The sequence below is a fragment of the Emys orbicularis genome, chromosome 5 (genome assembly GCF_028017835.1).
Source record: "Emys orbicularis isolate rEmyOrb1 chromosome 5, rEmyOrb1.hap1, whole genome shotgun sequence".
Lineage (NCBI taxonomy): Eukaryota > Metazoa > Chordata > Testudines > Emydidae > Emys > Emys orbicularis.
In genome coordinates, this window is record NC_088687.1 from 87,837,218 (window position 1) to 88,121,823 (window position 284,606).

Consider the following 284,606-nt stretch of genomic DNA (forward strand, 5'->3'; position numbering starts at 1 on the left):
TTTGTTAGAGCTGAAGTCACCCAGGAAGTTTTATAATCAGATTAATCTAATTTTTGCTTAATATTAGGCAGAGACAGGAAATCTACATGTATGTTAATATCAATTTTTAATTTTATTTTTATAAGCAATTGCCCTTGTACATCTGAGCAAGGAAACAGTTGTACATCAGCAACATATTTTTGTTCCTGAAAATCAAAAAGTCCACCGTGAACTGGTGATGACAGCAGTAGTAAGCTAATGTAACTCAAAATAAATATCCATTTTCTCTTTAAAATTTTATATATAGTTTTTGTCTGAAACGTTGGCATGTTTATTTAAATTCATGTATAAGCAGCTGAGAGGTATTTTTCAGGTAGTCGGATATTAAGATGCAATATTTCTGTCAGGGCCGGCTCCAGGCACCAGCGGAGGAAGCACGTGCCTGGGGCAGCACATGCTAAGGGGCGGCATTCCGTCCATTCTTGGGGTGGCACAGTCCAAGCGGCTTTTTTTCTTTTTTTTTTTTTTTGCTTGGGGCGGCAAAAATGGTAGAGCCAGCCCTGATTTCTATGTAGGGCCTGACCCTCATCCCTTGCACATTCTGAATTCCCACACTGTGGGATTTCTAGGAAAACAAAAAATGCAGGACTGGGCCCAAAAATGTAGGTGCATCAAATTCAGTGGTAATATAAATGGTGGTCTAAAGGTTACATGTCACGTGTAAGGATAACCTGCACCAAGCTAGCAATCTGAGATGGTGCAAAGTAAATGCTCAAAAACTTACCCTGATTTGACATTCTGAAATTAGACCCCTAATAAGTAGATGTCACCGCAACACAATGCCATTTATACCAAGACTTCAGAGCTGGGCTCCCAGCTAGCAGCTGCCGCTCTCCAGCTGCTCAGCTCTGAAGGCAGCGCCACTGTCAGCAGCAGCAAAGAAGTAAGTGTAGCAGTACCACATTGCCCCCCCCCTTTTAATGTCAGCGCAGTGCAGTATTACTTTGCTACTTGAATCCATTTTCTAAACATCATATTGACATAGGCCAGATTCTGCTTCGAGTTACCCCAGTTTAAATCTGGAGTAGTTGCACTGAATTACATTTATTTGTACCAGTGTAAGTGGGAGCAGAATCTGACTTATAATATTTACACCACTATTAAAGTCTGTGTAGAATTTGGCCCAGAGACTCCTTTGGGAATTGCACTTACTTACTTGATGCATCTGCTTGAATTTCTCCCTGTGAATACATAATGATCATACAAACAGACTGGCCTAGATTCTCAGCTTGACCTGGTATCTGCTGTCTGTAACAGTCTGCCATGACTGAACCCAAGCTGGTTAGCGCTTCCTCATTCTGCGGCAGCTGTAGGCCAATCTTGTATAGAGCAGCTGTATATTGCAGGCTGACTATGGCCTCCAAAGGCCTAGCTACCTGATGAAAATAGCTGGAGTGCAATAGAGTTCTCCTAACACCAACTGAGGGTTTCCCTACATCAGGGAATGCCCAGCTGGGGAAATCCAGTTGCTTTCAGTGAATTTAAAATAAATCTGTTAATTAGTCCCAGAGTTAAAACTAATTAAAAACTGTGCCCTTTAAGAACTGTAGCATTATCTGTGTCAGTCAATTCCTTGTCCTAAAACTTAATAATGGGGTAACGTTAATAAATGAAAGTGCCTTGTCTTGGCTATGTTTTTACAGTGGGATAGCTGTGTGTTAATTACCCCTCAGTAAAAACACACCTTATTTGTTGTCAGTGAAGACATAGCCTTAAGTGAATCCCTGTAGTGACACTGTAAGGGGTACTGGGTCTACAAAGCCTGACCATTTTCCATTTATCTTCATTATACAGAACAAAAATTCTGGAGAGAAGACAGGCTGGTTACTATGGATGACATGGTTTGCTGGAGCATCATACAATTTTGGTTAAAACAATTTCCGTTCTGAGGTCTGGAAGAGCAGCTTTTGCATGGAAAAAAATGGAGTCAGTACAGTTTGTAGCCACTGTCCCACTGAATATGCTTCTGAGTCAATAAAAGCTAGAAATACAACAGATCGCACATGCTACCTAGATGGTGACTATGTATGCGTAATAAACAAATATGATTTTTTTTTTAAAAGGAGAAATCCCTCATGATCCAGTTATAGCCCTGGCTGCAAGGGTAGTTAAGTACTGGAACAAATTACCTAGGGAGGTTGTGGAGTCTCCGTCACTGCCTGTCAGGGATGGCGTAGTTAATACTTAGTCCTGCCTCAGTGCAGGGGACTGGACTCTATCTTTTGAGGTCCCTTCCAGTCCTACATTTCTATGATTCTATAGCAATTGGATTCATTTCCTAATATATGATTTGTCTGTTGAAGAGATTTTAGACCTGAACTAATACCCATTGAAGTCAAGGGGATTCACAGGCACTGGCTTCCTCCTTTCCTTGGGGGTACTCAACCCACGCTCAGTCTCAGGCTCTGCACCCCCTCCACCTCTTCCCCCCAGACCCTAACCCCTACCCTGCCTCTTCCCACCCCCATTCTGCCCCCACTCCACCCCTTCGCCCCCTTCCAAGACCCCAGCCATGCCTCCGCCCTGCCTCTTCCCATCCAGTTCTGCCCCCTCCCCGAGCACACCCCATCCCCGCTCTTCTCCCTCCCTGCAGTGCCTCCTGCATGCCACGGAACAGCTGATCCATGGTGGATGGGAGGTGCTCAGAGGAAGGGGAAGGAGTTGATCGGTGGGGCCGCTGATGGGTGGGAGGTGCTGGGGGGGGGGAGGGAAGCTGGATGCCGGTGGGTGCTAAGCACCCACTAATTTTTTTTCTGTGGGTGCTCCAGCCCTGGAGTCGTTGCCTATGATGGGATTGCTTCCACTGAATTGGGCCCCAAATTTGGAGGAATGATCTACCTCGTTAGAAGAAATTATTGAAGTTCTGCATGAGGAGAGATAGGCTGAGGGTAAGGACATGAATACTGTTTTTTACTTGAAGCAATGATTCAAAACACAATGCATGAGAATTTTCTATGAAAGTCATACACTTGTTAGTCAGTGCAAAGTCCCCACAAGTAGGCAAACTGCCAACCTTGATAAATCCAGGACAGATTTGATTTTCTATGAAACTATGGGTCTGATTCTCCTCTCACCATCTGAGAAAATCAGGAGTAACTCCACCGAAGTCAGTGGTCCGATTCTCTAGTGCCTTGCATTGTGAGCATGTTTCCCTGTTCACCAGCTACTTGTGTATAGTCATATGCACACGGTGCAAAACAAGTGAAAAATGGGTGTAAAGTGTTCTGATTTGATAGCATGTTACACCCATTTAACACTGGTATTTATGGCTATACGAAGTGTATGGTGGAGAATCAATGAAGTGACATTGATATAAGTGAGCAAAGAATCAGGCAAAACAATGCTGTTTTTGTGTTGTTTTTTCAATGTTGTTGAGTCTCTTATGCTTTCCATAGGGGAAAAAAATAGTAGATGGTATCCATTGAATCAGATACTACAGTGATGGTGACCATATAAGAAACTACTACATAGACAGACTTTACAGCACATTAATATATTTGTTACCTATCTTATTCAAATTAATTTAATAGGAAGTAATGAATACCATATGGTAAGAAAACCCCTTTGAAAAACCATTGAACGAAACGGTCCTTAAAAATTGCTCCAGACACAATATAAGGAAATAAGCGGATTCTTTTATATGCATTTAAAAAAAATAATGGAAGGAATAAATATTTAATGATACACAAACCCATAGACTCTATGTAACAGATAGTGGCCTAGGAAAGAAAAAGGGTTTTGTTACATTATGGAATCAAGTGAACTACAATTAGTCTAATGTTTAAAGCAGTTTACTTTACAGCTGTTCTTCAACAATGCTCTTACTGCGTTTTACTATAAAGGACCATAACCATCCTTGGTGAAAGCTAATTGAAGTCAATAGAGTTACAGCAGGGATGAATTTGGTCCAAAGATCTGTTCATCAATATTTTACCTTTGTGGGTATATCTTTATTCTTTGTCGGGATACCTTTTCTGCAGAGTGCTCATCATCATTAAGAAAGGATTCCTACATAGGATCAATTCCTACAACCCTAACAAGAGCACAGGATCAGAACCATACGGACATCTCCCTATGCTTTTGGCAGAGTTGGTCTTACCAGTTTTCTTTGGCTGCGTTAGAATTGTCCGTATGTTGGCAAAGCTGGAAGCATGCAGTTGTATTTAAGACAGAAACAGGTCTATAAGTAGACAAAGAAATCACATGTACACATGCCACTACTTGAAGTGTACTGTATTGAAATACTAGAGAAATAAGGATAATAAAAGTTACTAATTAACTATACCTCAGAAAATGTTGATAGCTCTGAGGTGTGGTGTTAAACTTTTATTAAAAAGGAGATTGGGGCTGCCCTCCTGGAAGCTTATATTTTTATTTGGCATTTTATAAGTTTATTCTGCACAAGCAAACAAAAGGTGGGCAATGTGGTTTGGAAAACAGTGATTAAATGCACTTTCTGACATTCTTTCTCCAGCTCCTTAAAAAAAATAAATTCAGCATATATTGACACCATAGCACACTGGGAAACTTTGTGAGAGGAAACCAGTGCTCCTGACTGGTCTACAATACAGAGAACTAGGCCAAGCCACAAGAATATGAGCAAACCCTCAAGTTCACATTTCCCCAAACACAGGCAGAACATGTCCAAGGTTAATAATAAGAAGTAGGAAATTACCCAGAAAATGACAATTATTTAACCACAATATCCAAACGATGTAGCTAGAAATATTAATTTAATGTAAGTATCCATAAGCCTAAAATTTCAAAGACACAATGCCAGGAAAGAAACGAAAAGTTGCCCTTATCTTTCACTATCTGGAATCTGAAGGCTTTGCTGGGATAGTAGCTACTGGTCTACCATCATTTTTGTAGTCTACAGAGCAGACCTTTTCCATCTGTAATGACTGCTGGCAAATTGGCACCAATCACTTCTGCCTACTCCTTGAGTCCCCTTTATTTTTAATTATTTTCAAAAATACTTATCTGACACTACTCAGCACATTGCCTTCTCCATACCCCCAGATTGACAAGAATTGGGCAGACACATCTGCCAAGGAAATACAGTAAAATGACCTCTCCAGCTCAACTGAGAAACCTCAGTTGCTTGTTTGAGGTAATGTTTAGTGACCTTTATTTAAAATGAGAGCTTATAGTCTGTTCAGCAAATCAAGTAATTTGACACTGATTTTTTGTATACTATGATTTAAAGGGACACTGTCAACTTGAAATCAGATCAATTTAAAAATAAAAGATGAGCTAAAAGTAGCACCCGGGCACCTTTCCCTGAATTCACCAAATTTCTGTTGTAAAAACACAGTGTGATTTTATTTTAAACAATTGCTTTTCTTTCCCAGCTTGCTGTGTGAAAGACCCACTGAAACAATAGGGGAAAGAGTAAAAATTAATATTCACATGGGGCTGTCAGATGGGATGGCTGTAGGAGAGTCTGAATAAACTATGATCTCTAGGGAAAAAAATCAATGTGACAAGCTAACCCTAGCAATCAGTTGGTATTTTCAAGGCTCTCTTTGCAATAACAAAGATAGAACCTTTTTAAAAAAAGAATGGAAGATGAGATTAGCCTTGATATTTATAGTTCTACTAAATTAGGGCTTGAGGTCTATGCCTGTGGGCTTTGTGAGGTCCAAAGGCTGGCTCTGTCTATTTGTCACCTAGCTCTATGTAAACAGTAACTTAGTAACATCACAAAACCTATATGTTCTGTTATGTCCAGTCATGGCAGTCGAGTCCTGGGATGTCTCATAACATGGGACTCTGTTTTCCAATGCTGGAAATAGAGGGGTTCTTAGCTGTAAACCCTGACATTTGGAATTTGCTCCCCCGATGGCCTGTCAGAGACTGAGGACTCAATCCTACAAGGTGCTCACTCAGCACTCTGTCACTGATCCAGCAAAGCAGTTATGCATCCGCTCAATATCAAGCACATTAGTTGTACCTTTGATTTCAAAGGGCTGTGGATCAGTCCTATAATCACTGTGTAAGGATACACACAATTGGCTTGTTATGGGTGGAAGTAAACTATTTTGTTTGCCTTTACTACTAAGCTGACCACCAAAAAAAATAAACAAACAGTTTTCTTTCATGTGGTGACAAAGCAAAACAATGGAGCTGCATTCCACTCATTTTTTGTTAGTTTGAAACATACAATACCCTGCTGACATGCTCAATCCTGAATCGTATTCAATGTATATAAATAGCCTGCAACTGTGTACAGTAGCTAGGAAAAAACTGGCTCAATCACAAAAGAGAACTTTTCCTACAGAGTCTACCAATCTATACTGAATAGGTATTTCATGATAGATATCTTGTAGGTTCTCAAGCCACTGTGTGCCAGGGGTGCAGAGGGAGAAAAACTCTGCCAACCTTACTGGCAATCTGAATCTTTAGCAATCATCTCATAAGGGAGGTCAATGGATGTAGCAGAAAACAGACAAAAATGATCTACTGAAAATTATGAGGGACCAGTTTCACCTACTGAGCTGCATAGCTACAGAGCACTATTTTTATACTGTCAGAGTGATACAATACCCTTCAGCAGCTCTGTTTCCTTATCGTTGAAATTTACTTCACCTGCATAAAAACAAATAATGAGACATGAACCTTTGTTCAAGAAGAGGAAGAGGTCCTTTGTGGAGTTTTGGGGTTCACAGGGTGGGAGGGGACAGACTGGAGGACAGCATATTTTCCACACCAAGCCCCAACAGGGAACCCAGTGAAAAGTTAATGAAATATCAGTTTGCCTTGACACTGTTGACCCCATACTCCAGGAGACAGGTTGGAGGGGGAAGAAATCTAATCAGTACAATTCTGTTGGGAGCCTGGGAGTCTCCACATCAGCCCATGCAGGCCAAGTTGGAGGGCAGCAATGAGGGTAGGCTAGGACAGTGGTCACATGATTCACTGGAGGTGTGCTACTTGGTAGTCAAGGGGATCAGGTAGCTCTAAAGCCAGGGCAAAAGCACGGGGCCTAAGCATAGATTCCCCTTGCCTCCTTCAGGCCCCATGATCTGTACATTAAGGGGCAGAACTCTGTTCATTTCACATGGGTTTGGGGGCAAGTGAGGAAGGGGAAAATGCTGCTCTGCTCTCCCTCCCCTATTGAATGATTTTGGAGAAATTCTACTAGGGGAATATCTCAGTTTTCAACCTCCAGGCACCTCTCCTGCACATTTTTCATGGGGATAGGGCGACTGGTTCCATGGAGCCAGGTGACAATAAGAAGGTGTACATTAAGGCTGAGTGAAGGATTTGGTGATCAAATCCAAAGGTGAGCCATAGAAATGGGGTTATTTCTAATCAAAAAGTAGGAGCTCCTTTAATCAGATTTGGATTTATTCACCAAAGTCTTCCCCCGGGTCTAATTTACATGAAACCCCAGCAAATGACTAACTCACTGCCACAAAATATTTTATAGGCCAAGATATTAGATGGATGAAAGGAGTAGACAATTCTATAGATTCTCACACAAAAAAACCCTGCAACAATATAAAAAAAATACACGGGCTATAAACCTACGTTTCAGGGCATAATCAACCATTAACTACTAGTTCTACGTTCAATCCCTTGCAATGAACAAGATGATGGTAATTACACATCTTTGAATATGCATTTAACTACACTTATACATATTTAGGTCAGCATAAGATTGACTAGTGGCACATGAAAGAGGTATGTTTTAAAAGGTTATAATACTGTCCATTTCTATGGCCCTTTAATTCAAGGATTTCAAATCAATGTTAGGTCAATTCCCATTTTTCTGATAAACTATACATTTTATCATAACATGAATATCACGGATCATACAAGATGTGCAATACAGATGCGTTAGCATTGCCACTGAAACCTTTGCTCATGATTTCTTGAGAAGATTGTTTGATCTATGCGACCTTAACATTGCATTAATACAGTACTTTGCAATTATATCCTTATTTATTTCACATACATACTAACATTAAGCAGATTTAAAATAATTCGAATTCACACTTATATCATGCTTTTCCCCATCCATAAGTCTAAAAGCACTTTACAGAAATAGCAGAATGACCTTCCTTCTTTAAAAAAAAAAAAAAAAAAGGCAAGGCAAAGATATCAAGACCCAATTGTAGGAGGTGCAGAGCACTTTCTGTGGAATGCTGAATATCCTCAACTACCATTAAAGGAAGTACTCAGCACCTCATGTGATCAGACTAAGGTGGGATCCACAAAGGAATTTAAGCGTTTCAACAATGAGCATCATATGGGTGCCTAGAAATTCATAGGAACAACACTGCCATCCACAAAGCCTGAGTTAGGCTCCTATACAATGAATGGGGAGAGATAGCTGGCACCAGAATGTGATCCACCAAAGCTAGGATACTAGGCAGAGAGGCACCTAAGCTTGGCATTCCCATAGGCTATGACAGGGTTTGTGCTAAGCCCCACCCCCTCTCAGAGATGGCCATCTATCTCTGCTTAATGATCCACAACCTGGAACATGCTGCCTAAGCCACTTCTTGTGGGAATGACTTAGGCATCTGCCTCACTCCACACATAAAATGGCAGAGGAGTCACTGCCCACCTTCTATCTTTTAGCCCAGATCACTCACCTGCAATGTGGGAGACCCAAGTTCTGTTACCAGATGGGAGAATGGACTTCAAACAGGGGTGTCTTACCTCTCAGAGAGGGGTTCTACCCCACTATGGGCTATTCTGGCCCAATGACTGTTCCATTGTGGATAAACAGTCATTGGGTGGGAGAGAGAATGGAAATGACTCTGTAGTCCAGTGGTGAGGGCACCCACCTGGGAGGAGGGAGACCCAGGAGCCAGTCCCCATGCTTCAATCACTCTTTCATTATTTATCCACAAGGGAACATCTTCAATAGAGACTGTGGAAGTACATCAGACTTTCCCATAACTCAGTGGTTAGTGTATCCTCCTGAGAGGTAGGCGGATCTCCTGGTCAAATCTTTCCTCCCTTTCTTGCAAAGAGGGGGGGAATTGAACCTGGGTTTCCCACATCCCATGCAAATGCTTTAACTACTGGGCTAAAAGTTATGGAGGTGGCCCCTCCACCAGCCAGATGTTAAATGGGAGTTATCCAGTAAGGGGCCTCTGAGCATACTCACTATATAGGGCCCCATATGCGACTTAGGCAGCCCTGGTTTGTGAATTGCTCTGGGGCTTAGGTGGGAGACAGGAATGCCTAAAGTGGGGCAGCAGCATGCATGCCCAGAGCCTGAAATATAGGGGCTTAGGGAACTTTTACCTTGAAAACTTAGGCACCTACAGCATTTGGAGGGAGTTTGGTGGATCACAGTAGAGCCAAACCTGGGACTAAGCACCTAAGTCTGGGGTTTAGGTGCCTAAATACCTTTGTGGCTTTGGGTCTAAGTGACTTGCCCAAGGTCATGCAGCAAATCACTGACAAGTCTCATAATGCTCAGCTCCATGTGCTATGCTTTAAGCTACACATACTCTAAAAATAAGGTGAAATAAAATAGGATTATAACCAATAACTATAAAACCTATCTAATACACCCAGCAGCTATATAAAAGGTGGGGCAAGTCCATTAAGGTGACATAGGTAACAAAGGTGCAAAGCTAAGCTTGAATGTGAGAGCTACCCAAACTGCAACTCAGAGCATTGCTAATTAGTCATCTAACTTAGAACATGATTCAAAACAGCTGAAGACCTTTGACAGTAATGTCAGGTCTGTAAGGTACTCTTAGCCTTAAAAACCTCTCCAGGCTATAAGCTTGTAATGGATGATTCTCCAACAACAAAGGTATAAGAACTCCATACCTCAAACAGTGGAATGTCTATCACTACCCTGGGCAGACACTTTCATAGTGTAAAAGGCAGATCCTGCAATGAATGCCATATGGGCAGACCCCTGTGCCTGTCATACTGTAGTGCAGTTCTGGACCCTAAGAGGCCTCTAGGTTCGGATGATTTTCCTGATATTCCCTTTTCTTAGTTGCATCCTGTTACTCCTAGTTATTGACCGATTAAGCCACTCTAACAGCTTCCTCTCTTTTCCTTGAGATTTGCATCTGATTTCATGTATTTAAATCAAATAAAAAGAAAACAGATGTGTACCTCTATAGCTCCTTTAGGCAGCGGCTCTCAAAGCACTTTGCAAAGATGGAAACACGTTACTAGCGCCCCCATTTAACAGTGGGGGCAACCGAGGCACTGAGAGTTCAAGTGACAAGCCCAAGGTCACCCAGTGAGTCTGGCAAAACCAAGCACAGTATCTCCCTGTCTTATCCTCCCTCCCACCCCCAATTTCCTGATCTAAGCACTGTATCCTATGATCGGGACCAAACCCAGCCGTCCTAGCGCCCACCCGCCTCTACTAATCACTACCCCAGACTTTCTCCCTCAGTGGTAGATGCAGGCAAGCCTAACATTACCAGGATCCTTGTTTGTCTATTGCACGGGCAGGTGAGAGCGGTTTGCAAGCGGCAGCTGAGACCGCTCCTACGGGAGAAGGAGACTGAAAGGAGGGGGCTCCTTGCCGGCCAGGTGCGCTCCTGTTAGGGGAAGGCGCTTAGGCGTGCTGACGTCACAAAGCAGAACAGGTGCCGCCAGTGCCCGAGGCAAAAGAGGGAGGGAAGGCGCGAGCTGCCTTGCTTGGCTGGTATTGAGCACGCGCGCCCGCGAGCCCAGGGCAGAGCGAAGGCGCGCACAGAGCCAGCGAGGGGAGCGCCCGAGTGCAGCGCAAAGCGGGGCAAAGCACAACTGCAGGGGGAGGTGAGTGGGGCTGTACCACGCCGGGTGGGCTGTTGTTCAGGGCTCGGGGAGTTCTGAGAGGGCCGCTCTTTTCTCTCGCCCCGTGGCGCGGCACTCTGTGTCTCTGGGAATTGCCGAGGACGGGGGCTGGAAACTTCCCAGTGCGAAGGGGGAGATGGGGGCTGGTGCAACTTGTGCGGGGTGTTCCGCGGGCATTTGGGGCTGGGCTGCCAGCCGCCCTTCTCCCCCCGTTGCAATGCAGCTGGCTGTGTCTCCTGTAGCTGTAGAGCGCTGAACTTCTTAGCCCAGGGGAGTGGGAAGGGGAATTGGGAGGGGGTTGGGGTGGCGAGGACCTGGGGCTTTGTGAGGGTTGGGGGATGTTCCTTTCTGGTGAGTCTTCGCCCCCCTTCCAGAGGGCAGTGGAATGGTAGCAGTAGCGAAGGAGGTACAGTAATGGGAGCGTGGAGCTGGGTTTCTCTCTTGGTCCCTCCAAGCTGCGTTCTCCCTTCTCGTTAAATTTCTTGGGCTGCCTGCGACGCGGCTCCATGGCCTCCAAGGGGCTGCTGCAGCGACTTGTTCAGCTTTTGTTTCGTGCTTGGCTGCGCCGGACCTGCAGCCCCGGTGGCTGACTCAGAGCTCCGGCAGCTGGGCTTGCGGTAGGTGATTCTCTCAGCAGGTAGAAATTTCCCCCCCTGGTCACTGCCAAGGACGTAGCGAAAAAGTTGGCCAGATTTCCTGGTGCGGCGGGGGGAGAGGGAGCAAAGGGCTGGCTGCGCCCGGGGCTGCAGCCTGTCCTAGCTGATCGGGTCAGTTCCCCCATACTGTGTAGCCGAGGCTGGAGAGGGAAGGTAGGAGCTCAGTCGCTGACAAGCACCTGGCGGGCTGTCACTTTGCTGAACTACTTCTTGACTTCGCCGTGAACTTGAATAACTAGTTTTCATTACCACGGCGCTGCGGCTAAACTCGGGCTGTCTCTGGAAGGGAGGCAGTGCCCGATGAAATCCGTGCATTTCCCATTCCTGCGCTTAGGGGCTTGGTCAGGTGACTATTTTTGTGGCAGCCACTGCGGATAGCAATAGCTAGACGTGCTCTCTCGCCCTGGGTCATGCGACAGACTTTTCTCTTGCACTCCTAGCTGCAGTCTCCTGCTTTTAGTCCTTGCCATTTTAAACCGTGTCTGTGGTCTTGGTATACTACATCCTGCCTGTGTGTGTGGGGAGGGGGAAGATGGACAGAATGACCTCCTGAGCCCCTTTCCAGCCCTATATTTCTATTGTTCTATATTACTGTGAGAGGTAAATGTATGGGAATATTGCTTTGACTGTAGTTCCCAAGGCAACCTACTTTTGATGCAGATTATATTGCATAAAGCAACACAATGGTGGTTATGCTTGTTGTTGTTGCATATAAAGGTATGTTTTTTTTAAAAAAGTAACCCATTTTTGACAGGTGTTAACGTTTAAGGGACCTTCAAACTGAGCTGTTCTAGTTGAACTGGATAAAACAACTTTAATGGGACACTGTCATCTTGAAATCTAGGCAGTTTCAAAATGAGTTTAAAGCAATCTAGGTATTACTCCTGCTTACCAATACCTTTGCTGATTTTTATGGTCTTAAATCCACATTTTTTTTTCTATTTTTGAAATATTTTTTCTTTGTGGGAAGAGTACCCCAGGCAAATTGTATATAATGAAATATGAAACTATATATATACTAAGTGCTGTCACATAGATTAACATGTGGGGGGGGGGGAATACATTTTTTTGAATTTACACAAATCTTGGGTGTTAATTGTAAAAGGAAACAAAATACTCAGACAAATTATTTTCTTCATTGTTGTTGTTTTCCCATTGATGTCCTTTGTTTTAGTTTTGAGTAGCTTTGTACTGACAGAATAAGGGATTTAGCAGCAGAAGTCATCTGCTCCTCACTCCAGGGATTTACTTCCATTTTGTGTCCCTATATTACTGTATAAATGACCTTAGCTTTGATCTTGGAGGACTCCTCTACTTTCTCACTGTAATGAGTCTAGCAGTTCAAGACTTTCTTTCTACTTGGAGACTTTAAAAGTTGTGGCTTTCATGTGACTGAGTGAATACCACCAAAATCTTAATTGAAGACCTCAAGTTGAACTTCAGCTATGCTTTCTGAAAGCAAGTCAAGTGCTTTGTCTACTAACCTTTGTCTACTACCTACTCCCCATATAATTAAAAATAAGATATTGAGAATACATACCTCTCTTGTACGTTTTTGTGACCTGTCACATAGAACTAACACCTTCCAAACAAATAGGAAGAATGTTACTGTCTTTGAAAACCAGTACCCTCTTTACAGAGCAGATTGGTGCATTTCCCATCCCGCGGCGCCTCCCTTCCCCACCCCCCAGTCTGGTAGAGTTGGGTAGTAAAGTCCTCTTTAGAGGATTAAAATCAGTGTTGACATTTGTTTGGAGCATGTAGTTAAAGTAGTACACTATGATGAGTGTCTCCAATTAAAGTGGAAGTTCAAAAATGTTAAAACAATGGTGACATTTTTAACTACTAGTAATTGCTAGCACCCACCTTGATCAATTTAGTGTAGTAATAAGAGCTATAACATTCTTGCCATATTTTTTGAAAATATTTTGAATGTTTACACCTCCTTTGTTTCTATTTATACAACACAAAGTTGGCAAAGAGAAGAGCGCTAAAGTTTGAAAAGGGCATTGAGCTCAAATTTGACACCATTGTTCTAAGGCCAAGCAGGGATTGTGGGTTTAAAAAAAAAAAAATCATCAAGTTCACTATCAAATTGAAGAACCAAAAGTGCTCTGTAAATATTTGTTAAAGAAAGCTGCTTTAATTTAATAAGTATGCATGATAAAGTGTGCTATTGGGACAAAGATGATGAAATCCCCTCATAGCTTGCTTCACAACACAGGCTCATAAAGTACCACTAGGTTAAATATTTCTAGGGTTCACTCATAAAGGTTTTTCAAGAAGATCGGGTTACGCTATCGCAAGCATTTAATATGTAGTGGGTATACAATGACAAGATTCAAGTTTTACCTGCCTTAAGTAACAATGGTACTTTCCTCTCCGATGTATCAAGGGTTTGGCTATGCTAGTCTGACATTTATTTTGTTTTAGGATACTAGTACTATTGAAGGACGAAAATGTACTTAGTTTAACTGTACTTTGGTGAACACTTAGGCTATATAATATAGCCTGATGTTGTTGGTGAGCTGAGTTATTGATATACAGTAGTTGCTTCCAACTTTCTTATGGGGAAAAACTTGTCATGGTGTTAATAGACTAGCATTTATGTGAGCAGGAAGGCTTTGAGATTGCTGACTAAATCTTCAAGAATTTAAAATCGGTTAATGACACACATGGATGCAGTTAATGAGTCTGGATTACAAATATGAGCTGACTTTATTTACTGCCTTTTCTTGATTGTGAAATATAGTATGTCCTAAATGTACTTTTCCTGTATTGCAAGTGATAAATTGTAGTGGCTGGCTGACCACAGATTCTGTTGAGATCTAATAAAAGATGTTTAACTCCAACTGTGTTCTCTTAGAGTAAAAAGCTGAAGATTAATCTTAGTCTTGCTTTACAGTCTTCGTTGTACCAAACATATAGGAAGAACAAACAAAATGTGAGGGATGTGGTTTAATTAGGCCACAACTTCATTTATTTGTCTGGGAACTATCTGGCAATAACTTGTCCATTCAGATTCTCATTACTTCCTTGCTCATTACTACCTCTTTGCTCTTGTCATCGAGGCACCCATTGTGGGCCCGCTTGCCCTACCCAGATTTCTCTGTTACGTCAATGTGGCATGAAGAATTGTCTGTGTCAGAAACAGTCTCTTATAAACTGACCTAATCATGCGTGTACCCAGCTCTGATTTGCCATGCCCTTCTGAATTGATTCTCGAATGTGTTAGGGTCAGCATTCAGCCAGCCTCAGACCTGGGGCTAACAAGAGGACCCCACATGCAGCTGTGGCCAAAGACATTGTCACATCACTGATGGCTGCCCTCTGACCAGATTTGATGGTTGTCTGAGAGCTCTGCACTTGGCTGATGGGACTGCTGCAAATTGGCTTGGCAAGCTGTATCCTATAAGAACCACCACCTCTTCAAGGAGTGCTGCTGTCAACCACCACCCTGCTGCTGGGATTCCACCACCCTCCTGTGTCTGAGGGTTAAGAGGCTGGGGAAGGAGATTGTCTTCTTGCTAAACCAGATGTTATGAGCCTGAGCTCAACCCCATTCCCTAGCTTCATTAGGGGATGAATTACCTAAATCTGCTTCTGAGACTGGTTTACTAGGGAACCAGACCCACTATGGAATGAGTTCCTGCACTTGACACCTGCCACCAGGAGGTGCCAGCTATTAACTTGGCTGCCACCACCAACTGTCACCCAGGTTCCCAAATAGTTAATTGTATCCCTAACATTGGCCAAAAAATCTGCTCCCCCGTTGAATAGGTCTCTCTCTTCTTTCCTGAGTGACTCAGCTATAAAATATATATTTTTTTCATGGGTAACTACCAATCATCCCCATTTATGTACAAATTAAGTTGCTTCCTGATTTGCACATTTTTCTGGCCTTGTCAATTTGTGGAGGCCTGGCAGCTCTCCACCCTGCTCTGGTGCAGCATTTCAGAGTTTACAGTTGCCCCTGGGAGAAGGCCCTGATGATTGTCATAAAATTCTAAATGGTCTTCACCCAGGTGCACTAGAATCCTGTCCAATGGCTACTGTCTGGATGTCTGAGTGTAAGAGAGGCATCAGCTAGTCCAAGAGCAGCTCCTTCTTTCATGCCAACTCAAAATCGCCTTGCCTGTGAACTTGCAGGTGAACTAGCAGCCCACCAGTGGACCCAGTGCACAAATCATGTCTGCAGATCCATGCATCAGTTCATGTGACCCACTCCTTTGCTCTTGAAAATTGAATAGATATTAAAATTAGCCATTCATGCCGTTCAACTCTGATTACCCACTGGAGGCCTCACATACATTCTATACTCCATTTGAATGCCAATGCCCAATTGTCTGCATCCCTCATGCCCCTATTTTCTGTTGGGCAGGGACAGTGACAGCACCAAATCTGAACAAAGGGGACCTAAATTCATTAGCAGGGAACTGTCACATTATTAAGCCTCCTTGATTGCCACAAAATGGTACTCTTTTGAGGTAACTCCCATTGCCCTGAAGAAAGGCAGGCCCATTCTTAGCTGGTCTCAATGCTATATAAACCCTTAATCCCCTGACTAGCAAATCCCTGCCTCACCATCCTGAGAGTCCCTAAACTCCAAAGGCCTACCTGAAGTATCCCTTGCTGCCCCAGGCATTAGTTCACTGGCTCTAAATGCTCCAAAAAATGCCATCAGGAATGTGGCCTTGAACAAGGCTGCCTCTTGGCTGCACTGGCATATCTAGTGGAGAACTTGCACCAGATATCTAAGAATCGGAATAATGAGTTGTTGGGGATTTTCCCTTGGCCTTCTATTTCAAGACCACTCCTCTAACATCCTAACTAAACCTGCTGCAAGGATAGAGTAACCTTTTATCCTGCTACAAATGATGCCTGGTAAGTGACCAGATATGGTTGGCAGCAGACCATGGTGTATCAGTAATGCCATATGCCGAAGTACCTGATCTTTGGGAATAGGGCAAATTGTAGGAAGGTCCATTCTTATCTGATTTTGATTAAATTCCCTCCCTAATCCCCCCTTATCAGCCCTAGATGTTTGTGGTTCTACTGATCTTTGGCTAATCCAATAGCAGAAGAACTGTTTAAGCTTGAAAGCTTGTCTCTCTTGCCAACAGAAGTTGGCCCAATAAAAGATATTACCTCACCCACCTTCTCTCTCATCTAATAGCAGTCATACTCCAAGTTTCCAAAGGGCCAGTGGTATCTGTTTTGTGTTTCTCCGTCTGTCCTGTCCACTTGAAATTGCGACACAACGTCGGCTATACCATTATTAATCCCAGACCCAAGTTTGCCAGTAAACCAGAAGTTATTAATTGAATGCTGTAGGACAAGTGCCCTTGCAAACATCATCACACTGAGTGATCTAGAGGACTGTTGATCAGTAACATGTATCACTCCTGGGCTGTCACTCCAGAAACACTTTGGTTTGTAAACTCCTTTTCCCAAATAGTCACTGCAACTAAAATGGGAAAGAATTCCAGGAATTTATTATCCCCTTTTTGCATTCAGTCAGCAGGCCATTTCTGAGCACACCACCTGCCTTGGTTTAAAAAAAATTACACTGATGCATCAGAGCCAATTTTTAGGTCTGCCTCTAGTATATCATCCATTCCTCTCTCTGAAAGGAAACTCCATTAAAGTGATTTAGGAACTGTTCCCAGGGCAGGAGGGATAGCTCAGTGGTTTGAGCATTGGCCTGCTAAACCCTAAGGTTCAATCCTTGAGGGGGCCACTTAGGGATCTGGGGCAAAATCAGTACTTGGTCCTGCTAGTGAAGGCAGGGGGCTGGACTCGATGACCTTTCAGGGTCCCTTCCAGTTCTATGAGATCGGTATATCTCCATTTATTATTATTATTATTATTATTATTATCCATAAATCTTCCAATTCTTGACTCACTCTTATAAAAATAATTGGGTCTCAGTACCCTAGCAGTAGCAGCTGACAGCCAAGCACAAAGTGCTCATCCTGGGGCCATGACTTTGTATGCAAAATTAGGATGACCAATAATAGTCTACAGTTCATGTAGTGCAACCTTATTGACTGCCCTGGCCCTCTTGATCAATCCTAAAAGCTCTGCCAACTTATTTCTGGAATGTCCAGAGATCCCAACTTGGCTATTTAACACAATTCTTAAGTAAGTGACCTTAAAGTCTGTCTTTAGTTCTGCTAGTGATGCTCCCAACCTACCCGCCACGGTCTGGAATGATGCCAGCAGATACCCAATGGAACATGAGTGTGCATGGCAGGACATAGATACCCTCCCTCTGGCCCAGTGTCTTACCTGAGCCCCTCTGATCAATGCCTAGCTCAAGTGATGTCACTTCCCAACCCAAAAGAGGAGGAACACTTAAAAGAACTATGACCCCCTCCTTGACCAGACAAAGCCTGCCAGCTTTTGGAGTTGGAGGGGGTCACATTATGAACATGAGACTTAATTTTATACCTAATAAGCCTAAATTTATGTTGACTCATTTTAAAGTTGCTAAGCTTTCTGATTTCACAACTCTTTACAAGTTACTTGTTAAGGTTGCTTTAAAACTCTTGGTTTTGGTTGAAAATGAAATGGAGCAGATAAACCTGCAGATACAATTCAGTGCAGTGCTTTCACCAGTTACACACTATCCAGCACATGAAGAGTCTACAGTTCGTAAATACCCAGTGAACAAAGGTTGAGCTCAAACTAAAAATGGCATACAAAATAGTGGCTGCTGGGCATCTTCGTTAAATAACAGAATATTACTCTTCATTTTTTGAGAGCTCAGATGATTGAGTATATGATGGTACCTTTATAAAGAAATGTTCTTTCCGTACAAATAAATGGCTCACATTATTCTTGGATGCACAGCTTTACTTTTTTTCCTTCATTCCACTTAGATTACAGGTCAAAAGAACAAATCTGCCTCAGCACTTTTGAGGTACCGATTTCAGCCGTAAGCATAGACCTGTAGTATTTCCAACCCAAAGTGTTATGTTAAGTCAGGGCCCGCAAATTTACGAGTGAAGAAAAAATCCTAAGCTTTTAATTGCCTTCTGAACTTTAGGGTACATGGTTTCAAGCTTTTCTCTGCAACCATGAGGGCTAGAAACATTTTTATAAAAGCAGAGATTCTCATGTAGTCACATGACTACAAGGCCAGGGGACTTCAGAAACACAAAGTACTGTGAGACTCATGATAAAATAACCAGAGTTGGCAAACTAGATCTGTCTAGTTGAATGCACAGTAGCTGTTTGATCTAAGCATTATGAAAATACTTACTGTAAAAGTTAAAACTGAAGACTATGGAATCTAACCTAGCCATCCAGTAAATGATGGATTACAGCAACTATAGAACTGAAAGCATAGCACGTTCCTCTTTTGGGTGGGTGATGAGGATGCAAGTTTCATAGTATGAGCAGACTCCAAATGCCATGTGATTAAGCAGGAGGTCTCAGAAGTCCCTAATGTTCACTTCCTTCTATAATATATCATGGTTAAGGCCCTACTTGAATTGTGGGATGATTGTCAAATAATTATGGCTGAGTTGCAGAGAAGACATGGAAAATCCCAGAAAAGTAGTAATGGACCTTTATTAATTGTGGTAATTTGGAAAAGCCAGAGAAAACCTATTTGTTTAAGAAAAATTTGCTGGAACAATATAAACACTGAAGTATTATGTTATGCGTGCTAATAGTTTATGGTTACCAGACATTTTGCTGCAACTCTATTACACTCATTAATGCCCAGGGCTCACAGTGGAAGCCCCATCATACCCAGACAGCGGGAGCCCGAGCCACTATCTGCTCGGATAAATGGGGTTGTACTGTACCAAAGGGGGGGAAAGTGTGTTGCAAACCTCAAAATGTATGCAAAATTGTGGACTGGGCAAAGTAAGCTAATTAAAATCAAAATTGCTGTGGAAGCCTAGTATTGTGGGATCCGCAATTTCTGCAGTATCACAAATTAAGTAGGGCCTTAATCATGGTCACTATGGTAACTGTAAGGCCAAGAACTCTGCAAGTTCAACTTAACTCTACAGGCTTAAGAAATCACTTGAAAAGTTACTGGAATTGCCAGGTTTATGGCACAAAGGAACTTTTTTGATCTATCAACAAATACAGCTAACTGTTCACTGGAGGTGCAATGATCCAGTCTTAAAGTACCTTTGAAAAGGTCAAGCTTTAAGTTCATATTCAAGTTTTAAGTAGTAGAAGAACCTACAGAATATTGCACAAAGCAATACTGTATATGGAACACTATAAATGGAGTTACCTCAACGTGTGGTGAAAGGTGAAGTATCTCAAAATTACTTTAACTAAAAGAGTATAATGCAAAAAGTCAGCGGTAATTAAACAAAACTGTCTAGGGAAGTTGTTTGCCATATGTCTCACAACAGAGAAATTCATCTAGTTCTTCTGAAATTCTGGTACCAAAGTAACTTGACTGGTCACAATTTTTCTGTATCAAACTTAATATGGAGCACCAATTAAGATTTCCTTAATGTAATTACATCTTTATTGGGCAAAATTACATATCAAGGGCATATTAGAACAGCTACACTGCAACTCTAGAAGTAGCTTTGTAGCTCATTGTCATGTTAGTTTGAAATCATCTATAGTATAAACTGTTATGGCAATTGTTCAACCCCTTTAAATCTATAAGATTCAAAACGTCATAAATCTAATGCCTGACACACACAACAGGAAAACTGTTTTTACCACTTCCTAGGCTTAAGATCTTTGTTTTGATGCAAACAAAAAGGTAAATTAAACAGCAAGAAAGTTGCCAATTTAAGACCTTTGATAGAACTTCTAATAGCTAAGTTTGCTAGATGCTGAAAGTCAATGCTAGCTAAATAAACTGCTGTACTCCAGAGTCTTCAGAACTTTGTAAGATTTGATGCAAAGCTCTCAAAGCTTATTTGAAATAACTCCTTCACTGTTCATGAACATATATCAGGAAAATATGAGGTTGTCATAGGAATAAGTACCAGGGATAGCCTGGTGTTTCACTTTGAGTAGATCTTCTGTTGAAAGTTATTGCTTAGGGCACAAGCGTTTTCAGAGATAGTGGGGGAGATAACTTACTGAATCAGTTATTAAATAATCTAAATGGCTGTAAGTCTAGGATCATCATCTTAATTCTCCACTCAAAATTTCTTCTCATGGAAATGAGTGTCCAGCTGACAGGAATCAATCCATTTTTAGTGTAACTGGGTTATTCTAGCAAGATTTGTCTTTCAAAAAAATCAGAGCCAAAAGAGTGGGAATGATACTACAACATCTCTTTTGAACAGCCCTTAGTTTACTTGAACTGGTGGAATTAAAAAAAAATATTTGAACATGTCCATGAAACTGGATTTGTGGTTCAGTTGGGTTGTAGGTGTTCAATTTAGTTTTTCCACTTCAGACATTTTCTGGTCACTTATGTGGAGGCACTGTTTGGGCAAATGTATACTTTTGTATCTAAACACAGATTTTCCCTCCCCCCACCCCCCGACAAACTCTTTTTACTATTTGACTTTAAAAACCAAAACAAAATCTAATCAGGTAACAGCAACAGTGACCAATAGCACTAATTATGATTGTATCAGTCAGTTTGTCCATCTTTCTATGGCTTTTCTAGTTCCAAAAAGTTGCCCAAAGATTTTAAATAGCTTAAATACTGGTGTACTTTCTATTGCTAAAAGAACCTTCTCTTCTACCCTACAGTACAACCCCCCCCCCCCATATTAGCCATTGCTTTGGCACATTTTTTCACTGTTTTATTCTTCTTGCTCTGGGATGAGTAGAGTTATTTTAATTTCTCCTTTAGCTAGAGAGATAATAGTTGATATTGGGTGACCATCTTTATTTCAGCTATGGTTGCTGTTTACCCAGTGCACTTAAGGAAACGCAAGCTCAGTCAGTGTAGTATTGATTGCTTTCCTAACACCATTAAGGAATTTGACTGTATTGATGCTCCAGTGGCTCAGTTCTTCCCATTCTAGTGTAATTTAATTTTTCTAGTTCTCTGTGACTTATTGATGCTTGATTTTTTTTTTTTTTTTTTTTTAAACATTAACTCATTTTCAAGTTACTGCAATCTTGGGACTATGGTGCCTACTGCCATCAACAAATTGTAAAGATTGGTTTTTGCACTGTCACTTCATACAGACTCAAATAGCTTATTCTAAAACAATGGTTCTCAAACTTTTGTATTGGGGCTTACTGTGTGAAAGGGGTCACAGAGTGTCCCCCCGCCCCCCATTATAAATTAAAACCACATTTTTTATATTTAACACTATTATAAATGCTGGAGGTGAAGCGGGGTTTAGGGATGGAAGCTGACAGCTCATGACCCCCACCCCCACATAATAACCTTGTAACCCCCTGAGGAGTCATGACCACCAGTTTGAAAACCCCTGTTCTAAAAGAACACTAGCTGTATAATGTCCCCTTAGACTTGGAAGTATGTCAACATGTACAGCTGTTGTCCAGTATGGCTCGATAACTGGTTTTACAAGGAAAGAAAATCATGTGGACTTTATAAACCATACAATAGCATTATAAAGGTTGTAACATAAAGCAACCCAAGTCAAAAAAACTCTAAGGTATTACTATCTGAACTGTATAATTATGAATGGGTGAGCCCATTAAAGGATTCCCATATAATTAGGGAAGCCTACATTGTAGTTGCTGTTACATTATCATTCATTTTTTGTTCTGTATTTACAGTGGTGTAGTGGCTACAGTTGAAACCATTACATTTCAGATGGGATGGGGTGAGATGCTTTGAGGCCATCTGGATGTCTCTCTTGAGACTAGTAGCTGAGACTTCCAACAACAGAACAACGTGACTCAGCCTGGCTTCCAATACTAATTATTTGTTTTTCTTAGGATTCTTCTCTCTTCCCCTCCTCCTCCTCCCAGCCTCCAAGAGCCAGATCCCCCTGCCATGCTTGATCCAACCTTAATAGTGATTTCACCAACAAGGAAGGTGGGATGAGGCCTTTCAGATGCAACTCTTGTGCTAACAAAGAAGCTGTAAAAAGAAGCAAGCAGGAGACTACTTGAAGGGAAGTCAGGAAGCTGTTGGGAGGATGTATGAAATAACTGTGGTGTTCAGTGATCCCCTAACAAGATCTATATTGAACCTTTTGGATTTGCCAGCTGCTTTCAGTACCACTGACTGGCACATTTATGTTGTCTAGTTGAAGAAGGTAATCTTTTGAATGTCTCTGCTCTTTTGTGAGGTTGCAAGGAATAGCTTTTAGTGTTTGCTCTCGTACTGAGAACACCCCATGGAGAAGTACTGCAAGCTTTCATCTTGTCTCCTCCTCTTTTTGTATGTGAGGGTATTGGGATGGCCAGTGACTGGACATGGGCTGGTAATATCTTTGGTATGCTGACACCTGCTCTGTCCATATGTTACCTGAATTGGCTGGAGCAGCGTAATCAATTAGCCAATGTTTGAATAAGTGTGGGGAGCTGACAGGAAGCTCTCAAGGTTGAAGTGTCACACACAGATTGGGGGAAGCAACCTGAAGATTTCCAAAGACATCCACACCCCTGACTGAGGGGAGTACATTTGTTTATCTAAACTGAGGGTGTACATTCTGGTACAGCTGTGGCCAAGAGGAGTTTTTCAATATGTACAGGCAAGTACAGCCTCTGCTCCAGGTGTGGGCCTTGTTAGTTAGTCATACCTCTGTCTCAAGAGTCAACTGTAATGTGTTCTGCATGGGGGCTATGCCTTGAGGTCACAAGGAAGTTGAAGATTTGGAATGAAGATGCCAGCTGTTTCATGTACAGAGTGTGTGATACCAGTCTCCTGTTTGCATTAACTATCAGTTTTTGGGTGGAATTAACTGTTGGTTTTAAGGCTGATTTAGCTGAATTACTAGCTCTTCTAGCTGTGTGACTTTTTAGCAGTTGCAATCAACAGGGATACTTGAGTTTACAGTCACATAGCTTTAGAAGGAAGGAAGGTGATGGCAGGGCACTTTTTATGAACTTGCTCCTTCTGCTCTTGGTCTGCCAATCCATGTCTTAATCTCTGGGTACTCTGTAAAACATCTCTTTTTGTGGGGAAGGAGCTACCTGAATGATTTGGGGGGGGGGGGGAAGAGAAGGGCCAGTATGGGATTATGAACAAGTGGTATTGTATAGGAGTTCGCACATATTCGGGATTGTAATTTTTGATATCGTATATACTTTAGGACAAAAACATCTAGAGCTCAAATAATGGATAGGTTCTTGATTTTGAGGGGGTTAATTTCAACAGAATTTATCATCCAGTCAGTGTGCAGGGCTGCTGTACAGTTGTTGACCCATAACTAATTACTTTCTTCTCAGTTGTGCATTTCCCTGTACTCAGATGTTCAGGTTTGCATAATGACAGTACAGTCTGTAAATTAATAACCCATCATATAAATTTCTGCAGTCTGACTGCTGTCCTCAGAATGTCTGATATGCCCCAAACTAACACAGCTGCTTCCCTTTCTGACCTTCCCATCATCTTAATATGGAAGACATTAAATCAAACTTCCTTTAAAAAGTTGCTCTTAGTTGGAGGGGGGATGCTAAACTTCCCAAGGGAAAAAGGAGGAGTGGGGAAAGTGACTTTAAGAGTAGAACTAGGTGGGTGTCTGGTTGGTGAGGCAGACAGAAATTGAAGTGGACCTTCATAGGCATACGTATCAATAATTACAAGGAAAATAGTCATTTGGAGTGCTGGGATGAGGAGACCGCACACTCAATCATAGTTAATGGACCTCTTTGTAGCAACTGTACTGGCAGGCTTTGGAGTTTTATTCATCCAGGTTAATTTTTACTGCATGTGCAGAAGGGAGCATTCTTCAGTTACCATTTAAATATAAAATTGGAGGTGACTCAGGCTAGTAGAAGGGTGTACTTTCTTAAAATAATTACAATATGCAGTTATAAAGCTGGTGTGTATTTTGGCATCTAAGCTTCTGTAAACTTCTGTTGTTTTAGCAAAATACTATAGTAGTTTCGATATTTCCATGTTTGGTGGAAATTAAATTGTAGATGTTAAATCTGAACTAATCACAATGGTCAAAAGTTAAATCATCTATTTCTTCTACAATAGAAAATAGTTGGATGACCAACTATGAACAGCCCAAACATCAAACTAGCTTCAATCTCCATTATCAGTAGCTTTTTTCAATAATCTTTTATGAAGCCACGTCTTATAAACAAAGCAAAGATAGCTTATGGCAAATTTATGAATTGTGAATATTTGTTTAGGAGCTGGTTCTTTAAGGGAAGATGTGGAGAAAATGGTGCAGTTAATTCCTTTTGGGAGACACCTGTGTCAGCAGACACAATACGTTGCTTGTATTCCAGGGCTATGGATCTTTATGATAAATTTAAGACAAGTTTCTTTAAGGGTCTCGAAGCATTGTGCTATTTGTGAGCTTTCCATTGATGTCACTTTGGGGAGAGTTATATGAATAACTTGAAGATAGGTTACTTTTCTTTTTAAATCTGTCCAGGCAAATGTATAATGTCAGTGATAGATAATGTTAACAGGGATTTCAGTGCAACTTAAGAAGAATAATATATACACCAATTTTTCCCTTGTCATATAGTTTGACCTTCAACAGCCCTGAACTTACTATCACTAGCATTTGTTTTAATATTTAATATAAATCCTGAACTGATTTGTACAGTTCCTGCTCATTTTAAAGTATCTTAGCATTTGGGTCACTCGCAGTCCAAGAAATCTTTGTTTTCAGAATACACGACTTGCAATGTTAAGCACTGTGGTCAGTTAAGAAAAACATCCTTATTCAGGGACTGACAATATAATAGTGGCGAAACCGCTGACTGAAGACACTGGAGCAGAACTAAAACTAGGTGTAGCTATGTGGGAAGGGCAAAGCTGCTCTAACCACTGGGGCAGGACTCTGGGGAAAAATGTTAATCTAATATTTGGATTGGCAGTGTAGAATATAAAAACAGACATACTTTTTATTACTGGTCTACACCTTCATTATAAGATTATGGGCTTCACACAATAGGATTGAACAGTTAACATGGGCAGAGTGGGCCTTAACTTCGTAGACCTCTTCTCTTTTTGAAATATGCATGTGGGTTTGGGTTTCCTTGGTGTTCTGTCTGAAGTAATGTTTAGAATTAATCCATCATGTCTTAATACATGAGCCATAAGTGATCTTTGCTTTTACAACTTTATAATACTAAATCCCTCAATTATAGCAGAGTTAACTAAACTTTTCTGTGTCCTGTATGTACTACTTGATATTTCATGAGCATATGCCTTTTAGTGGGTCCTCTAAATGCTTCCCATAAAGAACTCCAACTAATGGAGGGTTGAATGTGTGTATATACTGGACTCAAAATGGACTGGGTGATATTTTTTTTTCTCCTTAATTCCTTGTTATAACATATCGGATGGGACAAAAAAGAAGAGTCACAAATACTTGATCTTTGAGTGATCCCCACAGACAGGTGACATGGCTTTTGTAATGAGGATAAAACAGTGTGGTGGAGATATTCTGATTGACTAACATTTTAAAGCAAAGTGTTACATGTGCTGAGCATGAGTTTATGATAGAGTAAAAATCAAGGATTATCCATAATGGCTGTATAATTAGAACGCATTAATCCCTTTTCTATATGTTCTAGTTTCAAGGTTACTCATGATTCTTATAATTTCAGTAGATTCCATAGTTCATACCATGCTGTATGCCTCAATTCATTTTCCTAATAGAGCAGTTAAATGGAATATTACTTCAAGGCTTTGTGCAGTAGCATTCTTGCATAAACCTTAATGTATACTGACATGCATTAGGGGAATATGGATTTATACAAGTGTACCTTCTGTGTCTGTCCATGCAAATTTATGGATTGTAAATGGGTGCATTTTAATTCATATGCTCCCCAGCTACTTGACTGAGAACAATTTAATTCAATGAACTGAGCTAAGGTCTTTTGATTAGTAACACTAACAAGAAATACTAACAAAAAAGCTTGCCTCATCATCTGAGACTTGTCAAGTGGGCAGGCCCCAAACTGATACAGAACATAGTTTTTTTTGTTTGAATGTTTTAAACACCCCCCTCCGCCCCAAACATAGTAACATCCTTTTTTTTTAAATGGGAACTTTTCAACTCTAGGTAGGTAGGGAAGCAAGCCTTCATATGTTACTAATGACTTAAGTTCTCCCAGTGAATAATAGTTCTGCCATTGACTGCAGTGGAATCAGAATCAGGCTTTTTTGTTCCATAAACTCTCATAGCATGTGTATCGTTGATGAGAAGTCTGTTTGTTTCTGTGGAGGTCATTCCATAGTACTAGCCTAAGTTCTATTTAGGGCTTGTTCCAGATAGCAGCTTTACTTTGAAATGAATCTACTACTACGTACTGTTCATTTATAAATAAGCAGAACAAGTGAATGCCAACTTCCTGTAGTGAAGCAGCATGCAACTTCATTCTTCAGAAAAAGAGGGCAGGAATAAAAAATCAGTTGCAGTGTTACTTTTTAATGTTGTTTTACTTTGGCAGCAAGTGACCAAATGTAAAATTGGTTCTAACTTTGCCATATTAAAGTGTAGCCAACTGCTTTAATGAAATCTAAAGGCTAAATCCTCAGCTGCCATTTTAAAGCAACCCAGCCTGAATGGGTAATCATGTTAAAATCATGGGTTAAAAATGTTACAGGGGAAAAGTAACTTGCCCTGCACAACTTTTTTTCACTTTCAGTAGTTGAGAGTATGTAGGTTTCTTTTCATAAATGAAATATTAAGTCAGGAAATGAGCCAATTACATAGATCTTGTCTGCTTTATTCATTATTAGGGAAATACTAAAAGTAGTGTTTAAGACTGCACACAATTCTGTACGTAGAACTTGTCAAACTAGTGACCAAAAGCTCTGAATACATGGTTATTGGATTAGGATTGCAGGAAGAAAGTACTTTGGTCTGGACTCCTGTTCAAATTTTTTAATAAACTATTTCCCTTTCCTTTAAGGTTAGTAACTTAGTATGAACATGTAACACATCATCTCAGTGGACTTGTGCAGCAAGGTAACATAAAGGGGGCACTCGTGTAAATCTGTAAATAAACATGCTATATTCTGCATGTGACAATGCAAATAAGTGCTATAATTAGTGTGAGCATGGAGTATAGTAAGGGTTTCAGAAACTTTAAACAATCCTTTCCATGAACGTGAACTCTCCCAGGATTTGTTTTCCTGCCAATTAGAGAGTGTCTGCTAGTTCCTGTCACTGGGAAAGGGATGGAAGCTTTAACAATGGGAGTGCACATCCAATCAGCCTTTTCATTATTACCTCAGATGGACCAGGTGCTCCGCCTACTCATGTAAAGACCAGCACTGCATGCCTACCACTGCCCCTTAAAAGGGACCCAATTCTTTTTTTCTCGTCCTGCTTTGTGACTTGCAGTGTTTCCTGAGCACTTCTGTGGATATGGAAGTTAATCTTGAAACTGTGTGTGTGTAAAAAAACAAACAAACAAAAAAACCCACCCTAAAATACAGCCAAGTAATGTCTAAATTCTGTAACTACAAATTTCTTCAATAATCATGTACTTAAACATTCCAGGATATGAACTCTTGTCAATTAACACTGATTAAACTGGATGGTTTCTGTATTTAATGATCAGCAACTAGATAAGCTTCTGGATTGCTGTTAAACAAAATTAATCTCTTGAACTCATGCCTAGTTCAGCCAAAGAATGGAAAAATATTGCAAATGGCCAGCACTGAATTAACGCATCATTTACTGTATCACTTTATATGCCCTAGAAAGTAGTGTCTAAGACACTGGTATGAAAGTGTAAGCTGTGCCAAAAAATACTATCTTGTGAATACTAGTCTGACGGTTACTGTTGTTTTTAAAGGAATATAAACAAACTACTTATTTCTCTTTCTCCTCCTCTGCTCCACCAAAAATATAAAGGTAGGGAAAATGTAGAGTTTGCTCTGGTTTGGTTATTTCTGGGGCTTCTAATATAAATGAAGTCAAACTCTAAATCATAGTAGTAGCTTCTCTCTTCTCTCAAAAAAATGAATCTGACATTTCGTTCAGGATAAAGTGGTGATGGGCACCAGGTCAAAAGCCTAAGACAAGTAAAAACTTAAATATCACCCCAATTGAAGTGTACTTTGAAGAGACTAATGCAAACACTTCATTTCTATTTTACTAGAAATATTTTCCTATGAACAATTCTGTGCAATTATTTAGTCTCAGCATTAACTGATTTCTCTAAAGCAAGTTTAAAATATTTTAGAACACTTTCAATCTACATACGCCTAAAGAAAATTGTACTGGTGAGGTTAATCTTTCTAGTCACAAACAGACTAGAGAGATTCTATCCACAGGTAGTGGTTATTCTAGTGGCTTGAAGGTTCCATGCTGTATATGAGATGCTGATATGGGCAATTTACATGTGGAGGTTTTTTGTTTGCTCCAGTGTCCTCACTTGCAATAAAAACTCACTCAGATAGTGTAGGTAAAGGGAAGAACCTACATTTTGTAGGTATATGAACATAAGCAGTACATGGTCAATGCATGCTGTTATAGCTAGGTGTTCTGAGCTAGTCAGCCGTTAGTGCCCAAAGATTTTTCAACAGATACTTTATTTTAAAACCATTCTCTTGTAATCTAAATGCTAAAAGCAATTGCAAAAGCACAGAATCAAAGAAATTGTCCATTAGTGTTAGAGTGCAGCTGTTGGTGCTAATTGGGAAGAGGCATGTCCATCCAATGCCAAAATAAATCTGACCTATGTGAAAACTAGGACGTCGGTGGGATTTTTTTAAAATTCCAGCTTCCATAGATCAGGTCTAGATGTTTTCTAGAGTAATTCAAGTTGTTGAATCACTTAATGGCTGAGACTTCTACAGCAGTGTACTTCAAGTGACTTGACCCCAAGATATTCCAAAAACTACCCTTAGAATTTGGACTGGTAACGACTTGGAGACTGAGTGGAAAGGTCTGATATATTTTAAACTATAAGTCAAAATATCAAGTTGGTGGTGTTTGTCTTCCTGTACTTTAACCCTCAAACCCCTTGTCAACAAACATTGGGAACATTAGGTATCAGACTATTCCTGTAGCTGAGCTATTTTTAAAAATAGATATGTTCTTTAGTTGGCTTATGTTCAGGACCTATATTCAAACAAGGTGAATGTGATCCCGTATAAGTTGGGCCTGTGTTTTCCAGTTGTAATGTTTGGGGGTGGGGTTAAAATCCATATCAAACTACTAAATTATACAGAGATATCAAGCCTGATGTTGGGTGCCTTACTGGCTAGCAGTAGGAGGATTACTCTGTGTGCCACAGGGCAACACCACCAAATGCCTCAATTGACAGGTTTCATTTATAAGACTTGAATTTTAAAGGGATAGGGTCAGGTTAAAAATTTTATTTAAGGAATTCTATTTTAATCTAAAAATTAATTTACACTTTAAATTAATCTTGCTCACTTTTTGTTAATTCCTAATCTTAATTTGGATAATGAAAACATGCTATTCAGTTGCACTTAATTTTTAGTCTTTTGGGTTCTCATAAGTTTTACTGGGTACAGAAAACCCAGTACAGTGCTGCAATGTGTCGCTGGTTTCAAACACTATGGGGAATATCAAATAAAAGTAGCCCTAACCTTGTTCAAGGCTCTATTGTGCTAAGTGCTAGGCAAACAAGTAATGCAGAACCTGCCCAAGAGTACACAATTCAGTCTTTCCACATGATACAAAAGGTGGATGAAACACATAGGGGAGGGGATGATGTGATGGAAGGACATATCAGTAAGAAGACTACACTTTGCACAGAGGCGATGGTTTCAGTATTGACTCCTATACGCTCGGTGGGTATTTTCTGGAGACAAAACCACATGATGCTTAATCATAGTGGGGTGTATACTAACAAAGGACCCTTCCAACTCACTACACCATGATATGGGGCAAGTGCTTGCGTTGAGAAATAGCTTCATGAATACATCCGGAAGACTGTTGGAGAGTGGATGTCCTGACCTACCAGATCCTTCCTGTGAGGATGCAGAAGAGTCAAATACTGCTGGGATCACCCCCCAGGTTCCAATACTGAAGTTAAGGAGTACCCCAAAAGCTGCAAGCATGGGAAGAGTACACCTAATCATGGGGGTGGTCAAACTATTGACTATGTTGAACATGCACTGGGTCAGTCTTGGAGGCAGCAATGGTACTTGCTAACGTACCACAATGTGAATTTGTGGATATGAGGATAAACACACCGCTATCAACACATTGGACAAAATGAATAATCTTAGTCCCTGCTGCAGATGGACGTACCTTATTATTTAGCTTCCTTCTATCTCTCCTTGCCTTTTGGCCTCCGTGAAGGAGCATAATATGAAGACAGGCAGCAGATGATTCCTATCATTCATAGGTATTCTGGTTTGAATGCTGTCTAATGCAATGGTGAGAGAGACCTCCCTGATAGTGATGCAAAAGTGCCTGGTGCTCTTTGCACAGCCTGAAAGATCTGCAGCCTCTATAACTACTTGGGCTGTATGTCATATGCTCGGAAAGCGTCTGCCAAAGCATCAATTTCCCTTCCACCACTTCCTTCATATAGTGACATATTGGAGTTTTAACATTCCTTGGGTTGGACTGGCTTTGCTTAACACACTGCTATCCAGGGTTTATTCCTGTTCCTTTCCAATCAAGCACAGAAAAGTGGAGGCCTGAGCTTTTGTAGCAGCAGACTGGCCCCTAAGGCTTCTCTTAAAACCTTTTTAAAGACAAATATATAGATAGATAGATATTGTTACAATAAAAAGTTAATGTACTATATTTGTAAACTACTTGTTCAGGGTCAGTTAATAGTCAAAGAACCTGATTAAAGATTCTGGCTTGATGGCTAGAGAGTTGTCCTCCTCTGAGTATGCTAAAAAGGTGATCAGCTTCTAAATACCTATCCTTTTCTTTGTGCTTTTTCTTGTGTGTGTGTGTGTATATATACTTAATGTGAACGCTTTTCCAGTACAAGAAAAGTCTTTATCTTACTATAGCACGATTCTCTGAGGAGGGATCACATTTTCTAATAATGTGCAATAGAGTCTAGCTGCTGACCCCTTGAGGCTTCTTGATGCTTAAAGGTTTATTAGCAGAGATGTCAGCATCAATACTATTTCTGGGTTGGTCTAACTGAGGAGCTGAGAGTGCATGCTTGAGGGAGGAAAGTAGGTGAATGTGACACCTTTTTGTATTACAGAAGCTGTCTACTTTTGTCATCAGGAATGTAAGGATTTCCAGTTATTTATTACATACTAGGAGTGAGATTAAACAAACTTCCAGAAGACACAGGTGAAACATGGGGCTCATGAGCTGAGCAGAATGATCCCTATTGGTAAACTGAAGGAATTTCTAAAAAGAGCTGTAAAGAGCTTTAGTAATACATATAGTCTTACTTACCAATCTATATGTACATAATCTGTTTTTCTAGAGCTCTTTACAATATGGTTAAAGAATCTAATAGAGGTAAGCTTCAAAGCGAGTTTTATGAAACCTCCTTTCTTAGTTCCTTTGTGAGGCAGAGACAGACTTGCTGCTTATAGTACTTAACTTTTTTAATACATTAAAACACTGTTTGACCTGAAACAAAATATTGGTTTTTTTAGACCTGTTTAAACAAATAAAGGAAAGTTTGAAATGAAAAATCATTTTGAATCAAAACACTTGGGAATTTTTAGGTTTTTCTTTTCCACTGAAGCAATTCAGCAAAATGGTATCACTGGATCTGTGTTTTTTGTCTGAAAAAAGATGCAGTCAGAATTTCTCTCACTCGATTTAAAAAGCAGCAGTTCAGTAGTTCTCCCACATCTTAAAAAAGGGGAGCATATCACATTAACTTTTGCCATCACATCAGCCAGCTTCACAGGATACAATGCATCAGCCAACATCTGGTAAATCAGTTCCAATTTCCTTAGTTGTTTTCCTAGTGTGGCATGTTTTTATTAACGAAAGCCACTAATACTTAGTATTAACTGTTTGCTTCATATCATAATGTTTTCCAGGGTCTTAAATGCACTGTAGCATTAAGTGACAGTCATACATATAAATTTGTAAGTTTCCTCTCTTGAGAAAACCACAATAATTAATATGGTGCCATCATCTGCTCCTGAAATATTAACCTTGTGTTGTATTCAGGCACATAATTCAAGAAATGGAAGTATATTCTCTGCCAGCCACACAAGACAAACAGTAAGAGATGTACACCTCAGTTCATATTTATAGCACAATCCGCTTTAAGATCTACGTTTTTAAGCTTGGAAAACTGCTCATGACTTTCAGAACACATCATAATTCCTCCCACATGAAAGAGACAAAACCCTAGAAGTTACTTGCCAGAGTTATCGGAACACTGGGTTTTTAAAAGGAGAAGTTGTCATCAGATTCAGGTATTTGCCAAAAGCTCTGCTCAGTAGCACAGAAGCCGCTACTAGAGTAGGAAAAATTCAAATGCCAAACTGCATAGGAAGTCCTCTCACAAGTTTTCTGTTTCCAAAGATCAACTCAGCCATGCAGCAATAATAGGGCTCAGCTTCGTGACTTTTTCAAACTAAAGAATGTTCCTTGAACTCTTTGCCAACAGTGCATCATAGACTAGTTTGCCAACAATGCATCGTAGGGTAGATTTTTGCCAAGCATCTCATGACTTTAAGAAAAGATACTTGCACACAGACATTCATCTGTAGCACTTCAAGTTCCATAGCTTATTTACAGTAAAAAAGCATAGCTTATTTACAGTAAAAAAGCCAAGAGTTCAATATGACAAAGTGAGCAACTAGTTAGACTATCAGTGTCCAATAGGAGGATGGGAAGGACTTAGACTAAATTAGCTTTCCCTGTTGCCTAGTGATTGCTTGAGAACTTGATCAGCCAGAATGTAAGACAACAAGGAAACTCAGTGATAATAGACTCACTCATAGAATGTCAGGGTTGGAAGGGACCTCAGGAAGTCATCTAGTCCAAACCCCTGCTCAAAGCAGGACCAATCCCCAGACAGATTTTTACCCCAGATCCCTAAGTGGCCCCCTCAAGGATTGAACTCACAACCCTGGGTTTAGCAGGCCAATGCTCAAACCACTGAGCTATCCCTCCTCCCAAATGGGGGGGGGGGGGGGGGAGAGAGAGAATGCAGGGGGGCTGAGGTGGGATTCTTTAGTTTGGCTATTAGTTTCTCTAAAACTAAGATTTCACATTAAATCCTGGAAATCCCAAAGGAAGAAGCATTTAAATTTGGACAGATTTTCTAAATAGTTGAGGTAGTAAATTGCAAACTAGTATTTTTTTACACAGTTGTAGGCTTGTGTGTCAGACAACGAAGCACATGGGAGTTCAGAAATTTGTTATTTGAGTTAGCAGCTTTACCCTTCGTTTTCTGAATGCTGATAAATCTCTCTAGTGATCGCGTATTCTTTTTCCATTGTTGGCAATTGAAGGTCTTTACCACTCCATTATTTGATTTATCCATGTGGTAAACTATGGAACCAAGGGATACATTGCAAAACAATATTGCTATCATTTAATACAGTTGTATTATAGTAGCACCCAACTGAGAGAGACATCCCCAGGGCCACGCACTGTACAAGTGAGCGAGCCCCTGCCCTCAGGAATTTGCAACTGACGGTGGGAGGGAAGCCAGGGTCAGGAAGTAGTGTTGGGCTGTAGCCTCCCCACTTGCAGAGTCTCTGCCAGCATCCCCAGCAGAGGTGCAAAACTGCTGGTCTGTGGCTGCTGCAGCAGTGGAGAAGCGAGATTTCCTGTAGTAGAAGGAGGCCCAGAGCTTTATCCTCAGTTGTTGCCATCACTCAGCTGCTCATGTCTGGCTCTGATCCAGCAGGGAGAGGAGGTGCATCAGCAGTCTCTAGCAGCCAAAAAGTGCAACTGCAGGTAAAACCTTCAGCTTTCCTCCACCTTAACTGGCTGTGTAACATTGCAGCTGAGAAGTGGGAATGCATTACTGGACTGCCAAATCCTCATGTGTCACATGAAATGCATATGTGGCAGTCCTGCCTTAATTTGAGAGGGGACTGATGACTCAGCCAGTAACTTGAAATCCACTTTCCTGCCCAATCCAAATAATCTGAGTTCATTATCCTCCTGGACATGTTGCAAGGTCAGTCTATTTATTTAATCAGGATATTGGGGAGGCAGTGGATTGATATCTGGGAGCTGCTGGTGTGCTTGCTGCTGTTATAATTTATCGAGGGCACCGAGGCACCTTTTTGCATACTTCTGTTTAAAATCTGAAGTGACACTTAATGGATTCCTATGACAGCAAATTCAAGGGACACTATCAAGTCAAATGTACAGTAACTTCCATTTTTAATTATTTAAAATCCAAGGCAAATTAATGAAAACATTTTGTTTAAAAACAAACGAGTGGAAATTTTCCCTGAAATGTCAAACCTTAAAGATTGCAAGTTTGTGTTATTATATGAGAACCTGAAAGTTAAAATATCAATACTGAGCATTTATTGTCTTGGGCAAATATCAACTAAACAAATGTAAAAGGCTAGTCTACTTGTGTGATGATTAGACTGTTCTGCAAAAATCTGATGTAAATACGTAAGTGAAGCTTGCACTTTAGAAGTGTATATTGAATTTGTTCTTTTTTAATCTTATTCGGGTATATTAATACATGCCTTCTGTCCTGCTGTGTGATGGTGTTGGTGTTCAAGCTATTACTTACTTCAGTTACCATAGGTGCTGTCACCTCTCTAATTACAAGCTCAGAGCATGTGCATCCACTGTTTGTTTGTTCACAACGATGGAAAGGCTTCACCTATGCTTTATTATAAGATCTTTAATATTAAGTATGCTGGTTCATGCATCTTGTATGTAGTAGATACTTGTCAAGTGCTCTGCTTTTTTAGGTTAAATATTTGGTGTCTTTAGTATTGAGAACTAGCAAATTTTGTCATATTCAAAATTTCTTGTGTAAAACATTTACTTATCCTTATGTATCTAAGTGACATCATGTTGCTCTGTGGTGGGATACATTTGATTGGTTCTTCATGATCATCATCATCGCTCCCATAACTGCACTGGTCATTGGGGCACCATCATTGATGAGCAATCAACCAATTGTCTCCACCCATGACGATTGTGTGTCAGTGCTTGAGACTCCGCGAAGTCCATTCCTGTCAACTCTTTTATGTTGTCAATCCATCTCTTCTTCTGTCTACCTCTTCTCTTCCCCTGTACTGTCCCTTGAAGGATGATCTTGGATAGTCCAGATGATCTTGTTATATGCCGTATCAAAACTGTATGCTGTATCACAACTTTAATGCCGTATCAAAACAGTAGGTCCACTGATGGACCTACCGTTTTGATACGGCATTAAAGTTGTGGTGGTTATGATACTTAAAGATTTAGAATAGCCTTTACTTTTTTTGTTAGAAACTATTTTAACAGGTGGGGACCTATTGAATATGTATTCTACTGACTACACATACCAGTAGGCAACGTACAAATAAAGCTGAATACTAAGGCATGTTCTGTTTTAATTTTGGCATATAAAAGAGAGCACACAGCAGGCCTTATTTAGCAGGCCTGTATAGCATTACAGCATCCAAATAGGTGCTACATCTCTTTTCTAATTTATTTTATTCAAAATTACTGTGCACCACTCTTTGGTGTGACATGATAAAAGAATATGTGGAGCAGCTGCTATATTTTACTCTTTGTTTAAAAAATAAAGTAGAAAATAAGCACTAGTTCATGGAATGGTCTGGTCTTAGTAGATCCTTTTGGCTTAAACAACCAGATTTTCTAATTTACTGGAATGTTAATACTTATTGAAGTTAGTATCTTACTGTGTGGTGTACAGCAAGTTCTTAAGGCATTTAATCTAAGTTAGAAATAGACCAGTAAAAACAGTAATAAACATCTTTTTATTTTCCCCGCTTTAATTTATTTAAAATTTGGCTAGGTTCAAGTACTACTATAACTAGCGTAGCACAAGCTGTGTGCTCTGTGGAATGATGGCTGTAATGAAGTGAAAGTTTTAGTTAATAAAGCTTAAGGGCAGACAAAATGTGCCAACTTGAATCTTTAAACTCTCTCTATCTCCCAAACAGTAATGTAATAGGGATGCGAAAAAACCTTTCTATATATGTATTGCTTAAATCCAGACATAAGATGAGGTATTTGTATACGTAGACACAGACTATCATAATGGGGTGGGACGCAAACCAGATAGTGCATATGACATAATTGTCAAGAACTGGCGATGGGGGCAAACCATTAGCAGACATGTAAAATCCCTTAGGAATTGAGGGCTGGGGGAGAATGGGACAGAGTTGTGCCTGCTTGAGACTGAAAGTAGGATGAAAATAAGAAATCTGAATATGTGAACTTGAGCATGCTACATGGGCATGTAAGTTTTTTTTTTTTTTTTTTATTTATTTTTTTTAGTAGAGGGGCCCCTAATACTATAACTTTACGTTCTCCCCGATAGGCATCCAGGCTCTTGCACTTCTGATGTAAGGAACTATAAATGTTTCAATGAACTGCCACAAAAATCCTCCCCAAAATACCTTAGCAGGGTGAAGAGAAACTTGTGCATGTGAGGAAGGGAAAGAAGCTTGTTAATGTCTTAACAACTTTGGCTAAATTCAGCAAATCCCAAGATGTCAGATGGAAAAAGCCACTCACCAGTGACAAATAGGAACCTTTCTCCAGCATGTGTATGAGGAATCAACTTCTTGTTTCGTGTGGCTTGGGTAGGTAGCAACAACTACAAATTTATATCTAAGTTTGATAGCCAGCACGTTGCTGCAGCAGTGAGCTGGTGAATGTCCTTCAGGCTCCCGGCAAAAGAATGAAGGGGACATTCAGATGTGATGTGCTCTATCGTTTGTGCTTGGTTACCACAATTGCATACCGGTGTCTGCCTCATTTTCCATTTAGAGCGGGTTTGTCCACATTTCCCATGAGATGTCCTGATGCAGTTCAATCTGCACCAGACTTTCTGACATAAATCAAAACCTGGCGGTTCCTCAACAGAATCAACGACGAGCTGCTTGTTTTGAGTGGTCGAAGTGCTCCATGTGAGATGGTGATACGATTCCATAGAGGGTTGCAGGATTTTAATCTCCTGTATGGTGGGTTCTGCAGGTCCTGGTGCACTGGGATCCTTATATTTGTATTAACATAATTAAGGAAGCGAGATGTCTGAGCAGCTCTTCTAATCTGTGGAGGCTGGATGTGCGATACGACTGGGAGCCAGCCAACTGGAGTAGATTTGAGCATCCCCCAACACTATGTGCGTAGCATTATTGAGTTGAGTGTCAAGGAATTTAGTGTGACTGCTATGAGGCCACACTGGTGCATGATCTTCAGCTGCAGAGTATACCAAGGCAATTGTTGTGGTTTGTAAGGTCCATGGATTGTTTCAGCCTATTTTCAGATAAGCGTGACACGAGACCTGACCTTTTCACGGGTGTTCTCGAGATGTTGTCATAAGGTCAAACTCCTGTCCAGTGTAACGCCAAGATGCTTTGGATTAGCTTTGTGGCTGACGCTCTCACTGCAGAACTGCACATCAAGTTTGGTATTAGCCATTTTATTGTTCAGGTGGAAAGCAGTTACCATGTGTGGGTGTGTGGTGGTTTTTTTTTTTTTCTTTTCTTTTCTTTCTTTTTTTTTAAATTTCTTTTATTAGGCCTAAGTTTCCAGCATTGGAAATAATCGGCCATTGTACTAAGATCTCGGGTTAGGGTGCAACTAATGGTATGGAGACTTGTATGCTGAATAGCCAGGGCAATATCATCTGCATACATGAATTTCCTTCATTCCATCGCTGGTATATCCGTGATGTATAGATTAAAAAGTATTGGGGCCAGGACAGATCTCTGAGGGATGCTCAAGTTAAGAGTTCTTGGTCTACTGATCTGGCCATTAAGGTGTACCTTAAAGTGGTGGTCCCCAGTCATTGCCGCCAAGAGGCGTATCGTTTGCTGGCAGTGAATGACGCAGGAGACCTTGAAGAGGAGGCCCAGTCTCCAGACAGTGTCGTATGCTGAGGACAGATCAACAAGGGCGATTCATGTCTTCAACTTGCATTGGAATCCTACCTCAATGTGGCTGGTAAGTGAAGCTACTTGGTCACAACAGTTCCTCTTCAGGTGAAATCCTGCTTGCTCTGCTGGAATGGCTACGCAGGTGGTGTCGGAGAGAAGGCTTTGGATTCTTCGACCATGGGATGGTGCTCCAAGAAGGAGGAGTGCTAGGCAGAGACGGGCTCCACCTAACGAAGAGAGGGAAGAGCATCTTCGCCAGCAGGCTGGCTAACCTAGTGAGGAGGGCTTTAAACTAGGTTCACCGGGGGAAGGAGACCAAAGCCCTGAGGTAAGTGGGGAAATGGGATCCTGGGAGGAAGCAAGAGCAGGAGAGCGCAAGACGGGAGGACTCCTGTCTCATACTGAGAAAGAGGGACGATCGATGAGTTATCTTAAGTGCCTATACACAAATGCAAGAAGCCTGGGAAACAAGCAGGGAGAACTGGAAGTCCTGGCACAGTCAGGGAACTATGATGCGATTGGAATAACAGAGACTTGGTGGGATAACTCACATGACTGGAGTACTGTCATGGATGGATATAAACTGTTCAGGAAGGACAGGCAGGGCAGAAAAGGTGGGGGAGTTGCATTGTATGTAAGAGACGAGTATGACTGCTCAGAGCTCCGGTATGAAACTGCAGAAAAACCTGAGTCTCTGGATAAAGTTGAGAAGTGTGAGCAACAAGGGTGATGTCGTGGTCGGAGTCTGCTATAGACCACCAGACCAGGGGGATGAGGTGGACGAGGCGTTCTTCCAGCAACTAACAGAAGTTGCTAGATCGCAGGCCCTGGTTCTCATGGGAGACTTTAATCACCCTGATATCTGCTGGGAGAGCAATACAGCGGTGCACAGACAATCCAGGAAGTTTTTGGAAAGTGTAGGGGACAATTTCCTGGTGCAAGTGCTGGAGGAACCAACTAGGGGCAGAGCTTTTCTTGACCTGCTGCTCACAAACAGGGAAGAATTAGTAGGGGAAGCAAAAGTGGATGGGAACCTGGGAGGCAGTGACCATGAGATGGTAGAGTTCAGGATCCTGACACAAGGAAGAAAGGAGAGCAGCAGAATACGGACCCTGGACTTCAGAAAAGCAGACTTTGACTCCCTCAGGGAACAGATGGGCAGGATCCCCTGGGAGAATAACATGAAGGGTAAAGGGGTCCAGGAGAGCTGGCTGTATTTTAAAGAATCTTTATTGTGGTTGCAGGAACAAACCATCCTGATGTGCAGAAAGAATAGTAAATATGGCAGGCGACCAGCTTGGCTTAACAGTGAAATCCTTGCTGATCTTAAACGCAAAAAAGAAGCTTACAAGAAGTGGAAGATTGGACAAATGACCAGGGAGGAGTATAAAAATATCGCTCAGGCATGCAAGAGTGAAATCAGGAAGGCCAAATCGCACTTGGAGTTGCAGCTAGCAAGAGATGTTAAGAGTAACAAGAAGGGTTTCTTCAGGTATGTTAGCAACAAGAAGAAAGTCAAGGAAAGTGTGGGCCCCTTACTGAATGAGGGAGGCAACCTAGTGACTGAGGATGTGGAAAAAGCTAATGTACTCAATGCTTTTTTTGCCTCTGTCTTCACAAACAAGGTCAGCTCCCAGACTGCTGGACTGGGCAGCACAGTATGGGGAGGAGGTGACCAGTCCTCCGTGGAGAAAGAAGTGGTTCGGGACTATTTAGAAAAACTGGATGAGCACAAATCCATGGGGCCGGATGCGCTGCATCCGAGGGTGCTAAAGGAGTTGGCGGATGTGATTGCGGAGCCATTGGCCATCATCTTTGAAAACTCATGGCGATCGGGGGAGGTCCCGGATGACTGGAAAAAGGCTAATGTAGTGCCCATCTTTAAAAAAGGGAAGAAGGAGGATCCGGGGAACTACAGGCCAGGCAGCCTCACCTCAGTCCCTGGAAAAATCATGGAGCAGGTCCTCAAGGAATCAATTATGAAACACTTAGAGGAGAGGAAAGTGATCAAGAACAGTCAGCATGGATTCACCAAGGGGAGGTCGTGCCTGACTAACCTAATTGCCTTCTATTTGGAGATAACTGGCTCTGTGGATGAGGGGAAAGCAGTGGATGTGTTATTCCTTGACTTTAGCAAAGCTTTTGATACAGTCTCCCACAGTATTCTTGCCGCCAAGTTAAAGAAGTATGGGCTGGATGAATGGACTGTAAGGTGGATAGAAAGCTGGCTAGATCGTCGGGCTCAACGGGTAGTGATCAATGGCTCCATGTCTAGTTGGCAGCCGGTTTCAAGCGGAGTGCCCCAAGGGTCGGTCCTGGGGCCGGTTTTGTTTAATATCTTTATTAATGACCTGGAGGATGGTGTGGACTGCACTCTCAGCAAGTTTGCAGAGGACACTAAACTGGGAGGCGTGGTAGATACGCTGGAGGGTAGGGATCAGATACAGAGGGACCTAGACAAATTGGAGGATTGGGCCAAAAGAAACCTGATGAGGTTCAACAAGGACAAGTGCAGAGTCCTGCACTTAGGACAGAAGAATCCTATGCACTGCTACAGACTAGGGACCGAATGGCTAGGTAGCAGTTCTGCAGAAAAGGACCTAGGGGTCACAGTGGACGAGAAGCTGGATATGAGTCAACAGTGTGCTCTTGTTGCCAAGAAGGCTAATGGCATTTTGGGCTGTATAAGTAGGGGCATTGCCAGCAGATCGAGGGACGTGATCGTTCCCCTTTATGCGACATTGGTGAGGCCTCATCTGGAGTACTGTGTCCAGTTTTGGGCCCCACACTATAAGAAGGATGTGGACATATTGGAAAGAGTCCAGCGGAGGGCAACAAAAATGATTAGGGGTCTGGAGCACATGACTTATGAGGAGAGGCTGAGGGAACTGGGATTGTTCAGTCTCCAGAAGAGAAGAATGAGAGGGGATTTGATAGCTGCTTTCAACTACCTGAGGGGGGGTTCCAAAGAGGATGGAGCTCGGCTGTTCTCGGTGGCAGATGACAGAACAAAGAGCAATGGTCTCAAGTTGCAGTGGGGGAGGTCTAGGTTGGATGTTAGGAAACACTATTTCACTAGGAGGGTGGTGAAGCACTGGAATGCTTTACCTAGGGAGGTGGTGGAATCTCCTTCCTTGGAGGTTTTTAAGGCCCGGCTTGACAAAGCCCTGGCTGGGATGATTTAGTTGGGAATTGGTCCTGCTTTGAGCAGGGGGTTGGACTAAATGATCTCCTGAGGTCCCTTCCAACCCTGATATTCTATGATTCTATGATGTCTTCAATATCAGATGGACGGAGGAGCAGCACCCATTCCATAAGCTCGCTAGTGGTTAAGAGGAGAGAGATGGGACGGTAGCTGGCTGCATCCTTTAGGGGTTTCCCAGGCTTCAGTAGGGCAATCACTGCTGCAGGTCGCCAGCTTGTTGGCACTTCTCTGGTTCTATGCATGACAGTAAAAAGCGCAGCCAGCCATTCATGTCACCGTTTTACAGACTGTCTGTTACAGCTGTCCCCCTGCTGGATTCCTTCCCCCCCTTCCTTTCTGTTTGTGCTGAGTGCCCCCACCCCCCCCACCCCCCCGGGCCATGGAACTGACCAAAGTCTCAGCCTGGCCCTGCTCATGGAAATGGCTTGTGCAGACTAACTGGAGCCATTGCTCTGCTCAGGGAGGGGGGGGCTTTTCGCTCCTTTGTCTAGCTTCTTTGTTCGGACCCGGCTCGGTGTAGGGTGCTCTGCCCAGGTATGCAAGACCTAAAGTGGCCACATAGCTGAGCATATGAGTCATACCTGTGACTCAGAACTTGCCCAGACATGTCCTGTGCCTACCTGCAGTTTTCCCTGCCTTCTCTCCTCCCCTGGATTAAGGGGAACCAATCAAAGTTACTGGCGGGAAACTGCCTGAGTTTGCCCTTAAAACCAGACATTTTCTGATCAGACCCCCGGAGAAGGTCCTTGCTTTGCCACTTGGTCTGATTAGCTAGGGGTCTTTGGGGGGCCCTCTCCCTGCTCTCGTTTGTTTTTGAGCATACCCCCGTTTTTAAACTCCCCTCCCACGAACAACCAATTTTTGCCTGGAGATCTCCTGATTATTGTAAGCGAATAGAGTCCACTCTGCGTCCTCTGATGCTGAAACTGCTGTTCCTGCTGCTGCTTTGGGGATTGGTAAGGAAAAACCTCTTGCACACTCCCCTTGTTCTAGCTGCTGCCCAGCAGGCAGACCCAAGCTAACTCCCTGGTCTGTATCTGTAATCTGCTTCTAGCTCCGCAGCGCCTTTGCTGCTAGAAATAAACCTGCTTGCAGCCACCACTAGTTAACACCCCCCCCCCCTTGAAGCTGTATCCTGGGCACACACCACTCTGCCCTCTGGAACTACCCCTAGTATAAGGTGCACCCATTAGGTTAAATTTAGCCTTTAGTCTAGATAAATTGTAATTTCATTTTGCATAGTTGTGGTTAAGTTAGGTTTAGAAAATTGCTTGCATTGTACTCTGTAAGTTAGGCTTAAAGAATTGTTGCATTGTGTTTTGTTACTTGTTAATTTGTGTAGTCTTGGTTAAGTTAAATCATAGATAAGATTTTGCTGTGTTCTGTATAATTGTCTCTCTGCTGTTTAAACTTGCAGCCTGTCTGCTCTCTGTGTCTCTCTCTTAATCCCTTCCCCCACGTGCTCACCCTGCTCCTACTGCTGCCAAACCTCAATTGTATTACTGAAGTCTAGCATAAAACCCCATTGGTTACCCTTTTTCTCTCTAACACCCCTCACATTTTACATTTACACCACTGTGACACATTTTTACCTAGAGTTGTTGGTTATTTAACACATTTTACCCATACCTGTTAGTTGGTTATATGCTGCTGTGACACACCCTTTACATAGAAATTGTTAGCTACCTGTTACATTTATACTTCAGTGTTAATTGGTTACCAACTGTATTGTACCCCACTATTGAAACCCCCTATCCTATTTACTAAAAGAAACCCCTCCCCAATTGTCTACCTTAACAAACCCCATACCCCTCACTATTGAATTTTCCCTGTTTTTGCATTTTCTTAATAAAGTTTATTTTACACCCCACCACTGCAGTAGTTGTCCCCCAAGATCCCCTACCTGCTGGCAGGGTCACAGACCTCCCAGTAAACGTAGGAATCAACTGATGCAGAATGTTAATAGTTCATAGTGGAAAGCCACAGTTCTTGCCTTTGGTTGTGAAGGTAACACTGAGCCAGTGCAAATGGTTTTCAATGCCTCTGCTACATCCTCTGCACGTTAATGAATTTTGCAGGAAATTTGTCAATTAAAGAGCTCAAACAAGTGAATTAAGAGACTTGTATTGAATTCTGCAAATAAAAGTGAAGTATGTTCTAGACTGCAAAATCAATTTTATGTTTGTAAGCCCTGAAGCCGGTGCGAGAAGGGAAGTAACTCAGTGAACACTCTGCTGGAGAGCAAGAGGAGTTGACTGAGAGAGGCATACCTTGTTTACATATTAAATGCAGATAACTAAATTATACCCCAATGTCCCCAAACTAAGTTTTGTACTTGGGTAATATACAAAATATCAGCCCCTCTTGGGAACCACCTAGACAATGACTGGGTATGGGATCACCCTGAGGAAGACTGATGCTTGCTGAGGTTGGGTAAGAGGACCTGTAGAGAGCTGAAGTTTTAGGGGGAAGAGACTACATTTCTGGTTTGCTGCTGGGAATACCTCGCTGGGTGAGAGAGATTCTCGTGAGTATTTTAAGCTACTGATCCCTTTGTACCTTAGAGCTGAGTTGAGAACTGTATTTGCCTTATGTGGGCAGAGCCCAGCAGCAGTTCTGCTCATTTGGCCAGCAGCAAGCAGAGCAAAGAGGCAGGTGGGTGCACTACAGCCTCCAGCGGAACTGCAGCAGACTGAGAAGAGTTGTGTGGACTAGATAGGAGCGGAGGAGTTGATGGCATCAGTCTACACTGGCCTGAAGGCTCTGGTGAGGGCTCCCTCTCCCAGTTGCTGAAATCATTATAGCAGGACAGGCAGTAGAGCCCTAGATGCTGCCAAAGAAACTGGGACCCTCATTTTCCTGGGACTCCTGGAACCACAAACTGAGTGGGGGCTAGGAGGCAGCAAAACTGCATCAGCCACTCAGGGTCCAATTGTTTGGAGCTGTGACTTGTGCGCCCTATGGTAGTAGGTTGTAGAAAGTGTTATATTGCAGGCAAGACTGTCTGTATCCAGGGCAAAATTTCAGGAAAACTGGCTAAGCTGACATGCCCTGTAAACAGAGGAATGGGAATAAGATCAGAAGATCCTCAATTGGCTAACAAGTGGTCCCTCCCTTAGACAGGCCCCCTTGCTAGCCAATCCAACAGGAAATTAGCAAAGTTTCCTTCCCAGCACTTGCATGGAAAGTTGAGCACTGTCAGTTCTCTGGCCAGGCTTTTTGGCTTATATGTTCCCCCTTTTCTCTCATGTACAAGGTGTCTAGGAAGATAATTCAGGACCAAACAACAGTAGTGCTCTGGCCCAGATACTCGTTTCCTCCAGGCTTTTGGGATCTCATTTATCAGAGTGCTCTTATCCAGATATTCAGCATTTGAGGCTTGCTGCCTGAAACCTGAGCAATCTTTCACCTGTATGAATTCTGTTCCAAGGGGTGAGTAAATTCTTAGCTCAGATCCAGGAAGCCTTCAAATGACTCATAAAATAGTTTGGACAATGTGGTGTGTATGAAAGAAACTAAATCCCATATGCCTTAAGGATATAAATGTCAAATATTAATTCTACTTAACTTCCTCCTGTCTCAGGTCGGTAAAGGATGCAGCAATGGTGAAATGTGGAGTATTGACATCTTGTTCCCCCTAATACAGAATTGAATTGATTCTAGTGGTAGGAATAGGAGAATCTTTCATCTCTTTCTGACTTCACTCAACCACTTCTTAATAAACTCACTTTTCTTGGGCAATAGCATGTCTGGCTGGGTTGATCTGGCCTGGGACACTTTTGTCATCAGAAGGGTGACCAGATAGCAAGTGTGTGGGGAAAAATGTGCCCCTTTTTGGGGGCGGAGGGCGGGGGAAAAGTTTCGTATGTATATATGACACATCCCCTAATATTGGGATGGTCCCAATAATATCTGGACATCTGGTCATCCTGGTCATCAGTCACTTTAAAAGTAGGTAGGTAAACAAAGGGTTACTTAAGGATAACCATGTCATCCAAACAATCACTATACTACTGCTATTTATAATTCATCATTTTATTCATAAGCCTTGGAAATCTAGCTGGTGCAATCATGTCATACAAAGGCATGTTTTTAACCAATATACCCCTCATAAGGTCTTCCAAGGATTAGTAAGATGTGGACAGCATTGCCATCAGTAAGTAAATGGCATAAAGTTCCAAGGATTTCACTGAATCCAGTTGCTGCAAATGAGTGAATTACTTGGCACCTGCTTGACTTGGGAGTGGGGATGAAAGCTTAACTGAGGCTCCATTTCTTCTAGCCTGGGGAAGACAAACCAAAAAGATGTCAGAGAGCTGTCACCTGTTAATCATATTGGCAACTTAGTTGGGGGTCAGTCCTGTTGGACTGTTGCGTCTTCCAGTGTGTATGGATTATGGCAATAAGAGTGCTTATTTGCTTGCTCTCAGAAAGCAACTTTTATCATCTTAGTATGTGGACTTTGCCATGGTTTTTCATGCCTTTTTATTCATAGTAATCCAGTTGTGAGTTAACGGCTAAGGTTCACATTATTCAGCTCCTTTAGAACATGGCTGCCCACTTAAGTGGCACATCATACAGGCAGCACATGGCATTTGTGTATGATAACCTGCACTTGCTTTGAATCATTCTTCAGTTGAAATCAAAGGAGTGTTCTAGCTTTCACATTCAGGGCATGCGACAAGATGAAGCGATGGCGGGGGGAGTGAGTGGGGTTACGGGTGTTTAATTTATGTTCCATTGGAAGCTGTTGACAGCTAAGTGCTTTGAATAGGAGAACAACTTGAGAAGCAAAAACTTGAATGTGAACCTTGTATGACTTTAAAGCCATAGAAAGCCTAGAATTCTGACCTAGAGGCTGGATAAACTGGAAATACTAAGTGGTTTAATAAAGTTGATGTCACTTGTTGCAAAACAATAAGCAACATTTATTTTGATGTATAATTTTTAGAAAATTCTTCTCCCTGGATCTAGTTGCTTAAAGTAATTGAAACAGATACTGATGCAACTATTTGCCTATTAAAATACAAATTCTAATTATCCTTTGGTAGCACAGCACAGGATTTTCCAGTCACTTCAGGTAATCTAGAAATGGTCTTGTTAGACCTTAACTTTTTTCACACCTTCAGTATAAAGTCTGCATGTAGTGCACACCACAAGACTGCAGTTCCTCTAGTTCCCCAGGGCACTCTTCTTCATTCAGGGTTTTATCCCCTTGAACTGAGAGGAAACCACATTCAACTAGCAGACATTAAGACATGATTCCAGAAGGCTGAACTTCTAGGCCAATTCTGAATCATGTGGGTGAGACAAAAACACAACCTCCACCTGGCATTGTGTTGAGTGATCTATACCCAGCTTCTTTCTTTAAGAGTCCACTGGAATTTTAGCCCTTGGAAGACTGCAGACAGGCTATCAGCATTCACTCAACTAGCAGTATGGAGAAACTGTGTTCTAAGGCTAGAGCAGTGTTGTCAGGCAGCTTCATGCTGTCACACAATAAATTGGGCTGTTCCTTCAGAACTGCTCTGTACAACTTTGATTAAATAGCAACAGAGAGTCCTGTGGCACCTTTAAGACTAACAGATGTATTGGAGCATAAGCTTTCGTGGGTGAATGCCCACTTCGTCGGATCCAATACATCTGTTAGTCTTAAAGGTGCCACAGGACGCTGTTGCTTTTTACAGATCCAGACTAACACGGCTACCTCTCTGATATTTGATTAAATACTATCTCTTTATTTAGGTAGCTCATCTTCTTGCCCTGGGATGTGATAGATAGTACTATACTATACTTGACAAACTCTCATTGTTTTGGGGAGTGAGTAAAATAGTGTTTTGTTTTGTTTTTTTCCTCCAATGAGATGTGTTCAGGGGCTAGTGTGCTATTATTCTGTGGTCATGGAATAAGCTTCAGAATTCACCTCTTGCTTCAGAACTTCTTCATTAATTTTTTTTCTGAACTGTGTAACTGATGCATTGTCTTCCAGAGTTTAGAGTCTGCAGCTATCCCATTACACCTTTTTTTATGTTTAGCATGAAAGATGAAAACTGGAGTATGAACACTATTTCACTACTTATCACTTTAGCTGAATGTTTCTGCTAAAATGTTTCTCAAAATCTCAAGCAACCTACCACACCTGCTTGGATGCTAAAAGCCTCAACTGTCTTACCAATTTGTGAAAACCTCCAGCCTCCTCTTGCAACTTCTTTGATGCAGTTATGCTAGCATTTTGTGTTCACAATGTATAAAACAGAACTTTGTCAAAATATACAGGAACTACTGCACTGATGTCACCTTCATATTTAATCAATGAACACTTAAATTTCCAATTTAAGTGAGGTTCCAGCAAATCTTCAATCTTTTGAATCAAAATACAGCAAGATTGCTGGATTAGTGGCAAAAGTTAGTTTTCCCCTCGCTATGGAGTACTCAAAACCTTGTTTGGTTGTGATCTTTCTGGAGCGATAACCACTTCTAAATTGGTGACTTAAAGATGTTTTACACTGACTGGTTAAAATTTTGTACTGGCCATATCTTTTTAAAGATCACATTGGGACATCCTATGGATCCTACTGTTTAATTCATACCACGTAAAGGATACATTAGCAAGAAGTCTTATTCCATATTGCATTTTCGAGTCATTAGAAACTTTGCCCCAGCTTACTTGACTTGTCTTTTTCAGGCAAGAGTCAAATAGACTCTTGGTGAGTTGTTATATTAATCCATAGTGCTAAATAGTAATACTGCATTTATTTTATTCCATTATATTATAAATTAAAGTTGATAATCCAGACTCTGTAAAGACTTGATGTCTTTCTAAAATATATGCTGAAGTTCAACCCCATAAATTCTGCTAGTTGCGGTAATTAGTGGGTGAAGTTCTATGGTCTGCTGTACACAAGAGGTCAGTAAATGATTGCCTTAATCAATGAAATTGCATTAACTCAAGCCAGTGTGTTTCGCCAAACTCTATACTGCTGTGCTGACACTATATACATTATTATTGGATTACATGGTGGTCTATACTGTGGGGTGGGGGGTAGGAGGGTAGGGGCATATAATTCAAGAAAGAGGGGATTCCACACCAGAATGTGGTAATGCCAAGAGTTTCAGGGACATGACCTGATGCTAACTGACTTTTAACACCCATTGTTTGTAGTGCAAAACATACTATGGAATTGTAATCTGTTTTCTCATGATAAAGTAGAAATTCTAGTACTATGAATGTGTTTGCATTAGACAGCTAAGGCCACAATTTTGCCTTGATTTCCAAATCTAATGGCATAGGTTCAAGCTTATGACTTGGAAAATGAAAATCTTTTTTCTGCGAGTCATGAATACCTTGTGTTACTTGAATGACATTCTCTAGGCTCTCCTTCCTTGCCTGCAACCTGGTGGTGTTGGTGCCTTCTGTGCTGTTCCCAAGGTTTATATTCCTGTTTTATGTATTCTCCTTAACAGTCTCTTATGCAAAGTCTTAAACTTGTCAGTCAAGAGGAGACTTGTAGCAGGCAGCAGCTCCCACCTGTTGAGGAGCATATGTCATCAAACAAGAGTGCAAGAAGTGTCCCTGCAGTCACTTCATCTTCACTGAGGAGCTCTGCCATGTGAGTGAGAGTTGAGCATTTATTCAGACATCCTTCATACTTTGTAGAGCCTCAGACAAAGGAGAGATCCTTGTTGCTGCTCTCCTTCCCCATGATCCTCTTTAGAAGAGGGGACCTTAGACAATGCCTCTGGTCTGGCTTTTGTTGAAGACATAGGGACCCCTTCTCCTGACAGGCCCTCTCCTCATCCAAAAGGAAAAACAAGAAGTACTGACTGACCTTGGATAGGATGAGAAGCAAGTGGGGCATGTTTGGGGGAATTTTGTGGTAAGTAGAAAACTGAGGAGTGGGAAGAACCAGGTGATTGGGGCAGGAAGAGATAATTGAGACGGGGTTAGGATAGATCAAGTATCCCAACTACCTTGACAGTATTCAAGGGAAAAATCAATAGGGAAAGATTTGCATTGAACAAGCTGAAAAGACAGAATTAGAAATGTCCTTCAAGGCAAAAATGACACACACAGTAATTTTTTCCAAGTTTAAACACAACATTTTTAAGATAGTAGAAAACATTCCAAGAAATGGAGAGTGGAAAAACAGCGAGACAAAGAAGCTATCAGCTCCTATGTAAGCAAAAAGACAGCTGTCTCATGAGCACCAGAACTTATTAGCCTTCTTTCTCCATTAATGAACCACTAGTTGAAAGAGATTGGGGGGGGGGGGTGTAGAATATTTGTTTGAAAATAGAGGAAAACAAAGTGCTTGTGCCTGATGTTAGCTTTTATGTAAGTGTTGGGAGGTATAGGCAAATGGCTGGCATTGGTTTCTTTTCCTACAAAGCTAACAAAGGCAACTTCCATTAGCACACAAACTATAAATCACTGCTTAATGTCACTCGGTATTTATTGTGTAGTTACAGTATTATGATACAGTAACACCAGTACAACAGTACTAAAAGTACAGCATTTTAAGTTCACTCAATACCATACCTTTGATACTACCATATGCCTTGGCTCCTAGCCGAGTCCATTGTGTCCATCAACTTGAGTGCTGGCTCTTGCCTCTCTAAGCTTCATCCCTTGCAAAAAAGAAGGTATAGGAAACACTGGCTTCTGAATGAGTGGCTACAGGAGGGGTAGGGAAAGTAGCCAGGGGTCTCAAGATGCAATATTGAAAATCAAGGCCAGCCCAAATGGGGAGAATCTAGAAGAGAGAGATTTCAGAACAGAGATGTCATGCATGATTGGTTGGTCAGACCTATCCATTCAAAAAGGAGTCATTTTAACTTCATCCTATCCTAGTTATATCCTCGTACTACATTTAATTCTTTCCCTTCCTTCATCTTCACAGCCTTCAAATGTGATAACTTATGTTGCCCATATCCTTGGCAGATTTATGATATCGTCTCATAATTTGAAAATCATTGAATGTATAAATGTACACCTCTGAATTAGGGGAAATAGAGAAAATCAACTTGTTCTAGTCTCTGGTTCCTTTGTAGTAATATTCTGCTCTTAGGGTACATCTATGTTGGTAAGCATACCTAAGCTAGCTGTAATCTAGCACAGTGAAGATGCAGCGATTTGGACTATGCCACAGGATAGCAACCCAAGTACGTACCCACATTAGCGGTGGATCTGATTGATGCAGCTAGCTTGCATTAAAGCTACACTGCCATATTTTCTCTAGAGTTGGTAACAGTAGGTAGATGAAAGTTAGCAAGAGTATGTACACACTAAATGGATATAAATTAGCTGATGTAATTATAATGTGGGGATCATCACTGATGTGTTTCTAATGGAGTCTGTTGTATTATTTTAGATGGAATAAAAGTGTCAATGGTGGTAACATAACCCAGTCACTAGCCAACATTTACCTTAGACCTTAGTCCATCCCATGCTTTGCTGCACGTTGGGCTACCTCCATTTGCCATCCTTGCCTGTCAGCTGCCCTCCTCTCCAAATCTTCCCATTTCATGTTGAGGTGCTTGAAGTTGTTCAGAACTGTTTGTTTCTATGTTATTCGCGGTCTTCCTCTTTCTTCCTGCATTTTCTGGCTTCTATTCAATGGTGGTGTTTGGTAAGCGTTCTTTTTCCATTCTCAGCACATGTCCCAGCCACTGATGTCGTCTCTTGTAGATTATTTGTGAGAGGGTGCCTTGTCCAGTAATTTTTGACTTCTTTGTTTGTCTTCCTATCTCTGTTATTCCCAATATTCTTCTCAGACATTTGTGATGAAATGCATCCAGTTTTCACGTATCTTTCTTGGCAAGTTGCCATGTCTCACCGCTATATGTTGCGATGGCAATAACAATTACTTTGTACACATTCAGTTTTGTCTTGAGGGAGATGTTTTTGAGTTTTCCAAATGCAGCGTTTGCCTTCCCGATTCTTCTTCTTCTTCTTCTTCTTCTTCTTCTTGCCTCGGAACTAGTACCATCTTGGCTGACGGTACTTCCAAGATACGTAAAATTGTCCACCTTCTCCAGTTTCTCTTCTTCAGTTTTGATTTCTGTCCCTGTAGTCCACATTAACATGACTTTACATTTCTTTGCATTGTATCTCAAACCTATCTTCTCCATTACTACTTTTACTTGGTTTGTGCATTTTTGTAGTCCATTGGCATCTTTATTGATCAGAGCAATGTCATCAGCAAAGTCTAGATCAAATAGCCTTGAATTGTTCCATTGTAGGCCATATGTATCACTGTAGCATTGTTTTAATCCATAGTTGATGACTAGCAGAAACAAAAAAGGAGACCGGATGCACCCCTGCCTTACACCTATCTTGATGCTGAATGGCTTACTCAATCTATTTTAATGCAGCATTTTGAGTTGGCATAGAATGCCTTAATATTGATTAATTTTGTTGGAATTCCATATTCCACAATTTTCCACGTTGTTTCTCTGTTTACACGATTGAATGCCTTTTGAAAGCCCACAAAATTAATGGCAAGGCTGCCTTGGAATTCAATTGTGTTCTCAATAGTCCATCTCAAGGTGAAAATAGTGTTTGTGCACGATCTCCCGTGTCTAAATCCAGGTTGTTGTTCACATAGGACAGTATCCCTCTTTCCTTTTCATTCTGTTCAGGAGGACTGCTGCTAGTACTTTTCCTGTGACAGACAGAAGTGTTACTTTCCTTCAATTTGACCAATTGTGTAGCTCATCTTTCTTTGGTAACTTGATTATGATTCCGAGGGTCCATTCTTCCAGCACTTTCTCCTCCATCAATATTTTGTTGCACAGCAAACAGATGACTGATTCCATATCTTTGCTTCCATATTTAAGCATCTCAGGATGAATGCCGTCCAACCCAGGTGCCTTGTTGTTTTTCAGCTTCTGCAATGCTTTTTTTACTACTTTGATTTTCTTTACCTCAGATACATCTATATCCAGATAATCTAATAGTTCGTCATTGCTAAATTCCAGTCTTGTAATTGATTCTGGTTGGTTTAGCACTTCTTTGAAGTGTTCCACCCATCTATTTTCTTGTTCCGCCTGTGTTTTCAAAATTTCTCCTCATTTCCCTTTCACTGGGACACTTCTGAATTTTGATCCATATCCTGTTAACTGTTTCAGGATCATGTAGACTGTTCTTGTATTGTTTCTTTCCCCTGCTTCTTCAGCTTCACCAGCCTTACTTTCTATCCAATTTCGCTTATCTTTTTTTGCATTGTTTCTTTACTGCTTTGTCAAGGTTCCTGTAGGTTTGTTTTATTTCTTCAGTCGCATGTTGTAGTACTAGAGCTTTTTGTTTTCTTCTTTGTCTATAATTTTCCATGTTTCTTCTGAGATCCACTGTTCTTTATTGCTTCCTCTCTTTCTGCCAATTATCTTTTCAGCTGCTTCTAGCATAGTATTTTTCCACTTCATTTTCTTCAAGATTTTTAGGGGCCTCAAACCTGTTCTTGACCTCCATCTGGTACTTTTTGTATCCTGCAATCTTGTAGTTTCTGTGTATGGAATAATCTGAGTCTGTGTTTTCTTTTTGAGCGCTTTAAACTTCAATTTGATGTTTGCTTTCAGCAAGTAGTGATCGCTTCCTATATCTGCTCCTCTGAATACTCGTGTCCAACACTGATGATGATTTCCACCTCTGACTAACACAGATATAATTGATCTCATTTTGTGTACGGCCATCTGGTGAAATCCATGCCTTTTTGTGTGTTACGTTTGTTTTCGGCACAAAATTCAAGAAGTCTTGTGCCGTTGTCTGTCACCGTTCCAGTTGTATGTGGGCCAACGATTGTTTCCCAACCTCTTCTTTCATTTCCGATCTGGGCATTAAAATCTCCCATAACCAGGACAAGATTGTGGTTTGGTATTTCTTTCATTACATTGTTCAATTTTGTATAGAATCTTTGTCCTCTTCATCTGCATCATTTGTAAGGGGGCATATGCCTGGACTATCGTGCACTTAATGTGCCGAGAGTGGAGTCTAGCTGCCAGTAGCTTATCTGATATTGGCTGCCAATTCATAAGTGATTTCTTTGCAGCGCTATTCATGATGATTCCTACACCTCTCTCATATTTGGTTCCACCTGAATATAACATTGTTTTTTCTCCAGATGTTCTCATACCTTGGTCTTGCCATCTAACTTCACAAAGTCTTAGTATGTCAATTTTATATCTATCAATTTCTTTGATTTCCTGTGCTAATTTTCCTGCACTATGTAGAGTTCATACATTCCGGGTAGCTATGGATGTACACTTTTTGGCTGTCAGAATTTGGACCATCAAGTGGGTGACTTCCTGATGGATTTGCTCATCTGCTGTCATATGCGCATCTGAACGCTTTCCATCCTCCTCAGGCCGTAATTTTTGGTTTATGTGGTATATGTAAGTAGTTGGATTTTTTTTTTTTTTTTTTTTTTTTTACAGTGATGGGAAGCTGCTCCATCGACCAACCCTCCTCCTTTTTGATCTGGGCTTGGGACCAGCAGAGTTCTATCCAACATTAAACAGTGTTAAACAAGGTCTGGGGTTTGATATACAGAGACCTTAGCCTGCTTAGTACCATGCAAACACACCACTAAAAATCTTTTTAACCTTTCGTTAAAGTACAGAAAAGAAGGAAAAACAAAGTATTTAAAATGTTACATATTGAAGTATTTCATTTTAACCTTTCTTGTTCCCTTTCCCTCAAGAGGCTTTTTAGAAAGTCTTAGATAGTATCAAAGATGGTGGTAACTGTCCTTTTGGGGGTTGGTGGGAGGGAAGTTAGTTGAGATGAGCTGGAGCTGTTCAAGTCCAATCCCACTTCATCTCAGGTGGTGGTTGGGATTCATCTGGAGCTAGTGTAGGGTTGGTGATGTCATGTGGATCCTTCTCTGGCCCAGTCTGGTCAGGACATCTTTCAGTATCAAGATGACACAGACCCAGGAAATGGTGGAGGTTACAGCCATGATGATGAAGCTCACTCCAGTAGCTTCAGTCTCTTCCCCCGCAAAGTCTTTCTTTAAGGACCCACACTTTCTTATTTACCAAGCATGATCTTAACACAGTGTTTGAGTCATAGGTCTTTTTGTTTAGACTAATTTAGTCTGTCTCCTTTTTCATACTTTTCCCATCAACATTTGTTGTGACATCTTAGGAACTTTTGCGTACTTTTTACAGTTGAGCTCACGATTAGAGTAAATTTGTAGGCTTATTTCTCATAACCGGTTTTGCAGGGACTGATCATTGGCACTATGCTATTTACCGCTTTTATCAATGACCTGGAATAAAGCATAAAATTATTACTGATTTTAGTTTATCAGTAACAAAGATTGGGGAAGAGGTAAATAATCAAAAGACCACATCACTGATACCAAGCAATCTAGATTGCTCTGAAAGCTGGGCACAAGGAAACAATATGCATTATAATATGGCCAAAATATGAAGTCATACACTTGAGAACAAAGAAATCAGGCCATGCTTACATGATGGGGGACTCTATCCTGGGAAGCAGTGACTCTTTATTTAGAAAAGAAAAGAGAGACCTGGGATCAAGGTGAATAATTAGCTGAACATGAGCCCCCAATGCAACACTGTGGCCGAAGGACTAAAGTGATCCCGGGATGGATAAATGGGAATCACGAGTAGGAGTAGAGAAATTACATTTAAGGCTGTGAGTTTGTCATGAAGTCACAAATTTTGTAACTTCTGCAGCGGCCAGTGCTGGGCAGTGTTGGGCTCCCGCGCGCACCCCGCCACCCCCCAGCAGCAGAGTTTGGATGTGGGAGGGGGCAGGGGATTGGGGCATGGGATGGAGTGAGGTGGGCTTTGGGCAGCGCTTACTTGTGAGGCTCCCTGGATGTGGTGACATCCCCCTCGCTCAGCTGCTAGGTGGAAGCATGGCCAGGCAGCTCTGTGCACTGCCTCTGCCCAGAGCGCTGGCTTCGCAGCTCCCATTGGCTGGGAACAATTTATGAAGGGTTTTGGTGGATTCTCCATCACTGGCAACTTTTAAATCAAGATTGGATGTCTTTCTGAAACATGTTCTAAGAATTACTTTGGCAAGTTCTACAGTTTGTTACACAGGAGGTCAGATGAGATGATCACAGTCATACCTGCTGGCCCTAGAATTTACAAATCTACAATAGGCCACGTATGTGCAGTTATATGTGCTATTTGTATACTTTAAAAACTCGATCAGTTGTCACCTTGTAACACCAACTGCTACATGAATGGAGCTGCTATTGAAGGCCTGGAACATGGGCTTAAATTACTGTTACAAGTGAGACAAACTCATCAGAGCTGAATGAGAAACTCAGTGTACTTTTTTAATCAAAAATGTAAATTTATCAAAACAAACTTTTTGTGGGAACGTACTAGTTTCAACTAAACATTTTTGCCAGGAAATAATTAAATATTATTGTAGTAGGGACTTGAATGTGGGTGTCCCAGATTCTAGGTGAATATACCAACCACAAGCCTGTTTAACTGAAAAACTTCAAGAGGTCTCAGGTTCATTCTGATGAGGAATGCAAGTTTATTTTACATTTCTGAGAGACAGGAAATGTTTCCTATTCAGCTCTACTCATCATAGTGTATTGAAAGGCAGACTGTTTGTTTCATTCAATGGTGCATTGGATCTCAAAAAATTAATTTCTGCACAGATATACCGAAGTTATTTGTGTGCTGTTTTACTTAAGTCAGTTTAATCTTTTTTCCTATGACTTCAGCATTAAACTGGTTGAATTGGATAAGGTCATACACTGACTATATTGTTTAGCAGATTTCCTGTTTAATAAAGTTAGAATGCAAAATAATCACTCAGTGCACTTGTAAATTAAGACAGTAAAATAAAATGTGTACATGCTTTACCAAATGCATTTTTTAGGACTATATCATGTCTAACTTTGTGTGGATATTTATAGCAAGCACTAGTTAATGCTGTCATTAAGGTTATTTATGCATTTCTGATATGACCTTTTCAGTCACTTCAAACTCAGCTGTTGGTCTGAAAACTTCACCTCTTGTAGCTGAGTGTCAACTGTCACTAAACGTTGCAGCAAAAACAGCTCAGCCTCTAGTGAGAGTGGAAAGAACACCTTTATGGGAAATAACATAAATCTTCTTCATAGTTCTAATCAGAATTTTGCTGGAAGGGGTAGATACTTATGAGTGAAATTGTCTTCTGAGATATCATGGGAAAACCAGTTTTGATATGATTGAGTATTTGAAAAGCATACTTTGTGCATGGACGTAAACGTTACTACTGTAAACAGTAAAAGGGTTATGTGACGTTGTGCAGTCTATATGGTTTTATAAAAACTTGATAATAAGTCAATATAATGTAACTGGGATAGTTTTAGAGAAAATACGGTAATAAGTGACTATAACCTAACTGGGATATGCTTCATGCAAAAGATCTCTTGTAAGGTATCATTACAAAGTTTATAATCTACTGAGTGTGATCATCTGATTCGTATAAATGTACCACTCTTGTATCTAAAACTAGAAATATAAAATGTAACTCTGAGGGCCTATTGTAATTATGTAAAGTGTGGGCCATTAATGCTGGTTTGGAATCTTGATGATTCCCATTGTCTGCAGATGGCTGTTTACCTGTGAGTCTCCCTGTATACGTGTGTGCTGGCAAGTGAGTAATGAAGTCTTGCAGTGACATGTGATCATGTCACCTGAACTGGAATCCATCTTTAACCTGGTGCTTTTCCAGTGGGGGGGGGGGTGGAAACCCAGAGGGACAAAGGGTTCCCGCCTTATGCAAAAGATATATAAAGGGGTGGAAGAGAAGAGAGGGGGAGAGCGGCCATCATGAAGAATCCCCTAGCTATCACGTGAGCTGCAACAAGAGCTGTACCAGGGGAAAGAATTGTGCCCAGGCCTGGAAGGTGTCCAGTCTGAGAAAAACTTACTGAAGCATCTCTGAGGGTGAGATTATCTGTATTCAGTTTGATTAGGCATAGATTTGCGCATTTTATTTTATTTTGCTTGTGACTTACTTTGTTCTGTCTGTTACTACTTTGAACCACTTAAATCCTACTGTCTGTATTTAATAAAATCACTTTTTATTTAGTAATTTACTCAGAGTATGTATTAATACCTGGGGGAGCAAACAACTGTGCATATCTCTCTATCAGTGTTATAGAGGGCGAACAATTTATGAGTTTACTCTGCATAAGCTTTACGCAGGGTAAAACGGATTTATCTGGGTTTAGACCCCATTGGGAGTTGGGCATCTGAGTGCTAAAGACAAGCACACTCCTGTGAGCTGTTTTTGGGTAAACTTGCAGCTTTAGGACAAGTGATTCAGACCCTGAGTCTTTGTTAGAGCAGACTGGAGTGTCTGGCTCAGCAAGACAGGGTGCTGGAGTCCTGAGCTGGCAGGGAAAACCGAAGCAGGGGTAGTCTTTGCACATTAGGTAGCAGCTCCCAAGGGGGTTTCTGTGATCCAACCCGTCACAGGTTATTCATCAACAATTGACCAACCTTACTCAGGAAGGTAGAGTGGACTATTATGCATGATTGACTGACTGTGCAATGACCACTTCTTCGGTTTCCAAAGTGTGGACCCCTGTGGTTTCTAGTCAAATAGCTACAAAAAAAAAAAATCCATAACTGGATCTAAAATTGATTGCATGGACAGGTAAGCATTCAAATCAGGAAATAACTTTGTTTTGCTATATGATCTTGAATGACATGATTGCATACTATATTTTGAATAACTGTTTTTATAGTTTAGTAGGGTGTCAAGCAAATTATGGGGGGAGGGGTAGCCCTTACCTAATTCACTGTAACTATTGTATGCGAGGTCTTTTATAGACTGCTATTCATACTACATGATAGTAGATGCTAAGAATTTACATGAGCATGGTCATGTAAGTCTGTAATGTAGACTACAGTGTAGTCACAACACAGTGCTGTAGTACAATTTACACACAGAGAAAACTTAGGTTTATGTATGCAACATTAATTTAATCATTTGACTCAAGTGACTGACAGGTATGTAACCTTAACAGTCTCGACACTGCTTTTTTGATGGATTATATAAGCACCGAAGCTATCTTCTCATCTTATGTTAATACTAATTATACTTTCAATGGTTGTGCAATACTTGATGCACATTAGGACTGCCCCAAAGTCATGTCTGTCAAAAAAGAGGGTGTGTTACATTTTTTTTCTCTTAGTACAAAATGTAGCAATGTAGCTGACCAAGTTTTTTTTATGTGTAAACACTTTGATTGTCTGGGGGGAAGGTACATAGTTACAACTCATGTTAACTCAGGTGACCTTCAGTATCCTATAGAAACTTGCATACAGCAATTCTTAAAAGCCTTATGAATAGGGCCCTACCAATAGGGCCTCTCCTTAGTGCCCCTCTGTCCCTTGCTTTGCTCCTCTGTGCTTATGGTGACTATAAAGAGGTGAGAAAGGAATGTCACAAGGACTTCTATATACTAGTCTCCTCCTTCCTCATAGCAGGTATTTTATACTGATTAGGTTGGGACTTGCTTATAGCTCATTGCAGTACTGGTTGACAAGTTTTGACCTGAATAGTGACTGATATGAAATGTGCTCTTACTACATGAGAGTGAAACAGGGAGGTATAAAACAATACTTTGTGGGCACAGAAATATGTCTCTCGCACTCAATTACAAATAGCCAGAATGTTTTCTTGATATGGAAAAAACAAGATGCTTGGGGCATAGTAAAAAGTTCCGAACATCCTATAAAAACTTAAGAGTGAGACTTGTGGTGGTTCAGAAATCTCCGGCTACTTGCTGAGAAATACTAACCATTGATGACTCTACTAAAATATTCATCAACTGTATGAATCTTCAGCAGAGGAGGCACATGTAGTACAGCTCTAAACAGCTGATCATTTTAAATGCAGAATAATAAAAATGAAGGATGTGTATAGGCAACATCTTCACTGATTCTTGAGTTACTCAGTTTTGTTTTCTGGCTTCCAATTACCACACAGTTGCTTTTCAGTTTCAGAAAATATTGACACATTGTGGACAGCTACTTGACACTTTGTCTCCCCCGTTAAATGCAGGAGTGGTACTGGAATTGGGGTGTGTGTCTGTGTGTGTGTGTAAATGAGGGTTATAATCTAGATTTACTTGTTTAAGAAGTTACCTTTTTGTTAGCAGATACTCTGAACTGTTTATCTGGTAGGGCTGTTGAACATTTCAATTTGATTACTTTTTAAGGCAAAAGGATTTCCATTTGTAAAAATTACAATTTTTTTCAAAGACTAAGCAGCCGATGAAATGTCTGGTATTAAATTCTGGTTCAGCTAACTTTCATGTCTTTTTAATTTTAGAATACATAAGGGGTTCAAGTTGTAGAAGATTTGTGGATATACGTGAAGAGCATGTAAGCAAGAAGAACTGCATCTTGAGTGTCTTATAACGAAACTGAACTGTTCTGGGGCCAAGCTTTCCGTTCTCCAACACTCAGAAGAACCTGCGTTTTCTAGAATTTTAAGTGAAAATAAGATGACAAAAGTTTTAAATTAAAACTCAGAATGAATATTGAAAAATCAGAAAATAAGGCAAAGAATGGCTTGCAGTCTCCCTTATTTATCAGCGATGAAAATGGAAATAAATTTACATGTAACACAACTACACCACCCTCAATTAATCATACCACCAATATAAATGGAAATTCAGCTAGCCAATGTAATAAAATGGTTGAGCATGAAGATAACATGGATTTTAAGGATGTAAATGATTTCACAACTATTTCTTTAAACCAGGAATGTATTGGAGCACTTGATCTACAAAAGACTGGGGGTGAATTTATCTGTAGAGGGGCTTCATTGAGCGATATTGATGCCACATGTGTGTGTCCTGCAACTGAACAGACTTGTATTTATGTCTTGAACCATAACTTAAAAGAACCAACCAGCCTCCTAAAAGAGAACCTTGCTCTAAAAGGAGTGCAGAATCAAAGTACTGATCAACCAGTGCCTTATAGACAGATTGACTGTAACTGTACAATGCACCTTACCCCTTTGGAATGGAGCAACAACTCTGAAATCGAAAGTGAAGTAGGTTTTGCTCATGTGGCATTAGAGGTCACTGGTGTCAATGAATCTCTTGATATGGCTAAAAACTTGGGGGAAAATATGGGAAGTGAAAACGAAGATGCATTTCTCCCTCTGACATTCATCCCTTCTGATGAAATGCATATGAGAAAAAGTTTTGAGACAAGTAGCCCTGAAAAACCTCCTAGTTCATCTGTGCTGGAAGCTTCAGGGGGCCCAAACCCATCAAATAATTGTTCAGATTTGGTAGTACTACCTCTTGCTTCTCCAGATGTTGGAGGGGTTAGTGAACAGTCTTTAAAAGGCACCAATTATGTCGATGTAGCACCACAAAATAGAGAGTCCCAAGAAATGGAAATGCAGTCCTTAAAACTAGTTGCTGAATGGTTAGATTGTCACTCTAAGAATTCGGTGTCACCAGAGCATTTTAATATGGATAAAGATTTAAAAAAGTATTTGCATAGCACACCTGAACATGGCGAAACTGACACATCTCCAACCAGAATGGTAATTAATTACTCTGTAAATGATTTATGTGCTCTGCCAATACAGAGTTTTGATCTAAGTATAGACCAAGAACAGGTGGTAAACAAAGTGAGTGAACGTTTAGCCAAAGAACAAAATGTCTCTGCTAAGAACACTGCTCTCCAAGATGTACCCAGCTATTTTGCAGTGTCTGAATCAATACAAGGCAGTATACCAAAACCAGAAGGTGCTGCTACAGCTGAGCTGAAATGTGAGGCAACTTTTGTGGTCTTCAGTCCAACAGCTGGTGAAACCAGTCCTGATTCATGTATTTCTACACCTATGACAGGATCAAAAAAACCAAAATGTTCTGTTTCAGCTTTGGCAGAAGCTGGAAATGGGCCTTCTAAATTGGGAAAGAATGATGCATTAATGAGAGGATGCAATAGAAAGATTTCACTTAAAACTAGTTCTGAACAAATTGCAGTGAAACCAAAAAATCGCTCTCCTATTGTTTCAACAATTACCAAAGCTAGAAAAGCTGAGATTGTTAGCTTTCCAAAACCAAACTTTAAAAATGTGAAGCCAAAAGTTATATCAAGAGCTGTGTTACAGTCAAAAGATAATGCTTCATTAAAAATATCTCCCAGATCCCCTCAACTCTCTACTGCCTCATCATCTTCACCAGTTTCTTCCCCAAGGCAATTGCCCTCTTCCATCAAAGCATTGAGGGAAAAACGTGATTTAGACAGAGATACTAAAGCAGAAATACCAATGACTAAGCCTCATAAGCAACCTCTTAATAAACAGCTCTTTCCTAGCCAAGTTGTACATGCTACAACTCATTCAAAGAACGCTTCTCACAAAATTCCAAAAACACTTTCAGTAAAGCAGACTCCAGAAGACATTGACAAAGCAAGCTCCTCCAATTCAACATCCTTCTCTGTTTCTGCTGCAGTTGTAACATGTGTACAGAACTCAAAAGGGAAATTGAATGACAAAATGGAAAGCAAAAAGTCCTTGGCGCAGCCATGTGTCACAAGCACCTACTGGAGTGGAGCTGAAAATGAGCAAAATTGCAATTTGGGAACTCTTTTGGAAACGGAAGAGCTAATAAAAGATCCAGCAAATGAGACATTTGAAGTTGACCCTGCTCCCTTGGTAAGTTTATGCATCTACTGTTCAATTAACTGATTTACATGTATTAAATTTGGAAACGTACATTGTACAGCCGTGAATGGAAATTGTGAGTGTTTCTTAAATCTGTAAATCTCAATACAACCTTGACTAGGGAGTTAATTCTGCTTCCATAATACTGAGGGAGAGGGAAAATCTTGAAAGGAATCCTGCCATCTCAGTTGTTTGCTAACTACTTAAAACATGCATCTACATAACTTTTTTTTTGTTTTTAAGGAAGTGTTCATCTGTTCAGCCTCAGTCCTGTTCTACTGCATGTAAAAAATACTCTGAATATGGCTAGCAGGCATGGATTTTCAAAATGGTGTATGAGAATCTCTGATATAAGTGAAGTTCTACAGTGTGACTTGTATAGAACCTTTTAAAAATACATCTTTATTTCTGTGCACTTCATTACGATGTGCACATTAACTTTTTGAGTATCTTCACACACTAACACTACCAACATTTTAAATGAAAAATATTTGGATTTTAAAGCTCAAGATAAGTTTCTCATACCAGAAATTAAATTACTTGGTTATAAAATTGGATAATATCCAAATCAGGATAATTTATGGGAATGATGTAATCCACACTTACATTGGATGCTTGGTGTGCAAGAAGTTCAGGATACTCATAAACTAGCCAAAAGCAGGTATCTAAAACCAACCAGAAAACAATTATTTTTTGGACACATTTTATTGTTTAGAAGTAAGAGAGTCACTAGTTACATTTTAGACTTGATATTTGTTTAGCTGAGGTAGTGTATCTGTCATGACTTCATTATCTCACTGATATAGTGTGTGTCTGCCTTTGTAATATTTGCCAGCATGAACTTATTGAATAGGTCAGGAGAGGTATAATCTAAGTAACTGACTGGGAGCCAGGAACTCTGGTCTAGAGTGAAATCCTGGCCCCATGGAAGTCAATGACAAAATCCCAATTGACTTCAATAATGCCAGGATTTCATCTTCTGTCTCTTTAGTTTCTTATACTGTACCTATGGCCATGTTATGGTTCAATTCCTTTGGTCTTTATTGCCTTGAGTAAGACAGTTAAACTGAGACAGAGTTTATCACCTGTAAAATATGCTGGCAGTTTAGTACATTTTGACACTTGGATGAATTCAAGGCTAAAATAACATTCTGTTATGAGTAAGAATTCTAGCTGTTTAACAAATTTGAAATTTTGATTTTTCATGGTTTCTGAGGGAGGTATACATCACACTGTCAAGATTTTAAGATTTGCAAGTCCTAGGACTAAATTCCCTCTGTTTAGATGGAATAATTGGAATATTGCACTGGAGTTTCTTTAATCAGGTTCTCATGGGGGAAAGTGATCTTGTTTTTAGTACAAATTTCTGGAAATGAGTCTGAACTGTGGCTCAAGTCAAAGTGGGTTTGGTTCTCGTACGATTAAATCATTGTGAACAAAAATCCACAAAATGTGCAGGAGCATGAGTAGGTGCTTATATTTTGATACCTATTCCTATACTACATGTGCTTCTGAGCTTGTGCTTGTTAAAAATGAGAGAGTTCTGTGGTGAAACTAGCACAACGCCAAATGTGGCATTCAGCTTGAGCCAGTGCTACCTCTTTAACATGCCCTGCATCCACTCCTTAAAGTTATAATAAGTATAGTCTCCTCTGGGTGTGAAAAGAATTATTTAGATAAATCAGTAATACATCCAGTAAATATCCTTACTGAGATCCTGATTGCTGGCAACTTTTCTTAAATGACCAAACTGGGAATCTTTTATGTTAATGTAGCCATGAAGACTTGTAGGATGCCACTAATTGTATTTCATTCAGTTCTTTAGCCCACATGTGAACTACTACTTTACCATGAATGTATTTTGAAATAAACTACTTGATTCCTATCTGTACCCAAACAAACCAGACGTTCAGAATTCGATTTAAATTAAACCTGAGTTGCAGCACTCTTTTTTTGCACAGACTTTAACTTAGGTATCCATGACCAATTTGGAATTGTTAGTGTCACCTCATATCCCAACCCATTATGTGACCTCTAAAAATGAATTTAGCAGATGCACATAACTCTGAATTGCAGAGGATAATGTTCATCTGTGTTTCTTCCTTTCCTGGACAAACTTGGACCAACTTTCCTGGATAACAAGCACCTACTTGAAATCACTTGCCTTTGTGACTAGTTTTCTTTCTGGTAATTGATGCTAAACGCCCCCCACCTACTTTATAGGCTAGCAGTGAAACAACTTGTTCTTACAATAATGTTGTGTTTTACAGGTTTCTTCAGCTAAAACTGGGGCAGCACAAGGAAAAAATATACACAAGGAAGGCCCTATCACTCTAAGAAGTATACCTGCTCCCAAGGTGAAAGTGGTGTCTTCTGTGTTTCGCTCTAGGCGAGGAAGTGAAAATAAAAATGTGTGGACAACTAAAATGTCATCTCCTCAAAGAGCTGTTCTGCCATCGAGTTCTGGTAAGAGAATTTCTATTAGGGTAACAAACTCCTTAAAAACAAGGCATTAAACTTAACCATTATTCCAGTAGGTTAGTTTTATAACATTAGTGACTAAGATATGTGACAGATCTGAACCCAGTCAGGAGTGCTGGAATCCACACAATGGTTAAAGCAAGAACAGTAACAGTCCAGCATCTCAATGTGCATCAACACTCTGGAAGCTTCTCTTTATTTAGTTTAGTCTGGGTTTCCTCTTATGAAAATGTCATAAAAAATGCTACTTGTGGTGGCTTTTGCCAATGCAGATACTAGTGCATTAAAGCTGAGGAAATTGCTCTGTTTTCATGGAAAAAATGTGGGAGGGCAGTCACTTTAGGTTGCTGTTGACCTGATTTAGACCTCATCAGGTGGTCTAGAGGAGTCTCTGGCCCTAAACAACTTCTTCCTTATCCTCTTTCCTCTAAGTAGGAGGCAGAGGTTATACGACAGCCCATGTCTACTAGATTTCTATCTTCAGTGTCCATAAATCTAATATAGAAATGAGAGGCTACTTGAATGAGTCTGAATTGTACAGTATTTGCATCTTTCACTTGGATGCATGATGATATAATAAAAGGAATTCATTTCAAAAGGCAAAAACAGTTTGTAGGTTCTTTAGTCCCTAACAATTAGGGCTTTACGAGAATGGGGAACTCCATAACAAACAATACCTACAACTAGCTCTCACCAGCTTCAAAGCACAGTTTTCATGACACTGGAGGGGCACCATTTTTAGGGTTAAACCTGATTTCTATCCCAACTATAAATCTCTGATTTAGCCATGTTCCAATTAAATGTCTTCAAATCTCATCCAGTAAAGAATGCCTGAAGGAGGGTGTGGCAATACTGTGAGGAAAATATATTAAGATTAAATATATATAGGTGCTAAGTGAAAATAGAACTGAAATCATTTGAAAGTTGTGAAAGCCAGAGAGAACAACTTAGGATACCACAGATACGAAACTTCATGATAACATTCAGCAACTCCCCATGTGCATCTCAAGGGATTTCATAGAAGCCCCATTGCTTAGACTGAACAAAACATTAACAGGTACAATCCTCCACTTGCAAGGAAAGGGACTGGGTGACTTGATGGAATGAGGGGCTCGAATTTGTTGGCCTACTGGCCATTCAGACTCAAACTGAATGTTCTAGTAAGTGACATAGTTAATCTTACTTGTTGCGATAATGTAACTAATTACAAAGGTAGTTTGAACATAAATGACTAAACTTGTAATATACTATCATTTGAAAAGCATACACCCAATTCTTCATCCAGAAAAACTTGTTCTGCATTTTGCTTGACTTTTTCCCACCCAATTTGATGTAAAAAAGCACAAAATGCTCCCCTTAATTATACATGTGGTGAGGCATGATTAAAATCCTTCTCCACGGCCCCTTTGAAGGAGAAAACCAGTCAAATCAAGTGAATAGAGCTTATTTCTGACTTCCCTTGCCCAGTATTATGGCAAATATTTTTTTCAGCCTTTCATAGTTTCCCAAGGAGAACAGTAAGATTCTTTGATCAGCTGCAGCATACTCTAATGGTATAATAGAAAAATTAATATGAAATCTACCATCTGTTCAAATAGCTTTCCCTATACAACAGTGAATATTTTTAAAAAACAGCTTTATTAGAAATGTATTTCAAGAAAGCTTCAAGTGACAATTGAAATATTGACCCAGTCATTCATTCATAATCAAGAAATACTTCCTTTTTAACTAATTTATCACTTCCCTTTATCCATGAATGAGTAATTTAGAAAAGCTCCAATAGTTAAAACTAGAACAGAAACCAGGCTGTAAGAGTATAAGGCAGTCTTAGATCACTGAATGTATGCCATTTATTCCACAAAGAATGGCTTGTCTAATAGAATTGAAACCAACTGAGTTTCCATTGTCCCTATGCACAACTGGTAAAGCTGACAGGTAACCAGTCTCTACTATAAAGTTTACATATACTTCCCATTTTAATAATGGAGGCCAATCTTATTTCAAAGAACCATGCAGTAAAAAGCTGAAATGATGAGAGCCAGGAAAACCATTTGCAGCAAACAATGTTTAATTTACCTCTTGTGTTCAATGTCTGAACTGAACTATGTCTACAGATTACCTCTGTGTGTGTGTGTGTGTGTGTGTTGTTGTTATTATTATTTATTAGTTCTGCCTCATTATTTAGTACTATGCAAGGCTTTGCTAAGTATTAAAAAAGCTAACATACTTCCCAGGTACTCTGATCTGAAAGCATGTTTTCAGGCTGTATTCAGAAGCCTAGCAGAGAGGGTTCACACATATATGCAACACCCCCACCCCAAATGCTTGCATGTGCTCTCCTGCTAAAAATCTGATGTGGACAATCCAAAAGCAGAAGGATCAATGCCAGATTATGCGTTGCAATGGGCAGATCCTGCAACTTTCGCTTGCTTCTTTTTTGAGAGGTAGAACCTCCTTCTTTAAAGATCCATCTTTATCCCAAACCAGTGGTGCTCTGTTTTATGGACGGGCTTATGGAAGGAGTTTCATCAACTGTTTTCAGTGGAGTCCTCTGTACTCTACCGAATTCCCATAAACACCAACATACTTGACTGTAGAACTTGGGTTGTTCCTGTGGAATGGTGTAGAACTTGCGAGGCACTCAAAGGCTATACGTTCTGATATAGTTCCTCCTGGATATCATTAATAGGGTTTTCAGCTAGCTCCTGTTTGGGACAGGCATCAACTCTTGAAGTCCACTAGGAGTGCCAAGTGTAGGGGGGCTCATCCCACTTAGGTTATAGCCTTTAAGAACCTAGCCAATCTCAGACTTTGCACTCTTCTCTTTGGTGCCCTCCAGTATGCTTTCCTTGTGAGTGATGTTACTTGAAGCAGTCACCTCGTTCTGGATAGTGGGGTAACTCATGGCCCCTTCCTCTGCTATATCTTTTCAGTTCTCCATACCTGTTATAGTTTTCACATCAGCAGGACTTCCTCTTTCCATATCTAATCAAGTTTTTTTCTTCCTAAATTCTGCCCTAGCGCAAGGCACAGAATATCTTCCTCTGTATCTGGAGGGTTCTTTGCCTAACTCTGTGTGAAGTGTTCAGGTGACAATTTTTGTCCTTTGAGTGCCCTTGCAAGGGACTTAAAGCCTCCTGATCATTCATTCCTCCTGAAGCTTTATTTCTTGTCAATACGTTGGTAAGTCACCTTTACCAGTCCAGCCGAACCTGTTCCCTCAGACTAATGATCACTTCTTGGTTAACCCTACATAGACATGCTTTGCTGGGCAGCTCTCTGGAGCTCTGTGCACAAACAAAGGACTGCCCCGAACCTCTGCATCAGCCAATGCATCATTTGGACACAGAATGGTCAGGAAATCACTTTATGGCTAGAAAGAAACATTTTGATCCTTCAGCCTGACCTCAGCATAATGTAGGTGATGGAGTGCAACCAGTCATTAGTATTAAACCTGCAGTTGGAAGGAGAAATCTCACTGGCTGTGTATATTACAGAAGATGCTGTATTTGACAGGCCCAGTGACAAACTAGAGGAGTTTTCATTGTGTATCCAAACCAGACATTTTCTCTCTGCTCTCATGTGTTAATGGATAACTACTACGGTTATCCAGAGTCCCTGTAAGATCTGCGGATGGTAGGTTCAATTAGAATAGACAGTTCACTGTTAGCAAGAGAAACACAGGTAAAAGTTAATGAGTGGTAAAATTGCTTTCTTTGTCATATGTCTCAAATTGTCTTAAAGCTAAAGTAGGTCACTCCATGAAGCTGTGCCTGGTATTAATTTGGTAGATTAGACTTCCTTTCTTCTTGCCAAGTACTCTTGAGGCCTGGTTTTAATGCAGGGGAGTGGGATAAACCTGACCCATAACCTTAGCAACAGAACTTTTAGAATGAAGGAATAAATAAATAAAAACACATCTAGACATACAGCTTCTTAAGGGGAACGTTCTTCGATCTATGCAGTTTCATTTTTGGCAGTCACAACAAACTGCACTATGGCATTCAGCATATCCAGTCCTTTTGGTTTCAAGGCACACTCCTGTTTTTAATGCATTGCACCTGAAGCAGGATGAATGTTGTAACAATGCTTGCAGAGACTGGCTTTAACAGTCCAAATATCAGTATTGTCTGAAATATATCTACACCCATGAGAAAACTTTCCTCTTGGAGTGAGGTGTGTTCCAGTTCCTGCAGGGCAATTTCTTGGTACTAGATCATAACTTGTAAAGACTTGCTGGGATATTCTCGTACCATTCCTCAACCATATTCATTAGCCTTGAATTTTGTTGAATATTTTCTCTGAGAAGACCAAACTAATAACCTTTTTTCTCTTCCTGAACTAATTATAAGGGGAGAGACTGTGTATTCTGCAGAAGTGAATGCTTTTCCTCATGCAAGTCATGACCATGTAGTGTAATGAAACAGAAATTTGACAATTTGTATCCATAATATATCTAAGCAAGTACACAACATTACATGCTACCTGCAGGCTTCAATCCTATTGATGAACAAAATGTTCCTAAAAACTAGCCAGCTACTCATGCTGCTAACTTTGAGAATTTGGGATGGGTCTTTTGACTTAAAGAAATTTTTTTTATAAAGTTTTCATAATGCAAAGAAGCTTGGCAATTAGATTTGCTTCGAAGTAGGATCTCTTGATTGGAGGGGTGTCTTCTCCCCCCAACCACCCATGGGAAGGGGATGGTTGGAAAGGGGGTGGGATGTGTAGAGAGGAGTGAAAATCCTTAAGACAGATGTTGTGTATAGATGTGCTTTTTCCTATTGTTGTCCACAACAGGATCTGGCTTTATTCTGCTTTCCTTGTATACCATTAATCACTTTGTCTCCCTACAGTGCTTGCCATTACAAAGCCAGTGCTTTCCAACAGTGTTGTGAGGTTTGTTTTTGTCTATTCTTGATAAAAATCAAGTGCGATGTTCTATTTATCATATGATATTTGCAGGTAAATGTTGACTTTTAATTAACTCACATCTGTGCATCAGTGGACTGATTGCTGGTTCTACTTGTTGTCACAGCATTGATTTATTCAAATCTCGTAGCTGTGGAACTTGCCCAGATGCACTGCAAAAACCTGAACAGCATCAGGCTGTAATGTAGCGCTGCTGATACTCAGAAGCCTTCCTATCCCTGCAGCAAAGATTGTGCAGGATCATGGTATGGAGGCCAAAGCTTAAATTGGGTGAGATGACCGGGACAAAAGCATGGAAACCGAATATGAAGGTCCTATGATTGCTTATTGGCAGAAGTGGAATGGGCAGGCCTTGCTACAGGAACACATGTTGCTACTGGTGGAGCTGCAGCCAGCCTCCTGGAGGCTGAAGCACACCTGGCCGCTACCAGTACTCCTTGAGGAATTCGGCGCCACTGTGCAGGTGCAGAATTCATGTCTCCTGCAGATATCTTTCTGATTGGGAAGCAAAGGGAAGCCACAAGAGTGGTCATGCAACCCTCCCCAGCAGTGTTTCTGGGTGCCTGGAGCAGCTGGTAGAGAGGTAAATAACCACGGGGGAAGGAGAGGGACACAGTGCTGTGGACACCCTGGCCTATGGCTCCTACCCTATGCTGGGCTCAGCTCCTAGTCCTGGCTTGGCTGGGGGTTGGAGAGGATGGGACTTCATCTTCCCCTGCATGGAGCAGCCAGGCTAGGTCAGATCCACCCCCAGAAATCTTCCCTGGCTGCAGGAAGCTCTGCACTTTCCCCTGCTTCCTGCTCCCATTGCTCCTCAGCTGCAGGGGGAGGGGTCACTGTATGGGGAGCTGCTCCACTGTTCACCCAACCTCTGTACATCTGCCCCCCCCCCAGACCCTCCTGCTGAGCCTCACCTCCCCCCACCCCACTCAGCTGCACCTAGACCCACTGCAGAGTTATTACTCCTGCATTCAGAACCCCCAACAAGCCCCTGCACCCAGATCCCCCGCACTGCACCCAGATCCCTGCACTGAGCCGCCCACACCCAGATTGTCCCACACTCTCAACCCACACTTGGATCCTGTTGGGCTGAGCCTGCCCACCCACACCTGGTGTGAAGGTAGGGCCGGCTCCAGGCACCAGCTTGGCAAGCAGGTGCTTGGGGCGGCCACTCCGGAGAGGGGCGGCAGGTCCAGCTATTCGGCGGCAATTTGGCAGACGGTCCCTCACTCCCGCTCGGAGCGAAGGACCTTCCGCCAAATTGCCGCCACAGATTGCGATTGTGGCTTTTTTTTTTTTTTTTTTTTTTTTTTTTTGCTGCTTGGGGCAGCCAAAACCCTGGGGCAGGCCCTGTGTGAAGGGGCAGGCCCAGCACTGCCCTTGCACTGTCAGGGTCTGGTGCAGCCTGACTGCTGAGTCCATATCCTGGGCAGGCGCTGTAGCGTGATCTCCCACCTCCATGCAGCCAGTGGCCCATGCTCCCCACTGCCATGCTGGAAGCCTCCACCTTTATCTGACCAATAAAATTGCAGAGTTTTAAAATGTTGTGGGAAGAATTTTTATTTTTTTTTGGTGCAGAATTCCCTCAGGAGTATACCAGGGGACTTCTGGCCCTGCAGCACAGACTGCAGGCAGCAGAGGGAAGAGGAACAAAAGTAGGGAATGCAATCCTCTGTGGGACTATTTCAGTTCAGCCCCACAATGGCAAAGCATAGGGTTGTTGGCACAATTCTGCCTCTGTCTGGGCCCAGTACAGCTGTGTCAGTGGGGTGGCTCCAAGCCTGCTGATGCATTTTGGGGAAAAGTGGAAAGTCTGGAGGGTTGCATGGGAAGCAGTGTTCTGAGCCTGTGAATGAGGGTTCAGAGCAAGGGGCATATTTCTGAGCTATGAAGTGGTTAAATAAGGAGCCCCACCTTGGATGGTTGGGTGGCGGACAGCGTGTTTCTGTTCAGGTGGGGGTTGACTTGGAGGGAACTGAAGGGGTTTGGAAGGTTCTGGGCAGAGAGTAATTGTCACTTGAAGTTGTGAATGAATTGGTGCTGTGGAGCATAGAGGAAAATGGTAAGAGATTCTGGAATAAAGGATGAGGTTGGAACTGAACAGTAAGGGGGCAGCAGAGACGACAATACTGTTCTCGTGCTCTGTCCCACTTGTTCATTCTGGAAGGGAGGTGATGGACAGGGAATAGTGAAACTGTTTTCTTCTTGCTTACCAAAATATTGCTGTGTAACACTCATGAGCGTGCACTAGTTTTATTTTGAAAATATTAACTTGTAGGGGGAGGGGTGTTTGTGTATACACAAGCTGCTGCTTACAGCTCCACCATATTTTTGGTATGAGCTGCTACTGGATCCTAAATCGGTGTCAAGGAGGAGCACTTTCATAATGACTCGTGGATAAATGAACTAATATTCTAGAATGCCGTCTCACATATGGAATGGGGTTTTGCCTTGAGTCATGTTATCCCCCCAATCAGAGTGTCTCAACCATTCCAGACTACTGTACCTCTTTCAGGAGTTTGATTTGTCTTGCATACCCCAAGTTTCACTTCATTTAAAAATTACTTGCTTATGAAATCAGACATAAAAATACAAAAGTCTCACAGCACACTGACTGAAAAATTGCTTACTTTCTCATTTTTACCATGTTATAAAATAAATTGCAATATAAATATTGTACTTACATTTTAGTATATAGAACATAGAGCACTATAAACAAGTCATATGAAATTTTAGTTTGTACTGATTTCGCTAGTGCTTTTTATGTAGCCTGTTGTAACTAGGCAAGTATCTAGATAAGTTGATGTACCCCTGGAAGACCTCTGCGTACCGCCAGGGGTTGAGAACCAGAGCCCTATGTAAAGAGAAGTACTTAAAGGGACAGCAACAACCTAACTCACTTGTCTAAGAACTCTCAACACTATTATTAGTAATTCCCAAGACTATCATAACAAAAACTTGTCTATATTTTTATTTTGCTCATTTTGTATATTTGACAGATGTTTGTGAATTGATAGTTTAATTCTTTTCCCTCGATAGTTTGCCACTGTACTCTGTTAAACCCACAAATGGAAGAGAAATATTTTGAAAAATAAATGGTAAAACTTAATTGGTAGTGGGACTTAAAAGTATGTGTAGCACCTCATCTATTCTTTGTGTGTAGTTGCTCTGATAAACACTATAAAAACAGAGGCAGGATTAATACATTTCTGAATGCTAGCTGAGCTAGACTGTAGCACAGTCTACTTGTAGACTTAGTAGAACAATCCTTGGAACGCTCAGATAGCTTTCTGAAATGTATTAATCCTGCCTCTGTTTTTATAGTGTTTATCAGAGCAACTACACACAATTACAAAAATGTTTAAAGATGAGTCTGCTGGGAAAAATGCCTTTGTGCATCTTTTCCCATGATTTACTTAATACCCTTGCCATCTGCTGAAAATGTCTCATATTAGAAAACACAGTCAAGGACTGCATTCATCTTAAAATGGCCAAAACTGCCTTCTCCTACAGATTAAAACTAGATACATTTTGTCATGTCTCTAAAATTCAAAATATCCCCTTAAAATCATTGAACAAGTTTTAACCCTTCCAGGATAGGGACAACTACTTTTTTTCACTTGCGTTTAAAAAAAAAAAAAATCCAGGAATCCTGACCCGAATCTTAGAAGTGTAAAACTATCAAGATTCAAAACTGGTTCTTTTTCATGTTAAGTTTTTCTCTGCAGCTCTAAGAGAAACATTTCCAACAATCTTCCTTTGTGCGCTTTAATCTACCCAAATTGCCAGCTGGGAAAAGCCACAAGGCTTATATTCCCTGTATGTCACATAGGGTTACCATACGTCCGGTTTTTCCCGGACATGTCCGGCTTTTCGGCAATCAAACCCCCGTCCGGGGGGAATTGCCGAAAAGCCGAACATGTCCGGGGAAAAATGCCGGCCGGGCACTTCCCCTCCCGCGGCTGCTCTGCTCCTCCCCTGGCTCTTCGGCTCTGTTTAAGAGCCGAGCGCTACGGGCTTCGGGCAGCCCCCATGCCTCCGGACCCCAGCCGCCGGCCGGGCACTTCCCCTCCCGGGCTCCGGCGGCGCAGGGTCCGGAGGCATGGGGGCTGCCCGAAGCCGGTAGCGCTCGGGCAGCTCGGCTCTTAAACAGAGCCGAAGAGTCAGGGGAGGAGCAGAGCCTCCGGCCGCGGCGGCTCTGCTCCTCCCCTTGACTCTTCGGCTCTGTTTAAGAGCCGAGCGCTACGGGCTTCGGGCAGCCCCCATGCCTCCGGACCCTGCGCCGCCGGAGCCCGGGAGGGGAAGTGCCCGGCCGGGGGCGCAGGGTCCGGAGGCATGGGGGCTGCCCGAAGCCCGAGCGCTACCGGCTTCACGGTTTGCCGGGCAGCCTCCAGACCCTGCGCCCCTGGCTGGGCACTTCCCCTCCCGGGCTCCGCTGTGCTGGGGAAGCGCCGGCCGGGGGTGCAGGGTCTGGGGGCTGCCCGGCAAACCGTGAAGCCGGTAGCGCTCGGGCAGCCCTTTTCGCATGGCTGGGAGTGGGAGGGAGGATGGGGCGGGGAAGGGGCGGAGTTGGGGCGGGGCTGGGGTGGGAAATGGGCGGGGCCAGGGCCCCATGGAGGGTCCTCTTTTTTTTATTTGTTAGATATGGTAACCCTAATGTCACAAAGCTCCATGAATTGTGGAAGCTTTTCAATCAGTCCTAAACCTGAAATATTTAAAGATGGCTTTGATAAATGATGCTTTACCCTCAAAATTGGAATCTACCTTTAATCCTAGTGTTCAGTTGACAGTTAAGTATGAAAAGCAGAATTATAAACACACTTCCACATTGATTAGAGAGCTATGTGGGTACCGAGTATCTTTCTTCACTATCACTTTTGATGAGGGCTGGGATTGTATAGTTTTTACAGAGGAAATGTTAAATTGAGATTTGATATGGGGAGGATGGAGGCATAGATCTGGCGAGAGACAATCTAACTTCTGACAACTTGATTTTTGGGGGGGGGGGTGTCTCAAGCATATTTTCCCAGTATGACTTCTGTAGCACAGGAAGTTCAAATGCCAGCATCAAGAAGCTTTTAAAGTTATTTTAGCCCATGATGATCTGCTCAAGATTCACAAATGAGGTTGACTTTTTGGTTTAGGTAATGAAGTTTGAGCTTAGCAAGTCCTGATAAATTAACATCATTCTATGAATGTTTTCATTCTGGTACAAGAGGTACTTTTAGCCTACTTGACACGATGTAGTTAATACATACTTTTATTTATTTATTTACTTTAAGTTCTAAGCAGAAGCCCACTCATTACTCCAAGGATGAGGAATGCAGTACTTCTCACTCTGCATGACAGTAACTAGAATAAATAATTGATTCAGGCTTATTACACTGACAGAACGGGTGACTGCTTTTATTCTTTATAACACTGCTTATTCTTATCTGGCCTAGTGTCTTCTGACTGGCCATGCTGTTCTTCCAGCGATACTAGCGTATATGTCATATCTGCCTGTTTCTCTCTCAGTAGTCTTGGGACTCTTTTCTGCACTGTTCCCCATCTAAGGAGCACCCTTTTTCTGATCTGGTTTGTAAAGCCACTACTATCCTTTTTAAATATCTCTTGATGTTCCACTTCATTATGCCTACAAGAAACTTGTCAATTAAGCCTTCTACTTAATTCTATATAATTTTTAAAATTTCACTTAAAAAAAAAAAAGCTGTTCCCTCATGCATGCACTAGACTTCACTAATTAACTGTATAATCTTAATGAGGCTCCTCCTTTTTGTTCCCCAATCTTATGTCATATCTGAAATTGGTCTAGCTTCTCGGTGCAAGGATCCTGTCTTACCAGTATTGGGAAGCTTCAGCACATAAATGGGGTGCTGTTAAAATAAAACAAACAACTGTAGTAACATGGAGGAATTGAAATGGTTATATTTTTAAGCGTGGGAGACTTGGATTGAATTGGGAGTTTTCACAGACTTCCTTTGTGAACTTTGGTAAAATAACTTTAGTGTATTTGTTCCCTTTGGGGGTACCTCTCTACTTTTACAAGGGGCCTTCTGAGGATAAACTATAAATGGCTGGGAGGTGTTTCTGATACCAGCACAGAGAGGGGGCATATAAGAACCCATGCCATTAAATTAAGAATGCACTTGTATTATGTAGTCGAGGAAGCTCTAGGATTTTAATGAAAATTCAAATAAGTTAATGTCAATTTGAGATGATTCTTCAGGTGAGAGGAATAAAATGGGTGCCCTAAAAATACTGAGCAAGAAATTAGTTAAGATGATGCTGAGGAAATACTTTGCATTTATATACTGCCTTCCATCTAAGAGCTCACTGTAGCTTCAGAATGCTCCTGGAAGTTAGATAAGTATTCTACAGCTGGAAAACCGAATTGGAGATTAAGCGATTTAATCAGTTTCCAGTAGAAATCTGTGGCAGGTCTCATGACTCCATCTTGTGCTTTGAACCAAATACCATAGTCCCCCTCTGGAAGAAGTATGTTTTCCAACAGTTAATATTTTTTTAGCCACTAGGTGAAGTGGATGAATTAACCACATTCCAGAGTGTAGGAACTAATCCAGGAAATATTTTGAGATGTAATTATTCAGTTTTTTCTTAGCATTTATCATTCTGCTCTTAAGTTTGTAAATGAGAGGAAGGAACTTTTTCCAGCTTACATGTGATACTTGGTTTCTTCTTGGAATTAGCTACTTAATGGCCTCAGGCCACTGCTACTTGGAGATTCCTCCCCAAATTAATTTTTCTAAAACTGCAGTTTGGTGTTCGTTAGTGACTTTTACGAATATTTTCCAAGAGAGCACTGATCTCTAGGGAACCGAAAAAGAACATGGGTCACCTATGAACAGGACCCGTACTTGACGTTTCCAAAGCTGGGAACTCAGCACCATTGAACTCGCTGTTTTTATGTAAATTCTCAAAATTACTTTTGTCATAAATCAGCTGCATTCTCAAGACCATTGTCTGAGCTTTGAAAACAAACGAAGGGGTCTGGAGATATTTGCAGATGTTAAGTTCAGGATGTGCTGTTCAAGCAGGGTTTCTCGAAGTCTTTCTCTCACTCAGCTTCCAGATCTCTGCAGTGGAAGTTCATGGAAAGAATGAATAGGCCTCTTTCGTTTTGCTTTTAAAGATGAACCCAGCAACATCCCTCTCAATGCCTGGCATCTTCGGTACGTAGAGATGTGTAACAGGTGGCTAACTGAACAAATACAGATTCTTACCAACATGAAAATATTGCAGATTCAGCTTGTACTGTTTCTATACTACCTGATTCTGGAAGTTCTGTAATATTCTTACTTTGCCAAGAGTCTAATGTAGACTGTGGAAGAGGAGTCGTGTATTTAAAAAAAAAAAAAAAATCATTTACTAGATCGATTAGATCAAGTCATTCTGTAAAGTAAAAATTATTCTTGGCACTATTCAAAAAAGTTGGTAGCAGTTGCTTTGTGGCTTTAAATTTTCTCAGTTTGGGAGCTGTTTAGCTTCATTTGTTTTAAGCTACACCACTCACAATTTGTACCAGATAGTGGTTTCTGGCATCATGCAAACTCCCACAAAAGATCCAAACACTCAAGAATGGATTCTCAATGTTTCTATGATTTCTTAAGTACTTCATTACCTTACTGCAATAACTTGCAAACCAGAAAATCACAGAAACCTGGCTCTTTATCAGGTCTCAGATTTAAAATTAGAGTGACGTAGTGACATCTGACTCAGATCAGTTATTCTTAAGTTACAAAATGTACACTTAACATGTCAAAATAAGTAGTAAAATAGCACTTGGTAAAGTGTTTCTTTTCTGGTACACCTGTAATGTCACTCATCTAATTTGCAGATTACTGAATTTTGCAATGAATCTTAATTATCAGGATGACTTAATGAGGTCCTGCTACACATTTGTAACTTGCATATATAAGTGGAACATGCATTTATAACTGCTCTTTTGTGTAGTTAATAGTAAACCAATACATTACTTTACCTATCCTTAATTTTTAGTATTAAACAGGCCAGCATTGTCTATGAACAAAACTCAGTGAATTGTTAGTCTTTGAGCTTGAAATTTTATGGACATAATCTTACAGCACCATCTGGTGTTGAGAAGTATATTCATTTATGACGAGATGCATATACATTCATGAAGCTTCTTCCTTCCTAAATCTCCATGTAGTGTCCTACTTTGTAAGACAGCCTAAAGCTTTTATGATCTTCATACAAATCTTACGTCTTTACAAAGATGTCACTTAATCCCTCATGCCCAAGAGTGAGAGGGGGACTATTGACATACCTATATGAAAACTAATATGGCATAAACTGGAGTATCTTAAATACCTGGTTTAATCATATTGCAACTAGGTCTCATACATGGTATTAATCTGAATTATGTGGTCATGGCAAGTGGGGGGGGAAGTCCTTTTTTCTTGATGAAACTGATGTGCTATATTTTAACATTGCATGTTCTGCCTAAAACAAAACATGCCTAAGAAGAGATTACACCCGAAGAAAGGGAAATCAGGCAAAACTTTAGTGATCATAATATCCAGATGCCCGTATCTCTCTACTTCTTCTAAAATAGCATTTAATCTTCCCACTCTTGTTCTTTGTTTACATATAAAGAGGTTACCTTACTTGTCCTGTTACTTAAAAGGGGTTTTGGAAAGCTCAGCACCTGAAATCAGATGTAAAGTGGCATTAATCAGAGCTGGCAAAGGACAATCCAGTGATCGTTTAATATACCATTTTTCAATTGAAACTCTGGGAACAAGAAAATTCTGATATACGTAACTTCTCCTGTGGTTATAATCCTTTATTTTAATCCTAATGCATGTTAGTACAGTTTTCCTGGAATGGAGCTGGAAGTCCATTTAGCTAAACATATATTCAATTGCAGATGCTCTGGCTTAAATAGTAAAGTTGTCCTGTTAATTAATACTACCGTAAATGTCATCTGAAAGTGACAATAATACCTCCATTCTATCTCAAATAGGTTATATTTAATACTTTTCACTTTTGTCACTTCTGTTTACAAGCTCCAATTGACAGGACATGTAAATTTTATGCAAAAACATCTTTGTGCCAGTATAACTGAATGGCAACAAAGTTCTGAGAATACGATTTATCCAATCTTGCAGACCCAGAAGTCTTTTGAGCTATCATTTCAAGTATAGTAGAACTTGCTGCTCTTGTTCATGGCTTGTACTCGTTCTGCTTCCATATGGCTCAATTTACTTTCCAAAAGAAATTGCATATTGGTGCTATTTGTGTCTCATCTGAAAATCAGCATACATTAGGCTTCAGCTATCAGCGTCTCTTTAAAGTTCTATCTTTCTCTCCCTTAAATTAACAGGAGTGGAAACTTCTTTCAGAGGGAAGCCTGCCTCTGTGAAAACATCTCTAGCATCTTGGGCCAGTTCTGGCAAATCACTAATTAAATCAAAAGTGCCCATTCGGAGAACTGCTAGCATCTCTTCAATCAGTACCCAGAGTGAGCAAAGTACTTGCAGTAATAATTGTAAGTATCTTTGTCAGAGTTCTCTGCTGTTAACTATTGTTCTCCAGGACCAAATCCTTCAGTCCTTAGCTGGGAAAAATTTATTTGAATGGGATTATTGCCTAGCTAAGGATTACTAGTTTTGGCCCTTAGGAATGTTGCCTTTTTACACATCTTTCATCCTAAGAGGCACATCCTGTAGTCTTCTCAGTTGAAGGGTCTTGAGACTTGGTTCCTGACTTAGCAAAAATGAACTTCTTTTAATTAAAAAACTTTCTACACTCTCTTGGTGCATTCCAAAACTTCCTGGCATTACTGAGCACGATGCTTTCCTTGAAAGGGCTTTTTGTATATGGTGTAATAAGTTCAGAAAGTTTGAGCATTGTGAATTGGATGTTTGTGGTAACACTGAGAACAGTGCAACACAGCCCCTTTGTACCCATTTTTTGATGAACTATAATTCATATGTTATCCTGGTGTGTTCTTAAAGAAATGTACTATATAGATGAGACTTTAACATTTAATTGCTTTCTTGTTTGAAAGTTCTGAAATATACAGTTTCAAATTATTAAACTAAAGTAAACATCATCGTGTACAATTTAAACATTTGGGTGTACAATGTAAATGTAAAAACAATGAATTCCTGATAAAATGATGATCAGTCTAAATTACATATTGTTTATGGCCTTAAACAGTGGATAAATGAATGAAAACTCTTGTATATCAGTTGCAGGAATGTTAGGGAATGAAAAACATGCAAAAAGCAACATAAATTAACCCATTGATGGGGAAAGTGATTCTAACATTAAAGCTATTTAAATTTAAATTCAAATATCCTCTTACTATTACATTGTCCTATTTTGTCTTTGGGGTTGGGGAAGGAAGTTCCTTTATGCTAAATTACTTTATTTAAAAAAAAAAATGTTCCTGAATTGATGATGATCCATAGTACACATTTCTTTATCACTGAGTTGTCCTGTTTGTTCCTGCAATTTTTCTTTTCTCCTGAAAATAAAAACCTACCATGGGCTGAAAGGAATATGTATTTTTTGTATTAAAATTTGCAACACATTTCTTCTATAATCAGATTTGGTTCTGTTGCCCTGACAGCCATGTTGACTTTTGCTGTTCAATTTTAGTACCATGACTGAAATTTCTAAGGAGGTTGTAAACGCTTTGTGCTCTCTCTCTACTAACAAAGAAAGGTTCATCGCTTCATAACAAAGAGATGTATTCCTTTCAGATTAAGCATCCAAACCGATGACTCTTTCTTAGTGTGATTTGCTAGCTGGTTTAATTTGTTTTTGTCCTCTGCCTTGAAGCTTACAATTCTTTCCACTCTAATTCACTAAGAGCAAGCATGAGGAATATGAGAGGGTGAACATGGCTGCAGTCTTTCTGGCTTTAAGCTTGCTTTGATTCTTTTTAAATGACTATACCAGGAGGACTCCGCAGTTGTACAGAAACTGATTTTTCTCCTCATATTTTCATCAATTCTACACTAGCACCACCGACTGATTCAGGAAGCCACTATGATATTACCTTATTGACTTTGCTGGTAGTGGGATCTTACAGCTTTTTTATTATTCCTTTGTTAGCCACGTTTACTGGGAAAAGAAGTAGGTCGTTAGCCTTTTTTAAATAAAAGCATGTTTGGTTTCTTGTTAGTTGGTAAAATCTATCAAATTAAATGCTTTAATTTGCTGTTTTCCCAAAGAAAATGCTTTTCTTAATTTAAATTAATAAATTTACAGAAAATGTTCAAACTGAATCTTGACTTCAATGTTTTTGTGATTGTAATCATATTTGGATTACATGTGATTAATATTTTCTGTGCAGTGCATTTTTTTGCTGACATTTTGAACCATCTTGTAGAGAGAATCAGTACATTTTTTACTTTTTTCCTAGAGGTATACAGAGTATTTCTTCTTGTCCTTATGTGATAGTTAGCTTATTAGACAATGACATCAATATAAAATCATAATTGGCAAAATCTAAAATTCTTCACTATCAGGTTACTGGGACATTCAAAGGTCAAGATGGGATACTTCTTCAGTAAACGTAGTGTAATGTAAAACCTAGGATAATATAGTCCTGTTTGACATTAAACTGACAAACTGTTTAGCTTGATATTTAAGATGTTTAGTTGATATTTTTCTGTAAAAATTCATGAAATATAACCTTCCTGTTGCTGCCTGATCAGTCCTTTGTTATGATTCTCCTAGAGGGTTAAGTTTCTTATGATAGTAACATGCTGCCTTTGAGTCTAATTAGCACTTAAGTTTTATGACTCTCTTCTATCTTCTAAGGAAACTCTGTGTTTGTGAAATTTTGGCATAATGTAATTGTGTATAATAAAGAAAAGTATAATTTGCATGTGAGTTAATTATTTGCACTAGTAAATGTGGTTGAGGATTGCAAAATTAGAATTGCAGCACCCTGACCTTTTTTTAGCAATTGTGTAGTGTGCACATGGTAAATTGTATTATGATGTAAATAAAGATTGAGAACACGAGTGTGTAAATCGTAAGGCTTGCAAGTATGAATTCCAAGTGCTATTTTTTCCTTGTATAGGAGTAATTGCATGCAAAGAAAATAAAGCAAGGTGTAGTATTTCAGCAGTAAGATGCTGATCTCAGCAATTCACCTTGAACCATAGAAATATAAACCAGTCTGCTTTCACCTTGGCTTGACTTGCATGATGCTGTTCAGTAACTTGGTGGGGCTATTTTACATCTTCTATTACTGTATATAGAACAATTTGGGGGTGTCTCACTGGTGGAAGTTTAATATATAACAGCAAAATTATTTTTGAGTAATACTTTGATATACTATGAAATTCTCAGGAGTATAATCAGACAACTATAACTCGTTAGTCTGAATTATGGGCTCAAATGTCTAAAGTGCATATGCATTTTTTGCACATGCCTGACTTGGACTGTGTGAACAAACCAAAACTGCAAAACTTGGGCTTTGAAATGCATACAATGAGATTAGTCTTGGTGAATATCAGACAAAGCTTTGTGCCAATTTATCCATGTGGATAAGATGGAAATACAGAAGCCTATACTCAGCTATTTGTGATTATATTATAAAATGTTACTAATTAAAGCTATAGGAAATAGGCCATCAGTAACTTACCCAAGAGACTTCGTTTTTATAAAACATCTAGCTAAATGTGGTAGGCTAATTCTCTCTCTCTCTCTCTATACATGATTTTTGCAATAGCTACAAGTGCCACAATCATCGTCAAGAATGGAGAATGGCCTTCAAAAGCTACCTGTCAAAATGGCATTTCTGGATCCATCTCTTTGAAGCCAGTGCCCAGACCTAGAGTGTACTCCTTAAAATCCACTCCAAAAGGTATCTGGATCTTTTTGTACATAATGAAACTAAAGTAATTCTTCACTAGCTTACATTGTTTTACATTACTGTTGCCCAAAGCAGTGGTCCAAGAAACACTTGTTGGTAGTTTTGTGGAAAACTAGCTGATTACATGATGGTGTCTTATTTCCAGCTGTTCATGTTGCATTAAGAGGGCCAAAAATATATTACTTCTGCTGTAGTTGCCAGAGGATTGCTATGCTGTTGCAAATGGGAGATAAGTGGTCCACTAGATACTGTATATAAATGTATTTGCTCCAGAATGACCTTAAGACTACTTCCATTTCCAACAGATATTGAAAAGTAGTAATTCAGCACCTTCATCAGACTCTAACAGAAAGTGTGATCTGATCTCATACTCAGTTATACCAAACACTTGCCACGTATGACTGTAACAAAACAATATTATTCTGCCTTAATGTTGCTGAGTTTGCCATTAAAGTTTTTTTGCATTAAGCCTAAGTTTGAACTATTACTGTTTGGTATCTGTTGGAGATGGAGGTGGAAAAGGGCACTTGCCAATGGTTAAGTAAATCAAAATAGAAGGGAGTAGATGGTCTATCTTGGTGGCTATCTTCGCGCGACTTGTTACCTGGTAACAGAGCACAACATGAAAGAGCGGGGTAAGGCAAAAAAATATGTATAAAAGGAGTTCATGTCCTCAAGTGGACAAAGAGAACAAGAGTATGTCTACAAAGCAAAGAGACACCTGTGGCTGGATCGGGCTCACGGGGCTGTTTGCATTGTTGTGTAGACTTCTAGGCTCTGGGACCCTGTGGCTGGGAGGGTCCTAGAGCCTGGGCTCCAACCTGAGCCTGGAAGTCTACACAGCAATGAAACAGCCCCGCAGTGCGAGCCTGAGTCAACTGGCACAGTCCAGATGTGGGTTTTACTTTGCTTTTGTGGACATACTCCAAGTATGGCCTCAAGAGACCATAGCCAGTCAATACACTGTTCACATGAACGCTTGATACCGGGCAGGGGTATATCCCTACTGCTCCCCAAGCTAGACAAACTCAGATTGGAAATAAGGCGTAAATGTTTAACAGTGAGAGTGATAAATCCTTGGAACAATTTACCAAGGGCCATGGTGGATTCTCCATCACTGACCATTTTTAAATGAAGATTGGATGTTTTATATAAGATCTGCTCTAGGAATTATTTTGGGGAAGTTCTATGGCCTATGCCTTACAGGTCAGACTAGATAATCACAATGGTCACTTCTGGCTATGGAACCTATGAATTCCCATCCCCACTCATAAAAATGCTACATTTAAGACTTGACCAGGATGAAGAATAAGTATGAATGTAAAATAGGGAAGGAAACCTTGACTTCCCATTTTAGAGCTTTTTTTAAAATGTTCCTCCCCAAATTAATTTTAGATGATTGTAACCTCCTGCCAGTCAGAGTTGGCAGTAACAAGGGCCGGGTTTAGTACCTAAGGGTTCCTTTTCACCAATACTACACAAAACTGTCTCGAGCCCCCACCCAGTGACCTGGGACAATTCTATACCTCTCCCTTCCCCCCCCCCCCCCCCGCACTCCCGGGCGCCTCTAAGAGGCTATACTTCCCCCCTCGCAAGCAAAGAGTCTGAGTGTAGCAAAAAACTTTTAAGAAAAGGAGGGAAATAATGCGGCATTAATTTAGGGCAACACCACAAACAGGGTTTATAAACACAAACCATGCGCAAAAGACCCACCACCAAGTAAGTTGGGCAGTGTCCTTTTTCCCTCAGGGTCTTAAGTCCAGTAACCCAGAAGTCCCTTTAACATGGACGTCCCTTCTCTGCACCCCACTCACAGTTGCTGTCCTTAGACAGTGCAGATCCAGAGTTCAGAGGTGCATCTGCAGAGTTCACCTCCCACCCTGGGTGGTGGGGGCAGGGGAGAGGAGAGGAGGCACCTTACTTGCCCCGCTGCTCGGGCACTCACTCACCACCCCTCTTCGTGGGGCTCTGCTCTGGCACTCTCCACCAGCCGCCCTGCTGGCTGCACCAAGATGTCTTCAGGGCCCCGCCTCTTAACACAGCTCTGTGATTTCCTCTCTCAGTGGGGAATCCTAACTGCTGGTGCATACTGGGCAGTCTCTTGCATCAGAGACACTGTCCCAAAGCAGGTCTAATACTTAGATCTAGGTATCAATGATTTCAGCTCTGCTGCCTGTAACAAGACTCTCAATTGAGTCTAAACCAGCTCTGTTATTACACAGTGGAGAAAGAAAGGGTCAAATGATGTCTGGGGCCTTTAGGCAAGGCTCATACTATCAGGTACAAGTACCTATCCCCACCCTCTCTCAACTCATGGGCTTTGGAATCCATGTCCCCTGCCTAGCAACTGCCATTTAGTTGAGGATGAGTCCCTCAATTGGGAAATGCTAAGTACAGTTCTGCTTCCCTTGATTCACACAGCAAGGATAACAATGCTTTATTACTCCTGCCCCAATAACAAGGAGACTGGGGATCCCACACCAGCCAAAAGTGACCATTTGGGCAAGCAATCCCATCATGCTGAGCACCTAGGCAAGGTGGGTGTGCCCATGCAAATGAGATCAGCTCCTGAAGTCCTTTTCCACAGCTCACTGCTAGATGTCAGGGGAGAGTTCATTCGGACTCTACTTGCATGATGTTAACATTACAAGAGACTTCTTAATGCAAAAATCTATTGTCATATATAATATAACTTCACCTTGACCCTGCCCTTCTCCACCCACAGAGGAGAGGGAGCTTGAGGAAAGGTAGTCCTCATCTAACCCTTCCAAGGGTGAGAGGACCATGGAGAGAATGCGCAGTCATTGAGTAGGGTACTAGTGGCTGAGATACGTAGCCTGCCCTAATCAATGTTACTGCCCCACCTTCCAACAGGAGCCCAGAAACTCCTCAACCAGACATTAGCTCCTTCTGCTGCCCTCGTTTCTAATTCCTCTTACCGACTAAGGAGAAATCAGGGCTCTGCTTTTGCTTTTGCCAGAGATTGGGTACTTGTGCTATAATCTCTGCTGCTGCAAGTAGTTTATTTTAAACACCGTCTCCCGTTTCTTGTTAAACATTTCGTTCTGGTTCCTCTCCACTTACGCAGTGTCTATATTGCAGCTGGGAGGTGTAATTCCCAGCTCCCTTAGAGACCCACATTCTAGCTCTCTTTGAGCTAGGGTACTAAAAATAGCAGTGTGGCCAGGGCGGCTTGGGCTAGCCACGAGAATACAACCCATCAGAGATTCTTAGTATGTATTTGGGGTAACAGCCCGTGGTGCTGCAGCTACACTTCTATTTTAGTGCTCTAGCTCAAGTGGACCTAGAGCGTGAGTCTACCAGATCTAGGAATCTCACCTTTTAGCTGCGGCATAGACATATTCTTAAGTGAGTGTATGTAGGACTTCTCCATCAGTTGATAAGCTTAATAATGCTGTTCATAACCATAAAATGCAACTGACCAGGTGCAGGTTTTTCTTAAATCTTTCTTTGTACAATACAGCATATGAACTACTGTCATACATGGTCTGAATGGAGTAGCAGCTTCATTCACTGGCCAAAATGAAGTGGCATAATAGGAGATGGCTGAAAAGCTTTCTCCAAAATACTTACTGCTAAAATGCTTCTGTCAAGCACATTTTGGGCTAACAGGTTACTGAACTCTGACATGTCTTAAGTCAGGAGTGGTGTTGCACATTATTGTATTTCAGTGAAAAGTAGGAATTTGAGATAATTTCATGAAAAGCACAACAGAAAAAATTGGATTTAAAACACTGAATAACTAACAGAAGTGATTAACGCTTTGAGAGGATGACAAGCTATAAAATAACTTGTAACTTTAAGTATGAAAGGCAGAGGCCTTGAGGTGGTGGTACTTTGCTGCTGTTTGTTGCCACTTCTATATTTAGATGTAATAAGGTAAATTTAATTTTGGAATACATCTGAAAATGTGTTTACTAACACTCCTTATTAACTTAAAACTATTAAAAGTATCTTATTTTTTCCATTCTCAATTTTCAATAAAGAAAATTGACTTAAAGTAGTTTTTATTCATCTAAGTCATTGTTCCGCCATTTTAAAAATCTTTCTAATGGAGGCTATAGTTCAGAATCAATTTCCTCTTTAACTATATGTTGATTCTTAAAAAAAAAAAAAAAAAAAAAAAAAAAAGTTCAGGGTTTTAAATGATCAGTAACCTTAAGTTATTTTCTTAAATTGGACAAGTTCTTATCATGGATCTAGTTTTAAATTTAAAAACCTAATCTAAGTCTTTGGTTTTTTAGGAACAAAGAACAAGTCTGGTTCACTGAACCAATGTATACCAAAATCAGCTGGACCATTTCTTCCAGCAAGGAAAACCAGTGAGCCAAGAGGCAACCAGCCATTGGGTAAAGTCTTTCTCATTTACACTTTGCAGTCTTCCCTTTCTTTAGTGAGAGCTCTGCTGTTCAATTTTGAAATGCTCAAGATTGCCAGTTCTAGCAGAGCTTCAGCTGTAGCTGAAACTTTGAAAGTGGAGATGGATTTCACAAATCTGTCCCCAATACAAAAATCCCTAATTTACTTTTTGTCATCAGAGTGAAATACTAACCTTTCATTTTCTGGAAAAAAGATTCAGGGGCCTGTAATGTCACTTGTTTATCTACATTTAAATTTGTATTTATAAAAACAAATGTTTTTTAAACAGGATTTGAATAATGCTTACTTGGAGTATACATACAAGATGAGGCCCAAATTTAGCCCCTTCTTGGAGTTTTTGTTTAATTTAGATAACAGCTCTGCCCCCTTACCTCCCTGTCTCAGATACCGAAACCCATTTTAATGCTGAATTAGAGTTAAATTATTAGAATTAAATTAGAATTAAAAGGACATATCTAGTTGGTTGTCTTCACATTTAAAAGTATAGAAATGAATCTTCAGGAAAGGTTCTAGAATCTGACATCTTGTCATAGGTATTCACTGACTACTCACAAAGTTCCTATCATGTGGCTTAGAGTTAAAATTGAACTGCATCAGACACTGCATCAGACTAATGTACAGTAGTTAAGATACAATGCAAATTGTGTTGCCTCCTACTTACTGAAGCATATGCTTGTAAGGTCTCACATGGAGATCTCGATACTTCCTGTGCGCAGCCAGATGAGTTGAGCCTTTTAATTCTTTATTTTTATCTTTGCAAATTGGACCAAGTAACAGTGTTCTTGAAAACCAATAAACCTACTCTAAAATTCTTTATTTTTAAGTCTCTACCGTGCAAGAGTTATCAGTAATAGTTCCACTTACTTAGTTTTTACACTAAAGGTTACTGTCAGTTATGTGGTCCTTAGGTCATACTAATAAAAGACAAATTAGCTTTTTTCCCTCCTGTTAACTTGAAAGGTTACATTCTTTAGTGTGTAACCACTGGTTTTTCTCCTTTTTGAGAAGGATATGTAAATGTCTGCCCACAGATTAAAGCTGACAATTATTACAGGCCACTTCATTCTTAAAGGCCTCAGAAGTGGCAATACTGTGGACAGAATAAAATAAAATAGTACTATCTGGCTTACATGAAGCACAGCACTACCAGTGCTAACAAATGGGATAGTTAAAGGTCAAGCTCTTAACTAGTGATATCAATTAAAAGTGATTGATTACGGTAAAACAGTTCATAATTAACAGGAATCTTGTCGTGTTTCATTCTCACATATCTTACCAGCAACTTAATGTCATAGCAAATTTTGGGATTAATATTAATATCTTACTGAATTACATATGCCACCACACAAGGAGGGTACATGAAAGGAGGCTGGGAAGATGCTTTTTTACCCATCTACTGGAACTTATTCATAAATCTTAATACAGTTTAGAATGTTACATCCATATCTTCTCTGAACATTATAGGTACTCCTGTACTGAATGGGCCCCGAAGACTATTGTCGGGTTTCAATTCCGGTGAGTTCTCCAATCCTGTTTTCTCCCCAAATTGTTGTTAATGGATAACAAGGGGAGGTCCCCACAATTATATATCCTTATATGCCATCTTTAAGATGCTTTTGGTATAGTATCCTAGTGTTTCATTCTTAAATTAAGTAGCCTCACAAGAAGTTAGTATGATGTAACCAACCATGAAGACTCAAGTTTCAAACATACAATTTTACCTTTTTTCTCTGTGCTTTAGTTCTGTGCTATTAGACCATCCAGCTGCCAAACTGTAGAGTCTGTACTAATATTTTTCATCTATATGCTTTGTAGACAAAATGGAAGTTTTTAAAAGCAACATACAAGAAACATATGGGTAACAAATTTGGATATAGTTACTTTGCAGTTTAGTCATGTGGCAATAATTTGTTAAAACAAACTTGATCTGGTTTGGGAAAAATAGAAGATTCATGTTGAACAGAAGCTTGTCCTTTTTTTTTTTTTTTTTTATGGCTTGTGCTGACATTCTTGACTTTTTTTTTTTTTTAGTAGCAGCAGCCTCAGCGTATGTTACTGCATGCTGTGCTTGAATGGTAGGTTGCAATTAACTAGAAATGTTGGTATCAACTTGTGTGACATTGGGAAGAGTGACAAGAGGTTAAAAAGTGGCTGAAATTCTAAATAATTCTGTTCTGAGGCTTCTGTTTTGTTTAATAGTTCTTCTCTCTCCTATATTTCATACCAGTCCACAAACGTGGAGCTAGTTCTTACTCAGCCAGTTGATAGAGGCAGAATAAATCTTGGGTGGACATTCCCTTGTACGTAAAGAACTTTCCAACTCACTTGAACAGATTAATGGGGTCTTTGTGAAAAGAGAGAAAAGGTCTGTGATAGGAATACTAAACTTGCCACTGGAGCATTAATGTGTCCCTTCACTAGAACTAGAAGCTTGTTGGATGCAACATAGGGTGGAAAGGTGCTACATGTCTCTGGAAGACACTACCACCTCCCAAATGAAGATTGGATGTCTTTCTGAAAGATGTGTTCTAGCTAACCAGAAGTTATGGGCCTAATGCAGGAATTACTGTGAGAAATGCTCTCTTGTTGTTCAGGAGATTAAACTAGATTACAAATCACTTTTGGCCTTAATCTGTGGATCATATGTTAGCTTTTACTAAACCAATACAAGGATTCCAAGTGTCTGGAATTTGATCTTGTATACAGGAGAAGAGAGGTTTTTTTTTTTTCTTTAACTTGTCTGCTTCCTTTCTTTGAGATCTTCTATTACAAGTTCATACCCTTGCCATGATGCAGCAGTTTAGCACAGTGACTTTGAATAGAGTTTTACTTTGGTTTCTGCAGTCACTTACGTTTTGCTAGTGTTACTTTTTAGTTTCAGTGGAGTTCTGTGAGCCCATGTGTCCGTCAGTTCAGAGAAGCAGAAGGGGTAATCTCACCAAGATTTAGCTATTTTGTCACCATTTGTTGGCAGTGGGTGCAATTAAACCTATGCATCTGGACTGGAATAGAGATCTCTGGGGCAGGGCCGGCTCTAGGCACCAGCGCTCCAAGCATGTGCTTGGGGCTGCGCTTTCCAAGAGGTGGCACTCCGGCTCCTTTTTTTTCCGGCCCTGAGTGGAGGTGAGCTGCGGCGGTGGGGGGGCATGACGAGGGCCGCAGGAAGTAACCCTGGGGGGGGGCACAGGAACCGCCCCCCCATAGCCGCAACTCACCTCCGCTCCGCCTGCTCCCCTGAGCGCGCCGCCGCCGCTCTGCTTCTCCCCCCTCCCTCCCAGACTTGCCGCACGAATCAGCTGTTTTGTGGCAAGCCTGGGAGGGAGGGGGGAGAAGCGGAGCGGCGGCGGCACGCTCAGGGGAGCAGGCGGAGCAGAGGTGAGCTGCGGCGGTGGGGGGTGCGCGGAGGGCCGCAGGAAGTAATCCTGGGGGGGGGGCAGAGGAACCGCTCCCCCCCCCCAAACTCACCTCGCCTCCTCCCCCGAGCGCACCGCCACTCTGCTTCTCCCCCTTCCCAGGCTTGCCGCAAAACAGCTGATTGGCATGGCAAGCCTGGGAGGGGGGAGAAGGGGAGCAGTGGCGGCGCACTCAGGGGAGCAGGTGGAGCGGAGATGAGCTACGGTTCCTCTGGGGCCCCCCCCCAGGGTTACAAGCTGGGAGGGAGGGGTAGGAGGGGAAATGCACCGGCCTGGGGGAGGAGGCGGGGCCGGGGATTTGGGGAAGGGGATGAAATGGGGCAGGGAAGGGGCGGAGTTGGGGCGGGGCCGGGGGGGCACAGGAAAATTTTTTTGCTTGGGGCAGCAAAAAAAAACTTGGAGCCGGCCCTGCTCTGGGGGGGTGGGGGGGGGAATGTTGGGAAATGAGTTTCTCTATTCGTTTGCTAACAAGTGAGCCACACTTTGTACACTGAAATGCATAATTCATCACATGCCAGTGAAAGTTGATCCTCAAGTTAAAACACTTTATTTCCTGCCCTTTGGAATTATGGACCATGCACCATTTTGTGCTCACAAGCTTTTCTAATGAATTTTTTTTTGCTTTTTCAGAAGCTTACTTTTTTGTTTTTCATTCTTATTGATCAGATTACATCGAGCTGTATCAAAGTGAAAAAAATTGTGTGAGGAATACTGAGGGGTTTTGTTTTGGATGTTCTGTAGTACAATGCTTTTACACTTCAAGGAAAAGTCACATGATCTTTCTTCAGAATTAACTGAATGCCCAATGCCAGCTAGTGCCATGCAGAATGAGGCCCAGCATCTTTTTTTTTTTTTTTTTTTTTTTATTAGCTTGCGGTTCTTAAGTAAAGCTTTTGTTCTGACATTTTAGACATCCGTCTTTGACTTAACTGTGCGGGTGTCACTCTTAGTGAAGACCAAGTGACATTTTTATTAACTGTCCGTATGCTGTATCTATGGCAGGGGTGGGCAAACTTTTTAGCCCAAGGGCCACATCTGGGTATAGAAATTGTACGGTGGGCCATGAATGCTCACAATGTTGGGGTTGGGGTGTGGTTGGGGCTGAGGACTCTGGCTGGGGGTTCAGGCTCTCGGGTGGGGCAGGAGATGACGGGTTTGGGGTGCAGGAGGGTGCTCTGGGCTGGGACCGAGGGGTTCAGAGGGTGGGAGGGGGATTAGTGCTGGTGTGGGGAGGTTGGGGTGTGGGGACTGGTGGCTCGGGTGCAGGCTCCAGGCGACGCTTACCTCAAGCAGCTCCCAGAAGCAAGGGCATGTCCCCCCATCTGGCTCCTACGTAGAGGCGTGGCCAGGCGGCTTTGCTGCATGCTGCCCTGTCCGCAGGCGTCACCCCTGCAGCTCCCATTGGCCGTGGTTCTCGGTCAATGGGGGCGGCGCTTGGGGCAGCGTGCGGAACCCTTTGTCTGCCCCTACATGTAGGAGCCAGAGTGGGGCCATGCTGCTGCTTCCAGGAGCCGCGCAGAGTGGCCATCGACCCTGCTCCCCCACTGGAGCACCGGAGTGGGGCAAGCCCCAGACCGAACTCCCCAGCGGGAGTTCGAGGGGCAGATTGAAATGGCTGGCAGGATGGATCCAGCCCACGGGCCATAGTTTGCCCACCCCTGATCTTTGGCATAAGGACCCTGTAATCTGCCAGATCCACAGAAAGTCTCCTACTGATAATAGGTTGATTGTGATCTTTCTGTGGTAATGAAATTTGTACTTAAGGAAGTTACTGCTGCATTTAACGTCACTGGAGGAAAAGAGACTTTTAGAATAGAGTTTTATCTTCTGACTATTTGCATATGTAGTTCACCCATGCTCAAATTGGGGGCATTATTTAGATATAAACTAATTGTCCTATTCATCAGTAGGGTGTTGATATCTGAGTTTCAGGCGCTCTACAGATTTGAGAAGACATCACTGCACTGGTTTTATACTTTGTTCATGTTTGGAAGACTTTTTTACAATCATAAGAACTAAATTGTTTTCAAATAAGAGTTTGTTTTCTCTGAAATCTAAATCAGTCACGCTGAGCTTCAAACAGACTGGATTTTGCCTGAAGGCCAAGTGCTTTACAACACTGGCTTATTGCTATGCCGAACATAAAATTTACGTTCATTAAAGGAAGTTGTGAACTTGAGGTTTAACACCAGTCTCTACTAAGAACACAGAGCTTGTCAAATCTTTCAACCTGCTGAGCAATTTAAAGAAAGAACATTATAAAATAATGTGTTCTATTGCTAATGTAAATACTTCTAAAATTCTGAACTTGATTTAAAAAAAAAAAAATCCCCCTGCGTGTAACGTGAGCTGGAAAGAGGATGCAGCTAATTGAAAAGTACATTCTTCTTCGAGAGATGTCCCTGTGGGTGCTCCACTCCAGGTGTTGGTGCGTCCCTGCGCCTTCGCTCGGAGATTTTTCGTAGCAGTACTCGTACTGGCCACGCATGCGCAGAGGCTGCCCCCCCCGCTGTGAGTCTAGGATAATAGTACGCATGCGTGGCCAATCTCCTCAGTTCCTTCTCTACCGTCCCCGGCCTGAGACGGAGCTCAGCAGACTCGTTAGGAAATCCTTCACTTTCTTACAATTACCTGTTATAGTAGTTAGTTTGTTGTCAGTTCTTGTTAGTCTAGTTTATTAGTTCTTTATCTGTAAAAAAAAAAAAATTTTCTCAGCCGCAGCCGCTTCTACCATGCCTGGCTCCACAGGCTTTAAGCGCTGCTCAACATGCAAGGATGCTATCCCACTCTCTGATGGCCATTCTCTTTGTATAAAATGCCTGGGGGAAACACACATTCCCCAAAAATGTGCCCACTGTACCAAACTCAGTTCCAGGGCACGAAAGGACAGGGAGCTCAAATTGAAACTGCTCCTCCTGCAGAAGTCTATCGGGTCAGTTTCAGACCCAGGCGCCGACTCCGGCTCTACTGCCCGACACAGCCCCCCTGCTTCAAAAAACCTGAAGAAAACTTCAAAGAAGGGGCAGCCCTCTCCAACAAGGAAGTTGGTGAGGCACAAAAGTGCCTCAGGCAGGTCAACAGTTTCCCTGCCTGTGTTTCCTCGCCTCAGCACTTTTGAAGAGCCGGGCTCCTCAGGCACCGCACGAAAGCCGCCTCAGGTTGCGGCGGCGGCGCGAGGCTCCGGTGCCGAGGCTTCAGGCTTTCAGTTGCCTGCCTCGTTTATGGCACCGTTCAGCACCGAGATGGACGCGGTGCCGACATTTCCCACCCTGGCTGACCCTCAGCGGGCTGATGTTGCCCCCCCGGCACCTACCACGGCACCGGCAACCACGGCACAGACTGACAGGGAGATCAAAGGCAAAACCCCTGCTCAGAGGAATGTTCCCTCAGGGCAACTTCCTCCTCCACAGTTTTCACCTCATGCAGGAGCCTCACCTCTTCAATTTACTCAGACAGCAGATCTATCGGTGTCACCTACTCTGCAGTCTCCCCTGATGACTGCCTGTTTTTCTCCAGTGCATGACTCAGGATCAGAACAACCTTCCTCCAGTGAGGAGGAAACTGATCCACAGGCAGTTTTTTCTCCTGATCAAGACTCCCACACCCCAATCAACAGGGGTTACAAACAAATCACCTCAGCCTGTTATCAGGATCCTGCCCCATGGGGAGTGAACCCTTGGATGGCACCACCTATGCCCTACCCACCACCATGGCAATGTTGGGCACCATGGGTATCGTACCCCCGAGAACACATGCGCTACGGCACTTCGACCAGGCGCAACGCCGGTTTAGCACCGCTACGTGACGGATCTGCCGGTGACATAAGATACCAGGCAGCACCGTCACACTCCCAGGAGCAACTGAGTCCTGCTCCTATTCCAGCAGAGCCCGACGTAACGCCTGAGGAAGCCTTACTTCCCCTTCCTCCAACACCGTCGGATGACTATGCAAAATTCCAAGACCTCTTTAAAAGAGCTGCCGGTGACTTAAAAATTAACTTGGAGGAAGTCACTGAACAACAGCATGAGCTAACAGACATCCTGCAGCCCTCTTCTTCCTCTAGAGTGGCATTGCCAATCAACGTAGCCCTTTTAGAACCCGCTAAATCCATCTGGCAGAATCCAGCCACAAGCCTACCTACCTGTAAACAAGCGGACAGGAAGTACTTCATCCCGTCAAAGGGCTCTGAATTCCTTTTTACCCATCCGGCGCCAAACTCCTTGGTAGTGGACGCTGCGAACCAGAGGGCCAAACAACAGTACGCCCGCTCCACCCCGGCCAACAAAGACAGTAAACGCCTGGACCTCTTCGGCCGTAAAGTATATGCATCCTCGACGCTACATTTTCGCATAGCTAATTATACCGCAGTCCTTGCAAAATATGACCACAAAAACTATAGTAAGTTCATGGATTTTATTGATCACATCCCAGAGCAGAAGAAACAACAATTCACAGCTCTGGTTTCCGAGGGACAAACCATATCACGCACCGCTCTCCAAGCTGCCCTCGATGTAGCTAACACTGCAGCAAGGTCGACCGCCACAGCAGTGGTCATGCGACGGGGTTCATGGCTCTCTTCCTCCTTCTTCCCTCGAGAGGTCCAGAGCACCATTGAAGATCTTCCCTTCGACGGGGAAAAACTTTTTGCCTCCACCACAAACGACATGCTTCATTCGATGAAGGACGCAAGAGCAACCCTCCGGTCCCTAGGTCTCCAGCCACCTGCGACCAGAAGACGACAATTTAGATACCAACCTTATCAACGTCCACGCTACCCCGCATTTACACAACATTCCTATAGACCGCGGGAACAACAGCAGCCGCCTATCTTTGGACACCGCCTACGACCATTCTCTCATCAATGGCAAAAAAATTACATCCGACAAATGGGTCATAGAGGTAGTTACAATTGGATACGCCATCCCCTTCCTCTCCCTCCCTCCCACCCACCCACCCTCACCGTCCCTCTTCAGGGACCCATCTCACGAGCAACTACTCTTCCAAGAAGTGCAGCATCTCCTTCAACTGGGAGCAGTAGAAACTGTGCCAGAACGACACAGAGGGAAGGGGTTTTATTCCCATTATTTCTTAACAGAGAAGAAAAATGGGGGATGGCGACCAATCCTCGACCTCAGGCGGCTCAACAAATTTGTCAAAAAGCAAAAGTTCAAGATGGTCACTCTCACCACTATAATCCCAGCGCTGGAACAGGGCGACTGGTTTTCAGCCCTCGACCTACAGGACGCCTATTTTCATGTGACTATACACCCGTCCCACAGACGATTCCTACGCTTTACTCTCGGCTCCACACATTTCCAATACCGGGTTCTCCCCTTCGGACTGTCCACGGCCCCCCGTGTTTTTTCCAAAATCCTAGCCGTAGTTACAGCCTACCTCAGAAAACAAGGGGTCGTAATATTTCCTTACCTAGACGATTGCCTCCTCAAAGCTTCAACGTTCGACGAAGCTCTCCGATCCATACAACTTACCATCGATTGTTTCCTATCTTTAGGCCTGCAAGTAAACAAAAACAAATCCACATTATACCCCACCCAACATCTGGAGTTCATAGGGGCATACCTAGACTCCCGGACGGGGTTGGCATCTCTCCCACCAGCCCGCTTCAATTCTATAAGTCAACTGGCCACAACGATTCGCAACAGTCCCCAGATGACTGTCCGGGACTGCCTACAAATACTAGGTCACATGGCCTCGTGCACCTCCATCGTCCAAAATGCACGTCTACACATGAGGTGCTTCCAAGCGTGGTTGGCCACAGTGTACAGACCGAATGTGCACCTTTTAAACAAGACTCTCTCCATACCTATCCGAGTCAAAGATTCTCTACAGTGGTGGACAATTCACTCCAACCTCTGCTCTGGAGTCCCCTTTCTTCAGCAGGCTCCATCCCTCATACTGACGACCGATGCATCTCTGACAGGATGGGGTGCACACATGTCTCACCACACAGCCCAGGGGCTTTGGTCTTCAACCGAGTCCTCTCTCCATATAAACGTCCTAGAACTTCGAGCCATTCGCAATGCGTGCCGTCAATTCCTGCCACTGATCAAGAACCAACACGTACGCATAATGACAGACAATATTGCATGCATGTTCTACGTGAACAGGCAAGGGGGAGCTCGATCCCACTCTCTGTGCACAGAGGCTCTGAAGCTCTGGAACTGGTGCATTGCGAACAACATCCGGGTATCAGCGGCCTATCTTCCCGGAGTGATGAATACCACAGCGGACGAACTAAGCAGACGTTTCCCGTGGGATCACGAATGGGAATTAAACGAGCACACCATTCACAACATATTCCGCATTTGGGGCTACCCAGAAATTAGACCTCTTTGCAACTGCAAAAAACAAGAAATGTCCCAATTTTTGCTCCAGAGCAGGGCTAGGCAAACATTCCTTGGGAGACGCATTCATGATCCCATGGAACCAAAACTTACTCTATGCGTTTCCCCCGATACCGGTTCTGAACAGGGTCCTGATAAAAATACGAACAGATGGGGCCAAGGTGCTCCTAATTGCCCCATCATGGCCCAGACAGCCCTGGTTTCCGTTTCTCACCAAAATGTCGATTCGACCACCAATCCCCTTGCCTCTCATTCCGAACCTCCTATCACAACAACACGGCCGTTTTCTCCACCCCAACCTACCCATGCTCCACCTCAAAGCATGGTTCCTCCATGGTTCTCCCAAAACGAACTAGATTGCTCTGAACAAGTTCAAAGAGTGCTCCTACATAGCAGAACACAATCTACTCGCACCACCTATCTATGTAAGTGGAAACGATTTACACACTGGTGTTCAACTAAACAACTTAGTCCCACGTCAGCATCTCTTCCGCTCATACTTGAATACCTATTGGACCTTAAGCAATCCGGCCTTTCTTCCAGTTCCATCAGGGTCCATTTAGCTGCTATTACAACTTTTCATGACAAAATCGATGATACTTCTGTATTTGCTCATCCGATCACCAAGCGCTTCCTCAAGGGACTACAAACCCTATACCCAGACATAAAACCACCCACCACTCCGTGGGACCTTCATCTAGTTCTATCTTGCCTAACTCAGCAACCATTTGAACCCCTAGCCACGTGCTCCCTTTTACACCTTTCGATGAAAACAGCATTTTTAGTGGCAATTACCTCCGCCAGGCGGGCAGGAGAAATAGCAGCTCTTATGGCAGACCCACCATATACGCTATTTTTCAAAGACAAGGTTACCCTTCGGTTACACCCCAATTTTCTTCCTAAGGTACACTCGTCATTCCACATTAATGAGCCAATACACTTACCAACCTTTTTCCCGAAGCCACATGCGAACTCATTCGAAGCCTCAATGCATACACTAGACGTACGTAGGGCCTTGTCCTTCTATTTGGATAGAACCAAACCTTTTAGAAATTCTTCCAGACTTTTTGTCTCCATCGCGGAGCGTTCCAAAGGTACGCCTATTTCTACCCAGAGACTTTCGAACTGGATTTCCCAGTGCATCCGGTTGTGCTATCAGATAAAGAAAGCTACACCTCCAGACGGCATCAGAACACACTCCACTAGATCTATGGCTGCCTCTGTAGCATTCTTACGCAAAGTTCCCCTGGCTGATATCTGTAAAGCAGCCACCTGGTCCTCTGAGCACACATTTGTTAAACACTATGCCCTTACTCAAGGCCCTCTATCTGATATACGTTTGGGCAGGGCTGTACTATCAACGGCGTTCCTATCAGATCCGAAGTCCCTACCTCCTTAAGATATACGGCTTTTAAGTCACCTGGAGTGGAGCACCCACAGGGACATCTCTCGAAGAAGAAGAGGAGGTTACTCACCCTGTGCAGTAACTGACGTTCTTCGAGATGAGTGTCCCTGTGGGTGCTCCACTACCCACCCTCCTCCCCTCTACTTCGGAGTTGGGGTAGCCTCCGTTGTAGAGAAGGAACTGAGGAGATTGGCCATGCATGCGTACTATTATCCTAGACTCACAGCGGGGGGCAGCCTCTGTGCATGCGTGGCCAGTACGAGTACTGCTACGAAAAATCTCCGAGCGAAGGCGCAGGGACGCACCAACACCTGGAGTGGAGCACCCACAGGGACACTCATCTCGAAGAACGTCAGTTACTGCACAGGGTGAGTAACCTCCTCTTAATGTGGAGCATGAGTAGTGGCAAAATCTAGGGCTGGCTTGGATTCAGGTTCAGTTTAATTCAAAATTGGAACAATCGGGTTTTTGGTCATTAGCGAAGAACTGTTTTTGCTAGGACTCAGCAAGGACTTAATCTCAGGGATTTATGGGTACAATATTATGAATCTATTAATTTGTGGGGGCTTTTGTGAAGGGCAGAGGGATTTGGCCATGATTAATTGGATTCATATGGTAATCACTGATATTTTACAGAAACTATAACACCTATTGCGTTGGAGCTTAGCTGTGGGTTATTAAGGATGTTCCATGTGGTGACTGTTTCGAAGTGTAACTTTTGCCTAGATATGCTTATTCACCCATTAGCACAAAAGGTCTTGCTTATATTTAAAAATCTGTGTTCAGGGTTCTTATCTGCAGTATGGCGTACTTTTCCGTTTAGGTATCTATTTGTAGAATTAAGTGACCTTTAAAGATCGTGAGTGAAAACAGCCATGACCTTGAGGTGTCCACTCTGTCTACATTGATTGGTATAGACCACAGCTGAAGTGCTGGATTGGTGAAGGATATGTAGAAGGAGGTACAGAATTTAAGCCATAACACTGTCTATTGTGAAAGTGCAGTTAAGGCATGACTCCAGTGCTATTTTTGTATATGTGGTGTGGCTACTGATTTGAGCAATCGTTTTAGAAATCCTAGATACAACTTAAAAACCTAACGTTAGTTCACAATAGCAATTCTGCAGATAGGTAGACTGCTATTGTGCCAATAATTGAAGCTGAAATTCTGAATAGAAAGTCCTGGCATTTAGATTTAGACACCAGTTCCTAAATCAGCGTTTCTCAAATGTGGCCACCGTGGCCAAATGCAGCCACCAGGGGGCTTTTCTTGTGGCCACAGCTGCCTGGGCTGTGATGGTGGGAGAGGAGGCCTTCAGTAGTGTTTGGGCCCTGCCCCCCCCCCCCCCGGGGGGGAGACAAGCTGGAGGAGCAGGCAGCTAGTGAGTTCCTCACCTTCCCAGAGTCGGGATTCAGCCCTTGGGTGGTGGGTGGAAGGCTCTAGCCATAGGGCTTTAGGCTCCATTCCCAACAATATTCAGGTTACTCCCAGTCCCAAAGAACCAGTCACTTTTCCCAGGTATTTTGCACCTCTGATCACACACCAAAGACAGTGCTTGTAGCCAATCCTACAATTTACTAACTAAAGATTTATTAAGAAAAGGAAATGAGAGAGATTTACAATGTTAAAGGAGGTAAATATACACACAAATGAGTTAGTCTTAGGGTCCAGAAAGTAGTAGAAGCTGTTGTGATGTGCAAGCTCTAGAAGTCCTTTAGGGCTAAGCAGCTTGGGGATCCTTTCCTTTTGCTTAGAATTATTGCCCTCTCCAAATTCCAAGCAGCATAATGACAATTTCTTCTTGACAGCGATTTTTATTCCTTTTCCCCCAGAGTTCAAGCTGTCATGGGATGAGTATTTGTCCCCTCTACATGGGTGTGGGGGAAAAATAAACAGTCTTTTCTGATGATGTTCCACAGTGGCTTGTCTGGTGTCTATAGGCCTTTTGTGGGGCAGGCGATGACACCTCTTGTGGTAAAGTAGTATTTCACACTTGTTAATGCTTCTCTCCTCACTGTGGGGATTTCTAGTTTCATAGTAAACACTTTCATAGTAACAGAACGAACAGTTAACGATTACCTTGTAACATGGGATACAGATATAATAAGTGAGATTAATGTATGCAGCAACTCACAAGCATTTAATAAAGTCCAAACACTAAACACATCTCTATTAATCTAATACCAGTTTTAACAACACTAGCACACAGGTGAGCCAGATTGATTTCCAGCTATGCATTTGTCAGTATTCAGTGAGGTCTAGGGGCTTTGACATAAGCTGACACCAGGTCTGCCAGCATCATAAATACCAAATCAACATGGCACATGTTGAATGGATAATAGTGGCCGAGAGATCTCAAAATGTAATTGTAAATGGAGATTCATTACATAGGTGCTGGCTTGAAGTGGTTTCCATTATATAAGGGGTATACAGTTTGGTCAATGGTTCTCATCCCAGCCACTATCAAAATTGTTCCAGCATCCCTGAATCGTTGAGTGTTGTTTCGAGTGGAATCCCAAAGGGATTGGTTCTTGGCCCTGTGCTGGGTAATACTTATCACTGACCTACAAGAAAAGAAAATAATTTATTTCTAACACACAGACAGGGCCGGCTCCAGGCACCAGCCTGGCAAGCAGGTGCTTGGGGCGGCCACTGCGGAGAGGGGCGGCACGTCCAGCTATTTGGCGGCAATTCAGCGGATGGTCCCTCACTCCTGCTCGGCGCGAAGGACCTCCCGCCGAATTGCCGACGCAGATCGCGATCGCGGCGCTTTTTTTTTTTTTTTTTTTTTTTGGGCTGCTTGGGGCGGCCAAAATCCTGGAGCCGATCCTGCACACAGATTGGGCGAGTGGTAAATAACAGGGACTGGTCACTGGTGCAAAGCAATCTGGATTGCTTGGTGAGCTGGGTGCAAGAAAACTGAGTTTCAGTAAACCCAAATGTAAGCATGCAGGAACAAAGAATATAGACCATACTTGCAGGATGGGGGACTTTGGGGAAGCAGTAACTGGGGGGAAAAATTGAGGGGTCATGGCTAAACACGAGCTTCCAGTGTGATACTATGGCCAAAAAGGTTAATGTGATTCATGGGAGTATAAAAAGGGAATCTTGAGTAGGAGTGGAGAGATTACATTACCTCTGTATTTGGCACTAGTGTAACTGCTACTGGAATGTGTCCAGTTCTGGTGTCAACAATTCAAGGATGCTGATAAATTGGTGAAGGTACAGAGAAGAGCCATGAAAATGATTAAGATTGGAAAACATGGCTTACAGTGATATTCAAGGTGCTCAAAAAAAGACAGTCAAGGGGTGATTTGATCAGTCTACAACAGAAATTGGGGAACAGAAATTTGAGAGTAGAGGGCTCTTCCAATCTAGCAGACAATAGTATAACAAGATCCAGTGGCTGAAATAAGACAAATTCAGACTCAAAATAATATATATATATATATATATTTTATAACAGTGAGTGTAAATTATCATTGGAACAACTTACCAAGGGCGGTGGAAGATTCTCTATCCTTGGAACTTTTAAATCAAGATTGGATGTTTTTCTAAAATGTGTGCTCTAGTTCAAACTGGAATTGATTCAGGGAAGTTTTATGGCCTGTTATACCGATGATCACAATAGTCTCTTCTGGCCTTATCTATGAATTGAGATGGGGAAATAATGGATCATTTCAGTTCACTGGCAGTTTTGAAAATGGAATAATTTTGGTTTGGGTCAGCAAACTGAAAAATTAGTTATTCACACACATCTGCTGTGTGGTACAGCTTGTGTTGTGAGGTGCAGAAAAGGCTGCTGACCCAGGAACTCCTGGAAAGACTGCAGCTACTTTAGTCCTACAGGTTGCAGTATATCTGATTAACAGCAGGGGACATCTGACCCTGCAGCAGACCATACACGGCAGTGGGGAGAAGTTGCAGAGAATACAGACTGTATGAGGCTATTCAGGTCAGCCAGCCCGGAGTCAGAATATAACAGTATCTTTGCACACTCCTTCATGCTTCTGCTCCTGCCTTTCCAGACCCAGCTTCTGTTAAAGACTACTTCAAAACTGGATTGATGGGTGCTGATTAGGAGGGGGGGGGAAGAGTTTTTGCCCAGGACCATCAGGTGGGAGGGGACTGGTTCTAAGTAGAAGGTGAAGAGCATGGTGTGTGGGTATATGAATGTAGTAGGGAATTAAGTCAATTTGTGAATGAGGTTGTGGGTTAAACTGGATATGTGAAGGGAGATGGTAGTGTAAGAGGGAGGAGGAGAAGGGACTTATAGAGCAACAGTAAAGTGGGCATCCCATCCTGCCCTCGTGTGTAGTGTCCCAATTTTTTATTCTGAAAGAGTACCCCTTCACCCACTTCTTCACCAAAAATACTCATGTGACCATCTTGTCCCAACCAGTGCCACAATTTGAAAGAGGATCAATCTGCAAGGAAGAGTATGGTAGAATACACATTGCTACCTGCAGCTCAGCTCCACCATTATTTTGGGCATCAACCACCACTGGGAAAGACCTACTTGTCAATGGTAAATAGATTTTGTTTGAGAGAGGGAGAGCTAAGAATTTCTGCAGAATTTAAGCTTTTGTTTTAAAAAAATATATATTTTCTGCCTTATGGATGTAATAACTTTCCAAATGTAAAGCGATGCAGTGATGTATTTCTGACCATGCAAATAGCTACAGTATCTCAGATACAGCTTAGCTTTCAAGTAATAGTATAACATTGTAATACTATTCAGAGTTGTGGGTCGCAGTGGAACTGACAAGAAAACTTTAACCTCATTTTTCTTCTGCTTAGAATAGCAGTGAGCTGTTATTTTCCATGTACAATTATAGGGTTCCCCTCAAACTGCATGTTTTCTAAATTTCCACTGGATTTCTCTGGAAGAAAGAGTGCTGCGTATACTGCAACAGGCAGAAGCACTAATATTAGGTTAAAACATGAAGCTTGCACAATTCAGCTAGAGAAATCTCAAAAGAATTAAGACAGAGCTCCTGTTATTGCTAGGGAATTAAGACTGTCATAGTTACCAAGCTAACTGCACCTCTGACTCCTCCTGGTCTCTCCAAGTGCATCCTGTCTCCAATCTCAGGCTTCTCGCTTCTATTGGGGTGGAATAGTATGACTCTCCCACTCAGACCACACCCTGGATTGCAGTTGCCTGTGTATCAACCATAATTTACTTCAGCAGGTCTGACAAGGTATCTTGACCATGCAATTCTGTTCCCTCCAGGGCAATAACAGTGGTAATCAGCAACCGAACAGCCTCTTTAAAGCCAAGTATTAAGAACAGAAGCCTCTTGGTGAAAACTTTAAGTATTGGTGAAAGCAAATGTTAAAACATACTATCTGAAACTAGCTTTTCGGGTGTGTAACCATCATCTGCATGGGGACTCTGGTACAACTAGCTCCCTATAAACTTTTCTCCCTGTCAGTGCTCACTGGCAACTACCTGGACAACCTCTGGCAATTGACTCATCTTTGCAGGAATCGAGCCACTTTTGGATCGAGCTACCTTTGATCTGGTAACTTCCAGCTCTGGCAAAATAATGTTTGCAACTGCTTGGAGATAGGCTCCTTGAAGCTATCAGTGTGTCCCATTGCCTTTCAAGTGCGTGTTTTGCATGTTTTTATCTGAACCCTGTGTATCGCATTTGTGCACAGACCCCACTGAATTATAGAATAATAGGTGTATAGATCAGTGTAGTAGCACATGAAATTCTAATAAACCAATATACAGTAACTTCCCTTCACTGATCTGATCACCTACAGTTTTTATAGAATTGTGACATCGAAGTATTCATAACTTTCCGTATCAGCTCCCTGTATCTCACAAAAGTGTCTCCATGCTACCTCTTTCTAAAAGAGGTGGACATCTTAAAAGAATATCCTGAACAAGACTAGTTGGAAGATGTCTTCTGAGGGTGTATAAAGCATGTGTTCACAATTATGACCTCTTGGCTGCTTTGAGACTACACTGAGATTAGAGGATATTAATCAAAATCACTTTGCCCAAGATTCAACAATCCTCAGTTTAGCAGCAAGCTGCCTTTTAGACATTTCTCTTAATGAAAGTTGCATCAATGTAGTTAAACCAGTGCCACTTTGTGCATAGACTCGCAAGCAGATTTAAACATGGTTTAATATTTCACTTGCCCAAAGAAATTTAATTAACTTTAAATTGATGTAATGTATCCACACAAGGGTTTGCAGTTATTTAACTGCACCGATAAGAGGGAGCGTAGACCAGCCCTTGGTGACAGCAAAACCGAAGCTATTGTTCCTCACCAGCAGCTACGCCAGGCACACCTACCAGTAATTAACTTCAGAGGGTCAACACAGTTGACGGAGGTCTCCACTCTTGAATTGCACATGTGGACTCAGGTGGAAAACCTTGATGGCATCTTTAATACTTCCCTACCTCACAGGGTGTTGAAACTAACTTTGTTCATAAAGCATGTTGAAATCTATGGATGGAAGATAAATCCGTTTACCACTTGGGACTTTATCCTGAATATTCAATTTCAGAAGACTTGTTGACAAATCACAGCTAACAGAAGCCTTATTTGCTTCTATATCAGCTAGGTTTACGTAATGCTAATAACTTGTTTGCAAGTTAAGTGTAGTTGATGGCTTTTTAGTGAATCTGTGCTCTTTCCTTTCCCAATTGTGTGTTTTTTTTTTTTTTTTTTAAGTGTTAACTGGAACACAGTTGAGAAACATTTTGCCTGGCTCTACTACAGTTGAGGTGGTGTTGGTAGGGCCTAGCCGCCCTGTTAGTCTCTAATGACCAGCTACTCTACCCAGGAAAAACAGAAGCAAGACTTGCTGGTATCTCTGCTGTCCACCTCAAGTCAGCAGCCCTGTCCCATTTTAAAGGTTTCTTTGTTCTTGCATACATTCTTTGCACCTCTTCTCTGGTTTTGGTTTCATCCCCTTTGTGTTTATCCTCTGCTGTGTCCCGTACTTTATTCTTATTCTGTGTCCTGCTATATTTTGCTCCCTATCCTTCACTGGATAGCAGAGGGCTGCTCAGTAATCCTCATGGTTACCCTTGGGTGTAGACTGTGCGTGTTCTCGTCACAAAATGCCATCTCTGTTTGTGTTCCTTGCAAGTGGAAGGTGACCAGTGTAAATCTAGTATTCAGCAGCATGCATTTTTATAATTCATGTTCATATAAAAATGTGCTGTTGCAAAAGGAAACTGACAATCAGGGTCCAAGACACCCTAAAAGGAGAACAGAAATGTTGAACCCCTAAAGGATAAGCAATTGCATCAACTGATTGTACGTTGTTGTTGTACTATAAAAGTGTATCGAGCAATGTCTTTTGCTGATTAATAGAACTCTGACATGTATGGATTAACACTATATATGAGGAATTATGGACACTTACAGATACTATGCTTTTAAAGTCTCTGATCAAACAAGAAAAACAGGTTTTTTTCCCCAGACAGGTGGGATGGTAACTATCTACCTGTCTCTAACATAAATTAAGCAATGGAAGCCCTATTTACATAGGGTCAACAGGAGGATTGGAAGTCAACAGGAAGAGAACAGCAACAAGTCATCCTGACTCTGGGGACAAAACAGTGAGTTTTCAGAAATACAAGGAGAAGCGTAAAGCTATTTTGGCATCCATCTCTTAAGAGACAAAGAGGCCATTGCTCTTGGAATTCTGTGAAAGGTGCATCCCTCAGCCATGTGGGCTGAGGATGCTGAAAACTGATTGTGAGAAATTGCCTGAGACCAGTAGTCTAATCTGTTAAACTTTAGACACGAGAAAGCATGTTTTATTTTTGTTTTGTTTCTATTATCCTGGTTTCCTAGTAAATCCTGTTGGACTACTGTTCTCTGCTTTCTAGCTTTCAACTCCAGATTTAAAAAAAACCATTTTTTTTCTGTTTGGCTATGTTACGGTCCTAGAAATCTGGTGGCATTTCTTTCTACTTAAAGGTAGAATAATTTAATAATTTGCATCATAAATGAGTGGAAAAATATAAATCTTTTGGGTTATTTAAGTGCATACTAAGTCAGCATGTTGTGCAAGGACTTGCATAATGGTGGTTTACAGTAGTGTTTGAATCAATCCATTATCAGATTACAGCTGAAGCTAGAAATACTGGTTTCTTGTTGAAGTCCAGAGCATGTCATATACTAAATTAAGATTAGTACTTCTTTGAGTTTATCCCAGTATACTGAAATGTGCAGAGCCAGGCCACAAAACGGAATGGTACTTAGGAGCCTTCTAAATATTAAACTGTTTGTACAGAATAGCATTATTTTCTGTGGACTTGTAAGGACTTACGTATGGATGTAGTGGTATGTTCGATGTATGTTAAAAGAACCTTTCTGTTAGAAAACATGAAACATAATTAAATAAAGTTGGGATAAATTCAAGTCAATTAGAAAATGGTCAGAATGGAATCAGAATTAGATGAATGAAACAAGTCTTGATTAGTTCTCCTCCCCCCTCAATATAAAATATGCCTTCAGGAATATTAAAGTAATTTTCTCCTTAACAGTCTCTGAAGTACAATTACATGATCTGTGACATTATTGGGTGATATTCAGCTTCGGGACCACCCACTTTCCCCTCCTTCTCCTGCTAGGTCTTCATTCCCACTGAGTCGGGTAACAGATTAAGCATGAACAGTGTGATGTAATTCAGAGGCTGCTGGTCTTCTGAATCACTAAAAGAAGGTTTTATTCTGAGGGCAAGCTTTGTTTCTGCAACATCTGGTGGGGAGAGAGGCTGCCGGCAGCATTTGCATTGTGGATATCTGCTTTCTCACGTTCTTATTTTGTCTGTGAATATGGAATGACAGTGAAGGAATGAGGAATATTTGCTTTCTAATCTTGTTTTCCTTGCCAAGTATAGCTTGGCCTCAATCAGTGGTGAATTTAAATATATAGTTTGTGACAGTATATGGAGGCTGTTTCTTGCTTGTTTGTCTTCCAATTGCTCTGAAGACATGTTATGGTCCCCGAAATTTTCCTTATCCAACATGCGTGTGCAACTGACTGCAAAGGGACTGCTCCGAAACCTTCGACTTCCTTCTGGGTATAGGAAAAGCACAGTTATATTTCATACAGGTTTGTGTTTTTAAACCCTGTACTTAGTGTGTTCCTGGGGGACATCTTGTTTACCTCAGCAGCTGCCTATTAATTAAAATATATTCTGGGCATGAAACATTTCATTTTTCATAGAAACCTAAAGCTTTTATAGAAATCAAGTCCCACTTTATAAAAGTGGACAGTTTGATCTTGGATTTCTCATGTGGGTGGATTGTGTGTGTGTGTGTGTGTGTGTGTGTGTGTTTGAACTGCTCATCTGGAAAACATGTATTCTATTTGTTTATGGAATGCAAAATTGGAATTGACACGTTTCTCCAGATCCTGAAATAGAATCTGGAAATTGGTCACCATTAGCTTCTCTTTATTATTTTTATGTTATGGGTAAATACATACTGTGATATTTTCCCTTCTCTGCCCCTTAAATGCGGGAAAAGGGTACATAATCATATTGTGTAGCTTTTTCTTGAGGGTTATGTAATTTTGCCTGACTACAATGTATCTTAATATCCCTGTTAGATATAAAAATATTTTAGATATTTCATGGTTTGTAAGTAGGGAGAGTAAATTTCATGCTTAAAGAAAATCATTTTTAATTTTAGCCCTAATATCAATGTGATTGGAAGTACAGATGTTTTCATTCATATGACTCTAGCTACAATATATTGTAGCAAAAATATTTTAAAATTTTCTTAAAGAAATGCAATCTGATTTGTCTTCAGTGAATTTTTTCCTAAGCAACAAGTCACATGTTTTTAATCTAGTAAATATACAATATATAAATGATTATGGATGCTGTTGAGGTTTTTTTATGTGAAATTCCTTTTGTGGAACAATTGCAATATATATGGTCTATATTAGCCAGGGGAAAGTAAAAAAACAAAAAATCTTCTCCCACCCCTACTTTGTCTGACCTATCTTCTCTCCCCTTTCCCCCCCAAATGTACGTTTGTGCAGCTGCCTGTGTCTAGTTTTGCCTCCCAGGCACCTCCTTTCTCTCTTGGCCACCATTCATCTCTTCTAACATCTCGTGGAATCTCTAGGTCTCCTTGACAGGCCATTTAGCTCTACTAGTCACTGTTTTCTCATATCTCCTGGCATTTCCTATGTCTGCTTACATTTTATCATGGCCTCTTTCCTCCTCTGTCCATCTCCTGGCAAGTTAATGTCTGTCTCTCTCAGCTCCCACTTAATGTTAAAATGGGTTAGGAGGTTGAATGCAACATAGAATCTCCAAGCAGACTTTCATGTATGTAATGTAAATCATAAGATAACTTTAATGTAACTTGATGTTGCAAAACTCTTAATGGATAAATTTCCATATCTATTCCACTTATCTGAATGTTACAATCTGGTGTCTTCACACACGTCTCCGGAAGTACAGGTCTAGCAATAATGCAAGAAATCAGTCAATCTTAAACTTATTCTTTATTGGTTACTTGAATTTGTATATTTTAAAATAGTAAAATATACCTAAGGTCCTTTGTTAGTGGGTTTTTCTTTTCTTTTCTTTTTTTCCTCCCTGAAAACTTCCTGGGTTTTACAAAGGGTGTTTGTTTTTACTGATTTTTTTTTTTTAACCCGAATTTTGGGATTCTTACTTGTGGACAAGAAAATCCAATAGATTACATTAGATGTGTTTATATTAATAAATTAGACTGTGTAAATGCAAGGCTGTCCCTTAAAGTAAGGCAATGTAGTGCAAGATATTCTTACACAGGTGCAAATGCAGGTGTACATACTGTTAATTTAGAGTTTATGGGGAAAAATAATAGCAGTAAACTGATTTTACTTTAAATACAATACCTGAGAGCAAAACTACCGTGGTTTGCAGTACCATAATTTTTGAAGGATTGTGGGTAAAACTACACAGTTCCTTTTATTATTCATATACTTTGAGTCTCGCAAGTCTTCACAAAACAAAATCTTAGTATCCTGCTTTTGGCTTGCTTTAATAATAAATAAAAAAAAATAAAAAAAAGAGAGAGAGAAATAAATGGTATGTGGCTGATTAATTGACCTGAAAACATGACTTCTCATATCAAGACAGCCAATGCAGTCCTATCATGTCAAGAATTTCAGACCATTGCAACCCTAAAACCCTTTCCCCCTCAAACTCTAAAATAAGCAGACAAATCAATACAGACCTAAGACCTTTTTAATCAGGCAGATACCATTTGTTTGTACAACCTAGTTTTTAAGACCACTCATCAAGTGTTATGGTCCATGTGATGTGGGAATTGATCAAATTATTAAGGGTAACAAAGCAGTGCCTTCAAAGCACAATAACACACAAGCTCCAGAAGGCTCATACCTTGGAATTGCCATTTAATCTGAATATTTTTTTAAAATCAACTTTCCTATAGTACTGTTCTTTTTAGAAATAACTAAAACACAGAATAGTCAAACGACTGCAAAGTCATTTGATACAGTAGCAAGGCGCTATAAAAAATGCCTCTGAAACTGCTACAAGAAACTAACTAAATCCAAAAGCCTACCAGAGACCGATTTAGTTTAATATAGCAGAAATGATGCAACCTGTACATAATGATAAATATTCATTTCACAAGACAAGGAACAATTGAAAAACAGAATACCACTCTAGCAGTAACTATAGAGCAAAATCTTCAGTGTAATCCGTATGGCATACTTATTTGAACTCAAAAGCTAGTATAGCAGATTCCAAATTGTCATACACATCTGTTTCAGAGTGACTCAGCCCTATTTATTGGCACTGTGTTGGGTAAAAATCCTATGGAAACAAATACTAATTATTCTTAAGACTAGTATCATGTATTCTATTCTGTAATGACGAAAAAGCACCAGGATAACTTTTATGGTGAAATCTTCTCAGCACTACAGATAACTGCCAGTCCTGATTATCTGTTTTGGCAACCATACAGAACCACCAGTCCTTTAATTTCAATCCCAAATGCTTGAATAAAATGGACAATACAACTTGACGCTGTTATCTACTAACACTTAATGTTTTTTATCCTGCCTATTTTAACTTCCGTCCATACCTTCAAATTACTTTTAAGTCTGTGCTTAGTCAGTTTAAGGTCAGCAGGAACCACCCCATCATCTAGTCTGATCTTCTCTGTATCTCAGGCCACCAACAGCACTTGCACACTAAATCAAAATTTGACCAAAATATTACAGCCCACAGGAGACTTCTGTGCTACAGGCAGAGAATAGGGAGGACTAATGTGTGAGGCCCTGCAGTGGCAGAGAATTGGGTATCTCTCAATCAGCAAGTGACCTGCGCTCCATGCTGCAGAGGAAGGGGAAAAAACCCTCAAGATTACCAATGGTCTCATCTGGGGGCAAACTTCTTCCTCACTTCCCCCCTACATGGGGCGATCAGTTAGACCCTGAATATATGAACAAGAGCCAGCCAGCCAAGCAGCTGAGAGAGTGCTCAGAGCACTGGGCCATACTATCCAATGTCCCATCTCCAGCTATGGCCATCTCTGATCCTTCAGAAAAACCCCAGAATACATGAGGAGGCAGGGGGAGGGGAGGAATCTCTGCCTGACTGCTAGAGGTAACCCAACCTGATATCCTAACAAGCTGCCTAAACATGAAATGACTTAATCAGTTATTTATTTCATATAAAATACCTGATCTTTCATTTTACTATTTAAGAATTCGATGATTGACATGAATGCCCCATTTAAGCTTCAGGTTTAATCGCGGTAAACTGAGTTGAAAGCTTTGCATAGTGTTGTGGAGAGCTAGTAACTTTCCCATAGTTATGGTTGTAACCGCTGTTCATTATAAACCCTATTTTCCATCTTTTGTAAATTTGGCTTATTAAACATGTTTAGACTGAATTGCCATATTTACTATGGCAGTAAAGGAGTGTGTTTCTGAAAACGTTGTCAGGTTTTGTTCCATCTCTTCAAAGAATTATTTGAAACTTTTGCTTTTGTCTACTGTCTCCTACTAGCTCCAGCAGCTTGTAAACTACCCCCTCAGACTTTCAATATAGTCCCATCTCATGCACTGGCATAATTTGAAGAGAATAGGTTGTAGTAAAGGGAAGTTCTTTGTAGTGGAGAGTTTTGGACCCAAGCTTATTCCTATTTAAGTCAATGGACGTATTTGGCCACAGACTTCAATGAGCCTCAAATTGGGCTCTACATCTAAATATATTGTCCTTAATTGGTTGGTTTCAGCTAAAAGAACATGAGCTAAAGGAAGATCTCCATTAGCTGTCACCTATAGATTTATCCTCAAGTGGTTGGAGTTATAAGTTCATGACCACTTCCATTGACAGCTGTGGCTTTTTATGGGGAGGAGCTGACTTCCGTAATACTTAAGCACCTTCCCATTTTAAGGCTGACTTTTGTTTCTCTCTTCTCCCCCATAAGTTGAAGTACTGAGTTTCCCCTTGAACTTCTCAAAACTGAAAGGAAACTCCAGGATTTGCCAAATTACTCTTCATGCTTTTCCTGCCCACTTTGAGTGCCGCTCCCATTTTGGCAGTGGGAGAATGTGCCCAGGTCTGTTGAAGATGACGTCACCGAGGAAGATTTTAACCTGCCAAAGGATTATATAGACCATTTGACACTCTCATAAATCTACTCAAATTCCTGCACTTAGTTACACTAGTTGTAAATCGGGGGATAATGCTTGTCTGTGTAAAATGATTAGAAGGCTATAGAAAAAAGCACTAAGTGCATTGTTAGCTGCATTTTTTCAGATGGGGTAACTAAAGCAGAGAGATGTTCAGTTGCTTAGCAGGAAGGTCTAGTTTTGGATGCTGGCTGTGGAACAAATGATAGTGGGTTCTAGTCGGTCACTTAATGGGTCATGATTTTTAGTACTTCACCAATATTGGAATAAAGCAAAGCTGTCATACATCTGGCTAACTTAACTTCAGACGTAATGTGCCCTTCTCCAGTGTGCCTTGAATGAGATGAAGATCCACAGGAGCCACAATTAATTATCAGCAGCACTCAGACCTTTAACTTGGCAATATGGTGATGTGCCAAATTTAAAAATGTTTTATTTATCTGCATAAGGAAACATGAAATATTTAAAAGAAAATAGCCACTAAAGCAAGGCAGTAGTTCTTATTCAAGTATGATTTACTGTGTAAATAAAAGTACAAAAATTCATTTTTTCTTATCACAAGAACCTTAATTATGACTCTCAACAAATATTCACCCATAATCTCAAAATGCGTTTTGTAAAGATTGTAATTATGTATAGGATAATGACACACCTTGGACAGCCCTGCATAGTTGGTTGTTTAGCTGAGGCTGTGGGGTTTTTATGTCCGGGGAGGAAGAAGTGGGGTTTTTTGAGAGCAGAAATGGGGAAACTTAAATATGTGGCCCCTTTTTGTATGTGGCACATGGTTGGTTTGTTACTGTGGCTCTTAGTTGTGTTGTATTTTTAATTATCTATGAAGTGCACCTGAAGCCTTCTTTGACATCAAAGTAAAAAATTAATAAAACTGATATTTTGCACTCTACTTCCTAAAAGAGTAACTTGGGTGCTAAAATCAGGAAAAAAAAAATACAGAAAGCTCCATTAAGCTGGGGATTCTGATTAGGGTTATTGTGTGCACCAAAATGCATTTTGTTTCCTTGATACGAACAATATATATGTGTTTAAGCAGCATAAGATTTATTATATAACTCTAAGTTTCCTTGCTTTCTAGCGTTTGGGTTTTGTAACAGAGAGGTAACCATACCACTTAGCAATCTTAATGGCTTTTAAATAAAGGCTTTTAAAATTTTCAAATTCAAGCCTTCGTCATGCCAGTGGTGAAATCCGTACAAGTGAGCCTGGTATCAAAGGGCAGATGACTTGTGGTATTAGGAAAACAAAACATTTCTATTACCAACCTGCTCGTTTTAATTTTAACTTTCTACAGCACAAAGAAACAATTCTTTGAGGAAAGTGATGCCCTTTAGCTTCAGTGCTGGACCATGATAGTTGGGGTACTTGTAGCTTGATTTGAAGACCATGATGAATTGGTTCATTGTTTTGTAGTACTGTTAGCAATTTGAACTTTGTAGGCACACAAGCCTTGCATTTTGAAACATGTAATACTGGTAGAGGAAGAGAGTTGTCAAGTTACTTGTTGACTGAAGTAGATTAACTTGACTTTAATCAGTCAAAATCTTGATGCATAGTGTCTTCTCCACTTGTAGTACTTTGGGGCTGTTACTGGATGGAATGGGACCATATGAGCCATTACTTTCGTTACAGGTCCATGTCACATGATAAGTGCAAGAATCACTGGTGTTGTAGACCAGTGTCATTCATTGGGTACAGAGGTTTTAATTCACAACCTGCAAAAGAACACCTACCCCTCATCACTGAAGAACATCAAGTGGGGGGCGGGGAGGGTATTGGTCTTATAGTCTACCTTTTAATGCCTCTATGGGTAGACAAGGTGCCAAAGCTCAAAATGTCTTCACATGGACCTTCACCAAATACCATGCTGTATAGCTGCCACTTTGGGGTAAGGTGACCTAAAAAGACTGTGGCAAGGCAACAGATTTGCAAGTTGGACTCTTTTGGAAGAGGTAAAGAAAATCAATATGGCTTATGCTTTGGAGACTGGTGTAATCAACCTGGCTGATTTCCAATTAGTGGTTCACAGAAGACAGATGTCCATTCTGATTTAGTCCAGTTGCCTTTGATAGATGACAGAAGTTTTGTTCATACTTGTTACCCATAGCTGAGATGGAAGCAATCTTATTTCATTAGTTCTATTCATTTCTCTGTTGTGAAACAGTCATATTGGATCAACTGTTAAACTGTTCTGAGGGCACTGGTCTTTCAGGTGTGGTTATACGGGGTTCTGTGCTATGTCTTTTCAATTCAGTGTGTATAAGGCTACTAGAGGAGATACTGCTGACACTGCAGCATGATTGATTAGATGGATGGAGTGGCCGGCATAGGCGCAAATTCCATGGGTGCTCCGGGGCTGGAGAACCCAGGGGGGAAAATTGGTGGGTGCTCTGCACCCACCGGCAGCCAAGCTCCCTACCCTGCTCCCCCGCCCCAGCTCACCTCCGCCTCTTCCCCTGAGCGCGCGGCGTCCCTGCTTCTCCCCCTAGCTCCTAGCACTTGCTGCTGCAAAACAGCTATTTCGTGGTGGCAAGTGCTGGGAGGAAGGGGAACGTGGTGCGTTCGGGAAAGAGGCCGGGGCAGGGATTTGGAGAAGGAGTCCAATAGGGGCAGGGAGGAGGTGGAGTTGGGGCAGGGACTTTGGGGAAGGGGTTGGAATGGGGAGTGGGGTGGGGCGAGAGGGGGCACAGCAGGGTGGAGTTGGGGCGGGGCCGGGAGTGAGGGGTGGGTCGAGCATCCACTGGTGCCGGGAAAAGTTGGCGCTTATGGTGGTTGGTCTGTTAGATTGACCTGCAGATCTAGATTCTACTTCGATCAGACCTGGATGGTGCATAGTTAGATGGAAGAGAAAACATATTTGAAATATTCATGAAAGCAAATGCAGAGAATTGTCACATTTGGTGACATTAGCACTATCAGGCTAACTTAAATTGTGACCCCAGGACCTCTTGATGCCAACTGCCCGAGGGCAAAGGAGAATGTAGGGGTGCAGGGATCCCCTGGGTTCACCAAAAGAATGGTCTCCAGTGAAAGCCTATGTCACACCAGTGGTCGTAATCATTGCAAGATGTGTGTATGGAAAACATGTGAGCAGGGGTGTGAGTCTGTATATTCTTTGAGTGATGCCACATGTCCATTCCACTGTCGGTTTGCGTGCAGACTTGTCAGAGGTTGTTCCTTTAGGTGATACCCATCAGAGTGGCACAAGCACATATTGCAAGCAGGCATAAAGGGCGGAGCTGCCCCGACCCTCTCCTCAGGTCTTTCCTACCAGCTGTTGGACTTCTGCAAGTCTTGTGGTCTAGTGTGAAAATAGTGCCCTTTTAGTTTCTGTACAGTTGGTTAGTGTAGTTTTAAAATTTGTTGGTGTGGCTCTGGCACCCAAACTGGCTACTGGACCCGGTACAGGAGATATGCTGCATGCTCTAGGTTTTGAGTCCTGCCACTCTTGTCGTTAAGCAATGCTATCAGCAATCCGCACCCCAGCTGCCTTAAGTATATGGGGGAGGCTCATGTAAGTGACAGATGTAGCATCTGTAAGGGCTTTACGCCCTGCTCAAAAAGGAAAAGTCAGTCTGACTTGGATATCTCCTCCTGGAATTGGCTCTCTGTGCTCCATCTGAACAATTTACCTCAGTCTGGGTGCCAATCACCTCTGCATCAATTAGGGCTTGTCAATGTTTAAAATGCTGCAGTGGTGCCAGGGTTCTCCCATTGGTGTAGATATTCCACCTCCCCAACCAAAGTCTCCTGTTGACCTAGCGCTGCTTACACTGCAGGTTAAGTCCGTTTAACTGCATGGCTTGAGGGGGGTGTATTTTTCACACCTTAAGTAGTATCCTGGCATAGACCAGGCCTTAGTAGTGCTCCTCCAGCATTATTGGTACCAAAGAGGAGGCACTGTAAATCAGACTCAGACCAGGGTCATCAAAGGAGGTGAAGAGGTCAAGCTCCTCTAAAGACCTGAGTGCACTCAAAGAGGACACTTACCGGAACATACTTCTAAGCAGGGGTGGTTGTTGACTCCAGAGCCTAATATGGGCCTGTTGATGCTGACTCTTGAAATACCATCATTGGGATCACATCATGTCCCAGTCCTGCAGGCTTCTTTTTCAATACCATCTACTTCAGAGGCATTTGAGGCTGTGTGAGAGTTGTTGAACCTCTTGGTATCACCATCACGGGCAGTTCAGGAGTCTTCCCCCGCACCAGCACCCATCTACCGACATTATCGGCTTCACATCTGCACTGCGCAGGTCCAGCGGTTTTGGCCGTTAGTATACTGATTTTAAGACTGTACCATCACAGAGAAAACCACAGATGATTTCCCCTTTTTTTCAGAGTCTGAATCTACTTCACTGGTACCAACAGGTAAAGCCCTACCAAGTTTGAAAGAAGAGGATTCTTCTTCATCAGACTCTGAAGTGGACTCCTGGGTGTCCCAACCTAGCTGTTGTTTCCATCAAGAATATACTATCTGCCCACCTTGGTTTCAGCCTCAACATCAACAAGGTGCTTGCAGAAAGGACCCCTGGGCTATGCACAGCTGGGGACTGAGGTCACAGTGGTCCTTTTGGAACTCTTGAGGGTTCCCCCTCAATTGAGTGTCTCCACATCCACCTTAGCCAGCTGTCTCCTGCCCATCAGGAACACTGACTGTTAGCATCCCCACATTCACAGGGGTCAGCTTCTAACTTCCTCTGAGGTGCTCAACCCTCACTCAGCCCCAGGCCCTTCCCTCCCTCCCCCCAAGGCCCCACCCCGCCTTTTCCTGTCCCCACTCTGCCCCTGCCCTGCCTCTTCCCTACTCTTCCTGCCCAGTTCCGCCCCCTCCGAGCATGCCCCGTCCCTGCTCCTCTCCCTTCCTCCCAGTGCTTCCTGCATACCATGGAACAGCTGATCCATGGCAGGCAGGAGGTGTTGGAGTTGATCAGCAGGGGGGAGCTGGCTGCCGGTGGATGCTAAGCACCCACTAATTTTTCCCTGGGTGCTTCAGGGCTGGAGCACCCACAGAGTTGGCACCTATGCCCACATGGGTACTGAATCTGCTCAGTATCATTCTCACAAGCATACATGAGAAGAACAGGGACTGGACCAGCCACCAGTACCATTGGCATCCTCTTCATCATCTCCTGATGAGGCAATTGTGGCAGATCCTATTTTCTCATCTCCTAATGGTTTCAGGCCACATCAGAAGTTGTTGAAGTGGTTGGCTTTGACCCTGGATATCCACCTAGAGGAACTCCAGGAAAAGTCCAACAGTCTTGTGGACATTTTTGTCATCAGTGGTCTGGGGTAAGATAGCTCTGCTTATTAATAATGCTATTTTAGAACCCACCGAGCTTCTTTGGCAGACCTCTGATTCCCTGCCACTTACAGCAAAAAGGGTGGAGAGGTGGTGCTATGTCCCCTCTCAGAGATGCTTGAACTCTTATTATCCCCCTCACAGCTCCCTTGTAGTGTTGGCAACCAATGAATGAGAGAGAGAGAGAGAGAGAGAGAGAGAAAGTGACACAGGGTCACCAGGCATGAACCCCATTAAAAAAGCCAAAATGCTGGACTTATTTTGGAGGAATTTTCACAGGCAGGCTACAGCTTCATATTACAAACCAGCAAGTTTAGCTGGGATACTATAATTTTACCCTGGGATACAGTTCAAAAGTTCAAAGACAAGTTCCCAGATTATGCGAAACAGTTTTAGACACAATCAAGGAGGATAAGGTGGTTGCCAGAACAGTGCTGCAAGCTGGTTTGGATGCAGTAGATTCTGCAGCTTGCAAAATGGCCTCCACCATCACAATGAGGTCCTTCATTGGTTGCAGAGCCCAGGAGCTCCCATTTGAAGAGGCTTCAGACAATGCAAAGTTATCATTCTAGGCTTGAAAGCTTAACTTCTCATGATAGAAGCCTTAGACTGTTTTACTGGGCATGCACTGATACAGTCCAATATGCCAAGTTGAGTTTGACTGCTACAAGGCTGGTTGGCTGAGGTATATTCTCCAAGGAGGCAACACAGACATATGTTCGTGCATGAGCCATAACAGATCTTATTCCTCCTAGATTGGTGGATGGATTCAGCCAATGTCTTTACCCCACCTCGACAGTCCCTTACATTAGTCACTGATGCCTCGGACCTGGCTTGAGGGGCTCATTTGGGCCCCCGCAGGCCCAAGGTCTCTGATCTCCCCAAGATCTCAGTCTACACAGATATCAGGGAATTGTGAGTTATCCTGTTAACTTGCATGGTGTTCCTTCCTCACATCAAGGGAAGAGGCATGTTGGTGCTGACTGACAATACAACAGACATATTTTATGTAAACAAATGGAGGGATGCCCAAGCTTCACTGCTCTTTCAGGAAGCAATTATGCTTTGGAACTTCTGCATCACTTTTGAAAGTGGCCCACTTCCCAGGAGCTTAGACTGTGGTGGCAGATTGACTCACTAGGCTATTTATCAATCCTCACAAGTGGTCCCTTCACCCAGACATAGCAAGGTCCATTTTCCAATGCTGGAGAACTCAAGTGGATCTGTTTGCAACAAAAGACAACAGAAAATGTCAACAGTTTTGCTTCTGAGCGGGCCACAGCCTGAGTTCATTGATGGAGGCTTTCCTGCTGTTGTTGTCAGAGCATTTCCTGTACACTTTCCCTGTCCCTCTTCTGCCTGAGTTCTGTGCAAGGTCAAGAAAGACAGGCTCATCTTATGCTGTTTGCCCTGGCATGGCCCTTCAACTACTAGTTTTCAGACCTCTTACACTTATCTATCAATCCACTGTCACTCCTGCTTCACACAGACTTGATTTCATAGACACTCAACCACATCCTCCTCCCTTCATCTAACAGACTGGAGGATTCATGGTTAGCATCAGCAGAAGAGTCCTGCTTTAGAGAAGTTCAGGATGTGCTCCTTACCTAGTTAAATACCAGAGGTTTTCCATCTGGTCCAGATTGAAAGGGGTTTCCTCATCCTCGTTTCTGTTTAGCATGTGCTGGACTGCCTTCTGTCCCTGAAACACCAAGGATTGGAGATTAGTTTGATCAGAGTACACCTAGTGGCTATATTGGCATTCCATCTACCTACTGATAACCGTTCTATTTTTCCAACTCAGTATCTGAGATTTTTAAAGAGCTTGGACAGGCTATTTCCATAGGTACATATCCCTATATTTCCCCCATGGAGCCTGAATCTAGTCTTAGCAAACCTGGTGGGGACCCCCCCCCCCACCTTGAAACTCTAGCAGCCTGTTCTCTGTTGCACCTTTTGATGAAAATACCATTTTTAGTAGCCATTACATCATTCAGCAAAGTGGGGGAGTTGAAGACCCTAGTACCAGATCCTCCATATACAGTTTTTGGGGACAAAGTCTACCTTCATTCTCACCCAAGGTTTCTTATGAAGGTGGTTTCCATTTTTTTCATATTAACCAAACCATCTTCTTCCCAAAGTCTCATGGTAATAAGGCTAAAGAGAGACTGCACTCTCTGGAAGTTAGAAGAGCTTTAGCGTTTTATCTGGAACAGACTGAAACTTTCAGGTCTTCGACTCAATTGTACATTGCTTTTGTGGACAGAATGAAGAGCAGTCCTGTTACCACTCAGAGGATATCATCTTGGATATCCAGTTGTATTCACCTATGTTACCATTTGGTTAATATGATGCCACTGAATAGAGTGTTGGGTCATTCGACTAGGTCCCAAGCAACCTTTCTGGCTAAAGTTCCCCTGTTAGACACTTGCAAAGTGGCAACCTGGTCATCACTTCACATGTTTGAGACCTAGCATAGTGAGTGGCAATCTAGAGATGATTCTAAATTTGGACAAATGGTCCTCCACTCCCTGTTTAAATAGACTCCGAACTCATCTCCAGTTGGGACTGCTTGAGAGTCACTTACAGTGGAATGGACATGAGCAATCACTCAAACTGTTACTAACCTTTTTTGTAACTGTTTTTCGAGATGTGTTGCATGTGTCAATTCTACAACCCACCCTCTTTTCCCTCTAATCAGCCTTTCGGTAGGAAGGAACTGAAGAGGGTAGGGGGCAGCTCTGCCCTTCATGTCTGAGCACAGTGTGCAAGGCAATAGAGGGCACTTGTTCCACCCTGACAGGTACCGCTAAGGGAAAAACTCTGACAAATGCACACTGGAATGCATGCACACACCTACAGTGAAATGGCCATGTGCAACACATGTCGAACAACAGTTACGGAAAGGTTAGTAATCATTTTTACTAAAAATTACCTTCTCTAGGTCTGACTTAAGACAGATCACCAAAAGGTAAACCACATTCTCCTGCTAGGTGTGGGGAAGAAATGCTTCTCACTCGGGCTGGTCACATGTAAATGAAGTATTGTATCATTCATGATAAAAACCCGTTTACAGTCTGAGTAAAATGCTAATCAATAGATTACAGGTGTTGGAGGGAAAAAATACAAATAGCAGGAGTTATCCTGTTCACGGTAAGATGATGTACTTTTGAAACTATCTCTGGAGTACAGATGAACCCTCAGGTATTCCTTCAATCTGTGAGGGAAAAGCAGCCAGTTGGCTTGATTTTATGAGAAGGGGTCAACCAAACTGGTTGAAAATGCTGGGGAAAAAACGTAGGAGTAAGCTGTCTTGTAGGAGATGAGGGAAATGCCGCCATATAAGTACGGTCTCAAGAAAGCATGTTTTGGTTACCATTTGTTTCCAATATTTTTACTCACTTCTACTTTAATCTGTTTTTGCTAATAAACTTACTGGAAATTTTTTATTAAGGAAAACAAAAGTAAGTTCTCGGAATCTGGGCAATTTTGTTGGGGGCAATTTTTGTTTCAGAAAATGGAGGAAGTAACTGGGGGACAGCCATTTTAGACTTGATTCTGACCAACAAGGAGGACTTAGTAGTGAATCTGAAGACAGAAGGCAGTTTGGGTGAAAATGACCTTAGAATCATGAAATCTATTATTTCATGATTCTAAGGAAAGGAAGAAGTGAAAGCAGCAGCAGAACAATGGACTTCAAAAAAAGCAGACTTGAACAAACTCAGAACTGGTAGGGTCCCATGGGAATTAAATCTTGGGTTTGGGAGAGGAGTTCAGAAGAGCTGGCAGTTTTTCAAGGAGACAATTGAAAACTATTCCAATGCAAAGGAAAAAGAGAAGACTAGTAAGAGGCCCATAGGGCTCCGTCAGGAGCTCATTAATAACCTAAAAATAGAAAAAGTGAAAATATAGACAAGTTAAGGAGGCATATAAAATAGTACAAGAATGTAGAAACAAAATCAGAAAGGCTAAGGCACAAAATGAGTTGCACCTAGCATGGGATATAAAAGGCAATAAGAAAAGGTTTTTAAAATACACTAAGAGCAAGAGAGAGACTAAGGCCTGGTCTACACTAACCCCCAAATTCGAACTAAGGTACGCAACTTCAGCTACGTGAATAACGTAGCTGAAGTCGACATACCTTAGTTCGAACTTACCGCGGTTCAGACGCGGTCCACACGCGGCAGGCAGGCTCCCCGTCGACTCCGCGGTACTCCTCTCGCCGAGCTGGAGTACCGCAGTCGACGGCGAGCGCTTCCGGGATCGATTTAGCGCGTCCAGACCAGACGCGATAAATCGAACACAGAAGTTCGATTGCCAGCTGTCGAACTACCGCGGTAGTGTAGACCTGGCCTTAGGAAAGTGTAGGTCCTGGTGGAAAAGGAGAGCTAATAGTGAATGAGAGCCTCAAGAAAGTTGAGGTGTTTAATGCCAGTTTTGCTTCAGTCTTCACTAAAAAGATGACCAGATATTCAAGGCGATTAATATTAATAAGGCAGCAAGAATGCAAGCCACAACAGGGAAGTACCAGGTTAAAGACTATTTATGATAAGTTAGAGGTTTTCAAATTGGCAGGGCTTGATGAAATCATCCTATGGGATTTAGGGAACTAGCTGAAGCAATTTTGGAACCATTAGCAATTATCTTGGAGAACTCCTGGATGACAGGTGAGGTCCCAGAAGACTGGGAGAAGGGCAAACAATAGGGACCTGAGGAACTATGAACCACTCAGCCCAACTTTGGTAAATGGAAAGATACTGGAACAAATTATTAAGCAACCAATTTGTAAGTGCCTGGGGGATAAGAAGGTTATAAGGAATAGCCAGCATGGATTTGTCAAGAACAAACCATGCCAAATCTACCTCATTTCCTCTGACAAAGCTACTGGCTGTCACATTCTGGGGTGCAATCCAGACCAGTAAGGGGTTGTTATCATTTGCCATGTAACCTTGAGTGCTTTAAATGCCTCAAATGTGCAGTCCCCTGTGTGTGTCTGTTTTGTGCAGCCCTGGTTCAGCACCTACCTACAACACAGAGAGCCCCACTGTAGTCTCTCACCCATTACATGATGCAGGAGTGACCCCAAACACACCCCCAGTCCTGAATTTCCCCAAAGCCCTTTCCTGGTACACTAAGATAAGTTACTAAGTTTGCTGTTCCCTTTAAAGAAACAGTACGTCAGCCTCTTACCACCTTACTGGAATTCACAAACACTCTAATTTAATCAAAGTACTGGGTTGGTTTATAGTTAAAAAGTAAAACAAGTTTATTAAACAGAAGTAATAGGTTAAGTGATGCCAAATAAAAGGGATCAAGGTTAGATTTACAAACAGACAAAAATAACAATACACTTATAAGACTAAAACCTAATTTCAGCCAGTTACTGTCTTTTCCCTAAGCAAGTTTCTCACCTATAATTGATTTCCAGACACTTCAACCCCTTTGGTTGAAGGACCACTCTTTCTGCAGTTGCAGGAGCTCTGGCCTCTTTAGTCCCCCAAATGATGGATAACTTAGGGGTTCACCACCACTCCCTTATAGTCAAGTCAACTGTCGAAAAAGCATATCATCATTCATTGACCTTGCTTCAAGAGGAAGGAAAGCTTCTTGGGGACACCGTTTCCACCCCCCATTGAGATTGTGGTCATCTTTTCCTCACTTGCTCTCCTGATGGCTTTGTTTACCTTGCATGTAAACATGTCTTCATTGTGTCTGCCTGTTGCCCAAGTTTGTCAGATAAATGTATAGTCACTTGTGATCTAAACATGCTGACTTCCCAAGTAATTTGTAAGCTCTGAAGGTTCTGTTTACTGCATGTGTAAATTGCAGTGCCACTGTCACTGGTCAACCCTACTTGATTTGTATTCAGGACCTGCAGAGACCTGTTTCTAAGTGGTTTGAATACAGACTTTAAAACATATCAGAGAACATCCATAACTCCATATATAGTATTAATACATACATTTTACAATATTAATAACCAGTGTCATTTTTTCCAGTGATATATTACATTACACCAATGAACTGAGATACTCTTAAGCCAGCTGAAACTCATGGCTAGATACTAGGAAGCCACATGCCCTCTGGCCTTGGGGTGCTGTTAGGGTCAGACAGGCCTAGTGGATGATGGTGGTGGGGAGGGGAGCAGGAGATGGGATACATCTTGATTTTTAGTGAGGCTTTTGACACAGTTTCACATAAGTATATTAGGGAAATGCTTTTTAAAGAGAGCTTTACATTTTAGGTTTGTGGTACAGATGATGACCCTGAAGACACAGGCCCAAATTCTCCTCCTTCCTTCTGTCACTAGAAGAGTCAAGTTTGGTTTAGGGTGGGCTACTGTGTTGTAGGAAGAATTTCCCTGTCAAGATCCTACAACTGTGTTGTTTTGGTTCTGCAAACCAAACCTTGCTTTGTGAAGGGAAATGGACAATGGATCTGTGCAGTTGCCTTGGCAACATGGGTCCCAGCATGCACCTTCCTTTTGCTAGACTTCACTTTATGGCAATGTCTGCAACCCTTTCATGAGCTCCACAATTTCTGCCCCAGCACAGCATGAATGCATTACTTCTGGTGTTTGGGAACCCTGCATGGACAGCATGTGGCCCTAATGAAATACAGAACAGTACAAGGTATTTTTAAATCTAAAAAGCTTAAGCTTCCTGCTCAAATTAGCAATATGAATATTCACAAAGCAAGAAATAATTCACCTTAAATAACCTGGTTTGTATCTGTGCGAGGTGTTTAATTACCATAGCTATTTATAAATCTTCCATTGGTAGCAGCATCTTGTCAAGTGACATCTGACACTGGTAGTACAGGAGTCTCTAAGCTTGTGAATAATCTTCCATCCTGCTTTACAACAGATGCCTTATTTTTTAACTCCTTTTCAGTCTTCTATGGCCAGTTGTCCATTATCACATGCTATTTCTGATATAAATGTCATAATAAAGTGTTCAGAAAGTACTTGTGTGAACACCCTCTGAATTATTTTTATGAAAGTAAAATCTGGGGAAATGGGAAGATCTCATTTCAGTTAGGGAGGAAATAGGAAAACTGGAGCATCTGAATTGACATACTGTTTAGTGAAATTCTGTAGTAAAAGGTCTCTAATCTAAATTTGGTGAAAAATCTTAGTTAAGTTTTTATGTAAGACTTTAAGTAGAAAAACACAGGAGTTGTGATTGTCACACTTATTAGGTAACTTTGTCTTCCTTCACCTTGTCTTTAAGCATGCAGGCATCTCAAGTGCACCTTTCCTCCCCTCCCCCGTTTGATTTAGTGCCAATATCAGAAAACCATTTTAAAAAACTGTCTAGTCCAGGGGTGGGCAAACTTTTTGGCCCAAGGGCCACATATGGGTATGGAAATTGTATGGCGGGCCATGAATGCTCACAGAATTGGGGGGTTGGGTTGCGAGAGGGCTCCAGCTGGGGGTGCGGGCTCTGGGCTGGGGATGAGGGGTTTAGGGTTCAGGAGGGTGCTCCAGGCTGGGACTGAGGGGTTTGGAGGGCAGGAGGGGGATCAGGGCTGGGGCAGGGGGTTGGGGCACGGGAGAGGGTCAGGGGTAAAGGCTCTGGGTGGCGCTTACCTCAAGTAGCTCCCAGAAACAGCGGCATGTCCCCCCTCTGGTTCCTACCAGGAGGTGCAGCCAGGCAGCTCTGCACGCTGCCCTGTCTGCAAGCGCCACCCCTGCAGCTCCCATTGGCTGTGGTTCCTGGCCAATTAGACCTGCGGGGGCGGCGCTTGGGACAGGGGCAGCTTGTGGAGCCCCCTGGCTGTCCCTATGCGTAGGAGCTGTAGGGGGGACATGCCACTGCTTCTGGGAGCCATGCGGAGTGGGGCAAGACCCCAACCCCGCTTCCCAGCTGGAGCGTCAGAGTGGCGCAGGCCCGGGACCCCACTTCCTGGCAGGAGCTTGAGGGCCGTATTAAAATGTCTGGAGGGCTGAATGTGGCCCCGGGCTGTAGTTTGCTCACCCTGATCTAGTCTATTGGAAGAAGAGCAAGTTAATTTTAGATTAAATCAATTCAAATATTTAAAATTAAAATAATGTTGTTCTAGTCCTAGATGCAATGCCAATCACAAGCTACACTGCTTCATTGATCAACAAGGTAGTCTAGAAGACTTTGTCTGCTTTTCTTAAGTGTAAGCACACACTCATGGTTTACAAAGTACAAATCTGTGGCTTTCTCCCTCTGGAACAAGAATTACTACACCTCTACCTCGATATAACGCTGTCCTTGGGAGCCAAAAAATCTTACTGCATTATAGGTGAAACCGCGTTATATGGAACTTGCTTTAATCCAAGGGAGTGTGCAGCCCCCCCCCCCCCCTCGGAGCGCTGCTTTACCGCGTTATATCCGAATTTGTGTTCTATCGGGTCGCGTTATATCTGGGTAGAGGTGTATTATCAAAGTTTATGAGCCACACACCTTGATTAACAAAAGAGGACCAGGTTATTCAACTGAGTACAAGAATAATAGTTTTCATGTGTTTGATACTACTGTTGCATGAGGCTAACTACAGCAAGGAAACTTCAGATTTCAGTATCTGAAACATAGTCCGTGAATAGCTGTACATCTCATTTCATGTATAGTAGTGGCACAAGTAGTCATAACTTGTTTACAGACACTAATCCTTCTTAGAATCACAAAATAGAGTAAAGGATAGGCTTGTCCCTTCTGAATATGGATATTTAATAGTTATTGAAATAAAGTAAATGCAATTTTTTGGTATTTAATTTTTAAATACTTGGGAGGCAGTGAGATATTTGTGGGGGTGGGGGAGGAAGCATATGAGCACCTAGACAAACTTCAGAGTAATAGTAACTGTTCATGAATAGGTATCATAGTGGTGTTGGTGCATGTCATAGAAAACAGCAGTCAGATAATTACATGAGTTTAGGGAGTCAAAGTTGCTCCCCTGGAGCACTTTATGGAGGGATGGGGTGGAGAGGAAGATTTAATGAGGCTCAAGCAGCACAAATTTCTTCCCTTTTCCTCCTATCTGCTGTTGCTGAAACTAGTTTGGCCTAGTTCACGCTCCCCAGCATCCTTTGACCATTTTCCTTCTTGTATTCCACAGCTCTTTCTGGCAGTGTGTGCATTTAGGGATCACTCTGGTCAAACAGGGAGTTGGAAGAGATAGGGGAGAAGACTGAGCTGGAAGTGGGAGAGGGTGTTCAGGAGAGTAGTCCCCAGACACTGGAGGCTAGTGAAAACTCTGCTGACTGGAGCTGAAAACTGAAGGAGATAGTCCTGGGGGTATTCTGCACCAAAAATTTTGGGCCAAAACATTTAAAATTCTTCTCTCACTATTTTAAAATGCTGTACAATTCTGCATATTTTATTTGTCAAAATAACACAATATAATCACACCAGTTTCAATCATTTTTGTAATTTATTTCAAAATACCTGTCAACAAGTATGTCTAACAATACAGACATAAAAGATTCAGGAAATGTGTTTTGCCATAGATTCTTTACTAGGTATATTAATACAGAACTTTGAGTAATAATCCATTTAAAGTACAATACAGAAATGTATTTCCTGCGCCCTTCAGAAGCAATGCAAAGGCTTGGGGGAGTTGGGGTAATGGAGGCGCTCAGGGAGAGGGAAGTAATTGTTGGGAAGGAGCCTGGGTGTGAACCTGGAGGGGTTGTTGGGTGTGGGTGGGAAAATTATGGAACTGGGTGGGGGTGTGTTGGGAGGGCAGGGAGGGATTGTTAGGGAGTTGGGGAACTTCCCCTATTCAGACCCTGGCTGACCCCTAGCCTCTCCAATTCAGTCAGGCACATCTGCCCTGTCCATGTGTGTCCCTGAACCCCGCCCCCATTCCCACGTGTCCCTGCACCTCCACTCAGCACTCCTGCCTTGATGTGGCCCTGCACCCCCACTCCCCTTCAGCCCTGCCACAGTCTGTCCCACTCACTAGCTCTTCTGAATCCCAGTCCACTTTGACCCCAGCAGCCCCGCTCTGTCCTCTTCTCCCCCTCCCTCCCCCAATAGCCTCATGCCTCCTCACCTGGCCCTGTGGGCAGGAAGCTGTGAGGAACACAGCCTCTCATCCTCCATATTGGCTGCTGACTGCTATATCTGGTGAGCCAGATGCCTCAGTTCTGGTGTCATAGCCTCTCCTGGTGGGTAAAATGCATAACTGCAGCGCCTCTCCAGCAGAATGTATTTTCTGTGGAGAAAAAAAATCTGCAGGGGACATGAATTTTGTGTGAGCACAGTGGCACAGAATTCCCCCAGGAGTAAGGACAAATGTTGAAAGTAGCGTGTGCATGTAGGAAGGGAAAAAGGATGCATCTCCCATGGCTGTATAATATACAGGGTGCTGTGCTGTATCAACTTTGCAAGACATTTCAGAGGGCTCTATTGTGTCACTATTAGACCACATTCAGCAGAGAGTAATTAAAAATAATGGTCATGGAACGTTCTGAAGACATCCCCAGAGAGAAGTGCTTGTTAGTTTGTAACCTGGAGAATACTTCTGGTGTATTATAACAAGAAATACAGAAATAATTCTTTTTCTCATAGCTACAAAATGGTGGATATCAGTAATAGTTTGTGTACTGCTTTTTTTTTTTTTTTTTTTTTTTTTAAAAGGAGAACTTAATTGCCCCCTTTTAGAACTGGCACCTGGCTTTTGAGACCACATTTTCTGTAAATCTGTATTAAATACTAACATTTTCCTTCTCCCCCCCACATACTCTCATTAGGCCAGCGTTGAAGACTGACTGAGTTCACTTAGTTGACTTTCTAGCCAGCAGCAACAGAAGTGGTGCTATTAAGATAGGGTGTGCAGAAGAAAAATGTAATCTTGTTCTGTTGACCAGAAATTAATATGATAACCTGGAGGCATGCTCTAAAGTACTTCTTAAAGTACATTTATGGAAGCTCATTCAATTATGTGGTGTTGGGGTTTTTTTTTTGTTTCTTCTTCTTCAGACAAATGATACATCTGTCTGAAAGATACTGTGTGTTTGTATCCCTAAGCAGTCAATGAGGAATGAAATTTGAGACCGATGACTTAAATTTTAAGTCCCCAACTGAAAGACTGCACTTCAAATTAAATATTTACTTTTGGAATGCTAAATGTGCGCACACGTTTTAACATTTTACTCTGATATAATTTTACTGAGAGAGAAATTTAACTTCCACTGTGTAAATGCTTCCAGACACTGAAACTACACAAGAGGGGGGATATGTTTAAAAGAAAAAGGGGGGGAGGGAAGCCCCACAAACCTAAATTGCTAGGCAACTTCTTTGTAGCCTGAATTCCTCTGAAAGACAAATACAGTGTTAATGTAAGTACTACCAAGAGCACTCTTTATGGGGCTCAAATAAAAAAGGCACCACAGTATTTAAGATATGCATATGAGGGGTATTTCTATGTTGGCATCAAAGCTGTGTCATATCTTTCCTTCTGTTTGGACATTTATAGAACTTTTACAAGATGGGTACTGAAGGCAAAAGTATGATACAGTAACTCCTCACTTAAAGTCGTCCCGGTTAACGTTGTTTCATTGTTACGTTGCTGATCAGTGAGGGAACATGCTCGTTTAAAGTTGTGTAATGCTCCCTTCTAACGTCGTTTGGCAGCTGCCTGCTTTGTCTACTGCTTGTAGGAAGAGCAGCCCGTTGCAGCTAGCTGGTGGGGGCTTGGGAACCAGGGTGGACCAGCAGCCCCCCTATCAGCTCCCCGCTCCCCTAAGTTCCCTGTGCAGCAGCTGCCCAGCAGGAATTGCAGCTGTCCCTTCCCCCACTGCTCTGTGCTGCTCCTGCCCTCTGCCTTGGAGCTGCTCCCCGAGACTCCTGCTTGTTGTGCGGGGGGGGGGGGGGGAAGAGGGGGGCTAATATCAGGGCGTCCCCCTCCCCTCTGCTCCTGGACCCCGCTTACCCCATCTTCCATAGAGCAGGGGTGACACACCAGGACTCAGGACGGAGGGAGCTTGCAGCAGCTGTAGTCTCAGCAAGCTGGTCTAATTAACAAGGCAGTGCATTTAAAGGGGAAATGCGCATATCTCCTTCCATTTCTGTTGCATTGTAGAGTGAGAGAGTTAACCCTTGAGGGCTCAGCCAATTGCTAGTTCATCATTTAGCAGTAAGGGAAATATCCCACACTCTGACTCCTCCACCTCAACCAAGCTTCACAATCATCATCACTGTGTACCAGTATTAAATTGTTTGTTTAAAACTTAGTGTGTGTGTGTGTGTGTGTGTCTCTCTCTCTCTCTCTCTCTCTCTCTCTCTCTCTCTCTCTCTCTGTATATATAGTCTTTTGTCTGGTGAAAAAAATTTCCCTGGAACCTAACCCCCTCATTTACATTAATTCTTATGGGGAAATTGGATTTGCTTAACATCGTTTCGCTTAAAGTCGCATTTTTCAGGAACATCACTACAACGTTAAGTGAGGAGTTACTGTAGTTCCAAAAACTGAAACTGAATGAGCTTCAGACTTGAGGTTGCTTTTCATGTGGGGCATAATCTCGCCATCATGAAGATTAAGTTCCTTAAACTTCTTAATTTAGTGCTGCCAGATGAATAGCCACAGAGATTGAAATCCCTTAGTTATGTACAGGACAAGTATACTATGTCACAGAATGGCTGGCCCCTGTAACTGAAGCAGGTTCAGCTCCCCTGAGCCACAGCAGGGGCTCTCATTTGACAAGGCAGCATCCAGAGACCGTGAAAGGTCAGGGGGAGACCCATTGAGTGAGAATCCAGGTGAGAGTCAGTCAGGAGACTGGAGGAGGTCTTCGGGGGGAAAGCTGCAGAGAGAAGTGGAAAGATCTCTGCAAGTCTTCACTGGGAAGAGGGAACAATTGGCTAGGAGACTGTATGTTTAGGACTTGAGAGAAGGCTGAAGGTAGGAGAGCAGCAAGAGGAATCTGCTGGCTGGCACCCCAAACCAGATTGCCAGGGCTGAAGCAAGGAGAAGCAAAGGAGAGAGTTACCTGCTGGGCCTCAGAGGGCTGAAGGCAGGGGAGCGGTGGAGGAACTTGCCTGCTGACCTATCCCAAGGCTGGAGAGCTGGACGCAGAGGAACTATGAGAGGGCCAGTGAGAGTGAGGGATGCTCCCAACAGAGACGGCTGTGGGGATTTCTGCTGGTAAGTGCAGTGTTGCTCTCCTGTTGGAAGGGATAGGGTGGCTGTCCTGGTTCAGGAACAGTAGAGAGCTGCAGTGGAGAACTGGGACATGGTAAGGGACATCAGGGCTGTATGTTGCATCTACTGTTTGGACTATGCTGAGGGAAATCTGGACACTAGTTTTGGGACTTTTGTAATACATTAACTGCACAAGGGCTCTTTGGCCACAGAAAGCCTCTGGACTATTGCTGGGGAGTCTAAAGGAGGGAAACCGAGGCAGATGCGCCCATCATGCCATGGCCTGCTGCAGGAGAGCGCTTCAGGTGGGGCTTCCTTGTATTATCCTTCAAATGTGCTTCAGCAGTTACCTGGATGTGAGAGAGTTCATTCCCAGTCTACGTGAAGTCATTGATTTCTGCTGTAACTGCCAACAAAGGTGTCAGTTGTGGTGCGGTGGCATTGGGGATATGAACATCTACTCACAGGGAACTCAACTGACTACAAAACTCCTTCTAGATTGGCTACTGAGCAGCCATCAGATGGTCAGAACTGCCAGTTACTACTAGTATAGAACAGATTTTAATTAGCAACTGGAGCCTTTGGATGTTACTACATTACACATAACGTTGAAATAATACTAGCAATTCAGGGTTACCTAGTCTTCAGATTTTAAGAGCTCTGTGTTAGGTTCTGCAACAAATCTTGTCATTAACTTAACGGGAGAAATTCTATTTGCTATACCTGACTTATTTCCCCACCCAAAAGCTTTACCATGCCTGCGTCCTCACTGTTAAGTGTTCAAAAATGTTAGTTTTAATCTATAGCCTAAGTAGGTCTGTTGTAGACTATATACCCCAGTAATTTCTCCTGGCTTGTCCCTGAAAGACTACGCAAGGGGCATGTAGTGTAAGCAAAAGGGAGACTTTTTTTTGGCAAACTACTTTTCATCCTGAATTGCAGCAAACTATATCAGGGTGAGTATGTGGGATTGAAGCTTCTGGTCCTGATATACAAAGCACAATATCTACATAATGGGAGATTTCTTAATGTGTTTAATTGTAATGCTTCTGGTACTCTTTCAAACATTTTCACTTACAAATATGGAAATTGCTCCTTAGCTTTTGAAGGAACCTCTCTAGAACTGAGTTGCATGCATGCAACCAAAAGTCTCTAGTGCAGATTATCTTTGAGTGCACTGTGTATTGTAAACTAGGAAGCTGAAGTTGGCAAACAAATCTGGGGATATAATCTTGGCACCACCTAATATAATTTAAAATATGGTTCAGGTATCAGGTTGAGAATTAGAATGGGTCTCCAGTGTACTACTTTAGGACTTCCAGTGTGTCCTATATACAACGGGCCCAATTAAATCCAGTGGCACTTGTTCCAATAACTCAACATTACCCAATTGCACTAGCATGAGTTAAATAGCTAATGGTTTTAAGGACTTTAAGAAAATAACCACCAATGTCTGGTTATAGTAATACTTTGGCTCAATTAAGTCTTTGATCCTCCCAAGTAGCTGTGGGTATGGTTTAAGAAATGGTGTTGGTGCATGATAACCTCTGATTATTTTAGCTTTTTGACCACAGTGGTACTTGTGGTGAGGTATGGGGGAGGGGGCACTGCTCTGGAGGAAAGACTGCAGCCCTCTGCAATCCCTTGGGCCTTACGCAGGGTCTCTTTCAAAAACTTTGGGCAGTTCAGACGAGTTTGAGGCAAATGTCAGAACTTGTGGATGTATGATTAAATTGAGTGGACAAATCTTCTGAGTTATATTGTTTGCTAATCCATTAACTAAATGTTGGTCATGTTGGAAGAATTGCTTCCCAGTGAATTAGTGCTTGGCATAATTGCTTAAATTCTGTTCAAATGTCTCACTAAGGAAAATTATTAAGACTGTTTGTCCTGTTGAACTTTTTCCAGCCTTCACTTTATTTGGGAGTGAATCCAGTCTTGACCCAGAGGTACTTATTCCTTCATATTTCTGTTCTGTCAGTAGTTCACTTCTACTTGATTGTAACACAGGAAGGGGAGGAAAAAAGTGTGGAAATAGATTAATGTGTTATCCAATGTGGTCTTAAATTTCTTAAAACCTAAGGTTTTCTGTATCTTTGGGGGAGAGGTTTAATTTAAATATGGAGATTTAACATCTGCTGCTGCTTAGATCTTCCACAAAATTGTTCAGCCATTGTAGAATCCAGGACCAGAAAAGACCTTGAGAGGCCAGCCAGTCCAGTCCCCTGCACCCACAGCAAGACCAAGCATTATCTATCTATCCCTGACAGGAGTTTGTCTAACCTGCTCTTAGAAATCTCCAATGATGGAGATTCCACAACCTCCCTATGCTTTACACCATACCATCATTCAGACAGTCTCTCCCCAACACCATCAAGTGCATATGTGCATGTATCCAGAATTATTTTTGTCATTTGGCAGGCATTGCAAGTATTCATTAAGGTACACATCTATTGTAGAGTACTCACATTAAAGAGAAAAACAATTGTGCAAGCCAGAGAAGTTTTGATTAAATTGGTAGGTGTTGCTAATACATGGCAAATACTGCCCCCCACTGTCAGTGTGAACTCTGAAGTGTTTTCTAGGTCATGAAGATGTAACCCTACAATGGTTTTCTTACTGAATCAGTGGTCTCAAAACTCCTTACACTGTCTTCATCCAGTTGAAGCGTGACATATTGCCCCTCCATTGTGGACAAGGAGCTGTGGGGACCACAAGAGGTCCCCACATCAGTTTAAGACCCACTTCTATAGAAGAAAATTACAATGCTTGTTCTGTTTTGTTTTCCTGCATAACTATTTTAAATCTCATAATAAATGTCATCTTATATTGGAAAGAGAACTCTGTGTACACAGCCAGACCTTCCCTGTGTCCTACTGGATTCTAATTCCAGGCTGACATGACTTGTAACAGTAAAATAGATCTTGTCTCCTCCCCTACTTTAAACAAAGGTGTGTATTATTTTACAGCTCAAGAGCAGATGTTGGACTTTTATCCTTGTGAACAAACTACAGCATTTTGCACCATCAACTTTCATTTAAAAACTTGAAAAGCAAATTTATGCCATGTCTAGAGAACACTTCCTCCTATGTTTATATATCCTTTTGTAGAAATGAGATTGAAAATCTTTCAAACCGGTTTAATTTAGTTTCCAATTATCTCTGTAGATTTGGTCCACACCTATTGTAATAGACTTATTTCAGAAATCCATTCTGGACCTCTAACAGATAGAATCAATTTCAATTCTAGCTGTTACAGGTCCAGAATGGATTTTTTTGAAGTAGGTGTAGTACAATAATTAACACTATAAAATCAGCCTGTCCTGCCCTCCCCTTTTCCTTTTCTAAGGTAGGCACATAGACTATTTGCCATGGGCATAGTACAGTAAGCTGGACAAGTACCAAGCTGGGTTTTGCTTATAGTATTTGTTAAAATCTCTTAATTACCTAAATAGGCAAGTAATTGTCTGCTATATTAGTTACACCTTCCAAATCCAAATCTGGACACTTTTTTTTTTTTTAAGTGCTTGTTAAACATAATTTATAAAGACTATCCCTTCAAATTGTCCAACAGACTGGAGCATTAAAGGAAAGTCTCCATTTCTAAGGTTTTCCTGGATTTCTTCTCTACTAATACAACCAGCAGTGATAGCATTGATGGAAGCTCTTACTGTAGACAAAGCAATGGCCTCTAGCATCTTCCCATTGTGTAGTCTAATCCTGCTTGTTGGAGGACTAGTAGTGACAGTAAAACAAGTTTCTGTGGTTACTGATAGAGCTATACCAATGATAGGAAGAGCTGGAAGTTGGGGAAGAAAGTCTAGTGTATCCAAAGACTGAGTGCAGATTCTAACAAACTGTGTTCCTCTTCAAAATAGTATAGGAAGGGAATGTCCAGGAGCTGGAGTAATGGGGTTGGAGTCTGCAAATCTTATTCCCAGTTCTGTTGCTGACTTTTATGTTTGGAAAATTACTTATCTTATTGGGCTCAGTTTAACTACATTTAAAATTGGGGTAACCTATCTCTGTAAAGGTGGAAGGAAAGCACAGTGTAACTTTTTAAAACCATACATGTTACAGCAAGAGTTTAGAAGCTTGGGTAGGAACAAGAAGAACATGAAACACCAGGGAGCCAAACCACAAATAACCATGCAACCCTGAGATTTTGACTTTCAATTAAAACTCAAATGGAAATTCAGTGAGTAAAGCAGAGGAAAAGGTGCATGGAAACCATGTGATGGAAGAAGAGTTCCAGTGATACAGATTGAGAAATGTTGCCGTACAGGAAATGAACACTTTTGAAAGTGCTGATGAGGCTTCATTATAGCAGCTCAGAAGCCCACTTCTATAGAAGTAAAACCATCATAAAGCCCCAAGGAAAAAACTTAATTTTGGAAAAGACTCACTAATACAAATCATTTTGAGCGTGGGTCCAAGTGGGGAATGCAGAGGCCTTATTCAACAACTGATTTAAGGAAGTAAAATGTGCTGGTACCCAACTCCTAGAATGATGTATGGTCCCCTCATGCAGGTGAGGAAACAGAAGCTGGGAGACACTGCACTCTGACATCATTCTAGGAGTTGTAATGTCAACGAATATCTATACTCACACACATTTACTCAATATTCTGCTGGTCCCAATACCTTGCTGCCTGAGGTAGCTTCCTATTTTCTGCATAACTGCGCCAGCATTGACTGGTGGTCTATTCCTATGGTGTTCCCCTGTTGCAATCTGCCAGGAAGCCAAGACCATCACATCCTAGGGCAGAGGAGACTCGGCCTACCAAGAGTTATTGCTGTTAATGACAGAGTCTGAAAAGAGCATTAAACATTTATTTTAGATTATTTTCAGCCCATTATTGCCAGTAGTCTTGGTAAGAGGATCCATTACAGAATTGAAACTTGTGAAGGAGGACTATGTTTTCTGAACACTTTTAATCTTTAGACTGTCAAGTAATGTAAACTTTCAGCCCAAAAGGTGAATTTTTTTTTTTTTTTTTTTTTTTTTGGAAAGTTGAGTGAAATTTGGACAATGGAAATTGTTGCTAGAGGTGACCAACAAATGACTGCTATAATAGGGTCTTCATTTGAATGTTTTTTGCCATCATCCTATTTCATTCTTGTTGCACCATAATCAGCGCCGGCTCTACCATTTTTGCCACCCCAAGCGCGCAAAAAAAAAAAAAAAAAGCCGCCTGGACTGTGCCGCCCCAAGAATGGACGGAATGCTGCCCCTTAGCATGTACCACCCCAGGCACGTGCTTCCTCCACTGGTGCCTGGAGCCGGCCCTGATCATAATAGAATTATTGAGAGTAACACAACCTAAGGAATGATGATTCCCATAGTAACCATAGACTTGATTTATGTATGGTGTCTTGTGTGAACAAAATGGAAAGGCTGATAAAAGTTGTGTGGCAACATATTATGGTGCCTTTGTAAATGCTTTATGCTCTGAAGCATCTGAGTGGCCCACAAAGATTTCCAGAAGTTGATTATTTCATTGCTGGAAGAGATGAATAAACAAACTTGAATATCCAGCGGGGACAGTGCAAACGTGAGTAATTGAAAAATTACCATATGAAACGTAGATTGTATGCAGATAGTGGAATTAATGTTGTCTAAATACGACCTGGCAATCAGAATGGAAAGTGAGACAGTGAAGTATTTAACATACTATGGCTATGTCTACACTACAGCCGTGATCGACACTCTGAGATTGATCCACCGGTGGTCTATTTAGTGGGTCTAGTGAAGACCTGCCAAATCGACAGCAGATTGCTCTCCAGTCAACCCCTGTACTCACCTAACTCTTCTCGTCGGAGTTAAAGTTATTCACATAGCTGGAGTTGCGTAGCATATGTCGACTTACTGTGGTAGTGTAGACATAGCCTAAAGGATTTTTCTGCAGAAGAAGCTTGCTCCAGACCAGCAAGCAGCGTGGGTGTTTGAAATGTTCCCGGGTGTATTGCAAGGTTTGTGTATTAGACTTGTGTATTAGACAGGCTTAGTTCTTTGAAGCGCATTAAATATTTTCAAGTCCCTCTTCCCTCCCTTCTTCACCTCACTTCCACCAACAGCATGTAAATTAGGAAGAAATCCATGCTCTGTGGAGGGAGACAAGGGGTAACAAATATATTCAAGTTAGAAATAATAATGTAAATGTTGTATTGATGCCTAACCCAATGGATGATGTAATGTACAAATATGGACTGTAACAGTTGAGTGCACAAAATTCCAGATTCTCTCTAAACAGAGGGTCTCAAATTACAGTGGATACTCACTATGCACATGGTAGGATTATGTCAAACTTCAAGGTAAAGGTTGAAAGACCATGTGCTGCTGTTAACAGAAGCAGAGAACCTTCTACTATATAAGGTTTTTATCTTCAACAGACAGATTGGTTCAGCATCTAGGCCAGGCCGACCAAGCCACAGTTAATTCTCTTCAGTTCTGGAGAGATTTGTATATGGCTCAACTTTCAAAAAGCACTTCTTTTTCCTCTAAATTTTGCTTCAGATTTGGTGACCGTTAATGTAGATAAACAGTATCCCCAGACACAGCTGACTTCTGACCTCAAGGAGGGCAGAATCGAGAAAGGTAACAGTATGAGAAAAAGGTTAGCGTATGTGTGGATCTGCAGTACTGCTCCAAAAAGTGCTTAAAGGACACTGGCTTCAAACAGCATGGGTACTGGGTAGGTTGTAAGACGTGAGGGATGGTAGGCTTATAAATTTCCCCCTGGCTCCTATGATTACTTGAATAAAGATAGTACCAATTAGCAGCAACAAAGCTTGCACAGATAGAGGATCATGTTCAGAACTTATTTATATTGTAGTGATGCCTAGAGGGGCCCCAACTGACACTAGGGTCCCCTTGGGCTAGGCACTGTATGAACCTACAGTAAGAGACCGTCCCTCTCCTGAAGAGCTTATGATGAGAGCTGTCTGAAAAGGGGGAATCCCTGTCCTTCCTGATGAGGCGGGGCAGAGCATCCCTGTGGACTACTGTGTTTCAATGGAAGTTTTGTCAGATCCATTTTAGGTTCAGCAAAACATTTCACTCTAAATTGGTGTTCTCCAATTGAACAAAATTTCTGACAAACCTTAGTTACAATTTAAGTTGGCAAAATGGTATTATAATCCCCATGTGGCAGCTTTTGAACTGAGAGCAGAGATTAAATTACTTGCCCAGGGTCAGTCAGGAGATGAACCTAGATCTCCTGAACTCAAAATTGAACCCAGACAAGTGCCTTTCTCGCAAGGCCATCTTCCCTTTCAAACTGGTCCCAAATAGGCTTGAGAAATTACATTTCAAACAGGTATTCTATTCCCTTTGTAGGGAAATAGAATTTTAAAATAGTGGCATGCTGGAAGAATACCTGCATTACCAACAGACAAATGTCATGGGTGCCCAAATGCTCCACTGGGATAAAAGTTCCACCCCAAATAGTCAACTTACCAAAACCTAGCAAGTAGGGGCAATGATTGCATAATAATCGGGATGGGAGGATGGAGTCTGCATTTTCCCTGGCTCTTGAAACAGACAATGAACTTTGCGGTGAGATAAGGGGGGCAAAAGGGAGCAGCACCCTTGAAGCTCATGAGAAAAGTGGATCCTCTTGGCATTGAAGGTTGGAAACTAACTGTAGATGAGAAATCTTCTCAAATATTGTAATTTGCTGAAATTGAGTTTGTCACCTAGAAAGTGTTTTGTTTTTACTTGTTTTTTAATTCTTGTTGATCACTTAAATCTCTGTTCTTTGTTGTTAAATTCATTCTTTTTTTATTACAAAACCATCTCAGTGCTGCATACTGAAGTGTAAGTCTTCAGATAAACAGGCCAGTGTGTCTCCTGTCTCTTTTGGAGGCAGCAAACTTAACCTCTGAGCGTCCAGTGAGAGGGCCTGATCGTTAACTGCAGGCAAGGTTTGGACTGGCAGAGTCCTGAAGAGTTTGCTGGTGGGTCAGGGAGCTAATAGCTTAGCAGTGGCAAAACTCTCACTTGCTGAGGCTGAGAAGGGTAATGATGTCTCACATTTCTAGGAACCCCAAGCAGGACGTTGCACTTGTCATGCAGCAAGCACACTAAGATGGTCAAAAGCAGGAGATCAAGGTGGCTAAAACTCTTACTGCTTCAGTGTTCAAAAATGTGTGCGCTTTAGTGGAAAACTGTTTTAAATGACAAAATCTTTGCCTATATTTGTTTATTCTGTGAACGGCATCTGCAAGAGGAAAGGAATACTGGGATCAGACCTGTCAGCTAGTCATGCTGTGCCATTTGTCTTCTGGGAGTTGCTTGTGGAAGGAACAGATAAAAATATATGGAGCAGAAGATTAGGGTCATTCTATGCTCTTTAGGCTCTAATCAAACAGGTAGACCTCCCAAATTGCCTTTTATATTGTGCTACTTTCCAAACATATTTGGAATTAGTAGGCTTAATTCAGACACTGTAGCATTTTCTTCAAAAAACAAACATCACTGTTTAAAATCTTTCAACAGATTAGTAAAATATCCATACATTTCACTTTCTGGAAGAACAGGCAGCCATCCTTGTTCTAGAATGTTTTTGTTATTGCTAGTAAAACACAAATCTCCACATTCAGTGCACTAACAGGATTTAATTATTTCATGAGTCAGTAATTCTTTAAACACAGTTGACATTTTAAGTCTTTGGACAATTAATACTCTTCCCAGTGTAGGTATTTAATGGCTGTTTTTCAATTTTTTTAGGCTAATATGTGAACAGCCAAGTTAAAACTAAAGTAAGTCTGCAGATAGGCAAATCTTTGCTTGAGTAAAAGAGATGAAATAAAGCTCCTTTTCGCAATCTCCTGATCTAGCCAGTCCCATTCTCCACTCCCTTTCTGGCTTCTAGTCTTCGTCTACACCAACTCTCTCCTTGTCCAACCAGTCTGTTTCTTCCCATCCCCCCAAACCTCCCAAATCAATCTGGCTCCCATTTTCCATGCAAGTCCCAATCTCCCCCAGCTGCTATTTCTGCCTATAATAATTATAAGACATTTTTGTCTTCTCTCAAAAAATTGGTGAAGTAGTGAAAAGATTGGTTGGTTGAACATCTTTGTTTTCCTCTTTTCCCCCCCCACCCGCAATGGTCACCTGTTCAATTTCCATCCCCCACAAGTAAGTACATATTTAATTTATTTTTAAAGATATTTATTTAGGCTTATTACTGTAAAGGTTCATTAAACATGGTACTAAATAGCAGTAACTATGGCTTTTGAAGGTTTGCCCACATAGAATTACTCTTCAGTTCTCTAGTCAGTTTATTTTTGTGTAAACAACTTCAAAATGGTGCCAGATTGACACTTGCTTGGACTCTTCTCCTTCCTAGATTTATTGTTCTCGTATTTATAGAAATATGGATGATCTGTTTTTGCTTTTAGTTAAATAGAGAGAATATTTAGGGTATTCTATACAAATACCATAAATGCTTTGTGACTAACTTAACTATCTTTACATTTTATGATCAAGCAAAACATGTACAGAAAATTTGGCAATTTTTTTTTTGTTTACATACATTGACTTCCTGTTTGAGCTTAATACCTCATTAGCCTTTGAGACCAGGTAGTCTGAGTGTGACTATTAGTCCAGGATGGCTATTTCATAAACAGGAAATATTCTCAAGTAAAGTAAATCCTGAGATATGATTGAGTGTCTCTCTCAAACTGGAATAGAAGCTGAATCATTTTATAGCAGCATAAATGAAAGCAGAATGTAAGAAAAGGTATAAAACAAACTTTAGTTATTCAGTTTCATAACTGAATACCTATACCACCTTCCTTAAGGTTTTTTTATGTTTTTTATTTTCATGGCTTAACTAAAGGAAAGGACTTGAGAGTTGAATTTAGTTTTATAAAGTTTTATTAAATATTCTTAGCAGTAACTAATAGTATAGGATATAAGAAGGCAAAAATAGTATTGGACTGTGAGTTGGCTAACTAGAAAATCGGTCAATATAACCATTCACGTTTTCTGAACCAAATAACACACCCACAATAACAATTAGAGGCTGAGCATATCTTGGGAAGAAGACTTTGTTTAGATTTTTGATAGAGTCCCTCAGAATAGGGCCTCTCTTGTGCCATTTGGTTATCAACTCCAGTGTTGCTAACATAACGGAGGAAAAGCAATCCAAAACTAGATCACAAGAAAATGTGGTCAGTTCTTCCATACTAATTCATCAAGGCCTCTTTTCCAGTGGATTTATAATAGTCAACCCCTTGTTACCTAATTTCCAATGAACGTTACCACCAGGATCTGATTAGCACCCCTAACTACCTGCGATCAACTCCTACACTTGTGATGGACTGCATAGACTGGGTGCAGTTCAAGAGGCTCGTACACTTGAACAGTTTTATGTCTGTATCCACCTAAACTTGAAAGGCAGTATGAAACCATTAACTGTGGTAGATTGTAGGACACTGTACATGTGTCTGAGTTAACAGTAATTTGTTCATTCTAATTCTAAAGTAGTTTTGAAAAGGACGGACACTACTATAGTCCTTTTCTGGTGCATTAGTGAGCAACCCAAACTGCTGGAAAATAGACACTGTTAAAAGTACCTATCAGAATTAGGTACTTGATGTCTGCAGGTTGCTTTATCCCATTTCTGCTGGGTGGTCCAACTTGGTTCCTGTTCTTGGAGGTGCTGGTGTGGACCAATCAAATGGTGATCCATACTTCTGAAGATTCAAATGGTCCAATCAAAATAAGTGGTCTTTTCTCACCATCCAATCAGGGAACAAGGTATCATCTTTGAGTTCTTGCAAATGAGGCTGGAATTTTCAGCCAGAATGTCTCCACTGCAATTCAGTCTCTTAACACATCTTGTCAAACCACCTTGTATAAGACAGGTTAGGCCACAGCTGTTGGTACAACCATCTTGGGACATACCTAGTGAAATACACATGCGCTGAAAGAGGTAAATAAAAAGGAACTGAATAGCATGCTATATCCAAATGGCTGGGCAGTCAGGTATCTAACTACTTGCAAATATGCTTATGTAGAATTATTATGTCTATAGTTAGACATGAAACCTAGCTTTTTAAAAGCAAAGTTAACACACCAAATTTTGCTGGGTTGCTAGGCCTACTGAATGAAGACCTTGAAAACACATCAAACATTATAGAATAGGTAATCTTCCCCATGCTATTCTGCCACTGGTCCTCAACTGTGAACTAGAGAATTTAGCTCAGGGATGAAGATAACTGATGTTCCATTATCAGTTAGTATGTGGTGGTCTTGAGACTGTCCAAAGGCAGTACTAGTTGTAGTGATGGTGTTTGTGGCAAAGGCACTCATGGATTTATTCATTAACATCTAATTAGGAACATCACCAGAAGGACACTGCAGAGCCACCCAGTTCAGCATAGTATTGAGGCCATTAACTGAGAAATAAGTGATTTCAAACTTTTATGTGCAGTTAAAGGCATTCATTTGAGCCCTTCCCTTGAAGAGAAAGGGTTTTTGAGTTCTTATGGATGCCTCTTGTGTTGCAAAGCCAAACATATTGGCAACGACTCCCACTGGTGCTTTTGATGGACAGCTGGAACAAATGACTGTTGGGAGTGACTTTCCGAGTGACATCCCACATATGTGGATGACAGCAAAGGATTTAATAGGTTGGGTGTGGCAAAATCAGGCGGTTGTTAAACTAACCAATACTCTTGTTGAAATTTGGGATTGAACTATTCCACAGAGCTCTGTAAGGTGTGCTCTGCTTCTATCTAGTGTCTTCAGTCAAGTGTACTGACTGTAACCTGAAATAGGATACTTCACCAGAGGGCTACCTGCTTACTTCTCCACATAAGTGGTAACTAGCTGCTGGTGTGCAAACCTTCCTGATGGCTTGGACCCTGTGACAGCTGTTGTCACTGTGGAGTAATATATCCAGGAAGACATCTGTGGCTCCTGCTGGAGCAGAGATAGAGAGTTAAGCTGCCATGATGGCAGAAATTAAAGCTAGCCAGGAGGCAATGAAAGCCGGCCAAAAGGAATTAAGAAATGGCATGGAAATTTCCCGAAAGGAAATAAGAACAGTTCTTGATGCACAGAGGAGCCAGCAACAGATGAAAGATGACTTCAAAGCAGAGATTAAATCCAGTCAATTGGAATTAAAAACTGTAGTTGAGGAGATCCAGACGGTGAGGAAAGAAATGGAAGTTCAGTTAAATGCCCAGGCTGATCTGGTATATCTGATTGAAGGAATTAGCAGCAATTTGACCAATGTTGTTAAAGTTTTCCAGAAAATGGAAAAAAGCCAGAAAGCTTTGACCAGCCTGGATCTTGCTAACAGAGAGGATCAGAAGCAAGGACTTAAGGATAACAATGAATGCTTGAATGAGGAAGTTAGTCTTCAGACCACTCTAGAAGCTAACAGTTTGGTGAAGAAACACGAAAAGAGGATGGCTTGGGGTAAGAAAAAACTTAACTGATCCTCGAATTACAAAGCTTGGAGGTGAACGGTTTGATTGTTTCTGCTCCAATTCTTTCTTATTTAGCCTTGTTTGGAACACTTTTTTTAGAAATTCTATCATTCATATTTAAAAATCTTTTTCTAAGGAAAATAACCTCAGTTTAAAGTAGAAGGGCATTAGCATGTACTCAGAGGTAAGGTTAAGATTTTGTCACAGGTATTTTTAGTAAAAGTCACAAGCAGGACATGGGCAATAAGCAACAGAAGCCAAAGCCCCCTGGCATGGGGCTGGAGCCCTGACGCCATGAGGTGGGCCAATAGCTCGGAGCCCCACCTCCACGGGGTTGAAGTCACGGAGGTCTGTTAAAGTCATGGAATCAGTGATCTCTGTGACTAAATCCATATCCTTACTCATAGGGTACGTCTACACTGCAATAAAACATCTGCAGCTGGCCTGTGTCAGCTGACTCTGGGGCTGCGGGGCTATAAAATTGCAGTGTACACATTTGGGCTTGGCTGAAGCCCGGGCTCTAGAACTCTCACCCCTCATGGGGTCCCAGCATTTAGGAGCTGGGATCTTGCACGGAAGGGTGGGTCCCAGATCAAGCCAGAATGTCTCCACTGCAATTTTACAGCCTTGCAACCTGATCCCTGTGAGCCTGAGTGATCTGGCATGGGCCAGCTGTGGGTATTGTTGCAATGTTGACATACCAATAAAGTCACTTGGGGTAAAGCAAAAGGTTCTGGTTTAGTTCTATAAACCTCAAGAAAGCAGTAGAAATTCTCAAGCGGATAAGCTTTGGGATGTGGCAAAGCTTAGTTATTCATAGGGGCAGAATTTCAGTTGCTATTCAGCAACTAAGTGCACAGATGTAGAAGCTCAAATGGTTGTCAGGATTGAATGTTTTGTTAAAAAAACATATGGACCAAGCCACTCCAAAGTAGCTCAGGTAAGACGTTACAGGAGTGCTTACATTCCTTGTTATACCTAGGCTCTTAAATGTAACAAGTATATGGGATACACCCTACTGATAGAATAGTTCTTCATTTTCTCCTCCTGCGCAACTTCATATCAGATTGGTCAGACTCCCAGTGGAGTCAGGGGAACCAGTTCCTAAATTTAAAAAAAAAAAAAAAAAAAAAAGCTTTCACAAAGAGGTGGGTCTGGCTCTGATTCAGCTGAATGGCAGCTGCATTCATTCAGCCAGACAATTATTATAGAGCCCCAGGGTGTCAGGAACCCGAGTCTTCAGCAGAGCCAGTCTCCAGGCAACCCAAGAAGCTGGTCTGTAGTATGCTTCCTAATAGGCTACACCTCCTGTTTGGTTGGAAGAGTGAGCAGACAGGCTCTTAAGCCCAGCTGCAGCAGTTCAGTGGCTGCTCTAAGTATTTGCTTGTGTGGCTACAATAGCTCCTGTCCTTGTCTTGGTGCCCCAACCCTTCCCCTGCCCCACTGCACTCCAGGTAACCAGATTCTGACCCTTGGCTTTGGTTCCTGACTACCAACTCCAGCTCTGACTACTGGCACAATTGCGCATATCCTGGTCATTGGCACAAGGTAGATCTCTGAGGCTAGGAAGAGTTCTCAATTGAGGACTGTCCCAAATGTGTGCAATGCACTTTTCCCAGAGATATAGGTATTTGAAGCTCTAGCCAATATGCACTGACCAGATGGGTGCAGTTTAATAAAATATCCAATTCCTTGTATGTTGACAGATGAGCACAGCGGTCTACATAATTATGAGGATGACCCTATCTGGTAACGTTGCTTGTGAGATCTGGAACAGTCTGCAGTGTTTAATCATCAGAAGTTAAGTGCAATGGCAGTTAAGGTGACCAGATGTCCCGATTTTATAGGGACAGTCCCGATTTTTGGGTCTTTTTCTTATATAGGCTCCTATTACCCCTCCACCCCTTGTCCCAATTTTTCACACTTGCTGTCTGGTCACCCTAATGGTAGTAGACAGTGAATTTAAAAATGGACTGGATTGCATCTTGTTATAAAGACACTAACATTATTTCCTGAGGGTGGGGGCGGCAGCACTCAAGGACTCTTAGGGGAGAGAGTGTGTGTGGGGGGGAAATGTATACATTACCTTGAGGAGATCCTTAACACATGGCAAAGGAAAAGGACCATGATTGGTTTAATTTTCCTGAATGAGGACTCTGCTTTCAAATGTTTGGGTAGTTGCTCTAAGCCACCCAAGGTTGTTACTAACAATATTGATACGTTAGGCTAACAATTCAAATGCATTGGTTCTCAACCTCCTTTCAGTGATATGATAGGAGGATATTGATATACTGAATGTATCAATATTATTTCACTGGCCTTTAGAGCTTTTGAAGGACTTTATAAACTACTGATTATCATGCATAAGAAATTTTGGACTTTTATTTTTTTCCACTTTTTCCATCAAATCTCACCTCTCTCGAATCGTTACAAATTTAGTTTCCTTTGATTCTCAGCTTTAAATTCAATGAACCTTGATAGTTAATCTAAAGGCTCATTTGTCTTGATGTTTTCATTAAACTACCTTGGGATATCTATATATTGCATCAGATTGTGGTTGCTATAGGATTTGCTCACACCCTGTGAGAACTATAGGGAGACACTGGCCCTGCTTGCACAGCTACGCACTGCTGACTTTCCAAATTGAAGGCTATAGAGAAACCTTGTACACCTGGAAGAATCAAATACTGAATTTAGAAATGTTGGTCTCTTCTGACGTGACATGATCTAGTTGTGACACTACGCCCCATGTTCTTCAGAGATATTATTGTGATATGATTATGGCATAACTATGATGTACTTTATGCAAAATAGGTCATGTGAGATATTGAAAAGGTTATGATTTACTGAATATCATTATCCTATTTGAATGCATGTACCATTTTGGTATCTGAAATTAGGAATATTGTCTATTCATCTATTACAAATGTACACCCAGGGGACACCCACTAGGCAGAAGACACTCAGGTTAGATGACTGGCTGGGAAGGGCCATTAGGGAGAACAATAGGGTTTAGAAGATGCTAATCTCCCACCGGGGAGCCTTCCTGAGGATGCTACAAACAGCCTCTGACTCATGACTGCTATGACACTATGGGATCATGTGATCAAGTCACCTGGTACTGGACTCTATCATAGAATACTTGTGTTTTTCCACTAAAAGGCATGGGAACTGAGTTGGAGAAAAAAGGGTTCCCGCCATATGCAAAAGCTATTTAAGGCAGGGGAGTGACATCATCCTGGGTTCTTTACTGACTCCGCCCAAAGGAGACACTTGGAAATGTCTGAGAAACAAGGTCTAAACTTGGGGAGAAGGGCTGAACCCAGGCTGGAGGGATTTCTAATCGGTGAAAGGTATATCTGGGGTTTTAAACTGCAAGCAAGTTCAGCTTGCCATCAAGAATCTCTGCAAACTGACTAAAACAACAATTAGGGTGAGAATTTGCTACTCATATCCAGTTTCTTTAGTATATTAAGCTTAGATTGAGTTTTTGTTTTATTTGCTAAGTAATCTTCTTTGATCTGTTTTCTATCCCATATAATTACTTAAAATCTATCTTTTGTAGTTAATAAACTTGTTTTGTTTGGTCTAAAACCAGTGTGTGGAAATCATTACTTGGGGCAGAAAGCGGTGTATATTCCTCTCCACATTGAGGGGGAGAGCGAATTTCATGAGTTCTCTGTGCAGCGCAAGGTTGTATAATTTTGGGCTTGCCCTCCAAAGGGGTGTGTGCACTTGAGTACGTGGCAGTTCCTTAGTTGAGCCTTCCCATGCAGAGCTGATCACAGCATCTGTGTGTAGAGCTGCACCTGGGGGTGTCCCTACCTGTGTGTGTGCTGGAGGGGGCTTGTGGGCCTGTCGCAGCAGTACATTGTAAAGGGAGCCCAAGCTGGTGGGTCATGTGGGCTCAGTGGTATCCCAGTTCCAGGCAGCACCCCAAGGTTGGGGCGGTGGGGGGGAACCCGTCACACTAGTGCTGTTAAGTGTCAGAATTTGCCACGTTACAATATTAAAGTAGGTAATCCTCAGGCTGTGCATAAAGGGATAGGGGAAGCTTAAAGTGTATTGGATGTTTGACAGCTTTAGTAAGTATTTGATCCATGACAGACGTTATTAGTACTAAGAAAAGTGCTCCAGGTTTGGCTAATAAAAGGTAAATGTGAACTGAAGATGGTGGAATCTTGCAGTGGAAATTAAAGTATGAAAGGGATCAAATACATGTAGGGAGAATGCTTTAATATATTTAGTAACTTCCAGTTCAGGAAATGTGAAATTGTTGCAGACCTGGAAAATAGATGACATTTAATGTATGAAAATTAGACTATTCACTAGATAAACTTAGAGGTGAGGAAAAGCTTTAGAACTAAAGAACCACTTCAGTTCTTTCAAAATGCTAATCAAAATTGCAGTGTAAAGAGTTAGCTAAAATGCACTTAATGAACAAATGTAAATGCATAATCAAGAGCAATTTGAGTTGTATATGGCTTTTGTGGTATGAGAACGCTGAAGCTGTTGTACAGACCCTTATCCTTAAGACCATAATGCCATTAAAAAGTAACCCTTTTGACCCAATCAAAGTGGTTCAGGAAATGTTTTTTAAAATATTTGTTTCTATTTCCTTTGTGTTTTGACTTCCAGCTTTGGTAGCTAGTAAAACTTCAGAAGTGATTACTTTAATTAGAATGTCTTTTTTTGGTTTGTTTTTTGTTTTTATTCCAGTTGAGAGAGGCAAGCAGAGGAGTCCTAAAAGTTCATGCATACACACACAAACCTCTCCAGCTGTGCATTCAACTGAAACAAAAACATGCGAGTTGGCACAATACAAAGCAAAATGTGAGAACCAAAGTGAAATTATCCTGCATTTGAAGACATTCTTGGCAAGCAGTAACCAGAAGTTTGAAGCATTAACAGTTGTGATCCAGCACCTACAGTCTGAGGTAAGGCTATCCAAATGCAGTAGTCTTTGCTTGAATTTGGTGCTGTCTTCTGAATCTGGCAGGGCCTCTGGATATTTAATTTGTACACATAACAAGTCTTCATTTGAGTCATCTGGTGAATCTATGCAGCCAAAAAAACCCACAAAACCCAGTGGCAGCAAGTCTTGGAACCCAGGTGAAGTGGCTCAGGCTTATGCTGTTGGGCTAAAAATAATAATGTAGGTGTTTTGAGCTCTGAGACCTAGCTAGGGAGGAGGGTCTCTGAGCCCAGGCTCCAGCCCAAGCCCAAAAGTCTACACTGCTATTTTTAGCCCAAAAGAGTGAGCTTGAGTTACTTGACCCAGGCTCTGAGACTCACTTGCACAGGGTTTTTTGCTGTGTAGATCAGTGTTAACATGTGTCAGGGCTGAGCCCCAGCACTCTAGACTTGGCAGTTCAGAGCTCTGGCATCAGTGGGCTTGCCATGGCAGTTACGAAAGTTTAAAAAAAAAAAAAAAATTGCTTGAGCTCCGGCATCTTTCATTACATATTAAGCACTGGTGTAGATGAACCCATAGGAACCTTCCAGTAGGAGTGCTTTCTTTTTTTTTCTATAGCATTCATTGTTTGTACACTTATCACCTTTTGTTTCATCTCTAAACTATATATATGTAGTATTGTGTATCTCTCTTCCTATGGGGGAAGTCTTCATAGAAATGTAGGCTGTGTCAGCATTTGTTACCCTTCTCTGGGCCTTTTTTCTAATAGAACCTTTAAGACATGACTACAATTACAAACAGTATCCAAGATGAGGTTCTTTGCCTTCAATGCCTTCTCAGTGTTAATTGAAGGCCTCCAATTAATCATACTCAATATATGTCAATACCATTAAACTGTCCCTTGCTAATGCATCCTAACATTATTGACCACCTGCATTGAGCAGGTGTTCATTATTCTGTTTACCATAATTTGCAGATACCTTCTAGTGACTTAATTTACTTGACAATAAGTTGTGGACAACTAGTTCAAATTATTACATCCAATATATACACTGTACTATCTACTATCTTGAAAACCGTCTGCAAATAACATGCATATATATAGATCATTGGGTCACTGCCATAGCCCTGCTTTCTTCTGCTTTGAAAGTACAGAGCTGTCTTTGCAACTCTTAATGACACCCCTGGTATCAGCCAGTCAAAAGCTAAAATTTATTGTAAATATTTTCTATTTGGATACTTGGCCCCATAGCCCTTACTTTAAAAAGACTTGTTTTCGTAGCATGTAAGGATGGTGTTACATTTGATGAGCAATCCAGTCAACGCTTAAGGGCCCTTTAAACATGGTTTGCTCTTGTACAAAAAACCTAGATTCAAGTGATTCAATTTATTATTTCAGCTAATGGAAACAGGAATATTCTGTGACATTGTTCAGCTTCTGTGTAAAGGGTAAGCATCTTTCCTGATTACTTTTAGAGTAAGGTGAAGGGGTCAATGTGACACAGAAGACCCAGACAAGTATATTACCCTGTATCTGACAACCTTCTCAATATTTCACCAAAGGGAGTCATATGTGGTCTCTGCTGAAAGCTAAGAACTACTAATTGTCATGGTTATTGCAATATGTTTGATTGGGAAACAATTTGAGTTATCTAACATGTAGGATATTCTATCCCAAATCTGATGGGAGTGAAACCTGTCACCTGAAGAGAGGAAATCTGAGAGCTAACCCAATTAACATGAGAACAATGGACATCTGTCAACTGATTCAGTTTGTGTTTACAGTCTGGGCCAGATGCAGGGTTCAGAGTTTACAAGGACAAAAAGAACCCCATTAAAAGTCTCTGAATAGGGACCCCTGAATTGAATGACATGAGTCTGTAATTGTATAAAAGAAAGAGGACAAGAAGACTGTCAGTAGGGCAGGCAGGGGGGTGTCCCATGAAAAGTGGATCCCAATTCTTTGGACTTGCCAAGCTCTACAAAGGATAACCTTGGGGTGAGAAATACTTTATTAGACAGGAAAGTAATTTATTAACAAGTATAAGCTATAGATTGTATTTTATGTTTTTCTTCTACCTGTAACTTTGTTTCCAAATTTGTTTGCTTGTATTTGAATTTTTACCTCCAGCTCGGTTAACTAAACTGCAACTGAAGCCAATTTAAATTTCCCTTTGAAGTCTGCAAACTGATTAGATTGGCGTTTGAGCCAAATTATCTTCAGGACTATCAACTTCAGAAGATGCCTGCCATTAAAAGCTATACTATCAAAATTCATTATTTGTAAGATCTGTGTTGTCTCTCCTATTCTCTTAATAGCCATAGTTTAACTGAAGTCCTAGTGCCTAGTAAACTTCCACACATTTGAAATAACTTACTGCATTTTCCTCCACTAAAAATGGACTCTATGGAGTTGCTGTTAACTAAAATTCTTGGCAAAACACAGACAAATCCAAATCCACCCAGCCCCATTGGAGTAAAGTAACAGGAGGGCACTCTGTCTATATATTTCTTTAATTGGATCTAGTAATGGTACAGTACTGTTTTTCCTAATCTGACACAGGTATTGGCCCCATAGTTGGGCCCTAAATCTACCTTTACTGTATGCCTGTAGAAGCATTATCTTGTATTTGTCAATACTGTATTAGGAAATTATTAGTCAACCATTAAACTCTTTAGCTATCAGAATTTGCCCAGATTTCTATAGTTAGACTTAAGATTCATTAAGGGTAGTCTTTATAAATGTGATCTGCTTGAAGTGTGGATAACCAGTTTAAGATTTGAGAATTCTTGACCTTAAAATTCTAAAACCCAGCTTTTACTTACCGGAAATTCAAGTAACTTTCTCTCAATTATTATTGTAATGTTGCTACAACAAACTAATGCAAGATAGTGATCTTCTTGGCAGCTAGAGTATTTATTGGAAATGAGCAAGGCATCTGACGTAAATGTCAGAAACTGGACTGGCTATTGTTAAATGTGTGTGCACTTGCAGTGTTAAAAGGGCACATCAAATTGAAATCTAGTCAATTAAAAATGTTGTCATTATACCTGTTCTGTTGTCCCTTGCCAAGTTTTTGTGGCTTTATATCGTGCTTTCCTGTTTTTAACCTCAACAAGCAAGAAGGGGAACAATGAAACTCAGAATACTCAGTGTTATCAAATGCAGGCTAAAACTAAAAATTCTTTCTTCTATTGTAGTAATCTTGCTAGGTGATGGTTGTAACTGTAGCAGGTTTTAAAAAAAATTGGAGCAGTATGGTTTTCAGATGATTATTGACTTTAACGCTTCGATATTCCTTTTATCAACTTATTCACTATATTAATCTTCTAAGAATATGATAAATTTGAAGTTATTTACATTAATAGAAACCACAAACCTAGTTTAGAAGATCTGGCATAATGTGTCTTTGGTAAACTCAGTAGGAACCAGAGTTTGTTACATTAAAACAAATGTGAACCCCATATTGTACTGTCATATTCTCTTGTAAAACTATCAATGAGAATGACGGTGCTCCGTGTTGCAGACAGCGTGCTGAAAATCTGTCCATTTTACCCTCCTAAACCTTCCCAGCCAATACGGAGACCTCCTGCTTGCTCTCTAAGATTGTAACTGGGCCACCTTTTGTTGTAAAATAAAAAATGATCCATACTTTGTGTAGAAGTAAAACTCTTAGATATTGCTGTTTGTTCAGACAAACGTTAAATATTATGAAACAGATTTTTCATCCACTTCGAATTAAAAGTCCAAATGTTTAAAATCAAAGCCAACCACTGAAGTACCAATGAACTCACTTGAGCTCAAAACAATAAGTTGGGCTTCACCTTTTGAAATTCAGTGCCAATAAAAAATATATTTTCTCACACTAATAGAAATAGAGTAACTCTAGACATGTCAGTCTTCTCCACAGTATTAGCTAGAGTAAATCTTCTTTCTTAAACTTCATACTCTGAAACTATTCTGTTGAGGCTTATCTTTTAGGTGAAAATGAATTGCATTGTGGTAGTTTTGTGCTTGAATTACGTGACATGGCCACTGCAGTGATATTAGCATAGATCTTGCCTAAGTCATGTTTTTTTAAGTAATACATGAATTGTAATTATTGTACATTTTGTGTCCTGTTTAGAATCAGGACGATTGTACTTAAAATAGAATTATTTTATTTGGACTACAAAATATTTATATGCCCATTACAGGTCTGTCGCATCTTACGCGCATTTAACATGCGCGATTTCAGCTTTATGCGGTCGGCAAAAACAAAAAAAAGATAGCAAAATGACAATTTTAATACTGTACCTGTAGTGTGGGCGATTCCGCCTGCCATTCAACTCAATGTAATTTTGACTATACGTGGTTTTTGCTTTACGCGCTAACCGCGGAACGGAACCCCCGTGTAAGATGAGACTCACCTGTATATGCAAAACAAACTTAAGGATAAGATACTTAAACTGTGCTATAGAAATAAGCTACTGAAACTTTGAACAGAGAACAGAACAGCTTAGAGAAATGTTGGATGAGAAGCAGACATGTCTGGACACGGTCATGGGTGGGTATAAACCGTTCAGGAAGGAAAGGCCGGGGAGAAAAGGTGTAGGAGTTGCACTATATGTAAGAGAGCAGTATGATTGCTCAAAGCTCCAGTATGAAACTGGAGAAAAGCCTGTTGAGAGTCTTTGGGTTAAGTTTAGAGCTCAGAGCAACAAGGGTGGGCATCTGCTATAGACCACCAAACCAGGAGGAGGAGGTAGACGAGGCTTTCTTTGGACAACTAACAACAGAAGTTTCCAGATCACAGGGCCTGGTTCTCATGGGGGACTTCAATCACCCTGACATCTGCTGGGAGAGCAATACAGCAGTGCACAGATAATCCAGGAAGTTTTTGGAGAGTGGGGACAACTTCCAGGTGCAAGTACTGGAGGAACCAACTAGGGGCCTTGCTCCTCTTGACCTGCTGCTCACAAATAGGGAAGAATTGGTAGGGGAAGTAGAAGTGGGTGGCAACCTGGGCAGCAGTGACCATGAGATGGTAGAGTTCAGGATCCTGACAAAAGGAAGAAAGGAGAGCAGCAGAATACGGACCCGGGACTTCAGAAAAGCAAACTTTGCCTCCCTCAGGGAACTGATGGGCAAGATCCCCTGGGAGGCTAATATGAGGGGGAAAGGAGTCCAGGAGAGCTGGCTGTATTTGAAAGAGGCCTTATTGAGAGCACAGGAACAAACCATCCCGATGTGCAGAAAGAATAGCAAATATGTCAGACCAGCAGCTTGGCTTAACAGAGAAATCTGTGGTGACCTTAAACCCAAAAGGAAGTTTACAAGAAGTGGGAACTTGGACAGATGACTTAGAAGGAATATAAAAATATTGCTAGAGCATGCAGGAATGTAATCAGGAAGGCCAAAGCACAACTGGAGTTGCAGCTAGCAAGGGAGGTGAAGGGTAACAAGAAGGGTTTATATAGGTATGTTAGCAACAAGGAGGTGGTCAGGGAACGTGTGGGACCCTACTGAATGGGGGAGGCAACCCAGTGACAGATGATGTGGAAAAAGCTGAAGTACTCCAGGCTCTTTTTGCCTCAGTCTTCACGGACAAGGTCAGCTCCCAGACTGCTGCACTGGGCAACACAGTATGGGGAGGAAGTGAGCAGCCCTCAGTGGTGAAAGAACAGGTTAATGACTGTTTAGAAAAGCTGGACATGCACAAGTCCATGGGTCCAGATCTAATGCATCCGAGGGTGCTGAGGGAGTTGGCTGATGTGATTTCAGAGCCGTTGGCCATTATCTTTGAAAACTCATGGCGATTGGAGGAGGTCCTGGACGATGGGAAAAAGGCAAATATAGTGCCCATCTTTAAAAAAGGGAAAAAGGAGAATCTGGGTAACTACAGACCAGTCAGCCTCACCTCAGTCCCTGGAAAAATCATGGACCAGGTCCTCAAGGAATCCATTTTGAAGCACGTGGAGGAGAGGAATGTGATCAGGAACAGTCAACATGGATTCACCAAGGGCAAGTCATGCCTGACCAACCTGATTGCCTTCTATGGTGAGATAATTAGCTCTGTGGATATGGGGAAAGCAGTGGACGTGATATATCTTGACTTCAGCAAAGCTTTTGATATGGTCTCCCGCAGTATTCTTACCAGCAAGTTAAAGTAGTATGGATTGGATGAATGGACTATAAGGTGAGTATAAAGCTGGCTAGATCATTGGGATCAACGGGTATTAATCAAGGGCTCGATGTCTAGTTGGCAGCCAGTATCAAGTGGAGTGCCCCAGGGGTCGGTCCTAGGGCCGTTTTTGTTCAACATCTTCATTAATGATCTGGATGATGGGATGGATTGCACCCTCTGCAAGTTCGCAGATGACACTAAGCTGGGGGAAGAGGTAGATACGTTGGAGGGTAGGAATAGGGTCCAGAGTGACCTAGACAAATTGGAGGATTGGGTCAAAAGGAATCTGATGAGGTTCAACAAGGATAAGTGTAGAGTCCTGCACTTAAGACAGAAGAATCTCATGCACTGCTTCAGGCTGGGGACCGACTGGCTAGGGAGGTGGTGGAATCAACAGTGTGCCCTTGCAGCCCAATATGCCACTAGCCTTCTTGGCAACATTAGTAGGAGCATTGCCAGAAGATCAAGGGAAGTAATTATTCTCCTCTATTTGGCACTGGTGAGGTCACATCTGGAGTATTGCATCCAGTTTTGGGCCCCCCCACTACAGAAAGGATGTGGACAAATTGGAAAGTCCAGTGGAGGGCAATGAAAATGATTAGGGGGCTGGGGCACATGACTTAAAAGGAGAGGCTGAGGGAACTGGGCTTATTTAGTGTGCAGAAGAGAAGAGTGATGGGGGATTTGATAGCAGCCTTCACCTACCTGAAGGAGGGTTCCAAAGAGGATGGAGCTAGGTTGTTCTCGGTGGCAGATGAGAGAACAAGGAGCAATGGTCTCAAATTGCAGTGGGGGAGGTCTAGGTTGGATATTGGGGGGGGGGGGGAGAGGGGAACAATTTCACTAGGAGGATGGTGAAGCACTGGAATGGGTTATCTAGGGAGGTGGTGGAATCTCCATCTTTAGAGGTTTTTAAAGCCCGGCTTGACAAAGCCCTGGCTGCAATGATCTAGTTGGCGTTGGTCCTGCTTTGAGCAGGGGGTTGGACTAGATGACCTCCTGAGGTCCCTTCCAAACCTAATCTTCTATGATTCTATGACATTGCTGTCAGTCCTCAAACAGTGGCAAGAAGAGGATTGGAATTTTGATTCACAGTATCCAGGAACGTTTTACAGTGAGATGCCTGGTGAGATAGCCCAGGAGAATTTGCTGGCTGGAACCCATGTGGTTAAGAGGATGATGAGAAACTAAACTCCAGAGGGCATGACAACTAAGAAGCAGATATCATTATGTCAGACTGTGGAATAGGAGAGACAATTATGAGAAGCAATGTAAGCATGAGTTAAAGGAAGTGTGATTTAAAACACATGTGGAAGTGGGTCATCAATCTATGAGCAGCCATAGTTCTGGCATTTCCTGACTGAGTGCTTAACTCTGTGCAACTATAACATTCTCAAGTTAATTTTCTCTTATTGGAATTTCCTAGGATTTCAAAAATCAGAGGATTTAGAAATCACTGTATTTTCAATGTCTGTCTTCAGTGAATGGGATGTCTCAGTGAGCATGGCTATATTAACAATACAGCATTTTTTTCCCAATAAAGACTCAGGAAATTGAAGTCCCATGAACTGCCATTGGAAGCAGATCAGTTGAAATTGCTCTAAGACAGTGGTCACCAACTGGTAGATCGCAATCGACTGGTCGATCATGGAGCCTCTGACATTCGGTCTCGGTCTCAGTCACTGAGACTGAGATTGTAAGAGGCTCCACGAAGGACCAGTCGATCAACAGTTTGGCAGTGCAGTGGGGCTAAGGCAGGCTTCCTGCCTGCCCTGGCCCCGCGCTGCTCCTGGAAGTGGCTGGCATGTCCGGCAGTGGCTCCTGTGGGAGGGAAGGGGACAGGGTCTCTGTGTGCTGCCCTCGCCTGCAGGCTCCACCCCTGCAGCTCCCATTGGCCAGGAATGGGGAACTGCAGCCAATGGGAGCCGTGGAGGAGGTGCCTGCGGACGGGGGCAGAGTGCAGAGCCACCTCCCCCCCCCCCCCCCGAGCTGCTGCTGGACATGCTGGCTACTTCCGGGACCAGCACAGGGCCAGGGCAGGTAGGGAGCCTGCCTTAGCCCCACTGCACCGCCGCCCGGGAGCCGCCTGAGGTAACCCCTCCTGCACCCCAACCTCCTGCCCCAGCCCCCTCCCAGAGCCTGCACCCCAACCTGCTGCCTGATCCCTGAGCCCCCTCCTGGAGCCAGCACCCTGCACCCCATCCCTGTCCCCCAATCCTGACCCCCTTCTGCACCCAAACTCCCTCCCAGAGCCCGCACCTGAACCCCTTCTGCACCCCAAACCCCTTCCCCAGGCTCAGCCTGGAGCTCCCTCCTACACTCCAAACCCCCCTGCCCCAGCCCAGAGCCCACTCCCCCTCCTGCACCCAACCCCTGTCCCAGGCTGATGAAAGTGAGTGGCGGGGGGGAGAGCGAGCGACAGAGGGAGGAGGGATGGAGTGAGCGGGGCATAGCCTTGGAGAAGGGGCGGGGCAAAGGGTGTTTGGGTTTGTGTGATTATTGTTGTTTCTACATTTTCTTTGAGGTAGATTGTGGGTTGCACTTAAATTTAAAAAGTGATCTTGTGCTTAAAAAGGTTGGAGACTACTGCTTTAAGGTTATGTCTATAATTCAAATGCTGTGGCTCATTGACCAAAAAGCTTTACCCTTGCTTGTGCACGCTTTAAAAATTTTAATCAATCATACTGAATATGCAGTATGAAATAGATGATTTAAATACAATAAAACACTACTTCAGTGTAATGATTGATAAATGAGTTATTTAACTGAGGTGGCCTTCTGTTGTACTGGGTACGCTGGGATATTTCAGAGTGGTCTCAAGGCAGAGAAGGCTGCCTAATAAAAGGGCTCTAGTACAGGGTTCACTGTGAAAGGTACTGAGAAGAGGTGCTTTTACTGCAGAATGTGTTGGTTATCCAAGTAGTCGGAACCCCTAGATATGCCTTAAAGAACTTTTTCAACACACATGATTTCTGATCATTTCCTGGATTGTCTACGTGAAAATGCCAAAATAGTGGTCAAGAAAATGAACAGACCCTACACTAATAAACTCAAGGTGAAAGGGAGTAGATAGTGAAAGAAGGGGCCTCTTCCCCTCTCCCCACAGGGCCACCTAGATGATTCTATACAGGGACGGCACTTTCACTAGGCAACCCTAGGTGGTCGCCTAGGGCGGCAGGATTTGGAGGGGGCGGCATTTTGCCATCCTCAGCGGCAATTTGGCGGCAGGGGTCCTTCTGCTCCGTGTCTTCGGGGCGCTTCGGCGGCGGGTCCTTCACTCGCTCCGGGACCCGCCGCTGAAGCGCCCCGAAGACGCGGAGCGGAAGGACCCCCGCTGCTGAATGCTCTGAGGAGGAGCGCTGCCGCCTAGGGTGGCAAAAACCCTGGCGCCGCTCCTGATTCTATAAAGTCTATTTCACTTATCAAGCAGGACCATTTTGACCATAATACTTCACACTTGACAATGCTTTTTATGGTTAAATTTCAGATACCTTCACAAAAGTGGTTAACACAGTTTACACAGGAGACCAGAGGCACAAAAGTGTCACTGGCCCAAAGTCAATGAGTCAGTAACTGTGAACCTAGATCGCCTGAATTTCATTTGCTCTAACAAGATGAAACTGCTTCCATGTTGAAAAGAAATCTTGGGGAAAAATACTAAGAAATGTATAGAAATCCCTGCTGAAACTATGAATTTGAGTCAACTGTGTCTTTAAACCAAAATACAGATTCATGATGAAATGGGGGGAAGAATAAACCTGTACAGCAAGTAAACCCCAATATAAGAAAATGGATGAAATAAGAAACCATCCAACTAGCATTTTCTACATCACTTTCAAGAGGCAAAAATTGTACTGAATAGGGTCTTTAATACATCTGTGATTAATCTGCTACATCTCTTGTCTGAAATTTAACACTGGCATATTCAGGTTACACCTGAAGTTGGGGAGTAGGAGAAAGAAATATCTCATACACGTAAGAGCTTGTCTACACTTACAGGACTGCAGCTGCATCAATGTAGCACTTAGTGTGCAGACACTACCTACCCCAATGGGGGAGTTTCTCCCCTTGGCATAGGTACTCTACATGACAGGGATGTGGAAGAGCTATGTTAATGGGGAATCCCTCCCCTGGATATAGTGCTGTCTACACCGAAAGTTAGGTTGGGAGTTGGGTTTTCCACATCCCTGAGCGACATAGCTATACTGACATAAGTTTGTAGCGTAGACCAGGGCTAAGTCAGACCTATTTTGAATTGTAATTACACTTGAGAATCCTGTCTGACTAGACCTACTCAGTTCAGTGTCACCAAAGGAATGAATAAACATCCGATGGTTCAGAACTTGTATTAAATAAAGCCATTAAACCATTAGAGACTTCAGAGAATGTATACTGAAGACAATTAAATCCCAGACTACAGTATTCATGAAGTCTGGAATTTGTGTTTACTAATAAGCCAAAGGCAAATGAAAATTGATTCCCTAGTAGAAGTGTTCTATAAAAATGGGGGGGAAAAACATGAACTGAAACTGAAGGTCATGAGTACCGCCCTTAGAAAACACTTAAAAGATTGTGTCAGAGGAAAGGCACTGCTGAGACAAATATTGAGTGTCTTGTAAGAAGTTTGTTTGCTGTAGGATAAAAGCTTTCTAGTGCCCTAAGAAATGTGGTGAATCCAAAAAAGATTCTGGAAACAAAACCACCAATAGTATTTTAGTGCTCCCGTAGTGAACTTTGCTGCCTCAATTTTGTACACCTCTATCCTGATATAACGCGACCCGATATAACACGAATTCGGATATAACGTGTTAAAGCAGCGCTCCAGGGGGTGGGGCTGTGCGCTCCGGTGGATCAAAGTAAGTTCGATATAACGCGGTTTCACCTATAACGCGGTAAGATTTTTTTTGGCTCCTGAGGACAGTGTTATATAGGGGTAGAGGTGTATTTGAAGTAGGGTAGATAAGATGGCTCTGTCACTGACTCCTTTTCTTAAAGCATGAATCAAAGAACATTGCTTCTGTGCTCTTTAGAGATTCACCACAATGGTGTTCTTAGTCTAAGTTGCCCTCCTACTCCACCCTGTTAACACTTCATAGCTATTATTGTGTTTGGAATGCATGGTGACTTTTGTGAACAGCACTTTGTAAAAGTAGAATATCAGCTGATTTCACCAGCTCACTTTGCCTCCTAGATAAGGTGAGATATAACTAATATTTCAAGTCAAACTTTTCAGACCGCTTTCATTTAGAATTGGTATTTTGTTCCAAATCAAAGCATCTGCTTTTATTCGTAAATCCTTTAGGACCCAAACTGATCTTGTCTGTCCAAATATTGAGACTTAAATTGATAAGGGGTCAAATTCTGCCATCCTTGCTCTAGATATAGCCCCGTTGAAAGCAATAAGACTATTTGTGTAGGTACTACTTGGGTGTATAAGGAAGCAGAAACTGGGCCCAAACTATCAAAGTATATGTAATCCTCATATGCAGATTTTGGAGGAGCAATGCATAAACCTCCATAGTTATCTTCTAGGGTAGAGTTAATGGTGCAAGAATGGGTGACCAAAGAGCAGATTATAGAAAAATGTCATTCACTGGGTTCTACAATGTGGCCTGTGGCCAAATTTACCTCTGAATCAGAGGTGTAGTCTCATGAAAAATCAGGTCCCAATTTGTGATGCTTCATCTTGATAAAATGAGCCTCTGCTTGGATCAAGATGGTGCATTCCATGCTGTGAACTGTTGCCATCTAAGGCTGCATCTTACAGTTAAAAATAGGATGGTTGCAATCTAGTCTTCTGCAAATTGAGTATAACACCTAGCAAACTGCTAAAGTGACCTTTTCCTGGCAGATTTGGATGCTTATATTGTAAGAACTATTTGCAAGTAAACAAAACCTTAATTTATTATACCTGCCGATAGTTCCTAATGTTTAATATGCCTTTTGCCCTTTGATTTTTAGGAGTAGGGAACGACAATTAGACAGCAAGACTCACTTGTTAGGCTTTCCGTTTTAATGGTAAAATTAAGATCACCATTTATACAACAGTAAAAATCACTTAAGTACTTGCTATACTAATGAGATTCTATTTGATGCACTCAATTGAAATAATTAACTTTTTGCTCAAATTCATAGATTCAAGACCAGAAGGGACCATTGTAATCGTATAGTCTATGGTCTGTGTTATATAGGAAATCGGAACTTCCCCAAAATAATTCCTAGAGCATATCTTGTAGAAAAATCCAATATTGATTTAAAAATTCAGTGATGGAGAATCCATCACAACCCTAGGTAAATTGTTCCAATGGTTAATTGCCCTCACCATTAAAAATATAGACCTTATTTTCTATCTGAATTTGTCTAGCTTCAAGTCCAGCCATTGGATCATGCCATACTTTTCTCTGCTAAGCTAAAGAGCCCATTATATTTGTTCCTCAGATAGATACTTAGACTGTAATCAAGTCACCCTTTAATTTTCTCCTCGTTAAGCTAAATACATTGAGTTCTTTGAGTCTATCACTATCAAGCATGTTTTCTAATCCTTTAATCATTCTTATGGCTCTTCTCTGAACTCTCTTCAATTTATCAACATCCTTCTTAAACTCTGGGTGCAATATTCCAACAGCAGTCTCACCAGTGCCAAATATAGAGGTAAAATAACCTCTTTACTCCTACTTGAGATTCCCTGTATCGCATTAGCTATTTTGGCACAGCATCTCCCTGGGCGCTCATGTTCAGCTAATTATCCACCATGACCCCCCAAATATTTTTCAGAGTCACTGATTCCCAGGATAGAGTCCTCAATCCTGTAAGTATGGCTTACATTCTTTGTTCCAAGATGTAGACATTTACATTTAGCGGTCTTAAAACACACTGCTCTGTATCAGTGACATGTCCTCTTCATTATTTACCACTCCCCCCCAACTTTTTTTAATCTGCAAACTTTCAGTGACTTTTTTCTTCCAGGTCATTGATAAAAGTATTAAATCACACAGGGCCAAGAACCAGTCCTTGTAGGACCTCACTGGAAACATCCCACTTAATGATTGTCTGTTCCCAGATATATTTGAGACCTAAAATTAGCCAGTTCTTAATGCATTTAATGTGTGCCAAATTGATTAGAAAACTGGAATGAAAATTAAGACGTTGTGCAGTACCAAGTCAAACACCTTAAAGAAATCGAAGTATATTACATCAACTTTATCAACCAAACTTGTAATCTCGTTAAAAAAAATTACATTAGTTTGACCATTTGTCTTCTCTAAACACATGCTGATTTGCATAATTACATTACTCTCCTTTAATTCTTTATTATTGGAGTCCCATATCAGCAACTCCATTATCTTGACAGGGATCAACGTCGAGCTGAGAGGTTTATAGTTACTCAGGTCAGCCCGTTTACCCTCTAAAAATTGGTACATTAATCTTTCTTCCAGTCTTCCGGAACCTCCCCAGTGCTCTAAAACTTATTGAAAATCAACATTAATGCTCCAGTGAGCTCCTCAGCCAGCTCTTTTTTTAAATGCTTGAATGCATATTATCTGGATATAATGATTTAAAAATATCTAAGCTTACTGCCCCACCAGTGCCACTTCGTCATCAGCTGGTAGTGGACTGGGCCCATCCTCTAAACTGGGTCTTAACTCAGGGGCCCTCTCATCAGCCAAGGTTTGATCTACTCCATACCTCGCTGCTTTTCCCTGAGCTATGCCAACCTCTCTGGCTGCCTCCCTTCTCAGGGCTCACCAAGCCACACTCCATTCTCCTAGGGAGTGACTGAACACTCCTTCCTTGCAGCCCCTTCTGTTGCCAATTTCCTGGCTTTTATAGGCCCCGCCTCTTCTTGCCCTGCTGAGCCTGTTCTACTTAAATCCCTGTTTCCTTCTCCAGGTTCAGCCTGGGCAGTTAATTTGGCCCACTTAACCATCTTAACCCTTCTGGGCTCTGTGTGGGGTGGACACCCCATCACAGGCTGTGATTTTTTTGAGTTAAGAAATTGTCACCTGTAATGTTTAGAAATTCCAGGTATGTTTTAAGACTGGCAGCATGAGACCTCCAGCATATGCCACCCAAATTGAAGGCGCCCCTCACCCCATGATTACACAGCTTTTTTCCTACACCTTCTATCTAGCTGCATAAAGAGGCAGTCATCGTGTTCCCTAGTGAGATTCGGTGGTTTGTAGCAGATAGGTGACCAGATGTCCTGATATTAGTGGGTTTGTCTTATATAGGACACTATTTACCCCCGTCCCGATTTTTCACTCTTGCTATCTAGTCACCCTTGTAGCAGACTCCAGCTTACATCCCATCTTGTGCTTTGTGTTAGGACATTGATCCATAAGCATTCAAGATTTCTTTTTTCTGAGTCATCAGTGATTTGGAAACATTTGTAACCCATTTCTCCTTAAGATAAGTGCTTCTGTCAATATTTTAACGGTTTTATATTTAACTCTTACACTTTCTACCCACACATCTCCATACTTTGCAAGGAAAAGCTAGTATTTAAGTGCCAGTCCATATACTTACTTCCCACCTGGTGAGTGCACATCCAGTGGTGAATGTACCCCTCCCTTCCTTGTGCAATTGCAATGGTATAAGTGTGGAGTCACTGTGTCACACCCAGTTCCTTCTCTACCACTGTGATATATGTCAGAGCAACTCTTCTTGGATTTACCTTCACTACAGCTTAGCTACCTAAAGTAGAACCTTCAAGATATGGACCCCTTGGGAATGGAGGTTGTTCGTAACTCTGAACAAGATGTTATGGGATGCGCCTCAGGGTGGACTGCTCGGAGCGGTGGCTCACAGCTGTGCCTGTGAACTTCAGCATCTTCACCTCCTACCTTGAAGTGGCTGCCCAGCTGGGGGTGTGCATAGGCAGCTGGTGTAGCCCCCTGCCTGCAAGGGTGATGAGTGAGGCACTCTGGGGCACTGCAATGTCAGTGGGCAGGCAGTGCAGGTTGTGGCCCTTTAAAACTGAGCTGCTCTTCCAGAGTTCAGCATGCAGGCAGGAGCTTGAGCTCCAGCAGCAAACACTCCAGGCCAGGTTCCAGCAGGAAGTCCAGCACTGCTCATGCTCTGCCTGCTCACAGAGGAGGTACGAGACGTGCTGCACAAACTCCTAGATATTTTACACTCATTAGTGCTGAGGCATGTCGTGATCCTGATCAATGAGGGAGTTTTGGAACCTGCAAGGATCTTCTAACAGACTCTGGCATCTGTGGCACTCATGTCAAAATGAGCAGATAGGCAGTATCAGGTCCCACCCAGTGCTGGGGTCCCTGGTGGTGACAGCAACGAATGAGAGAACTCACTAAGGCCACCAGAAGTCAACCCCCAAGGACAAGGAGGCAAAATGCCTTGACTTGCTCTCCAAAAGGGCATACTCTACTGCAGCCCCTCCAGATGAGGATCTTCAATTGTCAGGTTGTCCTAGCAAAATATGATCACATAAAGTGAAGTGTGTTGCAACAGTTGATTGACAAGCTAGACAGGACTGCAGGGATGAATTCCAGATGATCCTTGTGAAGGGGCGTTGGGTAGCTAGAACCACACTACAGTTGGCCGTGAATGCCACAGATGAGACAACAGCAATCACCATGTGGCACTCCTCCTGGCTGATTTCAGCAGGTATCGCTGGAGAACTGCAAACAACAAATGAAGACTTGCCATTTGAAGGCTGCTCACTTTCACAAGAGAATAGATGAGGTGATGAAGTCCCTCAGACTCTAGGGCCACCCTCAAGCATTAGGAATGTATGCCCTGACCTCCAAAAGGAGCCACTTTAGGTTCCAGCCTGATCAGTGGCACCAACAGCCATACTCCTATTTCAGACAGCCAGAGCCATCTGGCCTCAAGGAGGAAGCACACTATAGGATCTACCATTCTGCACTAGTGCTGACCATGCAGCAAGTTTGATGTGATATGTGAGGACAGCATACTATCCTCCCCTCCTTTCAGGAGCCCTCTGACACTTCCAACAGGCCTGGTCCAGTATCACCCCAAGACTACTGGGTGCTGGAGGTGATCCAGAGAAGTTACACCATTCGGTACCTTTCCCTTCTCTCAACCATCCCCCATTCTCATCCCTATTCAGGGACCCTTCCCATGAGAATCTGCTTGGACAAGTACTGCAGTGCTTTCTCACTCTTGGTGCTATTGAGGCTGTTTCCCATCAACAGAGGGGAGGGGGCTTCTATTTGCATTACTTTCATATCCCCCAGAAAATGGGGGTAGGGTTCAACCAATACTGGACCTCAGACGACAGTGTCAAGAAGCTCAAGTTCAAGATGGTTCTCTTGCATCCATTGTTCCCTCCTTGGACCAGAAAGACTGGTACATTTCCCTCAACATCAAGGACATGACTTAGCCATCGTGATTCACCTGGTGCATGGACTGCTCCTGCGGTTTGTTAGACAATCACTACCGACACTGGGTTTTGCCCTTTGGTCTGTCTTCAACACCCCACAGATTAACAAAATGCCTGATGGTGGTGGCAGTCTAACTCAGTTGTTCCCTTAGTCCTCTTTTCTAAATTGAACAGTCCTAGTCTTTTTAACCTCTCCTTATATGGAAGCTGTTCCACACCACTAATAATTATTGTTGACCACCTCTGTCCATTTCCAATTCTAATATCTTTTTTGAGATGGGGTGATGAGTACTGCACGCAGTTTTCAAGGCATACCATGGATTTATATTGTGGTATTCTATTTTCTGTATCTATTTTCTGTATCTATGTGATTCCTAACATTGTTAGCTTTTTTGCCTGCAACTGCATATTGAGTGGATGTTTTCAGAGAACTATCCATGATGACGCTAAGATCTTTCTTGGCAGGTAACAGACAACTTAAACCCCATCATTTTGGACATATCATTGGGATTGTTTTCCAGTGTGCATTATTTTGCACTTATCAACACTGAATTTCACCTGCCATTTTGTTGCCCAGTCACCCAGTTTTGTGAGATCTCTTTGTAACGCTTCACAGTCTGGTTTGAAATTAACTCTTAAGTAATTTAGTATCATCTGCAACTTTTCTGCCACACTTGTTACCCCCTTTTCCAGATAAATTATGAACATGTTGAACAGCACAGGTCCCAGCACAAATCCTGGAGGGATCCTGCTGTTTACCTCTTTCTAGTGTGAAAACTGACCATTTTTCGTCTTATCCTTTGTTTCCTATCTTTTAACCAGTTACTAATCCATGAGAGGACTGACCTTCCTTATCCTATGGCTGCTTATTTTGCTTAAGAGCCTTTGGTGAGGGACCTTGTTAAAGACTTTCTGAAAGCCCAAGTACACTATATCCACTGGATCACCCTTGTCTATGTACTTGTTGAAATCCTCAAAGCATTCTAATAGATTGATGAGGCATGATTTCCCTTACAAAAGCCGTGCTGACTCTTCCCCAACATACTGTGTTCATCTGTGTGTCTAATAATTCTGTTCTTTCCTGTAGTTTTACCCAATTTGCCTCGTATTGAAGGTAGGCTTGCCGACCTGTAATTGTCAGGATTGCCTCCGAAACCTTTTTTTTTTTTTTTAAATGGCGTCACATTAGCTGTCCTCCAGTCCTGTGGTATAAAGCTGACTTATTACTGTTAGATTTATCAATTTGTTCCAAAACTGCCTCTATTGACACCTCAATCTAGGGCAGTTCCTCAGATTTGTCACCTAAAAAGAATGGTTCAGGTGTGGGAATCTCCCTTGCATCCTCTGCAGTGAAGACTGATGCAAAGAATTAATTTAGCTTCTCTGCAGCAGCCTTGTCTTCCTTGAGTGCTCCGTTAGCACTTCAATCGTCCAGTGGCCCCACTGATTGTTTAGCAGACTTCTTGCTTCTGATGTACTTTAAAAAAAACAAAAAAAAAACCCTTTTTTTTGCTGTTTATTTTTTGCATGTTTTGCTTAGCTGCTCTTCAAATTCTTCTTTGGCCTGCCTAATTATGCTTTTACACTTGACTTGACAGAGTTTTATCCTCCTTTCTATTTTCCTCAATACATAACTTGCAACTTTTGAAGGATGTCTTTTTGTCTCTAACTGCCTCTCTTACTCAGTTAACCTCGGTGGCATTTTTTGGTACTCTTACTGTTTGTTTGTTTTTTTATTTGGGTTATATGTTTAGTTTGAGCCTCTATTATGGTGTTTTTAATAAGTTTCCATGCAGCTTGCCAGCATTTCCCTGTTGTGACTGTTCCTTTTAGTTTCCATTTAATTAGCCTCTTCAAAAAGGGGAACAACACAAAAATGAAGTTAAATGCTACTGTGGTGGGTTTCTTTGGAATTTTCTCCCCTAGAAGGATATTAAATTTAATTACATTATGGTTGCTATTACTGAGTGGTTCAGCTATATTCACTTCCTGGACCAGACCCTGTGCTCCGCTTAGGACTAAATCAGAATTGCCTCTCCCCGTGTGGGTTCCAGGACTAGCTGTTCCAAGAAGCAGTCAATAATAGTGTTTATCTCTGCAGCCCATCCTGCGGTGACATTTGGGTGTAGATGAAATCCCCCATTATTTTTTTGTGGTCTCTCTAATCTCCCTGATCATTTCACAATCACTATCACCATCTTGGTCAGTAGTATATCCCTACTGCTATATTCTTATTATTCAAGCATGGAATTTCTATCCATAGAGGCTCTATAGTAGTTTGATTCATTTCAGATTTTTACTGTATTTGACCCTATGCTTGCTTTGACATATAGTGTCATGTCCCCACCAGCGTGACCTACTTCTGTCATTCCTATACGTTTTGTACCTGGTATACATTGTACATTCCTATACGTTTTGTACCTGTGTCTTGTCTTTTATTCCACCAAGTTTCTGTGATGCCTATTGTATCCATATCCTCTGTTAATACCAGGCACTCAGGTCCACTTATCTTAGTATGAATTAGTATGAAAAACTCCTTGAATTTGTATACAAATGTTTATAAAATTTGTCAATGTGTAGTTGCCTGCTTTGAAGTGCTTTAATTGAATGAGACTTTTTTTTCTTTTCTTTTTTTTGACTGTTTCTCTTCAGTTCCTACCTGTACTTCATCAACTTCTATCCTCTGCTCTTTACTAGGATATACAGAAACCCCTTTAATAAATCCATCCCTAAGGAATGTCTGTCTGAGCTGTGTGCTCCTCTCCACCTGTCAGCTTTCCCCCAGCCCTTATTTTATAAACTCTTCTGACCTTTTTAATTTTACATGCTAGCAATCTGGTTGCATCTGAAGTGGGTTTTTTACCAACGAAAGCTTATGCCCAAATAAATCTGTTAGTCTTTAAGGTGCCACTGGACTCCTCGTTGTTTTTGTGGACACAGACTAACATGGCTACCCCCGGATACTATTTTTATCTAGGTGTCCCAAGAGGTCCACAACCTTTGCACCCAGCAGGCAATTCACCATGCAGTTCTCCCAGTTATCACAAACCCAACTACCTATATTTCTAATAATCGAATCCCTGCATTACTATTGTCTGTCTCTTCCTAATAACTGGGGTCCCCTTCCCTGGAGAGGGGTATCCTTGGTGTGAGAGAATACCATGACATCATCTGGAAGGAGGTCCCAGCTTTGGGATCATTTACATCTGCTCCAGTTTGATGATCTTTTCCAGGAACTTTCATCCTCCTCAACAACACAGAGGCTGTCAGACTGAGGGTGGAATCATAGAATATCAGGGTTGGAAGGGACTTCAGGAGATCATCTGGTCCAACCCCCTGCTCAAAGCAGGACCAATCCCCAACTGTGTTCCTGAAAGTCTCCTTTATGTACTTCTGTCTCCCTGAGAGACTTGGTACTTGGTCTCTGAGGTCCATGTATTGCTTTTATGATATGCACACATGCCCCCTGCCCACAAGGAAGGCAATTATACATGCAGCATTCAGTGCAATAAACTGGATAGTCCCCATTCTTCTGCTGGACTTCTGCTGGCATTTTTATTTTGCAGGCTGTTTTATTGGTTTTTTGGTTTTGGGGGGCGATTAACCTAAGTTCAGTGTGTGTATGTTAGGTGTATCTGTGCCTCTCAACCCCCTCACAAAAAATCCCATTTGCTAGCTCCTCTGGTTGCTTAAGAGGGTTTAAAGAGGCAGCTTTCTCCCTCAGTTAGCCCCGCCCTGCTTCAGGGCTGCCCAGAGGATTCAGGGGGCCTGGGGTTTCCCAGAGCAGAAGGACCCCCCGCCGCCGAAGACCCAGAGCGGAAGAAGCTCCGGGGGCCCGGGCCCCACGAGAGTTTTCCAGGGCCCCCGGAGCGACTGAAGGACCCTGCTTCAGGGGCCCTGAAAAACTCTCGTGGGGGCCCCTGCGGGGCCTGGGGCAAATTGCCCCATTTGCCCCCTCCCCCCCCCCCCCGGGCAGCCCTGCCCTGCTTGTCAAGCGATCCTAAAGGGATTAAGGATCAAATGATAACAGGCTAGAACCTCGTCAGTAAGCTTTCAGCCTAGCCATGCAGGTCACTTGGCGCAGTACACAGCTTCCAAAGCAGACCACACTAAACTGAATGCAAGCAAGCATCCAACAAACTCACCCCACAGGTCATGTAGTCTCTCCTCCTTCACCTGGAGAACTCCCTTGCAGAAAACTCCCGTCTGCTATTCCTGTTCACCCTGCACAGAGAATATCAAACTGGATTGCCCAGTGCATCAGAACATACTATCAGCTAGCAGGCAGGTAAACATCCAACAAGATTTGGGCCCAGTCCACTAGAGGACAGTCCAGCTCTGTGGTCTCCCTAGCAAGACTGACTATCCAAGATGCTTGCAAAGTGGAAACGTGGCTGTCAAGTATATGCATTTTCTAAGCACTACACAGTGATGCAAGCAGCCAGGGATGCTGCAGGTTTTGGGAGATTAGTACTACAATCTATATTTACAGAGACTCCCAATACCCCTGCCACGAGTGAGGGTCACAGCTGGGGAGTCACCAGCTGTGGAATATGCACACTGACTAGCACTTGAAGAATGAGGTTAGCTACCTGTACAGTAGTGAATGTTCTTCGAGATGTTTAGTCCATATACATATTCCACATCCCACATGCCATCCTTGCTGCTTCTGAGTCTAAACATCATGAGCTTTTGTGGTGGTGAAGGAACTGCGTGCGGCAGGGTGGCTCTGCCCCTTATACCCTCCCATAAGGAAGGGGGGGGGGTCATATGCTGCCCTGAGGAATACTGCTGACTAGAACATTCTGATGGGTGCACACCGGATGAGCACTTAGCAACTGTGGACTCTGTATATGGACACCGTATCTCAAAGAACATCCATTTTGTGCCGATAGGGAAACTAAATCAGAAAAGGGTGGACAGACTTGCTCACACAAATTAGCAATAAATACCCACTTCTCTTGCCTTATAGACTAATATCTTCTCCTCTGGACCATGCCGTCTGTGTATGACAGTTACCTTTATCCCACAGGCCAAGGCTCATCAAATTTCATCATAGGCTGACTACATCATAATAGTATCTTGTGACTTACCCATCTTTGATTTGCAGAGACCACTTCATATCCCATCCACATTGAAAAACATCCCTGTGGCGACTACAGCCATTGCTTACATTGGGGAAGAACTTAATGTGTTTTTAGATGTCTTCAAATGCAGTTTAGCAGCAGAAAAGAAGGGAAGATAATATTTTAACACCATGTAACCAGCAAGTGCTCTGTGGCCCACCAGAGATCATGGACCATAATTTGGGAACTGCTACTCAGTGCTATTTATGGAGTAATGTAGGTGTGTATGATACTTAAAAATAAACTGGTAAATCATACCCTAAGGATTTTACATTCCAAATTAGGTGTAATATAGCAAGAAGTGATAGATAAAAGCTACAGCTGTTGAAAGGTCCTGGTATATTGATGTTTATGCCCTTCTAGCCACTTCTGTTTTTGTAGTTAACTTTGTTTACATTTAATGGTCAGGATATTATGAGCATTGAGTACTGAAGAAAAAAAATTGAAATCCCCTGAGAGACGACAGGGGAAGTCTGAAGACCTGATTTGTTAATCATACAGTTAATACCCTTTTTAGGAAGAGTATTTAATTGGATAAATACAGCTGTATATAAATATTGCGATGCCTGTTTCTAGCAAGATGCAACCAGCATCTTGAAACTACAGAATGAAATATATATATTGTGTATTTCATTTCATACAACATTAATATGGACCACATTAGTATAAAATATTGGTGCCTATTTGAGATGGCCTTGTTGCTTCAGCGTGGGGAAGCAGTTATACAGATCATCCCAAACAAGTGTCAATAAAACCCTTATACTACTCCATGTATTCACATCATGTTTTATATAAGTATATTAGAAATATTTAGAATTTTAACCGTTTTATTGGTACTGTTTTTTCATGTCTGCTTTTCAAGGTAGGATCCCTCAGTACCATGAGGCTATCTGTGCAGGCTTCCAAGAGCAAACTCTTAACTTTAGAAACTTCTAAATATGACCTCCAGCCAGCTTTTCTTTACGTATATTCTCTTGACTTCAAAAGGACCTTCTACGGCTAGAAGAGTTTCCATTGGAATATTGGTATCTTCCCTTTCACGTGGTCTGAGGCTCCTATGTAAACCTGTAACATTGACATGCTTCCCAGAGGTACCCAGTGTTTTGAGCCACCTCATTACCACCTAACCTTAGCGTTAGGAAATCTTGTCTGTGCGTGCCGGGCATCAGCCCCCTAACTCCAGCAGCCACAGACAACACAAGCATTCCCCTCTAGGCCTTGCAGGCCCTGCTGTCTCTGTACTGGTTAGCATCAGGAACAGCTCAAGCCCTCTGAGCATCTCCCTGTTCCACTGGATGCTCTCAGTATTCACAGTTTCACTGCTTCCAAAGAAACAGTACCCCCCAGCTTACCTGTTTCACTTCAGATCATTGCTCCATTTAGCACACAACACTTAGATCTGAAACTAAGTGTGTTTATTTAACCACCCACAGAGATTCAAATAATAGCAAGTAGAAGTGTTGAAAACAAATGGGGGTGGTGGTGTACACATTCATAACACACATGCTACAACCTAGGCTTTATTAACAAGATACTTGTGTATTGTGAAATATTACCCAAAATCCTTGCAGTGTTTTATAGCCAGGCTGGCTGTTAACCTCCTTTCATAAGACAAACATGCTGTTAGCTTGCCTCTTTGGTGAGGGATCCTTTGTGCTTCCTTGTACCCCTAGATATCCCCTAAGAATCCTTTGTCCTTAGTCAGGAACAGGCCACCCCCTGCTGTTTTGTCCTGTAAATTTCCTCTCCCCTAGATTTTCCAGTCTATTTTTTTTCCTGCCTGTGGCTCAGTATGCAAATAGGCATACATTGAGAGGCATACAATGTCCATATGACCAGACAGGCAGATAAGCATCTGTTACTTCATGGCTGAAAGGAACATATCTGAGACATGTCACTCCTGGTGACCTGCCTTACCTTTTAAGGCCTTAATGAACATAATTTAGGCATAACTTCTTAAATATTATCCTTACAAACATTTAGCAATGATCATGATACCCAGCGGGCTACAGCTCTTGGTAGAGACCTCGCTCATCACCTTTTAGTGAACTATGATACATATATCTGACTCAGGAGATCCCTATAAAACCCTGTACACCCCTGGTGCCCTTTGCCAGTTGGGACCAAGAAGTTCCTGGGTCACAGGCAGTACAGACTGTTATAAGCATGGGCCTCAGACTAGTGTGATTATGAGAGAAATTTGGAAAACTCCATCTTTTTCATGGATGGAAAACCTCTCTTCCTGGTGTGGGCAGCTGTTTTTTTTAAATGGCAGCTGTCTGAAGCTGCTCAGATGTTTGGAATGTTACAGGCAGTCCCAGTGGAGATGAATTTGTGAGCAGAGTGTGGGTGAGGTGGTCAAAGGTGCATGTAAAATGCAGTTTATCACGTGGATATCTGCACCGCACGTGTACATAAAATGAGTATTAAAAAACCCCAGACATTTCAATATATAAATGTAACTTTTCCATTGCTGATTCTTGGAAACTTTCCATTTGCTGTTTTAAATACAATTTCAAAGGATTTTGTTTCCAGAGGAGGAAATAAAGTTTTAGAGTTTATACTACATGGCACTTGTAACTAGTACCAGACTTGCAGTGATAGCTTATTGGGCAGGTATGCCTAACTAGAGCCAGATTTACCACCTCTGTCACACAGTCTTTAACTGACAGGTTTCAGAGTAGCAGCCATGTTAGTCTGTATCCACAAAAAGAACAGGAGTACTTGTGGCACCTTAGAGACTAACAAATTTATTTGAGCATAAGCTTTTGTGGGCATCCGAAGAAGTGGGCTGTAGCCCACGAAAGCTTATGCTCAAATAAATTTGTTAGTCTCTAAGGTGCCACAAGTACTCCTAGTCTTTAACTGTAATAGCTAGTTGTTGAGGGAATTACAGTTCTACACACATCAAGGAATGCCACAAAGTAAAACAGGATTTACACTTCAGTTTCAAAAGCTGTAAGACACACTAGGTATAAAACTATATAAACTTTGTTCATTCTATAGTTGGGACTAGGATTTACTCTGGTATTGTCCCTAATCCCTTCCCAGCCCCACATAACCCTCAAAATTATAAGAAAAAGGTTGACTTGGACAAAATGTCTATGTATTTTTGTGCCATTAAAACAGATCAATTTGAAAAAAGGGCAGACACTAGTTATCCAGCCTTCCTACTTGATCTGGCAATGAGGTCATAATTGTGCTTGCAACCTACCTGTTGCCATTGAAATAACTGATGTCACAAATTTAGAATGACTACTTCTTGAGTGTTCCATGAAGTTTGAGTGGGATGATCCTTGCTTAAACATAGATCTTTAATTAATACCAAACAGCTGGAAAAATGAACAAATCTAAACTAATTTCTCTTTGTAGATGACTTTTAAAGCTGCTGCATTAATTTCTAGTCATATTTTAAATTAAAATCTTGCAAAGCATGTATTTATTTCTACTTTGACGCTCTACCCTGAAGTACTACAATGTCATACTGCATAAAACTTGAAATGAAATGCCTATGATAGTTTTGATTGGACCACTCAAACTTCACATCTTCATATTCTTTAGTGTATTATCATATTTCAGTTTCAAGTCTTGCAAGTTTGGTTTTATTTTGTAGAACTCCACATATGTTTAGGACTACAGTTCCCTCAGCACCTAGCTATTACATTTAATACTAAGCTATATGACAGAGGTGGTAAGCCTAGTTACTGTTTAATGTATCTACCTAAGAAGCTTGCATTTTAAGTATTGCATTCAGATTTTACAAAAGCCTGGAAAGAAACTAGAAGGATCCCTGATTTTTCTACATCTGGAAACAAATGTTTAGTGTCTTTGTTTTCCTTGAAGGTTTTGTAACTAACAAGGAAATTCTTTAAAGAATCAGAAAAACTCTTTGACAATTATGTAACTTAAATTGTCTTTAAATGCCTATGTCTGTTGTTTTCAGTTTATATATAGACTTTTTAAAAAAATTCTATTTTACAGTGGGTCTAGTGATGATAAATGTATGAAGAGGCTTTGGTAGAGTTCAACAACCATGGCTGTAGTACTACTTAATTTTCTGCCTTTGTGCTCTTAAAATTTTCATTTTCCATAAATCTGTCTATGGGAAAATCTAATTATTTGTCTTCAGTGTAACTGACATGCAACAATTCAGCTAATGTTGGCAGCTGTGAATTTTAAACAGGCTACTTGAATTTGGATGTGTTCGTAACTGGTAAAGCCCAAATTTACCATTATGCTAGGCAGTTTGAATGATAAACCCAGTGCTGGCTTTTAGCAAGTGGACAGTACAGGGTGGATTTGTACCCAAGCAGATTATGTGCCCAACTTCCACTCAAAATCAATGGGAATTAGGTGCCTAGCTCAATTAGGTGCTTTTGAAAATCTAACGTATATAACCAGAGCAGGCATACGCTGGGCAGATTAGGGCCCTGGAAGTTCAGTATGGGTACACAGAATGCCCTTTGTGGAGACCTGATATTCTAGGAGGTGAGCAGGCCTTGGCTAGTCTGCCCCGAAAAACTGTTAGCAAGGGAGAATGCTGCTTACCCATATGGCTGACCTAGAAGTGCTCACTCTCCCTTTCATTCAGCGCCATCAGTCAGTCCCATGGAACTTGGAGGGAAGACAGAGTCTTGGCTGACTGGCTGCTTTGCCCTGTGGCATTGCTGACAGAAGCATACTTAGGCTCTGCTCACCTTTCAGATGGCACACAGGTCTCACGAGTTTCCTGCCTCTAACCATCCAGGAATTGCTTCTCCCTGTGACCAATGCTGATTCCCAGGCCTTGTCTATACTTAAAATTTATATTGGCATAGCTATGTTGGTGTGAAAAAATCCTATCCCTGGCTGACATAACTATGCCAGTAAAAATGTTAAGTGTCGAGTAGCTTAGCTATGCCAACAAGAGCACTCTTCTGTCAGCAAACATCATTTAGGGTATGTCTACATATAAACCACTATGGTGGTGCAGCTGCATCACTGGAGCACTTTAGTGAAGACACTACCTACACCAACTGGAGGGGTTCTCCCTTTGGCATAGGTACTCTACCTCCCTGAGAGGTGGTAGCTAGGTTGACAGGGAAATTCTCCTGTTAACCTAGCACTGGCTACCCCCAGGGTTAGGTTGGTTTAACTACATCACTCAGGGGTGTGGATTTTTCACACCACTGAGTGACACATTTGTACCAACCTAATTTCCTAGTGTAGAGAGGGTTGCCAACCCTCCAGGATTGGCCTGGAGTCTCTGGGAATTGGCATCATTCTCCCGATGACTACTGAAAGCAATCCGGGAGATTTTACTAGGATATTTTAAAAAAGGACATTACATAATGTTGGAAGGAAAAAAAATCTCCCAGAATAGCGTCAGTCAGAGTTGGCAACCCGAAGTGTAGACCAGGCCTCAGAGAGGTGGTGGTCCTACACCAAACAGGAAAAACTCCTGTTGGTGTATGCTGCGTCTACCACTAGGAGGCTATGCCAGCACAGCTCTGCAGTGTAGACATAATCTTACATAATGTAAAGGCAAAGGGTGCAAAGCATTGCTTAGAAATATTCAGAGCTGGCTGGACTCAGGTCTGGTCTACACTATAGACCTATATTGGTATAACTATGTTGCTTGAGTGTGAAAAATCCACTCCCCTGAACAACACGGTTATACCAACCTAGCCCCCGGAGTAGACAGCGCTATGTTGGCGGGAGCTTCTCCCGCTGACATAACTACCGTCTTTTGGGCAGATGGATTAATATGCTGATTGGAGAGCGCTCTCCCTCAGTTTAGAGCATCTTCATTAAAGTGCTAACGCAGCACAGCTGCATCAGTGCAGATGTACCAATGCAGCATTTTAAGTGTAGATCTGCCCTCAGTCTCTTTGGGAAGCTGGGGAAAGAAAAAACTGCCAGGTTGGAGATGAGGAGTCAAATAGCACCAGTAAAGGGAGAAGAAAGGGAAGTAACACCAAGAAAAGGACCGAGAGAGCTTGGAGACCTATGGAGGTAAAAAGGAAAAACATTGGTGGAGAAAGTAGCCGGAAAGAAGAATTGGGTAGTAACACAAGTAGGGTTAAAGAGGGTTAACTAAGAATTGGAGTGAAGTTTTACAAATGAGAAATTTGTAACATTGGAGGCAGGGAGGAGGAAAAACAAACACTGAAAGATAAAACAAACCACAGAACAAATATATGCAAGTATAAATTTAATTTAGTAGAGAACAAGGATCCTGAAGGTGGCTATGGAAAACTGCGTCAAGATAATGAAACAGAAAAGGGAAAACAAAATACAAGGTAGACTAAGTCTTAGTTTGCATAGTTCAACAAATGATAGTAAATAGTACTTAACTATGTACACAGCACTACAGTGAAATCTATTTAGATAATAAAAACTCTGCAGTATTCACTATTTCATTGTCAGATCTGTAGTGGGCACTGATGTTACAGTGCTATGACTCATCCTTTCCTCACACTCTTTTCCTGAGAAAAACTGCATCCTGGTAAATTCCCTTGAACAAGTATGAAATTCTAATACCCTAAAGAGCAACTTATGGCTGTGGTTTAGTCTTGATTGGGAGAAAGTGTTCAATCAAGTTAGAAAACCCTTCCTAATGCTTATTAATAGGAGGCTACAACAGTCATCTAACAAGCCTTTGAATATGTTAGCATGAGTCTTAATCGGCATTAAGAGGAGTCTTCAATTAATTGAGTTAAGCTAACTTGATTGAGCTAAAATGACAGCGTTGCACCTTTTTTGCCTTTAAGATAGGTCATATGAATATACATATGCTGTGCCAGTCTGCTCGGTACATAATCTCTCTAAATTTAAGGCCAGCCCTATAGTTCAGGATCATGTATAGGTGTCCTTCACTTGATTTAAACTAGACAGGAGCAGACTTCTTCAGCAACACTTTTACCCTCTCCCTCTAGGCTCAATGTAATAACCTCACTTTATTTTCCATTTGTATCAAAAGAGAATGTGTTTTAAGGCAACTTCTAACCTTCATATGCTATTTTTTTTTTTATTAAATTGTTATAATATAGGCAAATGAATCTGAAGAGAATGTGTAGGTAGGTCTTTATATGAAGCATAGTCAGTGAAGGACTTGATTGAAAAGTCCAAATGTTACACTGTATGAGTTGACAATTTTTGGAAAAACACTCACTCTTTACTCACGAACAAACTAGGCATTACAGCTGTGATATCAAACTAGGAGATGGCTGAAATGTTGCAGTTAATGCTAAACGAATGGCTACATCTAACTCATTTGGGCTTTAATTGTCTTTAGGAGCAGTGTCTCATAGTTTCACTTACTCTTCAGTGAATGAAGGAATTGAGATTTGGAAGGAATATTTGCCACCTCCTTTATTCGCCTCTAATTAAGTAATCTGATAAGTGGGTTTCTTATCAAGAGTCCTAAACTAATTTGCAGTAGGACTAAATAGGGGAGAAATAAATGTATTCTAAAGGTGGGGTTTTCTGTGAGCACTACTCCACCCCTTGGCTCTAAGCATGGCAGTGTTAATGTTTGAATTTAACTACCATAGATGTTTGTGTAGTTGCTACTCAAAAAAAAAAAAAAATCTGAATAGTTTTGTACAACTGTATTATGTTTCTAATATAGTACAGGTGAGAGCAAAGGAGACAATGTTCACAGTGAGGCTTTTTGCAAGTGATGGGTTCATTAGAAATGCAAGTTTGGGTACTCATCATGTTAAACTTAGTGTTTACATTGCATTCTCACTGGTGCATAATTTTGTTTCTCTATCCAGGTCTCAGGTCAATTATTTTTGTGCATACAAATTTAAGTGAAAGCCTGGTATATCTAGTTCAGAAAGCTAAAAATACACCCCATTATCCATGGAGAAGGTCAGATTTTCCTTTACTGTACCAGCTGATATTTGAGTAAGTGGCAATCGATCAGTCTAATGTCTGCTTCTCATTTTTCATAAATGAAGGGCTGTGGCTTTAAGTAATCACTGGCTGCTTGTGCCAAGTGCAGAAGCTGCAATATCTGCCTCTGGTGGGAGAGAGCAGTACAAGAAGTACGGTAACCTGCAAAGCTTGAAGTAAGGCTGAAGCAAGGTCCAATGGAGCCCTTCCTAGTAGTGTCTTATATCTAGCTAGACCAGTTTGGTTTGTGGTGTTGCCAGTACCACCTGTATACCCTGTTACCTGTGCAGGGGGGAAAGTGGAGAGACAGAAGCTGGAAAATGGGCTGCACTAGCAGCAAAATGTGCCTCTATTCTCAATGTGCTGCAACAAGGGTAATTAGTATTTGTTTTATAGTGCTTTCCTGGAAGAATGTCAGGGAATTTCAGCAGTGGCTGACTGCAGGGAAGGTGACATGGCTCCAGCAGCAAGCAATTCCTGACTGGAAAGCTTGAATCTTATGATCTCTGCAACATTATGCTCTCCACAGCAGTGGTTGCGTCTGGAGGATTCTGTTCATGAAGTGAACATTGAGCTGTGAAATACCTTTAATGTAGTTATGCTATGTATGCTGTGGGTTGTCCTTCTTGAATCTGATTCTTAGACTCTGTTCTATGCAGCAGCTAGTTTCAGGGTTTTTGGCGGTCTTTCAGTTGTGGGCAGAATATAAGGGGCAAAAGAGGTAGTTTTTTTTTCCCCCCCCTGGCTTTTAAGTTGAATAACAAGCTGATTCTTGCTTTAAAAAGCTCTAGTTAGTCTTCCTGAATGCCAAGACTATTTTCTATATTTTTATATATATTCTTTCTATTCTAATCTGTTTTTTAAAGCTAGAAGTTAAATCTGAGTATTTTAGCAGTCATTGAACGTATAAAATCTATTAATGAAAAAATGGCGATAGTTTAAAAGTGAGCTTTACCTTTCCTTCATAGAAGATTGAGCTTCTAGCAAAGTTTAGCTTTGTTTACATTCAGCACAAAGTACATATGCAGACTAGATCTTAGCATAAATATTTAAGTTTGTGTTTGAAAGAGGCATGTATCATATGTCCTATGCATGTATTAGTTGAAACACTGTGGGTCAATATACAGTTACACCCATGAGGGGGAAAAAATCCTAAATACTATCATTTAATTGCTGCAAACTAAGATTTAATTGGATTGTTAACTTGGGAAAACTAGGGAGGCTGTTTAAAGAATAACTTCCATAACAGCTAAGGAACATCTGTGTGTTTGTAACAGCAAAGCTGTTACCCTAAATGATTCATTTCTTGGCTTCTCCCTCTTGCCTTTTGTTTTCCTACAGATAATGTGAGTTAATTATTGGAAGGTGCTCTATTCAAAACACTAGTAACCAAATGTGTTTTTCTTCTTTTTTTTTTTTTTTTTTTTTTTACAGAGGGACGAAGCACTAAAACAGCATAAAGAGCTATCTCAAGAATTCCTCAACCTTAGAGGAGAGCTGGGTAAGAAGTTATTTTCCCAATTTTAGGGGGGAGGGGAGGAAATGTGGCAAGAGTTGTTTTGTAAAGACAGATGTCATGGTATTGTAACAGAAGTCATTAATTCCCTGGCTGAATTCTGTTCAAATGCTTAAACGCTGCATTACTCTGGAGTCTTGACAGCATGACCCCGGGTTCACTGAATTCCTGGCGCTGATCTGACTAAGCCTGCAGGGCCTCCTGAGGAAGCATGTATCTGATGACCAAAACGTTCACTTTCCAAAGAGGGGAGGATGTCGTACAGTATGCATATTCCTGTTTGATACCTAAATTATTTGTAAATTGTTTCTAAAGACACTTTCTAGCAAAAGTCCATTAAAACTAAAATGTGCCATATAAATCTATTATATTTTCTCTTACTGGCTTGTGGGCAAATGAGTGTAAAATTAATAGAAGGAAATGCCATAAATCTCATGAGATTAAATGCTTGAGAACTCATCTTCGTGGACAGCTAGAGTATTGAAAATGAACTGTAATGTGCAAGGGATAGTTTTGCCAACTTTGAAGTTGCATTTAACTGTGTTTAACGGTGACGTCAGTTTGTTTTGCCTTGATCTTAAAGTGATGTTTTGCTCAGAGATTTGTTTGAAATGAAAATGTAACTGCAGTTGAGGCAAATGAAGCTAATGCTTATACAGTATCAGCACATTTTTATTGTGATAACCTACGACCGTAGCATTCTGAAAACACAAATCACCTCTGTGTGTCTGTTTCAGATACAGCATCATCATTATTGAAAAGTTGGAAAGTAATGTGAAAATAGGACCCAAAAGTTGTAAATAGTCTGTCAAAGTTAACACTGTGTATAGCTCTCCTTATTTGCAGCAACAGCATTAATTGAAGCCTTATTTTCCAGTAGTGACTGATAGGATAGGCATTTGTTGGCAGCTACCAACCGAGTTAAGAGCTTAGCTTTCCTTGGGCCCTTTACTCTCGCCAACCATTAACTGTCAGGAAATGGCTTCCCCATCTGTCACAACTGCTTATATCTAACTTAGTTTTAAAAAATGTAATTAAGCTTTCTGCAACAGTGTGTCTTCAGTGTTATACACAATTGAGCAAGTGCTTTCTTTGCTGCCCTTTACTTTTATTAGTTATACTGAATTAATTCTGTAGTGTAGATCAGGGCTTAATAATGAATAATCCCCACCCATGAGCGACATTGTTTTATACCGACCTAACTGCCAGTAGACAGTGCTATGTTGGCAGTAGGTGGATTAACTAAGCCGACAGGAGAGTGCTCTTGGAACATCTTCACTAAAGCACTTCAGCAGCACAGCTGCCTGGGTGCAGTGTTAAGTGGACCTGCCTTTAGGGTACTCTTCACACAACTTCATCAGCTAGGTGCTGCAGAGTCAAAGGTGCAATAGAGTACACTGGGGTTGCACACTTCATAGTTTGTCTGCCAAGCTTACTGCACACATCATGGGTTCCATGCAGTCCTTAAGCTCCCTGTGTGCCATCTTCCTGTCCCCCTCTTTCAGAGACTTCCTGAAACTTCCCCACCCTTTCCCTCATGCTAGAGGCTCTGGGGGCCTCCATATCAGGATGCCCTATTCTCCCCATGCCAAGGCCTGTGTGCATGCCACCATTCCGCATTTTGTCTTCAGCAATGCATGCCCCCATACCTCTTTCTATCTGGGAGTGTCATCTGGGGTGTCATCTGAGAGGATGAGCAGGAATATTGTTATGCTCAAAGATGTTAATGGGTGCATCAACCAGTTTGATCTATAGACAATTGCAAAGGAGCTTGATGCTGTGGCTGTGTTAATTAGATGGGAGGGGCTCTGTGTCCCCCATTTTCCCCCTTTTTGTTCTGATTTTCTCCATAATTAATATGGCTCTAACCATTGAAGCCTAGAATTTTCCCTGAAATTTTGAAATTGATCAGATGTGGTAGACCGAAAGATGCCTTTGAATTGAATGTAAGGTCTGTGCAATCTTGGCCAATAAATGCCAGAAATTTTAACTTCAAATTTCCTTTTTCATCTTTTGCATGAAATTTGATATAAAATGGCAAACTTTAATAGGTTCTCACAATATAGAATTGTCAACATGTGTCTTTAGCCTTCCTACTGCTTAGTATGGAAATAGATTTCTTCCACCTTAGGGAGGTTATGGACAGGGCCAGCTCCAGCATAGCAAGCAGGTGCCTGGGGCGGCCAATGAAGAGGGGGGGCCGTTTGGCAGCAATTCGGCGGCGGGGCCATCACTTCCTCTCAGAGCAAAGGACCAGCCGCCAAATTGCCACTGTAGAATGAACCGGCGGTAGAGCTGCCGCCAATTGCGGCTTTTTGGGGGGGGGGGGGCTGCTTGGGGCGGCAAAAACTCTAGAGCCGGCCCTGGTTATGGAATCTCCATCATTGGAGGTTTTTAAGAATGGGTTAGACAATCTTTACCTGTCAGGGATGGTCTAGATAATATTAAGTCCTCTTGAGGTCCCTCCCAGTCCTACACTTCTAAGATTCATGAACACTAAAGAGCCCTATTCCCAAAATAAGGCTATGTCTACACTAGAAATGCTACAGTGGCACAGCTGTAGCTGTGCCGCTGTGGTACAGACACTTAATACGGTGACAGAAGGGGTTTGTCCATCGCTGTAGTAAATCCACCTCTCTGAGAGGTGGTAACTGGGTTGATAAACGAATTCTTTGTCGGTGTCTACACTGGGGTAGGGTGACCAGATGTCCCGATTTTATAGGGACAGTCCCGATTTTGGGTCTCTTTCTCATATAGGCTCCTATTACCCCTACCCCCTCCCCCCATCCCAATTTTTCACATTTGCTGTCTGGTTACCCTACACTGGGGGTTAGGTCAGCTTAACTACATTGCACAGGGTGTGAAATTGTTCACAGTCCTGAGCGATGTAGTTAAGCCAACCTACCTTTGTCATGTAGACCAGCCCTTGAGTAACTCTTAATACTGGAGTTTTAGCTTTGACATGACACATCAGTTTTTGAGAGAAGTTAAGACAGACTATCAGATAAACTTACAGGAAAGAAAACACATCTCTCACTCTGCCCTTCCATTCACATACCTTTTCAGCCTCCTTTCCCCTTCACATTTATTTGCCTACTGACCTAGTTAAGAGAATTTCTTTAATTATCATAGCTCTTTATTAGGGATGGTAAAACCTACTTTGGAAAAGTGGGTTGGGAGGACAAAACTAGCCTGTATTTTGTTTTGTTTTGCCAATCACCGTTTAAAAAAAAAAAAAAAAAAAAAAAAAAAAAAGCTTATGTAGTTGTCTCCTTCTCAAATGACTCTTCCCATAGGCTCTAGCTGCCTCCCCTATGACTACTACTACTACTAGCTGGGAAGACTGACTTCAGATCTCATTCTCAAGTACTCCTTTTAGATAGGTACATGGGTGGCAGGTTTGTAGAAATTTTGGTGGTGCCCAGAACCCGTCCCCCCAACTCCGCCCCCCTCAACCTGCCTAAGGCTCTGGGAGGGGAGTTGGGGGGGGGTTGGAGGTCTGGGGTGCAGGTCCTGGGCTGGGGATTAGGGTGCAGGAGGGGTGCAGGTTCTGGGATGGAGTTTGGGTGCTGGGTGCAGGCTCCGGGCTGCGGCAGGGGGTGGGTGTGCAGGAGGGGGTGAGGGATGCAGGCTCTGAGATGGAGTTTGGGGGTGGGAGGCAGTGCAAAGGGAGGGGGTGCAGGCTTTGGGAGGGAGTTTGAGGGCAGGAGGGGGTGTGTGAGAAGGGGGAGGGGTTGCTCGCTCTGAGAGGGAGTTTGGGGATAGGAGGGGGTGCAGGGGTGAGGGCTGTGGGTCTGAGGATGAGGGGTTCGTGATGCAGGAGGGGGCTCAGGGCTGGGGCAGAGGATTAGGGTGCGGGGGGATGACAGCTCTGGCTGAGGATGAGGGGTTCACAATGCAGGAGGGGGCTCAGGGCTGGGGCAGAGGAATAGGGTGCAGGGGGATGAGGGCTTTGGCTGGGGATGAGGGGTTTGGGGCGTTGAAGAGGCTCAGGGCTAGGGCAGAAGGGCAGGGTAAGGGCAGCCTGCCTTGCCATTAATGGATGGGGAGTACTAGGACCCTGGGGCAGCAGACAGCAGTTGCTGGTGGGCGCAGGGCTCCGCGTAGGAATGTGCTACATCGGCAGCACACGCAGGCACAGGAGAGGTGCGTGCTGCTTTCTTTCGGGCAGGGACACGGGGGGGGGGGGGGGGAAGAGACCCGCGGTGGGGAGACGCGCGGGGGGAGGTGGCAGGTGGAGGCTGGGACCTGCTCCAGGCAGGGACATGGCAGGGCGGGGGGGAGACCCGCGGGGGCCGGGGCCCGCTCCAGGCAGGGCCGGGGGAGAGACCCAGCTCCAAATATTGCTGGAGCTGGGCCCCCAGCCCTGAATATTGCTGGAGCTCGGGCACCACAAAAGAATATAACCCACCGCCTATGGATGGGTAGTGATTGGAAAACTTCAGATACCAGTCATCTTGATGTATAATGTTATAGGGGATTGTTAAACATTCTTTCCCACATAAATGTTGTTTCGTCGGTTCTCCATCCCCCTACCAATTATGGGAGTGCTACACTAGGGCATCATTCCATTACTCTTACTCATTGTGGTCTTAAAGTGAGATCCAAAATGTTAACTTCCATGAAGTATCAGAACTGCAGGTTCTATTTGATTCACTTAGCTTTGGAAGATGCCTGTCATGGGGTGCACCGCTCACCGCTGGGCTGGCGCTGCCTCCTGATCACTTTGGAGGTTTAGATCAAAGCCGACGCCACCATCTGCAGTTTGCACACCATTGCTCTGACTTGCCACCTGCAGCCCCTCTCTTAGCCTCAGGAACCACCGCGTCCTCTTCATGACTCAGTCCTCCGGCTAGGTCGCTCTGTTTCTCCCCCATTCCAGATGCAGGAGGTATCACTGTGCAATAGTCCAGCCACTTCCTCAGTGATGAGTGGGGCCCACCCATTACTCTGAGTCCCAGACCAGGGACCCTGTAGATGGCAGCCTCCTGCTGGGCCTCTTTAAGTTCCTTCAATGCTGCTACAATTCCCTGGGCTGCTTTCCCACAGCCCCAACACCTTCTTTGCCCTTACCTCCGGGCATTCAGCTACCCAGTCACAACAGCCAGTCAGAAGCTCCCTCTTGCTCCCCCAGTCCCTACCAACAGCTTTTCTGTCCAAGGTGCTACCTTCCTGCAGCATATTAGGAACACAGTCCTCACTCCTTGGGCTCCCTGCAGCAACCATCTCTGCTCTGCTCTGCAGCTTCTCTTAATGGGCCTGCTGGCCCCAGATTGGCTGTTCCCTGCAGCCCTTCTCTAATTGACTGACTGACCGCTCCATGGAGCCTCACTGTGCCGCTTGGAGGACTCACCTCCACTGCTCCTTCCTGGGGATAGGATATGGTAGGACCCCGGGGCCTCCCTTAACCCCTTCCACTTCTGGGTAGGGTGGATACTACATCACAGTGGCTAAATCTTACTTTCAGCAAAGCATACCTTAATGCAACTTCCTGAATTAAAAAGTGACTCTATACACCCTGCAGGTTTCAGAAATCACCCCCCCCCCCCCCCCCCAGCATGTGAAAGGGAAAGGATTTAAAACCTACATGGGAAAACTAGCATGACATTCAAAGTCTTCTGGCTTTTAACAGGCTTTGTTTGAGAAAGTCAGGACCCAGCACTTGTGGATGAGGTGTATGAGCAACACTCGTAAGATATTATGGTCAACTAACACTAACAGCAGTAGTAGTAGAAAGCTGATTTGTTCAGTAGATAGAGCTGAACTACACTAAGACTCACTTAAGCTGCTTTAAGGTAAGTATTCGAAGTTCTGATATGCAGGATGCTACAAGCACAGTTTAGAACTAGAAAGCCAAAGAGAGTCTGATAGATTCTCAATTTTGGACATTGATGTGATCATTATGGACATATGTTCAAAGTTATAGTTGTAAGCACACTTTTCGTTAATACATTTTTTAAAATGTGCATGGTTTGAGGGCCTAGTAGCTTAAATCTGGCAGTGTAGAAGAACCAACAGATAGCAGTTTCATGTGGTATGTGCACTTTGTGTTGTCTTGTCTTTTGCAATCTCTAATTTGCCAGGAGCGGCACACTGAGTTTTCCCTCTTTTCATCCCATATTATGCTTGGTGCACTCTTGACCAACTGCCACTGCCATTGTAATGCCTTGGGTAGAAGAGGGTAGAATATATGACCTCCTTTGAGGTTCTCTATTTACATGAGGTGTTCCAACACCTGCTCTTTGAACATAATCGCCCATGTATGCAGGCCAAGATGATTTTGGTCAACATGTCTAATCTCAGCTGGTCCAAGAGCAGCAAGAACATGTAACTTGGTGTTAATGTTCTGCTGCCAGTGTACAGTGGCAATTTAGCTTATTAAGCTAAAAGGGTGTTTTGTAGTGAACATATCTGTATCATCACACTGGTTAACAAGAACTCAAAATGCAGTCTCCTTAGGCATTCCAGCCCTTGGCTCACCACCCAGACACTAGAATTTTTGATGAGCGGTTACTGAAAACCAGTTTCATCAGTTATAGGGTCCTTCTAATCTGAAGGGACCAGCCACCTAGCCAGGTCAATATATAACTCAGATCTTACCCAATGCCCACACATATGCCAATCCTAAAAACTATAGGTTTAATAATAAAAGAAAAGAAGAATTATAAATGGTTACTAGATCATATACATACAAGTGATTGCAAAGTCCTTAAATCAGGTTTGAAGCAGTGGGAATAAACTGCTAGCTTGCAAAAGTCTCTCTGGAATCACCCAAACAGATTGGGGGTCATCAGTCCTTGTTTAGAGCTTTTTTGTTAGTAATCCAGACCAGAGAAATGAAGCAGGAAATGAAGACTAAATGGAGATGTCTCAAGTGCCTTTTTATATCCTCGGCCATGTGCATGGAATATTACAGTCTCAAATAAAGCCCACAACCCAGATGCATGGAAAATTATTGGCGCAAGATGAGTCCAGGGTCACATGAGAATATCATATACCCTTATATGCTTTGACTCACAGAGGCAGCCATTGTCCACATTCTTTCTGAGACATCTACAGGAAAGCTTACTGGGAAGGATGAATTTCTTCAATGGCCCATTGTGAGCTGAGTGTCCTTAATTGACTATCAAAATAACTGTCTGGCTTTGATGTAAATTCTATTGGGGGCGGGGTGTTTACCCAGGAATACAACACGTGTAAGATGCAAGTACATAGCCAATATCATAATTTCAGATACAAAGATGATACTTGGATTTAGCTAGCATAATCGTATTTGATAGACCAACTTTTCCATTGACACCTTACATGATATGCTTTGTATAAGATTTATGGAAATTGTGTAACAGTGATAACAGTGATATAGGTGGTTACCTTTCTTATACACAGCATCACGCTCAGCTTGAGCAAAAAATTAAAATTCATAGAAAGTATTAATTATGCTATAGGATTTTTTACCCAGTGGGGGAAAAAAATTGAGCACATCTGGATCCAGCACACTTGTGTGGGTCAGAGGAAGGTAGAAAGAAGTCTTCAGGTAAGACGCATTTCAGCATTAAATGTAAAAATAAACTTCAAAATAGCAACTAAATAGTATGTACAAACATGAAATTTCATATTAAGTACTTGCTGTTGTAATTTCCTCTCATTCCCATTAACAAACCTATTAAGATGTACCTAATTCACTATGCTAGTGTCTTGCTTTTGGTTACTGCCTGTTAAGGAGCTCTCTGAGCACCTATAAATCTGGCACAGTAGTGGATCCTCATGAGAATTAAGTAAAGTAAACCAGTAAATGACCATAATTTCCTGAAGAAAATGATTTTTGGTTTCAGAGTCATAACATTGATAGCTTTTAGTCCTTAATTAATCAATGAGTTAATATACTTAAAACTGTGCTTATATTGGCCCTTACTGGGACCAGAAGAGAGGCTTGAAAAATACGTGCATGAAAACATCTATGACTTAGGCACAATAGCTGAGTAAGTTCAGTTATTATGGTATGATATATATGGAGGGCAAATTTAGATTTTATAATGTGGGTATCCAGTACATAATTTGTAAGCATTTATTTAAATAATTTTCATTGAAAACATGAATTGAATCTCCGTGTAAGGAAGAAGAGTCATTGACTTTCACAACAGCTTCTTAATGTAAAATCCATAATGGCTGCTGCAGATTATCTGATTCACTTTTCACCTCTAGTAAGCAATATTCATTTGGGAAGGGAACAATCCTGAAAACACTTCAGTGTGTAATGCTTAGTTGGAACCTTGGGATTGATATTCCAAGATAACATTTCTCAACCTTTTCAGGTTGCCAACACCTTAAAATGAAGTAAACTTTCACATCTCCCTTACATTTGCTATCAAAGAGCAAAACAAAAAAAAGTATCTGTAATAAGCCTATATAATTTGGATGTGTTTAGAGAGGAGTTGGCAGAGAATGCTTACCCTTGAAAGATATATGGGGGTGTAATATTTTCTTTGTTTTAGATTATAATCTCTTCGACGCCTTGTGACCTGCCTGGTTGCCTTTTGTGACTCAGAGCCATGACCCACTAATTTTGAAACACTGTTCAAAAACAGTAGCCATATCCCCAAGCTTGTACACCCCGTGGGATACAGCCGTGAGGAAGTATAGCAGAACCAATTCTTGCCAAAATCTGAAAAACATCCATAAGTAAACAGAATACAAGGCTCCTCATGCTCTTGAGCTTCATGCTTCCTTCCTTCCCAACTCCCTTCTTGGAAACAAGATGCCATGAATAAAGCCAAATAGTTTGTTTGCTTTCCAGTATTGCCAGTCCCAAACATTTAAAAATTCAAGAGTCAGGCCCTCAGTTATCCTAGAGGTGGAGCAGATGAGCTACTTTTGTCAGTGCTAGATTAAGAGGGTGGCTGAAGGGAGCCTGGCCCAGCCTGGCTCTTTGACCTCCTTCCCCACATAATGTCTCCAAGAGGGATAGGATACAGTGCTGGAGATGTGTACTGGATCTGGGTGGTGTGAAAGAAAGGGGCAAGAAAAGCTTGCTGTGAACAATGGAGGTATGAGTGTTCCTCCCTCCCTCCCCCTCCCCAAAAAAAAAGGCTGCAAGGGAAATGGGAAAATGTTAGGCAACCTAAGTATAGGGGTTGATACCAGCTCCCCTTATAATAATGGGTAGGGTGTGGAAAATTGTGGAGAGTGATTGGCACTCTTAAGTGGCAGAAAACATTAATGGATTTGTCTATCTGAAAAGTAAAGTATATTTTTACTTCTAGTTGCTAAATATAGTGTTCCCTATAATAACTGCTGTGTCTCAAAGGCTTAAAAAATATTGCCTTAATGTTACAAGTGAAATTGAACTGACTTAATGGATAAGTGGAAAGCACTTCCTTTCATCTCTGGGTTTTGTGGCATTTATCTACTGTTATATCTGTGCTCTGTGGATTTGTAACCATGCATAGTTCAATCTTTTATTGAATGTAATGTGTTAGCATGGTTGATGTATGGAACTGTGGTGGGAAGTGCTTTATGTTGGGGAGGGAAGGAGAGAGAAACAATGAAACAAAGTGAAATGCAGTGAAACATGACAATTGTGAAGCATGCACTTGTTCAGGCAGTGTACTTGATAAGGGGCTGTGAAGTGTAGGAAAAGCTCAAATGGGCATTTTTGTATTCATTTATTTTTAATGCTGAAGCTTGCTCTACCAAAAGAGAGCATCCTCCAGTTAATGAAAATGTATTCTTCAAATCTAACTTTAAACACAATTTGAATAAGCAAAACATTTGAGTTGAACAAACTTATCCTAGAGCATCTGAATTAATAAATAATTTTTTCTACGTCAGGCTGGGGAATTAATTGGCTCTTTTTCACAGTGTGCCTCTTATATTACTTTTGCCAGATAATATGCTGAAGAACTCTATACTTTTTAATCTTGTTTTAACATGGTAGGGAATAGGGCTGTGCAAACTAGCCCTAAACAATTTGAAGTCTTGCCTGTCTTGTTGGCAAACAACTTAAATTTTTAAGAATTTACTAGTTTTAAAATTTTGATAAATTTCAATCAGTGGATTGCTTGAAACACTGTTTCATATGCACTGTTCAATGCATTATTACCTTGGTTGATCACCTTGATCATATGGTACTTCTGTTCCTCTAAAATGGAGAAGGCATATTGTTGATTCTCTCAAGACAACAGTCAGGGATTATACTGTGACTGAAAACATTGTAGCTTGGGAGAGGCTAGGCTTCACTTTTCTCATCCAATTAAAACAGGCAGTATCTGCCCTGGTCTATTCTACAAACTTATGTCCGTATAACTGCATTGTTCAGAGGTGTGGAAAATCCCTGCCCGAGTGACAGATCGACCTAACTCCCTGTGTAGACATAGCTATATCAGCTGGAGGGCTTCTCCCATCAATATAGCTACCGCTTCTGGGGGTGGCGAAGTGCCGACGCTGATGGAAGAAGCTTTCCTGTCAGCAAAGATAGTGTTTTCACTAAGCGCTACACACTGCGCTGCTGTGAGTCCCCTTCTTCCAAGGTCACCTTACCTTCTACAGCACGCTTTGAGCAGAGGAAAAGTCCTGGAGTTCTTCAGGGAAAGAGCACCCAATCCCTTCCTCCTGTTGCTGCTGTTCTGGGGGTGGCTGCTCTACCTCCTGGTAAATGTTTCCTCTATCAAGGCCTCCAGCTCACACTTGTGAAGAGCCCAGTATTTTGAGGTGCCCACTCTATCCTCGTTGTTACCTGCCTGTCAGAGGAGTTGCATGGCTAAGGTCTCTACCCCCTCAGAAGTGAACACTTCTGTCAGGTATGTCAATTTTAGGATGGCTGCTGCACTGCTTCTGCCTGGAATTTTTTTTTTAAGGAACTCAATAAAGTCCTAGACTTTTTTCACAAAATCTATGTAAAGAAAACTTCACTCCTATGAAGGTTTGCAAAAAGCAAACACAAAAGATACATATATAGCAAATAGGTATTTGGTTTCTAAATCACTGCAATGTTGGCAAATAGCTGGGATAACAGTTGGGAACCTGTGGCAGTGAAAATGCAGCATGTGCCTAAACTCAAATCACATGCAACTCTCTGTGTGGTGTCCAGATTGATTTGTAGTCTTCTGTCATGTTTCTTGTTACTGACTAATAGATGCCTATCTTGCCCACTTCTTCCCGCCCACAAACCTACACCCTCCTACTCTATTAAACAACTCTTGGACACTGGAAATAAAGTAAAGTTGCATTACGTGGGATCTGTATGGTATGCATCTCATTCATTCAAACATCTTCCACAAATGCGCATTTGTGGATTATCTCAAATTTCAGTGTGAGCTCTTGGTCATCTGGTGACTATTATGGCACTTCCACTTCTCACTAATCACTTGTGTTCAAGAGTGAACTTCAGGATGTATTCACCATACCTTAGATTTTTTTCTGTTTGCTCCTGTAGTGTCAAATCTGCAACCCTAGAAAATTATTATGACCTTAGTGTAAGAGATTTACTAATGCAACTTCCAAAGGTTACTTTTTGTCATAGACATCCCGAACTCTAGTACTACGATCCTCTCTTAAATCCAAATTACAAACTGGCTGAACAGGAACTAATGTGGCTATTCACTAAAGGTGTGGGGGTTTTCTTTGACTTCCTCTGTTTTATTAAACAGTATGTATCATCCAAAATACTTGAGGTGGCAGTTTAAAACACCAAGTGTCCAAGGCAATGTATGGATGCTTTTGTTAATATGCAAGTGAAGACCGCTTCTTTACCTAAATAGAGACAAATGAATAATCAGGACCATTCAAATAATGAAGCTGGATGGGTGTTAAAAGTAATGGAAGAACCAAATCAATAGATCATTTGAAACACTTTGCTATGATGCTCTCAAATTAAATAGTCCATGTTAGCGATGACTGCTTCACGGTTATATCTCTCACCACCATGCTATAAACAGAGATCAGAGTTCTGCGTGCAGCTGTACCAGTGATGTTATCCACTGGCTCTCTGCCTGATACTTTGTATTGTTTTAATGACAGTAACCATCACTACTTACCCTTCCCTCAAAATACATAACTATGTCAGGCAAGTATATTGAGTGACTTGCAGCTGACATGATATGGAAAAAAATTCAAATATTTAGCTTGGATTGCCAAAGGAAAAGGCTATTGTAACTTAGGAGGAATAAAGACAGATTTAAAAGAACCCTAATGCTGGTAAATGACAACTTTCTTCTTAAAGTAGCATGTGAAATCAGGTTCAGTTGCAAGCAATAATCAGGAATTTTTGTCCATTTGGGGCAATTATGCAGTGTTGTAGCCATATCAGTCCCAGGATATTAGAGAGACAAGGTGGATGAGGTAGTATCTTTTAGTGGACCAACTTCTGTTGATGAGAGAGACAAGATTTCAAGCTTACACAGAGAGCTTCTTCAGGTGAGTTTGTGGCAATGTCTGTCTGAAGGTAAAAAGCTCAGTTTAAAAATGAATTCTGATCAGCAACCATCCCAGGCAGATGAATGGAGTTGGCAAGCTGCTGAAGTCTTTTGAAGATAGGGCTAATTTATGTAAATACTCACTCTACACAACTGTTTGTTACATAATGTGGCTTCACTGATAGTTCACTTGCAGACGGGCAGCAGGTTTGTATTAATTTTTGGTGGTGCCCAGAACAGGTCCAAGTCCCGCCCCCCATCCCCTCTTCTTCCCCCCCCCCCCCACACACCTGCATATCGGTGCACATAACAAAATTAATAGGGTGGGCCTGAGGGGTTTGGAGTGTGGGAGGGGGCTCAGGGCTGGGGCAGAGGGCTGGGGTGCAGGAGCTGGGGATGAAGGGTTTGGGTTAGGGTAGAGGGTTGGGGTGTGGGGGGATGAGGGCTCTGGCTGGGGGTGTGGGTTCTGGGTTGGGGCTGGGGATGAGGGTTGTGGGAGGGGGCTCAGGGCTGGGGCAGAGGGTTGGAGTGCAGGGGGTGAGGGCTCTAGCTGGGAGTTTGGGGTGTAGGAGGGGCTCAGGGCTAGGGCAGAGGGTTGGGGTGTGGGGGGATGAGGGCTCTGGCTGGGCCTGGGGATGAGGGGTTTGAGTTGTGGGAGAGGCTCAGGGCTAGGGCAGAGGGTTGGGGTGAGGGCTGCGGGGTGGGGCCGGGGTGAGAGGGTCACAGTGCAGGAGGAGGCTCAGGGTGGAGCAGAGGATTGGGGTGTGTCGGGGGGATGGGCTTTGGCTGGAGGTGCGGGCTCTGGGGTGGGGCTGGATATGAGGAGTTTGGGGTGCTGGCAGGCTGCCCCAGGGCTGGGGCCAGAGAGGAGGAGGATTCCAGAGTCTTCTGCCCCCCCCCCCGCCCTCTCCCCGCCAGCAGCAGTGAGCTATGGGGGAGGGACCCCCTTCTCCCCCCTGGCAGCACACTCACCTGGCACTCACTGCACGTGCTCCTAGGGACCAGGAAGCCCCCTCGCCTCCCCTGTGGTGGGGGGAGGGGAGGGCTGCCATCACATGTGCGTCTCCTCCCCAACTCAGCCTGCCACCAGCACTGCTCCTTTTTGTAGCCGGCAGCGGCCGGCGAGGGAGTGCAGCGCGGAGTAGCAAGGCAGCTGCTTGCTGCCCAGGGCACAGGCAGGGACGCTCCGGGGGAGGCAGGCAGGGGTGGCAGGCGGGGCCAGGGGATGCTCCAGGGGAGACCTGGTTCTGAACATTGGTGGAGCCGGGCCCCCAGCCCACGCCCTGAATTTGCTGGAGCATGCATTGGCACCACAGGCCCATATAATTCGCTGCCCCTGCTTGCAGAATTCCAAATGGATACAGTGCCTAAAATCAGAGTGCAAGTGTTAATCATTGTTACTCAACCTCCTTTGTTCTTGATGAATGAAAGGTAACTGTAAAGATGTAGGAATCTGACCGCTACAAAACTTCAAGGCATTCCGATTGTAATACTTAAGTAGTTGGGCCAGTAGTACACTTATAACCCCCATGCTACTCTTACACACTCTGCCAAGAGCACAGATTTTTGGGGAAAGAAGGAATTTAAATCAAGTATACTTTCTGTACACTGTCACTTCAATTTCTCTGTTTCTGTGCTAAACTGTGTGCGCATGTGTGTGTGTAAAGAAAAGGCACAACAGTCAACAGCCAACAACTATGTCTCGTCCAAGATTACACCTGTCGCTTCTATGGGGAAATCTGCAGGGCACGAATTGGGCTCCTTAGCCACTTAAAAACTCACCAATGAACCCCCTTGGCAGACATCATCCTCACGTTGCAGGCTAGCCGAAGAAGAAGATATAAAATTCTTGCTTCCATTTAATCCAAGGTTATAGTATCCTTTTAGCTAGGTCTCTGTTTACAAATAGCTTAGATAAGCCTTTAATTTTCTTTAATAAGCCTTGAGACTGCATGGAAATGAAACCTTATACAACGGTATCCAGTGGTCAGCCTTCACTATCCGGACTATGCTCTGCTGCCATGACTCAAATGTACTACTGGATTTTCCCTTATAATCATACTACTTGTATGCAGATGAAGGTGTATAGGGCAGGGCTTGTTCAGCCGGTCATGCTGCCAATGGAAAAATGCATATGTGTGGGGGGAGGTGTATGTGCCCTTCTGCTCTGAGTTGTGAACATTTATATACAAATCTGCTATGGTGGAATTCATAAGTATAGATACTGGAATGCAAATCCAAAGTTCAAAGTACCTTTTAAATGGGGGGAGGGGAAGAGAAATTTAGTTCTTTGTTAAACTGGATTAATGGAAACATTGAAGAAACATTCTATATTCTCTAGAAGATTGCTTTCCATTCTCCATGCTGCCTGCAACTATCTCATAATATTCTTATTGTATTTCTGCTCTATTCTTTAGAATGTAGCCTAGTATACTATGGGTTTCAAAAATCCTGGATTGACAGGCTAAAGCGGTCATGTAACAGTGAGCATAACTGGCAACACAGTACTCCATTGCTGAAAGTACATAAGAATGTATGTTCTAAATTCAATTTCCTCCCGTTTCATTTCTTCTTAGAAAACAAAGAGTTTACACACCCGTTGCTAGGCTTGGTATAGTGGTAATGCGTGGGTCGCTGGGAAACTGGATATAAGCTGCTGGAAAATATATCTTAAATGATTCATAGAATGTTACCAATGATTTCTGAGGGGACAAAAGGCTAATAGAGGGTACACTGGAAGGGCAGAAGCTTGTCCAACTAGCATTTTGATATTGTGGAGAAATCACTTTTCTCTTGTCTATTATCTCTGTGTAATTAATGTGTTAAATGGGTATTCATCTTTCGGGACATAGGACTTTAACACTTCAGTTTATACATTGAAAGCATAAATAGCTAAGTTTGAACTGACATACTACTTTGAGGAATCCAGTAGTGAAATAAAATCCAATTAAGTGAAGTGGTAAATCCAATTAAAATCTTCATTAGGGCACTCCAGTCTCTGTAGTGAGAAACATGTCATTGATAAATTTTCTGTTGTGAACCACTGTCATTTTTAACAGTAAATGAAGTGCTTTTACCCTTTTTTCCCCTGATTTTAAGGCCCCATCTATACTTACAGAGCTGCAACAGCGCAGCTGTACCAATACAGCTACACTGCTGCAGCGTGTGTGGTGAAGACGCTCTACGCCAATGGGAGAGAGCTCTCCCGTTGGCATAAAAAACCAACCCCCCGAGCGGCATAAGCTGTGTCGGCAGAAGCTCTCCCGCTGACATACTACTGTGCACACGAGCGCTTACGTCAGCGTAACTTACGTTGCTCAGGGGTGTGCATATTCCACCCCCTCCCCCCAAGCAACATAAGTTTTACCAACGTAGGCTATGTCTACACTGACATCTAACTCTAAACTTAACCCTCAGCCTGGGAGGCACTGAATTGTCACTGTAATACTTTCCAAGAACTCTTACAGACAGCAGATTGCCTCTTTAGGGAGCCTTAGAGGTGGCACTCGTTTTACAAGTAAATCATATTTTGTATCATAATCCTGCTCTGTGGAATTTCCACAGCTATCTTTTTAGTACCTATAACGTAGACAAACTCTGTGAAATTATGATTGGATTTAACAAGTCAAATTACTGACTCTTCATTTTTAAATCTTCAGTAACCACTTCTGCAGCCTGTGAGAAATTGGAGAGAGACAGGAATGAATTACAAGCTGCTTATGAAGGGTTCGTGCAGAAGCTAAATCAGCAACACCAAAATGATCTGACAGAGCTGGAGGAAAGACTTAAACAATTTTACACTGGAGAGTGTGAGAAACTACAGAGTATCTGTATTGAAGAAGCTGAAAAATATAAAGCACAACTCCAAGAGCAGGTCTGTGGTATTTGAATTAGAAGAGTTCTCTGGGGCTTTTGAAGCTTCCTTTAAGAGATATTAGTAACCCAGCTACATCAAGTTTCATCTTGTACAATTTAACAGAAGCAGCAAATGTGCTTAACCAATAATTCATTCCTTTCTATGGTAAACAAGTTTCAAAACAATCATGTTTTTATTCTATTCATGTTACCACTTAGATGATTTACCTTCATCTAAGATTAAACTCAACTTGATCTTGTTAACAAAATGTGTCTCTCAAATGTTTTCTAATGCTTAAATATTAATGAAGTACTTAAAATACATAGGATAACTAGAAATGTGTTAAATTCAGTGTGACGGGTTGGATCACAGAAACCCCCTTGGGAGCTGCCACCCAATGTGCAAAGACTACCCCTGCTTCTGTTTTCCCTGCCAGCTCAGGATTCCAGCACCCTGTCTTGCTGAGCCAGACACTCCAGTCTGCTCTAACAAAGACTCAGGGTCTGAATCACTTGTCCCAAAGCTGCAAGTTTACCTGAAAACCGGCTCACAGGAGTGTGCTTGTCTTTAGCACTCAGATGCCCAACTCCCAATGGGGTCTAAACCCAAATAAATCCGTTTTACCCTGCATAAAGCTTATGCAAGGCAAACTCATAAATTGTTCGCCCTCTATAACACTGATAGAGAGATATGCACAGCTGTTTGCTCCCCCAGGTATTAATACATACTCTGAGTAAATTACTAAATAAAAAGTGATTTTATTAAATACAGACAATAGGATTTAAGTGGTTCAAAGTAGTAACAGACAGAACAAAGTAAGTTACAAGCAAAATAAAATAAAATGCGCAAATCTATGCCTAATCAAACTAAATACAGATAATCTCACCCTCAGAGATGCTTCAGTAAGCTTTTCTCAGACTGGACACCTTCCAGGCCTGGGCACAATTCTTTCCCCTGGTACAGCTTTTGTTCCAGCTTAGGTGTTATCTAGGGGATTCTCCATGATGGCTCCTCTCCCCCTCCCTTCTGTTCCACCCCTTTATATATCTTTTGCATAAGGCGGGAACCCTTTGTCCCTCTGAGTTTCCACCCCCCCTCACTGGAAAAGCACCAGGTTAAAGATGGATTCCAGTTCAGGTGACATGATCACATGTCACTGCAAGACTTCATTACTCACTTGCCAGCACACACATATACAGGGAGACTCACAGGTAAACAGCCATCTGCAGACAATGGTCCTGGTTAATGGGAGTCATCAAGATTCCAAACCATCATTAATGGCCCACACTTTACATAATTACAATAGGCCCTCAGAGTTACATTTTATATTTCTAGTTTTAGATACAAGAGTGGTACATTTATACAAATCAGATGATCATACTCAGTAGATTATAAGCTTTGTAATGATACCTTACAAGAGACCTTTTGCATGAAGCATATCCCAGTTACGTTACATTCACTTATTGTCAAATTTTTCTAAAACTATCCCAGTTACATTATATTGACTTATTATCAAGTTTTTATAAAACCATATAGACTGCACAACGTTACATTCAGTATCGGCTTTTGTAGCCTTAATGGTCATTTAAAGATTAAAGCTTTGAGATATAGCAAAACTGATCTAGTGTCATCTGAACTACTTATACTTTCAAGCTGGCAAAAGTATCTAAGCCTGTTAAACACCTTACTGCTTTGATCAAACATCAGGTCTTTCTTACCTACAAAGCACTGCACGTGGTTTAGTTCCTGCTATCTTAGACTATTTATCTCTGCTTTTAACTCAAGTTAGCAGCTCAAATTCACCCCCAGGCTCTATTATAGGTTTAACTTGAGCTGCTAACCTGAGTAAAAAGTTGTGCCCTCTGTGCTATTTTAATCCAAGTTAAGAACACAGTTTTTTGCTCTGTAGACATACCCTTAGTGCTACATACACCATTTTATATGCTATTGCAACAGTTGAGAATAGCTGGGACATTCTAGTTCAGTCACTAGATTTGATTTGATTTGGCAACTGAAGTTGGGGATATTCAAAGTGTTGGCTTCGGAAGTCGTTGCTCTGTTTGGTCTGACAGTTTGTTTCACATTCATGGCTCCTTCCAAGGTTGATTTAGTTAGGCTTTGTTTAAAGAAGGTTCCCTTAAGAGGACATGTTTTTATTTACTTGGTGAAAGAGGGGAGGGGGAATGTATTAGGTGACTTTTTTTTTCTAATTAAGGATTACATGGCTTTATATGAGAGATTTTTTTTTTTAAAAAACTTACTATCATATTGCAGGTGGACAACTTAAATATTACGCATGAAAACTTCAAGTTAGAACTCGAAACCAGCCATGCAGAAAAAATAGATGAGCTGAAAAAGGAATATGAATCCTCTCTTTCAGGCAAGTGCTTTGTGTTCCTTCATGAAGTGGAACATACGCTACCAAATAATTCTCTAACAGTGCTGTATGTTAAGAAATGTCAAATGATTTTTATTGTTTTGAGAGCAAACATATCCATTCAATATCCCCTGTTCCTGATAATAAACAACCTCTGAAACTGTTAATCAGCTGAAGTTCTCATTTTGGGACTCCATAATCTTAGTTATTCCTATATGTAAAATAAATCTCATTGAGTTAAAAATTAGGGTGAGATTTGAAAGCAGTCTAAAAGATTGACACACATTTTCCAATTCTTTAATGAAAGTGGTGTCTAAATTTTCTAGGCTGCTTTCAAAATCTCAGGTTCAGTAACTTAATTGTTCTATAGTTTTTGTTGCTAAGTGCTAAGGAGCCCCATAAAATTGGCTTTCTTTAAAATCCAGATAAAGTGAAGACAGACAGTTATTCCCATTCTGACCCGGAGAGGCCTCTCTTTGGCTGAGCATTATTCTCCCTAGTAGCTCAGAAACTATGTCTGGAATTCAGTTTTTCTGAGGGGGGAAATAAATGTCTGGTCAGTATTTGGAAATTCTTTAAGATCATCTGCAATACCAAGTAGTTTTGAGCTTTAACTTAGTCCTTAATAGACAATAAGTGTGTTTCATCCCTTAATAACCCATTTTATAATGGCTCAATTTTACATACATTGAAATCAGTGATAAAACTCCCATTGACTACAAAGGGAGCAGGAACAAGCCAAAAGAATCTACAATATTTCACAGAAGTATAAAATGGTGCAAAGATAATGAGCCTCTTCCTTTAGGAGTTCCTCATAGACAAATATTTCAATTACAACTTTTGCTTCTTTTGTTTGTCAGACATGCATATTTAGTTGAGTGCCAACAATGTGCTCAGTGTATGCAATTCCAATAGATTTTCATTTCATATAGCTAAGTACTTTCAAAGCTGATATTTTAGTGAGCAAACTTATGTATAGTGTAACAGACGTGTGGAGGACCAGTCTATAAATGCCTAGAAGGCAAATCACTTGGACATGTCATCTGTTTTCAAGCCAGAATAATGATGATTAATATTACTAGCTCTATTCAACATTCTTGCTATTGACCATGAGTGCATATATCACCTTTTAACTATGAATTCTCTAAAATATGGTTCACTTGTTATGCAATGTTGTAACAATCTGCAAATCTGGTATTTATTTCAGAGCTCAAGAATGCCCATGAATTGGAAAGGAATTCATTTGAAAATTCATTTAAAGAGAAACAGGAATCATTAGAGGTTTGTTAGGGGTGTGATTCACAAGACTTTACAACAATTTCAAAACCGGGGGACAGAGATGTTTTTGGAGAGAGACGTACCCAATTTCTGGACTCACTCTTACACTGTGTTTTTGTTTCAGAAAAAAATTGATGAATTAAAAAGGGAAAATGATTCTTTAAATGAAAAGTTGGAAGAGCAAAAACAAATAGCCAAAGAAAAAGCAAATCTTGTAAGTATTGAGCTTAATTTTTTTAATTCTCAAATGCACAGCATGATCAAGTCTATTTTTCCTTGTATACAGTAACTGAATTCATACACTTTCATGGAATTTATGTTGCTGTTTGTTACATGGTTCCATCTCTCTGGATGGATCTTCAGACGTACTAAATTTGTTTAGTTTGCAAAAGTTAATGAAAATACATATGGGATTTCTATAATTTTTGGGGGGAGGGGGTATTCCTAAGGGTTGCTTACAGGTAGAGTCACTATCAAGTCTTCAGTTAGTAGCAAAGGTACACATGTTGAGTAGAAATCCTTGAAATTAGATGGGTAAATGGATAGTAATCAAAATGTAACACATTCAAAGATACACAATTGTTGAATAACAATTTGTACACAGGTAGCACTAGGTGTTCTAGTTCCTGCAAAGTTAACTGTGAGAATTATGAACTGATTTGTATAAGTAGGACCACTGTGTACACCTTCCAGCTTAAGGTCCAACCTTTAAGAGCTCATTCTTTGAGAAGTATTTAAGCATTGCTTAATGATAGTGTCTGTGATGAAATACACAACCATGATACATCAGCATCTTTCCTTTGTCCTTTCTCCTGTGGCTGGTGTCATAATCTGTGATGTTCCTGCTATAAGAAGTGTGCTCTGAATGAGATTTTTCCTGCAGTGGGATAGGCATGTTTATCAATATTTTCAACTTGGCCTATGGTCATTTCTTCTTAGAAGACCAATTCAGACTCCAGGTTTTTCAGGCTACGCTAATGGTGGTAGACATCAGACACTTCTGTCTTTTCTTTGGGGATGGTTCCCCTGGTTGCCACTTCACCTGTAGCAAACTATCAACTTGTCTGCTTCTTGCTATTTGTAACAGGCCTGCTTCTGAAGGTTTTACACAATTGTATGCCTACGAATATGCTGTGTTCCGGCAGCTACTGATGTATGTGCATCCATTAGTTCACTTATGGACACGGAGTAGAGGCTTCTAGTCGATGGATGGTCTCCTATCTCCAGTGTTTGTCTTTCTGCAAAGTTTTGTCTGTCCTGGTTAAGATTTACTTTGAACATGAAAGCTAGAAAATAAGATTAAACGGCCAGATGCTGCCCTCCCTTTACACAACTGTTCAGGAGATGACAGGACTAGAAAAGGATGGTGAGAGAAGACCTGAAATCAGTTTGAGGGGAGTGAAGCCCAAGCAACATACCTCCTAGCAAGACCCATAAATCATAGAGACAAACAGTGTTGTGGAAGGTTTTGGAGGCCTGCAGTGTCAGTAAGTGGGAGGAGGATTTTCTATGAATTTTTCTCTTGCGAAGTGCAGAAATACTGTTGGTTTTATCTAGTGGAAATCAGTGTCACGCACAGCAGCATTTATTTCCTTCCTTCCCTCTCTCTCGCTCTGCCTCCTACCAGTGCAGTGGGAGGAACCAATCGTGGCACATTTCCTGAGCTGTGTGGCTGGGGAGGGAGAGATGTAATGCAGACCAGAGGGCAGCATGGATGGACTCTGGGGTTGGGACCATATTTTTCCACAAATGTTCAGGCACAGAGTAGTCTGAAGGGGCAGTAGGCTCAATGTCTTTTATGCAGCTGGAAATGCTTCTCCCAGCCTGATAGCCTGAATAGGAGAGAGTGGCAGTAATTCATGAGGTGAACCATGCGCTTGAGACTGCCCCGCTTCAGATTTTATAGTGGGAAGGATTAATTGGCCAAAGCAGTTTTCTTCTGTGGCATATTTGTAACTATTATTTTCATTTAACTTTATAAATCTGCTTTTGGAGGGGGAGAGGAGGAGAAAACTTGTTTGATGACACGTGATTTAATAACTTGTTAAGTTTTATACCCAGACTTCTGGTTCTCCCTTCAAAAAAAAAAAAAAAAACAGTAAAACGTACTGACACCTTTTTTGTCATTTGTCTCCCTATCTCCCAGCAGTATTTAGGGAAGGGATCACTATGCCTTTTGTCCTTTGAGTACACATTATTTCATTCCTTACTTGGCCGTCTCTGAAATCAGAGTCCAAATTCTCTTGCTTACTTTTTGTCCAAGGGTCCAAAGAGAGAGAACCACAAATTAAGCAGACATTAACCACAGCTGCACCAGTCACTCAAACATATGATGGCTAGTTAGGCTCTCACCTTAATTGCAATATGTACTGGTTGTCACCTGAAGACCTTGAATTTACCAAAGCCCTCCATTTTTAGTCTATAAGGCTGTCACCTCAAGTTTCAACCTGCCCCTATCTGTGTGGGCTGTATCCCACAAAGGTGCATGTCGTCTGGGGGTAGGAGGGAGGGAGAGGAGAGTCCTTTTCTCTTTGACGTGATAATGAAGATACAACTCAATTCAATACACCATTGTTTGCGCCAAATACACACAAACAACTTTCATTCCAGTAGCACAATTAATTTTATCTTTAAAGAAATAGACGTATTGTTTCAATGGTGTTGGCTTCTTTCTCTTCTTGTTCCAGTTTTTACCTACATACTGACTTGGATTTAATAGGTCTTTTTCTTCTTATTGCCTGTGACTTCAGTTGCAAAGCATAAACACTTTTATCATGGAAAAAGAGGCCCGGTAGAGGTTAACTTTACAAAATAACTAGGGCTGTGGATTAATCTCAGTTAACTAAAGTGATTAGGTAAAAAAAATTAATCACAATTAAAAAAATTAATCACAGTTTTAACCGCACTGTTAATAGAATACCAATTGAAATTTGTTAAATATTTTGGATGTTTTTCTACATTTTCATATATATTGTATTTCTGTGTTGTAATTGAAATCAGTGTATATTTCAATTCACCTCATACAAGTACTGTAGTGCAATCTTTGTTGTGAAAGTGCAACTTACAAATGTAGATTTTTTTTTTGTTACTCTGATTTTTTTTCTGCTGCCCTCTTATTTAAAATGTTACCAAAAAGTGAGAACAAGCATTCGCATGGTACTTTTGTAGCCAGCTTTGCAAGGTATTTACATGCCAGATATGCTAAATATTTGTATGCCCCTTCATGTTTCGGCCACCATTCCAGAGGACATGCTTCCATGCTGATGACGCTCGTTAAAAAAAGAATGCGTTAATTAAATTTGTGACTGAACTCCTTGGGGGAGAATTGTATGTCCCTGTTATAAATATAGGGGGAAGGGTAGCAACCTTTATGTATGTAGTAGCATAAAATCCCTTCTTGGCAGCTGTACTGGATTACTTTACCTGTAAGGGGTTAAGCAGTTCAAATAACATAGTTGGCACCTGACCTGAAGGACCAATGAGGAAAGAAGATACTTTCTAATGGGGGTGGGGTGGGGAAGGATTTGTTGCTGTTCTCTTTTGTTGTTCCCTCTCCCGACGGAGGGAGAAGCCAAGCAGGTACAATATCTCCTGAAAATATACCTGGAATAATCCATCTAAAACCACAGAAATTGTAAGTAGGGCAAGGACATGCATTAGATTATCTTTTGTTTTGGCTTGTGAATTTTCCTATGCTACAGAGGTAGTTTTATTCCTATTTTTGTAACTGTGAAGCTGAGTCCAGAGGGGAATCCTCTGTGCTTTAAATCTTTTTATTACTCTGTAAAGTTACCTTCCATCCTGATTTTGCAGGTGTGATTCTTTTATTTTTTTCTGTATAAATAAAGTTCTTCTTTTAAGAACCTGATTGATTTTCAGTGTCCTGAAGACAGAGTCTGGTCTGTACTCACATTGCTAAGGCAATTGGCTGGTATAGTCTTCTCAAGCCTCCCTAGGAAAGGGGGTGAAAGGGCTTGGGGGGATATTTTGGGTGGGATAGGGATTCCAAGTAACCCTTCCCCGAATTTTTGTGTAAATCACTTGGTTATGGCAGCAATACCATTCAAGGACAAGGAAAGAAATTTGTGCCTTGGGGAAGTTTTAACCTAAGCTGATAGAATATAAGCTTAGGGGGTCTTTCATGCGGGTAACCCAGAGTTCAGAGTGGGGGGGGACCCTGACAGTCCCCATCTCTGTTTTACCCGCATTCTGCCATATATTTCATGCTATAGCAGTCTCAGATGATGACCCAGCACATGTTTATTTTAAGAATACTTTCACTGCAGATTTGACAAAACACAAAGAAGGTACCAATGTGAGATTTCTAAAGATAGCTATAGGACTGGACCCAAGGTTTAAGAATCTGAAGTGCCTTCCAAAATCTGAGAGGGATGAGGTGTGGAGCATGCTTTCAGAAGTCTTAAAAGAGCAACACTCCGATACAGAAAATACAGAACCTGAACCACCAAAAAAGAAAATCAGACTTCTGCTGGTGGCATCTGACTCAAATAATGAAAATGAACATGCGTCTGTCCTCACTGTTTTGGATTGTTATCAAGCAGAACCCATCATCAGCATGGATGCATGTCCTCTGGAATGGTGGTTGAAGCATGAAGGGACATATGAATCTTTGGTGCATCTGGCACATAAATATCTTGCAACGCCTGCTACAACAGAGCCTTGAAAATGCTTGTTCTCACTTTCAGGTGACATTCTAAACAAGAAGCGGACAGCATTATCTCCTGCAAATGTAAACAAGCTTGTTTGTCTGAGCGACTGGCTGAACAAGAAGTAGGACTGAATGGACTTGCAGGCGCTAAAATTTTAATTGTTTTATTTTTGAATGCAGTTTTTTAGTACTTAATTCTACATTTGTAAGTTCACCTTTCATGATAGAGATTGCACTACAGTACTTAGTATTTTTCAATTCACTTAATACATTTATTTTGTTTTTTACAGTGCAAATACTTGTAATCAAAAATAAATATAAAGTGAGCACTGTACACTTTGTATTGTGTTGTAATAGAAATAATATATTTGAAAATGTAGAAAACATCCAAAAATATTTAAATAAATGGTATTTTATTATTAACAGTGCGATTAATCGCGATTAAGTTTTTTAATCGCTTGACAGCCCTAAAAATAACCCCTTACAGATCCACATCACTTACTAACCAGTAAATATTAAGCCTGCTATAGCAGATACAAGTCATATCATGGGGCAAAGACAATGTTAGTATAGATTAATAATATGCAACTGTATGTTATGCAGCCAAAAGTAGTATGAAAGCTGCATAGCGGAATTATAAAGTGCTGCTTTCAAACTGGAAACTGTGAGGATTAACTACATGTAAAATTCAAAGGTTTGAAGTTCAGCTTTTGAGTTACTCATGTGTAAGAAAAGTTGTTTGAGTTCTTCAAGGAGGGTACAAACAAAATATCTGAGTGACTCTGTGTGCATGCATGTGTACATATAAATATATATATTTTAATTAACCTCCTCTTGGGCTTAGTTACGACTAAAAGGAAATAGGAGGTTTCTGGAATTCTTAGCAGCCTTAACTATTAGGGAGCCTCGGGACTACTGTAAAATGAATAAGTTTTACTATGCCAACAATAATGTATCAATTTGATCCACAAGGGTTTTTATCATTTATACAAAAGCAAATGTTTATATGTTTGGCCAGTCATCCTATTTCTTTTGAACAGGGTTCTACATGTTAACCTTTTTATAGAGGTTTCTTAAATTACATTTTCAAAGGGGATCTTTAGATCTTTGTACTGAGGGACAAATGAAATTAAGGGAGGGGAGAAAAAATATTCAGGAGTGGGGGGGGGGGGAAATCTTAGTTTTTCCTTCTGACTCAAAACCATGTCCCACTTGATTTCATAAATTTATTAAACACCTAATTTACAAGTGTTTACTATATATATTTTTAAATGCTATTTAGATTGTTTGAAGTTCTGAGAAATAAGCAAACTTTTGTGGAAATCCTTTCAGAAAAACCCTCAGATCATGTATCTGGAACAGGAACTGGAAAGTTTGAAAGCAGTGGTGGAGATCAAGAATGAGAAACTACGTCAGCAAGATATAAAGCTGATGAAGACAGAAAAACTGGTGAGCTTCTGTGGGGACTGTTTTCTAAGTTATCAGATTTTGAGAGTGAATTCATGCTGATCAAGCTTAAACATTAAGCTAATATAGTATACATGAAAAGCAAACAAAAATTTGCAAAGGAGCACAAGGTACACGTTAATGTCACAGGTACAATTTTACCTGTGCTGGCCTGCAATCTGGGGAGAGATGTTTCCTGAATGATGCAATAAGAGAAACAAACAGTGGAACAGAGGGGAACAAATCACATGTCAGCCAATTTTCTGAACCACATTTCTTCTTTCCATGCAATTTAACTTGTAAATCCTGTAAATGATGATAACTTTCCAGGGGCTCTCTGTAAAATGCTAGCTATTTGGTATTCTCTTTTGACTCAAGTGGGAGAGGCAAGAGGGGAATCCCCAGGTGGCATAATTAACTTTTTAACCTGTAGACTTCTGTTCAATTTTGTTTTGGGTTGTTAAAAATAATTTGTACTAGTTAGTTACTGTCCACAATATACAATCCCCACTCTTGACAAATATCAGGTTAAATTCAAATCTGCTGTATGAGAGATTCTGATTGCATGGCAGAACCTTGTGGGGAAGCTTACGTAGTCCTGGCTTGCACTGTGTCACAATGCCCCTTAGGCAAAAAATGTTAACGGTCACATAACTGAGTTTATTGAAACAAAAAAGGAAGTAACCCACTCAACATGGTACAGAAAAATAAAATCCTCTGAATATGTTGACAGTGAGTAAATTAAGTATTTCCTTTCCATATAAAGTCTGTCGATCCGATGTATTGAATACTACGGCCTGTTTAAATTACCACTCCTTGGAACCCCCTCCTATTTTTGTTGTATTACAGTGGAAGCTCTTCGGGGCAGGAATTCCTATAATGTTTGTACAGCATCTAGCATGATGGAGGCCTTGATCCTGGTTGGTGCATTTGAGCACTACCGGAACACTTCAGCCATCATCTTCATGGAAATCTTGTTATTTAATGCAGAGAAGAGAGGCTTAAATAACAGGGACCAAGGTCTCAGTCAGCTATTACATTTTGTCTGGGAGCCAACTATTGCCATATACCAGTGATGATTTACAAGTCTTTATAAAATCCTAGACTCTTCAGAGTAATCATGGGCTCTAAAGGTTTGGTGCCCAGAGGGTCTCTTCTGACTAAAGATGTTGACTTGGAAATCCACTGAATGTTAACTCATTTGAAAGTTGTTTTGTTTTTAAAAGCAGCTTTTTCCCCCCGTGATACTAATTGGGAAATGCAGGAGAGTGGCTTTTTAAAATGGGGATCAGATCACTTCTGCAAATACAGAATAGATTTTGTGGGTGGTAGTGAAGGTTGAGGGAGAGCTGGTTATACATGGAGAAGATTTTTTTGAATTTGTCACCTTTCATCAAGTTATTCCTAGACTATATATTGCATAGTGATCTAGTGTCTCAGCCATCTGTTATGCTATATGTGAAGAGAACTGCTGCCACCAGCCCAGAAATTCAAGTAGCAGATTCAGCTTTTAGTGGGCAGCTAATCAAGCAAAAGTGGCAAAATGCCAACTCTAGAAGAAGCAAAAAGTAGACTTGCCTACTAAAGATGTGCAATAAATCATTTTCACGTCACTTTTACATTTCTTCAAGATCATTCTATGTATCTTAAAATAATCTAACTTGTACTTAGTAAAACAAACTCAATTTCGGGTAAGTAATGCATATAATGGGTACTTGCCAATGCAATTATTCTGTATTTTAATTATTAAATGAACACCCACACACAAACCCCAACAATGTTTTCATTTGTTAAAGGTGGAAAAGAACACAGTCTTAATGGATAAAATGAAGAAGTTTCAGCAGGAAAATGAAGAACTAAAAGCTCGGATGGACAAACACATGCAACTTTCAAGGTAAACAATCCATGAAATGCAGGCATTTTTATTAACTTGTGAAAGCATAAATTTTATTCTGTAAATGAATAACCAGCATCTTGTAGATTTTTAAAAAGCCCTTACCACTGTAAGATATCATGCCTGGAATATGGAAGCATGGTACTCATTTTTCCATCCTCTCTGTGTGCAAATCCGAAATCCCGCCTAAGTAGGAATGGGTATTGTGTGGGGGTGGAGGCTCCTTGAAACAACTGGTGGCAGTGTATAAAATCATGACTATTCTTAACATCAAATAAGGCTAGCTCTGTTCCCCTGGAAATTACAGCCCACGTTACTGTCTTGAATGCCCATTAACATAGTTACCAGGGAAGTAAAGGCTACTCAGGAGCACCATCTCTTACAATTTGTTGCTAGATTCTCTTTTTCCCCGGAGTGAAGTGCTGCTGATTTTATAAAAACTGCTTGGGGGTTTATATATTAAAATGTTGAAAATAAATAGTTGAGTCGTTTTAAACAGTTTGTTTAATCAGAGGGACAGTGTGTGCTAAGCCACCTGGTTCTAGATATACAGACTACATCCAATCCACAGATGGGGTCTGACTTTGTTAATCGGGTCTCCTAATTCTGCATATGTTGCAAAAAATGAATGGGCAAACCACTGTAGAGCATACAGTAAAGGAAAATAGGAAGTTCAGACAAATTCTGCAGGTCTTGCACTGCAAGGAGACAGAGCTATGACATGACTCCTAACAGGGAAGATGTGAAAACACTCTTCAGCTGCCTTCATTAATAAGAGTTGAATTTTAAAAAGGATCTTAAACTACCCAGAATTTTGTAGAATGACTGGCTCATGCAGTAATGCAGGCAAGAATAGGCAGCTGCTTTTATGCAGGATTTTTTTTTTCTGACCAGGGCACATGCCTGTTACATCTGACATTGTTCTGGCTTCTGCACAAGCTGCCAGCTTAGGGCTTGTCTTCACTGCAACAGTTAGCTCAAGTTAGTGTATTTGAGCTACATCACTAGAGCTAGCCTAGCTCAAGTGAGTGATCACACTCTGAAACATTTGAGCAGGGCCGGCCCACAACAGTTTGGCACCTGAGGCGGGGAGCTCAAATAATGCCCCCATACCCCCCTCGCTTGTGCCAAAACTTTGAAAGGTCTCAATTCTGCCTTCTTCCTGTTCTTCTCCTCTCGTGGTACTGTTCTGCTACCTACCCCAATAAAGGAGAACTAACAACTTAAAATGCCTTGTTCAGAAATTTTAAGTAATACTTACATTTGCTGTTCAGGCGTTTGAAAGTTAACTTTTCTTGTCTGCATAGTAAACATTGATTATTCAAACAGATAAAAATGCCAAAGTGGTGCTTTCCGTGCCTTCTTGGTCGCAAAGATTTGAACTGCTTCCTGAAGGTCCACAGTCTGGGCCAGCTCATGCTCTATTGAGATGGTTGCAAGGCCGACCAGCCTCTCCTGTGTCATTGTGGAGCGTAGATGTGTTTTTATTAACTTCAGCTTGGAGAAGCTGCGTTCTCCACTGGCAACTGTTACAGGAAGTGTTAGAAGTATGCGCGGAGCAACAAAAAGCATTTGGAAAGAGGGTGGTCATCTTATTTGTGCACATATATTCCAGAATAGCCTTTGGAGTTGATCCTGCTGAAATGTATTTTGAAAGGGCTTTCAGTTCATCACCTAAATCACTCGCATCAATATCGCGCATGTCATCATGTGTCAACACTGTTTCTAGTGCCCTGCATTGCTGGTGTAGGTCTTCTTCAGGTATAGTGAGGAGTTTTGGAATATCATACAACATCTCAAACATACTGCTGTGTTCCTTGAGCTGCATGAAACGTTCTTCAACTGACTGAATTGCATAATCTAGCACCTGGTTAAAGCATTCAACTTTGAATTGTTGTTTGGGATCTCTTATGGGATTATCCTGTGCCTCGTAATCAAAATGTTGTCTTCTTCAGTGACTCTTGTATTCTTGAATGGGGGAGAAAATAGCTTCAGTGTGAAGTTCCTCTGCCAACTTCTGTGCACTCTTAAGAATGTTTTGAAATCCCTCATCTGACCAGTAAGACTGTAGCTATGACTTTGCTTTGTCCAGTTGTTCCATCGCTCCAGATATATCAAGGTCAACACCTTGGAGTCTCTTGCTTACAACATTTATTTCAAACAGTATGTCATGCCACAACACTAAGCCACACAGAAATTTGAAGTTATGTATGTTTCTGGTGATTCCATTTTCCTCTGCCACTGTTCTCCCACGAGCAGTTCCTGTCATAGTAGTATCCTCCATAATGGCAACTATGGCATCATCTGTCTTCCCAATATGGTGTTTGATAGGCTTTATCTCCTCCACTCGACTTTCCCATCATGTGGAACTCAGTGGTTTCAGTGTCAGAGAGGATGTTCCCAGATGTTGCTTCAAAATTTGCCATCGATGAGCTGATGCAGAGAAAAATACATAGATGCTTTGAATTACATTAAAAAATTCAACAGCCTCATTAGAAGCTGATGCTGCATCACTGACCACCAAGATCAATAAATGAGAACTGCACGGGACAAAAAAAGCTCGAGGGTTTAACTCTCGGATCCGTGTCTGCACTCCTCTGTTCTTTCCTCTCATGTTGGCACCATTATCGTAGCCCTGACCTCTCACGCCAGCTGTCGCAATTCCCGTATCTTCCAGCTTTTTAAGAAGCACATTTACCATACCAGCTCCTGTAGTATCATCAATGTCAATAAATTCTAGAAAATGCTCTCTAACAGTCACCATTGCAGGGACATTTTCACTAGGTTCTGTTGTTACAAAACGCACCATTAAAGTCATCTGTTCCATATGGCTGATGTCAGGTGTGCAGTCCAGAATAACCGAGTAATATCTTGCTGACTTCAGATCTGCCACAATCTTTTGTTTGACTTTTGTTGCCAGTAACTGTATGATCTCATTTTGAATTGTTTTTCCAAGGTAGTGGTGTGTGTACATTTCTTGGGTGGTGACTCTTCTTAGATGCTCCTGGAGTACAGCATCAAACTCCGCCATCAGCGCCACAATTTTAAGGAAGTTTCCATTGTTTGGCACATACAGCTGATCTGAAGTGCCACGCAGTGCTAGGTTTTGGGTAGCAAGCATTCTCACAGTAAAGAGACTCTGATGCAATCTTCTCTTGATGCTGATCATCTATGGTGGCCTTTAATCTTAGTCTCATCTCAAGCTCTTTCCACCTATGGAATGCTCTCTGGTGATTTGCTGCCTTCTCATGGCATGCCAGATTTCTAGCCAGATTTTTCCAGTCCTTTGTTCCTGTAGAACCCAATGTGGCTGGAACATTAGACTGGAAGAGTTTGCAACAAAAACAGTATGCAGCATTCTGGGTTTTTGAGCACATAAGCCATGGCCTCTCCACTTTGTCACCATTGGGATTTCACGCCAGTAATGTGTTGGATGGAAACTTCTATTTTCATTGTCTTTGGGGAACATGAAGTTTTTCACTTGCTGTGGCCCATGCAGTACAAGGAAGTCCCTCAGACTACTGCTCAAGTGGGTCCAGTCCTGGATCATCTAGACTTAAGGAACTAAACTCAGCAGCAGCTGTTTCTTGCGTCTCCACCACACTCTTCATGCACATTCCTGAAGAAAAGTGTAGATCAGAGTTATATCCATTTGAGATGGAGATATGGATGCTGCAGTAGCTGCCAGGTCACCCGCACTCTGACTAATTGGAAGGTCAGGCATCTCCTCACTACTCACATCCTCACTGGGGCCGGAAGGCTCACCGTGAACATTTGTGTCTATGTATCTCAGGAGAGCTCCTTCCTGCTTAGATAGAAAAGCTTCCTTTGCTTGCTTGCTTTTTCTGAATGCTGCCCCAGAGAGGCGTTTCTTCTTTCATTCATAACTGCTGTTCTGTGCCAGTTATAGTGGCTCTCAACACTCAGTTGAAGGGGACAAATAAGCAGGCTGGTAGCAGGGCCTGAGTGAGGGAAGATATCAGTGTCTTAAGGGCCTAACTGGCTCCTACTACTTCAGTTGACTGCCTGTTCTCCTCAAGTGGGTTCAGGGAAGCAGCAGGAAACAGGAAGCTCCCTGAGAAGTTGGTGTTAATCAGTCCAGGCTCCTGGGGGTGCTAGAGAGGTACATAAGAGGCTGCTCCTCCTCCTCTCTCCCTGCAGCTCCTGCTGCTTTCTGTTATCCCCTCTCACCTTTTCTCCTGCCTGCCTGTTATGTCTCTTGTGCCCTCCTTCCTCCAGCACAGCACTCCACCATCTCTGTGCATCTAGAGCAGAGAGAATACATATGCACCAGCAGCAGACACAATTTTCTACACTCTGGGTCCTAGTGGCACCCCCAACAGTCTGGCACCTGAGGCGGCCGCCTCAGTTTGCCTCATGGTAAGGACAGCCCTGCATTCGAGCTGCACAGTGGCTTGAATAGCAGTGTGATTGTATTCGGAGCTAATCAGCTGTGGTTCCTGGAGCTATTGCATCTCCACTGCATTACTAGCTCTAGCTTCAACAGGACTCCAGCTTCAACACCCACTTCCTTCAAAGCCCAACAACTTGAGGTTAAAATACCACTTAATTCAAGCTAGAGAATTGTGTGTGGATGGGAGTCAAGTTGGGGCAAAACTCAAGTTATAGCTCCAGCTCACAACGCAGGGAGGGCAATCCTGTAGAACCCAGCTCTTACTTCTTGGGAATATTCTCCATGAGAACAAATGCACTAAATCCTGATAAGGAATGAATATATCTGGACAGGGATTTATCTTATAGCTTTTTAAATTCTTTTAAAATTATGTAAGATGCTCTAACTTTCAAATGGAATCATGTCCACTTACATACAATTATTTTTTCAGGCAACTTTCCACAGAGCAGGCAGTTTTACAGGAGTCTCTAGAGAAAGAATCGAAAGTAAATAAACGTTTATCAATGGAAAACGAAGAACTTCTATGGAAGCTACAAAATGGGGACCTGTGCAGCCCTAAGAAAGTGTCACCTAGTTCTCCACTGATGCCTTCTCAGTCACCAAGGAATTCTGGCTCCTTCTCTGCTCCTACAGTAGCACCAAGATGACATCTTTTGAAATGAGGGGGAGACCACATAAAAGCATTTCACTTGTGATCTGCAGAACTGATCCTAACTCCAATCACGGGAGCAAGAGCTATATTAGCTGAGTGTGATGACTGAAATATAACTGGAATTATTGGTGTGGAAAATTGTTCTAAGATACTGAAAATATGGGAGTAAGACTTTATATTTCTCCTCCAAAAAAGACTTCAATAATGCCTATAGACATTGTTGCACAAAGCACTTACAGAGCAAGGGAAGTCTTGTTCATTGCCTTTTTCACCTAACTCTAAGAAAAAAGCTCAGGGGCTATAGGTAAAGACCACAACCTCTATAATGTGTTCCTTATCACAGACACCTTTTTGAGACTGTAGATGTGTGGTGTGAATGAAGTGGATGTAACACACTGTGTGTGTGTGTGTGTGTGTGTGTGTGTGTGCGAGATGCTGCCTTCTTTGCCGTGTATGTAATAAAGGACAAAAGCTAAAGAATATACATTGACATGTACTTCATTAATAATGTTGTCAATATGCATGTTTTATCAAAGGTTACCCTTAACTGCGGGTGAGGAGAAACTGCCACTTGTATTATAGGCTAGTTTCCACCTCATCTTTCTGCTTCCGTTTAGTAAGAGGATGGCAGGAAATGTTTTATCTGTTGACTTGTCAGTGTCTCTACCTACCTTTATACTGCAATTGAGTGATTTTTTTCCCTAAAAAATTCAGTCTGATCATCAGAGTTGAAACTGCAGCCATACCGTCTATGAATTTTTAGCTTTCCCATTCATATGCAGCACTTGTAGCCATATCACAGTCTAATAAGATGGTAGCATTGCATTTTTTCAGGATACAGTCAAGTTTAGAACACTTTTTGCTAAAATGGAAGTGGGGAAGCAAGGTGATAATTCTGGAACATTGAAATTGACAATCTCTGCAACTCCCTTAATTCTACTGTAGTCAGAGGTCAAAACATTAAAATGACTAGATTTAGCATAAACCCCCATACTGCAGACATGCAACCTGACCCAATCCCCTTGTCTGCTGAAAACAAACTCCCAGACAAGCAACCATTACTTCCTAAGAAAAGCCTGGTAATTGCCAAGGCCACCTGTAGAGAAGAGGAGGGTCCTGATCTAATCGAAGATACAGGATTTGAAAGCCAAAAAGGGAAAAATAAGTAGGATGACAAAACCATTCTTTGAAAGGGGAATGAGAAATGTAGCAAGATTCGTAAAAGAGAGTCTTAAAAGCAACCAATACCGTTTCTCTGATTTTGACAACGTTTTGTTTTTTAAATGTTGTGCCCTTATTTTAACTTTCAGCAGTGTTGCCAAGATAACTGTATGGAGGGGTGGGGAGAAGAACATGTGGTTCATCTCTCCAAAGTTTCCAAATTTCACTTGGCAGAAGTTTACCCTTGAGTTAAAACAAACATGTCTGTGTTGCTGAAGATGGATGTAACGTTTTACACTATGTTTCAAATTAAGGTAGTCACAGTGTGTCTCTGGTCTTGTTACTGTTTTGGTCCGCACTTCTTTTAAAGATCCCATGCATCCTGTTTTGTGATTTCAGTTTCAATTTCTAGTTATGGTTACAGAATATTGTCTATGCTTCTGATTGGGAGTTGTTTTTAAACCAGGAATATTCTACTGTTACCTTGTCAACAGTGTTCGCAATATGGTAAATCTTGTGCTTCATTGTATTTTTCCAGCAGATTGGGAAAAGGAGTCCAGTGGAAGGGAGGGGCAGAGAGGAGGAGTAGGGAAACTAAACTTGAAAAACACTTCAAACCAAACATTTCATCTAGGATATGAAAATGTTGGCACTTCAGAAAGTGTATGGGTGTACAAACAAAGTTGTAGCAGTGCTCATTCTGTAACTATGAAATTGTAATATATTCAAGCTTGTAATTTAAATTTAATCTACGCAATGTACAAGTGAAGTCTGACTCCTCTATGGAACATTTTACTTAATTTGCCTCTTTTTATCCCATTTAAGGCACTGTACATGCCACTGTTGTTCAAGTGGTGTCAGCACTTATAAATACTGTTTTCCACGGATTTATAACTTAACTGTAAAAATCTGCTGTGGGCTGAAACTTGGCTTAAAAGTATTTCTTAGAGCATTCTTTGCTTCGATAAGGTTAAGGAAATTGGATCATGTGTATTTTGAGATGTGTTTAAAAATAAATTTTTTTTTTACTGGTTTGACTTTCTGCTTGTGTAAATCTAAAAAACTTGAAATTAAGAAGGAAAGTTTTCCAGGGTCTAAGTAGTCTAATAACAGTTGAAATATTGAAACTTTAGAATGGTTTGTTCCTTCATGCGTAGAAGAGCTTTCATCAGTTTTCAGATAACTTATTAAATTTTTTATCCCAAACCTGCACCACTATTACAGACAGAACTCAGAATAGCAAACTGAGTTTTGCTTGTGTAGTCTGTAGATGATTATTGGATCCAGGAGAATCCTGATTACTCAGTTTCAGGTTGAACACATGTACATTAAGATGCACATCTAAAAATAGCCAGGTTACGTAATTATCCATGAAGAACTTAGCCAATAATGCTTGAAAAAGAGTTAAGAACCACATTAAGTCCCTATTTTTCTAGCTCAGCTGGAAGTAGTTACATTCAAAGGGTAAGTGATGTCTTCAGATACTGTGTATGGGCAAATGTTGACTTCCAATTATAGCCATTGTGTGTTTAAGGAGCCCTTCTAGCCTTACCAAAACATTTACTTTTAATAACTTATTCAGACATTGATCTATTTTACTTTCTCAAGAGCAGGGGTATTTAAAGTGTAGCAATCGGCTTCATTTCATGACTTTTCTCAAACTCCTTGGATAACAGGTTAATAGCCTCCAAAGACTTTGCTATCTCTGGTCATTCTAGCAAGTGGCTTCAGAATGCACCATGGTTCATGTGAGGGAATTCTTGACATGGAGAGGGAAGCGGAATGGAGATTTTAGTTGACATTTAGAAAGATAACCCCAACCTTGACTTGAGCTAATTGTAAAGTTTGTGGGTTGGTGTGATTAGATCCTAGAGAACAATTAAACTATTTCTTAAACTGAATGTAGTTTCTCACATAGGCAACAATGCAGGAGACATTCTAAAAAAATGTACCTGTTTTTTAAACCATTTCATGCTCTTATTCCTATCTGTTATGAAGAGGTGGGAAAGTTTTGTGTGTATGACTTTAAAAAGAAAGGTTATTCCTTTCTAGGATCTGCAGTTTGATTTTTAAGAGTCAGTCCTATCTGGCTGTTAGCCAGGAAAGAACTTAACGCATCCTGCATCTGTTGTAAACTATGTCTGTTCAGAGTGGTACAGAGCGCCACACTGACGACTGGCTAGGCCAACTCAAGCTTGATGAGCCTGCCACAGCCTTGGCCAAGAGAGAAAAGATCTTTTAGTGTAGGCAGTAGAGGCTCATGTGTTAATATCCAGAGGTCTCAGGTTCGATCCCCAAAGAGGATGATCCAGCTTGAATGTAGCAATTCTAGGATTAGCTATAACTGCCTCCAGTCCAGTAACTTTAAAGGCAAAAAATTACTAACATGAATGCTAGAAGCCTGTTTCATAAGTAAATGTAGCCCAGAACTCTGGCTTTGACAGTGTTCCTTCTCAGGTGACAGTAGTTTTTGCTTTACTGGAAAACAATTAGCCTTGGCAAGTTGAGAGGCAAATGAGTAAAACATTATCTGAAGCTTAGTTTCAAAAACATTCCTTTTTTACATCATTAGAGCTGAGTGTGCTCAGAGAACAGTTTACAGGAGAAAATGTACTTACTTGCATTTTGAGAGGCTCCTTCCCTCCTCCTTTAGGGTAGGTTTCAATGCTAAGCCCCTTTTGAAAATGGAACTTCATCTTTCCAGTCAATAAGCCAGTTATGAAAATTTGACTGTGCTGTGTTAAATAGGAGTCAATCTACTGTAGAAAAAAGGGAGGGGAAATGTACACGGTAGCTAATAAGTCCACACTTCAATCTGGCCAGATGCATGGAACTTGAATGTTTCCTGATGAGCTGTCACTGCGCTGTTGCTAATCATAATTTGTCAAAATAATTGGATAAAAATAAAAGGAAAAAACTAGCAAAAATTCCATTCTAAAAATCAGCTACCTTATTCAACTTACAATCTAAAATCATTGCCACCTATTGATACACTCTATGAATAAAGCCAGAGCAATCAAAACATCAGCATACATTGTAATAACCATCCTCTTAATCTAATGCTTGAAGTGAGGTCTTCCTCAGGTGATCAGAGTCATGTTTTACCACCTACCAAGATTATTAAGTACTGTAGCTTCACATCTGAAAAAATTCCAGAAGTAAAAATAAGACTGGCTTTATATTTTGGAGACAAAGCCACTCTTCACAGCAACATTAACAAATCAGAGAGAAACCTATGCTATAACATGCACACTGCAGTATGTGAAGTACTTGCGCAGGGATGGTATGTTCACACTACAATCATAGTGACGCCACAAAAATAAACAATTCTTTCCCATCGTGCAGCCAACCTGTATGCTGAATAAGGCAGGTACCCTATGTAAAAAATAGTTTGTGATCATGTAGTATCATTCTACATCCACACAAACGAAATGCCAGAATTTAGGTTGCTCTTAGTCCAAGTTGTGAGTGTTTAACTTTGCACCCTAATCTTTTAATGACATTATATCTCCCTTTTTTAGTTTTTGTGTGTGTGTATGTAAAGATGCTTATGTTCTAACTATCACTTCCTCTTCCCTCCGACCTCACCAAAAAATGCATCAGCAGGGTTTAGCACTATAGTACAGAGGACTATCACTTCAGCTGACAGCAGAAGGCCATTATGTAGAGGCAGATGGGATACTAGCACCATGTGTTAGAGGTCCTTCTACCCTCTCGATCTCTTCTCCCCCTGAGAATGTGAGGGGGGCTTGCTGCCCCTTTATATTGTCCTCAGAAGTTAGGTCTGCTGCTGCTGCTCTGGCAACTCCCAGGTATTCCCAATAAGTGTGCTGCTACAGCGGTGGTATGGGTCCTGAACTTTAGCATGCTCATGCAATTCTCTGTGGCAAGTGCCTTGCATTTCTCAGGAAAAAGTTGGCAATGGCAGGGATACGGTACCTCAGCTAAAGAGAATTTCATGGATTTAAAACAAAGTATTTATCTAGCATCAGGGCTTGCCTCTTGCTGAATTTCAAAAGCCTATTGCAAGTATTGCACACTCAATCTTTTATAAATGAAAGCAGTAGCAACTTTTATGCTTAGGCTGTCTGCCTGCTACCCCCATAATGAAAATTCTAAACACAGGAAATTACAATGATATTCATCTATGTCAAATGTTTTGTAATCCTCATGCCAATAGATGACACAATATTTGGGTGACATCACCCCTAAAATTTTTCTTTGTTAAAATAAAATGTTTGTCAGTAGTAGATGTGACAAAACCCAAACTAAGAAAATGAATCATTTCCTTATGTTGCTTACTGTCATCATGAAGAGTATCACCTACACTAATTGAAGACTTTTGTGTTCAGAAACTTCAGTTGCCTGAGTTTCTCTGACCAACCACAGACATTTCATCTTTAATGAGTATCACATAATTCAGACAGCACGGTGTGTCAGTGGATTATAAATGTTGGCATTTAAACCTACAATTGCTGTATGGCAAGCCAGGAAATCATCTAGGGCTGTACTGGATAAAAATGGTCTGTTGAAAGCTAACAGAACAGCACAGAAAATCAAACTTATTAGAGAGAGAGAATATCTTGGACAGCTGCTGCACTATCGTCTAATCTCTTCTCTCGTCTTAGAAAAACACCAAGCACTACTAAGTGTGACACCATTTTATCTTTTTTTCCCTCTGCATTTTTTAGAACATATTTGCTCTTTAATTTCAGTGACTGCACATTTGGTAAGGAGTGGGAAGAACAATTGCCTTGTGGTTGAGGCATAGGACTGGAAGCAGTAACATGCTGGCAGTGTTGGGGATGTGTTCTTGGACAAATTACTTATTTAATTCTGGAGAGGTGATTGATTCTCTTCTCCTTTACACAACTGTAATTCTCTTCATTTCAGTGGGACACCTCTCAGGGTGAGATAAAAAGATTAGGCCCTCCGTGCCTCACCTTCCCTAGCAGTTAAAATGGGGAGAATGTATTTACTTCATACAAGGGTGTGTCAGGCTTAATTCACCAATATGGCCCAACAATTTAAGCTCTTCCTATGAAAGATGCTATATAGCACTTACTTAGATAACAGTACAGCTGCTGTATTTGAGGATTTGCATCTTATTTCTTATTGCCTGGAGAACTGTCACCTAATGGAGGTGGTGCTTCTACACCATTCAATGTGTTACTGAACAAAAATCTATTTAGGATAGGTGATGCTGTCTCACTTGCTAGACAGTTTAAGGAAATGAGTTATCTAATGACAAGGTTTGGAGGTACTGAAACTACTTTGAACTTTAAAAGGTGGAAACCTCTAGCATTCATCAGAGGGAAATGTACAGGATTTTTCATTGATCAGAACAGGGAGGAGAATTAAGACTTTGGTGGATTTTTAAAACAGAAGCTGAAACTTTACCTTCTCCTCCCACCCCACACCCACATGAAACTGATGATTGCACTGCACCCCAATAAATCTCAATGTTCTCCATGCCAAATAACCAGTATTCAGGTCTAACCCCTAGGGTTCTGCCCACCTCTGAATCCTCTTACCCGCCGTGCACAAAGGGAAATGATGGCACATGGGAAGGCTGGTGTTCACATACACACACTTGCTCTCATCTGAACTCATATGCTAAAAATAGTAGTATAGCCACAGTCGTACGGGTTAGCTGCTCTGACAAACTCACCTGGAGCCTGTAGGTTTGTACTTAGGGCAACAAGTCCATGCTACCCATACCTATGCTTCCATTTTTACATGCTACCTCTGATGAGAGCTGGCATGAGTATGTGTACACAAGCTGGAAACCAGCCAAAGCTTGTAGAGTAGACACACCTTATGTCTTTGCAGCCTGAGGCTATTCCATTTTCCCTCCAAGCTGATGGGTGCATCAGCCATCTTCCAGGTCTCATGGTTACCTGTTGGAGCTGGCCCTTTAGAGCCTCACCCCCAGGCTGGACATAGGCAGCAAGTTGCAATGAAATTACAAGCACAGGTACAGCTGGTAAATCCTGGCATAGCTCCTTATTAACCTAAACATAGGCCTCAAGGAAAGTGGAGGATAAGCCCCCTAGGTATCTTGTTAATCTTGATGAGGGAAAAATTATTTCCTGATGCTAAAAAGGGCTCAGACCCACAGCAGTTATGGAGCACTGTTCAACCTATATCTCCACTGCAGGGATGGACGCATGGGTCAGCAGACACAGTAGCATAGCTGCTGCCTGCCCTGAGCGCTTCAAACATACAGGAAGGGCAGGCACCCAACAGGCAATCAACTCTCCCTCCATCCACACAGCTTAGCCTATGGCACCGAGAGACAGAGGATTCTTTCCCCCTCCACCTGGCCATGAACTTCAACTGCATTTCTGAGAGGGGTGTGCAGAAGGTCTCAGGGCAGGGGGTAATCTTTCCCCTGCCAGTCTAATCAAACAGCTCCCTTCCACTAGAAAAGGGGATGGGGCAGGGGTGCATTTAATTAAGACTTATGTCACTAGCTGATCTGAATGAAGATTACAAACTAGCATTTCTGATGAGATGATGCATCTTATTGTTTTGTATTTTCATTATCATATTCTCCCTTGGTGGATATCCCTTATGCACTATCCTCTCTGAGATGGTGAATTGAGTTGTACGGTCCAATTTTTGTATTTAAATGGTATTTTGTTTGTAATATTAATGTCCAATTTACAGGTGTGACTAGTCTCCCAAGATGGCAGTAGCCATCAATGTTACTAGAGAGACAAGGTGGGTGAGATCGTATCTTTTATTGGATCAACTTCTGTTGGTGAAAGAGACACGCTTTGGAGTTTACATAGAGCTCTTCTTCCTCAGGCAGTTGAGGGTTTCTTTCCTGCTGTTCATTGATTGAAAAAAGCAAAGCACTACTGCTTGACTGAAATGTCCTATCCTTCCCTCTGACTTAATCTGTTGTTAATTATCCTATAGTGATGATTTTTATTCCTCGTTAAGGAGTGGGCTTTTCCACTGTACAAACTATTATATTCTTGCTGATGTAAATGTTGTTTGTTTAATGCAATTCTTGGTTAATCCTGATCAACTGTAATCAGTTATGTTACTGGGTGGTTCTTGTGTTGCTGGTTTGTAGCTTTATATCAGTCTGTGTGGGCTCCGAGGAAGGCACCAGCTATTGAAATATCACTCTTGAACAACGTCATAACCATCAGTGTTGATTATGATGGGATAACCTAACTTTGGCTGTTTCTTTTTTCTATTATATTATACAGCCTGCTTTTTGGCAACTCATTCCATAGTGAGACGCTTAGCAGCTTCTCTCTCTACTAAATTACCTAGGTCTACAGATAGTATAAATGAAACACCTGAATCAAAAATGTAAACAAAGATTGGAGTAAATTCACTTAATTCAGTAAAGGTAGTTACCAACCTGGCTGATACAGGATCTTTTCTCAATCAGTACTGTAAATCAATGTGTTCTGCTTATATTCTCCTGTGAAAGATTGCTTATAAATGCCAAGTCATATCTCTACTATGTAGCAATAGTTAAATTCCCATGCTAAAGAGGGTGGGCATTTTAAAATTAACTGCATTGGGGCAAGAGCAAGATATACAACAGGAAATATTCTAAGACAAAAATGCAAAATATTTTACCTTTTAATTATAATGTTTTAAGTACCTCCCTTTAACAAATGTTCAGTGCTACCACAATTTAAAGTTAGCATGTACTCAATCCAAACCATCTCTCAGGTATGAGAGTAAACAGTAAAACCACACACTTATACAATTTTGTCACTATTCAGTAAAGAAATTTAATCCACCTCTACCAAACCAGAGAAGAGTAATCACTGTTGACTAATTTTCTATAACAAGTGAATCATGACTAAGTTTTAATATTTTTTACATGTACAATGTGTTAAAATCACCACCATGACAAAGAAGAAAATATATCTATGCTGGTGGGTCTACTTAAGAAGTTATTATATCCTCCTCTCAGCATTCATGAAAATAACGCACAAGCAACATTTTTACAAGTAGTTATATTTACCTAACATAAAAGTTATTTGTATATAGACTCTCCCTGACGAAGATTTATCACTGTATTAGGAGCACTTGGGAGCCACATGCATAATCAGGCTACAAAGGTTTAATATATGGTTTCAATCCAATTCTCCTGAGTATTGGTAAGCATTAGGATCTCTGCTCTGGACCACTGCTCTGTAATGGAAGTGGAATGTAAGGACATGAGGAGAGAGATATTAACAGAAACCTCCATCTCAGAATTAATAAAAAGAAACTAAAGGGTTAATGTGTCCAATAACATACTGTATGTTCATTCTGTGTCCACAGACTCCACATATCAGGTCAGGTCAACACGGGTGGCTACTGTGGTTTGTCCTCGTAGGTTCTGAGCTGTACAAATATAGTTGCCAGCATCAATGGTTTCGAAATCTTCAATGGCAATAACACTCTTGGAGATTCTTGTGGTATGCCCAATTCCTCTGTTGATCAGCCTCCAAGAATCCTGGATAATCACAGGCCTTTCATACTGTTTTAAAAACACCCACATAAGGAAATGATGATGTATAATTCTGTAGATACTATATTGTTAACAGTATTTCATTTCAAAACCCAAAACAAATGCTCAGACATTCGAGTCTAGTCTGAAAGTCAGATTAATTAAGTGAGGAAGCTGAGGGTGTTTGGCAGTCATTACAGCAATTTTCCTACAATAAAAGCTACAGGCACGGTTGATCACTACCGATGTATTCATCTTAGCTTTTCCATTTAGAAATCCCTGTTTTAAATTCGCTTTGAGTTTAATCTTGTCCCCTCTTGAAGCCACAACCAAACTGCATGTTCTCCCTCAGCATTCATGCCTTCATTTTAAGGGTTAACACAGCCACTTGTACCCTCTTGTGCTAGATAAGGATAGGAAGACTTTCATTCCCAGGTACGCAGGTTTGGACTATTTGGATGATCCAGTACATTTACAACTTTGGCCCTATCTAAACTATGAAAATAGCCACATTTATATCAGTCAGATCATGGTTGTGGCCCACTTATGTTAATGCTTTTTCCATGCCTGTGTGAACAGATACGATACCTATCTTAGAGAATCATGTTTTATACTTGGTATCTGCTAGGGTGAAAGCTTGGTTCCCTAACGTGGCTGTGGATTTTTTCTATCCACACAGGATAAAACTGTTACAGTATAGTTAGACTGCCACCATTTTTGCAGTGTAGAGAGGACCCTTGTGTTAATTTTACAGCTGAAACAGTATTCATGAAGAACTTTCTAGACAGCAGGGTATTATACTATCAAAAACAGTTATTGTGTTGCCCTCCATTAAGCTGTTTCTGATATATTCAAGCTAAAATGCAAGCAAGGATGTTTAGATACATGGGAACAGACAGCTGAGAGTTGGAAAGCCATTTGGCTGATTTGATGGGGGAAATTCTATCTTGAAAAATCAAAATGTTAAAGGATATTTTCTGTAGGCCAGTGTTCCCTGACTCACCCCAACCCCCACCATCCAATGAGGTTAGAGACATGGCAGAAATTGACCCAAATGTTTATGTGCAGAAATTGATGTAAAGAACTGAAAATACAAGTCTCTGGTGGGAAAAAAAACAACCCACATAATTTGCTAACGCAGAGATATCCTGCTGTCGGATTACAATGTAAATGTCTATAAGGCAACAGCTTTTTCTGTTTGCATCCACAATGCTGGAAAACAAAACTTTAACCATGTTGGCTTGTGCTCCATTAGCAACCAGGATGAACCTGGTAGGAAATGAAAATATTTTCAAGCTCTGCAGTATGTTTACGCCAAAAAGTAAAGAAAATGAAAATTAAACCCAAACATGTTTAAACTGTATGCTTCTCTCTTCCATAAGAGTGAGGCACCTTTGGAAGGAAAGTAAGACATGTCACATAGATTAAAAATAGACAGTCTCTCTTTCTAGTGTTAATTTAGTAGCCATTTACAAATGCCAAGATTATTTATACAGGACCTCGGGACATCATATTCACCTTCAGCTTAGTTTAATAGCAGAAAAATTGCAAAAAGGCAACTGTCATGGAGTGCAACGACCAGTACATTATCCAAAGAGAGTCCAATCTGCACTTATGCCCAGGAAAATGAGCCAGTGTCTAAGAAGTTGTCTACTCTAGTCAGTTATCCAGGCTATTCGCAACAAGTTAATCAAGCCAGTCATTAATTATTAGTTTAAGAGCCAGCACGTCACCTGTTAACTACTAACTGGCAGATTCTTACATCAGCAATAACATTGCAAAATGAATAATCTCAGCTGGAAAATACTGTAAGTAGGCTTGGCAGAATTTGATTTTTTTTAATAATTTCAGCAGATACTAGCAATGTTTATTTTTAAGCATTTTTTTTTTTTTTTAGTTTTTATCAATTTTAAATTTCCACAGTTGTGGGAATTTATGGAGTCAGTCAGTGAGGGGATCAAACATTTAATGACAGTAGGTATTGAGACTGGAAGAGTTAAAAGCTCTATAACCAATAACACCCAAACTGTCAACATCACATGTCAAAATATACAAAGTAAAATTCCTTAAATCAGTTCTCAAGCAGCATTTCTTACTTTTCCTATCTGGAAATTTTAATTATTATTGATGGAAATATTTTTGTCAGTTTGTGTGTGAATGGTGAACTCAATGTTTACTGACATTTACTGATAAAAATCTAATGCTTCCAAGCCTACTTGAGAGTCTCCTCATTAAGAACTACCTCCTACTCACTTGTCAGCAAAAATATTACATCCCTGAGAAATATAAACTGATAGAAGTTTTAAGTGTTGATGAGCACTTAAGGTTGCCCAAGTGCAAATTCCACAAATACCATTAGAAAAAAAATCAAGGAAAACACCAGATAAGCCAGCTATCATTCACATGCTTTGGTTGTTGGATTTGTACTAATGTTGAGCAACATTAACTCAAATCCAATCAAGTTTTAGTTTGGAAGACTTTTCCAGTTACGTATTTTATTAGCTATTTCTCAATCTGGACAGCTATCAATGTTGATATTATCCTCTCAGTACCCTTCCCCAGCCAGCCCTGTTCCTTCACATCTTCCCCCCAGTCACCTGCTCCTCCACATTCTGTCCTTTCTCCCCATTCAACTTTGTATAAAGGTCAATATAGATCAGTACCTATTTATAAAAGATGCATGAGCAGCAGTCATGGAGATGGAAAGAAGGTGGAAGAAATGAGGACTCTGAGAAGCAGGGTTGAGCCCCACTTCTTTTCTGTGGCCTCACAATCTCTCTCAACTCCCTTGATCTGAGTCAAATATGCCCTCTCTCTTAATAGCCTCTGTGCTTTGCAGAAACTGGGGCAGGCTGGTAGGAGGAGAGAACTGATGGAACGTAACAGTTCTGGTGGCTTTTTCTTGCAGAAAACACAGGGTATATCAAATAATGGGAAGAACACTGTTAAACTAGAAAATTAACTGCACTAGCCCTGAAAACATTGGAGGTTGTAGGGACACGGGTTCTCAAACGAAGAAAGAAAACACAAGGAAAACAATTCAAAATGGTTGCACTTAATATTTCCTTTGCCAAAAGTTACTAAATGTTTGACTAAGACAATATGATACATTGTTATCACTGTTATAAGTGTCAGAGGAGTAGCCGTGTTAGTCTGTATCTACAAAAACAACAAGGAGTCTGGTGGCACCTTAAAGTTATAAGTGTAAAACTCAATGCAACCTAAATCATAAGAGCTACTGAGACACATCCGTAATATTAATTCTGCTTGGGCAGAAAACTGACAACAGGATTGTTCCCTTCCAGCTCCAGGTATAACTGCTGTAAGCAAAACTGTTTGTTGCAGTAGATACATGGATGCATGCTGACCACGACTGTCCATATACAGCAAGAGTGATAAATTCATGTATTTGTCAATCTGCAAACTATGTCTAGCACTGAAGCTGCTTATATTTAGGATGTTTTCTTTGGAGAACTTTTATTTTTCCTTATAGAAGCTTAAATTCATCACATACTGATCATGCCAGAGAGGCATCAGTATTATTTACAATTATGTACCAACTGCATTTAACTCCTTGACCTCATGGCCAGGGTGGTGAGACCAGTGGAGGAAATTACCGCCAGAACATCCTGCAACCTGAAGTTCAAACCAAAGGCAGGTTTGCAAGTGTAAAGCTATTGTCAACTCTCAGTGTGGTACAGAAGGGGAAGAGTACTTACTGATAACATAAATAGCCTCCAATGCTAGGACTACAGAGATCAGAGTGAGTTTGTTGAATGGAACCTCGCAGTAAACGGCACAAACACGTAATAGGCTCCACGAGAGAACCACCACCACCACCACCGGCACAAAAGTTTCCAAATGGCCCTTCAATGGTAGCCCCTCATAGAAGCATTTGATATAGTCCAATAAAAACAGACCAAGAATAGCAAAGAACTCTCAATGCAACTATGCTTCACCATATCTTAATTTTTCCCCAAAGGAGAATGATGACTGTCATCATCAAGAGAATTTCTTAAGCCAGGGATGAATCACTTCTTGTCTGAGAGAAGCTGGTGGCCTGATAAGCATTCACTGTTTCCCATCATACCTCACCCAGCTTGATTTTGCTAGCCCAGATACAGCTCTCAGGTTAGAGAGCATTTTTGCAAGTAACTTCAGGCCCTCAGTGAGGAAAATGGGCTGAAAAAATCAACCAGACAGTATGTTGCTTCCTCCTGATGTGACCTTGCTACCAGAAAGCTGGACAATGCATTCTGATCCACCTTGCCTTACTCAGCTAGAAAATACTGACTGGTATTTAAAATGCTGTATTGTGAGAGTTTACTCTTATTAAGAAAAAATGCACCTCCAAGTTAGAATTGTGTGTCTTACCTCTTCCCCTGGGTACTTCCAATTGAATTCTACTTCTACGTCTGGCTCCCCAAGGACTATACAAAGAACATTAACATTGTCACCACCTTCTGCTTTGTTGGATGATGCCACAATTGTTGTTGATGGTGGACCACTAGGAACTGAATGAAAGGTGTGGGTGGGAGGCAGGAAATAAATGTCCAAAAATCAATAAAAACGTTAACAAAAAAACAAACAAACAAAAACTATCTGTGGGCAAATTTTGCTTTGATTTATCTGGGCTCTTTCCCATTCTCCATTATTCTCTTTAGCTCCAATTGCTGTTGGAATTTATTATGCACCACAGGTTCCTATCCAGCCATAATAAAATGGTTTACCAGTGTGCACCTAGTTTTTAACTTAATAGTATAAGCCTTATGCTTTCCTATATTAGTATAAATTCTGGCAAGATGTTCTACAAACAGATTTAATTTGAAAAGTACATTTTTATTTTAAAAAATCAGACTGAATTTGCAAAATTCCATAATTACAATTAGGGTCTGTTTGTTTTTTCAAATTCACATTTGAAATCTTGCCCCATAAGCAACTCCAGCAAGAGAAATGGGCTTGAACGTAAATCTATGGAAATCATTCATCTTACCTTCCACATACAGTAATTGATACTTGATAGAAATCTGAGGTGCTCCCCGTGATTCTGCTCTACAATAGACCACTCCTTTGTGGTCAGAGGTGGGGTGTTGATAAATAAAACCCTTCTTCACATCATAGATAATATTAGTCCCATCTGTTTTGATTTCTTCTGCTGGAAACTCCCTGTGCAGAGTTACTTTTGCTGATGGGATGGTCACTCTGCAAGGGATTACTGCTGGTTTATCTGGATTCAGGTAGACAATCTCGAAATAACTGGAAGTAGGTACAAAGAGCTCCCCTTTATCTATATAAGAAGGTAATGCAATATAATATTTAGCTAAAGAGGTCTATAAATTTCATTTAAGAAAAAAATAAATGTAAATGGTCTTCTAATATATAAAAAATGAATGTAAGGGAGGAGAAATTTACTAATGATGATTAAGTTCAGATTTTGCATTAGCAGTAATTTATTTCTGTGTCCACAGTATCTGGCAACAATCATTTTAACATTCTTTACAATTAATTAAATCTGTCACCATGGACTTGTTTTTTAAAAAAGTAAAAACATGTCTGACTTGGACAAACTAATATGCAGTTTGGCTTTAATCACTAAATTAAAAACATAAATGTAGCCTTCTTTGCCTGTTCCATAAACTGGGGAGAGGGATTGTATCTTAAAAAATAAATAAATAAATAAAGACCACCACCAATTTTGGGATCAGCTTTTGAAACAATGCAGACTTTCACAAAAAAGTCCTAATGAGTTATCTGGCTCTACTTAAATTCATCCACCATTTTTCAAAGGGGAAAGTAGAAAAACACCAGGAGTTTTATTATGGCCTCTGACAGTATTTGATTTTGTATTGTGCTTGGGTACCAGCTGGAAGGTCCCTTGGAAATACCTAAGACTGTAGATACAGACTGTGAAATACATAGAGTTTAAAAACAATTAAGTAACTAAACAATTCAAACATTTTAGTGCTGTTAGGTCAACAAAAACAAGCAGTATTCTAATATGTTGACATATTGCTTATAAATGCAATTTTTAAACGCCTTAATATTTCCAGCCTGAACACTGTATGTTGTAAGGTGGCTTATCTGATTATTCCAACCTTTTGAAAAGAAAGAGAAGTCAGTGTTCCAAGGTTGTTTCGATAAATGGCTTCCATATAATCCCATGACTCCAACTTATTTCTGAACCTTATTACAAACAATCTTATCTTAGTCATCTTATGCTGTAACACTGAAGCATTTGCCAGCCAAAAACGGTTTAGCTCTAATCAGGCTGCAAAGTTTGTTTTTATCATTCCTAATGTTTTCCATTAGAAGAACAAATTAACCATTTGCTTTAATCACCAATAGTGTACTAGGTAATAACACTAGATTGTTATTTGACTTGCATAAAAACTAGGGCTGTCAAGCGATTAAAAAAATTAATCGCAATTAATCGCACTGTTAATAATAGAATACCATTTATTTAAATATTTTGGATGTTTTCTACATTTTCAAATATATTCATTTCAATTACAACACAGAATACAAAAAGTGTCCAGTGCTCACTTTACATTTATTTATTTATTTATTATTACAAGTATTTGCACTGTATTCCCCCATTCCAGGGGACATGCATCCATGCTGATGACGGGTTCTGCTCAATAACAATCCAAAGCAGTGAGGACAGACACATGTTCATTTTCATTATCTGAGTCAGATGCCACCAGCAGAAGGTAGATTTTCTTTTTTAGTGGTTCAGGTTCTGTAGTTTCCGCATCGGGGTGTTGCTCTTTTAAGACTTCTGAAAGCATGCTCCACACCTCGTCCCTCTCAGATTTTGGACGTCACTTCAGATTCTTAAACCTTGGGTCGAGTGCTGCATCTATATTTAGAAATCTCACATTGGTACCTTCTTTGAGTTTTGTCAAATCTCCAGTGAAAGTGTTCTTAGAATGAACATGTGCTGGGGCACTGCTATAACATAAAATATAAGGCAGAATGCAGGTAAAACAGAGCAGGGGACATACAATTTTCCCCCAAGGAGTTCAGTCACAAATTTAATTAACGAATTATTTTTTTAACGAGTGTCATCAGCATGGAAGCATGTCCTCTGGAATGGTGGCCGAAGCATGAAGGGGCAAACCAATGTTTAGCATATATGGCATGTAAATACCTTGCAATACCGGCTACAAAAGTGCAATGCAAATGCCTGTCCTCACTTTCTGGGACATTTTAAATAAGAAGCGGGCAGCATTATCTCCTGTAAATGTAAACAAACTTGTTTGTCTTAGTAATTGGCTGAACAAGAAATAGGATTGAGTGGACTTCTAGGCTCTGAAGTTTTACATTGTTTTGTTTTTGAGTGCAGTTATGTAACAACAACAAACATCTACATTTGTAACTTACACTTTCACGACAAAGAGACTGCAGTACTTGTATGAGGTGAATTGAAAAATACTATTTCTTTTGTTTATCATTTTTACAGTGCAAATATTTGTAATAAAAAATAATATACACTTTGATTTCAATTACAACCCAGAATACAATATATGTGACAATGTAGAAAAACATCCAAAATATTTAATACATTTCAATTGGTATTCTATTGTTTAACAATGCCAGTAAAACGCCGATTAATTGCAATTAATTTTTTTAATCACGATTAGTTTTTTTGAGTTAATCACATGAGTTAACTGCAATTAATCAACAGCCCTAATAAAAACCATAAATATCTAAGGACTAGGGCAGCGATCAACTTCAAGCTTTGTGGGCTAGTACATATATTTACAGTAGTGGCTCTGCATCTTATAAGGCTAATGTGTGAGATGCAAAAAACTTGCATGAAATCCTGACTTCAATGCGGCCAGGATTCCACCCTGGGAATGTAATATGCATGGGGGTAAAGTGTATTTGCATTAGAATGTCATGAGAAGATGTGTCTTAACATGTTACTTTATTTTCTCCCACAGATGTTTTTTCAGACGGAAATAAAACAAGAGGGATGGACTCCTGCATTGTTTAAGTTTTATTGCAGATTCTAACATTAGAATATTGTATCTGATTTTTGCAAACTATCCACCTTCTGCTTCCCTAGACATGGTTTTGGGTATATATTTAGAGTAAAGCACAGGGAAGTAGACACATAAATCACATTATTGTTAATTATTTGCTTAATTTCCTGCTCACTCCACCAGTAATGTATCCCTTGGAAACCACTAGGGAACAATGTCTGGATACAGATCATGAAATGGATATGGATAGGAAAATGGAAATGAATATGCTAATCCTGCCTTATGGACAGACAACCCAGGCATTTCAGTTTATAAACCCAATGAATCCATTACCTGTGAAAAAGATGTATGTTGAGCCTGTTTTAGACTCATCCTTCTTGCAGCTAGAGCCATTACACAGAAGAAGCCAGCAGCTATATTCACCAGTGTCTGCTGCAGTAGAATTTGCAAGGATCAGCTGACCATATCTGTCAAGCTGCTTAATGCTAGGGAGAATAGAGACATAAAACACAGCCAAGCACACACACATTTCTTTGTACATTTTCTCACTTCATTTCTATTTGTTTTTGATTTTTTCTCTTTCATTCTGTAACTGGCTATTTACTGCATCCTTCCCCTAACAGGGGCATCATAAACCCCTGATCCTGCAAATACTCGTAAAAAGTGAGTAGTCCCACTGAATTCAAGGGTGGAGGATGAGGTTATAACATGTAAGCGCAAACACATGGTGAAGAACTGGCAAAGCTTTGTTTGTTATATGTATTATTACTATTGTTGGTTTTAGTTTTAAGTTAAGGTTAGAGGGAGGTGAGGAATGGGGAAGTAAGTAAAGGAGTGGGAAAAAGAAGGAAGGGAAACAAAAACAGACATTTGAGAATGCCATTTGGGATCAAACCTGAAGCAAAAGAATATCAACACTGCCAGCAAGACATACTAACAGGACTAGCAGGGATCAGAGTGGTATCTGATGACATTCTGGTATATGGATGCTGGGAAACATGGCAGAGGCTGTGGCAGATCATAATCATAAGCATAACCTCTTCTGTCTACTAGAAAAAGCCAGGCAAATACACCGCTACCTCGATATAATGCGACCCGATAGAACATGAATTCGGATATAACGCAGTAAAGCAGTGCTCCGGGGAGGGGGGCGGGGGGCTGCGCACTCCGGTGGATCATAGCAAGTTCAATATAACGCGGTTTCACCTATAACACGGTAAGATTTTTTGGCTCCCGAGGACAGCGTTATATCGAGGTAGAGGTGTAAATCTAAAATGAAATAAAAATAAGACGCATTGTGATTGACTGCAGTACCAGACATGGGACACTTGCTGAACTCCCAAGGGCTACAACCTGGCCCCCTAATGCAGCAGATGCCTATACCTGAAGATATAATCAGTTCAGAGACTATTAGGATTTGTAAGCTATCTGACAAAATTTCTTCCAAGAATCTCAGGTGTTTGTGAACTCCTGTGGTGACTACTGGACAAAGATGCAGCCTAGACATGGTTACTTCAACATGATGCAGCCATCACATGTACTAAGGAGTTAGAGACGGACTATCCCATCCTGAAATACCGCTAAGTGAACAGAGAGACAACCATACAATGTGATGCCAGTGAGATAGTGCATGGGGCATCACTCCTACAAAACTGACAAAAGTGACACTTTTGCATCAAGATTACTACCACCAATGGAACAAAGACATGCTCAAGTGGAAAAGGAATGTCTCGCAATAGTTTGCACATGAAAATTTCATCCAGTATGTTCGAAGTTGGGATACCATTGGAGTAGAAAATGACCATAAATCACTAGACAGCATTTTAAAAAAGCTGTTGCTGGTGATCCCAAAACAGCTTCAGCAAATACTTCTGAAAGTCTACAGAACCCAACAGCTTAGATGTATACTACAAGAAAGGGACTAAGATTTGCAAAGCTGAATTCTTATCTAGAGCAGTCTTGCAGCATGAAAATATGGCCACTGAACAAGAATGAGATACTCAATCTAATAGAAACACAGAAAAACATAACTGACTTGGTTGATGCTTTCTGTGTCAGTTTCAAGGCAGGAGATGGACAGAGTCTGTGAACAAACCAAACTACACAAGACAAAGGTTTACAAGTGCTCATGTCCATTGTTCTGTCCGGATGGCCAAACATCAGAGGAGATGATCTATCTTCTTCTCAAAAATACTGGAACTATTGGGATCAAATGAAGGAATTCACCGGGTGTGGAATCCCAAACTGTGTCACTTCAGACAAAGCCAATTCAGCAGTTAACATTGCTAAGACTGTATTATAGAAAGCTGCAAAAAGCAAAGAAAATATGATAAGCCATTTTTGAAAAGGAAAAACACTCCCATGGAAGGCCTTAATAGCAGCCGGTGCAATGCTTGATGTGGATGTGTGCCAAGAACCCTCCGACTGCCAACTGTCAAAGGGGTTACAGGAATATCCTGATTCTATTGTGCACATTCTGGTTCAAAGAATGTCATGTGAGGTCTCAAATGAAAGCCAGGGTCACAGTGGTTATTAGTATCACTGTGAGATGTATATACAGATACTATGTAAGGAGTTGTGTGTGTGTGTGTGTGTATACACATGCGTACATGTGTGTGGGAGGGGTATATACACATATATACACATATACACATATATACATATATATACACATATATACACATATACACACATATACACACACACACACATACACACACACACATATACACACACACATATACACCCACACACACACTGAAAATATGCTCTTAGCGTCTGTATCAAGGTATAAATCACAACTAAAGGTGAGAAACAGGTTTTCTGTCAGACAAAAGATGTTTATTCATCTACCTGATTACATGTACATTGAGTATTGTGTCCTTCACAATGGTTCACCTATCACCAGTCTGAACTGAATGCAAATTAAGAATTGTGAGAACTTCAGAGAAAAAAATCTAACAGAAAGAGAAAAGGAGCGGCGTAATGAGGGAACGCTATCTGGTGGGTGCACTTCAGAGGTTCGCTTGACTATATTTGGAGGTCAGAGAAGACACCTAGGTACCTTTCACTGAGGATGCAAAAGGACTGCAATTTTGCTTCACGAGAAATGCTGGTTGAAGATGATGACAAGAACTTCGGGTGAGATAAAACTTCTATAGAGAGGACATTAACCTGTTAGTTAAAATCATGACAGGCCTTCTAGAGACTAAATTAGTTTTATCTGTTTGGTTCCAATATTCTTATTCACTATCACTTGAATCTCTATTCTTTGATAAGATATATTTGTAGTTAAAACAAGAAGTTTTAGTGCTGTGGGGGTCCTGAAACACACCTTACAAGCTGGTGTGTTCTGTTCCTTGGGGCACAGCGTGGCTAGTAATCCTGTGAGTACTCAGTGGAACAGGGGTTAGACACTACAGAGAATGCTCCAAGTATTGGGGGATTGATGTGTGCCTACTGATACCTATACAGAGAGATCCAGGCCTCCAGAAGTTTGGAAAGTGGTGCTTGTGTTGCCAGAGGCTGGTGGTTTCAAGGAGCTTATCCACAGCAGGCACAGACTACTTCACGCTAAGGAGAGGTAGTGGTATGGTACCTCACCACCCTGGGTACCCCCTAGAGTGAAAAACGCTGAGATCTGATCAGCAGGATATGGAAGGAACATAGGTCGATAAGCAACGGATAGATATCAGAACTGTCTCTCAAAACACCATACTACAAATAGAACCAAGTGCAAGTTAGGAATATTATCTATGCATCTATTACAAATGTGTTTACACCTGGGGAACGCCCTCTAGGCAGAATGCAATCAGTCTAGATGGCTGGCTGGAAAGGACCATTAGGAAGAATAGGTCGTAGATGATGTTAATCTCCCACCTGGGGGCCTTCCTGAAGACGCTACAAACAGCCTCCGAGTCATGGCTGCTGTGTCCCTACAGGGGCATGTGACCAAGTCACCTGGTACTGGACTCCATCTTGGAATACCAGTGTTTTTCCACTGATCGGGCATGGGACCCAAGGGGGGAGACAAAGGGTTCCCGCCCTAAGCAAAAGCTATTTAAGGCAAAAGGTATTTAAGGCAGGTGAGTTCATTGATGCCTGGCCCAAGAATAGTTTGCCCCAGGGTTAGTGTCACTAGGTTAATGCATTCATTTGTTTTAACTCTAAGCAGTGGCTTCTGTGCTGAAATTTCAGCCTGTATACTTTTCCCTTGGTATTTATATTGTCCTAGTGGTATTAATAAAAAAATAATACCTAGCTCTTATATTGCATTTTTCATCAGTAGAACGCAAAGCTCTTTACAAAGGAAATCTATATCATTATGCCCATTTTACAGACAGGGAAACTGGGCAGTGAAAAGTGAAGGGCCTTGCCCAAGGTCACCCAGAAGACATGTGGCAGACTCAGGTATAGAACCCAGATCGCTTGAGTCCCAGTCCAGTGCTTCAGCCACTAGGCAACTATATAATTTTAATTTGGCTTTGCAATTTTGCTTTCTTCTCTTACATAATGCTGAAGAATGTTTGTAGCCTACAACATTCACAGATACCCCACTGTCAAGTTGGCATTCAATTTCCTGTTTGTGCACAGATGCCTTGTCTTTTTGTATCTGGTGCTAGTCTGACTTAAAAAGCATTTATTTTTGCTGTTTTGCACATTATTAATGTCACGTGCAAAATCACATCTTCTAAGTCACTGCTTGCTTCCTCAGTATGAAGCACTTTTTTTCCTTTTCTTATCTGCAAGCTTTTGCATAATGCTTTCCCTTACCACAATTATTGCATATGACTTCATATGCTGGATATTTTCCATTATGTTTTTCTCCACAGTATCCCCACAAGTCGTCCTTTGCATTTTGTTTGACCACCTCTGCTTTATATTTGTGCATTTACTTCTGAAGAAATTTGTATGCGTGTTACTGGGTGAATTATCTGTCTGCTACAGCAATGCTCTGAATTTGGATGTGAACATGTTCACTAGCTTTGCACATCTATTTCATCTTTTGCCCCCATGACTAATCTATCATGAATTAGTTAATCTTTTAAGGTTTGATAATCACATAAAACAGTCATTTTGCGAAATCTGACACTACACTAATCTATTGTTTCTCCAGATTTTGGAGAGGTTCTAGCATTTTACATGGGCCTGCTGCCATACACAAATACTGCTGGAGCATGTGATAGTCTTTGCCTGTTACAGCCAATAGTGTGGTTGCTCTTACCTTGTTTTTCTTTTTATCCAGTCCTGTTGCAATTTCATAGTTTTCCTCTTACGATCCAAAGAATATCCAATTGCTAAAGACAGCTCCTTTCATGTCCATCTTTCTGGGACAAGAATTCATTATGCCACCATGGCTAGTGGGGTGATTGCTGGGTGGTGTTGGAATTTTTTTTTTTTTTTTTTAATATTTTGAAGTTCTGATTTCACATTGCTGCAGGGGCCAACTCACTGCTGACACTACATTCAGTGTGCAAGCACAGAAAGAGCACTAAGAATGCAACATTCAGATTTTATTCATTCCTCCTATACTATTCTCTGTCATCAAGCACTTCCTGAAAGTAAAGATCTCTAAGTTCCTAGATGTGACCCTCTACATAATTATGATATAACATCCCTGTGGGGAAGCTATTTATCATAACACTGCCAAGAGATTCCAGACAAGGAAGGCGAGGATAATTTCTGTGTAAAGGAATTGCAGGATGCATCCTGTTTCCTCCCTGCATTCTATTTGGTTGCTCAAGACACCAGTAGTCACTGCTGAAAGTCTGGTGTTTTGTGAAAAAGTGGGACATCAAAACAAAAAAGTTCTTTTTGTTAATTATTTGTGGTCTGGTGCAATCATTAGCTGCACTTGTACTTAGGAGCCCTTAAGTATGAAGAAAGCAGACAGATATTAACAGCAAAGGTACTGTGATTTTCTCATTTTTTTTATGGGGCCCAATTCATTACTTCTTAATGCTTGGGGCTGGCAATAGTGCAGTGATAACCTACCAAAAGGTGGGAAAAGAAAAACATTTTAAGTGACATAATTGAAAAGTAATAGAGTTACTGTTAACATCCAATGAACTAACACCTCTTATATACACAAAGTCAAGTTATAGGTTTGTTATTCTGATTGAAAGTAAACTCCCCATGGCACACCAGGCCTTCCTGTGTGTGATTTTCTATATAAATATATACACACACACACACACACACATACATACATGTGCTGGGGTATGTGTGTAAATTATGTCGCTAGTTTTGAACTCTTTCGTTTTCTTAGGGCATGTCTACACTACAGCTGATACAGTGGCACAGCTGCAGTGTTGTAATATAGACACTTTCTACATCAACAAAAGGGGTTTTTCCACTGATGTAGTTAATCCAGGTTTCCAAGATGCAGGTTGAGAAGAATTCTTCTAGTGAGCTAGCTGCATCTACAACAGGGATTATGACTATGTAACTGTACTATTCAGGGTGCAAAATTTTTCACAGCCCTAAGCAACATAGCTAGGTTGACCTAATTTTTAAGTGTAGACCAGGCCTGAATTAAATTCTTTGCATTAAGCCATTGTCAGACACTATACATTTCTGTTGCAGAGTTAGAGATGTAGTGAAAAACTGATTACAGTTTGTGATTACATAAACATATGAACTGTAAGATAGTCAATACTAAACATTTACAGTACCGAGAAGCAATTATGCCAGAGGAACTTTACCTCAGCCAGTTAATGCAGACTGCCAAATACAGCTGGAAATCCCAGCGGATCAAAAGAAATAAGGTCAATGTTAATTAATTCATGATACAATGTGTTCTATTTAATTGCCTATAAGCCATCCAGTAATCAATGGAAATTTCCTGGTGAGATGGCCAACATTAAACATGTAATCATAAAATCTGATTATATCTACAATAATTAAAGCTTTGAGACTTGTAACATTACTATCAAACAGCAGTGGAATAAATAGGGTTTTTTATTAAATAAACTATAACTGACAACTGATATATAACTGATCAGAGTTCATAGGACAATCTTTATGTGCTGTCTTCACTCGCATGGATTTTAGAGTTGTGAAAGTCAATCAGGATTCAAATATTTGCTATATTTCACACCAAATGAGCTAAATGTTTTTTACTCAAAATATTCAGGACAGTTTAAAGTGACTTAGCTAGTTCATTATGCTGATTCTATAAATTCACCTTATTAAAATCAAGTTTCAGAATGTATGGTGATCTGTGAACATCATACACCAAATTTTCAAACCTGCCTCTAAATTTCCATGTGCATGTTTTACTCCTGAGGGAATTGAGCGCCAAAAAAATAAAAATTCTGTGCACAATATTTTAAAATTCTGCAAATTGTATTTGTCAGTAGATAAATATGGAGCTGACAGCATGGCAGGGGGGAGCACAAGCCCCTGGCTGCATGGAGGTGGGAGATCACCCTCCTCCCTCCCCGCCATGGTCTCCCAGGATAGAGACTTGGTGGTGAGGCTGCACCGGACCCTGACACAGGGCAAGGGCTGCTCCAGAAATACCCCAGGGCCCTGGGCCAGGCACACCAGGTGTGGGGAAATCTGGGTGCAGGTAGCTCAGTAGGGGGTCCAGTGGGATGGTGCTCAGCAGGAGGGGGTCTGGGTGTGGGGGGCTCAGCACAGGGGTCCAGGTGCTGGGGGAGTGGGAGTCCAGGTGCAGCTGGTTGGGGCTCATCAGGATGGGGATCAAGGTGCTGGGGGGGGGGGGGGGGCTCATCAGGATGGGGGTTTGATGGGCCTGCTTAAGGGGGAGCCCCAGCTGCTGCTGCTCCTGCTAAGGGAACAACGTGTGCTGGGCTCCTGTTCCCCCACCCCAATTTTTCTATCTCCCTTTCTTTCCCCACTGTCCCCACCCCCTCCTCTCCCTCTCATATCCCCCTTCCCTATCCCACCCTCTTTCCTACCCACCCCCTTTACTATGCCCCACTGCAGGCATTCACTGTTGTACAGAAAGTTGGAAGGCTCTCAGCACACAGGAGAGCATGACTGGCACTAAGACCCAGGAGATAGCTTCCAGTGAGGAGAGAAGCAGCCTCCTTCAGGTGGGCAGCTCTGTGCTGGCAGAAATGGGGGGGGGGGGGAGAAGGGTGGCAGCGGCACGTGACTCTGTTAACCCCCCCCACGCCTGTTGGGGGGGGCAATGCCACCCCACACTACAACCACCGGCATCCCCAACACACAGACATACACCCCAGCACAACTTCCCTTTGCTTCCCCACCATTTTCTGTGGGGACGCAAAGAAATTCGGGTGTGGGGGGAGATATAAATTCCATGCACATGCAGTGGTGCAGAAGTCCCCCAAGAGTAATGTTTTAAACACCTGCAACACAGATTTGTGCATGCAGATTAGGTAGAAGTCAGGAAACAATCAGTCATTCTCCTCTCAGTGCAAACAGATAGCTAACATTAATGCAAGCATATTGGGAGAAGACTATACACCACTCTTGCTATTTAGTGCACGCAATAAGTTCCAGCGTTCAAACTCCACAGCATCTGAAGTGGGGATGGAATTTAACTTGAACGGGTGCAACTCCCAGTTAAACTAGGGGGAGTTTGTGGCTGCTTAGAGCAGGGCTGAATTTTACCCTCTGTGTTTTTCTTCCAGGCCTGTCAAAAACATCCTGACACAATAACAACAACATAAGGTTTCTTTCAAATAGCTAGGATTTTACCATGGGCAGGGTCACAATGTAGAGATGAACAGTAGTTTGTCAGCTCTGTTTATAGTGGTTGTTTGGGTTGCTCTGCCACACTGGTGGTTTGGATTACAAGAAAAAGAACACTGGTCTACAATTTTTGAGAAGTCATCTGCTTCAGAGATAAAATGTGCTATTTATTATGTATTTTGATGTGCTGAATTCAAATAGGACAATTAAAACAACTGATTGGCTACTGTTTCTAAGATATTTAAGTTTTTACATTTTATGTCTATGTATATTGTGTAGATAGAAGAGTTTTAATCATCAATTGTAAACTTAGGTCTTTTCATGTGTTTATGGTTGCTTTACATGATAATATTTCACCTGTCCTGTTTATGTAACACTTTAAAAATCAGCCGAAGGGTTATATAAATAAAATTTATTATGAAACAAAAGGCAAAAAACTATTCTGTACATAGTTTAGTCCTATTCAGTGTCTACTCGGCGATTCTTGGCTTGTCTCTTGTATTCATTAAATGGAGCATCTCTTGTCACTGTCCAGCAATAGTCTGCAAGCATTGATGGGCTCCATTTGCCCTGATAGCGTTTCTCCATTGTTGCAATGTCCTGGTGAAATCGCTCGCCGTGCTCGTCGCTCACTGCTCCGCAGTTCGGTGGGAAAAAAATCTAGATGAGAGTGCAAAAAATGTATCTTTAGTGACATGTTGCAACCAAGGCTTTTGTATGCCTTGAGGAGGTTTTCCACCAACAACCTGTAGTTGTCTGCCTTGTTGTTTCCGAGAAAATTTATTGCCACTAACTGGAAGGCTTTCCATGCCGTCTTTTCCTTGCCACGCAGTGCATGGTCAAATGCATCATCTCGAAGAAGTTCACAAATCTGAGGACCAACAAAGACACCTTCCTTTATCTTAGCTTCACTTAACCTTGGAAATTTTCCACGGAGGTACTTGAAAGCTGCTTGTGTTTTGTCAATGGCCTTGACAAAGTTCTTCATCAGACCCAGCTTGATGTGTAAGGGTGGTAACAAAATCTTCCTTGATTCAACAAGTGGTGGATGCTGAACACTTTTCCTCCCAGGCTCCAATGACTGTCGGAGTGGCCAATCTTTCTTGATGTAGTGGGAATCTCTTGCACGACTATCCCATTCGCAGAGAAAACAGCAATACTTTGTGTATCCAGTCTGCAGACCAAGCAAGAGAGCAACAACCTTCAAATTGCCACAAAGCTGCCACTGATGTTGGTCATAGTTTATGCACCTCAAAAGTTGTTTCATGTTGTCATAGGTTTCCTTCATATGGACTGCATGACCAACTGGAATTGATGGCAAAACATTGCCATTATGCAGTAAAACAGCTTTAAGACTCGTCTTTGATGAATCAATCAACAGTCTCCACTCATCTGGATCGTGAACGATGTTGAGGGCTGCCATCACACCATCGATGTTGTTGCAGGCTACAAGATCACCTTCCATGAAGAAGAATGGGACAAGATCCTTTTGACGGTCACGGAACATGGAAACCCTAACATCACCTGCCAGGAGATTCCACTGCTGTAGTCTGGAGTCCAACAGCTCTGCCTTACTCTTGGGTAGTTCCAAATCCCTGACAAGGTCATTCAACCTTGTGTTATGAGGTGTGGTTCAGAGGAGGAGGATGGGAGAAAATGTGGGTCCTGTGACATTGATGGTTCAGGACCAGAAGTTTCATCCTCTTCCTCGTCTGACTCAAGTGAGAATGATTCTGGTGCATCAGGAACCGGCAGTCCTTCTCCGTGGGGTACTGGGCGTATAGCTGATGGAATGTTTGGATAATGCACAGTCCACTTTTTCTTCTTTGACACACCTTTCCCAACTGGAGGCACCATGCAGAAGTAACAATTGCTGGTATGATCGGTTGGCTCTCTCCAAATCATTGGCACTGCAAAAGGCATAGATTTCCTTTTCCTGTTCAACCACTGGCGAAGATTTGTTGCACAAGTGTTGCAGCATATGTGTGGGGCCCACCTCTTGTCCTGATCTCCAATTTTGCAGCCAAAATAAAGGTGCTAGGTTTTCTTAACCATAGTGGTTATACTGCGCTTTTGTGATGCAAAAGTCACTTCACCACAAACATAGCAGAAGTTATCTGCACTGTTCACACAAGTACGAGGCATCTCTGCTCACTTTGGCTAAACAGAAATGTGTCCCTTTGCAAAATCAAACACTGACAAATAAGAGGGCACGACACTGTATGATTTCTAGAGCGGATATAGGGCAATTTGTTCAGCAGAGTGATGTAAGCTTCGTTATGATTGCATCATCCATGACTTCTAGGAATAACATGATGCAATTCATATCATGTATGACGCAATACCAGCTTCAGATTGCATCATTCATTGTTTTGCCTAAAAAGCAAGTACTGTCCAAACCCAGTCATAGATTTATTCATAGATCCAGTCAAAGATGTATTTTAGTTATTTCTGGTTTAAATTGAGATCCCTTCCCTTTAGAACTCACTTATCCTCCGCCATTCCCAAGTCAAGGGTCATATATACTGACCCAATAGCATATCTTGAAAACTAGAGCCAATCAACAATTTTAAGCATCATTTTCGTTCTCAGTGACCCAGAATTAGTAAAGTTTGACTACATTTATTTCAGAAGCATTTTGGCTGTAGAGCAGTGGAATCAGCAGTATTTCCCAGTGGTGAGGGGAGTCTGGAAAGCTCTGTTCCCAACTCTATCACTGCCACAATGTGACCTTGGGCAAGTCATTTAGGGTGGGAGTTTCCAAAGGGAATAGGTACCTAACTCTCTGATTTTCAATGGGAATTGAGTGCTTAATTCCTCTGATTGCTTTTGAAAATCTCCCTCTAACTAATCTAGAACATAGCAACAATTAATGATGCTTACCCAACTTTGAAAAGAGCTTAGAGACATAGAGCCTAAGGCCAGAAAGGACCACCAGGTCATCTAGTCCAGGAGTGGGAAAACTTTTTGGGCCGAGGGTCACATCTGGGTGGGGAAATTGTATGCAGGGCCAGGGCAGGGGGTTGGGGTGCAGGAGTTAGTGCGGTGTGTGAGAAGGGGTGCGGAGTGCAGGAAGGGGCTCAGGGCAAGGGATTGGGACAGAGGAGGTGTGTGGACTGCAGGAGAGGGCTTAGGGAAGGGGGTTGGGGTGCAGGAGGGGTGTGGACTGCAGGAGGGAGCTCAGGGCAGGGGTGCAGGAGGGGTGTGAGGTGCAGGCAGGGGGTTTAGGGCAGGGAGTTGGGGGGCGGGCTCCAGCCCTGCTTACCTAAAGCGGCACCGGGGTGGCAGCAACGCGCACCGGGGCCAGGGCAGGCTCCCTGCTTGCCTGCCCTGGCCCCACCCCGTGCCGCTCCAGGAAGTGCTGCGGCCTCTGGGGGAGCGGGGGACGGAGGGCTCCGTGTGCACTGCCCTTGCCATGCCTCCAGGTACATCCCCCGAAGCTCCCATTGGCCGCGGTTCCCCGTTCCCGACCAATGGGAGCTACGGGGGGGGGGGGGGCGGTGCCTGGAGGCAAGTGCAACACACTGAGCCCTCATCCCCCCCGCCCAGGCCACGGGGGGCAATCCTGCGGGCTGGATCCAAAGCCTTGAGGGGCCGGATCCAGCCTGCAGGCCATAGTTTGCCCACCCCTGATCTATTCTGACATTCACCACCGTCACAGGCAACCATCACCACACACCACCTGCACACTAAACCCAACCAAAATTATACCAAAGTATTACAGCCCTCAGAAGACTAAGGGCTTGGCTCCACTTGCGAGTTACAGCGCATTAAAGCAGCCCCAGGCGCACTAGCTCACATCCCGTCCACATTGGCAAGACACATAGAGCGCTCGGACGCAGCTACAGCGCTGCTGGTACTCCACCTCGGCGAGTGGAATAACGTTTGCTGCGCCCTGTCACCAGTGTGGACGAGGTGTTGCATTACTGCGCTCTGATCAGCCTCCAGAAATGTCCCATAATCCCCTTAAGTCAAGTGGCAACTCTTCTCATTGTTTTGAACTCGCTGTAGGAATGCGAATATGCTGTTTGAAAGCTCCGTTTCTCACAGCCGGCTGCTTATCTGCTCCGAGATAGATAAGTGTGGAATGCTGTGTGTGAGAGAGGGGCGGGGGAAGGGAAGGTCTGCTGCTGTTTGAACTTACAAGACAGCATGCAGACATGCTCTCAGCCCCCCAAAAACCCACTCTCACTCCCTGTCACACTCCACCCCACCCTACCCCCATTTGAAAAGCACATTGCAGTCACTTGCATGCTGGGATAGCTGCCCATAATGCACCGCTCCCAATGCCGCTGCAAGTGCCGCAAATGTGGCCACGCCAGTGCGCAAGCAGCTGTCAGTGTGGACGGACTGTAGCGCTTTCCCTACTGCGCTCTACGAAGGCGGGTTTAACTCACAGCGCTCTACATCTGCAAGTGTAGCCATGCCCTAAGCTATGTGCCACAGGAAGAGAATAGGATGGCCCGAGCTGCACCACGGCCAAAGGCAAAACCTCCTACCCCACACCACCCCCCAGGTCACTGCCAATCTTACCAGGGGGAAGCGCCTTCCCAACTCCACATATGGCAATCATTTAAACCCTGAGCAGGTGAGCAAGAACCAGCCAGCCAAGCACCAGAGAGAGAGAGAGAGAGAGAGAGAGGGTGGGGGGGGGAGCTCTGTGACATATCAGAGCCCTGGCTCTTCCCATCCAATGGCTCATTTCTAGCGGTCACCATCTCTGATGCTTCAGAGGAAGGCGACCCAATTAAAAAATAAATAAATAAACAAACAAACAAACCCACCCCAGAATACATTTGGAGGGGAGAGGAGGAGGGATGAAATCCCTTTCTGACCCCTCCAAGTGACCAGCTGAAGCCCTGAAGCATGAGATTTAGAAATATACGACATAAATCTCAAGATCCTAAGATGAAAAGTGCTATAAAATATGTAATACTGTGACTATTGTTATTAACAGATCCATAAAAGGGGGGAAAAAAAAAAAGGCAGAGAGAAGCACAAAGCAGCACTTCTTCTGCTGGTTAGGGGAAACAAACAAAGCACAGCCTTTAGTAGGAGCAGGAGCAGGCCTGAAATCAACTGGAGTTTTGCACCGATTTCAGTGGGAGTGAGATCAGCTCCTACTTTTAATGTTAGGCCCTTTATAAAAACGTGTATCCTCTCGAACGCTATAAGGGGTATGTGTACACAGCACTGCGGAGCAAGCCTCTCAGCCCTAAGCAGCAGACTCAGGCTAGAGGGCTTGAACTAGTGCTCTAAAAATAGCTGTATAGACAGTGCTTTGAAGTTGCAGCTCCGGCTGGAGCTTGGGCTCTGAAGCCTATGCCTAGGTTCCAGCCAGAGCCGCAACTTCAAAGTGCTGCCAATACAGCTATTTTCAGAGCGCTCCCCAGTCTGTCATCTCCGGCTGGGAGGCTCACTCCAAAATGCTGTGTAGACGTACCTGTGATGTTAAATCACGGCCAGCGTGGCACTGAAGAGGCTGTCTGTCCACAACTGGACTGGAAGTTGGTGACCACATGACACAAGACTGCATGGACATTTAAAGCTAGAAAGACAGATTCTCTCTTTTGTCAGAGCTCCACGCTCGAGGGCAGGTAGGAGGGCATCAGGGAGCCAGTTATAGCTTCCTGATTCTAGGGGCTGGTCTGTACTGGCCCCACCATAAATTAGAGCAGACTTAGGTGCCTAAGGGAGCTTTTGCCAGTAAAGTTCTGTCACCCCTTCCCCACCCCTTACTTTCACCAACACTCCATAGCTGTGGCTCTACATTTAAATTCAGTATTTTCTTCCTGCCCTTTAAACACTGAAGCATGCACTGTTTGTGAAGTGTTGTATAGAATTTAGTTTTATTCAGATTTATTCTTTATGGATGTCCAACCACTCTAATTTATATTGGGGCCAGCACCTACCAGACCCTAGAATCAGGAATCTGTAACTCTTCCACCCCCCCCTCCCCTCCTCTCCCCCCCATGCCCTCCTAGCTGCCCTCCAGCATGGAGCTCTGACAAATGGAAGAATCCATCCATAAAGGAATGTAATGGCAGTTCTGTTTCCATGATACAGTCACCCCACATTGCACCCGAGCATCTGTTTTGCATTAGAGGGACTGGCAAGTTAAAAATCATGGTTTTAAAAAGAAATTGTCCATAGCTGTCACAAGTTACTTTGGATTTTAAAAATTCAGTTTTAACAATCTAATTTGATATTCAATACTTTGTTAATACTAAATTGCTGGAGGGGGAAGGGAATTCTTGGACATTAGAAATTGACTAGTCAGTTTCACTTGTGTTTATAGTCAAATTCTCCTTTTTCATTTTCAGGTTCTCAGTTGTGCCATGCTGTATGCTTAAAAGGGGAATGTTTCTTTGTTAAAAATATGTACAGTGGAATTTTAAAAGAAATAATGGAAATATTTAAAAAGATTTTAAACTATAAAGACATTTATATTTGAATATCTGAGGGCAAATTTGACTTGAAAGTGTCCCTTTACAGTCAGTTGGGGTTTTTTTTTTTTTTGGTTGGTTTTTGCTTTAAGGATTTTACATGAGGTGTGTATCTATATTAAAATACCCATAAAAAGAAAATTATCATCAAGAATGAGGTGTCAAAATATACCTGTTGTAGAATAAGATATTGAAAAGTAGCATCCCCAAGTACTTGGAGCACCTTAAACAAATCATTAGTCAATAGTAAGAGATGTAATGAGTTCTATTATTCACACAGCACAAACTAAACTCCTAAAGTCCTGTCTTAGCAAGCATTCACATCAGTGTAAAACCTGAAAAAGTGGTGGTGTTGTTATTGTTGTGCCCACGTTCTGCTCTGGAATTTGGAAGGGATATCGCCCAGGAACTTAGAGACAACAGTTCTCCCTCTCTCTTTCTCTCACTGCAGAATTTACAAATGTTAGTAGTTGTGGAAATATTCAAGACTGTGAAAGTGTCTAGTTTCCAAATGCAAAGAAATAAAAAAATATAAATTCACCTCCATCTCATAACAGAAGTGTACTCATTACAGTGCATTTACAAAGCCTGAACTACATCTATAAAATTATTAAGAAGCCATATCCACTATCATTATGACAATTTTCTTCTTCTTATAATTATATCCTTCATAAGAATCACCTTTGTCTTTTAAAATATTATCTAGGCTGCAGTCTTCCCCTTATCATGAATGCCTGATAAGAATAGAGTGGAGCCAAAATGTCTGGCTCTTATCCCCATCCCGCTCACTTTTATATTTTCTGTGGGTGGGTACAATTTGTGATTGCCAAATTTAAACTAGCACAAAACCACATGGCTTCCTCTCCTCCCAAGGAACTCCTTATCGTATACAGAAAGGAAATAGAACTCATCACCTTCAAAGAGAGAGCTCTCCCCCAAGAACTCCCATGTTAAAACGCCCTGTTGGCATCAGATCAGGTTTAAAATTTTTATTAAAGTTAATGTTTAAAATTAAATATACACAAGTTAAGAAGGAAGGTACTGTACATCTGGGGTCAGGCTTGAGTTATGAGGGATTACAGGCATCGGTTACAAGGATGAAGAGATGTTATACCTTATTTTTTTACCTTTTTTTTTTTTTTTAGCTAATGTGAGATACGAAGGGAATGTGTTTTTCTACATACACATCACATAACCAGCACAGACCCAGATTGGGGTGCGGGAGTTTTAAGAGTGTCAGTGGATAAGTGGGCTCGGGTATGCCACCCATGGAATGTATTAAGAGTCCAAGTTAGTATCGGTGTAGCGAATAAGTACATTACTACAATAATATCCTCAAGACCCAAAAAGATTTCAGTTGCTGCCAGCGACTTTGTTTCTAGAAACTCAATTCTGGATGGGGTTGACTGCCCTCAAGTCTTTTTGTAGCTACTGGAAGTTGAGGGTATCAGTACCTTAAAGATCAGGCTCCCTCCAAGAGCCATTTTCAGCTTTATTTTTTAAACTCTTATTTTTATAGTTTTCCAGCACAGCTCTTTGAACTATTCCCCAAAGACCCATTGTTTCTGCATAGAATTCTGTTTCACAGAATGTTTTTGCCAACCTTAGTGCTTTACTAAGATATGTATCTGGGTACCTCACAATCTTTTTAGTCTCAACTGCCCTCTGTAGTCAGAAAGTCAAGAGTTAGGAGAACCCATGGCACCTTTCACAAGAATAAGGGTATTAAACCTGGTGTCTTGGTAAAATTCCAGTGCTGTCTGTCCATCTATGCACATATATAGCTCTCATCACCATAATACGAGTACCTCACAGCACTCTGAAAGTAGGGATGTATTATCCCCCATTTTACAGTTGGAGAACTGAGGCACAGGGTACATTAAGTGACTTGGCCAAGTCTGTGGCTGAGGCAGGACTTGAACCTACATCTCAAGTTCCAGTCCAGACCCTAACCAGTAGGCCATCCTTACTTTCTTGAGAGGAGGAGTGGGCAAACAAATTCCCTCCACAGGGTCAATAAACTATAGTAATCTTAATTTCAGTTCTATAGTGTTGTTCAGCTTTGTATTGTAGTTTTACAAAGCTTCTGTTGTTCACCTCTAATGTGGCTACGTTTCATTGGTGGCTAAAATGATCTGACTGCTTTAGTATCCTCCATTTAAAAAGGTATTAATATACAGTAAGTTTTTGCTTTGTGATAGCTTGAGTCCAGTAAAATGTGTTATAAACAAATTGCTATGACCAAAAAAAAAAAAAAAAAAAAAAAACACAAACAAACACACACCTATTCACTATCAGAGTTATAAGATACCCGGGGACATTGAAGTAGGCCTCTCTCTCTCTGTGGATTAAAGAATAATAGCAAGGGTAATTAGTAGCTAAAAGTATTGCTTGGATAGTTTTAAAAATCCCATATCTGTCAACATTTACAACACAGTGTATCTTGATTATATTTCTGCATTTGAGTCTAAAAGAAAGTGATGCTGCCCATTAACCAACAAATCAGTCACAGCAACTTCACCTTGCAAAACTGCAGGGAGACTAAGTGGACAGATTCTAATTTTATTGACAGTAAAACTACTGAACTAAACATTGATGGGACTGTTGCAAATGAAGACACTACCTAGAATGGCTACAAGATATCTTCTTATAGTTCCGTACCTCCAACAGCTCATTTATTTTATGCACTGACATATAAACAGAGCACGGAAGTGTTTGGGATTTTTTAAATCTTTTGTCATTGCATTGGATCTAAGGGCTGCTCTACACAGTGGAGTAATGTGCCCTGTGGCGGTGTGATTTTTAAAAGGCACTAACATGTTGTGCACTAATTGGTACATTTAGTCAGCCCTTGCTGGTACACACCAAAGGCTCCCTAGTATGCTTTAACCTAGTGCTGTTTCCCAATACTAGGTTAAAGCATGCTAGGGAACCTTCATTGCCCACCAGCAGGAGCTACATGGACCAATTAATGCGCAACATGGTAGGTGCTTTAAAAATCACACCCCCATAGGGCACATTACCCCATGTAAACAAGTCCTGTCAAGAGAGAGAGTGTGAGTGAGTGAGTGTGTATATAGTTATTGGTGCCATGTGATTGAACAACAGGGCCACCAAGCAGATGTGCTATTTTTGGTCTCGTCCTATCCAAAATGGGGTACAGGGCCATCGCAAGCCACACCTGGGCAAGTATCAAGTGCCAGAACCAGTCCTGCTCATAAAGTCTATATGCTTTCTCTTGTGTTTTATTAACTGGACCCTAAACTTTTTTTTGTTAACTTATTCTTGATGCTCCCCCTCTCCTCCTGAGAATTCTGGAAATGTTAAGGCACCCAAATTATTAATTCATGGAGAAGTAGTGTCTCCTAAGGATAAGAGGTCTATCAACAAAACTGCTGAAAATCATCATTTAATGTCAGTAACTTGTGATTAGAGTTCTCTCTTTTCCTTCCTCTCGCATTTTTCTTTTTTCCATTAATAATTGGTTCTGTTTCATCCCTGGAAAAAAAACTATCACAGATTAATAAAGATTACTCCTTGTGCAAAGATATTCCTTTATTTCTAGTGAGGCAGTTACATCTAGAAATTGTGTCCTGGACAAAGGGATATTATTTTTCTGCTCATGAATAGCAGCTTGCATTTCTCCAATGGAATATTCTGTTTTAAAATAAGGGAATGCTTAGCACAGCAAATCTGTTTACTGCAGGTAGTCAGTGTATATTTCACTGTATATGGATTTGAAGTTATCTTTTAAAAGAATACTTAAATAGCATTTTCTACTCTCAAATCATTCTGCATATAGTGATTGATCTATTAATTAATACAACTAGCTCGGACAGATTTTCAGTTACTGTACTAGTTCAAGAAACCTTCATCTGCTCTCCTAAAACCAGGAAGTAAAATTCATATTCTATTTAAAAAAACAAAACAAAAACACTGAGTTTGTTTTACATCTGTGCCCACTAGCAGTATAGCAAAAAGTTCGGGAGATTTAGCTGAAGATATTCTAAAAGATAGTAAAAATGCATACCACTGTAACATTTTTAGTTTACACTTTTCCGCCACACTTATCAAAGATAATTAGGGCCCTACCAAATTCATGGCCATGACAAACACATCCGACCATGAAATCTGGTCTGCCACCATGAAATCTGATCTTTTGTGTGCTTTTATCCTACACTATACAGATTTCACAGGGGAGACCAGCATTTCTCAAATTGGTGGCCCTGATCCAAAAGGGAGTTCCAGGAGGGTTGCAAGGTTGTTTTTTGGGGGGAGGGGTGGTTACGGTATTGGCACCCTAACTTCTGCGCTGCCTTCAGAGCTGGGCAGCCAGAGAGTAGCAGCTATTGGCTGGGTGCCCAGCTCTGAAGGCAGTGCCCTGCCAGCAGCAGTGCAGAAGTAAGGGTGCCAATACCATACTATGCTATCCTTACTTCTGTGCTGCAGCGGGTGGTGGCTCTGCCTTCAGAGCTGGGCTCCCAACCAGCAGCCACCGCTCTCCAGCTGCCCAGCTATGAAAGCAGTGCCACTGCCAGCAGCAGTGCAGAAGTAAGGGTAGCAGTACCGCAACCCCCCCTACAATAACCTTTTGACCCCCCGCCTCCACACACAACTCCTTTTTGGGTCAGGACCCCTACATTACAACACAGTGAAATTTCAGATTTAAATAGCTGAAAACATGAAATTTATTATTTTTAAAATCCTATGACCATGAAATTGACCAAAATGGACCATGAATTTGGTAGGGCCCTAATTATAATACTGCAGTACAAGATTTCTGCATGAGAAAGTACTTCTAGTATTTAAATGTCCATAAATTAGCTATAACCAATCTACTGTTCTAAAATGCACTGCTAGGAGGTATGTATCAAACTTTTCTACCTGAAAGGAATAGTCTGTTTACATCTAAGCCTTAATATTTCACTAAATGCTTTAGATTTTTTTTTTTTTTTTTTTTTTTTAATATAAAGACCAACATTTCAGTATAGACCTTTTAAGCAAACCAATGTTTCACAGGAAAAGGGAAGGTGAAAAGTACCCAGTCAGAGCCTCTCTGAACAATTTGGTCAGCTACAATTCTGATTTATTTATTTTTACCATGAAAATTAGTTCCTTTTTTCTACTGTGTTTCAGATTCAGGAGCACCCACCCAATCACATTTCTAGAAGCTCTGGAAACAAACCTAACCTGATCTGCAGATAGAGTCAGGCATTTTGACATCTAAATGATCTACACTGTGTCAGCAAATATTTGCACCTGCATGAAAAATGAGGCCTAGTTAAGGTTGTGTTAAAAATCAGACCCTTTACATTATTACTTGATTTATTCTTAACTCACTCTGGTGAAAGACACTGATCTTACAGCTGACATATGCCACCTTCTGGACAAAGATGCTATAGCTTTATTAACTGCAAAAGAAAATACACAAATTGTCTAAATGACAGCCAGCAGTTCTGTTGAGGAACAGTAAAATTTGAAAGCAGCAGGTTTTCCTGGCTATAGTGTCTTCATAGAAGTAGGCTTGCTGCTGTAATTTCCTACAGTAAAAAAATCCAGTATTAACTCTAAAAATATTATTTGTCTGTAAGTAGAATTCTCTGAATATACAGCCTCCCAGATCTACACACTAGGAGAAGTTAAAGCAATTAACATGCATTAGAGAGCATAAAGAAAGTATGTAGACTTCATAAGCCCCTGACTGCTTTCCTGGAAAAAACAAGCAGGGATGGAAGGCAGGAGAGTGTACATCTACAGAAGCAATATATTTTTTCACTATTTCTGAGAGCTGGGAAGGGCAATGAACCTGTAGGTTGGATACACTTTTTTCTTCCTTTATATATTTTCCTCCAATTTTTCCACTTTGGGAAACTATTGAGCAGGAATCACTTTGAAGGTAAACTGATCATGTCTATTTAAAGACACTGCCTTATCCAACAAGCTCTGTCAACTTAGCCTCTGGGTTTAAAACAGTAACGTTGGGTAAAAATGTGAAGCGAAAGCCAAGTGGCACAGCAGTATAAAGTATACTACAGAAAAGAATAATGCACTGGCAGGGAAATTAATTGGATGATGTAAAGGTCTTTTCCATCTTTAACTTTAATTCTTATTAATGAGCTTTGCAGGGATCATAAGAGGCAAACGTTTCTGGGAAGCCATCAGAACTCATGTAATAACTCTTCTGGAGGAGGCAATTTAACTTTTGTAGCATGGTTTGATAGATCCTGCCGTTCATTTAGAAAGATGCTGTTTGGAAATGGTCTCTGTTTTTGGACCCTTCCCCCAAAGCCAGAAAAACACCACTACTACAAAAAAACCAAGGGTTTTTTTTTTTTTTTTTTAAATTAAATTGCTTTTTCAGGTAAAAACCCCTCTTATATTCAAGCAATGAAGGCAGCATGACCCTTTGAAAACTAGATCCTGCTGAATATCTGAAACTGCTTTATGAAGAAAGTTAAAAGGTTGAAGGACCATCTTATCCTCATGGAAAACTAAAGAACAGATTCATGTATTTTCAGGCCAGAAGAGACTATTATGATAATCTAGTTTAATATTAAAAAGTAATAGAATTTCACCCAGTATTTCCTGCATTACATCCAACAACTTGTGGTGGAATTAAGTTACATCTGTGAGAAATACATTCAACCTTGATTTAAAGAATCCAAAGTGATGGAGAATTTACCACAACCCTTAATAAGCTATTCCAATAGTTGATAACCCTCACTGTTAAAAGCATGCCTTATTTCCAGTTTTTAACTTTGCTATCTTCAACTTCCAGCCACTAGATCTTGTTATGTCTTTGTACAAGAAGGCGCTTAAAAAAAAAAATCTAGCAAAAAGGAATCTTCTACCTGTTCAGTAATTATGAACTGTGATCAAGACAGCTCTTAAAATCTTCAGTTTGAGAAACTAAACAAATTGAGTTCCTTCTGTCTCTCATTGTAAGATATGTTTACAAGACCTTTAATCATTCTTGTAGCTCTTCACTGAACCCTCTCCCTACTTTTCAACATCCATACTAAAGAGAATTAGACTTCAGGGCCTGAAACACTTCTCTTTATTGTAGCTTTGGGGAATGGCAAACACATACCATTTTTGTTGGAAAGCTGCATTGTCAACATTTAAAACATCTTAATTCATTATAATCTAAACAAAATATTGAAAGGCAAAGGGAACTTCCAAATTCAAGTTAAGTTATAAATTATTGATGAACTCATTTAACACTCTTAAGTGGAAATGTGAACCCAGGATTCCACTAGCTGAAAAATAACTGCCGTGGTAGCAGACACTTTCTGGCAGAGGTAATTGCCCCAAAAGCCTATCTTGAATGAAAGTAAAATAAATTCTCATTGATGGGTTTAAATTGAAAGCCCACCATGTTACTAAAGGTTAAATTCAGATCTCAAGAATGGATAGGAACCTGACACCAGGAAAAAGATTGAAGAGGTCTTTGGAAAAAATGCTTTACCAGCAGGTGAATAAATATTGATTTACTGTCCACTGTATTAAGGAAGCACCTATTGCTACAAAATATAATTTATAAACCGTTTGAAAGATATTTGATTAGTTACATTAATTTCATTAAAGTCAAAAGACTGCATAAAACTGTAACTGGTAGACAAAAGAAGAACTTTATTCCTAACTCAAATGGAAAATATTTCATTTTTACGTTATGAGTCCAATTCTACTTCCATGGAAGCCAATGGCTAAATTCCCACTGACTTAAATGGGACCAGGTGCGGGCCCTGTATCTCTCCCTAGTTAAAAGTTTAGAAGACTAAGGAATGTAATGGACTTCCACTGAAAGGTAGATGAGGCCCAAAAACCAGGTTTCTATCCATCTAGTTCTTATCTTTTTGGAAGCAAATGTCAGGTTTCAAAAGAAACAAAGAACAGAGGGGAGGAAAGAAAATGTGTCAGTGGGGAGAGGCATGGAAAGGTATTAGTATTTTAGTCTAGAAAATATTTAGACAAATCAAAATAAATTTCAACTTAAGTTTTTTTAAGTCTCTTGACTGGTTGGTTGGTTTAGGGCTTTGGGAAAGGTACAATATTTCATTAACAATGTAACAGGTTTGGGAACCAGTGTTTCTCACTTTAGTCATAGCTGCATGTTCTGGTCAATTTCATTTATCCACCTGACTTCAGAAATATTTTACAATTTTTCAGTCAATAATAGTTGTGAAATTCCCCCACACAGCTTCTCTCATTCTCCAGTGATGGGGCACCTTCTTAGCTGGTATAAATTGTCATAACACCACTGAAGTCAATTTACACCAGCTGAGAACCTACCCCAGGGCATTAAGGGTAAGAGTTCTCTCCAATACAAGCCAACTTCCACATGCTGTGGAATAATGACTGTGTTACCCATGACACATCCCAAACTTGACACACAAAAGTTGCCCACTAAAGTTCGTAATCTTACTGGTGGGCTTACTCTTCATGTAAACAGGATCCTCAATATTTCTTTCCCAGATCAGAACTCTAACCTTCTATAGATCTACACTCCATATTCATTTTCTGAAAATGCAGGCAAATGGCCAAATCTAGGACAAGCCCAAATTCTGCACTCTCCCCACCTACACCCATAAATTTTATCATTGATCCCTCAAACCTATGTCCCACTCGTTCTCGATCACCCATGTGTTGCATACTGTTAAATACATTTCTGATTTAATTCAAACTTTAAAACACTAATACTTGTCACTCAACTAATCTCTCTCTCATCTAATGTCACATGTGGCTACCCACCTCCAACTCTGCATATTATTCAACAAATCATTACATATTAAAAAATAAAATATATACAGATAAACAGCCATATGTACTATTGCCTAAAGCAAGCACCCAAAACAACCCCAAATGGACTGAAGATATTTTTGCTCTGCTACAATTCTACTCTTCCTTTATTAGAAAATCATTTTAGTTAAAGGACTGAAAAAAAAATAGCTTAAGACAGGTTTCACTGAAGTATTTGTGGCTGACATGAATCAATAAATCCTTAAGGGCCAAATTCTGCAGTCATTATACACTCACTTAAAGTTCCCATTAAGTCAATGGGAGTTTTGCCTACATAAGGAGTAAAGACTGCAGGATTTGGCCATATTAAAACAGGTATTGGAAAACATATGGTCATGTAAGTAGGCAAGTATTAGCAATCAGCAGTGATAGGGCCAGACATAGTGTGATGAGACCCTATGTATGTTTCTCCATAAAAGTCTGCTAATACTTCTTGTGACTTCCAACATGCTTTTTTTTGTTAATAGCAGCACTGGATATGGAAATTAAAGTCACAGAAGGGAGAACAATTCTACATAAACCTAAAAGATACTGCCTGCTTATGCAAATAATTAATTTTCCAATACAGTAAATTGGTTTAATTAAGGAGATTTTTTTTCTACTCATGCCAGGTTCCTATCTTTTATGATTATCAAAAAGATATATTCCTTTCAAGGTGAAATACACACACACACACATATATATATATATATGTGTGTTTAAACTGGAAAATAAAGTTTCTAGCTTCTTTCAAATTAAAGGAAACTTACCTGAGCCTGGAGTCTTTAAAGGTGTCTAGGTATGAAGGATAACTCCACCCAATTTTATTCCCTTTACATCGTAGTTCTATGCTCTGCCCTGCAGGCAGACTCAAAGTGGCAGCAGGTTTCTGGAAGCGGCCTTTATCCATCACTTGGATCATTATGGATTGGGATTTTGTGGATGAGTCACTGGATTCTCTCTCCTTTAATTTAGGGAGTTTGGGCTTCATTTTTTTGTTGGCAGGTTTAATTTTGTTTTCTCCTGGTTCCTTTGGACGCTTACTCTTTGCAGGTTGTCCGGTAACTAATAAAAATGTGAAGAAAAAAGCAATGTGTTAATGATGATTTTCAACAAGCAAAAAATTATAATTATCTTTGAAAGGTTTCTTCTCTGCAAGTGTCTATAATAACTACAGTCTTTATGTAAAATTAGTTTTCCCTCCTGGAAGCTCACCTTGATCAGCCTTCATACAAGGAAAGCATAGAAAAATTGATTGGGGTCATAGAATTCCAAACTCATATGGAAATTTAAGTATTAAACCACCCAATGTCACATGTTCCAGAAAAATAGACTGCTCTTAATATTTAGAAAAATCTGTCTCTGTGTGTGTAACACAATTAATAGGAATAGACAAATAAATGAAAGGTATCAGAACTCAATGTAACATGGGAACAAATACCTTTGTCTCAGATAACTTCAGTCAAAGCTGTCAGTTCAGTCATGCACTTAGTCACGTGGTGAATTGAAAGTAAGTCTTGCATCTTAAAATAGGTCGTCATATGTGGCCATCCACTCCTACACCTCTGTATAATTTTGCAGACAATGTGATAAAAGAAGGGTGCCACATATCAAATATCAGGAAGTTTACAGATCACTGCTGATTTTTTGGTGCATTTGTTAAATGGTGTGAGTTTCTTTATGGTGATAATACATTTGACATTTAAAAATCTCCAAGGCAACAGCTAGATTTTTCAATAATGGCCATCAATCACGGGTGCCCAACTGGAAATTCTTAGGACTTGATAGAGAATCTAACACCTTCAGTTCCTATTGACTTCAACTGGAGTTGTGGGTGCTCAGACCTTCTAAAAATAAGGTGTCTCAAATTGAAGCCTCCAAAACTGGTGGCCAGTTTTTAAAGTGTCCACTTTCAAGAACTTTTCTGGACTGAGGATGTCTGGCCAGTAAATATTAATCTAATGAAATAAACAAAAACTTGAACCATAAGCAAAGTCAGTAGAAGTGCAGCAGCAAATCAAGTCAGTGGGGGGGGGGGGGGGGGGGGGGGGGAAACAAAAAAACAAACAAAAAACAAAAAAACACCACACTGTCGTACTGCCTTTGCTACCTTCAAATCCCTTCTAAAAACTCCTTCTGCCACAGCGCTTAAATGAAGTGGGGATCGATTATTAAACCAATCAAAGCCATAACATAATCACAAAGAGTGGGTACATGCCTTACAGACTCAATCTTGCAAAAATGGCACTACTCACACAAGTTATCCTGTACATAAATGCTTGCAGGATTGGGCCTTTATTGTGCAGCCACATGATTTTATTGTCACTTCGTCCGTTTATGAAGCTAACTTTTAGTGGCATGTTCAGTTTAGGTTCTAATCCTGCAAACACGTGAATAACTGAATAAGATACTCTCATGAACAAAGTCACTCTTGTGTGGAAGTATTCACAGAAGCAGGCCTTCCGTTTGCATGCTTTTCAGTATCATAGAATATCAGGGTTGGAAGGGACCTCAGGAAGTCATCTAGTCCAACCTCCTGGTCAAAGCAGGACCTAATCCCCAACTAAATCAGCCCAGCCAGGGCTTTGTCAAACCTGACCTTAAAAACCTCTAAGGAAGGAGATCCCACCACCTCCCTAGGTAACCCATTCCAGTGCTTCACCACCCTCCTAGTGGAAAAGTTTTTCCTAATATCCAACCTAACCCCTCCTCGCCCCCCACCCCCCGCCCCCAATACAACTTGAGACCATTACTCCTTGTTCTATCATCTGGTACCACTGAGAACAGCCTAAATCCATCCTCTTTGGAACCCCCTTTCAGGTAGCTGAAAGCAGCTATCAAATCCCCCCTCATTCTTCTCTTCTGCAGACTAAATAATCCCAGTTCCCTCAGCCTCTCCTCATAAGTCATGTGCTCCAGCCCCCTAATCATTTTTGTTGCCCTCTGCTGGACTCCTTCCAATTTTTCCACATCCTTCTTGTAGTGTGGGGCCCAAAACTGGACACAGTACTCCAGATGAGGCCTCACCAATGTCAAATAGAGGGGAATGATCACGTACCTCAATCTGCTGGCAATGCTCCTACTTATACAGCCCAAAATGCCGTTAGCCTTCTTGGCAACAAGGGCACACTGTTGACTCATACCAGCTTCTCGTCCACTGTAACCCCTACGTCCTTTTCTGCAGAACTGCTACCTAGCCAGTCGGTCCCTAGTCTGTAGCAGTGCATGGGATTCTCTGCACTTGTCCTTGTTGAACCCCATCAGATTTCTTTTGGCCCAATCCTCTAATTTGTCTAGGTCCCTCTGTATCCTATCCCTACCCTCCAGTGTATCTACCACTCCTCCCAGTTTAGTGTCATCTGCAAACTTGCTGAGGGTGCAATCCATGCCATCCTCCAGATCATTAATGAAGATATTGAACAAAACCGGCCTTAGGACCAATCCTTGGTGCACTCCGCTTGATAGCGGATGCCAACTAGACATGGAGCCATTGATCACTATCCATTGGGCCCAACAATCTAGCCAGCTCTCTATCCACCTTATAGTCCATTCATCCAGCCCATACTTCTTTAACTTGCTGGCAAGAATACTGTGGGAGACCGTATCAAAAGCTTTGCTAAAGTCAAGGAATAACACATCCACTGCTTTCCCCTCATCCACAGAGCCAGTTATCTCATCATAGAAGGCAATTAGGTTAGTCAGGCATGACTTGCCCTTGCTGAATCTATGCTGACTGTTCCTGATCACTTTCCTCTCCTCAAAGTGCTTCAAAATGGATTCCTTGAGGACCTGCTCCATGATTTTTCCAGGGACTGAGGTGAGGCGGACTGGCCTGTAGTTCCCCGGATCCTCCTCCTTCCCTTTTTTTAAAGATGGGCACTACATTAGCCTTTTTCCAGTCATCTGGGACCTCCCTTGATTGCCAGGAATTTTCAAAGATAATGGCCAATGGCTCTGCAATCACATCCGCCAACTCCTTTAGCACCCTCAGATGCAGTGCATCCGGCCCCACGGACTTGTGTTCGTCCAGCTTTTCTAAACAGCCCTGAACCACTTCTTTCTCCACAGAGGGCTGGTCACATCCTCCCTGTACTGTACTGCCCAGTACAGTAGTCTGGGAGATGACCTGGTTTGTGAAGACAGAGTCAAAAAAAGCATTGATTACATTAGCTTTTTCCACATCCTCTGTCACTAGTTTGCCTCCCCCATTCAGTAAGGGGCCCACACTTTCCCTAACCTTCTTCTTGTTGCTAACATACCTGTAGAAACCCTTCTTGTTACTCTTAACATCCCTTGCTAGCTGCAACTTCAAGTGTGATTTCACTCCTGCATGCCTGAGCAATATTTTTATACTCCTCCCTGGCCATTTGTCCAATCTTCCACTTCTTGTAAGCTTCTTTTTTGTGTTTAAGATCAGCAAGGATTTCACTGTTAAGCCAAGCTGGTTGCCTGCCATATTTACTATTCTTTCTACACATCGGGATGGTTTGTTCCTGCAACCTCAATAAGGATTCTTTAAAATACAGCCAGCTCTCCTGGACTCCTTTCCCCCTCATGTTATTCTCCCAGGGGATCCTGCCCATGAACCATATTTTTACTTGTCTCAAGAATGATGCACAATTAATCCATTTTGCTTTCTGTAAGACCCCTTAGGTTTAACCTCCTCTCTGCACTGATAAGTGTCTTTGTCTGTCAATAACTAATGCATGGATAGTCACACTACTTGTACGGACATCGTGACAAATACTGTGCCAACAGGAATCTTTTGGGAGAGGTGCTAGGTGATTAGAAATTAAGCCCCCAGCCTTCACGACTGTTGTGTCTAAGGTCTTATCAACATGGGGAGGTTAATCCAGTTTTACTATAGTTTGTTCTCATTAAAGTGCCTTGTATCCACAGCCAGTACCACATACCCATTACAGTAACCACGTCCCCTGAAACTCTGTACTTTGTGGGCCTCCATCAAGCTCCTGGCTTGATTGCCTTCTTTGGAGACCTGCATATTCAGTCCCACCGGGAGAAGAGTCACTGGAATGCAGACATCTACAAACACTGTGGGCAAATGAAGGCACTGAGCCGGTCCCAAGGCAGAGTCAAACCAAAGGTGCTCAAGCAGAAGACAGGAGACAAGGACAAGACCTCTAGTAATGCTCCCACTATTTGCCCATACTGTGAGCACCTGATCCACATTTTTTGCATGTGATGCCACCACTGCACTCAAAACAGTAAATGTGACGCTGGGATGCATAAACAGGGGACTCAAGTAGGAGCAGAAGAGGTTGTTTTACCTCTGTATTTAGCACTAGTGTGGCTGGTGCTGGAATACTGTGTCCAGTTCTGTGTCCACAATTTAAGAAGGATATCGATAAATTGGAGAGGGTTCAGAGAAGAGCCATGAGAATGATTAAAGGATTAGAAAACACGCCTCATAGTGATGAGCAAAATAGATTGAGCTCTGAATCTAACAAAGAGAAGGTTAAGGGGTGACTTGATTACAGTCTACAAATATCTACATGGGGAACAAATCTTCAATCTAGCAGAGAAAGATATAACAAGATCCAATGGCAGGAACCTGAAGATAAAAAATTATGCCTTATTTCCAGTCTAAATTTTTCTAACACTGAAGGTAATTAACCACTGGAACATGGTTAATGCATTGTGATGGATTCTCCATCACTGACAATTTTCAAATCAAGAGCGGATGCTTGTCTAAAAGATATGCTCTCGGGACTATTTTGGAGAATGTCTATGGCCTGGGTTGAACAGGAGGTCAGACCTTCTGGCCTTGGAATCTATTAAATTATGTGGTGAACAGTTTTCCACAAAGCACCCTAGATACCATGGCAAGCATGCAACACACCATGTAGATCATGCAGTCAGACCAGGAGGAGGCAGCCAAGATCATGTGAATTGGCAGATTACACAAGAACCATATGAATACTGCCAGCCTGAAACTGTAGTAGTAGTAGTAGTATGTGCTGTATTACAATACAGCCATATATGGGAATTTAAACAACTTCCCCCACCCCCATGCACTATGTTGGACAGATCTAGGAGCCTCTCTCCACCTGCATGGCTTTTATCACCCTCTTCTTCTTCCACCCCCACCCCCAAAATGCTATCTGCACTTGAAACAAAGCTATAGAAGTATCAAATCCCACAACTATCAGCCAAATGTGACACCCCGAAGCCCTGCTCCCCAAGCTGCTGGATGATTGCTCTCCCTCCCAGTTGACCACAGCTTCCCTCACCCCCCTTCCATTCAAGAGGTCAGTACCACAGGGGTAAAAATAAATCAAATACATTGCATGGCAGGTATCTTTACTGTAGCTGCAGATACAGAAACAAAAGAAAGCAGTAGAAAAATGATCACAGTTTAAGCAGTGCATTAAAATTATGTAATAAAATTGCCAAAATCAGACGACACAGACATTCAAAAAAAATGCATAAGGACTGCAAGGCAATCATGGCTATTTTCAATCATTCCCTCAGCCGTGTTAACCTTTTGTGTTCAAACCAATTATTGGTAACTTTTATTTTGCAGTTTATTTTGGGCTAATCTACAGATATTTAAAAGAGAATAAGGCAAAGATAGTGCAATATTTTGGCAAGCATATTGCAAGACAATGCAGCCTTCTCAGGGCAGCCTAGATAGGTATTGTTTCCCTTCCACTCCTGCACCAGTTGGGGGAGGAGGGGCACCATCCTGATAAATAGCTGTGCTGCTATTTTCCTGATTTGCCCATTGCCCATTTGAGCAAGACCCTTCTGTATCTCATGGGGACTCAACTCAGGGTAACATCCTTCGGTGTAACAACATCTTGCAGAGACAGACATGCAATTACAGTACTAGCATGCCCTTCACCCTCCTCCCACAGTCCCCCCACAGCATTGGTAGAGGGGTCCTATGCAAAGAGGAAGTAAATCAGAAAATGTCTCACCATCTCAAAATGAACCACATAATGGGAAGTTCAAATGGGAATGACATTTTATCATTGTTGGTATGGAGACTAGTATTGGGATAACTACTTGTGCTTTTTCTGCTTTCCCTAATCACCTGTGATGCTGTACCCCACACATACAAGAGCCTGAGAAGCAAAAGAAGACAAGAAAGAAGATTTCCAGGGAAATATAGTGACTGAATCCCAAGAAAGGGCTAGTTAGGCAGAGGGTCAAGGGATAGTTTCCTAGAGCAATCACAGACTTGGAAGGGAGTATACGGCCCTGAAAAGGGACATGATGCGCACAATACAGAGGCAAACAATTGTGCTGACACACATTTTGTTGCAAAGGCCATGCACAGCACCACAACCTAGCCATGTCCTGCAAACTGTGGAGAATATACCATACTTGGACCTCCCTTTCGCTCACAAAAAGTGCAGACCATTCCTACTCTAATCAATCCCACTGGAGAAGCAGAACAATTTTTAACACCTCACCTACACACGTATGAGAGCACTCAACTCTTTGGGCATGCCACAGTTCCACTGCTCTTAAGTTTACACTATAGTCTAACTTTTTTATTATTATTCAAGTAGTTTTGATACCTCAGGTATTTTGTACAACTTGGCTGAAAAGTTTCATTGAGGAACAGCTCTCCCCTTAATTACATAACATCCTCCCCACAGTATAAATTCCCCCCAAAAACCACAACACGTACATGGTAGTCATGTCCTTGGTTACAGTACATTCATTAGCCACAACACATCCCTGACCCTAACCATCCCTAACCAGTTGGAGCATTTTGCTCTCTCTGGCTGTTCATAACATTCAGAAAGTTTCCCCACCTCTCCCTTTCACCCATCGGTGAGGCTCTCTCCCTTGCTGTCACAGATACTGTGCAAAACACAGCAACCATTTATACAAAGCACATAATGACAAGAAGAATCCAGCCTAGTCACGAAGAACCTCCATCTTCCCAGCAGTTTTCCAAATGCACTCCTCCAGTCATCTTGCAGCTACAGCTCCGTTCTCCTACCCAGATCTTCAGTAAAAGACTTCATAAGCCAGGGAAGCAGAGGGTAAGCTAGATCTCCCAGAATGCTGGAAGGAATCATGATCCTATTAAATGTCTATAGTAGACTGGGGAGCAAAGATTCCTTTGCTCATTCCAGAAAACTGGCCTGAGTATCTAAAGATTCTGACACCATGGACCTTCCCATACTACCCCACATTAATATTGGTGAACCTTCCACAGTGATCAACCAGGCAATATACTCCTTCCTGGTGACCAAGTCTTGGGCCTGCTGTGGGGGCAAGGAATAGGTATGGAGGTTGCAGCAGTAGCCTTTTTACAGTCTAGAAACCCAATCTGTACAAAGACAACAACTTCCTGTGCATTGCCAAGCTTTACGACCCAGCACAACTGCACCCTCTGAATAGCACAGCAAACAGCCCCAACAGTTCATCTGCCAACACCAAATTAGTTAGCTAATGACCAGTAGCAATCAGGGTGGTGAACTTCCAGATAGTGATGACAACACACTTCTCCGTGCTAAGGAGAACTCTCATGTTGATGTTCTGCCACTGCAGCTCCAGTTCTGAATAGATCTCTAGGAAACTAGCCTTCCACATCCTGAAGTTATGCCACCATGGCTGGTCACCCCAGTTCTGGATCACTATTCTGTCCCACCAATCAGTGCTCATTGACTGAGCCCAGAAACAGCACTCCAAGTAAAGCTGTTCCAACAAGATGCCCTGCGGAAGTAACTGCTCGATTTCATCCTTTTCCTCCAGCAACAGCTGTAGCCATATTGCTGCATCTACAGCCCCAGACCAAAGCCCATGCAACTGCTAATACATGTGCATCATTCTGCTCATAGTAATGATGACTGTCATGATCATGGCAGTCAGCAATGTGTCCTCCATGCTGCCTGACAGCATTTTGAAAATGGCACTGGCAAAATACAGATGATTAATGGGTAGGGTTGCCAGGTGTTCAGTTTTAGACCAAAACACCCAGTCGAAAAGGGACCCTGGCGGCTCTGGTCAGCACTGCTGAATGGGCTGTTAAAAGTCCGGTTGGGGGCGCAGCAGGGCTGGCAGGCTCCCTGCCCAACTCTGCGCGGCTCCCAGGAAGTGGCCGGCATATCCCTCTGGCTCCTAAGCGGAGGGGCAGTCACTGAGGCTCCACGCACTGCCCCCGCCCCAAGCATCGGCTCTGCAGCTCCCATTGGCTGGGAACCGCCTGAGGTCAGCACCACCCAGAGCCCAAACCCAAACTCTCTCCCGCAACCAAACTCCCTCCCAGAGCCTGCACCCCCTCCTACACCCCAATCCCCTGCCTGGAGCCCCTTCCCACACTGAACCTCTCAGCTCCAGCCCGGAGCCCCCTCCTGCACCCCAAACCCCTCATCCCTGGCCCCATCCCAGAGCCCGCATCCCCAGCCAGAGCCCTAACCCTCACCCCAATCCTCTGCCCCAGCCCAGAGCCTCCTCCCACACCCTAAACCCATCTCCAGCCCCATCCCAAAGACCGCACTCCCCGCCAGAGCCCTCACCCCCTCCCATAGGTGCGGACTTCCCCATGGGTGCTCAACCCCTCTCTGCCCCTGGTCCCACACCCACTCCACCCCTGCCTCTTCCCACCCCTGCCCTGCTCCCATTCCAACCAGTGGCATAGCCAGATTCTAACATCAGGGGGCGCGAACACATAAAAAAAGGCGCCACCCGCCGCCATATCAAATTACTAGTTACATAGTTTTAAATTTGTTATACATATTTATTTTGTACTTTAAATAAAAACACAAGAATGATATTGTTTTATAAGTACGTGTGTTACTTTGCATTTAAAATATAAAAAAGGTTTACAGTATTGTATATAAAATAAAACATAAAAACACGTGTTATTTACTTATTTTATATTTCAAAGATAAGATCAAAACAATATGATAATCTATGAAGCAACTACAACAGCCTCTTTCGTCTAAGCTTCATTCTAGCAAAGTTGTTACTTTATTATAATCTACTTCAGTAGCCAATTGTCTTTCATTGGAGAGCAAAGCTAACCCAGACAATCTATCTTCACCCATTATAGAGCGCAGGTAGGACTTTATAAGTTTAAGTCGGCTAAAGGATCGTTCTGCAACTGCGCTACTTATTGGCAAGGTCAGAAAAATGTGGTACAATCTCGAAAGGTTAGGATAAATGGTGAGGTAATATGGGGGGGGGTAATATATATCAAGGTGGATGAGGTAAAAATATTTTTTATTGGACCAGCTTCTGTTGGTGAGAGAGAGACAAGCTTTTGAGCTTTCACAGAAAAAACGGTTACTCACCTTTGTAACTGTTGTTCTTCGAGATGTGTTGCTCATATCCATTCCAATTAGGTGTGCACGCGCCGCGTGCACGATCATCGGAGAATTTTCTACCCTAGCAACACCCGGTGGGTCGGCTGTGGAGCCCCCTGGAGTGGCGCCTTCATGGCGCTGGATATCTACCCCAGCCGACCCAGCGCCCCCTCAGTTCCTTCTTGCCGGCTACTCCAACAGTGGGGAAGGGGAGGCGGGTTTGGAATGGATATGAGCAACACATCTCGAAGAACAAGTTACAAAGGTGAGTAACCGTTTTTTCTTCTTCGAGTGCTTGCTCATATCGTTTCCAATTAGGTGACTACCAAGCCTTACCTAGGCGGTGGGGTAGGAGTGAGACATTGCCATGTGCAAAACCGCTGATCCGAATGCAGCATCGTCTCTGGACTGCTGTACAAGTGCATAGTGAGCGGCGAAGGTGTGGACCGATAACCAAACCGCCGCTCTACAAATGTCCTGGATCGGAACCTGAGCCAGGAAGGCAGTTGAGGAGGCTTGGGCCCTCGTGGAGTGGGCGGTGAGGCACCGGCCAGGTCGTAGCAAGCACGAATGCAGGACGTGATCCAAGAGGAGAGACGTTGCGAGGAGACCGGTAAGCCTTTCATCCGGTCGGCCACTGCAACGAAGAGTTGCGTCGTCTTCCTAAACAGCTTCGTACGCTCAATATAGAAAGCAAGGGCCCTGCGTACGTCCAAGGAGTGCATACGCTGGTCTTGACGGGTGGCGTGCGGCTTAGGGTGGAAGACCGGGAGAAATATATCTTGGTTCACATAAAAAGCTGATACCACCTTGGGAAGAAAGGCAGGGTGGGGGCGAAGCTGCACCTTGTCTTTATGGAAGACTGTGTATGGAGGCTCAGACGTGAGCGCCCTGATTTCAGAAACATGCCTTGCTGAAGTGATGGCTACAAGGAAGGCTTGTCTTCCAAGATAGGTAAAGGAGTGAGCGGGTAGCCAATGGCTCGAACGGGGGCCTTGTGATCTTGGAGAGAACCAGGTTAAGATCCCACGCCGGAACCGGTTGACGTTGCTGTGGGTATAGACGGTCTAAGCCCTTGAGGAATCTGACGACCATCGGGTTAGAGAAGACCGAGGAAGCGTGTTCTCCTGGGTGGAATGCAGATATAGCGGCCAGGTGAACCCTGACCGAAGATATCGCCGAGCCCTGCTGTTTTAGGGATAGGAGATATTCAAGTATAAGTGGAATTGACGCCTGCAAGGGGGGGCGTGGCTCGCTGCTCGCACCAACAGGAGAAACGCTTCCACTTGGCTAAGTAAGTGGTCCGTGTAGAGGGCTTCCTACTTCCCAGCAGAATCTGTTGCACGGGATGTGAGCATCGTAGCTCTGCCCGATTCAGCCATGGAGCATCCACGCCGTAAGGTGGAGTGATTGCAGGTCGGGGTGACAGAGTCGGCCGTGGTCCTGAGAGATCAAGTCTGGGCACAAGGGAAGCGTGATCGTAGTTTGTACCGATAGCTCCAGAAGCGTGGTGTACCAGTGCTGTCTTGGCCAAGCTGGAGTGACTAGAATCATATGTGCCTTGTCTCTGCGTAGCTTGAGCAGTACCCTGTGGACCAGTGGGAATGGAGGGAAAGCGTAGAACAGCTGGTCTCTCCACGATAGGAGGAAAGCGTCCGACAGGGAGCCCGGAGATCGCCCTTGGAGGGAGCAGAACACGTGGCACTTCCTGTTGGCTCGTGAGGCGAACAGGTCGACCTGGGGAAATCCCCACCTCTGGAAGATGGAATGGATGATATCCGGGCAAATCGACCACTCGTGCATCTGGAAGGTTCTGCTGAGACGGTCCGCTAGAGTGTTCTGGACTCCAGGGAGGAACGATGCCATGAGATGTATCGAGTGGGCAATGCAGAACTCCCACAGGCGAATGGCCTCCTGGCATAGGAGAGACGACTGGGCTCCTCCTTGCTTGTTGATGTAGAACATGGCCGTTGCGTGTCAGTCCTCACAGACAACACCACGGCCATGTAGGAGACCGAGAAATGCCTGACAGGCTAGGCGCACCGCCATCAGCTCTCGAACATTGATGTGCAGAGCCAGTTGGGATGCGGTCCACAGGCCCTGGGTATGGTGCTCCCCGAGGTGAGCGCCCCAACCTAGAGATGAAGCGTCTGTGACCAGGTGCAGGGAGGGTTGCGGGGCGTGGAATGGCACTCCTGCGCAAACCGCCTTGTGATCCAGCCACCAGTTGAAAGAGGTCAAAACCGGGTTCAGAACCGTGACCACCATGCTCAGGTTGTCCCGATAAGGACGGTACACCGATGATACCCAGGCCTGAAGTGGGCGAAGCCGAAGTCTGGCATGCCTGGTTACATAAGTGCAAGAGGCCATGTGTCCCAATAGTCCGAGACACGTCCTTATCGTGGTGATCAGGAAGACCTGGAGTCCGTGGATGATGTTTGAGATGGCGTGGAACTGAGCGTCTGGTAGAAGAGCTCTGGCGAGTGTGGAGTCTAAGACTGCCCCAATAAATTCTATTCCCTGGGTTGGCTCCAGAGTGGACTTTTCTTCGTTGAGCAGAATGCCTAACTCACGGAATGTTCGTAGTATTATCTGAACCTGAACGTGAACCTGCTCTCTGGTGCGGCCGCGCACCAGCCAGTCGTCTAGATACAGGAACACCTGTATCCTTTGACGACGAAGGTATGCTGCCACGACAGCCATACATTTGGTGAAGACTCTTGGAGCCGCAGACAAGCCAAAGGGAAGGACGGCAAATTGGTAGTGCACCTTGTTTACTACAAACCGCAGGAAGCGCCTGTGCGGGGGGTAGATTGCTATATGAAAATATGCGTCCTTCATGTCGAGGGCGGCGTACCAGTCCCCAGGATCCAGGGAAGGGATGATAGTCCCCAAGGAGACCATGTGGAACTTCAACTTCACTATGAATTTGTTGAGTCCGCGTAAATCTAAAATGGGTCGCAGACCCCCTTTTGCTTTGGGGATCAGGAAGTAGTGGGAGTAAAACCCCCTGCCCCTTAACTCCGACGGAACCTCCTCTATGGCCCCCATAGAGAGGAGCCCAAAAACCTCCTGGATAAGGAGATGCTCGTGAGAAGGGTCCCTGAAGAGGGACGGGGAAGGGGGGTGGGAGGGACGAAGAAAACTGGAGAGCGTATCCCCTTTCCACCATGTGAAGGACCCAACGGTCCGAGGTTATAAGGGACCAAGCACGGTGGAAACGGGAGAGGCGATCCTGAAATAAAGGAATGGATCCTGGGTTGCGGCTAGTACGCCGTCCTCGAGCGCACCTTCAAAAATTTTGCCTAGGGCCTGAAGGTGGTCTAGGAGGGCCTTGGTTCTGACCCGGTTGGGGGCCGGTCGACCTCCGTCTACCACCTCGTCCCCGCCTTCTGGGGAAGTCCTGTCTCGGACAAGGAGGAGGGTAGAACCTTTGTGGCTGGGGCCTAAAGGGCCTGCGCTGGGGTCCTGGGACATGCATCCCCAGGGAGCGCATGATGGTTCTGGAGTCCTTGAGGCTCTGCAAACGAGAGTCCATCTTGTCCGAGAACAATCCCTGTCCCTCGAACGGCAGATCCTGCAGGGTCTGCTGCAGTTCTGGCGGTAACCCCGAAACCTGGAGCCAGGAGACGCATCGCATGGCTATTCCAGATGCTAGTGTTCTGGCGGCCGAGTCCGCTATGTCTAGGGAGGCCTGCAAGGAGGTCCTAGCCACCTTTTTACCTTCCTCCACTAAGGCCCCGAACTCCTCTCTCGAGTCCTGGGGAACCAACTCTTTGAATTTACCCATGGAGTTCCATGAGTTGTAACTGTAGCGGCTCAAGAGCGCCTGTTGGTTCGCGGCCCTGAGCTGCAGACCCCCAGCTGAGTAAACTTTACGCCCGAACAAATTGAAGCGTTTGGCGTCCTTCGATTTGGGCGCTGCCGCCTGCTGACCATGGCGCTCTCTTGCGTTCACTGAGGACACTACTAGTGAACACGGTGGAGGGTGCGTATATAGGTACTCATGGTCCTTGGAGGGGACAAAGTACTCTCTACGCCTCTGGCAGTGGGTGGGATGGAGGCAGGGGTTTGCCATATGGTATTGGCATTAGCCTGAATCGTACAAATTAGCGGTAACGCCACCCGGGATGGGGCATCCGCCGACAGGATGCTCACCACTGGGTCCTGTACCTCCACTATCTCCTCTGCCTGTAGGTCCATGTTGCATGCCACCCTACGTAATAGGTCTTGGTGGGCACGGAGATCTATTGGGGGTGGGCCAGAAGCTGTTGTGCCCGCCACCGCCTCATCCGGGGAAGATGAGGAGAATGCCTCAGGGGGTAAGGGATCCAAATGAGGGTCCGGCTCTAAGGGTCCCTGATGTGAAGGATCTCCTGCCCCGGGGTCTGGGGCCTGTGCGGGTGTCGGCACGGGAGCCTCCATGCCCCCTGGGGGAGGACGGGAGATGGTGGCCTCCGGAACTCTGGGCTCAGATTGTGCTGAGCGAGAGGCCACTGGTGGAGCCCCTTGCGCTTGGTGATACGCCCACGGGGTCCAGAAAGACCAATGCGCAGGGTCCTGTGTAGGGTCCTCTGCCCTGTCCTGCCAATGACCCAAGTCGTCGGTAGGCTGACCCTGAGCAGGGTACGCCGATCGGGAAGCCCCGTCGGATGAGCGAGACGCCGATCTTGAGGGCCAGGGCGGTGCCGAGCGTGGTTGCATCGGCTCGGCCCGGTACAGTGCCGATCGGTGCCGGTCCACAGGCGAGCGGTCTCTGCACGGTGCCAGTGAGCGGTACCGGGATCGAGAGCGGTGCCGATGGCCATGCCGGTACCGAGATCCGGATCGGGATGACGAAGACCGCCTGTATACTCGGTGCCAGGAGCAGCCTCTCAAACGGGAGCGGCGCTCATACCGGTGCCGAGAACTGCGTCTGGACTCCGATCGGTACCGATGCTCAGGACGGTGCCGAGACGTAGACCGGTGCCGGGAAGAAGATCTAGGCCGCGAGTACGACCGGTGCCGAGATGAAGATCGGCGCCGGGACTGCGAGCGGCGTCAGGACCTGCTCCGAGACCGGTGCCGCGAGTCCAGGCTCGTAGATGGTGGCCGTACAAGGGCAGGCTTGCCCCTGGATTGCACAGTCCGAAGGGCAGGCGGTGCCGCGGGCTGAGACGGCGCCGGCTCCGTGAGGGCGATGAGGTCTTTCGCTGTTGCGAAGGTCTCCGGAGTAGAAGGGAGACAGGGCTCCACCACAGAACGAGGTGGTGAGCCAGTCCGCACCGGACTCAACGGCCCTACCCCCGGTGCCGGAGTCAACGGTGTTGAGGATGTCTGCGCCCTCTGGCGTTCTAAAGGCGGACGCGGCTCTACCACCGGTGCCGGGGGAGCCGGTGCCTGTAGGACAGCGGCGTCCTGGGTCTTGCGGGGTCTTTTATGTCCCGGAGACAGGGAACGGCGCCGAGACGCTTGTGGCGGACGCGGTGCCGAGGGAGGACGGTGCCGTGAGGTCTTATCCGCGTTTGCTCGGGATGCAGTACCGGCGGGTGCCGCTGGGGCGCTGCGCACCGAGGCGCTCGGTGCCGGGACTTGGCGCGCCGAAGGAGGATCTGGGCTAAGTGCCGCCTCCATAAGGAGCTGCTTGAGTCTGAAGTCCTGCTCCTTTTTGGTCCTGGGTCTGAAAGCCTTACAGCTTTTACACTTATCTGTCTGGTGAGACTCCCCTAAGCACTTCAGACAAGAGTCGTGAGGGTCTCCCGTTGGCATAAGCTTAGCACAGGTCGCGCACGGCTTAAAGCCAGGAGCCTTGGGCATGAGCCCGGCTGTGCGCCGGGAGAAAAAGGGGGGGAAAATAGCCCCCTTAAGCCCCGCTAACTATTTATACTAGTGAACAAACTATTAACAACAAACTACTAATCTAAAGAATATAACAACAACTATCTAGAGTAACTAATGAGTAAAGCTAGGGAGAGTGGAGAACAGCTATGCCGCGCTCCACAGTTCCAACGACCGTCACGGGCGGTAAGAAGGAACTGAGGGGGCGCTGGGTCGGCTGGGGTAGATATCCAGCGCCATGAAGGCGCCACTCCAGGGGGCTCCACAGCCGACCCACCGGGTGTTGCTAGGGTAGAAAATTCTCCGACGATCGTGCACGTGGCGCGCGCACACCTAATTGGAATCGATATGAGCAAGCACTCGAAGAAGAACTCTTCTTCAGGAAGAAAGAACTCCAGGAAAGCTCCAAAGCTTGTCTCTCTCTCTCACCAACAAAAGTTGCTCCAATAAAAGATATTACCTCACCCACCTTATGGCTCTAATTTCCTGGGAACAACAGGGCTACACCAACACAGCATACAAAAATGCAAGATTCACATGAACAGCACAGAGTGACCATCACACCTGGACACTATTTTCACGATCATCACACCAAGGAAGTAGCACCAGCACAATGAGATAAATATAGCCACATGTGCATGCCAAAAATTCACAGTACAAGCACACTGGGATCCACACAGCAGGATAGTAGTGTCAGTTTAGATCTCAGTCTCTGAGTCCATCCCCACTAAACTGAGTCCAAAGGTTCAGCTAAACACAAGGGCACCTGCAAATAGCTGTACTAACAGCAGGATCTACACTGGCACAATAGGAGGAGTTGCAGGGCACTAATTCCCAATCCCAGTGCAAGGCAATATGGGATCCAGGCACCAGGTCCTTAGAACCAGAATTTGTACTCACAGGAGAGTGGGATGAAATTAGAGCAGTTACAGAAGGCAACTCCCAAGAAACAAGGCACTTGACCAAATGGCTGGGTGGATGTTAAACAACCATCACCAGCCATTGTGTGCAGCAAGTGAATGACAATTAGTAATTTAATGACCACCATCACCAGAGAATTACTCAACCCTGGGACTCAGCAATACCCCCCATCCTCCTCCCAACATGATCACAAGACAAGTGATCTCCTAAGGGAAGATAATTCAGGTTTCCCCTGATAGGAGAGGGAAAATCAGGCTACCTCTCCCTGCCCCCCAACATGGTGCCTGGACTTGTGTTTGCCAGAGCACATGGACTAAACACATATAATGTTTTCACCCCTCAGCTCACAGAGAGCACAGCAGATAGTTCCAGACGTCCCTTGGGAGACAATTCCATCCACACCCTCAAGGCAGAGATTGTACTGCTATGAAGATTTCCCCTGATAGTTTTCCTCTCCTACCATCCCCCACCCCTATCCCTTCCCCACTGCCTCTTCCCTTTCACCCCTCACCCCCTAAGTGGCAGTCACCCAGATGCCAGGGAGGGGGAACCAAGCGCACTACATGGCCACTGTCTCTGAGAGGCAGGCATCTCTGCCTGGGCAGGGAGGGCAAGCAGGGACACCACACCCCACAGGAGACGCGCCTCCCCCCCATGCCTGTCCCGGTCCAGCTGCCCGGCAGGGGCTGGTACTCTCAGTCTCTCTGTGCTGCGGGGGTGCAGGGGATGTTTTTGGAGATGCCTCTGGCTGAGCCCCCTGCCCCCCACCATGCAGACGGCCATCCCACCAGGTGGCTGTGAGAGCCAGCACCTGGCTCTCACAGCCACCTGGGGGGTTCCCAGTCCCGTCCCCCCCCGCCCCCACCCTCACCCTCACCACAAGAAAGACCCCCTTTGAAATACACTTACCAGCTGCTGCTACTGGCTGCCTTTAGTTGGGTGAGAGGTTAGGTGCTGCTGCTGCAGAGCCAGAGAAAGCACACCTGCCACAGTGCCACAAGGAGCAAGTAGGAGAAGGAGGTGGGGCTGCACCTCACCGGTGGGGTCTCTTAGCTCAGCCCCTGCTCCAGGAGCAGTTCCCCTCGCTGATTAGCTGGTTTTTGGCCACCAGCCAAACAGCACTCCCCTAGCTACCCTACTGCCCCCGCCCCGGCCAAACAGCTGATGGCTCGTGGGCCCCCAAGGGCCCCATAAACAGTTGACTGGTGGTTGGGTATCCCTGCCCCCTATGGGGGGGGGGGTATGCCCCAACCGACTCCCTTCTTCCCCAAGGCCCCAGCCTCTCCTCCTCCCCAGGAGCCCAGCTTGCTGGAGCTCAGTTCTTACCCTCCCCTCCCTGTCACACGATCAGCTGTCTCCCTCCTGCTGGGAAACACAGCTGATGGGCGGCAGCAGAGTATGGGCCCCGCCGCTGGCGCCATGGTAACCCCGCCTAACTAAGGCACGGCTTTTAAAAAATGTGCTGAGGGGAAGCAGCTGCTTCCCCTGCACCCCCTCCAGCTATGCTACTGATTCCAACCCCTTCCCCAAAGTCCCCCCAACTCTGCCCCCTCCTTGCCCCATTCCAACTCCTTCCCCAAATCCCTGCCCCGTCCCCACCTCCTCCCGGGCGCGCCACATTCCTGCTCTTCCCCCAGCTACCAGAGCATGCTAACGCTGCCAAACTGCTGTTTGGCGGCGGGCAGCGCTGGGAGGTAGGCGGAGGAACAGGGATGCGGCACACTCAGGGGAGGAGGAGGTGGGGTGGGGGGTGAGGGGAACTTGGCTGCTGGTGGGTAAAGAGCACTCACTAATTTTTCCCTGGAGCACCCATGGAATCGGCACCTATGCCCCTCCCACATCTGAACCTCCTGCCCCAGACCGGAGCCTCCTTTCACACTCCAAACTCCTCCACTCCACCTTCCAGCCCAGAGCCCCCTCCTGCACTGAAAACCCCTCATCCCCGGCCCCACCCCAGAGCCCGCATCCCCAGCCGGAGCCCTCACCCCCTCTTGCACCCCAATCCCCTGCCCCAGCCCCATGAAAATGAGCAAGGATGCAGGAGATCAAGTGACAGAGAGATGGGGGGATGGAGTGAGCGGGGACAGGGCCTTAGAGAAGGGGTGGGGCCCGGGTGTTTGGTTTTCTGCAATTAGAAAGTTGGCAACCCTAATTATGCGTTGCCAGGAGAGTTGGGTCCCAAATCCCAGAATTTTCCTGTGGATTCCAGTAGGCAGCCCACAATTCACTGCAAGAAGAATCCCATAATGCATATAGCTGAGCAGTAAAACATGGCATGGTGCATGCGTAATATATATATATCACATAAAATCATGACTGGTGTAGAAAAAGTAAATAAGTGTTATTTATTCCTTCTCATAACACAAGAACTAGAGGACACCAAATGAAATTAATAGGCCGCAGGTTTAAAACAAACAAAAGGAAGTATTTTTTCCACACAACGCAGTCAACCTGTGGAACTCCTTGCCAGAGGATGTTGTGACGGTCAAGACTATAACAGAGTTCAAAAAAGAACTAGATAAATACATGGAGGATAGGTCCATCAATGGCTATTAGCCAGGATGGGCAGGGATGGTGTCCTTTGCCTCTGTTTGCCAGAAGCTGGGAATGGGCGACAGGAGATGGATCACTTGATAATTACCTGTTCGGTTCATTCCCTCTGGGGCACCTGGCATTGGTCACGGTCGGAAGACAGGATGCTGGGATAGATAGACCTTTGGTCTGACCCAATATAGCAGTTCTTATGGGATACCTGCCTAGAATGTTGTATGCTTAATTCAAAACAGCACATGGAGCTACATGGACATAATGGGATACAAGGGAAGTACCTTAAGCCATTATAACAAAGTGTGAATGTGCTTTAGTTCGATATAGTTAATTCAGTGTATTTAGAGTGGTCAAACTAATCCAAAACAATATGCCCATAGAGACAAGCCCTGAATGACAGGGGCAGCATCACTTTGGCCATTTACCCGACAGGGCTGGCTGTGAATTTCCCTATCCCAGCTGCAGACTTAAAAACAAAAACAAAAACAAACACCACAACCTGAAAAGGAAATTTGATTAAAATAAAGTTGATGTCCTTTCACAAGGATGGTACATAAAAACTACGTGAAGATACAAGTTAATTGCAGTTAATCTCTGTGGACAACAAATGACCTAGTTAACCACAAGTTTTAGATGATTATATTGCAATTAGTGTTGTTCCATATTAAGATAGTCATTTCTCAAAAATATCACCTGAAAAAATAACTGTATACTTTACCTAGACTGCTATTGCTCTTTAATACTGATATGGAAGACAGCAAAACAACATTGAAAACATTATTTTAATAACTTTGAGGATTGGGGTAGTATCCTAGTATGCACCTACACAAAACATAAATTAGTTTTCTGAATCCCTTTAATCTGAGCAGAGCCTTATCTTGCTAGCAACTTTTAAGATTTGCATCTTGTACCAATGCTTTTTTGGTTTTCACTCACAACAGATGTACTAAATGCATTTCTTCTTTACGATGTACAGCACTAACTTTTTTCCCCTTCAGGACAAAAAAAAAAAAAAAAAGATTTCTGTTCTCATCTTAAATAATGACTTATAGTCTGTGCTTAATAATAATAAAAAAAAAACAAAAAACGCTTGGCATTTTTGCTAATACTTTTTATTTCCCAAAAAGATCGGTGCAGAAAGAAGCCATATTTTTGGTCAGTCCCCATGAATGCAAGAAAACCAAAGCCAGGTTGTTGGCAGCAACAGTGAGATTGTATAATAGCATAATCTGTTTTTCATCTAGGGAAGAGGAGAAACTGGGGCTCTGGTAGCTGTGCTGGATGGGACACAGAGAGAATTGCACTATTTAAACCTGACAACTCATTTCTATGGCTAACAGCTCCAGGATTCTTCCTCCCATTCCAAGTCCTTTCTGGGCTGCTGTGAGATGGAAATCAACTCCTTACTGGAGATGGGTGGGAATAGCAAGTAACCCCACCTCCCACCTAAAAGTGGACACGTTTACATGAATTGCAAAGCCCTGGAAATAGTATGCCAGCTGCAGGAATTCAAGCAGATTGCAAACCCAGCCCTGTTTACACACCTATTGATACGTCTGAGGGAAAAGGGGAGAAAGTGCAGCTGATTTATGGAAAGTGAGGGAGACAAATGTTCCCTAGGCAGGGGGAGGGCTGCCTGATCTGTGCAGTCTGAGAAGAGAGGAAGGGAGCCACTGAGAAGTGGGAGCGGAGGAGGCAATAAATGAAAGGAGGCAGCAGGGGCAATAAGGGAGGAGAAAAGCGAGGAAAGGGCTGAAGGGAGCATGTCGGCAGGAGAGGCGCGGCAGGACTGTGGGACAAGCTGTTTGTACAGCACCGTACACTATGCCCCCATGCAAACAGCCGCTGTGCCCGCTAACCCAGGGGAAGGGCAGTAAGGGGCCGGGGGTAGCAGTGTGGGAGCGAGCCAAGTGCGCTCCCGAGGGCAGTGGGGCTGGGCCGCCGCGAGATTCAGGGCTCGCTGGGCCGCGGGAACAACGAGGGGAAGGGAGGGAGGCTGGGCTGAGGGGGGAGCCGGTGCCCCCAGCCCGCTGACTCACCATTTTGCAGCGTTTCGTGCAGCAGCAGGAGGCTCAGCAGGACCCACAGCCTCATGTCGGAGCAGACGCGGACAGACCGGGGGGGGTGGACTCTGGAAAGTCCGCTGCAAAGCTCCCAGTGCAGGGAGGGGGAGCTAGAGCCGGAGGAGGAGCTCGCCGTAGCCCACCGTCCCTGCACCAAGCGAGCTCCCCAGTATGAGCGCGCGGGGAAGGGCTGCTAGGGGCGCGCTCAGCACTGCCACGCCCTAGGGCCCCTGGGCAGCTGCGGAGCAGGGCTATTCGGCATGCATGTGAGAGCCGGGCAGGGGCAGGTCCGGTCCCCCCGAGATCACAGCCAGCGCCGATGAAACCTGCTGTGCCGGGCATTGCTCACCTGGGCTGCCCCAGCCTGCAGCACGTGGAGTGACCCTACGGCGCAGGGGTCTCCGGAGAGGAAGAATAAAACAGGGAGGCGTCGATCCCCGAGCGCCGCTGGAAGCCTCCCGGGGTCAGAACTTGGCAAACACGCGGAATGATACCGGTTAGCGGCAGCGCGGACCACATTGTTGCCTTGAACGTGCGCCTGTGTCCCCAGCTGACTTTTCCTGCCGCCTGTCCATGCAACGCGGGCATTAAATGCCCCAGACACTCAGAATTTAAACACCTGGTTCCACAGGTGGCTCACGCGCTGGATCCAGCCGCGGGGACGATTCCGTCCGGCCACTTACGCGCCCTGTAGAACTAACTAACTGCGTGAGCTCGCCCCTGGTGCGCTCTACGGGCGGGGTCACACCGCAGGGATGACCCGCTGTTGTGGAGCCCCACTGGGAAAGGTTGCACAACCCAAGCCCTGAACGTGTAGAATTGAACTGTCAGTGAGAGAACAGAGCTGGTGGCGTGAAGTCTGCTTGGGCACGAACTCCATCAGGGTGGAACAGCTTAGTGCAAAAATTGTTCAGTAAAAACTTCTTGACTGTCTTAGTAGTAGGGTTGCCATTGCCAACTTTCTAATTGCAGAAAACCAACAATACCATTGCCCCTCTGCCCCTTCTCTGAGGACCCGCCTCCACTCACTCCATCCTCGGACCCTCCATCACTCACTCGCTAGGGTTACCAACTTTCTTCTAATCAGACCAAACCAAACACCGTAGTCCCTCCCCTTCCCGGAGGTCCCGCCCCACCCCACCCCCAGCTTAACACATTCCCCCCCTGTGGGTGGCTCACTCTCCCTGACCCTCACTCACTTTCATTGGGCTGGGGTATGGGTGCAGGGGGGGGTGAGGGCTCTGGTTGTGGGTGAAGGCTGGGGATGAGGATTTGGGGTGCAGGAGGGGGCTCCAGGCAGGGGGTGGGGCAGAAGGACTTGGAGTGTGGGAGGGGGTTGGGGTGCAGGCTCTGGGGTGGGGCTAGGGTGACCAGACAGCAAGTGTGAAAAATCAGGACAGGGGATGGGGGGTAATAGGAGCCTATATAAGAAAAAGACCCAAAAATCAGGACTGTCCCTATAAAATCGGGACATCTGGTCACCCTAGGTGGGGCCAGGGATGAGGGGTTCAGAGTGTGGGAGGGGGCTCTGGGCTAGGGCAGAGGGTTGAGAGTGGGGCTAGGAATGAGAAGTTTGGGGGACAGGAGAGGGCTCCAGGTTTGGGGGAGCTCAGGGCAGGGGTTTGGGCTCAGGTTTGGGGGTCAGGCTTACCTCAGGTGGCTCCTGTCAGCAGGGCTAAGGCAGGTTCCCTGCCTGTCCTGGCACTGGTGCTGTGCCCCAGAAGCGGCCAGCAAGTTCAGCTCCAAGTGGGAGGTGGGTAGGAGGCTCCATGCACTGCTCTCACCCACAGGCACTGCCCCCCACAGCTCCCATTGGCTGCAGTTCCTGGCCAATTGGAGTGCAGAGCCAGTGCTTGGGGTGGGGACAGTGCGCGGAGCCCCGTGGCCCTCCTGCCTAGGAGCCAGACCTGCTGGCTGCTTCCGGGGTGCAGCGCCGGTGCCAAGACAGGCAGGGACTAGCCTGTCTTAGCCCTGCAGCACCACCGACCGGACTTTTAACAGCCCGTTCGGTGGTGCTGACCGGAGCCGCCAGGGTCCTTTTTAGACCGGGCGTTCCGGTTGAAAACCAGACACCTGGCAACCCTATCACTGGCTCATTTTCACTGGGCTGAAGCAGGGGGTCGGAAGGAGGTGCGGGCTCTGGGATGGGGCTGGGGATGAGGGGTTTGGGGTGTAGGAGGGAGTTCTAGGCGGGGGTTGGAGCTGAGGAATTTGGAGTGTGGGGGGGGGCTGCGGGTTGAGGCACAGGGTTGGGGTGAAGGACGGGGTATGGACTCTGGGCTGGGGGTGCAGGCTCTGGGGTGAGGCTGGGGATGGGTTCAGGGTGTGGGAGGGGGCTCTGGGCTGGGGTGTAGGGGGGTGAGGGCTCTGGGATGGGGGCAGGGATGAGGGGTTTAGGGTGCAGGGGGTGTGGGCTCTGGGAGGGAGTTTGGGTGCAGGAGGGGGTTCTGAGCTGGGGCAGGGGGCTAGGTCGTTGGATGGAGTTCAGGGTGCGGGCTCTGGGCGATACTGACCTCAGGTGGCCCTGGCATTTCCCAGGGTTGGAGGAAGTCTACTCCTGGGAAGTGGTGGCATGTCCCTCTGGCTCCTAGGCGGAGGGGCAGCCAGGGAGCTCCATGCACTGCCCCCACCCACAGGCACCACCCCTGCAGCTCCCATTGGCCGTGGTTCCCTAATGAAAGATGTCATGGCACACCCTTGGGAGCTACATAACTGTCTGCAACGGCAGATTTTATCCCTGTGTTACGTATAGCTTGATTGAGCAGTAACATACTACTCAAAATGATAGAGATGGAAAACGGAAGGCATCTGTTACCTTATATTGTAAAGAAGGCTTTAAAAGAGCCAGTGGCAAGCATAGCAGTTTAGGCTGTAATGTGTTGAGCAAGTCAGTGAGAGACATCTGTTTTCTTTAAGCCCAAGTCTTGTCTGAAAAGTAACTATAAAATGGCATATTAGGGTTCCATGTTCATAAGTACATAAATTGTTTTGCTTTGGTTTGTTTCTAACAGCCCTATAAATATGTAAAATCTGAAAGTCATACTGGGTTCTTTGCTTCTTGCAAATCACCACCAGTAAGAAAGGCTCTGCAGGCCAAATTAGTCTCTTGGTGACACCTGTTGAACCCCTTTATCTTGAAACTCTGTCATCAGTAACACCTGCCTACTGCTTTCAGTTGTTTTGCACTAGTAACTGATTGGAAGTTATAAACACTGTTGCTGATGCACAAGTCTCTTACTTTTGACATATCCGAATCTTAAGAACCAAATTCTGCCATTACATGCAAAACATGCAATGCCCATTGTCCATCAAAATTTACTAGCAGCATTAATCTAAACAAGCTCTGATATTTTTGGATTTTTTTATGTTACACTTGCATTTCAGAAAACCCATTGCTGCATCTTAAAATAGCCATAAACTCTAGGATCCTTAATCTTCTGCTGTGTTTGTAGATATGCTAGAGTGCCACATGTAGCTCTAGTTATCAAGTAAAATCCACATTTCCTTTTGTACCATATATTCTATTAAAAGAATTATAAACCTTAGTTTTCAGACAATTGATCTGGATCTGACAGCTCAAAAGACATATGAAACTAAACACAGCAATTCACTTTGGAAATGTTTACAGGTTCACTTCTAACAATGTATTTGAATGTCTTTTGGAGTTTTCCACTCTTGTCTGAAATATTAGTGTGATTCCTAAAAGGCTTTTCATGTCAGGTTTCCTATTTTTTATCCCCGTGTCCCAAGGCCTAAATAGGAAGATATTTCAAAATGGATGGTAGTAGAGAATATATTAAGTGTAATATCACTTGGAAAAAATATCTCATTGTTTTGAAAGGAAGCAAATCTGGAAAGGTAATACGATACATTTAACATTACATTATTTAATTTAATATTAATATGTATTGGGTAAAACTAGGTTGTATTGTAATCAGATTTTATTTTACATCTCCTACATGAAAATGGCCAAGTAAAAAGTAATGTTTCCATTACTTTGAAGCATCTGCTATGTCATTTAGTTGAAGCAAGAATTAAATAGTGATCAAACACATCGAGAGAGAAAGTGTTTTAGAAATTCAAGCTTCCAGGCTTTTCTGGAAGATCGTAGTATAGTGGACTATGTTAACAGCAGTGAACTTTAGTAATAAATATAAATCACCCACAACGGTCCCAATCCTGCAACAACTTACATGCATGATTAACTTTAAGCATGTAAATAGTCATACTGAAGTCTTTGTGGCATCAGAATTTAAATCTTCTACTTGCAAAATTACTCAATTCAAAGGGTTGAATCCTGTCCACATTGAAATTAATGGCCAAATTCCCATTGACTTCAGTGGGGCCAGGATTTCACTCAAGAATAATCAGCTTTAATATATCTATATGATACACTGATTATATTTTGTCTTAAATCTTTAGTTTATCTACAAACTACACTGCAAACCATTTTATAAGTAGCTATCATTTTATGTGGAATTATCTGAGTCTAAGAACTTTGTGTACCACTGGAAATTTGCTGCCAAGACTTTGCGTCCCTAGCCCCAACTCTTTATGATGTGTTTTCTCTTTAATTTGTTGAATGTATGTCTGAACAATTTTATGGTAGACTATGCAATCTGTGATTTAACATTATTCATTAAAAGAAATAAAAATAGCTGTCACACTTCTTTACAACACTCCAATTGATGAAGCTGCAGAAGAGGTTGTGGCTCAGTATATTCAATGAGAACCATTGTCAACGTTTGAAATTCCTATATACATGAGTCTTAACTGCCCATATCCTTTAATTACCAATTTTCAGCTGTAGCCATATTACCTTGAAATATGATCTCATTCAGACTTACAGGACATTGGCCTTAGATGACAAAACTCCAAAGCAAACCTCACTTGCTAAAGGAGGTGATGCTGGCAATTAGTAGGTAGCACTGCACCATTTTATTCAGTAATAGAATAATCTCCCAGCATGGAATTAGACAGTACTGTGCAACTGAAGACACTGGGCCAGCTCCTCAACTTGTGTAAATTGTCATAGCTCAGTTGAAGTCAATAGAGCTTTGACAGTTCACAGCAGCTGAAGATCTAGCTCACTCTTTTGCTTGATATTTAGTCCAGATGTATTTTTCTCATTTATGTAGGACCTTTTACCCAGAAGAATCACAAAGCTTATAAAGTACTTTGAGAAATTCCTTGAAGAAAGGTATTTCAAAAATTTAATAATATAAATCTTTTGTCTAGTGATTATTTTTATGTTAGAAAACACTTTGTCCCAGATCCTCAAAGGTTTTTAGGTACCTAACTCCCATCAGTTTCAATGGGATTTAGGCATGAGGATCTGTGAAATTGTATTTACGCTGTATATATTTGTTCATTTGAGGAACTCAAAGCACTTAACGATGCTGAATAAATGCTGTCTCCATTTTTAAGAAAGGGAAATGGAGAGACACAAGTTTAAGGCCAAAATTTTCAAAAGCAGTCTCTAAGCTTGGGTGCCCAACTTGAGACATCGTCAGAAATGTTGTACACTGTCCATCAGCTAAAGTTTAATGGGGACTGTAGGTGATCAGCACCTCTGAAAATCAGTCCCATGGTGTCTCAGGATGGGCACCCCAAAACGGAAGCACCAAAAATCACAGGCCATGTTTGTAAGTTTTAGCCTGTGACCTTCTCTCTCTCATATGCAGGCAGAGCTTGATGACCAGGTTCTGTAACCAGAGGATGATTTCTGTATCAGGAGAAGCTAGGTGTTATAGACCACCATCCAGATGTCAGGTCAGGCATTCTTCCACCACGTGAGTTGTTATCTGCAACACTGCCCCAGAGTCACCGTGCAGAGAGGAAACCAGGCCAAGCTGATGCATAGTTATGGCAATTGTGGTTGAGCTAGAGAGAAGCCTCTTGAGCCTGGTCCAGGATCTATGATCAAATGGACAAGGAAGTAGGTGCAGTGATGGATTTCTGAATTTACTTAGTGTGTTAGACTCTTTTTCTCGTTGATGCTTCCATTCAGTAAGGACATAAAATTTGTCGGTAAGGACATAAAAGGATTGTTGAGAGAACAGTGATGGTGTCGCACCCCAGACCAGAAGAGTGGGACTCCTCCCCAGAATAAGAGCAGATCTTGAGTTGGTGCAGCGTGTTGTTCCCTGAGAATAGGGTTTCAATCAACTGGAGAGGTAACAGGTTGGTTTAATTGTCACAGCTCTCCAAGCCTATTTATCTGAATATTATGTAGTAAGTCTGTGATAGAGGCAGAATGGTACCCTGGTCTCATGACTACCTCATGTTGTATCTATTTTGATCCAATCTACCTTCTTGAAAAATAAAAGCTTTTAGCAAGAAAACACAGCTGCTTATTGTCCAACAGAATGCTCATATATATTATTATGCAATACATGTTAAAATCATAGATGAGTTTATGCTACACTGGAAGCAGTTTATAAAGTCGTAACATTTGATAACAGGAGTCACATAATGCACACTGAATGGTTTTCAGTCATTGTAGATCATTCTACCTTACTTAGTAAAATCTGTGGTATATTTTTTGTACAAAGACCTCCGCAATCATTTTAGAACACAAGATAAAGTTGAAACTTATATCCAGTACATGCAAGTGATTTTTAACTTTATTTTAAAAAATATAGAACAAATGCATGATTGTTGTCCTATGAAGCATATATACAGTGAATAAATCAGCAGCAGTATAATTTCCATCACAACTTCTATAGCTACTAAGAATAATGATATTCTATTGCAAAAGTGAAAAACCCAAGCACCATAAAGTATTTTGATTCTTACATACATTCTAAACACATTTTTACATTAATAAAAATTAGGTTTTTTAGACTAAAGCATGACACAAATCTAAATTTGTATATGAAGCTGCATCATTTTATCTACATTTAAATGCACAGCAGCAAATAAAATACACTTGAAATAATTACTGCAATGTACATATAAACAGTGATAGAGCAAAGTTCCAAAAGACAGAAATACTAGCATTTTCAAAAATGATAAAACACAAAAGTATTTTAAAAAGTATTAAACAAATATATTAAATGCTTTCCAATCTGCCAACACTAAAGGAAAACAAATCCTCCTAAGCAATACAGGGCCAAATCCTGTTAATCTTAACCCAGTCTCTGCCCAACTTATATTGATTTCAGTGGGAGTTTGCCTGAGACGGGCTGAATGAAAACGTTCTCAAGACATGAGAATCTGCCCAGCAGACAATAAAAAGCAGCATTTATGCATACAGTTCAGTCTTATGCATGCCTGTACAAATGTCCTTTAACTTGGTTAGTGTCTGAATAATTCCTAGAATCAAATCATAAACTGTGTTCGGGGGGGAAGAAGAGACATGATTGCAATTAGTTTTGGAAAAGTCAACTGTGAAAATGAAGAGGCCCTCAAAAAGCAGATATCAGGAAATAAAATATTAAAGCTACAGGAGACTAAAACAGAAATAAGTATCCTACATTTTGTGAATAACCTGTTGAGGAGTAAGACTGTGATCCTGCAAATCCTGGCACACATGCTTAACTTTACACACTGCAAGTAGTCCCATTGACTTCAATGTGTCCATTGCACATTGTAATGTGTACCCTTTGCAGGATCAGGGCCTAAAAGCATTAAAGCATTTGTAACCAAAAAAGGATCTGTAAATACATATGTGAATTAAATTCATTTAGTATGAAAGGCATCCCAGTGTTGAAGACATCATGTACTACTTAAGTGGCATGCAGAGCCTTGTGCTTGCTTAATGCACTGTGGTAGATTTCACCTCTTCTGCTTAAATCTTTGAGTATTCCAGGATGCATGGTGTGCAGCCAATATAGGCACTTGGTAGAGCCCTATTACTTTAAAATGTAATGCTGCCTTTATAAAGGCATACTGCTGCATATGCAGTGATAGCTTGGGGGCGAGGGGTGACAACATATTCATTCACAATCTAAGACTTTATTAAATATCTATAAAAACTACTGAGTGTGTTGTGTCCGACTTATTCATGTTATTTGCAGTTACTGCACAGCACAGCTGTACAATCCCTTAGTTAAATGTAAAGGATAATTGTCTAAATACCTAACCTAACCATATTGCCAAAACAATCCCTTGATGTATTGCCACTAACACTTTATTGGCAGTTAAAATAAAGAAACCACAACTTACAGTGACATAGGCATGATAACAGTTACATAGAATAAGTCTGTTTTGCATCAAAAGAACCTACCAATGCAGATATAGCAATAGCTTTCTCCATAAAAATAAAAGATACCTGCGACAACAGATTTTTGATAATACTACATCATTTGCATAGATACTGAACAAGTTACAATAACTATTAATCATGTTTTTAAAAAAGCAATGTGTAGACTAAGTTTTCATTCCATAGGATTAGAGTTTTCAGTTCATCTCTAGGTAAATATAAGGACACACATGCACACACACATTCAGTATTTGTTTTCTACATGCCGTTTCTTATATGTTTCTATCTAAACACCTCTCACATGTAAGAATTTGTATGGTTGTTGTCCCTTACAAGGCTGGATCCTGCAAGGCAAAAATAAGTTGAGGGCAGCTAGAACCTTACAGTGTTGGGCCTATACTGGATAGCAAACCTAATGCATATATTTTACTTGATTTTTACAGTGATATTACTTTGCCACCTAATAGTAAAGGCACCATCATTAACTAAACAGAGAATTATCTTTGTACATTAGAGAAGGGAGCTGAGACTATCTGATGATGTTTCTTTAAGTTGAAACTAAGTCAACTAAAATAATAAGTTAAAACTGATTTCCGGTACTTTGCCTGCTTCTGAGCCCCCTGTGATATCTGTACAATCACATTTTACTATTTTTTAAATGTCTTTATTTCTCCCCTGTTGTTGTGGGAAATATCTATGCAAACAAAAGAGGAAACTGTTTATACACAAAGTACTGTCAAATACACACAAACTAAACAAACTGAAAAAAAAATTCTTTAGTCTTTCAAGATTTGTCAAAATCTTAGGTAGCAATAATAGGTAACACTTTTCAGTCAGAAGTGTTATTAACAGTGTCCCTTTTAAGGAAAATTGCAGTGCAACACAGAAATTATTTTAATCGCTACACTGAATTACAAAGATGAAATTATCAAGGACTAAAGACAGACACAGATACTCCCCTCTTCCCCTTCAAGCAACCAAGTTTAGTGCAATGAAGTAAATGACTCCTCCCACTAGGTCACAGAACTGCAGAACTTTCAGAGCTGTTGTAAAAAAAGTTCTATACTTAAAAAGGTGATTAAACAAATAGCTGAATAAATTCTTTTTAAAAATAGTTATTTCTAGCTTCCTCCCAAAAGCTTTGAGAGTCTTGTATTTCTAATCATTTCAAATGGTGAATGTGATGTTTCTGTCCTACTCTGCATCAAAATGGGCCCCTGCTGGAAAGTATAATTGAAATGTTAGACCTAACTGAGACAGACATCTTTTTTTCATTCATTTAACAAGATATTGAAACTGATCAGTATTTCTAAAAAGCTCTGAAAATTCCTGTGTTAATATTCTTATTTAGTAAACATTTATCTATTTTAGTGTAATAAGTCACTGGAGTTTTCCTTTAATTGCACCATTCTGAATGATGAGTGA

At 42.2% G+C, this 284,606-nt stretch overlaps 1 protein-coding gene across 3 annotated transcripts; it reads left to right on the forward strand.

Annotated features, from left to right (window-relative positions):
• Positions 1-60,257: 60,257 nt before the first annotated feature.
• MTUS1 (microtubule associated scaffold protein 1) lies at positions 60,258-211,799 on the forward strand. Of its 3 annotated transcripts, XM_065405100.1 has the most exons (15): positions 60,258-62,405; positions 64,685-64,880; positions 79,195-79,359; positions 82,567-82,701; positions 86,976-87,080; positions 88,576-88,626; positions 147,554-147,771; positions 178,727-178,793; positions 194,878-195,092; positions 197,349-197,454; positions 198,659-198,732; positions 198,854-198,943; positions 204,731-204,847; positions 206,641-206,738; positions 211,583-211,799. In XM_065405100.1, the coding sequence occupies exons 1-15, from the start codon at positions 60,258-60,260 to the stop codon at positions 211,797-211,799; spliced, it is 4,002 nt and encodes a 1,333-aa protein (XP_065261172.1). The 3 variants fall into 3 exon arrangements, with proteins under 3 accessions (XP_065261172.1, XP_065261173.1, XP_065261174.1); XM_065405101.1 differs by lacking the exons at positions 60,258-62,405; positions 64,685-64,880; positions 79,195-79,359; positions 86,976-87,080; positions 88,576-88,626 and adding exons at positions 80,768-80,957; positions 105,059-105,072; positions 123,073-123,100; XM_065405102.1 differs by lacking the exons at positions 60,258-62,405; positions 64,685-64,880; positions 79,195-79,359; ... (1 more) ...; positions 86,976-87,080; positions 88,576-88,626 and adding an exon at positions 107,272-107,392.
• Positions 211,800-284,606: the final 72,807 nt, after the last annotated feature.

Coding starts and splice junctions, on each gene's coding strand:
- MTUS1 (XM_065405100.1), top strand. CDS start 60,258: ATGAATATTGAAAAATCAGAAAATAAGGCAAAGAATGGCTTGCAGTCT. Junction 79,360..82,566: donor AAGTACTTGCAGTAATAATT/GTAAGTATCTTT, acceptor TTTTTGCAATAG/CTACAAGTGCCACAATCATC. Junction 198,733..198,853: donor AGAAACAGGAATCATTAGAG/GTTTGTTAGGGG, acceptor TTTTTGTTTCAG/AAAAAAATTGATGAATTAAA.